At 48.7% G+C, this 255,324-nt stretch overlaps 3 protein-coding genes across 4 annotated transcripts; 1 reads left to right on the forward strand and 2 right to left on the reverse strand.

The window, feature by feature from the left end:
• Window positions 1-24,190: 24,190 nt before the first annotated feature.
• On the reverse strand, window positions 24,191-30,754 carry LOC119962501 (eyes absent homolog 4-like). Its single transcript, XM_038790455.1, has 3 exons — window positions 30,676-30,754; window positions 25,522-26,070; window positions 24,191-24,345 (listed from the first exon to the last, which is right to left on the reverse strand). The coding sequence occupies exons 1-3, from the start codon at window positions 30,752-30,754 to the stop codon at window positions 24,191-24,193; spliced, it is 783 nt and encodes a 260-aa protein (XP_038646383.1).
• A 13,393-nt stretch (window positions 30,755-44,147) lies between these two features.
• On the reverse strand, window positions 44,148-45,925 carry LOC119977671 (potassium voltage-gated channel subfamily S member 3-like). Its single transcript, XM_038818854.1, has one exon. It carries the CDS (start codon window positions 45,812-45,814, stop codon window positions 44,405-44,407), a length of 1,410 nt encoding a protein of 469 aa, XP_038674782.1. The 5' UTR covers window positions 45,815-45,925; the 3' UTR covers window positions 44,148-44,404.
• A 73,776-nt stretch (window positions 45,926-119,701) lies between these two features.
• Window positions 119,702-225,938, forward strand: nipal3 (NIPA like domain containing 3). 2 transcript variants are annotated; one of them, XM_038802225.1, is made up of 11 exons: window positions 119,702-119,839; window positions 134,800-134,868; window positions 157,508-157,679; window positions 158,323-158,382; window positions 172,997-173,142; window positions 174,570-174,666; window positions 190,445-190,580; window positions 202,557-202,645; window positions 206,712-206,775; window positions 214,792-214,883; window positions 225,039-225,938. In XM_038802225.1, exons 1-11 carry the CDS (start codon window positions 119,795-119,797, stop codon window positions 225,176-225,178), a joined length of 1,110 nt encoding a protein of 369 aa, XP_038658153.1. In that variant the 5' UTR covers window positions 119,702-119,794; the 3' UTR covers window positions 225,179-225,938. The 2 variants fall into 2 exon arrangements, with proteins under 2 accessions (XP_038658153.1, XP_038658163.1); XM_038802235.1 differs by lacking the exons at window positions 119,702-119,839; window positions 134,800-134,868 and adding an exon at window positions 154,299-154,435.
• The last annotated feature ends 29,386 nt before the right edge of the window (window positions 225,939-255,324 follow it).

Raw genomic sequence — 255,324 nt, forward strand, 5'->3', positions numbered from 1 at the left:
TGTGGTCCCTTTGTTTAAGAAGGGGAGTAGAGATAACCCCGGTAACTATAGGCCGGTGAGCCTAACGTCTGCGGTGGGTAAGGTCTTGGAGAGGATTATAAAAGATACGATTTCTAATCATCTAGATAGGAATAATATGATTAGGGATAGTCAGCATGGTTTTGTGAAGGGTAGGTCATGCCTCACAAACCTTATCGAGTTCTTTGAGAAGGTGACTGAACAGGTAGACGAGGGTAGAGCAGTTGATGTGGTGTATATGGATTTCAGTAAAGCGTTTGATAAGGTTCCCCACGGTCGGCTATTGCAGAAAATACGGAGGCTGGGGATTGAGGGTGATTTAGAGATGTGGATCAGAAATTGGCTAGTTGAAAGAAGACAGAGAGTGGTAGTTGATGGGAAATGTTCAGAATGGAGTTCAGTTACGAGTGGCGTACCACAAGGATCTGTTCTGGGGCCGTTGCTGTTTGTCATTTTTATAAATGACCTAGAGGAGGGCGCAGAAGGATGGGTGAGTAAATTTGCAGACGACACAAAAGTCGGTGGAGTTGTAGACAGTGCGGAAGGATGTTGCAGGTTACAGAGGGACATAGATAAGCTGCAGAGCTGGGCTGAGAGGTGGCAAATGGAGTTTAATGTGGAGAAGTGTGAGGTGATTCACTTTGGAAAGAATAACAGGAATGCGGAATATTTGGCTAATGGTAAAATTCTTGGTAGTGTGGATGAGCAGAGGGATGTTGGTGTCCATGTACATAGATCCCTGAAAGTTGCCACCCAGGTTGATAGGGTTGTGAAGAAGGCCTATGGTGTGTTGGCCTTTATTGGTAGAGGGATTGAGTTTCGGAGCCATGAGGTCATGTTGCAGTTGTACAAAACTCTAGTACGGCCGCATTTGGAGTATTGCGTACAGTTCTGGTCGCCTCATTATAGGAAGGACGTGGAAGCTTTGGAACGGGTGCAGAGGAGATTTACCAGGATGTTGCCTGGTATGGAGGGAAAATCTTATGAGGAAAGGCTGATGGACTTGAGGTTGTTTTCGTTAGAGAGAAGAAGGTTAAGAGGTGACTTAATAGAGGCATACAAAATGATCAGAGGGTTAGATAGGGTGGACAGCGAGAGCCTTCTCCCGCGGATGGAGGTGGCTAGCACGAGGGGACATAGCCTTAAATTGAGGGGTAATAGATATAGGACAGAGGTCAGAGGTGGGTTTTTTACGCAAAGAGTGGTGAGGCCGTGGAATGCCCTACCTGCAACAGTAGTGAACTCGCCAACATTGAGGGCATTTAAAAGTTTATTGGATAAGCATATGGATGATAAGGGCATAGTGTATGTTAGATGGCCTTTAGTTTTTTTTTCCATGTCGGTGCAACATCGAGGGCCGAAGGGCCTGTACTGCGCTGTATCGTTCTATGTTCTATGTTCTAAGGGACTCTGTGATCAGATTGAACTAAAGTATCTGACTGTAAAGAGAAATGCCGAGGCATAGAGCAATGGATGGATCGTGCAAGACCTTCTTGTTCAAAGAGACTCAATTGAGAGGGATTCTAGTTGGAGGAAGAAGAATACAAATGGACTGTATTCAACTATTCCGTGTTTTGTTTTGTTAAAAAAAAACGTATATTCATTGTCCATATTTCTTAAAGGAAAGTGAAAAATGAAACCATCCTGAAGTTGATGGTTTATTTTTTTTGGGGAGGGGGGGAAGGTGTCATCTGAGAGTACCTTTAAGAAATGGGCGTTTATTACTGCAGTGATGTCAGAGAGTGGGTGGAGCTGGGCTGTCTGTCGGCTTTTTAACTGTTGCTTTAGGCTTTTTGCTGCAGGGTGAGTTTGGTTTTATTTTAGTTTTGGAGAAGCTGCAATCACAGCAGGATGTGTATGAATCTCTGCAAGCTTATGAATGTTCATGTGTTTTCAAACTCTCTCAGTAGTGAATTTCAATCTGATCTCTGTGACAAAAGGGTCTTTTGTCTTACGGATGTTAATAAGGAAAGTTTAAGAATGACTTTGAGAGTACTGTACTCTTTGGAGAATTTATTGGTGTTGATAGTTGTTAAGATGTTTACTGTGGGTTTATAAAGTGTTAACTGGTTTCATAAATAAACAATGTTTTAATTTTAAAGTGCTGCAGATATCTGTTTGCATCACACACACCTGTAGAGTTTGCCGTGTGCTCCCCATAACCACAATCTATTAAAAGTTGTGGGTCAGGTGAACTCCATGATACACTTTGGGGTTCTCTAAACCCTGGCCCGTAACAGTATTAAGGTGGTCTTCTTGAATGAGGCGGGGACCTCCAGAGCTCCACTCTGAGTAAGGTGTTGAAGATGTCTGCGAATACACTCACCAGCTGTTCTGTGCAGGTTCTTGAGTACTCGTCTGGGGACAACATCGAGGTCCGTCGCTTTCTGCGGGTTCATCTTCAAGAAGGCAGCTCTTACTTCTGAGGCTGTAATAGTGGATATGGGTGTGTCCAGAGCTGTGGGGTGGGTGGCACTGATGTATTGGCTGACTTTTCAAAGCGGGTCTAGAACCTGTTCAGTTCATCGGGGAGGGATGCTCCAGCCCTGGAGATCCCACCTGGCCTTGCTTTATAGCCTGTGATCTCGTGTAAGCCCTGCCACAGACATTGAGGGAGAGCCCATAGAATAGCGGTTGTTCGTGGTTAGAGGGAGAGACATCAAACAGGAGGAGCTTGGAGCGAGGGAAAGCCCATAAAGCTGTGTGAGTTCAGAGAGAGATGAGAGCCCATAAAGCAGCGGGAGCTCAGAGAGAGAGCGCATAAAGCAGCGGGAGCTCAGATACAGAGAGAGAGAGAGAGAGCCCATAAAGCAGCAGGAGTTCAGAGAGAGAGAGAGAGAGAGAGCCGATAAAGCAGCGGGAGTTCAGAGAGAGAGAGAGCCCATAAAGCAGCGGGAGTTCAGAGAGAGAGCCCATAAAGCAGAGGGAGTTCAGACAGAGAGAGAGAGAGGGAGCCCATAAAGCAGCGGGAGTTCAGAGAGAGAGAGAGAGCCCATAAAGCAGCAGGAGTTCAGAGAGAGAGAGAGAGAGAGAGAGAGAGAGCCCATAAAGCAGAAGGAGTTCAGAGAGAGCCCATAAAGCAGAGGGAGTTCAGAGAGAGAGAGAGCCCATAAAGCAGCAGGAGTTCAGAGAGAGAGAGGGAGCCCATAAAGCAGAGGGAGTTCAGAGAGAGAGAGAGAGCCCATAAAGCAGCGGGAGTTCAGAGAGAGAGAGCCCATAAAGCAGCGGGAGTTCAGAGAGAGAGAGAGAGCCCATAAAGCAGCAGGAGTTCAGAGAGAGAGAGAGCCCATAAAGCAGCAGGAGTTCAGAGAGAGAGAGAGCCCATAAAGCAGCGGAAGTTCAGAGAGAGAGAGAGAGCCCATAAAGCAGCAGGAGTTCAGAGAGAGAGAGAGCCCATAAAGCAGAGGGAGTTCAGAGAGAGAGCCCATAAAGCAGTAGGAGTTCAGAGAGAGAGAGAGAGAGCCCATAAAGCAGCAGGAGTTCAGAGAGAGAGAGAGCCCATAAAGCAGAGGGAGTTCAGAGAGAGAGCCCATAAAGCAGAGGGAGTTCAGAGAGAGAGCCCATAAAGCAGCGGGAGTTCAGAGAGAGAGAGAGCCCATAAACATTTCCCCCTGCTTCAGCCCATACTTCGCTTCCAGCTCCTTCAATCCTGCAAACCGACCCCTAAGAAACAAATCTTTCAGTGTCTTAATCCCCTTCTCCTCCCATTTCAGAAAATTTCCATCCCACCTCCCTGGCTCAAATCTGTGGTTCCCCGAATCGGCATTTCCCTTGACCCTGTCCCCAACCCGAAGTGTTGGCGAAACTGCTTCCAAATTCTCAATGAAACTATTATTACCGGACTCCCTGAGTATTTCCCCGGAGCTATCGGGAGCGACACTGTTGCTAGTACTTTCAATCCCGACCCCCTGCACAAACTCTCCTCCATTCTGACCCACTGGGAATCAACCCCTCTGACCCAGCTCCGCACCTTCTCCACATTCGCCGCCCAGTAGTAATACATTAGGGTTGGAAGATCCAAGCCTGCCTTCCCCTCTGTAGCAGCACCTTTCTAACTCTGGCCACCTTCCCTCCCCATTTGAACGAAGTAATCCTCAATCTCTGAAAAAAGACTTTGGCAGGAAAGTCGGCAGGTATTGAAAAATAAACAGAAATCTTGGCAACACGTTCATTTTAACCGCCTGTACCCAGTGACAGAGGGAGACCATTCCACCTTGCCAGATCAGCTTTCACTCTCTCCACCAAACTAGAAATAGAACAAAGAACAAAGAACAAAAAAAGTACAGCACAGGAACAGGCCCAATCGGCCCTCCAAGCCCATGCCGACAATGCTGCCCGACTAAACTACAATCTTCTACATTTCCTAGCTCCGTATTCCTCTATTCCCATCCTATTCATGTATTTGTCAAGATACCCCTTAAATGTCACTATCGTCCCTGCTTCCACCACCTCCTCTGGCAGCGAGTTCCAGGCACCCACTACCCTCTGTGTAAAAAAACTTGCCTCGTACATCTCCTCTAAACCTTGCCCCTCGCACCTTAAACCCCTCTACCCCCTAATAATTGACCCCTCTACCCTGGGGAAAAGCCTCTGACGATCCACTCTGTTTATGCTCCTCATAATTTTGGAGACCTCTATGAGGTCGCCCCTCAACCTCCATCGCTCCAGTGAGAACAAACAGAGTTTATTCAACCGCTCCTCATAGCTAATGCCCTACATACCAGGCAACATCCTGGTAAATCTCTTCTGCACCCTCTCCAAAGCCTCCACATCTTTCTGGTAGTGCGGCGACCAGATTTGAACACTATACTCCAAGTGTGGCCTGACTAAGGTTCTTTACAGCTGCAACATGACTTGCCAATTCTTATACTCAATGTCCCGGCCAATGAAGGCAAGCATGCGTATGCCTTCTTGACTACCTGTGTTGCCCCTTTCAGTGACCTGTGGATCTGTACACCTAGATCTCTCTGACTTTCAGGGTGCTACCATTCACTCTATATTCCTTACCTGCGTTAGACCTTCCAAAATGCATTACCTCACATTTGTCCGGATTAAACTCCATCTGCCATCCATCCGCCCAAGTCTCCAAACCATTTAAATCCTGCTGTATCCTCTGACAGTCCTCATCGCTATCCGCAATTTCATCAACCTTTGTGTCGTCTGCAACTTACTAATCAGACCAGTTACATTTTCCCCTAAATCATTTGTGTATACTACGAACAGCAAAGGACCTAGCACTGATCCCTGTGGAACACCACTAGTCACAGCCCTCCAATTAGAAAAGCATCCTTCCATTGCTACTGTCTGCCTTCTATGACCTAGCCAGTTCTGTATCCATCTTGCCAGCTCACCCCTGATCCCGTGTGACTTCACCTTTTGTACCAGTCTACCATGAGGGAACTTCTCAAAGGCCTTACTGAAGTCCATATAGACAATATCCACTGCCCGACCTGCATCAATCATCTTTGTGACATCTTCGAAAAACTCTATCAAGTTAGTGAGACACGACCTCCCCTTCACAAAACCATGCTGCATCTCACTAATACGTCCATTTGCTTCCAAATGGGAGTAGATCCTGTCTCGAAGAATTCTCTCCAGTAATTTCCCTACCACTGATGTAAGGCTCACCGGCCTGTAGTTCCCTGGATTATCCTTGCTACCCTTCTTAAACAAAGGAACAACATTGGCTATTCTCCAGTCCTCTGGGACATCACCTGAAGACGGTGAGGATCAAAAGATTTTTGTCAAGGCCTCAGCGATTTCCTCTCTAACCTCCTTCAGTATTCTGGGGTAGATCCCATCAGGCCCTGGGGACTTATCTACCTTAATATTTTTCAAGACGCCAAACATCTTTTTGGATCTCAATGTGACCCAGGCTATCTACACACCCTTCTCCAGACTCAACATCCACCAATTCCTTCTCTTTGTTGAAAAGTGATGCAAAGTATTCATTTTGTACCTCGCCCATTTCCTCTGGCTCCACACACAGATTCCCTTGCCTCTCCTTCAGTGGGCCAACCCTTTCCCTGGCTACCCTCTTGCTTTTTATGTACGTGTGAAAAGCCTTGGGATTTTCCTTAACCCTATTTGCCAATGACCTTTGTGACCCCTTCTAGCCCACCTGATTCCTTGCTTAAGTTCCTTCCTACTTTCCTTATATTCCACACAGGCTTCGTCTGTTCCCAGCCTTCTAGCCCTGACAAATGCCTCCTTTTTCTTTTTGACGAGGCCTACAATATCTCTCGTTATCCAACGTTCCTGAAATTTGCCGCATTTATCCTTCTTCCTCACAGGAACATGCCTGTCCTGAATTCCTTGTCCTGAATTCCTTTCAACTGACACTTGAAAGCCTCCCACATGTCAGATGTTGATTTCCCCTCTCAAACATCCACCCCCAATCGAGGTTCTTCAGTTCCCACCTAATATTATTATAATTAGTCTTCCCCCAATTTAGCACATTCACCCTAGGACCACTCGTATCCTTGCCCACCAGCACTTTAAAACTTACTGAATTGTGGTCACTGTTTCCGAAATGCTCCCCGACTGAAACTTCTACCACCTGGCTGGGCTCATTCCCCAATACCAGGTCCAGTACAGACCCTTCCCTAGTTGGACTGTCTACATATTGTTTTATGAAGCCCTCCTGGATGCTCCTCACAAACTCTGCCCCGTCTAAGCCCCTAGCACTAAGTGAGTCCCAGTCAATATTGGGGAAGTTGATGTCTCCATTCACAACAACCCTGTTTTTACTCGTTTCCAAAATCTGTCTACCTATCTGCTCCTCTATCTCCCGCTAGCTGTTGGGAGGCCTGTAGTAAACTCCCAACATTGTGACTGCACCCTTCTTATTCCTGATCTCTACCCATGTAGCCTCACTGCCCTCTGAGGTGTCCTCCCGTTGTACAGCTGTGATATTCTCCCGAACCAGTAGCGCAACTCCGTCACCTCTTTTACATCCCCCTCTATCCCGCTTGAAACATCTAAATCCTGGAACGTTTACCTGCCAATCCTGTCCTTCCCTTAACCAGGTCCCTGTAATGGCAACAACATCATAGTTCCAAGTACTAATCCAAGCTCAAGTTCATCTGCCTTACCCATAATACTTTTTGCATTAAAACATATGCACTTCAGGCCGCCAGACCCGCTGTTTTCAGCAACATCTCCCTGTCTGCTCTGCCTCAGAGCCATACTGGCCCTATTCCCTAGTTCTCCCTCAATGCTTTCACCTTCTGACCTATTGCTCCAGTGCCCACCCCCCTGCCATACTAGTTTAAACCCTCCCGTGTGACACTAGCAAACCCTGAGCCAGGATATTTATGCCTCTCCAGTTTAGATGCAGCCCGTCCTTCTTATACAGGTCACACCTGCCCTGGAAGAGCTCCCAGTGATCCAGTTAACGGAAACTCTCCCTCCTACACCAGTTGTTTAGCCACGTGTTTAGCTGCTCTATCTTCCTATTTCTAGCCTCACTGGCACGTGGCACAGGGAGTAATCCCGAGATTACAACCCGAGAGGTCCTGTCTTTTAGCTTTCTGCCTCGCTCCCTGAATTCCTGCTGCAGGACCTCATACCCCTTCCTGCCTATGTCGTTAGTACCTATATGTACAACAACCTCTGCCTATTTGCCCTCCCCCCTCAGGATGCCCGCTACCCGTTCGGAGACATCCTGGACCCTGGCACCAGGGAGGCAACATACCATCCTGGAGTCTCTTTCACGTCCACAGAAGCGCCTATCTGTGCCCCTGACTGTAGAGTCCCCTATGACTATTGTTCTTCTGCACTTTGACCCTCCCTTCTGAACATCAGAGCCAGCCGTGATGCCACTGCTTTGGCTGCTGCTGTTTTCCCCTGATAGGCTACACCCCCCGACAGTATCCAACGGGTTATACCTGTTCGAGAGGGGGACAACCACAGAGGATTCCTGAACTGACTGCCTGCCCTATGTTGTACCTGTGGAGAACCCCCACTCCCGGCAACCTGCACCCTTATCTCCATGTTTGTAAACTGCATCCCTTGAACATAGAACATAGAACATAGAACGATACAGCGCAGTACAGGCCCTTCGGCCCTCGATGTTGCACCGACATGGAAAAAAAAAAACTAAAGGCCATCTAACCTACACTATGCCCTTATCATCCATATGCTTATCCAATAAATTTTTAAATGCCCTCAATGTTGGCGAGTTCACTACTGTTGCAGGTAGGGCATTCCACGGCCTCACCACTCTTTGCGTAAAAAACCCACCTCTGACCTCTGTCCTATATCTATTACCCCTCAATTTAAGGCTATGTCCCCTCGTGCTAGTCACCTCCATCCGCGGGAGAAGGCTCTCGCTGTCCACCCTATCTAACCCTCTGATCATTTTGTATGCCTCTATTAAGTCACCTCTTAACCTTCTTCTCTCTAACGAAAACAACCTCAAGTCCATCAGCCTTTCCTCATAAGATTTTCCCTCCATACCAGGCAACATCCTGGTAAATCTCCTCTGCACCCGTTCCAAAGCTTCCACGTCCTTCCTATAATGAGGCGACCAGAACTGTACGCAATACTCCAAATGCGGCCGTACCAGAGTTTGGTACAGCTGCATCATGACCTCATGGCTCCGGAACTCAATCCCTCTACCAATAAAGGCCAACACACCATAGGCCTTCTTCACAACCCTATCAACCTGGGTGGCAACTTTCAGGGATCTATGTACATGGACACCGAGATCCCTCTGCTCATCCACACTACCAAGAATTTTACCATTAGCCAAATATTCCGCATTCCTGTTATTCTTTCCAAAGTGAATCACCTCACACTTCTCCACATTAAACTCCATTTGCCACCTCTCAGCCCAGCTCTGCAGCTTATCTATGTCCCTCTGTAACCTGCAACATCCTTCCGCACTGTCTACAACTCCACCGACTTTAGTGTCGTCTGCAAATTTACTCACCCATCCTTCTGCGCCCTCCTCTAGGTCATTTATAAAAATGACAAACAGCAACGGCCCCAGAACAGATCCTTGTGGTACGCCACTCGTAACTGAACTCCATTCTGAACATTTGCCATCAACTACCACTCTCTGTCTTCTTTCAGCTAGCCAATTTCTGATCCACATTTCTAAATCACCCTCAATCCCCAGCCTCCGTATTTTCTGCAATAGCCGACCGTGGGGAACCTTATCAAACGCTTTACTGAAATCCATATACACCACATCAACTGCTTTACCCTCGTCTACCTGTTCAGTCACCTTCTCAAAGAACTCGATAAGGTTTGTGAGGCATGACCTACCCTTCACAAACCATGCTGACTATCCCTAATCATATTATTCCTATCTAGATGATTATAAATCGTATCTTTTATAATCCTCTCCAAGACTTTACCCACCACAGACGTTAGGCTCACCGGCCTATAGTTACCGGGGTTATCTCTACTCCCCTTCTTGAACAAAGGGACCACATTTGCTATCCTCCAGTCCTCTGGCACTATTCCTGTAGCCAATGATGACCTAAAAATCAAAGCCAAAGGCTCAGCAATCTCTTCCCTGGCTTCCCAGAGAATCCTAGGATAAATCCCATCCGGCCCCGGGGACTTATCTATTTTCACCTTGTCCAGAATTGCCAACACTTCTTCCCTACGCACCTCAATGCCATCTATTCTAATAGCCTGGGTCTCAGCATTCTCCTCCTCAATATTATCTTTTTCTTGAGTGAATACTGACGAAAAGTATTCATTTAGTATCTCGCTTATCTCCTCAGCCTCCACACACAACTTCCCACCACTGTCCTTGACTGGCCCTACTCTTACCCTAGTCATTCTTTTATTCCTGACATACCTATAGAAAGCTTTTGGGTTTTCCTTGATCCTACCTGCCAAAGACTTCTCATGTCCCCTCCTTGCTCGTCTCAGCTCTCTCTTTAGATCCTTCCTCGCTTCCTTGTAACTATCAAGCGCCCCAACTGAAACTTCACGCCTCATCTTCACATAGGCCTCCTTCTTCCTCTTAACAAGAGATTCCACTTCTTTGGTAAACCACGGTTCCCTCGCTCGACCCCTTCCTCCCTGCCTGACTGGTACGTACTTATCAAGAACATGCAATAGCTGTTCCTTGAACAAGCTCCACATATCCAGTGTGCCCAACCCTTGCAGCCTACTTCTCCAACCAACACATCCTAAGTCATGTCTAATGGCATCATAATTGCCCTTCCCCCAGCTATAACTCTTGCTCTGCGGGGTATACTTATCCCTTTCCATCACTAACGTAAAGGTCACCGAATTGTGGTCACTGTCTCCAAAGTGTTCACCTACCTCCAGATCTAACACCTGGCCTGGTTCATTACCCAAAACCAAATCCAAAGTGGCCTCACCTCTTGTTGGCCTGTCAACATATTGTGTCAGAAAACCCTCCTGCACACATTGTACAAAGAACGACCCATCCAATGTACTCGAACTATATCTTTTCCAGTCAATATTAGGAAAGTTAAAGTCTCCCATAACAACTACCCTGTTACTTTCGCTCTTTTCCAGAATCATCTTCGCCATCCTTTCCTCTACATCTCTAGAACTATTAGGTGGCCTATAGAAAACTCCCAACAGGGTGACCTCTCCTTTCCTGTTTCTAACCTCAGCCCATACTACCTCGGAAGAAGAGTCCCCATCTTGCATCCTTTCTACCACCGTAATACTGTCCTTGACTAGCAGCGCCACACCTCCCCCTCTTTTGCCCCCTTCTCTGACCTTACTAAAGCACCTAAACCCCGGAACCTGCAACAACCATTCCTGTCCCTGCTCTATCCATGTCTCTGAAATGGCCACAACATCGAAGTCCCAGGTACCAACCCATGCTGCCAGTTCCCCTACCTTATTTCGTATACTCCTGGCATTGAAATAGACACACTTCAAACCACAGACCTGAACACTGGCACCCTCCTGCGAAGTCAAAACTGTGCTCCTGACCTCTCTACTCTCAATCTCTCGCACCCCAAAACTACAATCCAGGTTTCCATGCCCCTGCTGAATTAGTTTAAACCCCCCCAAAGAGTACTAACAAATCTCCCCCCCAGGATATTGGTGCCCCTCAGGTTCAGATGTAGACCATCCTGTCTATAGAGGTCCCACCTTCCCCAGAAAGAGCCCCAGTTATCCAGAAATCTGAATCCCTCCCGCCTGCACCATCCCTGTAGCCACGTGTTTAATTGCTCTCTCTCCCTATTCCTCATCTCACTATCACGTGGCACGGGCAACAACCCAGAGATAACAACTCTGTTTGTTCTCGCTCTGAGCTTCCATCCTAGCTCCCTAAAGGCCTGCCTGACATCCTTGTCCCCTTTCCTACCTATGTCGTTAGTGCCAATGTGGACTACGACTTGGGGCTGCTCCCCCTCCCCCTTAAGGACCCGGAAAACACGATCCGAGACATCACGTACCCTTGCACCTGGGAGGCAACATACCAAACGTGAGTCTCTCTCGCTCCCACAAAATCTCCTATCTGTGCCCCTGACTATTGAGTCCCCAATTACTAATGTTCTACTCCTTTCCCCCCTTCCCTTCTGAGCAACAGGGACAGACTCCGTGCCAGAGGCCCGTACCCCATGGCTTACCCCTGGTAAGTTGTCTCAGTTGGCGCACCGCCTTCTTGGTAGACAGTCGGTCAAAGCTCACCTGTAGTTCCTTCCTTTTTTCCAGCTTTGCTGGGTCCCCATCTTCTGCATAACTCCTATCTACCTCCAACATCTCATCTATTACCCTCTGCCGCTCCAACCACTTCTCTTTGTCCACCCTGGCCTTAAACTAAATTACCTCACCCCTCACCATCGCCTTTTGAGCCTCCCAGACAACCGCCTTTGATACCTCACCTGTACAGTTGAAACCTACATATTCCTTAATTACCTTTTCAATTTTCTCACAGAACATTTGGTCTCCCAAAAGTCTCACATGTAATTTCCACCCGGCCTCTGCGCTACCCCCTTCTCCAGCACTATATCCACCCAATGCAGATCATGATCTGACACTGCAATTGCCAATTGTTCCGACCCCTTAACCCCAGCCAGCAAAGCCTTCCCCACTACAAAGAAGTAAATCCACGAATATACCTTATGGACTGCTGAGAAAAATGAGTACTCCCGCTCCATCAGGTGCAGAAACCTCCAAGGGTCCACCCCTCCCATTTCCACCATTAACCCAGCCAGCGCCTTTGCCCCCCCCCCCCCCCCCCCCCCCCCCCCCCCCACACACACACACAATAGGACCAGCGAGCGTGGCCGTGACCTGTCCAACCTTGGCTCCTGCACCAAGTTCCAGTCCCCCCCCACAATCAGTTCGTGTGTGTCCAAGTCGGGGATGGCCCCAAACACCTTCTTCGCGAATCCCACATCATCCCAATTGGGACCGTATACACTTAACAGCGCCACTAATCTCCCCTCCAGCGCCCCTGTCACAATCACATATCTACCCCCCTGATCTGCCACCATCTTCTCTATCTGGAAGCGTACCCTTTTGCTGACCATTACCGCTACCCCTCGAGCCCTTCCGCCTAACCCCCTCATGTTCTACGTGACTATCCTAACTGGGGGTTGTTAGGTATGACCTCCCTCTGACAAATTCATGCTGACTATTCCTGATCAAACCTGGCCTCTCCAAGTGGAGACAGATTCTCTCCTTCAGAATTTTCTCCAAAAGTTTCCCTACCACTGACGTGAGAGTCACTGGCCTGTAGCTCCCTGTCTTATTTCCACAACCCTTCTTAAATAGTGGAACCAGATCAGCTGTTCTCCAGTCCTCTGGCACATCCCATGTGGTCAGAGTGGAATTAACAATTTGGGTCAAAGTTCCTGCAATCTCCTCCCTCGCCTCTCACAGCATCCTGGGCCATAATTCAGATGGATTTTGAGATTTGTCCACTTTTAAGCCTGCCAATACCTCCAATACCTTGTCACTCCCTAAGTAAATTTGCTCAAGAACCTCACAGTCTCTCTCCTGAGTTCCATACCTACATCCTTATTCTCTTGGGTGAAGACAGATGTGAAGTATTCATTCAACTCTACCAATGTCCTCTGGCTCCACCCACAGATTTCTCCCTTGGTCCCTAACGGGCCCTACTCTTTCCCTGGTTATCCTCTTCTCATTCATATATGATAGAATATCTTGGGATTTTCCCACTTTTACCAGCCAGAGCTTTCTCATATCCTCCCTTTTTTCTCCTAATTAATTTCTTAAGCTCCATCCTGCACTTTCTGTACTTCACTGATTCCTCCGCTGATTTGCTTTGCTTGTGGTCATCCATGGTTCTTTGGACTTGTTACCCCTTCCTATCACCCTGGAGGGAACATGTTGGGCCTATAATCTGCCCCTTTCTTTTTCCAACGCCCTCCACTGCTCTTCTGTAGATTTCCCCACAAGTAACTGTTCCCCGTCTACCTTGGCCAAATTTTTACTAAATTAGTTTACTAAAATTCACTCTCCCCCAATCCAAAACTATTTTTGCAATTTGTCTATTTCCGGACAAATGTAAGGTAATGCATTTTGGAAGGTCTAATGCAAGAAGGGAATATACAGTGAATGGTAGAACCCTCCAGAGTATTGACAGTCAGAGAGGCCTAGCTGTACAGGTCCACAGGTCACTGAAAGGGGCAACACAGGTGGAGAAGGTAGTGAAGAAGGCATACGGCATGCTAGCCTTCATTGGCCGGGGCATTGAGTATAAAAATTGTCAAGTCATGTTGCAGCTGCACAGAACCTTAATTAGGCCACACTTGGAGTATAGTGTTCAATTCTGGTCGTCACACTATCAGAAGGATGTGGAGGCTTTAGAGAGGGTGCAGAAGAGATTTACCAGGATGTTGCCTGCAGGGCCGGTGCTAGGAATTGCGGGCCCAATTAGGAAAGTGATGGCGGGGCCCCTACTCTACAAAAGTAAAAATTTATGTATGTTTATATTTCGTGTAGTATGCTCGTCTTTAACCAAAAAAAAACATTAAATGCTTGATATACTAAAATTTTGAAACTTACTTACCCGGGCGGAAGGATTTGGCGGCACAGGGCTGAAGGATTTGTCGACGGTAATGCGGTGCGTTCCCCAAAAGTAAAAACTACCCTATAGTTCCTCTTAGAATACAGAAAAGGCTTCAAACGGTAACTCTGTCGCCGCTGGCGCGGGGCCCCCTTAAGGTACGGGGCCCAATTTGATGAAATTGGTCAAATAGGCTTAAAACCAGCCCTGGTTGCCTGGTATGGAGGGCATTAGCTATGAGGAGCGGTTGAATAAACTCGGTTTGTTCTCACTGGAACGATGGAGGTTGAGGGGCGACCTGATAGAGGTCTACAAAATTATGAGGGGCATACACAGGGTAGATAGTCAGAGGCTTTTCCCCAGGGTAGAGGGGTCAATTACTAGGGGGCATAGGTTTAAGGTCCGGGGGGGGAAGGTTTCGGGGAGATGTACGAAGCAAGATTTTTCCGTATAGGGTAGTGGGTGCCTGGAACTCGCTGCCGGAGGAGGTGGTGGAAGCAGGGACGATAGTGATGTTTAAGGGGCATCTTGACAAACACATGAATAGGATGGGAATAGAGGGATATGGACCCAGGAAGTGTGGAAGATTTTAGTTTAATTGGGCAGCATGATCGGTGCAGGCTTGGAGGGTCGAAGGGCCTGTTCCTGTTCTGTACTTTTCTTTGTTCTTTGTTGCTCTTTACCCATAACAAGCTTAACTTATGTAAAATGCCGTGTCACAGTATTCCTTCACTGTCACTGGATCAGAATCCTGGAACTCCTTCCCTAACAGCACAGTGGATGTACCTACACCACATGGACTGCAGCGGTTCAATGGACAGCTCACCACCACCTTCGAAAGGGCAATTAGGGATGGACATTAAATTCTGCCCTTGCCAGTGACGACCACATTCCAAGAAGGAATATAAAGAAAAGAAAGTGGGCTCTTATAAACTGATTTCTCCCTTCAAATAATTCTTAGTATGTGTGGCCACCACACAGTCCTTGCAGAGGCAACATTCCTTCTCCCTATTGAGGATAACCTTCTTTGTGTTATATGGGGGGCAACTCTCTGAGCACCGCGCCGGGACGGAGAATCGGCGTATGACGCCCCGATGATGTCGCGTGATTCTCCGAGGTGCGGAGAACCGGCGGCATTTGCACCAATGCGTTTGACGCGCCGCGGGCCGCTGGAATCGGCAGGGCCGGCCCAGATGATCCAAGCGGCCACGCGGATAAGACAGAGTCCCGCCGGCGCCGTTCACCCCTGGTCGCTGCCAGCGGGAACTCTGTGCGAAGGGTCGGGGGGCGGCCTGTGGGGGTGGTGGGGTGTTCCGTCCCTGGGGGGCCTCCGATTGGGTTTGGCCCGCGATCGGGGCCCACCAATTGGTGGGCCGGCAGAGGCTGGGGACCCAGCAAAGCTGGAAAAAAGGAAGGAACTACAGGTGAGCTTTGACCGACTGTCTACCAGGAAGGCGGTGCGCCACATGAGACGAGCAAGGGGTGCAGTTTACAAACATGGAGATAAGGGTGCAGGTTGCCGGGATTGGGGGTTCTCCACAGGTACAACATAGGGCAGGCAGTCAGTGCAGGAATCCTCTGTTGTACAGCTATGTTCCACAGAATCCCTATAGTGCAGCAGAAGGCCATTCGGAACATCGAGTCTGCAATGACCCTCCGAAGGAACATTGACCTGAGCCCCTGCCATCTCCCCGCAATCCCATCTATGCTTTTGGATGCTAAGGGATCATGGCTAATCCTGCACATTGGATTACAAGGAGAGGTTGAGTAAACTGGGACTGTACTCGTTGGAATTTATAAGGATGCGGGGGGGATCTTACAGAAACATATAAAATTATGAAGGGAATAGATAGGATAGATGCGGGCAGGTTGTTTCCACTGGCGGGTGAAAGCAGAACTCGGGGGTATAGCCTCACAATAAGGGGAAGTAGATTTAGGACCGAGCGAAGAGGTACTTCTTCACCCAAAGGGCTGTGAATCTATCGAATTCCTTGCCCAGTAAAGCAGTTGAGGCTCCTTCATTAAATGTTTTCAAGATAAAGATAGATAGTTTTTTGAAGAACAAAGGGATTAAGGGTTATGGTGTTTGGACGGAAAATTGGAGCTGAGTCCACAAAAGATTAGCCATGATCTCATTGAATGGCGGAGCAGGCTCGAAGGGCCAGATGGCCTACTCCTGCTCCTAGTTCTGATGTTATTATCTCTTGATTGTTTGTAGACTGTGGGAGGAAACTGGATAACCCAGAGGAAACCCACGTAGACAGGGGGAGAATGTGCAAACTCCACACAGACTGCCCACAAAAAGCAGGACAAATCCAACCCTGCCTTTTACCACCCGCCAGTCTACTCTCCATCACCTGCAAGTTGCACTTACTCACCGATAACATTCTCACTGTTGCTCAGTTTGGATCCAGCCAGGATTTGCCTCCAGGCTGCTGTATTCGTTTGGGTCAAAACATGGACAATGGAGCTGAACTCAAAGAGGCGTGTGCGAGTGACTGCCCTGGCATCAAGGCAACATTTCACCTGGTATAACACCAAGGATCTCGAGCAAAACTGGAGTCGGTGTGCCTGGCACAACGATGATTGTGTTTGATGAAGGCCAATCTTCAGGAATTCCTCAGGGTAGTGTCCTGGGTCCAACCATCTTCAGTTGAATCATTAATCTCATTCCCTCCATCATAAAGTCAGGAGTTTACTGATGATGACAGTGTTCAGTACCATTTGTAACTCCCCTGGTACTGACAGGACTTGTGTCCATATTCAACAAATGCTGGATATTTAACTTTGGGCATATTGGACATATTTGCACATGGTACCAGCCAATGACCATCCCCAATAAGGGAAGAGCTAAGCACTTGCCCTCAAATTTAATCCCCCACCATTAATGATAATCTTTATTGTCCCAAGTAGGCTTACATTAACACTGCAATGAAGTTACTGTGAAAAGCTCCTTGTCACCACATTCCGGCGCCTGTTCAGGTACACAGAGGGAGAATTCAGAATGTCCAAATTACCTAACAGCACGTCTTTCGAACTTGTGGGAGGAAACCGGAGCACCCGGAGGAAACCCACTCAGGCACGGGGAGAACGTGCAGATTCTGCACAGACAGTCACCCCAGCCGGGAATCAAACCTGGGACCCTGGTGCTGTGAAGCAACAGTGCTAACTACTGTGCTACCGTGCCGCCCAAAACATCCTGGGTGGTGACCACTGACCAGAAACTGAATTCAGCAGCAAATAATTCACTTACTGACTCCCAAAACCGATCCACCATCTACAAGGCATGTCAGGAGTCTGATTGAATACACTCCACTTGCCTGGACGAGTGCAGCTCCAACAAACCTCAAGGAGTTCACCAACATTTCAACACCTTAAACATTCACTCCCTCCACCACGTGGATGCACAGTGGCTCCCATGTGTACCATCAACAAGATGCATTGCAGCAACTCACCATGGAATCTTTTGACAGCATCTTCCAAACCCACAACCTTTCTCAGAACAGTAGATGGATGGGAACACCACCATCTTTCCAAGTCAGACACCATCTTAACTTGGGACTATATCACCGTTTCTTCACTGTTGCTGAGTCAAAATCCTCAAACCCCCTTCTTTACTGCACTGTGGGTGCACCTACACCACATGAACATAAGAATTAGGAGGAGTAGATCTCTCGGCCCTTTAAGTCTGTTCCACCAATTCAATAAGGTTGTGGCTGACCTGGTTGTGTTCTCAGCCTCATTATCCTCTCTGCCCTCCATAACCCCTGACTGTGTTGCCTGTCCAACACAGCCTTGAATAAATTCCATGCTCTCTGAGGAAGAATTCCACAAACTAACAACCCTCTGAGGGAAGAAATCCCCTCAGGATCATGTTTCAATGAGAATATCTCTCATTATTCTCGAATGGGCATATGTCCAATTTGCTTAATCTTTCTTCGGAAGACCATCCCAGGAATGAGTTGAGTGGAACTTTCTCTGAATTGCTTCTGATACAATTATGTTCTTTTTTCAAATAAGGGGACCAAAACTGTTCACAAAACGCCAGATGTGGTGTTCCCTGTACAATCCCTGTACATCTGCAGTAAAACTTCTCTACTTTTATATTCCCTTCCCCTTACAATAAATCTCACCCGGTCATTTGCCTTCCTAATCACTTGCTGTACCTGCAGACTAATATTTTGTGATTCATGTGCCAGGACACACAGATCCTTCTGTACCTCTGAGCTCTGCAACTTCTCTCCATTTCAATACTTATTTTCTATTCTTCCTGTCAAAGTGGACAAGCTCACATTATCCCACATTATACTCTTTCTAGAATCATCGAATCTGTACAGTTCAAAAGGCGGCCATTTAGCCCATCGGTACCCCATCCCTAACCCACCCCATCCGATCCTCAACTCAGCATTTGGACACTAAGGGGTAATTTAGCATAATCTCTGGATTGTCGACCGGAGGGCGTGCAATTGGAGCACCTGGAGAAAACCCATGCAGGCATGGGGAGAATGTGCAGACTCCACACAGTCTCCCAAGGCTGGAATTGAACCCGGGCCCTGAGTGCTGGGAGGCAGCAGTGCTAACCACCTTGCCACCCCAAATTTTTTCCTACACATCTAATCTCTATATCCCTTCATAGACTGTTTACCTCGCCCCACCCCTCTTAACAGCTTACTATCCTACCTATCTTGGTGTTGTAGCAAAACTTCACTGCCATACATTCAATTCCCTCATCCAAGTCATTTGACAACCCGAAAATTACCCAGTTAGCCTTATTCTCTACTTCCTGTTGTCTAACCAATCCTCTATCCACGTTAATATGTTAACCCTACACCATAAGCTCTTATTTTGTGTTGTCACCTTTGACATGGCAACTTATCAAATGTCTTTTGGAAATCGGAGCACACCAGATCTACAGGTTCTTCTTTGTCCAAACTTAGTGTGGAGTTTGTATGTTCTCCGCATGTCTGCGTGGGTTTCATCCGGGTGTTCCGGTTTCCTCCCACAGTCCAAAGATGTGCAGGTTAGGTGGATTGGCCAAGATAAATTGCCCCTTAGTGTCCAAAAAAGATTAGGTGGGGAAACTGGATTACAGGAATAGGGTTGGGGCTTGGGCCTAGGTAGGGTACTGTTTCCAAGGGGTGGTGCAGATTCAATGGGCTTAATGGCCATTACTCGATATGGAAGTGTGTATTTCAGTATGTGTACATTACTCGATATGGAACAGTGTGTATTTCAGTATGTGTACATTACTCGATATGGAACAGTGTGTATTTCAGTTTGTGTACATTACTCGATATGGAAGTGTGTATTTCAGTATGTGTACATTACTCGATATGGAACAGTGTGTATTTCAGTATGTGTACATTACTCGATATGGAACAGTGTGTATTTCAGTATGTGTACATTACTCGATATGGAACAGTGTGTATTTCAGTATGTGTACATTACTCGATATGGAACAGTGTGTATTTCAGTATGTGTACATTACTCGATATGGAACAGTGTGTATTTCAGTGTGTGTACATTACTCGATATGGAACAGTGTGTATTTCAGTATGTGTACATTACTCGATATGGAACAGTGTGTATTTCAGTATGTGTACATTACTCGATATGGAACAGTGTGTATTTCAGTATGTGTACATTACTCGATATGGAACAGTGTGTATTTCAGTATGTGTACATTACTCGATATACATAAGAACATAAGAACTAGGAGCAGGAGTAGGCCATCTGGCCCCTCGAGCCTGCTCCGCCATTCAATTAGATCATGGCTGATCTTTTGTGGACTCAGCTCCACTTTCCGGCCCGAACACCATAACCCTTAATCCCTTTATTCTTCAAAAAACTATCTATCTTTACCTTAAAAACATGTAATGAAGGAGCCTCAACTGCTTCACTGGGCAAGGAATTCCATAGATTCACAACCCTTTGGGTGAAGAAGTTCCTCCTAAACTCAGTCCTAAATCTACTTCCCCTTATTTTGAGGCTATGCCCCCTAGTTCTGCTGTCACCCGCCAGTGGAAACAACCTGCCCGCATCTATCCTATCTATTCCCTTCATAATTTTAAATGTTTCTATAAGATCCCCCCTCATCCTTCTAAATTCCAACGAGTACAGTCCCAGTCTACTCAACCTCTCCTCATAATCCAACCCCTTCAGCTCTGGGATTAACCTAGTGAATCTCCTCTGCACACCCTCCAGCGCCAGTACGTCCTTTCTCAAGTAAGGAGACCAAAACTGAACACAATACTCCAGGTGTGGCCGCACTAACACTTTATACAATTGCAACATAACCTCCCTAGTCTTAAACTCCATCCCTCTAGCAATGAAGGACAAAATTCCATTTGCCTTCTTAATCACCTGTTGCACTTGTAAACCAACCTTCTGTGACTCATGCACTAGCACACCCAAGTCTCTCTGAACAGCGGCTTAAATAATAATCCCGTTTGCTGTTATTCCTACCAAAATGGATAACCTCACATATGGAAGTGTGTATTTCAGTATGTGTACATTACTCGATATGGAAGTGTGTATTTCAGTATGCGTACATTACTCGATATGGAAGTGTGTATTTCAGTTTGTGTACATTACTCGATATGGAACAGTGTGTATTTCAGTATGTGTACATGACTCGATATGGAACAGTGTGTATTTCAGTATGTGTACATTACTCGATATGGAACTGTGTGTATTTCAGTATGTGTACATTACTCGATATGGAACAGTGTGTATTTCAGTATATGTACATTACTCGATATGGAACAGTGTGTATTTCAGTATGTGTACATTATTCGATATGGAAGTGTGTATTTCAGAATATGTACATTACTCAATATGGAACAGTGTGTATTTCAGTATGTGTACATTACTCGCTATGGAACAGTGTGTATTTCAGTATGTGTACATTACTCGCTATGGAACAGTGTGTATTTCAGTATGTGTACATTACTCGATATGGAAGTGTGTGTTTCAGTATGTGTACATTACTCGCTATGGAACAGTGTGTATTTCAGTATGTGTACATTACTCGCTATGGAACAGTGTGTATTTCAGTATGTGTACATTACTCGATATGGAAGTGTGTATTTCAGTATGTGTACATTACTCGATATGGAAGTGTGTATTTCAGTATGTGTACATTACTCGATATGGAACAGTGTGTATTTCAGTATGTGTACATTACTCGATATGGAACAGTGTGTATTTCAGTATGTGTACATTACTCGATATGGAACAGTGTGTATTTCAGTATGTGTACATTACTCGATATGGAACAGTGTGTATTTCAGTATGTGTACATTACTCGATATGGAACAGTGTGTATTTCAGTATGTGTACATTACTCGATATGGAAGTGTGTATTTCAGTATGTGTACATTACTCGCTATGGAACAGTGTGTATTTCAGTATGTGTACATTACTCGATATGGAAGTGTGTGTTTCAGTATGTGTACATTACTCGCTATGGAACAGTGTGTATTTCAGTATGTGTACATTACTCGCTATGGAACAGTGTGTATTTCAGTATGTGTACATTACTCGATATGGAACAGTGTGTATTTTTGTATGTGTACATTAATCGATATGGAAGTGTGTATTTCAGTATGTGTACATTACTCGATATGGAAGTGTGTATTTCAGTATGTGTACATTACTCGATATGGAACAGTGTGTATTTCAGTATGTGTACATTACTCGATATGGAACAGTGTGTATTTCAGTATGTGTACATTACTCGATATGGAAGTGTGTATTTCAGTATGTGTACATTACTCGATATGGAACAGTGTGTATTTCAGTATGTGTACATTACTCGATATGGAACAGTGTGTATTTCAGTATGTGTACATTACTCGATATGGAACAGTGTGTATTTCAGTATGTGTACATTACTCGATATGGAACAGTGTGTATTTCAGTATGTGTACATTATTCGATATGGAAGTGTGTATTTCAGTATGTGTACATTACTCGATATGGAACAGTGTGTATTTCAGTATGTGTACATTACTCGATATGGAACAGTGTGTATTTCAGTATGTGTACATTACTCGATATGGAAGTGTGTATTTCAGTATGTGTACATTACTCGCTATGGAACAGTGTGTATTTCAGTATGTGTACATTACTCGATATGGAAGTGTGTGTTTCAGTATGTGTACATTACTCGCTATGGAACAGTGTGTATTTCAGTATGTGTACATTACTCGATATGGAACAGTGTGTATTTTTGTATGTGTACATTAATCGATATGGAAGTGTGTATTTCAGTATGTGTACATTACTCGATATGGAAGTGTGTATTTCAGTATGTGTACATTACTCGATATGAAACATTGTGTATTTCAGTATGTGTACATTACTCGCTATGGAACAATGTGCATTTCAGTATGTGTACATTACTCGATATGGAACAGTGTGTATTTCAGTATGTGTACATGACTCAATATGGAACAGTGTGTATTTTTGTATGTGTACATTACTCGATATGGAACAGTGTGTATTTCAGTATGTGTACATTACTCAATATGGAAATGTGTATTTCAGTATGTGTACATTACTCGATATGGAAGTGTGTGTATTTCAGTATGTGTACATTACTCGATATGGAACAGTGTGTATTTTTGTATGTGTACATTACTCGCTATGGAACAGTGTGTATTTCAGTATGTGTACATTACAGTTCTGAAACCAACGGCAAATTACTCAAAATGCTTAACTCGCCGAGAAAATCCCTTTTTTTCCAAAATGAATGTTTGGCTACAAGTGACTAGCACTGTGGCTTCACAGCGCCAGTGTCCCAGGTTCGATTCCCCGCTGGGTCACTGTCTGTGAGGAGTCTGTACGTTATCCCCATGTCTCTGTGGGTTTCCTCTGGATGCTCCGATTTCCTCCCACAGTCCAAGGACGTGTAGGTTAGGTGGATTGGCCATGATAAATTGCCCTTAGTGTCCAAAAAGGTTAGGAGGGGTTATTGGATTCCGGGATAGGTTGGAAGTGGGGGCTTAAGTGGGTCGGTGCAGGCTCGATGGGCCGAATGGCCTTCTTCTGCACTGTATATTCTGTGTTCTATATAAGATCAGTGTAAAATTTACCATCATGAAACGATTTGAGACCATATTTTAAGACTAGAAGACATGGGAGCAGAATCAGGTCATTCGGCCTATCGAGTCTGCTCTGCCATTCAATCAGTCAATCAATTATGTTTCTTGTCCCCATTCTCCTGCCTTCCCCCCCCCCCCCCACCCCCCATAAAACCTGTTCCCCTTATTAATCAAGGACATTTTAAAATAGCATCACCTTCATTGACTATTGAACTCGCACTACAGCAGCTCATGCTATTTAAATGTAATTAATACGGGGAGTCAAGTGATGTGAGCCCGGGAGCCACTGCATTTTTGCAAGCCCCAGCTCTACTCATCTTTCAGTCCATCGTTTCACCCTGGCACGGTGGTGAGCACTGCTGTCTCAGAGTGCCAGGGACCCAGGTTCAAATCTGACTGTCTGTGTGGAGTTTGCACGTTCTCCCCGCACATGAAGTGCGCTTGAAGATCCTGTTTTATCCTTAGCCTTTTTATATGACTTGGAAGATGTTCTTATCCTGCAGTTTATCCTGCGATTCTTCCGTTATCCTGTTCATTACTCCATGTTGATCATGTTGCTGTTATTGTTGCTGTCTATTTTCCTGTAGGGGAGTGTGAAATATGAGCGTGATGTCCTGTATCATTGGTTATCCTGATTTAACACATTCATGTTAAGTTTCACTCCTTTTTGTTATTATGTCTTATAATCCTTGTGGTTGGGGGAGGCAGGGCATTCTTTGTGAACAACCCCTGTCTCGTTAGAATGAGAAAGAATGAAGCTGGGGCAGAGAGAAGGGTTTGGACACTGAGATTGTGGATAGGCCCTGAGTTTCAGCAAATCTGTTTCGGCTTTCTTTTTTTTTCTATTTTTTTTTTAGAATTGAATTTAACAATCTGTGATTTCATTCTTCAATGGCCCATGAAGGTTCCTGTTATTCTGGGGAGGACTGGGTATTCTCGGGCTCTACCACTAGGTTGGGTTAGTTCTTTCTCTCCATTTGGGTGTCTCTCTTCAGAACTATTTTAACTATTAGATCAACTGTTTATTATTGGTACAGGTCAAAGTGGGATCAGTAACTATGGCTGGCGAGGAGGGTTAACTTGGTATCCTTTGGAAGTTTGGGGTTTGGGCTGACTTCTGATCCTTAGATATCCAAAAGGTTAGTTCTGGTAGCTCTTGTTCTTCCTTTTCTTCTTTATCTCTTTTGGAAGGCCCTGAAGGTTGGAACTTCCATTGGGTCTCTCTCCTAACTAGAACATCAAGTTTAGAGTTGGCATGTGTCGAAGTTGGATTGGTAATGGTGGTGTGGCTGTTGGGGTATGGGGCTGCTCTGGGTATCTTTTCTGCGATGGAAGGTCGCCTTGAGTTGCCTTGGACGCTGCTTTCCTGGTCATTTTAATGTTTTTTCTTCTCGTCTGGATGAACATGGTGTTGGCTCTTACCCTGGTCAGGCCCAGTTATTGAGGTGGGCTCCCTGATGATTCTGGGGAGGAGGGAATCAGCCCTTCTCCCAGGGCACCCTATTGCTGGTGTTGTGCTGCCACACGTCACAGTGGTTAGCACTGCTGCCTCACAGCTACAGGGACCTGTCTTGTTATGTTCTCGGCATAGCATAAGCAGCTTCCTTGTGGTGCACTTGACAAAAGAAGGTTCAGACGTGGAGATAACTTCAACACATTTATTGAACTATTTACAATTCTCCTCAGGTTCGCCACTACTGTTAATCCTTCTATAGCTACTCAGACTGATGAACCAGTCTGCTGCAATCAACGTGGTGGGAGTGATATTGAATCAACCCTGTGTCTCTACTCACTGACTGTCTCCACTGGAAAGAGGAAGTTCATGTGTGTGGTGTCCTTTATATATGGGTTGTTGTAATGCCCTCCTGTGGTCGTGTCACCTCTGTGTGTATTGTGAATGCCCATTGGTCATGTCCTACCTAACTGTTCTATTGGTTGAGTGTCTGTGTGTCATGTCTCTGGTGCTCCCTCTAGTGTCTAACTAGTCTACATGTATTTACATTAACCCCTTGTGTATTTACAGTGATGCACATAACCACATCCCCCTTTTTTACATGTTACATATTTTCTGTACACTTAAAGAAAATTGAACAACAAAAAAAAATAGGTAGATAAGTTATGATATGTACAAGTCATGAGAACAGTGATTAAACAATAAGTCCAAATCATTTGTGTGAGTCCAAAACCCATTATCATGGTTGAATGTCTTTCTTGTTGGGTTGGTGAGTTGGTGATTTTGATGGTGGCTTGTCCTTGTGAACGCCATTGGTGTCCCTGTGCATCAGGAACCAAAAAGTGGTCAAATCACTTCACTGTCTGATTTGGAGTCTTTTTTCCCCCGATGTTTGTGATGGTGATGTTGGATGGCATCTTGTAGCTGATAAGTTGTTGACATTGAAGAGGTACCATCAAAAGTATCATTCAAGGTCATGTATGTGCCATATGTTGAAGTTGGATAATACTGTGCATACTGGTTTTGGCCAAATGCTGTGCAGGAAGGGTAATCCTGATGAGAACTGTTGAAGCTTGCCGAATTGGAAACAGAATCGCTGTTCGCATAAATACAGGGCGATGGTGTGAAACTAGAACCTTGCATCTGATAGGAATATGCTGTCTGGCCAGGCTGGGGTGCAGCAAATCCTGGGCTGTAACTGAGGCATCCAGTCTGCAGTGCAGATTGTGCTTGCGGTAGTCCTCCTTCGGTCTTGATTCCATAAGTGGGCAATCCATAGTGCTGGCCTGTTTGAGAATATGCTGCATAGACTGCTGGCTGCTGCATTCCTGAAGACTGGGTTTGTCCAGCATAAGCTGTCATTGACTGCACTGCTGGTGTGGAAAGAATGTGTTGGTATGGCTTGGAAGGATAGAGCTGTGGTGAATATTGGTGTATTCCTCTTGGACTGTAGCCACTACTTGTTATTACTGACCCAGTGTAATTGTCAAGTGATCCATCTCCTGTTGTCGTCACCCTGAGTGTGCCGTCACTGAGTTTGCGGCACTCCCTGTCTGGAGTAAAGTCCGGCTTACGTGAATCAGAGTTGGCGTTTGGTTGCTCCCCGTCTGGAGTCTGGTCTGTGTCACCGGAGTCAGTTGTGGTTTGTCGATGCTCCCCATCCGGAGTCTTAGCAGGTTCACTGGAATCAGCTGAGATTCCTTGCAGCTCCACGTCTGGAGTCACAACATGCAGGAATGCATTTACTTGTGGAGAGGCTTGAGCGAATGAGGTTGGAAGTAATGTGGTGTCACCGGAGTCACCAGTGGTCTCACAGTGATCGTCGAGTGCCTCTGTACACACTAGCTGAGGCCTGTCACTCTGCACATCTTGTATGGGAAGTGGGATGTTGTCGTCATTCGTCTCAGTAGCTTCTTGTTGTTCACTTGGGCTGGATATACTGTCAGAGTCTTCTCCTTGTGGCTCATACAATGTGGGTGGACCGTCATAGTCGCTTAGTTGTTCATTTGGGCTTGGACTGTCATAGTCGCTTTGTTCTTCACTGGAGCATGGTCGTCCTGCTGTGCACTGGAGCTGGGTAGATTGTCATAGACTTCTTGCTGTTTACTTGAGCATGGCAGACTTGCATCGTCTGCTGCTAGTTGGTCAGAGGAGGTTGCTAGACCCTCATGGTCTTGTTCCTGCAAGGACTGCGCTTTGGAGTCTTGCGTTGCTTCCATTGTGGAGGCTGTACATGAGCTCACTGCGGAGGCTTGTGACACTGGAGTCACTTCTTGTTCATGCAAGGACTGCGGTGTGGAGTCTTGCGTGTCTTCTATCGTGGAGTTGGGAACCCTTAGAGGTGTGTGGACCACTCTCTGTGTGGCAGCAGGCCGCTCCCTGTGGGCTAGTACTGCTCTCTGTCTCTTGGTTTCAGGCCCCAGCACTCACGAGTCGGGATGTCGTGTATGCTGGGCTGAAGATCCTCAAATCCAAAGGATGAATCCGCGTCTGCATCGGATTCAGTACGGGAGTCGCCATTTCTAATGAAAAAACCTTTGTCTGATTCGTAGTCTTCTAGGACCATATCAGCACTGTTTGTGTCGGAGCTGGCATTGGGCTCGCGATGTCCAGAGCAAAAATAAAGGTCAGAGTCGAAGTATTCAAGGTCTGAATCATCGGTTTGGGCGGTGCTAACTGCTTGTTCAAGGGTTCTGTGGAGGTTTCTTTCAGTTCCTGGTTGAATTTGAGGCATTGTGTTGTCATTCCAGGTGAAAGAACGTTGTTTTACGGCTTTAAGAGATTTATTTTCGTGATTTGGGACGTTTCCCCTTTAAATGGGCGTGGTCCGGGGCCTCTGATGTCATGACGCATGTGGCGTCAGACGTAGGAAGCGTTTGCGCATGCGCATATCACTACTCCTGTACTGGGGCGTTACCACAATTACGCAGCCGCACATGCGCAAACGGACATTCCAGTTCTGTGCGCTCCTCGCGCAACTGCTCATGTGCAGTACCTTTATAAAGATGGCCGCCGATCAAAATTGTTCTCTGTTCCGGGATCTCGGCCTCGTGGTGAGTACTGGCGCTTCTCTTGCCGTTTTCTGCTGGTTGGAGTGTGTTTTTCTCACAGTATTTACCGAATTTGTCTAGGACTGCCTGGAAGTTGCTCCTGTTTTGTCTTTTGTAGAACTTGAATGTTTTAAAGATTTCTTCTGCTCTGGCACCGGCGATGGTGAGCAGAACCTCTATATTTTCAGCATCGGCCCGTCTTGTAGGTCGGCTGCTACCAGGAAGATTTCAAACCTTTGCCACAGAGATCGCTGTGGCACTGGAGCTGCTGCGGAACCGGGATCTCGAACGTTTTACCTGGGTATTGTTGCTGGTTGTCACTGTACGCTGAGTTATGGCTATATGGATTACATAGATTACATAGAATTTACGGTGCAGAAGGAGGCCATTTGGCCCATCGAGTCTGCACTGGCTCTTGGAAAGAGCCCCCTACCCCTTATCCAAGGTCAACACCTCCACCCTATCCCCATTACCCAGTAACCCCACCCAACACTAAGGGCAATTTTGGACACTAAGGGCACTTTATCATGGCCAATCCACCTAACCCGCACATCTTTGGACTGTGGGAGGAAACCGGAGCACCCGGAGGAAACACACGCACACACGGAGAGGATGTGCAGACTCCGCACAGACAGTGACCCAAGCCGGAATCGAACCTGGGACCCTGGAGCTGTGAAGCGATTGTGCTATCCACAAGGCTACCGTGCTGCCCAAAAGGTTTTTCCAACAATTATTCTAGATTTTATTGGATTCAAAATTTACTAGCTTTCATGGTGGGATTTGAACTTAGATCCACAGAGCATTAGATCTCTAGATTATTAGCGCATTGACAATACCACTATGCCACTGCCTTCCCACATTGAAACAGTCCACTCTGGTACCATGTCTTGTTATGCTCTAGGCGTAGCATAAGCGGCTTCCTTGTGGTGCACTTGACAAAGGAAGGTTCAGACGTGGAGATAACTTCAACACGTTTATTAAACCATTAGACTTCTACTCGGGTTTGCCACTACTGTTAATCCTTCTATAGCTACTCAGACTGACTAACCAGTTTGCTACAATCCACGTGGTGGGAGTGATATTGAATCAACCCTGTGTCTCTACTCACTGACTGTCTCCACTGGAAAGAGGGAGATCATGTGTGTGGTGTCCTTTATATATGGGTTGGTGTAATGCCCTCCTGTGGTTGTGTCACCTCTGTGTGTATAGTGAATGCCCATTGGTTGTATCTCTGGTGATAGCCCTGACTTCCTCGATGGAGTAGGGCAGATTGCAAGCCTTTATGAAGTGATAAAGGCGGGTGACCCCTGGGTGACAGAGATCGTCGTGCAGGGTGCGGAGGCTGTCCACTTGTGCGCTGGCACATGTGCCTTGGGATAGGGCATCGGGAGGCCCATTGAGCTTCGTGTACCGGTTGATTGTCTGACTGTAGTCAACGACCATCCTGTTTTTCTCCCCAGTTTGCACTACTACCACTTGGGCACTCCAGGGGCTGTTGCTGGCCTCGATATTACCTTCCCGCATCAGCCGCTGGACCTCAGACCTGATGAAGGTCCTGTCCTGGGCACTGTACCGTCTGCTCCTGGTGGCGACGGGTTTGCAATCCGGGGTGAGGTTCGCAAACAGGGAAGTTGGATCGACCTTAAGGGTCATGAGGCCGCAAACAGTAAGGGGTGGTAGGGTTCCGCCAAATTTCAAGGTTCGGCTCTGGAGGTTGCACTGGAAGTCCAGGCCGAGTAGCAAGGCAGCGCAGAGGTTGGGTAGGACATAGAGGCGGAAGCCGCTGAACTCTACGCCCTGGATGGTGAGGGTGGCGATGCAGTACCCCCGGATTGCCACGGAGTGGGATCCGGAGGCCAGGGAGATTCTCTGGTTGGTGGGGTGGACCGTGAGGGAGCAGCCCCTTACCGTATCGGGTTGGATGAAGCTCTCAGTGCTCCCGGAGTCCAGAAGGCAGGAAACCTTTTGCCCGTCGATTTTCACCGTCGTCGACGCGGTCGCGAGGTTGTGCGGTCGTGTCTGGTCGATTATGACGGAGGCCAGACATGGCTGGTCGGGGGTGATTGCAGGCGATGAGCAGCCATCACGCAGCTGCTGCCAAAATGGCTGCAGCTCAGAGAGCCTACACATTTATACTCCGCCTACTGGGCGGAACCAGCAAGCAGGGATCTGCCCCCGTACCTGTAGTACAGGGGTCTCACTGTAATACCCTCGTATGCAGTATATAATACAATAGTGGTGACTACCACAGCCCGCAACTGGCTAAGCTAGCCAAATGACAAGGGATGCTGGACAACCGGACTCTGAAGGGAGTAACCAGAGTATACTCAGCAATCCCCGAGATATTGGGGGTAGAGATGGTCTTGATGATCCCTGTAATCACACCGGACTCAGGGCCAGACCCTCACAACCAACTGGAGGACATTGGAATTGTGTGGGCGAACACCTCCCTCAGGTACTATCTCATTGAGACCTCAACTATACGCAGGGATAATGTATGGGATCTCCCTCACGTTGCCTCCACCTGGTGGGACAGGGAGAGTTGGACGAATGTGGGTTAATCAGAACTCATGGTTGTGTCTTAGAGATTACACCAGCCCTCATGCATTTTAAGTTTACGGGGAAAAGGAAATACTGCGTCTCCGCCACCGTAACCTCCTATCGCTTTGTACCCCTGAGGCCCACCACTATAGGCCGAGCAAGGATCATTTGAGTTAGGATTATAAAGAGCCAGAGATGGTCCCACATCTTGCAGAAACTCTGAGGGAACGAAGACTCGAGATCAGTCAATCAGTTAAGCTTTACCACCTGATAATGAAAAAAATCCACGCTTTGAAAAATAAACACACAGAGGAACTACTTCAGAGTGACAGTTAGTGGCAGCGAGTATGGGACTGTTAGTTGAGCTTACTTGAAAACTGCTATGAAGAACATCATTTTATGACAGACAGCAGAGGTAGTCAGGGAGGCAGGAATGATTGATATCAAGACATTAAATGTGACATATATGGGTTCATTTGAGGGGTGATCATTGAATCACATGCACGGTGTACGTACGGAACATCTGGAAGGTTACATGCCCCAAAGGATGTATTAAACGCACCCTGCTGCCCTCATATCGAATCATTGTCGTCATCTAGGATTCATTAAACTTCTTCCAGGACCAAAAGAAGGGAATGTTGGAGGACATTTTCTGATACTGGACTATAATATAAATTATAGGTGGCCCTGTAACTACATTTGTGCTCCAATATTACTTTTGAATAGTTCTGATAAGACAAAAGGTACTCATTGGCTTAGATGCCAATTATATTAGAATAGATGGCATTGAGGTGCGTAGGGAAGAAGTGTTGGCAATTCTGGACAAGGTGAAAATAGATAAGTCCCCGGGGCCGGATGGGATTTATCCTAGGATTCTCTGGGAAGCCAGGGAAGAGATTGCTGAGCCTTTGCCTTTGATTTTTAGGTCATCATTGGCTACAGGAATAGTGCCAGAGGACTGGAGGATAGCAAATATGGTCCCTTTGTTCAAGAAGGGGAGTAGAGATAACCCCGGTAACTATAGGCCGGTGAGCCTAACGTCTGTGGTGGGTAAAGTCTTGGAGAGGATTATAAAAGATACGATTTATAATCATCTAGATAGGAATAATATGATTAGGGACAGTCAGCATGGTTTTGTGAAGGGTAGGTCATGCCTCACAAACCTTATCGAGTTCTTGAGAAGGTGACTGAACAGGTAGACGAGGGTAGAGCAGTTGATGTGGTGTATATGGATTTCAGTAAAGCGTTTGATAAGGTTCCCCACGGTCGGCTATTGCAGAAAATACGAAGGCTGGGGATTGAGGGTGATTTAGAGATGTGGATCAGAAATTGGCTAGTTGAAAGAAGACAGAGAGTGGTAGTTGATGGGAAATGTTCAGAATGGAGTTCAGTTACGAGTGGCGTACCACAAGGATCTGTTCTGGGGCTGTTGCTGTTTGTCATTTTTATAAATGACCTAGAGGAGGGCGCAGAAGGATGGGTGAGTAAATTTGCAGACGACACTAAAGTCGGTGGAGTTGTAGACAGTGCGGAAGGATGTTGCAGGTTACAGAGGGACATAGATAAGCTGCAGAGCTGGGCTGAGAGGTGGCAAATGGAGTTTAATGTGGAGAAGTGTGAGGTGATTCACTTTGGAAAGAATAACAGAAATGTGGAATATTTGGCTAATGGTAAAATTCTTGGCAGTGTGGATGAGCAGAGGGATCTCGGTGTCCATGTACATAGATCCCTGAAAGTTGCCACCCAGGTTGATAGGGTTGTGAAGAAGGCCTATGGTGTGTTGGCCTTTATTGGTAGAGGGATTGAGTTCCGGAGCCATGAGGTCATGTTGCAGTTGTACAAAACTCTAGTACGGCCGCATTTGGAGTATTGCGTACAGTTCTGGTCGCCTCATTATAGGAAGGACGTGGAAGCTTTGGAACGGGTGCAGAGGAGATTTACCAGGATGTTGCCTGGTATGGAGGGAAAATCTTATGAGGAAAGGCTGATGGACTTGAGGTTGTTTTCGTTAGAGAGAAGAAGGTTAAGAGGTGACTTAATAGAGGCATACAAAATGATCAGAGGGTTAGATAGGGTGGACAGCGAGAGCCTTCTCCCGCGGATGGAGGTGGCTAGCACGAGGGGACATAGCCTTAAATTGAGGGGTAATAGATATAGGACAGAGGTCAGAGGTGGGTTTTTTACGCAAAGAGTGGTGAGGCCGTGGAATGCCCTACCTGCAACAGTAGTGAACTCGCCAACATTGAGGGCATTTAAAAATTTATTGGATAAGCATATGGATGATAAGGGCATAGTGTAGGTTAGATGGCCTTTAGATTTTTTTTCCATGTCGGTGCAACATCGAGGGCCGAAGGGCCTGTACTGCGCTGTATCGTTCTATATGTATACACAATGCTGTTAATATCAAAAAAGACACAAAATGGCTGTTAGCTATTTTGTGATATTAAAGACACAAAATGGCTGAACAAGCCTCATTCCCTGTAAACTGTCTCATGAGAACCAACCGTGGGTATGTATAGGGAGCATCCCAACAGCCGCTGAGAACAGCTTCACAGAACAAGACATGCAATGTATCCTTGATAAAGGTCAACAGCTGTAGACAAGACATATCCTTGTGTTAGTTTTGAATGACTTCTGTATGCAGTTAGGGGCGGGTAAGACAACACCAACTTTAACCATATATGTGATAACTGGGATGCTAAGAAAATTGGTTGACAGCATGTAATAAAGTCTGACGTGAATATAGTTGATTATCTGTATGTAAGTAAGAATCCGCCCCTTGAATCTGTATATTAACCAGTGTGAGCCTCAGCTCAAGTGAGAAAAGGTGCTGTCAATAGGCTGCGGAGTCTCAGGCCTCCTCTCCCAGAATTCTGACATAATAAACTATTTTGTTTACTTATAATGTTTGGATACTAGAACGTAGAACAGTACAGCACAGAACAGGCCCTTCGGCCCTCAATGTTGTGCCGAGCCCATGATCACCCTACTCAAACCCACATATCCACCCTATACCCAAACAACGCCCCCCCCCCCCCTAAACCTTACTTTTATTAGGACACTACGGGCAATTTAGCATGGCCAATCCACCTAACCCGCACATCTTGGACTGTGGGAGGAAACCGGAGCACCCGGAGGAAACCCACGCACACAGGGGGAGGACGTGCAGACTCCACACAGACAGTGACCCAGCCGGGAATCGAACCTGGGACCCTGGAGCTGTGAAGCATTTATGCTAACCACCATGCTACCCTGCTGCTGTTGGGGGGGAGAGGATAGCCTATCAGGGGAATACAACAGCAGCCAAAACAGTGGCATCACAACTGGCTCTGTTGCTCAGCAGGGGAGGGCAAAGTGCAGGACAGCGATAGTTAGAGGATTCTATAGTAAGGGGCACAGATAGGCACTTCAATGGAAGTGAAAGAGACTCCAGGATGGTATGTTGCCTCTCTGGTACCAGGGTCCAGGGAGTCTCTGAACGAACACAGGACATCCTGAAGGGGGAGGGTGAACAGCCAGAGGTCATAGTACATTTAAACTAATTCAGCAGGGGGATGGGAACCTAAATTGTAGTCCCAGTGTACAGGATGTTGAGAGTAGTGAGGTCAGGGATAGGGTTAAAAGTTCGAAAGAGGGCACTGGCAAGCAAGACGCTGGTTTGAAGTGTGTCTACTTCAACGCCAGGAGCATCCGGAATAAGGTGGGTGAGCTTGCAGCATGGGTTGGTACCTGGGATCTCGATGTTGTGGTGATTTCGGAGACATGGGTAGAGCAGGGACAGGAAAGGTTGTTGCAGGTTCCAGGATTTAGATGTTTCTGTAAGAACAGAGAAGATGGTAAAAGAGGGGGGGTGTGGCATTGTATATCAAGGAAAGTATTACGGCGGTAGAAAGGACGTTTGAGGACTCATCTACTGAGGTAGTATGGGCCGAGGTTAGGAACAGGAGAGGAGAGGTCACCCTGTTGGGAGTTGTCTACAGACCTCTGAATAGTTCCAGAGATGTAGAGGAAAGGATTGCAAAGATGATTCTCGACAGGAGTGAGAGTAACAGGGTAGTTGTTATGGGGGACTTTAACTTTAACTTTCCAAATATTGACTGGAAATACTATAGTTCGAGTACTATAGATGGGTCAGTTTTTGTGCAGTGTGTGCAGGAGGGTTTTCTGACACATTATGTAGACAGGCCAACAAGGGGCGAGGCCACATTGGATTTGGGGCCTCACGGTAGCATGGTGGTTAGCATCAATGCTTCACAGCTCCAGGGTCCCAGGTTCGATTCCCGGCTGGGTCACTGTCTGTGTGGAGTCTGCACGTCCTCCCCGTGTGTGCGTGGGTTTCCTCCGGGTGCTCCGGTTTCCTCCCACAGTCCAAAGATGTGCGGGTTGGGTTAGGTGGATTGGCCATGCTAAATTGCCCGTAGTGTAAGGTTAATGGGGGGATTGTTGGGTTACGGGTATACGAGTTACGTGGGTTTAAGTAGGGTGATCATTGCTCGGCACAACATCGAGGGCCGAAGGGCCTGTTCTGTGCTGTACTGTTCTAAGTCTAAGGTACTGGGTAATGAACCCGGCCAGGTGTTAGATTTAGATGTAGGTGAGCACTTTGGTGATAGTGATGACAATTCAGTTATGTTTACTTTGGCAATGGGCAGGGATAGGTATATACCGCAAGGCAAGAATTATAGCTGGGGGAAAGGCAATTATGATGCTATTCGGCAAGATTTAGGATGTATAGGATGGGGAAGGAAATTGTAGGGGATGGGTACAATCGAAATGTGGAGCTTTTTCAAGGAACAGCTACTGCGTGTCCTTGATAAGTATGTACCTGTCAAGCAGGGAGGAAGTTGTCGAGCAAGGGAACCATGGTTTACTAAGGAAGTTGAAGCACTTGTCAAGAGGAAGAAGAAGGCTTATGTTAGGATGAGACATGAAGGCTCAGTTAGGGCACTTGAGAGTTACAAGTTAGCCAGGAAGGACCTAAAGGGAGAGTTAAGAAGAGCGAGGAGAGGACACAAAAAGTCGTTGGTGGATAGGATCAAGGAAAACCCTAAGGCTTTCTATAGGTATATCAGGAACAAAAGAATGACTAGGGTAAGATTAAGGCCAATCAAGGATAGTAGTGGAAAGTTGTGTGTGGAATCAGAGGAGATAGGGGAAGCGTTAAATGGATATTTTTCGTCAGTGTTTACACTGGAGAAAGACAATGTTGTCGAGGAGAATACTCAGGTTCAGTCGACCAGGCTAGATGGAATTGAGGTTGATAAGGAGGAGGTGTTAGCAATTTTGGAAAATGTAAAAATAGATAAGTCCCCTGGGCCAGATGGGATTTATGCTAGGATTCTCTGGGAAGCCAGGGAGGAGATTGCAGAGCCTTTGTCCTTGATCTTTATGTCGTCTTTGTCGACAGGAATAGTGCCGGAAGACTGGAGGGTAGCAAATGTTGTCCCCTTGTAAAGACAACCCTGGTAATTATAGACCTATGAGCCTTACTTTGGTTGTGGGTAAAATGTTGGAAAAGGTTACGAGAGATAGGGTTTATAATCATCTTGAAAAGAACAAGTTGATTAGCGATAGTCAACACGGTTTTGTGAAGGGTAGGTCATGCCTCACAAACCTTATTGAGTTTTTTGAGAAGGTGACCAAACAGGTGGATGAGGGTAAAGCGGTTGATGTGGTGTATATGGATTTCAGTAAAGCGTTTGATAAGGTTCCACACGGTAGGCTATTGCAGAAAATAAGGAAGTATGGGATTGAAGGTGATTTAGCGGTTTGGATCAGTAATTGGCTAGCTGAAAGAAGACAGAGGGTGGTGGTTGATGGCAAATGTTCATCCTGGAGTTCAGTTACTAGTAGTGTACCGCAAGGATCTGTTTTGGGGCCACTGCTGTTTGTCATTTTTATTAATGACCTGGAAGATAGTGTAGAAGGATGGGTTAGTAAATTTTCAGATGACACGAAGGTTGGTGGAGTTGTGGTTAGTGCTGAAGGATGTTATAGGATACAGAGGGACATAGATAAGCTGCAGAGCTGGGCTGAGAGGTGGCAGATGGAGTTTAATGCGGAAAAGTGTGAGGTGGTTCACTTTGGAAGGAGTAACAGGAATGCAGAGTACTGGGCTAATGGCAAGATTCTTGGTAGTGTAGATGAACAGAGAGATCTCGGCATCCAGGTACATAAATCCCTGAAAGTTGCCATCCAGGTTAATAGGGCTGTTAAGAAGGCATATGGTGTGCTAGCCTTTATCAGTAGGGGGATTGAGTTTCGGAGCCACAAGGTCATGCGGCAGCTGTACATAACTCTGGTGCGGCCGCTCCTGGAGTACTGCGTGCAGTTCTGGTCACCACATTATAGGAAGGATGTGGAAGCTTTGGAAAGGGTTCAGAGGAGATTTACTAGGATGTTGCCTGGTATGGAGGGAAGGTCTTATGAGGAAAGGCTCAGGGACTTGAGGTTGTTTTCGTTAGAAAGGAGAAGGCTGAGAGGTGACTTAATAGCGACATATAAGATAGTCAGAGGGTTAGATAGGGTGGACAGTGTGAGTCTCTTTCCTCGGATGGTGATGACCAACACGAGGGGACATAGCTTTAAATTGAGGGGTAGTAGCTATAGGACAGATGTCAGAGGCAGTTTCTTTACTCAGAGAATAGTAGGGGTGTGGAACGCCCTGCCTGCAACAGTAGTAGACTCGCCAACTTTAAGGGCATTTAAGTGGTCACTGGATAGACATATGGATGAAAATGGAATAGTGTAGATAAGACAGGCTTCAGATGGTTTCACAGGTCGGCGCAACATCGAGGGCCGAAGGGCCCGTACTGCGCTGTAATGTTCTATGTTCTATGTACACTTGGTACTAACAACATAAGCAGGAAGAGCGACGAAGTCCTGCAGAAGGAGTTCAGGGAGTTAGGCCGTAAACTAAAAAGCAGGACCTGCAGGGATGTAATCGCACGATTACTCCCTGTGTCACGTGCCACTGAGGCTAGAAATAGGATAGTGCAGCTAAAACCATGACTATACTGGTGGTGTAGGAGGGAGGGTTTCAGATATCTGGACCATTGGGATCTCTTCCGGGGCAGGTGAGAGCTGTACAAAAAGGACGGGTTGCATCTAAACTCGAGGGACACCAATATCTTGGCTGGGAAGTTTGCTACAGTAGTCCCCCTTTATAACGCGGGTGTTGGGGTCCAAGACCCCCACCCGCGTTGTAGCCGATCCGCGGATATCCACGATGGGGGTTTTAAATTTATTTTAAAATCTATGCTAGCGCTTCCCATTGTGAGTCTAGGGGGGGGGGGGGGGGGGGGGGGGAGGCGGGGGGAGAGGTCAGACCCCCGTAGACTCACAATGGGAAGCGCTAGCATAGCTTTTTAAATAAATTTAAAACCCCCATCGTGGATCCAATTAAAATTTCAGCGGCCGGCTCACTTTGATCCGGAGAGAAGCTGCTCTCAGTGAAACAATCAGCCGGCCGCTGAAATTGACACTGCCCGCTGCTCTCTCCCTCCAATCCACTTTTAAGTTTTAATGTTTCTGATTGGAGGGAGAGAGCAGCCGGCAGTGTCAATTTCTTTTTTTTCCCTCCGGCTTGCCCCTCTCCCCCCACATCCACCAACTAGACCCCTCTCCCCCCCCACACCCTCCGGCTCGCCCCCTCTCCCCCAACACCCACTGGGCTCTGTCTCCTCCTCTCCCCCAACACCCACTGGGCTCTGTCTCCTCCTCTCCCCTCCCTCCCCCCCCCCCACCCCACCCCCCCCACCTCACACCCTCCGGCTCGCCCCCTCCCCCCCCCCCCTCTCCTCCCCCGTCCCCCAACACCCGCAGGGCCCTCCTCTCTCCCCCAACACCCGCAGGGGTCTCTCCCCCAACACCCGCAGGGGTCTCTCCCCCAACACCCGCAGGGGTCTCTCCCCCAACACCCGCAGGGGGGTCTCCCCCACACCCGCAGGGGGGTCTCCCCCACACCCGCAGGGGGGTCCCCTCCACACCCGCAGGGGGGGTCCCCTCCACCCCCGCAGGGGGGGGTCCCCTCCACACCCGCAGGGGGGTCCCCCACACCCGCCCCCCCTCCTCTCCCCCCCCAACACCCGCCCCCCCTCCTCCTCCCCCCTAACACCCGCCCCCCCTCCTCTCCCCCCCAACACCCCGCCCCCCCTCCTCTCCCCCCCTCAACACCCCGCCCCCCCTCAACACCCGCCCCCCCTCAACACCCCGCCCCCCCTCCTCTCCCCCCCTCAACACCCGCCCCCCCCTCAACACCCGCCCCCCCCTCAACACCCGCCCCCCCTCCTCTCCCCCCAACACCCGCCCCCCCCTCCTCTCCCCCCCCTCCTCTCCCAACACCCGCTCCCCCTCAACACCCGCTCCCCCTCAACACCCCTCCCCCTCACACCCCGCTCCCCTCAAACACCCGCTCCCCCTCCTCTCCCCCCCAACACTCTCGCCCCCCAACACCCGCCCCCCCCAAACACCCTCCCCCCCCTCCTCTCCCCCCCCAACACCGCCCCCCTCAACACCCGCCCCCCCTCCTCTCCCCCCCAACACCCGCCCCCCCCTCCTCTCCCCCCCAACACCCCGCCCCCCTCACACCCGCCCCCCCTCCTCTCCCCCCCAACAACCCGCCCCCCCCAACACCCGCCCCCCTCCTCTCCCCCCCAACACCCGCCCCCCCTCCTCTCCCCCCTAACACCCGCCCCCCCTCCTCTCCCCCCAACACCCGCCCCCCCTCCTCTCCCCCCCTCAACACCCGCCCCCACCCTCAAACCCGCCCCCCTCCTCTCCCCCCCAAACACCCGCCCCCCCCTCCTCTCCCCCCTCCTCTCCCAACACCCGCTCCCCCTCAACACCCCGCTCCCCCTCAACACCCGCTCCCCCCTCAACACCCGCTCCCCCCCTCAACACCCGCTCCCCTCCTCTCCCCCCCCAACACTCGCCCCCACCAACACTTCGCCCCCCCCAACACCCGCCCCCCCCTCCTCTCCCCCCCCAACACCCGCCCCCCCTCAACACCCGCCCCCCCTCCTCTCCCCCCCAACACCCGCCCCCCCTCCTCTCCCCCCCAACACCCGCCCCCCCTCAACACCCGCCCCCCCTCCTCTCCCCCCCACACCCGCCCCCCAACACCCGCCCCCCCTCCTCTCCCCCCCCAACACCCGCCCCCCCTCCTCTCCCCCCCCAACACCCGCCCCCCTCCTCTCCCCCTCACACCCGCCCCCCCAACACCCGCCCCCCTCTTCTCCCCCTCCAACACCCGCCCCCCCTCTTCTCCCCCCAACACCCGACCCCCCCTTCTCCCCCCCAACACCCGCCCCCCTCTTCTCCCCCCCCAACACCCGCCCCCCCTCTTCTCCCCCCAACAACCCCGCCCCCCCTCTTCTCCCCCCCAACACCCCCCCCCCTCTTCTCCCCCCCCCAACACCCGCCCCCCCTCTTCTCCCCCCCAACACCCGCCCCCCCTCTTCTCCCCCCCAACACCCTCCCCCCTCTTCTCCCCCCCAACACCCGCCCTCCCTCTTCTCCCCCCCAACACCCGCCCCCCCTCTTCTCCCCCCCAACACACCGCCCCCCCCCTCTTCTCCCCCCCCAACACCCGCCCCCCCCTCTTCTCCCCCCCCCTCTTCTCCCCCCCCCCTCTTCTCTCCCCCTCTTCTCCCCCCCCCTCTTCTCCCCCCCCTCTTCTCCCCCCCCCCTCTTCTCCCCCCCCTCTTCTCCCCCCCTCTTCTCCCCCCCCCCTCTTCTCCCCCCCCCAACACCCGCCCCCCCTCTTCCCCCCCCCCAACACCCGCCCCCCCCCCCTCGGCAGTGTCAATTTCAGCGGCCAGCTGATTGTTTCAGTGAGAGAGCAGCTTCCCTCTCCGGATCAAATCAGCCGGCCGCTGAAATTGACACTGCCGGCTGCTCTCTCCCTCCAATCCAACTTTTAAGTTTATGTTTCTGATTGTATGGAGAGAGCAGCCGGCAGTGTCAATTTCAGCGGCCGGCTCACTTTGATCCAGAGAGGGAAGCTGCTCTCACTGAAACAATCAGCTGGCCGCTGAAATTGACACTGCCGGCTGCTCTCTCCCTCCAATCAGAAACATTAAAACTTAAAAGTTGGATTGGAGGGAGAGAGCAGCGGGCAGTGTCAATTTCAGCGGCCGGCTGATTTCAGTGAGAGCAGCTTCCTTCTCCGGAGCCGGCCGCTGAAATTGACACAACTGACAGTTGGGGTCCATCAGCCCCCCCGCGGTATATCGCGAACCGCGGTATTGCGGAGCGCGGTATAACGGGGGACTACTGTAGTATCAATCGGGAGGATTTGAACTAGAATGACGGGGGGACCAGAGCATTAGCTTAGAAGGTGTCATAACTGAAGGGGAAATAGAGAACAAAAATAAGAGAACAATATCACCCTCAGGCAGAGCAAAAAAGGTGACAAGTGTGAGAAGGGAGGTGGTCACCGCAGGACTGAAGCGATTTTACCTTAGTGCACGCAGTATGCGGAACGAGGTAAATGAGCTTATTGCACACATTGAAATTGGCCGGTACGATGTTGTGGGCATCACAGAGACATGGCTGCAAGGGGATCAGGGCTGGGATCTAAATATCCAAGGATATGTGTCCCATCGAAACGACAGGCAGTTGGGCAAAGGGGGTGGGGTTGCATTGTTAGTAAGAAATGAAGTTAAATCGATAGCAAGAAGCAATATAGGATCAGGAGGCATAGAAACTCTGTGGGTAGAGTTGAGGAATCACAAAGGTAAAAAGACCTTGATGGGAGTTACGTACAGGCCCCCTAGCAGTAGTCAGGATGTGGGGCAGAAAATAAATCGGAGATAGAGAAAGCATGTAAAAAAGGCAATATTACAATAAGCATGGGCGACTTCAATATGCACGTGAGCTGGGAAAATCAGGTTGGTAGTAGATCCCAAGAAAAGGAATTTGTGGAATGTTTAAGAGATTTTTTTTGGAGCAGCCTGTGGTGGAGCCTACTAGGGAACAGGCAATTCTGTATTTAGTGATGTGTAATGAGGCAGACTTGATTAGGGAACTTAAGGTGAAGGAACCCTGATGGAGCAGTGACCACAAAATGATAGAATTCACCCTACAGTTTTAGAGGGAGAAGCCGCAATCAGATGTAACGGTATTTGTGGTGAGATAACCACTGTAGTTATGTGTACTGCAGTAGGGGGATGTATGCCTGTACCTGTAATACAGGTTCCTCCGGTCAGCCCCTGCCGGCTAGCTCCGCCCACAGGGAGCTTATGTATAAATGTATGAGAGCTGCTCAGACCCTTAGTCTACTGTTGCAGATGGAGGGACAACATCGTACAGCAATAAAGCCTCTATTGTACTAGTCTCTTGGCTTTGAGTATAATTGTTAGCGCCACAGTATTACAATTAAATACGGTTAACTACAAAGACACGAGGGAGGAGCTGGCCAGAGTTGATTGGAAAAGGAGCCTAGCAGGGATGACAGTGGAACAGCAGTGGCAGGAGCTTTTGGGGGTTATTCGGGAGGCACAGCAGAAATTTATCCCAAGGAGGAGGAAACATGCTGGACAAGGCATCCATGGTTGACAAGGGAAGTCAAGGACAGCATAAAAGCTAAGGAAAAAGCAGACAAAGTGGCCAGAGGATTGGGAAGCCTTTAAAAGCGAGCAGAGGACAACTAAAAAAAGCAATAAGGGGAGAGACGATGAAGTATGAGTGCAAGGTAGCTAGTAATATGTAAGAAGATAGGAAGAGTTTTTTTCAATATATAAAAGGTAAGAGAGAGGCAAAAATAGACATTGGACCACTGGAAAACGTGGCTGGAGAAGTAATAATAGGAAACAAAGAAATGGCAGACGAACTGAATACTTTGCATCAGTCTTCATGGTGGAAGACACCAGTGGGATGCCAGAGCTTCAGGAGAATCAGGGGGCAGAGGTGAGTGCAGTGGCCAGAACTTTCCCAGAAGTAGAAAGTTCTGGGGAAACTGAAAGGTCTGAAAGGGGATAGGTCACCTGGACCGGATGGACTACACCCCAGGGTCCTAAAAGAGATAGCTGAGGAAATTGTGGAAGCATTCATGATGATCTTTCAGGAATCACTGGAGGCACAAAGGGTCCCAGAGGACTGGAAGGTGGCTAATGTAACACCGCTGTTTAAGAAGGGAGGGAGGCAGAAGACGGGAAATTTTAGGCCGGTTAGCCTGACTTCAGTCGTTGGTAAGATTTTAGAGTCTGTTATTAAAGATGAGATCGCGGAGTACGTGGAAGTACATGATCAAATAGGACTGAGTCAGCACGGCTTTGTCAAAGAAAGGTCGTGTCTGACAAATCTATTAGAGTTCTTTGAGGAAGTAACAAGGAAGTTAGACAAAGGAGAACCAGTGGACATGATTTATTTTGATTTCCAGAAGGCCTTTGACAAGGTGCCACATAGGAGATTGTGAAATAAGTTAAGAGCCCATGGTGTTACGGGTAAGATCCTGGCATGGATAGAGGATTGGCTGACTGGAAAAAGGCAGAGAGTGGGGATAAACGCGTCTTTAAGCACAAAGGGTCTTGGGAGTCCTTGTTCACAATTCTCTTCAGGTTAACATGCAGGTTCAGTCGGCAGTTTGGAAGGCAAATGCAATGTTAGCATTCATGTCGAGAGGGCTAGAATATAAGACCAGTGATGTACTTCTGAGGCTGCATAAGGCTCTGGTCAGACCCCATTTGGAGTATTGTGAGCAGTTCTGGGCCCCGTGTCTAAGGAATGATGTGCTGGCCTTGGAAAGGTTCCAGAGGAGGTTCACAAGAATGATCCCTGAAATGAACAGCTTGTCGTATGAGGAACGGTTGAGGACTCTGGGTCTGTACTCGTTGGAGTTTCGAAGGATGAGGGGGGATCTTACTGAAACTTACAGGATACTGTGAGACCTGGATAGAGTGGATGTGGAGAGGATGTTTCCACTTGTAGGAAAAACTCGAAACAGGGGACACAATCTCAGACAAAAGGGACGCTCCTTTAAAACAGATAGAACATAGAACAGTACAGCACAGAACAGGCCCTTCGGCCCTCAATGTTGTGCCGAGCCATGATCACCCTACTCAAACCCATGTATCCACCCTATACCCGTAACCCAACAACCCCCCCCCTTAACCTTACTTTCATTAGGACACTACGGGCAATTTAGCATTGGCAATCCACCTAACCCGCACATCTTTGGACTGTGGGAGGAAACCGGAGTACCCGGAGGAAACCCATGCACACAGGGGGAGGACGTGCAGACTCCACACAGACAGTGACCCAGCCGGGAATCGAACCTGGGACCCTGGAGTTGTGAAGCATTTATGCTAACCACCATGCTACCCTGCTGCCCCCGAGATGAGGAGGAAGTTCTTCAGTCAGAGGGTGGTGAATCTGTGGAACTCTTTGCCACAGAAGACTGTGGAGGACAACTCACTGAGTGTCTTTAAGACAGAGATCGATAGGTTCTTGATTGATAAGGGGATCAGGGGTTATGGGGAGAAGACAGGAGAATGGGGATGAGAAAAATATCAGCCATGATTGAATGGCGGAGCAGACTCGATGGGCTGAGTAGCCTAATTCTGCACCTATGTCTTATGATCTTATTTTCCTGTGACAAGAAGTCACTCCCCCCAGTTTTAAACTGAAAATAGCAAAGGAAACTCTCCCACAAGGCTCAAGTTTTAGAGTCAGCTCTGAGGGTTTTCTATGAAAAGCACTAAATCTGCTCAAACGCACAGACAAGTTGATAATAAGCACATCATATTGTTGTTTCTGTATTTCATGTTTTATTTACACACAACAGGGACATGAAGAGATTTTGAAAAAGTGCTTGTAAATCATCAATTGTGTCTTTTTTCATTGAATGTTTCTTTTGACTGTTTGCCCAGGACTGACTCTTTCGCAAATCCTCCAAATATTAAAGAATAGCATTTAAACTATGTTTCTCATATTTGATTGTTGAGCTTTTTACCCGCACAATCCCAAACTGTTGCTTCCAGCCAATCAATCATAAGTGAAGTGTGACAGTCCCTGATTGGAGGTGTGACCGTATTTGAACAGGAAGTGTGTGCAGACTCCTATGTTGTCTGAATCTATAGATTGATAGTAATAGTTTAACTAGTTTATCAGCAGTTCACCTCATGCACAGCAATACTTCGCTCATTCACAGTAACAATTTTTATGACTAGTTAAATGGAACAGATTTGCAGCTGGTTTATCTGAGACGGATTTCAGATGCAGGGTGGCGGATTCACTCTGATCATTACTGGGAACAGTGTGCATTATCTATGTGCTGGCTGGTATTTTTCTCACAAGGTGCATTGTTCAGAGCCAGTGTACAACGCATCTTCATCACGTAAATGTCCCTGATGTTGACACATGGTAGACCTGAAACCAGCTTTCTCAGCTCTTGGTTGTGAATCACAACATCGTTGGCTTGTTCCCGTCGATAGTATTTTGAAAAACGGTTAAATATGACAGTAACTGGCAAAGCCACCATCAACAGGCCGAATATGATGCAGGTGCTACCGATTAGCTTTCCTTGTATGGTGACTGGGTAAGTGTCGCCATAACCAACAGTGGTCATGCTAATGGTTGCCCACCACCAACCAACTGGAATACTGTGAAGCAAAGATTCTTTCTCATCTTTCTCAGATGAGTAGATGAGGGCTGAGAAGATGGCAATACCTACAGTCAAGAACACAACCAAGAGCCCTACTTCTTCATAGCTGTGTCTGAAGGTTGCCCCGAGTGACCTCAATCCAATGGAGTGACGAGCCAACTTCAGAACCCGAAAGATGCGCATCAACCGAAGAACCTGTACCACACGGCCAATGTTCACCAACTCCAAGCTAACCTCATCCAAACATTCTACTACCAGTGTAATGTAAAATGGTAGAAATGATAAAAAATCTATGATGTTCAGTGGATTTCGGAGGAACTTGCAGAGGCATGGTGAGACCATCAACCTCGCTATGTACTCAATGCTGAACCATACAATACAGGTGAATTCAACAATCTGGAAGCCAGGGTCTTCAGGTTGCCCCTGAAATTCAGGCAGACTGTGAACACACATAGCCACAATGGAGAACAACACAATGGTCAGTGAGAATATGGTGAAAGCCCTGGCTGGAAATGAATATTTGGGATTCTCTAAAATGAGCCACAGCTTTTCCCTCTGTTGACCATACCACATATGCTTAAACTTCTCAATTTGTTGGGGGATTGTGTTGGCATCGTCAGAACTTAAACTTAGATCGTCACTCTGTGTATCAAACTCCCTCTCAACAGCATTCTGTTTGCGTTCATGGTATTTGAACCTGCAACAGTGATGGATACAGATCTCTCCAATGCCCCAGTACTCGATCTCTTGGTGGAAGGAGAATACGCAAATCCCCTCCATCACATGGAGCTTACCCGTCAAATAGAAATTCAACACATAATGGAAGAAACTTGGATTTCTGTCAAAGTAATATTCATCTGCATGCACATCATAATCATCACACAATTCAAGGGTGTCTTCCTTTGAGGAACATGCCAGTATCTTTCCCAACCTGGTCTTGGGAAATTTTAACAATGCCTTTTGCTCAATCTTTTGCTTCAGGCCTCCAACATTGATATTGATCATTTCCAGGTAAAGTCTGTCTCTGTGGTAGAACTGTCCATACACCATAATCACCTCACTGAGAAACTGAGGCTAGGGATCCTCATCAGAAGCTGGTGTGAGTCCACAATTCCGTCTTTAACAACTCATTTCACTGACATTAGCAAAGTGGTTTCTTCCCAGTGTCCCCTGGGAGCAGCTTCCAGTCTCTTCTAAACCAGGCAATTCTGTTAAGGCATGAACAACAATACAATTCAGAAGAAATATATTCCACTGAAAGTGAAGAACAAACACTTCAGTAATGAATCAACATGAAAAAATAAAGAGGTAGGGTAATACTGAGACTTAAAGAAGGCATAAGAGCACAAAATTAGCAGCAGGAGGAGACCATTTGACCCCTCAAGCCTGTTCCGCCATTCGATAAGATCACGGATGATTTGAATGTGACCTCAACTCTACGTTCCTGCCCGTCCCCCATAACCTTTGTCAATCAAAAATTTGTCTTATTGACCGTCGAATATGTTCAATGACCCAGCCTCCACAACTCTCTGCGGGACAGAATTCCATAAACTAAAGAACCTCTGAAAGAAAAAAGTTCTCCTTACCTCAGTTTCAAACCCCTGATTTCACATTCCTAATTCAAGAGGAAAATGACCTCATCAGCCATCCTGTTGAGTCCCCTCGTGAACTTATAGGATCTAATAAGATCACCTCTCAATTTTCTACACTTCAACGGATACAGGCCCAACCTACTCCTTGTATGATAACCCCTTCATTCCAGGAATCAGTTGAGTGAACCTTCTCTGAGTAGCTTAGAATAAATTATATTCTTTTTTTAAGTCAGGAGGCTTAAACTAATAATGGGCAGCACGGTAGCATTGTTGATAGCACAATTGCTTCATAGCTCCAGGGTCCCAGGTTCGATTCCGGCTTGGGTCACTGTCTGTGCGGAGTCTGCACATCCTCCCCGTGTGTGCGTGGGTTTCCTCCGGGTGCTCCGGTTTCCTCCCACAGTCCAAAGATGTGCAGGTTAGGTGGATTGGCCATGCTAAATTGCCCTTAGTGTCCAAAATTGCCCTTAGTGTTGGGTGGGGTTACTGGGTTATGGGGATAGGGTGGAGGTGTGGGCTTGGGTAGGGTGCTCTTTCCAAGAGCCGGTACAGACTCGATCGGCCACATGGCCTCCTTCTGCACTTTAAATTCTATGAATAATAATCGTTTATTGTCACAAGTATGAAGTTACTGTGAAAAGCCCCTAGTCGCCACATTCCAGTGCCTGTTCGGGTAAGCCGGTTGTACACAGTACTCCAGCTGTGGTCTCAGCAACTCTCTGCACAACTGTAGAAAAGCTTCCATTGCACTTGATTCCTCTTGCAAAAGACAGCAATATTCAATAATCAATAATCACTTGCTGAATCTGCAGACTAACTTTTTACAATTCATGCGCTAGGGCATCCAGATCTATGGACTCAGCACATATACAAAAAGGTGATGATTGAGAAAAATAAGGAAGTCAAGAAATAATTAGAAAATGTGGTGGTATGATTTACATAGCTGTCTGCCATTGGTGCAGAACACCGGCTTACCATTGGCCCTGGTCTGTCATGCGCCTCTCGACCGATTGGTTGAGACCAGTCATGTGACGGCTCTCCGATTGGTCGAGAGGCTGAGTTAACCACGCCTCCATACCGAGGTATAAATAGTCAGAACGCCCGGCGGTCGTCCATTTACTGTAGTCGACCGCAGGGCTAAGTTCTAGCTTATTAAAGCCTAACTTTTGTACAGCAACTCGTCTCGCGTTCGATTGATGGTTCATCAATTTAATAATCTAGATTTTTGAAGATGGAGTTCCGGATCAACGCCGAATGCCTCCGCATCAGCCCACAAACTCAGAACGCTTCAGAAATTTTTCAACATTGGCTGGCATGCCTCGAAGGATACCTGGCGTCTGCAAACAGCCCCCCCACCATGGCACAGAAGCTTCACATCCTCCACTCCAGCGTGGGTATAGCAGCCTACGCGATGATCAAGGAAGAGAAAGATTAAAAGGCAAAGGTAATTTGCAAAATTCTTCAACAGTACCTCCCAAACCTTTACCATAGGAAAGACAAGAACAACAGGTGAATGGGAACTAATCTCCATTCACTATTTGGACTGGGAATCGGAAACACAATTTCAAAATATGCAGCTAACACTAAATTGGGGGGTGTAGTTAATTCTGAGGAAGAGTGCACCAAATTATAATAAGTCATTAATAAATATGCAGAATGAGCATATAATTGGCAAATCAATTTCAATATAGAAAAATGTGAGGTATTATGGGCGCGATTCCCCCAATTCACGAGTAAGTACTCCAGCGGGAAGACCACAGTTATTCCTGTTCGTGCTGTAGTGACCCTGACCCATGCAATGGCACTAGAAAAATATTTTATTTCAGGCATTTTCAGGTATGTACAGAAAAGAGAAAGGAAAATCAACAACACCAATCATCGTCAAATCTTAATCACTTCCAAACTACCCCATCCCTCCATCCTAGACCACTCCCCCCGCCCCTTTTAAATTATTATAACAAACCCCAAAGAAAAATATGGAACCCCCCGCCCCGGTGACGTTACACCACTCCTTAAAGAAGTAGATGAAAAGCCTCCAGCTTGAGAAGAAGCCCTCCTCCACACCTCTGATGGTAAACCTTATCCTTTCTCGGTGCAGAAAATCTGCCAAGTCACTCACCCACACCTCCACATGAGGTGGCTCCAAGTCCCGCCATCCCGAGCTATCAGGGAGGCAAAGACCAACACATCAGCCACTCTCCCCACCTGTACTCCCGGATCGTCCGAAACTCCAAATATTGTCACCTTTGATCTCAGAGCCACCTTCACCAACAAATTCTTTGACATTGTCTCTGCAAAAGCTTTCCAAAGCTCCCCATCTTTGGACATGCCCAGAACATGTGGACATGGTGCGCCGGCCCTCCTGCACACTTCTCACACCTATCCACGGGAAAGAATTGACTCATCCTTGACACCATCATCTGTGCCCTATGTACCACTTAGAACTGAATGAAACTTAGTCTCGCACATGACGATCTTAAATTAACCCTTCACAGAGTCTCACTCCAGATTCCGGGTTCAAAGGCCCCCACCCCCAGCTCCTCCTCTCAACTCTGTTTGACTTCCTCCATCAGGGATCTCTCCCTCTCCATCAGCTCCCCATATATGTCCGAGATCGTGCCTTCCCCTATCTCGCCCTTGAATCTTGTCTTGCAGCGCCGGAAGTGGCAATTTCGGGAGCTAAGTCAGTACTTTCTAACAAAATGCCTAATTTGCAGGTTTTGAAACCCATTCCGTTTGGCAGCTGATACTCCGCATCCAACTCCCTTACTCCATGAACCTCCCCCCTATAAACAGGTCCCTGAAACATTCTATGTCCGCCCACTCCTACACCATAAACTTAGAGTCTAAGACGGCCAGGACAAATCAATGATTGCAACAAATCAGCGCCCATGGCGGCATGCCTTCCATCTTGAAATGCTGTCGGCATTGGCTCCATATCCTCAACACCGATACCACTACTGGGCCTGTGAAGTACTTAGCCAGCAAGAATGGAAGAGATGCCAGCAATAATGTCCCCCAACTCGACCCTCTGCAGAAAGCCTCTTACACTCGTTCCCACACCGGTCTTTCCTCCACTGCAGGCCCCACACTCCCGCTATCTCTCTCCAGGGACATCCTCCAAGTTATCTGACCCACCCATGTGAACTCTGAAATCATTTTATTGACCCTACTGAAAAAATGCTTGGATACAAAGATCGGGAGGTTCTGGAATATGAACAGAAACCTCAGCAACACTGTCATCGTTACCATCTGGACCCCTCCATCCCACCTCTTAAGTTCATTCCCTCCACCAGATTTGCCAGATTTATTATTAAAAATCTTTTTACTGGTGTTTTCAACATTATGGACTTGATGTTTGTTTACATTTATTGTACAGTGTAAAAAGGACTTTAGTCTTACGTTTCTTTATTTACAAATTGCTGCCGTTTAGTTTGGTGTTCCCTCTCCCCCCCTCCGGGGCTCCTCCAGCCCCCCTTTACCTAACCCCCCTCGTATTCCTCATCCACCCCCCCTTGCTGTTCTCCCTGGTCGAACCGGGAGGTGGGGGTGCTCCCCCTTCTTCTTGTTTCCCCCCCTTTCGCCCCCCCCCCACTTTCTTTTCTCCCTTCGTCAGTGTCAGCCGTGTTCTTTCTGTGGATGAGGAGGTGCTGCCCCTCCCTTTTCCCCAAGTGTTGTCCCTCTTTGTCCATCTCAGACTCTCTGCCTCTTTCCCCCTACTCCCTCCCTCCTGGGTTGTGTATCCTTGGTGTTCCTCCTTGTCTTTTGTTTTTTCTTTTCCCTTTCTAATCCTTTCAATTCCCTCTTTATTGGCTGTTGTTGGCTCAAACAGGTTTTGGAACAGACCAACAAATTGCCCTCATGCAGTAAGGAAGCCTTCCTCTGACCCTTGGATGGCATATTTGATATTCTCCAGATGGAGAAATTCTGAAAGGTCAGTTAGCCAGTCTGCAGCTGTGGGTGGTGCTGCTGATCGCCAGCCCAGCAGGATTCTCCGGCGTACTATTAGAGAAGCAAAAGCTAGGATGTCGGCCCCCTTCCCCATGTGTAACTCTGGCTGCTCTAATCACCCTAAGATTGTCACATTTGGGCATGGCTTCACCCTTACCCCCACAACCTTGGACATTGCCTCGGAGAAGGCTGTCCAGAACCTAGCAAGCTTGGGGCAAGCCCAGAACATGTGGGTGTGGTTGGCCGGGCCCCTCTGGCACCGCTCACATTTATCCTCCACCTCCGGGAAGAACCTGCTCATTCAGGTTCTGGTCAGGCGAGCTCTGTGCACCACTTTGAACTGCATGAGGCTGAGCCTTACGCAGGAGAAGGTGGAGTTGGCCCTGCTCAGTGCTTCGCTCCAGAGTTCCCACCCCACTTCTGTCCACAGTTTGTCCTCCCATTTCCATCTGGTCCCGTCCAGTGGTGTTCGGGCTCTGACCAGTAGCTGTCTGTATATTTTCCCACATAGTCCCCCTTCCTTATTGTCCATGGTCATCATGCTCTTTAACCGTGTTTTATTTGTAAGTGTCTCATTTCCTGTCCTGTCGGTCGTTCCCATTCCTCCGTCAGTTCGCTCAGTGTCACTAGTCTGTATCCTATGTAGAAATCTCTAACTGTCAGCGTTCCCGTCCAGTTTCCATTTTCTAAACATTGCGTCGAGCATGGCTGGCGGGAATCTGTGGTTACCGCAGATGGGGGACATCTTGGTCAGCCCCGAAGTGCTGTCTTAGTTGGCCCCATGTTTTCAGTGTGGCCGCTACCACTGGCCTCGATGTATATTTCATTGAGGGGGATGGGAGTGCTGCCGTGGCCAGGTTCCAGAAGGTCGTTCCCTTGTCGGGGGCCTCCTCCATCTGTACCCACCCAGAGTTGGGCTTGTGCACCCATCTCCTCACTCCTTCCGCTGTTGCTGCCCTGTGGTAATATTACAGGTTTGGCGCTGCCAGGCCTCCCTTAAATTTTCTTCCTTTGCAGTGTTGATTTGGGGACTTTTGGATTTTTTAAAAAAAAATGTTTTTTATTGAGTTTTCATATTTTATATCCAACAAATTACAAATTATTAGGAAGACTTTTGGATTCTTGCCCCCCCCCCCCCCCCCCCCCCCCCCCTCCCTCCCCCCATCCACGCAAATGCCATAATTAAGCCATCTAGGTCCCGGACGAAGGCCTTGGGGATGGAGATCAGTCTGGACCTAAACAGGACGAGGAAACTTGGCGGTACGTTCATTTTGGTCATCTCCACTCTCCCCGCCACAGACAGTGGGAGTGCGTCCCATCTCTGTAGGTCCTTTTTAACTTCCTCCACCAGTCTGGTCAGGTACCACTTGTGGATCTGTGTCCAGTCTCTGGCAAGCTGGATCCCCAGGTAACGGAATCTGTTTTGGGCTATTTTGAATGGCTCTGCCCCTCCAGCGCTGCCCCTCCCCTGTTTGGGTTCACTGGGAATGCCTCGCTTTTGCCCAGGTCGAGTTTGTAACCTGAGAAAGTTCCGAACTCTCTTAGGATCCACATGATTGCCTTCAGTCCTTCCTGTGGCTTTGAGACATGCAGGAGCAGGTCACCTGCATAAAGTGAGACTGTGCCCGGCCAGCCTCCATGTGGGACGCTGGGCATGGCCCATCTCCAACCTTACATCCACATAGTGTGGAGCGTGTTCGGAGATGTCTATCATGGAATACTCCGTTCTTATCATTCCTGGAAGCACCAATTTCATGACTGTAAAGAAGTCGATATGGGTACATACATAGAAACATAGAACAGTACAGCACAGAACAGGCCCTTCGGCCCTCGATGTTGTGCCGAGCAATGATCACCCTACTCAAGCCCACATATCCACCCTATACCAGTGGCCCAACAACCCCCATTAACCTTATTTTTTAGGACACTAAGGGCAATTTAGCCTGGCCAATCCACCTAACCCGCACATCTTTGGACTGTGGGAGGAAACCGGAGCACCCGGAGGAAACCCACGCACACACGGGGTGGACGTGCAGACTCCACACAGACAGTGACCCAGCCGGGAATCGAACCTGGGATCCTGGAGCTGTGAAGCATTTATGCTAACCACCATGCTACCGTGCTGCCCTTGTGCACTTGTGAAAAGAACGAGAATTATTTTTCTCCTGGGTGCAGGAACCTCCATGGGCCCACCGCCTTCATCTGCTCCAGAAATGCTCCCAGTTCCTTAGACATGCCTGTCTTTTTCCCCACTCTGGGGCTCAATCGGTCAGTAGGTGGGTCCTGTACACAGTTGAAGTTGCCCCCTATAATCAGTCGGTGTGTGTTGTCATGGTATGCAGACATGCACTTAATGAGATACAAACAGGCAGCCAATGAACACAGAGAACAGGACATAACCAATCAGCAGGCAGAACACTTGGGGGTGGTTTCCCACTATAAAAGGCACGAGGCACTCACACTCCGCGTCTTTCCACTAGGGTCATCTACAGAGTGAGTCCGGTGTATATATTACGTAACGCATACAGCACGTGGCTAAGAGCCAGTCTGGTTCAGTCTAGATAGAGAAATCACACTTAGGTTAGCAGAGAGTCAAACTCACAGTTAACTGTGCGAACTGTGTGACAGGTTCAATAAATCAAATTGAGCTAACTTCAAGGTCTGGAGTCTACTTGAGTTATATCTGCATCCAGTTGCAGCCCGTGTTACCTCAGTGTGCTTAACACGACATGGTACCAGTAGTCTGCTATCCTTAGGTGGTTTACCTCAATCAGTTCCGTGACGACCAGCAAAGACATCCCGGCACCATGGAGAAGATCCAGCCTCCTCAACAGCTGCGGACCTCAGGCAATCTCAGTGCCAACTGGCGGACTTTCAAGCAAAGGTTTCTGCTGTACATCGAGGCCTCAGACCTCGAGGGTGCCTCTGATACAAGAAAGATCGTGCTTCTCCTCTCAACTGTGAGGGATCAAGCCATCCAAATCTTTAACTCGTTTAACTTCACCAAAGGCCAGGACAAGACGAAGTGTCAGACCATCCTGTATAAGTTTGACAGTCATTGTGAAGTGAAGGAAGGACGGAAGAAAGAGGGAAAATCGACCGTGGATATCTAAGGAAATAAGGGAGAGTATCAAATTGAAGGAAAAAGCATATAAAGTGGGAAAGATTGCTGGGAGATTAGAGGACTGGGAAATCTTTAGGGGGCAACAGAAAGCTACTAAAAAAGCTAAAAAGAAGAGTAAGATAGAGTATGAGAGTAAACTTGCTCAGAATATAAAAACAGACAGTAAAAGTTTTTACAAATATATAAGACAAAAAAGAGTGGCTAAGGTAAATATTGGTCCTTTAGAGGATGAGAAGGGAGTTTTAATAATGGGAAATGAGGAAATGGCTGAGGAACTGAACAGGTTTTTTGGGTCGGTCTTCACAGTGGAAGACACAAATAACATGCCAGCGACTGATAGAAATGAGGCTATGACAGGTGAGGACCTTGAGAGGATTGTTATCACTAAGGAGGGAGTGATGGGCAAGCTAATGGGGCTAAAGGTAGACAAGTCTCCTGGCCCTGATGGAATGCATCCCAGAGTGCTAAAAGAGATGGCTAGGGAAATTGCAGATGCACTAGTGATAATTTACCAAAATTCACTAGACTCTGGGGTGGTCCCGGTGGATTGGAAATTAGCAAACGTGACACCACTGTTTAAAAAAGGAGGTAGGCAGAAAGCAGGAAATTATAGGCCAGTGAGTTTAACTTCGGTAATAGGGAAGATGCTGGAATCTATCATCAAGGAAGAAATTGCGAGGCATCTGGATAGAAATTGTCCCATTGGGCAGACGCAGCATGGGTTCGTAAAAGGCAGGTCATGCCTAACTAATTTAGTGGAATTTTTTGAGGACATTACCAGTGCAGTAGATAACGGGGAGCCGATGGATGTGGTATATCTGGATTTCCAGAAAGCCTTTGACAAGGTGCCACACAAAAGGTTGCTGCATAAGATAAAGATGCATGGCATTAAGGGTAAAGTAGTAGCATGGATAGAGGATTGGTTAATTAATAGAAAGCAAAGAGTTGGGATAAATGGGTGTTTCTCTGGTTGGCAATCAGTAGCTAGTGGTGTCCCTCAGGGATCCGTGTTGGGCCCACAATTGTTCACAATTTACATTGATGATTTGGAGTTGGGGACCAAGGGCAATGTGTCCAACTTTGCAGATGACACTAAGATGAGTGGTAAAGCGAAAAGTGCAGAGGATACTGGAAGTCTGCAGAGGGATTTGGATAGGTTAAGTGAATGGGCTCGGGTCTGGCAGATGGAATACAATGTTGACAAATGTGAGGTTATCCATTTTGGTAGGAATAACAGCAAACGGGATTATTATTTAAACGATAAAATATTAAAGCATGCCGCTGTTCAGACAGACTTGGGTGTGCTAGTGCATGAGTCACAGAAGGTTGGTTTACAAGTGCAACAGGTGATTAAGAAGGCAAATGGAATTTTGTCCTTCATTGCTAGAGGGATGGAGTTTAAGACTAGGGAGGTTATGTTGCAATTGTATAAGGTGTTAGTGCGGCCACACCTGGAGTATTGTGTTCAGTTTTGGTCTCCTTACTTGAGAAAGGACGTACTGGCGCTGGAGGGTGTGCAGAGGAGATTCACTAGGTTAATCCCAGAGCTGAAGGGGTTGGATTATGAGGAGAGGTTGAGTAGACTAGGACTGTACTCGTTGGAATTTAGAAGGATGAGGGGGGATCTTATAGAAACATTTAAAATTATGAAGGGAATAGATAGGATAGATGCGGGCAGGTTGTTTCCACTGGCGGGTGACAGCAGAACTAGGGGGCATAGCCTCAAAATAAGGGGAAGTAGATTTAGGACTGAGTTTAGGAGGAACTTCTTCACCCAAAGGGTTGTGAATCTATGGAATTCCTTGCCCAGTGAAGCAGTTGAGGCTCCTTCATTACATGTTTTTAAGGTAAAGATAGATAGTTTTTTGAAGAATAAAGGGATTAAGGGTTATGATGTTCGGGCCGGAAAGTGGAGCTGAGTCCACAAAAGATCAGCCATGATCTAATTGAATGGCGGAGCAGGCTCGAGGGGCCAGATGGCCTACTCCTGCTCCTAGTTCTTATGTTCTTATGTTATTATGAACACCAATGAAATCTTCGAGCACTATATCTTTAAGCAACACCTACAAGATAAAGACGAATGTTTCAACTCCTTCCTAACTAATCTCTGTCTACTGGCGCTATCCTGCAACTTTGGTGATATTGCTGACTCCATGATCAGGGACCAAATTGTTTTTAGCATTCACTCTGATCCTCTGAGAGAGCAGCTTTTAAATGTCAAGCATATGACTCTGCCAGTCGCGACTGAAACATGTTCAGTGCATGAGCACGCCAAAAATTGATATTCCCAATACAAATCGGCTGAAACTGAGAAACTTACCTCCCACGAGGCAGGGAGTGTACAGACTATTGCACGGATGCAGCACCTCAGCCATGATGAAAGCGGCCATTTTGCACGCTCTTCCCGGGGACCCACGCATGCACGATGCGAATGGGATAACAAAGCGTCCGATCACCACACTGCCCAGGTGCTAACGTCTGCTGACCGCACTGCGCATGTACGACAACGCACGGAGCATAACAACGTCACGAGGTGCCCGAACTGCAGCATTGCACACTTAAAGAAGCACTGCCCTGCAAGAGGCAGGCGCTGTTTAAATTGCGGGAAACCTGGACACTATGCAGCCTTGTGCAGGTCTGCACTACCAGTCAAGGGCCAGCGCTCCCAACTACAACGCAGGCGCGTTCGGAGTGTCCAGCAAGGTTTACAGGATTCTGATCCTGGCAGCATTACGGATCCAGAGGACGATTGCCTGGAGTCCCCCTACCATGTGGGCATCATCACCACACGTGAACATGCCTCACCGACATCATCACGGAGCCTGACCATCCTCACTGTGGATTCTGCGGATGAATGGCTTGCGGTGATGCAAGTAAATCAATGCTCGATCCAGTTCAAGTTGGACACAGGTGCTTCTGCCAATCTTCTTTCACAGGCAGATTTCAACCGCATCAAGAAGCCAGCCAAGCTCCTTCCAGCAGCCTGCCAGCTCCTGGACTATAACGGCAATGCCATCACCGCACTGGGACCCTGCCATCTGCTTGTCTCCAACAGGAGTATTCACGCAAGGCTAAGGTTTGAAATCGTCAAGACAGACAGGGCTTCCCTGCTCGGCCACATGCCTGGAAGCAGCTGAACCTGGTGCAGCGGGTCTACACAATGACATCCCCCAACGCGGATCTTCAAGCCGGCATTGACGACATCCTCACTCAGTATCCGGATGGCTGCTGTACAGGGAGCACACATATTTATACTCTGCCTGCTGGGCGGAGCCAGCAAGCAGGGACTACCCCCGTACCTGTAGTACAGGGTCTTACCACACATCTCCTAATATACACAACAGTGGTGATTACAGCAGTCCTCAGCCAGTGGTAAGCAGGCAGGTTATAACAGTGATGCTCCTAGAACAAAGAACAAAGAAAATTACAGCACAGTAATAGTTTCTTCGGCCTTCCTAGCCTGCGCCGATCCAGATCCTTTATCTAAACCTGTCGCCTATTTCCAAGTATCTACTTCCCTCTGTTCCCACCCGTTCATATATCTGTCCAGATGCATCTTAAACGATGCTATCGTGCCCGCCTCTACCACCTCCGCTGGCAAAGCATTCCAGGCACCCACCACCCTCTGCGTAAAAAACTTTCCACGCACATCTCCCTTAAACATTCCCCCTCTCACCTTGAAATCGTGACCCCTTGTAACTGACACCCCCATTCTTGGGAAAAGCTTATTGCTATCCACCCTGTCCATACCTCTCATAATTTTGTAGACCTCAATCAGGCCCCCCCTCAACCTCTGTCTTTCCAATGAAATCAATCCTAATCTACTCAACCTTTCTTCATAGCTAGCACCCTCCATACCAGGCAACATCCTGGTGAACCCCCTCTGCACCCTCTCTAAAGCATCCACATCCTTCTAGTAATGTGGCGACCAGAACTGCACGCAGTATTCCAAATGTGGCCTAACCAAAGTCCTATACAACTGTAATATGACCTGCCTACTCTTGTACTCAATACCCCGTCCGATGAAGGCAAGCATGCTGTATGCCTTCTTGACCACTCTATCAACCTGCATTGCCACCTTCAGGGTACAATGGACCTGACCTCCCAGATCTCTCTGTACATCAATTTTCCCCAGGACTCTTCAATTAACCATATAGTCCGCTCTTGAATTAGATCTTCCAAAATGCATCACCTCGCATTTGCCTGGATTGAACTGCCATTTCTCTGCCCAACTCTCCAATCTATCTATATTTTGCTGTATTCTCTGACAGTCCTCCTCGCTATCTGCAACTCCACCAATCTTAGTATCATCTTCAAACTTGCTAATCAGACCACCTATACCTTCGTCCAGATCATTTATGTATATCACAAACAACAGTGGTCCGAGCACAGATCCCTGTGGAACACCACTAGTCACCCTTCTCCATTTTGAAACACTCCCTTCCACCACTACTCTCTGTCTTCTGTTGCCCAACCAGTTCTTTATCCATCTAGCTAGTATACCCTGAACCCCATACAACTTCACTTTTTCCATCAACCTGCCATGGGAAACTTTATCAAACGCCTTACTAAAGTCCATGTATATGACATCTACAGCCCTTCCCTCATCAATTAACTTTGTCACTTCCTCAAAGAATTCTATTAGGTTTGTAAGACATGACCTTCCCTGCACAAAACCATGCTGCCTATCACTGATAAGTCTATTTTCTTCCAAATGTGAATAGATCCTATCCCTCAGTATCTTTTCCAACAATTTGCCTACCATTGACGTCAAGCTCACAGGTCGATAATTCCCTGGATTATCCCTGCTACCCTTCTTAAATAAAGGGACAACATTAGCAATTCTCGAGTCCAACGGGACCTCACCCGTGCTCAAGGATGCTGCAAAGATATCTGTTAAGGCCCCAGCTATTTCGACCCTTGCTTCCCTTAGTAACCTGGGATAGATTCCATCCGGTCCTGGGATAGATTCCATCCGGTCCTGGGGACTTGTCCACCTTAATGCCTTTTAGAATACCCAAAACCTCCCCCTTCCTTATGCCAACATGACCTAGAGTATTTAAACATCCATCCCCAGCCTCAACATCCGTCATGTCCCTCTCCTTTGTGAATACCGATGCTAAGTACTCATTAAGAATCTCACCCATATCCTCTGACTCCACGCATAAATTCCCTCTTTTGTCTTTGAGTGGGCCAATCCTTTCTCTAGTTACCCTCTTGCTCCTTATATACGAATAAAAAGCTTTGGGATTTTCCTTAAAACTGTTAGCCAAAGATATTTCATGACCCCTTTTAGCCCTCTTTATTGCGCGTTTGAGATTTGTCCTACTTTCCCGCTATTCCTCCAAAGCTTCATCAGTTTTGAGTCGCCTCGATCTTATGTATGCTTCCTTTTTCATCTTAGCTAGTCTCACAATTCCACCCATTATCCATGGTTCCCTAATCTTGCCATTTCTATCCCTCATTTTCACAGGGACATGTCTGTCCTGCACTCTAATCAACCTTTCCTTAAAAGACTCCCACATTTCAAATGTGGATTTCCCCTTAAACAGCTGCTCCCAATCCACATTCCCTCACTCCTGCCGAATTTTGTTATACTTGGCCTTTCCCCAATTTAGCACTCTTCCTTTAGGACCACTCTCGTCTTTGTCCATGAGTATTCTAAAACTTACGGAATTGTGATCGTTATTCCCAAAGTAATCACCGACTGAAATTTCAACCACCTGTCTGGGATCATTCCCCAATACCAGGTCCAGTATGGCCCCTTCCTGAGTTGGACCATTTATATACTGCTCTAAAAAACTCTCCTGGATGCTCCTCACAAATTCTGCTCCATCTACGCCTCCAACACTACATGAGTCCCATTCAATGTTGGGGAAGTTAAAATCTCCCATCACAACCACCCTATTGCTCCGACATTTTTCTATAATCTGTCTACATATTTGTACCTCTACTTCATGCTCGCTTTTGGGAGGCCTGTAGTAAAGTCCCAACAATGTTACTGCACCCTTCCTATTTCTTAGCTCTTCCCATATTGCCTCAGTGCTCGAATCCTCCATCGTGCCCTCCTTAATCACAGCTGTGATATCATCTCTGACTAGTAATGCAACTCCTCCACCCCTTTTACCTCCCTCTCTCTCCCTCCTGAAGCATCTATACCCTGGGATATTCAGTTGCCAGTCTTGCCCTTCCCTCAACCAAGTCTCAGTAATACCAATAACATCATATTCCCAGGTACTGATCCAAGCCCTAAGTTCATCTGCCTTACCTGCTACACTTCTCGCATTAAAACAAATGCACCTCAGACCACCTGTCCCTTTGCGTTCATCATTTCTTCCCTGTCTACACTTCCCCTTAGTCAAATTGAGTTTATTATCTAGTACCTTACTGGCTTTAGTTGCTGCCTCTTTACTGACCTCTAACTTCCCAATCTGGCTCCCACCCCCCTCCTGGCTTGATAAATCCAATGCATTCCCTACCAAAGGAGACTCATTAGCTCTCTGTATTCCTGCACTTTCCAGCCGTGTAACCCCTCACAAAAAAGGTAAAAGGGCCAAAACAATTCCACCTCGAGCAGGAGTCAACTAATGTGTGACCCCTTACTCCATGGCCGCCACGGGAAGTTGGAAAAGATTTTAACCTCAATTGGGTTTTCTGTGCCATTCTATGGTACACTGATGTTTGCACCGGCATTAAAAGCGGAACATGACCTTATCTCTCTGACAATTCCCGCAACTCTGAAATCGAAGCACCATTTTTAAAGGGCAACCGGATCTCAAAAAGCTGCTGCAGCAACCCCCCTCCCCCCCCCCCCTCCTCCGCCCCCACCGCCCCAAGACTACTGGCAGCATCCCCCCAATCTAGACGAATTGTACACAGCTATAAATAACAATGGAACAGAACACCCAGAGGCCTTGTTCATCGTGGCTGGGTATTTCAACTAGGCCAAACTCAGGAGTGTACAGCCAAAATTCCACCAACACATCTCCTGTCCCACCAGGGGCGACAACACTCTTGATTACTGCGACATAAAAATCAAGCGCGCCTACTTTTCCATCCACTGAATGCACATCGGAAAATCTGACCATTAGACGTTGCTCCTGCTCCCGGCTTACAAGCAGAAACCTAAGCGGGAAAATCCAGATAAGAAGGTTGTCCAGTGTTGGTCCGAGGCAACTGAAGAGCTCCGACGTGACTGTTTGGAGTCAGTGGACTGGTCCATATTTAAGAATTCAGCGACCAACATAAATGAGTATGCCACCACTGTCACAGACTTTATCAGCAAATCTGTAAATGATTGTGTGCCAAAGAAAGTAGTGCGTGTTTTAAGACAGCAAAAACGGCGCAACAGGTAAACAAATTCAGCAACACTAAATGGGCTAGCACCATCACCACGTGGAACACAACCTGTTCCAAGCGAAACGGTGCCGGATTCAGGGATGTGGGAGGATGGCCACCAGGTGGGTAAACATGGGTCCCATGTCCTGGCGCTTCGTGGTCTCTGCTGTCCACCTACAGAATTGGACCATGAGGATGATGAGATAGATCAAGGTGAACAGGATCAGCATGACAGCCAGGTGGGGGCAGAGTTGAACAATGGGGTGTCTCCAAAAGTACGACCCCCAATCCCAGGGTTCATCCCACCAAGTTCTGGCTGTGCCTTCTGCATCTGTCGGGTGACATCCTGGGATTGCTGTCTCTGGGTGTCCTGGGGGACCAAGCATCGTTTCTGTTATTATCGCACGCCTAATGTCTGCGTTCATTAGAACATAGAACATAGAATGATACAGCGCAGTACAGGCCCTTCGGCCCACGATGTTGCACCGACATGGGAAGTCAAAAACTAAAGGCCATCTAACCTACACTGTGCCATTATCATCCATATGCTTATCCAATAAACTTTTAAATGCCCTCAATGTTGCCGAGTTCACTACTGTTGCAGGTAGGGCATTCCACGGCCTCACCACTCTTTGCGTAAAAAACCTACCTCTGACCTCTGTCCTATATCTATTACCCCTCAATTTAAGGCTATGTCCCCTCGTGCTAGCCAACTCCATCCGCGGGAGAAGGCTCTCACTGTCCACCCTATCTAACCCTCTGATCATTTTGTATGGCTCTATTAAGTCACCTCTTAACCTTCTTCTCTCTAACGAAAACAACCTCAAGTCCATCAGCCTTTCCTCATAAGATTTTCCCTCCATACCAGGCAACATCCTGGTAAATCTCCTCTGCACCCGTTCCAAAGCTTCCACGTCCTTCCTATAATGAGGCGACCAGAACTGTACGCAATACTCCAAATGCGGCCGTACCAGAGTTTTGTACAGCTGCAACATGACCTCATGGCTCCGGAACTCAATCCCTCTACCAATAAAGGCCAACACACCATAGGCCTTCTTCACAACCCTATCAACCTGGGTGGCAACTTTCAGGGATCTATGTACATGGACACCGAGGTCCCTCTGCTCATCCACACTACCAAGAATTTTACCATTAGCCAAATATTCCGCATTCTATCACACTGTCACCATCCGTGACTCCCCCCCCCCTCCTTTATGCATTTCATCTGAACATGTTTAAACCCAACACAGCCTCCTCTTGGCTGAGGTGTGGAGTGGTCAGAACCTGTATTCGACCATCCCTTTCTTAATGCAATCTTATACTGGTTGAGATCTGGCTTAACTAGCCGAACGTCAGGGCGGCCAGCTGTATACAGTTTTGTCCCAGGAGCACAGAGGTCTGACCTGAGAGGGGGGGGGAATTGTCGGACAACCCAATTCCTTCACAGCAGCAATCACCATTGGGTTGCTAAGCGTAAATAGCATGTGGGATCGGTCCAAAGGGACCTCTGTAAAAGAATTAAGAAGAGGATGAGTTGTGACCTGAATCACTGAATACATTTTGCGACCTACAATCAAACGGTTTTGATCTGAGACCTGTCCAAGTCTTTGGTACTGTAAGTTGTCATTCCAGGTAATGGGGGTCGGAGGAAAGGAGGGGTTAAGGGTGACAGAGGTGGGTATGATCCATAGCGGGTGAAGAATCTGTGGGATCCCTGGATAGGGCTGGGAAATGCCGTTACTCCACGACCTGAGCGTTTTGAATGGTTCCTTGGGACCCGGGTAGGGCGGGGGAAATGCCGTTACTCCACTACCCTAGTGTGTTGAAGAACAGGACCAGTGTGTATTCCTAGGAAGGGTCTATTCCCTAGGCTGGATAGACTGGTGGGTTAGAACTGCCAAGAATGCAGTGGCAATATGTTGGGTGGCGAAGGATAGATGAAAGGACAAAGATGTATAGTTGGTGAGGGACCACCCCTATTCTGTGGCAGGTGGAGCAACGGTGAAGATCAGACTCTGATTGGGGTGGGGTGAGGGTGGGGGGCTTGGGAGAGAAGATGTGAAGGAGTGAATATAGCCATTGCTCTGAGTAGTGGGAGTCAATCGTGGAGTTGTGTGGCAGGCACACTGTTGTATGGGTTGGTGGTCTGTTATCCGTGTGGGGGAAGACGGCTCAGCGTGAGTGCTGATGATGAAAGTCCTCTCAGATTCTGATCAGTGAGAGGCAAGGGACAGTTAGAATTGGCTGGTTTAGCACAGTGGGCTAAACAGCTGGCTTGTAATGCAGAACAGGGCCAGCAGCACGGGTTCAATTCACGTACCGGCCTCCCCGAACAGGCGCCGGAATGTGGCGACTAGGGGCTTTTCACAGTAACTTCATTGAAGCCTACTTGTGACAATAAGCGATTATTATTATGTTATGCAGGGAGGAGGAGAAGGGTTCGGGAGATGAGGGTGAAGCAACGCACAAACAGAGAAGAGGAGCAGCCGCGGAGCACACATGATGGGTAAGTTTCCATCAGGAATCGTGTACCATGTTTATTGGGAGGCGTCCGATTGTCATCATCTGGACACCTCAGAATGTTTGCGCTCCACACACCTCAGAACACTGCGTTCTGCAGTTGTTCTTGTAATACCCCCATGGGAGGTTCAGCCATGGAATCATCGACCTCCCCTGGTCGCCAGACCCGCGTCTGCCGGTTGCTTGCATTCATTTGTTTCAGGGTTACCGTGTCCTGGTCCTCGAATTGTTTGGCTAATCTGACCAACCACTTGGTGTGGCCCCATGTCCAACAGGGGGACGGGGAGTTTGAGTGGTTGTGGGGCGGTTGCGTTTCGGGTGGCAACGGCTTTGTGAAGGTGTCAATGATAACCAGTACATCCTTACATCCATTTCTGCATGGTGGGTGTGGGCTGATGTAATCCACATGGAGATTTATCCAGGAACCCTCCACAGGTTGGATGTGTCCGATATGTCCCCTCCTGGCGTCAACGTCGGGAATATTCTGCTCGCCAATGAGGCAGTCTCAATGTAATGAGTGACATCATCCTTTCGGTCCGGGCACCAACATAATGATGGTCCCCAGTGGTCTCCATGCCCTGGTGTCCGTGTCCGTCATGGGATTGGTATATGAGCTGGTTTCAGTCCTGGGTAGGGACCGCATCATTCCCGCCCTTTAAACAAATCCATCCTGTGTGGTCAGCCCGTCCTCCCATGTTTCTTTGAGGGTTGGGAATCGCCGTTCAGGATCTGTCCTGGGGAATCGTCTATGCGTTGGGACTGAGCTTGGTCGGCTACGTTAGTCTGGGAGACATCAATCATCAGCTCGCTGCCAGAGATGTCCGCTACGGGCACTGGCCCTGGCTAGGGAGTCGGCCGTGCAGTTGAAGGGTGGATCCTGTGGGGATGGCTCTTCACCTCAATGATGCCATAGGTGTGGCTAGTGGCTACCTATAGTCCGGAGTATTTCCCATGCGCTTCGCTCATGTCCTCCCACCAAGTGTGCCCTACTGGCCCGGGGCCTGACTCGGTGCCTGATAAAGTCTGACCACATGTGTCAACCTCTCCCTTTGATATATCCCCGTACTACCCTCTCCCATATGGGATGCCTCTCTACTCCTGTCTTCCGCGCCGCTACATCTCTATCTCTGTCAGATTGATGTCAGGGAACAAGGGGGTAGAGGGTTGATTGGACAGCGGGGAAGGCTTGTGGCTGTGTTCCGGCCCTCATCCCTCAGAGGCTGCGCGCAAATCTGCTGGGTTAATCCTATCCTTCCTTGTTAGGTACGCATGCAGTTAGTCCACACTTCCAAAATCCGGTGATTTGTCCAATACGGAGTTCACACTTGTGGTTTATGTTTGATTATGTAAATAACCCTCAAGAATATAGACCTTTATATTCCCTTCAATGAACTTGGGATACCGGTCGCTACGTGGGTCGATTGCCTACCTAAGTCGGGCTCAGGCGGAATCTCCAAGACTGTCCTGTGGGATCTTTCAGAGCAACAATTGTAACTCCCAGCCGAATACCACCAGGGTCGTCAGATCTGTTGTACATTCTGAACCACAGCGTGTCTCCAACCCGTATACGATGGACAAATGACCACACAAGTTGCATGCAATAATACTGGTCAATCACACACACATACAGGTTGGACTCTAAACTAACATATATGAAAGACCAACTTAACTTCCAGGTGACTGGCATGTGCTGAGCAGATATGGCCTCATCTGGAATCCATCGTCTGGCAGTGCTGGATGTCTGTTGCTGGTCGTCGGTGCCCCCGGCTCTGGTCCCTCTGTGGATGGTCCCCTCTTTAGCTGGTGCAGGTATCACCATTGATGTCGTCGGTGGTCGAGGGAGCGGGTGGTGGGCTGCGCAGCACTTTTTATCCCTTGCAGGTTTTGCTCGCCTTTGGGCGGTCCCAGAGCAATAGATCGATCAGGGTGATCACCCTGAGTGATCTCAACCAATTGGTGGTGGACACCTTGATGGCGGGCCGGGTCCCAGTCGGCCATGGCCGTTAGTGTCCGAGGCAGTTAGGCCTTCCTACATAAGGAAACCAACACCACCAAGTCTGCCACATATTGTTACTTTTTATCTGGAGCCCATTGTCCCAGGATGGCCTTTCAAAGGCCTTTTCCCTGTGCTGGTTTGTGCAAGGTCCGGGCTGCAGCCCTTGTATATTTGCAAGCTGCAGCCTGTCTGAGTCTCTGTGTTGACCAATTTCCCATCGATTAGTGCGGACGGCCATTTTGGATACCCTCACCCCTCAACCCCTCACCTTTACCCCCCTCACCCCCGGGCACCATTGGCTGGCACTGCCCTCACTGGGGGCTGCCTTGGATGTGGCCCTGGGTAGTACCCTAGTGGGTGGTTGCCGGTTGGGTGGGGTGTTCGGTGCCGGGGGGGGGGGTGCGCTGTGGAGGAGGGGGGCGGGGGGGTACCCGTATGGCTGGTGCCACTATGTATAACCAGGGGCCGGGGTGGGTGGTCAGTGGGTGTTCAGCAAGATGGCGGTTGGAGCCTGAACACTGCGCCAGTCCCTTGGGGGGGCACCCCAGCTGCTGGGCCAGCCCTCCACCTCCCCTCCCCTTCCCTGCAGGGCTCACCGCTGCAGCCAGCATGGCCGGTATCCAGGCCAGCAGCCCGCAGTCAATCCATGGCATTTGCTTCTGTCGCTCTCTCGCTCAGCAGCCAGAACGCCAGGTTTATGATATGTGAGAGCACAAGTGAACAACGCCGTCGGGAACTTGGCCCATCGGAGGCGCTGATTCGCAGAGGCCCCTGAGCATCGGGTATCAGGCCCGCTAATGATATGCCTACTGTACTTTCACCCCATGCGGGGCAACACGTTGATGTGGTTTTCGGGGTGCCGGGACATCCCAATTTGGCATCAAACCGGCACTATCGCGATTTCAGCGTCAGAAGCTATTCTCCACCCAATCACGTTTCACAATTTTGACATCAGCAAACGGAGAATCCCGCCCAGGGCTTAATCGGGAGATTGACTCCCTGTTGAAGGCCAGGTCTGAGGTGTTCCAGTCAGCAACCCTGACCTTTGCAAGAAATCCAGGTACGACCTCCGCAAAGTCATCCAAGATGCCAAGAGACAATATCAGACCAAGCTAGAGTCACAGACTAGCATTACAGGCTCTTGTCGGTTGTGGTAAGGCTTAAACTACAAAGCGAAGCCGATCAGTATCTCCGGCAGCAGCGCACCCCTCCCCGATGAACTCAATGCATTCTATGCTCGGTTCGAGCAGGAAACCATCAAACCGCTGTCGGGTGCCCCAGCAGCCCCAGACACACCCATACCCACCATCACAGCTTCCGAAGTCAGATTAGCCTTCTTGAAAGTGAATCCTCGGAAAGCAACAAGTCCAGACGGGATCACTGGTCGTGCACTCACAGCCTACACGGACCAGCTGGCAGATGTATTCATCGAATCTTCAACCTCTCCCTACTCCGCTCCGAGGTCCCCACCAGCTTCAAGAAAACCACTATCATACCGGTGCCAAAGAAGAACCAGGCAACGTGCCTCAATGACTACAGCCTGGTGATGCTGACATCGATCATAATGAAGTGCTTCGAGAGATTGGTCATGAAGTACATCAACTCCATACTCCCAGGATGCCTTGATCCACTGCAATTCGCACACCACCGTATCCGGTCCACAGCAGACGCCAATTCCCTGGCCCTACACTCATCCCTGGAGCATCTCGATAACAAGGATTCCTACATGAAATGAAAAAAATGAAAATCGCTTATTGTCACAAGTAGGCTTCAAATGAAGTTACTGTGAAAAGCCCCTAGTCACCACATTACAGCACCTGTTTGGGGAGGCTGGAATTGAACCGTGCTGCTGGACTGCCTTGGTCTCCTTTAAAAGCCAGCGATTTAGCCCTGTGCTGAACAGCCCCTGTATCAGACTCCTATCTATTGACTGCAGCTCCGCCTTCAACACCATAATCCCAGCCAAGCTCATATCAAAGCTCCAAAAGCTATGACTTGGCTCCTCCCTGTGCAACTGGATCCTCGACTTTCTGACCCACAGACCATAATCAGTACGGATCAACGATAATACTTCCTCCACGATAGTCCTCAATACCGGGGCCCCGCAAGGCTGCATACTTTATGCTCCCTGTACACACACGACTGCGTGGAAACAATTGGTTCTAACTCCATCTACAAGTTTGCTGATGACACAACCGTAGTGGGCCGGATCTTAAACATGGATGAGTCAGAATACAAGAGGGAGATAGAGAACCTAGTGGACTGGTGGAACAACAATGATCTCTCCCTCAATGTCAGCAAAACTGAAGAGCTGGTCAGGTAGGAAGCAAAGTATTATATTGTACCCTGTCAGCATCAACGGGGCCGAGGTGGAGATGGTTAACAGCTTCAAATTCCTAGGTGTGCACTTCACCAACAATCTGTCCTGATCCACCCACATCGACGCTGCCATCAAGAAAGCACAACAGCGCCTATACCTCCTCAGGAAACTAAGGAAATTCGGCATGTTCATATTAACTCTTACCAACTTTTACAGATGCACCACAGAAAGCATCCCATCTGGCTGCATCACAGCCTGGTATGGCAACTGCTTGGTCCAAGATCACAAGAAACTACAGAGAATCGTGAACACCGCCCAGTCCATCACATGAACGTGCCTCCCCTCCATTGACTCTATCTGGACCTCCCGCTGCCTGGGGAAAGCGGGCAGCATAATCAAAGACCCCTCCCACCCGGTTCACTCACTCTTGAGAGTTTGGTGACTGAGGGAGTATAAGGATCATTTTTATGTCAAGTCTAGTTTTTCTTTTATTTAGTTAATTAACTTAAAAGTTGCTGTTTGGTTTAGAAGAAGGTGAATTTTGAATCAGCTTTAAACAAGGTTCTACTTGTAGGTACTTGCAGGTGGAGCTTGTTAATTAGTTAATTGGATTAGGCCAGTTTTCAGAGGCTAGAGTCACAGTATAAATCTGAGCTAGTTACAGTGGACACTTTGTTTGCACTGGAGTGCTGAACTTGGTGCATTTGAGTGCTACAGTGAGAGTTTGGTGACTGAGGGAGTGCTCAACTTGGTGCATTTGAGTGCTATAGTCAGAGTTTGGTGACTGAGGGTGTGCTGAACTTGGTACATTTGAGTGCTATAGTGAGAGTTTGGTGACTGAGGGAGTTAGGTGAGGAGGGAGCAAGGTACTCCTTTTATTTCATTTCCACAAATAGCAAGAAGGGAGCCAGGAGTTTACAGAGTGCAGCTGACTGGAAGCAGAGTCGGAGGGCGGAGTTCCAGTTGGTCTACAGGGCAGCTATATTCTGTAAGGTAAGAGGGGATGGAGGCTAGGGCAGTTGCATGCTCCTCCTGTAGGATGTGGGTGGTGAGGGATACCGCCGGTGTCCCCGCTGACTATACCTGCGGGAAGTGCACCCAACTCCAGCTCCCCAGAGGCCGTGTTAGGGAACTGGAGCTGGAGCTGGATGAACTTCGGATCATCCGGGAGGCAGAGGGGGTTATCGAGAAGAGTTACAGGGAGGTAGCCACACCCAAGGTACAGGACAAGAGTAGCTGGGTTACAGTCAGGGGAAAGAAAACTAACAGGCAGACAGTGCAGGGATCCCTCGTGGCCGTTCCCCTTCAAAACAAGTATACCATTTTGGATGCTGTTGGGGGGGGAATGACCTACCGGGGGAAGGCCCTAGCGGCCAGGTCACTGGCACTGAGTCTGGCTCTGGGGCTCAGAATGGAAGGGGGAAGAATAGAAAAGCAATAGTAATAGGAGATTCAATGGTTAGGGGAATAGATAGGAGATTCTGTGGTCGCGAGCGAGACTCCCGGAAGGATTGTTGCTTCCCGGGTGCCAGGACCAGGGATGTCTTGGATCGTGCCTTCAGTATCCTGAAGGGGGAGGGTGAGCAGCCACATGTCGTGCTGCACATTGGTACCAACGATGTAGGTAGGAAAAGGGGTGTGGAGGTAATAAACAAGTTTAGGGAGTTAGGCTGGAAGTTAAAGGCCAGGACAGACAGAGTTGTCATCTCTGGTTTGTTGCCGGTGCCACGTGATAGCGAGGCTAGGAATAGGGAGAGAGTGCAGTTGAACATGTGGCTGCAGGAATGGTGTAGGAGGGAGGGCTTCAGGTATTTGGATAATTGGAGCGCATTCTGGGGAAGGTGGGATCTGTACAAGCAGGACGGGTTGCATCTGAACCAGAGGGGCATCAATATCCTGGGGGGAGGTTTTCTAGTAGTCTTCGGGAGGGTTTAAACTAATTTGGCAGGGGAATGGGAACCGGATTTGTAGTCCAGCAACTAAAGAAGCCGATATTCAGGAAGCCAAAGCGTGTAGTAATGCAGTGGGGAAGGTAACACTGACGAAGGAGAGTACTTGCAGGCAAGGAGATGGGTTGAAGTGTGTATACTTCAACGCAAGAAGCATCAGGAATAAGGTGGGTGAACCTAAGGCATGGATCGGAAACCTAAGCGGGAAAATCCAGATAAGAAGGTTGTCCAGTGTTGGTCCGAGGCAACTGAAGAGCTCCGACGTGACTGTTTGGAGTCAGTGGACTGGTCCATATTTAAGAATTCAGCGACCAACATAAATGAGTATGCCACCACTGTCACAGACTTTATCAGCAAATCTGTAAATGATTGTGTGCCAAAGAAAGTAGTGCGTGTTTTAAGACAGCAAAAACGGCGCAACAGGTAAACAAATTCAGCAACACTAAATGGGCTAGCACCATCACCACGTGGAACACAACCTGTTCCAAGCGAAACGGTGCCGGATTCAGGGATGTGGGAGGATGGCCACCAGGTGGGTAAACATGGGTCCCATGTCCTGGCGCTTCGTGGTCTCTGCTGTCCACCTACAGAATTGGACCATGAGGATGATGAGATAGATCAAGGTGAACAGGATCAGCATGACAGCCAGGTGGGGGCAGAGTTGAACAATGGGGTGTCTCCAAAAGTACGACCCCCAATCCCAGGGTTCATCCCACCAAGTTCTGGCTGTGCCTTCTGCATCTGTCGGGTGACATCCTGGGATTGCTGTCTCTGGGTGTCCTGGGGGACCAAGCATCGTTTCTGTTATTATCGCACGCCTAATGTCTGCGTTCATTAGAACATAGAACATAGAATGATACAGCGCAGTACAGGCCCTTCGGCCCACGATGTTGCACCGACATGGGAAGTCAAAAACTAAAGGCCATCTAACCTACACTGTGCCATTATCATCCATATGCTTATCCAATAAACTTTTAAATGCCCTCAATGTTGCCGAGTTCACTACTGTTGCAGGTAGGGCATTCCATGGCCTCACCACTCTTTGCGTAAAAAACCTACCTCTGACCTCTGTCCTATATCTATTACCCCTCAATTTAAGGCTATGTCCCCTCGTGCTAGCCAACTCCATCCGCGGGAGAAGGCTCTCACTGTCCACCCTATCTAACCCTCTGATCATTTTGTATGGCTCTATTAAGTCACCTCTTAACCTTCTTCTCTCTAACGAAAACAACCTCAAGTCCATCAGCCTTTCCTCATAAGATTTCCCTCCATACCAGGCAACATCCTGGTAAATCTCCTCTGCACCCGTTCCAAAGCTTCCACGTCCTTCCTATAATGAGGCGACCAGAACTGTACGCAATACTCCAAATGCGGCCGTACCAGAGTTTTGTACAGCTGCAACATGACCTCATGGCTCCGGAACTCAATCCCTCTACCAATAAAGGCCAACACACCATAGGCCTTCTTCACAACCCTATCAACCTGGGTGGCAACTTTCAGGGATCTATGTACATGGACACCGAGGTCCCTCTGCTCATCCACACTACCAAGAATTTTACCATTAGCCAAATATTCCGCATTCTATCACACTGTCACCATCCGTGACTCCCCCCCCCCTCCTTTATGCATTTCATCTGAACATGTTTAAACCCAACACAGCCTCCTCTTGGCTGAGGTGTGGAGTGGTCAGAACCTGTATTCGACCATCCCTTTCTTAATGCAATCTTATACTGGTTGAGATCTGGCTTAACTAGCCGAACGTCAGGGCGGCCAGCTGTATACAGTTTTGTCCCAGGAGCACAGAGGTCTGACCTGAGAGGGGGGGGGAATTGTCGGACAACCCAATTCCTTCACAGCAGCAATCACCATTGGGTTGCTAAGCGTAAATAGCATGTGGGATCGGTCCAAAGGGACCTCTGTAAAAGAATTAAGAAGAGGATGAGTTGTGACCTGAATCACTGAATACATTTTGCGACCTACAATCAAACGGTTTTGATCTGAGACCTGTCCAAGTCTTTGGTACTGTAAGTTGTCATTCCAGGTAATGGGGGTCGGAGGAAAGGAGGGGTTAAGGGTGACAGAGGTGGGTATGATCCATAGCGGGTGAAGAATCTGTGGGATCCCTGGATAGGGCTGGGAAATGCCGTTACTCCACGACCTGAGCGTTTTGAATGGTTCCTTGGGACCCGGGTAGGGCGGGGGAAATGCCGTTACTCCACTACCCTAGTGTGTTGAAGAACAGGACCAGTGTGTATTCCTAGGAAGGGTCTATTCCCTAGGCTGGATAGACTGGTGGGTTAGAACTGCCAAGAATGCAGTGGCAATATGTTGGGTGGCGAAGGATAGATGAAAGGACAAAGATGTATAGTTGGTGAGGGACCACCCCTATTCTGTGGCAGGTGGAGCAACGGTGAAGATCAGACTCTGATTGGGGTGGGGTGAGGGTGGGGGGCTTGGGAGAGAAGATGTGAAGGAGTGAATATAGCCATTGCTCTGAGTAGTGGGAGTCAATCGTGGAGTTGTGTGGCAGGCACACTGTTGTATGGGTTGGTGGTCTGTTATCCGTGTGGGGGAAGACGGCTCAGCGTGAGTGCTGATGATGAAAGTCCTCTCAGATTCTGATCAGTGAGAGGCAAGGGACAGTTAGAATTGGCTGGTTTAGCACAGTGGGCTAAACAGCTGGCTTGTAATGCAGAACAGGGCCAGCAGCACGGGTTCAATTCACGTACCGGCCTCCCCGAACAGGCGCCGGAATGTGGCGACTAGGGGCTTTTCACAGTAACTTCATTGAAGCCTACTTGTGACAATAAGCGATTATTATTATGTTATGCAGGGAGGAGGAGAAGGGTTCGGGAGATGAGGGTGAAGCAACGCACAAACAGAGAAGAGGAGCAGCCGCGGAGCACACATGATGGGTAAGTTTCCATCAGGAATCGTGTACCATGTTTATTGGGAGGCGTCCGATTGTCATCATCTGGACACCTCAGAATGTTTGCGCTCCACACACCTCAGAACACTGCGTTCTGCAGTTGTTCTTGTAATACCCCCATGGGAGGTTCAGCCATGGAATCATCGACCTCCCCTGGTCGCCAGACCCGCGTCTGCCGGTTGCTTGCATTCATTTGTTTCAGGGTTACCGTGTCCTGGTCCTCGAATTGTTTGGCTAATCTGACCAACCACTTGGTGTGGCCCCATGTCCAACAGGGGGACGGGGAGTTTGAGTGGTTGTGGGGCGGTTGCGTTTCGGGTGGCAACGGCTTTGTGAAGGTGTCAATGATAACCAGTACATCCTTATATTCATTTCTGCATGGTGGGTGTGGGCTGATGTAATCCACATGGAGATTTATCCAGGAACCCTCCACAGGTTGGATGTGTCCGATATGTCCCCTCCTGGCGTCAACGTCGGGAATATTCTGCTCGCCAATGAGGCAGTCTCAATGTAATGAGTGACATCATCCTTTCGGTTCGGGCACCAACATAATGATGGTCCCCAGTGGTCTCCATGCCCTGGTGTCCGTGTCCGTCATGGGATTGGTATATGAGCTGGTTTCAGTCCTGGGTAGGGACCGCATCATTCCCGCCCTTTAAACAAATCCATCCTGTGTGGTCAGCCCGTCCTCCCATGTTTCTTTGAGGGTTGGGAATCGCCGTTCAGGATCTGTTCTGGGGAATTGTCTATGCGTTGGGACTGAGCTTGGTCGGCTACGTTAGTCTGGGAGACATCAATCATCAGCTCGCTGCCAGAGATGTCCGCTACGGGCACTGGCCCTGGCTAGGGAGTCGGCCGTGCAGTTGAAGGGTGGATCCTGTGGGGATGGCTCTTCACCTCAATGATGCCATAGGTGTGGTTAGTGGCTACCTATAGTCCGGAGTATTTCCCATGCGCTTCGCTCATGTCCTCCCACCAAGTGTGCCCTACTGGCCCGGGGCCTGACTCGGTGCCTGATAAAGTCTGACCACATGTGTCAACCTCTCCCTTTGATATATCCCCGTACTACCCTCTCCCATATGGGATGCCTCTCTACTCCTGTCTTCCGCGCCGTTACATCTCTATCTCTGTTAGATTGATGTCAGGGAACAAGGGGGTAGAGGGTTGATTGGACAGCGGGGAAGGCTTGTGGCTGTGTTCCGGCCCTCATCCCTCAGAGGCTGCGCGCAAATCTGCTGGGTTAATCCTATCCTTCCTTGTTAGGTACGCATGCAGTTAGTCCACACTTCCAAAATCCGGTGATTTGTCCAATACGGAGTTCACACTTGTGGTTTATGTTTGATTATGTAAATAACCCTCAAGAATATAGACCTTTATATTCCCTTCAATGAACTTGGGATACCGGTCGCTACGTGGGTCGATTGCCTACCTAAGTCGGGCTCAGGCGGAATCTCCAAGACTGTCCTGTGGGATCTTTCAGAGCAACAATTGTAACTCCCAGCCGAATACCACCAGGGTCGTCAGATCTGTTGTACATTCTGAACCACAGCGTGTCTCCAACCCGTATACGATGGACAAATGACCACACAAGTTGTATGCAATAATACTGGTCAATCACACACACATACAGGTTGGACTCTAAACTAACATATATGAAAGACCAACTTAACTTCCAGGTGACTGGCATGTGCTGAGCAGATATGGCCTCATCTGGAATCCATCGTCTGGCAGTGCTGGATGTCTGTTGCTGGTCGTCGGTGCCCCCGGCTCTGGTCCCTCTGTGGATGGTCCCCTCTTTAGCTGGTGCAGGTATCACCATTGATGTCGTCGGTGGTCGAGGGAGCGGGTGGTGGGCTGCGCAGCACTTTTTATCCCTTGCAGGTTTTGCTCGCCTTTGGGCGGTCCCAGAGCAATAGATCGATCAGGGTGATCACCCTGAGTGATCTCAACCAATTGGTGGTGGACACCTTGATGGCGGGCCGGGTCCCAGTCGGCCATGGCCGTTAGTGTCCGAGGCAGTTAGGCCTTCCTACATAAGGAAACCAACACCACCAAGTCTGCCACATATTGTTACTTTTTATCTGGAGCCCATTGTCCCAGGATGGCCTTTCAAAGGCCTTTTCCCTGTGCTGGTTTGTGCAAGGTCCGGGCTGCAGCCCTTGTATATTTGCAAGCTGCAGCCTGTCTGAGTCTCTGTGTTGACCAATTTCCCATCGATTAGTGCGGACGGCCATTTTGGATACCCTCACCCCTCAACCCCTCACCTTTACCCCCCTCACCCCCGGGCACCATTGGCTGGCACTGCCCTCACTGGGGGCTGCCTTGGATGTGGCCCTGGGTAGTACCCTAGTGGGTGGTTGCCGGTTGGGTGGGGTGTTCGGTGCCGGGGGGGGGGGTGCGCTGTGGAGGAGGGGGGCGGGGGGGTACCCGTATGGCTGGTGCCACTATGTATAACCAGGGGCCGGGGTGGGTGGTCAGTGGGTGTTCAGCAAGATGGCGGTTGGAGCCTGAACACTGCGCCAGTCCCTTGGGGGGGCACCCCAGCTGCTGGGCCAGCCCTCCACCTCCCCTCCCCTTCCCTGCAGGGCTCACCGCTGCAGCCAGCATGGCCGGTATCCAGGCCAGCAGCCCGCAGTCAATCCATGGCATTTGCTTCTGTCGCTCTCTCGCTCAGCAGCCAGAACGCCAGGTTTATGATATGTGAGAGCACAAGTGAACAACGCCGTCGGGAACTTGGCCCATCGGAGGCGCTGATTCGCAGAGGCCCCTGAGCATCGGGTATCAGGCCCGCTAATGATATGCCTACTGTACTTTCACCCCATGCGGGGCAACACGTTGATGTGGTTTTCGGGGTGCCGGGACATCCCAATTTGGCATCAAACCGGCACTATCGCGATTTCAGCGTCAGAAGCTATTCTCCACCCAATCACGTTTCACAATTTTGACATCAGCAAACGGAGAATCCCGCCCAGGGCTTAATCGGGAGATTGACTCCCTGTTGAAGGCCAGGTCTGAGGTGTTCCAGTCAGCAACCCTGACCTTTGCAAGAAATCCAGGTACGACCTCCGCAAAGTCATCCAAGATGCCAAGAGACAATATCAGACCAAGCTAGAGTCACAGACTAGCATTACAGGCTCTTGTCGGTTGTGGTAAGGCTTAAACTACAAAGCGAAGCCGATCAGTATCTCCGGCAGCAGCGCACCCCTCCCCGATGAACTCAATGCATTCTATGCTCGGTTCGAGCAGGAAACCATCAAACCGCTGTCGGGTGCCCCAGCAGCCCCAGACACACCCATACCCACCATCACAGCTTCCGAAGTCAGATTAGCCTTCTTGAAAGTGAATCCTCGGAAAGCAACAAGTCCAGACGGGATCACTTGTCGTGCACTCACAGCCTACACGGACCAGCTGGCAGATGTATTCATCGAATCTTCAACCTCTCCCTACTCCGCTCCGAGGTCCCCACCAGCTTCAAGAAAACCACTATCATACCGGTGCCAAAGAAGAACCAGGCAACGTGCCTCAATGACTACAGCCTGGTGATGCTGACATCGATCATAATGAAGTGCTTCGAGAGATTGGTCATGAAGTACATCAACTCCATACTCCCAGGATGCCTTGATCCACTGCAATTCGCACACCACCGTATCCGGTCCACAGCAGACGCCAATTCCCTGGCCCTACACTCATCCCTGGAGCATCTCGATAACAAGGATTCCTACATGAAATGAAAAAAATGAAAATCGCTTATTGTCACAAGTAGGCTTCAAATGAAGTTACTGTGAAAAGCCCCTAGTCACCACATTACAGCACCTGTTTGGGGAGGCTGGAATTGAACCGTGCTGCTGGACTGCCTTGGTCTCCTTTAAAAGCCAGCGATTTAGCCCTGTGCTGAACAGCCCCTGTATCAGACTCCTATCTATTGACTGCAGCTCCGCCTTCAACACCATAATCCCAGCCAAGCTCATATCAAAGCTCCAAAAGCTATGACTTGGCTCCTCCCTGTGCAACTGGATCCTCGACTTTCTGACCCACAGACCATAATCAGTACGGATCAACGATAATACTTCCTCCACGATAGTCCTCAATACCGGGGCCCCGCAAGGCTGCATACTTTATGCTCCCTGTACACACACGACTGCGTGGAAACAATTGGTTCTAACTCCATCTACAAGTTTGCTGATGACACAACCGTAGTGGGCCGGATCTTAAACATGGATGAGTCAGAATACAAGAGGGAGATAGAGAACCTAGTGGACTGGTGGAACAACAATGATCTCTCCCTCAATGTCAGCAAAACTGAAGAGCTGGTCAGGTAGGAAGCAAAGTATTATATTGTACCCTGTCAGCATCAACGGGGCCGAGGTGGAGATGGTTAACAGCTTCAAATTCCTAGGTGTGCACATCACCAAAAATCTGTCCTGGTCCACCCACGTCGACGCTACCACCAAGAAAGCACAACAGCGCCTATACCTCCTCAGGAAACTAAGGAAACTCGGAATGTTCATATTAACTCTTACCAACTTTTACAGATGCACCACAGAAAGCATCCCATCTGGCTGCATCACAGCCTGGTATGGCAACTGCTTGGTCCAAGATCACAAGAAACTACAGAGAATCGTGAACACCGCCCAGTCCATCACATGAACGTGCCTCCCCTCCATTGACTCTATCTGGACCTCCCGCTGCCTGGGGAAAGCGGGCAGCATAATCAAAGACCCCTCCCACCCGGTTCACTCACTCTTGAGAGTTTGGTGACTGAGGGAGTATAAGGATCATTTTTATGTCAAGTCTAGTTTTTCTTTTATTTAGTTAATTAACTTAAAAGTTGCTGTTTGGTTTAGAAGAAGGTGAATTTTGAATCAGCTTTAAACAAGGTTCTACTTGTAGGTACTTGCAGGTGGAGCTTGTTAATTAGTTAATTGGATTAGGCCAGTTTTCAGAGGCTAGAGTCACAGTATAAATCTGAGCTAGTTACAGTGGACACTTTGTTTGCACTGGAGTGCTGAACTTGGTGCATTTGAGTGCTACAGTGAGAGTTTGGTGACTGAGGGAGTGCTCAACTTGGTGCATTTGAGTGCTATAGTCAGAGTTTGGTGACTGAGGGTGTGCTGAACTTGGTACATTTGAGTGCTATAGTGAGAGTTTGGTGACTGAGGGAGTTAGGTGAGGAGGGAGCAAGGTACTCCTTTTATTTCATTTCCACAAATAGCAAGAAGGGAGCCAGGAGTTTACAGAGTGCAGCTGACTGGAAGCAGAGTCGGAGGGCGGAGTTCCAGTTGGTCTACAGGGCAGCTATATTCTGTAAGGTAAGAGGGGATGGAGGCTAGGGCAGTTGCATGCTCCTCCTGTAGGATGTGGGTGGTGAGGGATACCGCCGGTGTCCCCGCTGACTATACCTGCGGGAAGTGCACCCAACTCCAGCTCCCCAGAGGCCGTGTTAGGGAACTGGAGCTGGAGCTGGATGAACTTCGGATCATCCGGGAGGCAGAGGGGGTTATCGAGAAGAGTTACAGGGAGGTAGCCACACCCAAGGTACAGGACAAGAGTAGCTGGGTTACAGTCAGGGGAAAGAAAACTAACAGGCAGACAGTGCAGGGATCCCTCGTGGCCGTTCCCCTTCAAAACAAGTATACCATTTTGGATGCTGTTGGGGGGGGGAATGACCTACCGGGGGAAGGCCCTAGCGGCCAGGTTACTGGCACTGAGTCTGGCTCTGGGGCTCAGAATGGAAGGGGGAAGAATAGAAAAGCAATAGTAATAGGAGATTCAATGGTTAGGGGAATAGATAGGAGATTCTGTGGTCGCGAGCGAGACTCCCGGAAGGATTGTTGCTTCCCGGGTGCCAGGACCAGGGATGTCTTGGATCGTGCCTTCAGTATCCTGAAGGGGGAGGGTGAGCAGCCACATGTCGTGCTGCACATTGGTACCAACGATGTAGGTAGGAAAAGGGGTGTGGAGGTAATAAACAAGTTTAGGGAGTTAGGCTGGAAGTTAAAGGCCAGGACAGACAGAGTTGTCATCTCTGGTTTGTTGCCGGTGCCACGTGATAGCGAGGCTAGGAATAGGGAGAGAGTGCAGTTGAACATGTGGCTGCAGGAATGGTGTAGGAGGGAGGGCTTCAGGTATTTGGATAATTGGAGCGCATTCTGGGGAAGGTGGGATCTGTACAAGCAGGACGGGTTGCATCTGAACCAGAGGGGCATCAATATCCTGGGGGGAGGTTTTCTAGTAGTCTTCGGGAGGGTTTAAACTAATTTGGCAGGGGAATGGGAACCGGATTTGTAGTCCAGCAACTAAAGAAGCCGATATTCAGGAAGCCAAAGCGTGTAGTAATGCAGTGGGGAAGGTAACACTGACGAAGGAGAGTACTTGCAGGCAAGGAGATGGGTTGAAGTGTGTATACTTCAACGCAAGAAGCATCAGGAATAAGGTGGGTGAACCTAAGGCATGGATCGGTACTTGGGACTACGATGTGGTGGCCATCACGGAAACCTGGATAGAAGAGGGGCAGAAATGGTTGTTGGAGGTTTCTGGTTATAGATGTTCCAACAAGATTAGGAAGGATGATAAAAGAGGTGGGGGGGGGGGGTGGCATTGTTAATTAGAGATAGTATAACAGCTGCACAAAGGCAGTTCGAGGAGGATCTGCCTACTGAGGTAGTATGAGTTGAAGTCAGAAATAGGAAAGGAGCAGTCACCTTGTTGGGAGTTTTCTATAGGCCCCCCAATAGCAGCAGAGATGTGGAGGAACAGATTGGGAAACAGATTTTGGAAAGGTGCAGAAGTCTCAGGGTCGTAGTCATGGGTGACTTCAACTTCCCAAACATTGAGTGGAAACTCTTTAGATCAAATAGTTTGGATGGGGTGGTGTTTGTGCAGTGTGTCCAGGAAGCTTTTCTAACACAGTATGTAGATTGTCCGACCAGAGGGGAGGCCATATTGGATTTAGTACTTGGTAATGAACCAGGGCAGGTGATGGATTTGTTAGTGGGGGAGCATTTTGGAGGTAGTGACCACAATTCTGTGACTTTCACTTTAGTAATGGAGAGAGATAGGTGCGTGTAACAGGGCAAGGTTTGGGGGAAGGGTAAATACAATGCTGTCAGACAAGAATTGAAGTGCATAAGTTGGGAACATAGGCTGTCAGGGAAGGACACAAGTGAAATGTGGAACTTGTTCAAGGAACAGGCACTGCGTGTCTTTGATATGTATGTCCCTGTCAGGCAGGGAAGAGATGGTCGAGTGAGGGAACCATGGTTGACAAGAGAGGTTGAATGTCTTGTTAAGAGGAAGAAGGAGACTTATGTAAGGCTGAGGAAACAAGGTTCAGACAGGGCACTGGAGGGATACAAGATAGCCAGGAGGGAACTGAAGAAGGAGATTAGGAGAGCTAAGAGAGGGCATGAAAAATCTTTGACGGGTAGGATCAAGGAAAACCCAAGGCCTTTTACACATGTGAGAAATATGAGAATGACTAGAGCGAGGGTAGGTCCGATTAAGGACAGTAGCGGGAGATTGTGTATTGAGTCTGAAAAGATAGGAGAGGTCTTGAACAAGTATTTTTCTTCAGTATTTACAAACGTGCGGGGCCATATTGTTGGAGAGGACAGTGTGAAACAGACTGGTAAGCTCGAGGAGATACTTGTTAGGAAGGAAGATGTGTTGGGCGTTTTGAAAACTTGAAGATAGACAAGTCCCCCGGGCCTGACGGGATATATCCAAGGATTCTATGGGAAGCAAGAAATGAAATTACAAAGCCGTTGGCAATTATCTTTTCGTCCTCACTGTCAACAGGGGTGGTACCAGGGGATTGGAGAGTGGCGAATGTCGTGCCCCTGTTCAAAAAGGGGAATAGGGATAGCCCTGGGAATTACAGGCCAGTTAGTCTTACTTCGGTGGTAGGCAAAGTAATGGAAAGGATACTGAGGGATAGAATTTCTGAGCATCTGGAAAGACACTGCATGATAGTCAGCACAGATTTGTGAGGTGTAGGTCTAGCCTTACAAGTCTTATTGACTTCTTTGAGGAGGTGACCAAGCATGTGGATGAAGGTAAAGCAGTGGATGTTGTGTACATGGATTTTAGTAAGGTATTTGATAAGGTTCCCATGGTAGGCTTATGCAGACAGTAAGGAGGCATGGGATAGTGGGAAATTTGGCCAGTTGGATATCGAACTGGCTAACCGATAGAAGTCAGAGAGTAGTGGTGGATGGCAAATATTCAGCCTGGAGCCCAGTTACCAGTGGCGTACTGCAGGGATCAGTTCTGGGTCCTCTGCTGTTTGTGATTTTCATTAATGACTTGGATGAGGGAGTTGAAGGGTGGGTCAGTAAATTTGCAGATGATACGAAGATTGGTGGAGTTGTGGATAGTGAGGAGCTGCAGTGTTGTCAGCTGCAAAGAGACATAGATAGGATGCAGAGCTGGGCTGAGAAGTGCAGATGGAGTTTAACCCTGACAAGTGTGAGGTTGTCCATTTTGGAAGGACAAATATGAATGCGGAATACAGGTTTAACGATAGGGTTCTTGGCAATGTAGAGGAGCAGAGAGATCTTGGGGTCTATGTTCATAGATCTTTGAAAGTTGCCACGCAAGTGGATAGAGCTGTGAAGCAGGCCTATGGTGTGCTAGAGTTCATTAGCAGAGGGATTGAATTTAAGAGCAGTGAGGTGATGATGCAGCTGTACAAAACCTTGGTAAGGCCGCAATTGAAGTACTGTGTGCAGTTCTGGTCACCTCATTTTAGGAAGGATGTGGAAGCTTTGGAAAAGGTGCAAAGGAGATTTACCAGGATGTTGCCTGGAATGGAGAGTAGGTCTTACGAGGAAAGGTTGGGGGTGCTCGGCCTTTTCTCATTAGAACGGAGAAGGATGAGGGGCGACTTGATAGAGGTTTATAAGATGATCAGGGGAATAGATAGAGTAGACAGTCAGATACTTTTTCCCCGGGTGGGACAAACCATTACAAGGGGACATAAATTTAAGGTAAATGGTGGAAGGTATAGGGGGGATGTCAGAGGTAGGTTCTTTACCCAGAGAGCAGCACGGTAGCATGGTGGTTAGCATAAATGCTTCACAGCTCCAGGGTCCCAGGTTCGATTCCCGGCTGGGTCACTGTCTGTGCGGAGTCTGCACGTCCTCCCCGTGTGTGCATGGGTTTCCTCCGGGTGCTCCGGTTTCCTCCCACAGTCCAAAGATGTGCGGGTTAGGTGGATTGGCCATGCTAAATTGCCCGTAGTGTCCTAAAAAGTAAGGATGGGGGGGGGGTTGTTGGGTTACAGGTGTAGGGTGGATACGTGGGTTTGGGTAGGGTGATCATTGCACGGCACAACATCGAGGGCCGAAGGGCCTGTTCTGTGCTGTACTGTTCTATTCTATATTCTATATGAGTAGTGGGGGCATGGAATGCACTGCCTGTGGAAGTAGTTGAGTCGGAAACGTTAGGGACCTTCAAGTGGCCATTGGATAGGTACGTGGATTATGGTAGAATAATGGAGTGTAGATTAATTTGTTCTTAAGGGCAGCACTGTAGCATTGTGGATAGCACAATTGCTTCACAGCTCCAGGATCCCAGGTTCGATTTCGGCTTGGGTCACTGTCTGTGTGGAATCTGCACATCCTCCCTGTGTGTGCGTGGGTTTCCTCCGGGTACTCCGGTTTCCTCCCATCGTCGGAAGATGTGCAGGTTGGGTGGATTGGCCATGATAAATTGCCCTTAGTGTCCAAAATTCTATGATCTATGATTAACATAGGATAAAAGTTCAGTACAACATCGTGGGCCGAAGGGCCTGTTCTGTGCTGTATTTCTCTACTATGTTCTATGTTCTTCTAACTTCTCCCATCGAGCAGGAGATAAAAGAGTCTGAGAACACGCACGAACAGACTCAAAAACAGCTTCTTCCCCACTGCTACCAGACTCTTAAATTGCTACCACCTCCCAGATTGCCAGCAGCAGCCCCCACCTCCCAGATTGCTGGCAGCCCCCACCTCCCAGATTGCCAGCAGCAGCCTCCACCTCCCAGATTGCCGGCAGCCCCCCACCTCCCAGATTGCCGGTAGCCCCCACCTCCCAGATTGCCAGCAGCCCCCACCTCCCAGATTGCCGGCAGCAGCCCCCACCTCCCAGATTGCCGGCAGCAGCCCCCCACCTCCCAGATTGCTGGCAGCCCCCACCTCCCAGATTGCTGGCAGCAGCCCCCCACCTCCCAGATTGCTGGCAGCCCCCACCTCCCAGATTGCCAGCAGCCCCCACCTCCCAGATTGCCGGCAGCAGCCCTCCCCTCCCAGATTGCCGGCAGCAGCCCCCCACCTCCCAGATTGCTGGCAGCCCCCCTCCCAGATTGCTGGCAGCCCCCACCGCCCCCCACAGAGTTTATTGTTTATTGTCACGTGTTCTGTGTACAGTTCAGCACCCCCCCAGGCTTGCCATGTCACAGTCATCACTGCGTTCAACAACTTTAGATCAACATTGAGTTTGACTGCAGACTGTAACCTTTCTCCTCTGTCTTAAACCCCTTGTTTTTTTAAATATCCCAAACATGTATTGTCTCAATGTAACTCCCCCCAACTCACACCAGGTCATCTGTCTTTTATTCTTAAAGTTGCTGCATCTTGTTGAAATCTCTCCCAGCTACAGTTTAGGGTACGATTTAACTAAATTTAACAAAGTCCCAGAGTTTAGACGTGTGTTTCCCAACGCTCCCAGTGCCAGCAATGCCTGAAAATCCTCAGGTCGGCCATGGTGAGTAGGCCGCACTGTGTCCCTGGCATTAACCCGTATCCCCCAACTGGTGGGTGGCCGAGCGTCCACCCTGCACCACATGCCGGTACCCATGTGGGCCACCATGGCTGGGTGCCCTGGCCACTGAGGCCACCCTTGGGCTGCATGCGTTGGACTGTCTAATACTGTTGGTTTCTGCTTGCCCCACCCTCCAGGAAGACGTCCGCCCACAACCGCCGGGAGCAGGAGAAGACTGGAGAGGAACTGCTGGACTTGCGGCCCCTCACCATGGCAGAGCAGAGGGTTAGCGGTCAGTGGCCTAGAGGAAAGTTAGGTTGCCGAGGTGGAGTACGGCCGCAGGCGAGGAAGTGAGACCCTGCTCAGTTGCGGATCCTTGTGACACATGTGTGTCACCCCGCCCAACACGAGCCTCACCCCTACCCTGCACCACCCTCACTGCACACCACCATCACCCCCACCCTACACCACCCTCACCCCCACACCACCCTCACCCCTACCCTACACCACCCTCACCCCCCACACCACCCTCAACCTCACTCTCACCCTATCCTCACCCCCACACCACCCTCTCCCACACACCACCCTCACCCTCACTCTCACCCCATCCTCACACCCATACCACCCTCACCCCAACACCCCCACACCACCCTCACCCCAACATCTTCACCCTCACCCCCACACTACCCTTACCCTCACTCTCACCCCACCCTCACACCCATACCACCCTCATCTCCAACATCACCCCTACACCACCCTCACCCTACACCAGCCTCACCCCACCCTCACCCCCATACCACCCTGCCCTCCACCACTCCCACTCCCCCGGCCAGCGGTCTAATCATGCATCCTGTCATGTGTCTTGCAGGCCCTGTTGGAGAGGGGGCGGGCCCACCTGGTACCCCCGCCCCCAGCCAGTTCCACAGCTGGAGCACCCCCCCGTGAGCCAAGCACCGACGCTGAGTACAGCTTGGACACCAGTCCTCTACCCGAGATGCAGGGGACCCCAGAGTCCGGGTCTGAGGATGACACAGATTTCCCGTCACAGCTGTCTCCCAACACCTTGCACCAACCCAGAGACTCACCTCGGTTGGTCACTTTAGTGAAGAGGCTCCTGGGACACTATCTGGTGCCCAGCACACAGCTGATCCAGCACAGCAGGTGGAGGTAAGAGCAGCCGAGGGGACAGACGGTCGGAGGACGGGCCGATCCCAGGGACTCGCTGCCGTCCAGATGGATTTTGGGCTTCTTGAACAGACAGTCCCATCGATTATGGAGATTCAATCGCAGAGCCAGGGACTATATGAGGGGATGTCAGCAGCATCCAGCACCTGCAGGCACAGTTGGAGGAGTCCAACCTTGTGCAGGAGCAGGAGGTGGTGCCGACAGTGCATGCCACCCAAGCTAACACTGCATGGATTGTGTCTGTGGAGACGGCATTGAGGGGAGCCACTGGTTTGTCTCTGGATCAGCATGCCCAAGCCCTCAGGCATTCTGTGCAGATGCTGGCCGAGGCCCAAGACAGCGATGCTGCCTCAGAGGCAACCATGTGGCAGAGCCACCTGGAAATCGCGGCAGCGCTTCTAAACTACTTCACAGCATCAGTACAACCAGGAAGTCTGTCGACAATTCCCATCAGCCTTGCATTCTTTTGCATCCTTTTGCTCTTCCATGTTTTAATTGTCTGATATCCCTTATCATCAGAGGGAGAGAGAGAAAGAGATAGGGAGAGATACACATATAAGAAGGTGAGAGAGAGGATGAGGGAGATGGTGAGAGAGAAGGAGATAGAGGACCGAGACAGAGAGAAACAATGACAGAGAGGAAGAGGGATAGAGAGAAACAGAGAGAGCGAGGGAGAGAGAGAATGGGAATGAGAAATAGAATATGAGACAGAGAGAGAGACAGAATGAGAGATCGAGAGTTAGCAAGGGGACACAGAGAGAAAAAGCAAGAGGGAGAGAGGGGGAGTCAAAGGAAGAAGGAAACAGAGATAGAGACAGACAAAAAGAGAATTGGATTGCGAAAGGCAGAGAGAAAGGGTGAGAAAAAGAGAAAGAGCAATGGAGAAAGAAGGAGATAGACAGATATTGACAGAGAGAAAGGAAAAGAGAAAGATAGAGAGAAAGAAGAAGACGAGAGAGATCACCTAGACAGATAGGCAGCAGGAGACTCATCTGTGGACCCAATAGAATGTCCCCGAAACATTTACCTGCAGAGAAAATGTGTGGAGATACATATCCGAGGAAGGTTGCAGATGATCTGCTGATGCCAGCCTGTTGTGAGGAACATCTTCCAGAATTCAATGTGAACGCCATAATCTGCGATGGGAGGGTGACTCCAATGTTACGACAGAGTGCTGCTGTCCTGCAATCAGATCCGTTAATGGACTGACCCACATACTGACAGAAAGGAGCTGGCCAATAACTCTCACCATCTCTAATTACTGTAAAAGCAATTAGCACAGCCATTCATCCATCAGACAATCTGACCCAGTCTGCCCTGTCCTTACGCCTCCTAAACCAACAATCAAATGCAGGAAGATTCAGACAGCACAAGAACTGACAGTTCATCCAGCTAAGTGATGGGTGGAGCCCAGACAGAGCAACAGAGGGCCCAAAGAGGTTGTAACTGTGTCCTGAGGGCTTGGTGTTGTGCTAACGTGGGGTGCATACGAATTAGGGAAATACAGGTGCTTTTTCTATATTTACTCGTTCATGGGGTTTGTGCATCACTGGTCACGGGTTTGGAAGGTGGGGACCGAGGAGCCTTGGTGAGTTCCTGCAGTGCAGCTTCTGTACGATGCACACAGAGCTACTGTGCATCAATGGTGTAGAGAGTGAATGTTGAATGTGGTAAACGATATATCAATCAATCAGGTTGCTTTGTGCTGGATGGTGTTGAGCTTCTTGGGTGTTGTTGGAGCTGCATTCATCCAGGCAAGTGGAGAGTATTCAATGTTGAAGACTCCCAGGACAACTCCCTCCCAACTCTACTACCACTGCTGTTACCTTTTCTGGATCTGTGCTGCCAGTGGAGGACATACACAGCAATAGCGATAGTGGTGTCTGGGACATTATCTGCAATGTATGATTCTGTGGGTATGGTTATGTCAGCTCTCCCAACTTTGGCACTAGTCCCATATGTCAATAAGGAGGACTTGCAGGATCATCAGGGCTGGCTTTGCAGTTGTCGTTTCTGGTTATCCATCCAGTTTCATTCCTATTATTAGACTTCATGGCAGTTTGATACAACTGAGTGGCTTGCTGGGCCACTTCTGAGAATCAACAACATTGCTATGGGTCTGGAGTCACATGTAGGTCAGACCAGGTAAGGGCAGTGGATTTCCTTCCCCAAAGGGTTTTCACAACAATTAACTATGGTTTCATATTCACTATTACCAAGATTAGCTTTCAATTCTATCCTTAATAATTGAGCTTAAATTCCACCTGCTGCCGTGCAGAAATGTGAACTCATGTCCCCAAAGCATTACCCTGGGATTCTGGATCACTCAGACAGTGATGCTACTTCTAGGCCACCACTTCCCCAGTGAAATCAACATAAACATCATCCTTTATTTAGAAAGAGACTTGAACTTGTGAAAAGCCCATTGGGGGCAGCATGTTTTTGTCAGCTTTGAAAAATCAGCTTGGTTCGTTTGCTGTTAGTTGTCACTTGGTTTGAAAAGCAGACAATTAACTCACTGCAGGTCATCAAACAGCCTCGGTAATTAACAGCAATACCTTGAAAGCAGCAGATCCCAACATAGAAAAAGGGACTCCCATCCCCCAAACTTTTCCACTGTGAAGTTCGCGAGAGAAACAACCTCCTCGTTATTCAACTATTAGAAACCTCTCAACCTGCTTGATTTGTTACTTAACATAGAACATACAGTGCAGAAGGAGGCCATTTGGCCCATCAAGTCTGCACCGACCCATTTAAGCCCTCACTTCCACTCTATCCGTGTAACCCAATAACCCACCTAACCTTTTTGGACACTATGGGCAATTTATCATGGCCAACACGGTAGCATTGTGGATAGCACAATCGCTTCACAACTCCAGGGTCCCAGGTTCGATTCCGGCTTGGGTCACTGTCTGTGCGGAGTCTGCACATCCTCCCCGTGTGCGTGTGGGTTTCCTCCGGGTGCTCCGGTTTCCTCCCACAGTCCAAAGATGTGCGGGTTAGGTGGATTGGCCATGATAAATTGCCCTTAGTGTCCAAAATTGCCCTTAGTGTTGGGTGGGGTTACTGAGTTGTGGGGATAGGGTAGAGGTGTTGACCTTGGATAGGGGGTGGGGTGCTCTTTTCAAGAGCCGGTGCAGACTCGATGGGCCGCATGGCCTCCTTCTGCACTGTAAATTCTATGTAATCCACCTAACCTGCACATCTTTGGACTGTAGGAGGAAACCGGAGCACCCGGAGAAAACCCACGCAGACACGGGGAGAACGTGCAGTCACCCAGTGGGGAATCGAACCTGGGACCGTGGCGCTGTGAAACCACAGTGCTATCCACTTGTGCTACTGTGCTGCCCCAGGTTCACTCCTTCAACTTTAAAACATCAAAACCACCCAAGAAACTACCGGCCCAAGGGCAGCACGGTGGCCTAGTGGTTAGCACAACCGCCTCACGGCGCTGAGGTCCCAGGTTCGATCCCGTCTCTGGGTCACTGTCCGTGTGGAGTTTGCACATTCTCCCCGTGTCTGCGTGGGTTTCGCCCCCACAACCCAAAAATGTGCAGAGTAGGTGGATTGGCCACGCTAAATTGCCCCTTAATTGGAAAAAATAATTGGGTAATCTAAATTTAAAAAAAAAAAGAAAGTACCGGCCTGCTATGTGGGAGGCTGAAGATTGTAAACCAAAGACTGAGATATCTGTAATCTTTAAAAGTACATTACCTTGACTTCCGGTGGCGGCTATGAGGGAGTAAGTCGCACATTTGGTGGCTCTCAATCCGGTCGGACTTTTGGACCTTTTTCCCCAACTTTTTTGTACTTTTGAGCTCTGGATCTGAAGGCAAAGGCACTCAGGCACTGACTCCAGATATAGGTGTATGGAATTAAGAAGCAGAAAGAATCGCAAACAGCTGAAGAAGTGGGCAAACAAGGGCAGTGTGGAGGCTGCTGCTGAGGACAATATGGCCGATGTCCGCACCCCGGTGCAGACAGCCCAGCCAACAACGGAGCATCTGCTGAAGGTCATCCAAGAGGGCTTCACCGCGCTGAAACGGGACAGTTTAGACTCGATTCAGAAATCAATCGAGCGCCTGGAGCACAGGCTGGATGCCCAGGATCAGACGATCCAGAAGCTGGAGAAGGTGCTGGAGGAGCAGGAGGATCACCAAACGGTGGTGGAGGTGGAGAGGCTGAAGGACCAGTAAAAAAGGCTCCTGGAAAAGGTGGAGGACCTGGAAAATAGGTCTCGTCGGCAGAATTTGACAATCGTTGGTCTCCCGGAGTGGGCTGAGGGAGAGGATGCCGCCGTGTATGTGACAGACATGTTCCAGAAGCTGTTGGGGATGATGTCTTCCCTTGCCCACTGGAGGTGGACAGGGCGCACAGAGCGCTGGCGAGGCAGCCGCGAGTGGGGCCCCCTCCCCTAAGCGATGGTGGTCCGGTTTCACAGGTTCCTGGACAGGGAACGGGTGCTACAGTGGGCCAAGTGCACATGGAGCTGCCATTGGAATAACAGTGTCTTGCGCATCTACCAGGACCTGAGCGTGGAGGTGGTCAGAAGGAGGGCAGGCTACAGGCAAGTCAAAGAGATTCTGTTTAAGGAGCAGGTGAAGTTTGGGCTGCTATACCCGGTGCGCCTTTGGGTCACACACGAGGGACGGCACCATTAACATAGAACATAGAACAGTACAGCACAGAACAGGCCCTTCGGCCCTCGATGTTGTGCCGAGCAATGATCACCCTACTTAAACCCACGTAACCCGTATACCCGTAACCCAACAATCCCCCCATTAACCTTACACTACGGGCAATTTAGCATGGCCAATCCACCTAACCCGCACATCTTTGGACTGTGGGAGGAAACCGGAGCACCCGGAGGAAACCCACGCACACACGGGGAGGACGTGCAGACTCCACACAGACAGTGACCCAGCCGGGAATCGAACCTGGGACCCTGGAGCTGTGAAGCATTGATGCTAACCACCATGCTACCGTGAGGCCCCGTGAGGCCCCTAAAGCAAACTTAGTTTGTTTTATTCGATTTGCACTAGCGTTGGGGTTTTCTTTGTTCATTGTTTTTTTCCAGATCAATTGCTCGAGGATGGCTGGTTTGGGGAAGTTATGTTGATGGGCGGGGGAGTGGGTCAGAGGGAACAATAGGTGGAAAACTTGTTGGCGCCATAGCCTAGAGTCACCAGGCTAGCTGGGCGAGCTGGTCTACGGAAGCCAGGTGGGGGTGTGTATACAGTTAGTTTATGGCAGGGGTTAGGTTCCAGGGTGTTATTGCTAGGGGGGGGGGAAGAAGGTAGTTGATCTGCTGACGAGGGAGGATTTTGGGTTTGGTAACATGGAGGAGGTCGGAGATGGGGGCTGCCAGGAGGTGGGGCAGGGGAAGCGCAACACAGGGGCTAGGGGCGGCCCCAAGAAAGGAGATGGCTGATCGGCGAGGGGGGGGGGGGGGGGGGCACGGTGCCCCTCAACCAGGCTGATCACCTGGAATGTTAGAGGGTTAAACGGGCCGGTAAAAAGGGCACGTGTGTTCACACAGCTGAGGGCGCTGAAGGCGGACGTAATAATACTTCAGGAAACTCATCTGAAAGTAGCTGACCAGGTCAGATTAAGGAAGGGCTAGATTAGCCAGGTCTTTCATTCGGGGCTGGATACTAAAACCAGGGGGGGTCACGAATTTGGTTAATGAACGGGTGCAATTCGAGGGCAATTAGGGGCAGCAAGGTAGCATGGTGGTTAGCATAAATGCTTCACAGCTCCAGGGTCCCAGGTTCGATTCCCGGCTGGGTCACTGTCTGTGTGGAGTCTGCACGTCCTCCCCCTGTGTGCGTGGGTTTCCTCCGGGTGCTCCGGTTTCCTCCCACAGTCCAAAGATGTGCGGGTTAGGTGGATTGGCCATGCTAAATTGCCCGTAGTGTCCTAATAAAAAGTAAGGTTAAGGGGGGGGGGGGGGTTGTTGGGTTACGGGTATAGTGTGGATACGTGGGTTTGAGTGGGGTGATCATGGCTCGGCACAACATTGAGGGCCGAAGGGCCTGTTCTGTGCTGTACTGTTCTATGTTCTGTGTTCTATGATGTGGGTAGCACAATCTCAGATGGGGGAGGCAGGTTTGTCACGGTGAGTGGCAAGCTTGAGGGGATGAGGGTAGTTTTGGTCAATGTATATGCCCCAAATTGGGACGATGTGAATTTTATGAAGAGACTGCTGGGGAAGATACCTGACCTGGACTCGCACAGGCTGATTATGAGAGGGGATTTTAACACTGTCCTTGACCCCGGCCTAGACTGATCATGTTCAAAAACGGTTAAAGGTGCAGGCAATGGCGAAAGAACTGAGGGGGTTTATCGAGCAAATGGTGGGGGGCTGATCCATGGAGGGCTAGTCGGCTGATGGGGAAGGAGTTTTCATTCTACTCACATGTTCATAAGGTGTATTCCCGAATTGATTTTTTCACCGTGAGCAGGGATTTTCTGGCGGGGGTGACGGACGTAGAATATTCGGCGATCACTATTTCGGACCGTGCCCCGCACTGCGTTGATCTGCAGGTCTGTAAGGAAAGTTTTCAGCGCCCTCAATGAAGGCTGGAGGTCCGTTTGTTGGCGGATGAGGCGGTGTGTGAGAGGGTGAGGAAATGTAGGCAAAACTACCTGCAGGCCAATAACACAGGGGAAGTCTCAGCTGCGGTGCTTTGGGAGGTGCTGAAGGCAGTGGTGTGAGGGGAGCTGATCTCGATTAGAGCACATAGGGACAGGACAGGGCAGAAACGGACCAACTGGTAAAGGACATCTTACAGATAAACAGGAGATATGCGGAGACCCCGAGGGCAGAGCTATTAAGGGAATGACGAAGGCTACAGGCCGAGTTTGGGTGTTGGCCACAGGTAAGGCTGTGGAGCAGCTGAGGAAGGTGAGGGATGCGATTTATGAGCACGGGGAGAAAGCCAGTAGAATGCTGGCACAGCAACTGAGGAAGAGGGAGGCGGCCAAGGAAATAGGGAAGGTAGTCGACTGGGGATGGGAGGGAACTTGGTAGGGGATCCAGCAGGGCTGAACAAGGTGTTCAGGGACGTCTAGAGTAAGCTTTATACCTCAGAACCCCCTGCGGGGCTGGAGGGGATGAGGTGCTTTCCGGATGGACTGTGATACACCATCAATAACACACGACGAGTGATGAACGTGACTGAGGCTTTAATACACTAAACAACAAGCCTCCTGCCTCTGGACCCGAACTGGGTCCGGGTGCAGAGACTTGCCACTTTTATACAGAAGCCCGCGGGATGGAGCCAAAGGCGGAGCCAACCTGGACAAGCCCAGGCATGCACAATAAATATCATGCGTGATTTACCACATTCATCCCCTGTTTAAAAAAAAGAGTCCGGCAGGAGTGAACTGGTCTTAAAGGTCAAGTCTGTCGGTGGCCTCCGCCGTGATCGCCACAGTCCCGGCTGTGGTGTGTGTCATAATATACATCTACATATATAATGGAGTGCAGACAGGCAGTGATGACCAGTAAGCACACAGAACACAGCAGCCAATCACCAGGCAGGACACTACCACTATAAAGCCAGAGGGCACTAGGTTTCCCGCTTTCTCTGGACCCAGCCACTGAGACAGGCAGAGCTCGTGAGCTAGTCAGTGCAAACACCATCCGGTAGCTAGTAAGTCTGGTCAGGCTACTACTAGGTCTCCAGTCAAGTCAGTATAGTGTCAACCCACAGTTGAACATGTATAATGAAATGAATGAAATGAAAATCGCTTATTCTCACGAGTAGGCTTCAATGAAGTTACTATGAAAAAACCCTAGTCGCCACATTCCGGTGCCTGTTCAGGGAGGCTGGTACGGGAATTGAACCGTGCTGCTGGCCTGCCTTAGTCTGCTTTAAAAGCCAGTGATTTAGCCCAGTGTGCTTAACCAGCCCCAAGTAGCCTTGGGGTAGCCTTCGAATAATAGTTAAGACATTAAATAAAAGAAGTAACCTTCGTATAATAGTTAAAACGTTAAATAAAATCATGTTGCATCTTATCAAGTGTTGGAGGTCTGTCTCTCGCCACACTGCATCAAGTGCAGTCCACATCGACCCAGCCTGCCCAACACATCATGGTACCAGTGAGTGATACTGCAATTTGACGGACCTACCTTGAGTGAATCAGCGTTGACCAGCAAACAGCCATCCGGTGACATGGAAAACGTCCGCCCTCCTCCGCCGCTCCGAATCGCCGGCAACCTCGGTGCAAATTGGAAGATCTTCAAACAAAAGTTCCAACTCTATCTCGAACCACCGACCTCGAGGCAGCATCGGACGCCAGGAAGATTGCACTATTCCTCTCCACAGCCGGGGACCACGCCATCCACATCTACAACCCCCTCACATTCGCTGAAGGCGAAGACAAGACGAAATTTAAAACAGTCCTGCTGAAGTTCGACAGCCACTGCGACATTGAGGTGAATGAGAGCTTTGAACGGTACGTTTTCCAGAAGAGGCTTCAGCAGACCCATCTCCGCATCCTCACGCAGACATGTAACTATGACTCGATAACTGATTCCATGATCCGGGATCAGATCGTTTTCGGGGTCCACTCCGATTCCCTTCGCCAGCAGCTCCTGAAAGTTAAGCAGCTCACCCTCACCATCGCCATCGAAACCTGCGTTCTCCACGAACATGCTAACAACCCATACTCCCACATCAGGGCGGCAGAAACGGCAAAGCTAACCTCCCACGAGGTGGAACGGGTGCAGGCCATCGCACAAATGCAAGGCCTAAGTATCGACGAGAGTGGCCATTTCGCGCACTTTTCGCGGGCCCCTGGCATGCGCGCCCAACCGAGGGGACGGCGAGACCGACAACCAGACTGTGCAGGTGCGTACGTCGTTCGACCGCACTGCGCATGCACGATGGCGCCCGGAACGCACTGCCGTTGGCGTCATGACGTATCCGAATTGTGGTTCCGCCCATTTAAAGCAGCAATGTCCGGCAAAATCACGACGGTGTCTACAGTGTGGTAAGCTTGCCCACTACGCAGCCCTATGCAGATCTGCTCCACTGCCAAGCAGGAGCGTCCGTTCGATACAACAAGGCATTCCAGATTCCAACCCCAACAGCCCAACAGATCCTGATGCTGAGTGCCTCAAATCCCCATACCGGGTGTGCATCATTACGAAGCATGGGCTGCCTTTCTCCAAGATAGTGAAGCACCTACGATCCTCAGCATGGATCCTGATGACGAGTGGTGTGCTGTCCTCACAGTTAACAAGGCTCGCATCCGGTTCAAACTGGACACCGGCGCATTGGCGAAGCTCATCTCGAAATCCGATCTTGACACCATCCGCGTCAGACCAAATATTCTTCCACCGGCCTGCCAGATCCTTGACTACAATGGCAATGCTATAGCTGCCAGTGGCTCATGCCAACTCGGAGTGTCCAATAAGTCAATTAATGCGACGCTGCGGTTCGAAATCGTAGGACCTGACAGAGCATCCCTGCTCGGTACTCGGGCCTGCAAACACCTGAATCTGGTTCAGCAAGTCCACACCATGTCATCCTCACAGGCGACGGCCTCACCTGATGAAAACTTCCAGGCTCAAATTGATGACATCATCACGCAGTACCACAGCGTGTTCGATGGAATGGGCACACTTCCATACCGATACAAAATCCTGCTCAAACCAAACAACACCCCTGTAATTAACGCACCACGTCGGGTGATGGCACCCCTCAAAGACCGCCTCAAGCAGCAATTACAGGACCTCCAGGACCAGGGCATCATATCAAAGGTCACAGAACCCACGGACTGGGTCAGCTCCATGGTCTGCGTCAAGAAGCCGTCAGGGGAGCTTCAAATCTGCATCGACCCCAAGGATCTAAACCGCAACATCATGAGGGAACATTACCCGATACCAAAACGAGAAGAGTTGATGATGCGCTAACAATTGCACACAAAGACTCGAATCGGTACAAGAGAGGCTTTATTACCGTGAGATGTTATTCCTTCGGCTGCAGCTGTAGAATGGCAGCTCAGGGGAACTCATGAATATTTATACTGCTCCCTGTGGGCAGAGCTAGCTGGCTGGGGCTTACTGGTAAACCTGTAATACAGGTACTGCTGTACATCTCCTAATACAGGCACACACATATATATACAGTGGTAGATCACCACATTCACCCCCTGATAAAAATGAGTCCGGCGGGGGTGACGTGAAACTATTATACATAATCCGTGATTTATTTACAGAGGGGGAGGGGAAAAAAGTCAAGTGTCCATCTTGCAACCAGGTGCCCGTCACAGGTTGAGTCTGACCGGCGGTCGGACGGTTCGTTGAGAGCGACGCAGTAGTGGTGGCGACGTCTGCACAGGCGGTGTAGGCGTCGACGGCGTTGGTGCTGGCGGTGTTGGTGCTGGCCAATGGCTGGATGACTCCGGGAGCGCGCCAAAATCTTCCATGTCCTCTAGTGTGGGCAGGGGAACGAGGGATGGACCTGGTGGGGCTGATGTTGGGGGCGCCAGGGAAAGGGAGGGTTGCGCGTGGGTGGGGAGGTGTGTGGGCATGGGATCGTCACCCGTGGAAGCCAGGTCCCTGAGCGAGACTGTATCCTGGCAGCTGTCGGGGAACTCCATGTAGGCATACTGGGGGTTCGCGCGGAGTAGGCATACCCTGTCCATCAGAGGGTCTGCCTTGTGGAGCCTGACATGCCTACGAAGTAGCACTGGCCCTGGAGCTGCAAGCCATGTCGGGAGCGACACCCGGATGTAGACTTCCTAGAGAAGGCTAAAACACGTTCATGGGGTGTGTTGTTAGTCGCGGTGCACAGCAGTGACCGAATGGTGTGGATGGCATCAGGGAGGACCTGCTGCCAGCGAGCAGCTGGGAGGTTCCTGGACCATAGGGCCAGCTGGACGGCCCTCCATACCGTCCCGTTCTCCCTCTCTACCTGCCCGTTTCCCCGGGGGTTGTAGCTGGTCGTCCTGCTGGAGGCGATACCCCTGCTGATCAGGAACTGACGCAGCTCATCGCTCATGAATGAGGATCCCCTGTCACTGTGGATGGAGTCGGGGAAACCGTACAGAGCGAATATGGAATCAAGGGCCTTGATGACGGTGGCAGACGTCGTATCCAGGCATGGGATGGCGAAGGGGAACCTAGAGAATTCATCGACCACACTAAGGATGTAAGTGTTGCGGTCGGTGGAGAGGAGGGGCCCTTTGAAATCCACACTGAGGCGTTCAAAGGGGCAGGACGCTTTCACCAGGCACGCGCGGTCTGGCCGGTAGAAGTGCGGCTTGCACTCCGCACAGACCTGGCAGTCTCTGGTGACTGCCTGTACTTCCTCGACGGAGTAGGGCAGATTGTGGGCTTTGACTAGGTGGTACAACCGAGTGACCCCCGGATGGCAAAGACTGTCGTGCAAGGCACGGAGCTGGTTCACTTGTGCACTGGCACATGTACCTCGGGAGAGGGCGTCTGGGGGCTCGTTGAGCTTGCCGGGGCGATACACGATTTCGTAATTATAGGTGGAGAGCTCGATTCTCCACCGCAAGATTTTGTCATTTTTGATCTTGCCCCGCTGCGTGTTGTTAAACATGAAGGCTACCGACCGTTAGTCAGTGAGGAGAGTGAATCTCCTGCCGGCCAGATAATGCCTCCAATGCCGCACTGCTTCAACGATTGCCTGGGCCTCCTTTTCAACAGAGGAATGTCGAATATCGGAGGCGTGGAGGGTGCGGGAAAAAAATGCCACGGGTCTGCCTGCCTGGTTTAGAGTGGCGGCAAGGGCGACATCTGAAGCGTCGCTGTCTACTTGGAAGGGCAGTGTCTCATCTACTGCATGCATCCCGGCCTTGGCTATGTCTGAGCGAATACGGGCCAAGGCCTGTTGAGCCTCGGCCGTGAGGGGATATTGCGTGGACTGGATCAGTGGGCAGGCCTTGTCCGCGTATTGTGGGACCCACTGGGCGTAGTAAGAAAAGAACCCCAGGCATCGTTTGAGAGCCTTGGGGCAGTGGGGGAGGGGAAGCTCCATGAGGGGGCGCATGCGGTCGGGAAAGAGCCCCAGGAGTCCGTTTTGGACTACGTAGCCGAGGATGGCTAAGCGGTCTGTGCTGAATACGCACTTCTCCTTGTTATAAGTGAGGTTGAGGAGAGATGAAGTGTGGAGAAAGCTGGTCGTGGCCGCAGATGGTGACATTGTCTAAGTACGGAAACGTGGCCCGCAGTCCGTACCGGTCAACCATTCGGTCCATTTCTCGGTGAAATACCGAGACCCCGTTAGTGACACCGAAGGGAACCCTAAGAAATTGATACAGTCGACCGTCCGCCTCGAAGGCAGTGTAGGGACGGTCCGATTTACGGATGGGGAGCTGGTGGTAGGTGGATTTCAGGTCAATTGTTGAGAAGACCCGGTACTGCGCAATCTGATTGACCATATCAGATATGCATGGGAGGGGGTACGCGTCGAGCTGCGTGTACCGGTTGATGGTCTGGCTGTAGTCCACGACCATCCTGTGTTTCTCCCCAGTTTTAACCACCACCACTTGGGCTCTCCAGGGACTATTGCTGGCTTCGATAATACCCTCCCGAAGCAGCCGCTGGACTTCGGACCCGGTGAAGGTCTTGTCCTGGGTGCTGTACCGTCTGCTCCTGGTGGCGACGGGTTTGCAATCTGCAGCCAGATTGGCAAAGAGGGAGGGAGGGTCAACCTTGAGGGTCGTGAGGCCGCAAACAATGAGTGGGGGTAGGGGTCCGCCGAATTTGAGGGTGAGACTCTGGAGGTTACATTGGAAGTCCAGGCCCAGTAAAAGTGTCGAACAGAGGTTTGGGAGAACGTACAGGTGGAAACGGCTGAATTCAACGCCTTGTACGGTGAGGTTGACCACACAGAAACCCCGGATCGGGGCAGAGTGGCATCCGGAGGCTAGGGAGATCCGCTGGTTGGCGGGATGGACCACGAGGGAGCAGCGCCTTACCGTGTCCGGACGGATGAAGCTATCGGTGCTTCCGGAGTCAAGTAGGCAGTAGGTCGCGTGGCCGTTGATGAGCACCGTCGTTGAAGCGTTAGCCAGGTTGTGGGGACAGGATTGGTAGAGCGTCACAGGACGATCGCCCGCTACTCGCCTCGAAGAGTCCGATGAGTAGCGGCAGTGACCCGGGTCCCGTGGTCCAGTCCCGAGGGGAGGACAAAATGGCGGCGTCCGGAGTACCTGCGGGGAAGAAAATGGCGGCGCCCATGCAGCGCACGTTGTGGGGGTGGGGCAAGATGGCGCCGACCATGGAGCGCACGCTGCGGGGCGGGGCAAGATGGCAGCACCCACTGATCGCACGTGGAGTCGGAGGAGGAAGATGACGGCGCCCATGGTGCGCACATTGCGGGGGCAGCGAAAGATGGCAGCGCCCACTGATTGCACGTGGACCTGGGGAAGAAGATGGCGGTGCCCACTGGTCGCACGTGGCCCCGGGAGCAGTGGACGGTAGGGCCCATTGTGCGATCGGCTGAGGAGAGGGGGAGAGGCCGGGCGCGATAGTGGCAACTGCGCGGGTCTGACACACCTGCAAAGTGGCCTTTCTAGCCACAGGATTTACAGGTCGCGGTGCGGGCCGGGCAGCATGGCGGGGGTGCTTCTGCTGGCCGCAGAAGTAGCAGCGGGGACCCCCAGGGTGCGTGGTGTGGGGAGCAGCGCAGGCATGGCCCCAGTTGGGGGTTCTGTTGCGGGGACTACGAGGGGTAGGATGGGTGGGCCGCACGGCGGGCGGGGTAGGATTGCATGTTATGGGAAGCGACCGTCATAGAGAGCACTAAAGTCTTTGTCGCCGCAAGATCAAGCGCGGCCCCTTTCAGCAGTCGTTGCTGGATGGGGTCCAATGCAATACCCGTCACAAAGGCATCTCGCATGAGGAGAGTCGAATGTTCCGTGGCCGTGACGGCCTGGCACTCACCTGGCACCTGGGCATAGTAAGAGAAGAATTCCAGGCATCTCTTCAGGGCCTTGGGGCAGGGGGAGTTCCAGGAGGGGGCTCATGCGGCCGGGGTCGGGCTCTAGGATTCGGTGTTCCACAACGTAGCCGAGGATGGCCAGGCATGTTGTGCGCAAGACACATTTGTCTCTATTCTAAGTTAGGTTCAGGAGTTTAGCGGTGTGGAGGAAGCGGCGGAGGTTCTCGTCATGGTCCTGCTGGTCATGGCAACAGATGGTGACGGGAACGTTGCCCGCAGATCGTATTGGTCAACCATTTGGTCCATTTCCCTTTGGAAGACTGAGACACCGTTGGTGACGCCGAAGGGAATCCTGAGGAAGTGATAGAGGCGGCCATCTGCCTCGAAGGCAGTGTATTGGCGGTCTTCTGGGCGGCTAGGGAGCTTGTAGTACGCAGACTTCAAGTTGGCTGTAGAAAAGACGCGATACTGCGCAATCTGATTGACCATGTTAGATATGCGGGGGAGGGGGTATGCATCGAGCTGCGTGTACCGGTTAATGGTCTGGCTGTAATCGATGACCAACCGGTGCTTCTCCCCAGTCTTGACCACCACCACTTGGGCTCTCCAGGGGTTGTTACTAGCCTCAATGATCCCCTCTCGTAGGAATCACTGGAGTTCCGACCTGATGAAGGCCCTGTCCTGGGCACTGTAGGGTCTGTTCCTGGTAGCAACGGGTGAGGTTTGCGAAGAGGGAGGATGGGGTGACCTTAAGGGTCGTGAGGCTACAGACGGTGAGGGGGGGGGGGGGGGCAGGGGTCCATTGAACTTTAAGGTAAGGCTCCGGAGATGGCACTGGAAGTCGAGCTCCAGTAATAGAGCAGCGCAGAGATGGGGGAGGACGCAAAGCCTAAAGTTAGTGTACTCTACGCCTTGCACAGTGAGGGTCGCGACACAGTACCCCCGGATCTCTACTGTGTGGGATCCGGAAGCCAGGGAGATTTTCTGGGTCGCGGATAGGATAAGGAGGGAGCAGCGCCTTACCGTATCCGGGTGTATGAAGTTGTCTGTACTCCCGGAGTCGAAAAGGCAGGCCATCTCGTGCCCGTTGATTCGGACGGTCATCATTGACTTCGCGAGGTAGTGTGGCTACCTTCCGACACCCGCCTCCGTCACACTCGAGTCGAGTGTGACGGAGGCGGGTGTCGGAAGGTGGTCGGTAGGTCGGTCGGAGGTAGCTGCGGCCAGTGTACGGTCGGGTGAGTAGGGCTCCCGGGAGGCTGCGGAGTGGTCCCAAGATGGCGGCTCCCATGAGTTGCACGTGGTGGGTGAGGTGCAAGGTGGCGTCCAAGGTGGTGACCCCCGTGGGTCGCATGTGGCGGGTGAGGTGCAAGATGGCGTCCAAGATGGCAGCCCCTGTGGGTCGCATGTGTCGTCCGAAATTAAAGATGGCAGCGCCCATGGGTCGCACATGGCGGGTGGCGCGGCAGTTGGGGGTGGCCCCAAAAGGCAGCAGGCAGCGCTGCTGGCCCTTAAGATTTTGGGGAAGATCGGGCCTGGCAGGCTTTTGCGAAATGGCCCTTCTTCCCACAACCATTACAAGTTGCGTTCCGTGCCGGGCAGCGTTGTCTGGGGTGAGTACCCTGGTCGCAAAAGTAGCACTTCGGGCCTCCGCCGTTGGTTGGCCGCTGCTCGGCGCAGGCTTGCGTTGCACCCGGGTCGGTTGATGGCTGCGCCCACGAGGCCCATGGGTGTGTTGCACTGTTGGCGGTGGGAGGCCACATCCAGTGAGCTGGAGAGTTGTACTCTCTCTGAGAGGCCGAGTGTCCCCTCTTCTAATAATCGCTAGCGGATATCGTTAGAGTTCATGCCCGTGACATAAGCGTCCCTGATCAGCAGCTCCGCGTGCTGAGGAGCCGACATGAAAAAATGAAATGAAAATCGCTTGTTGTCACGAGTAGGCTTCAATGAAGTTACTGTGAAAAGGCCCTATTCGCCACATTCTGGCGCCTGTCCGGGTAGGCTGGTACATCGCCCGACAGTCGCAGTTCCGGCAGAGGTTGTGCAGGGCATGCAGGAATTCTGTGAGTGATTCCCCAGGGCACTGCCATCTCGTGGCGAGGAGGTGCATAGCATATGCCTGGTTAACAGATTTCACGTATTGTCCTTTTAGCAGCGTAATCGATTCCGCGTTCGAGGGGGTGTTCCTGATGAGGGGAAAGTGTAGCCACCTGGTTTGGCCACTTCCTGACTCCAAAATGGATGACCGCTAAGAATGCAGGGAAATTCAATCAAGCGCAGGGGAAACAAGCAAGTGCTAAGTTTCCTGTATATTAGAACTTGCAGAACCCAGACGGAACCGAAACCAAAAACCATCTGCATAGTAATGAGCGATCCCCGGGAACAATTGGAAACATTAAGAGTAATCAAGACCAAACCAGACTCCTCGGCACCAGCAGGAGCCAAGACAAAGGAAGGTCAACGGACACTTAGGAACCGCCCAGCGATTGGGAACAGCTCCAGTATTGGAGAAATTGATCCAAGTGATCAGAACTTAGTCCAATCACTTGGAACCAGGTACGGGGTCCACCCAAAAGGGCGCAAAGCCCCTGGGGACTATAAAGTAGAGTCCCCAAGTTCAATTCTTGGCAGGGTCTCTCAGCAGCTCGAAACAACTCTTGACCGTGGCCTGCCTAGCAGCTGCACCAACCAAGTAAGTGTCCAGTCAACGCACGCTACGAGATAGGCGCTCCTAGCTACTAGTCCATACCAGCTTTGAAGCCTGCAGCCTCAGAATCGAATGAAAGGCCATTTGTTCCCCTGACCTGGTGGGCCAGTTTCCAAAGATAAGTATTGGCCTGTAGTGGTAGAGGTAGCCTAGTTTCTTAGTGTTTATGCATGAGTAGCGATTGACTGTGTATATAATAAATGTGTTTTGATTTGAACCTTACTAACTGGTGTTTTGAGTTATTGATCTGCACTTGAATTGAACCTCGTGGTGGTATCATAAAGATACCTGGCGACTCTAAAGCAAGGTGATTAAACAGAGCAAATTAAGTAAAGCACAACGAGCAACAAAAGACTCTTGGGCTCACCCATGCGTGGAGGACTTGCTTCTTCTGGAGGTCTGTGAGGTCTTCGTTGAAGGATGCGAGGTAGGCCTCAAAGCAGCTTAGCCAGTGTTCAATAGTCTCTGTAGCTGGAGCTGCTTGTGTCCAGTTCCAAGCGATTAGGCTTGAGCGATGAGTTCATCTTGAGGAGTTTAGTGTATTAAATTGATACACCATCAATAACACACGACGAGTGATGAACGTGACTGAGGCTTTAATACACGAAACAGCAAGCTGTTGCGGATGCGGAGACTTGCCACTTTTATACAGAAGCCCGCGGGATGCAGCCAAGGCAGAGCCAACCTGGACAAGCCCAGGCATACACAATACATATAGAACATAGAACATAGAACAGTACAGCACAGAACAGGCCCTTCGGCCCTCAATGTTGTGCCGAGCCATGCAATAACGTGGTTTACCACAGACTGACCTTCCCAAAAGTGGGTAGGGGGTTGATAGACGGGCTGGGGGCCCTGATTAGGACCGAAGAAATATTGGGGGGCTTGAGGGCCATGCAATCGAGTATGCCCCGGGGCCGAATGGGTATCAGGTGGAGTTTTACAAAAGGGTTCTCTGATATAAGACCATAAGACATAGGAGCGGAAGTAAGGCCATTCGGCCCATCGAGTCCACTCCACCATTCAATCATGGTTGATTTCAACTCCATTTACCCGCTCTCTCCCCATAGCCCTTAATTCCTCGAGAAATCAAGAATTTATCAATTTCTGTCTTAAAGACACTCAACGTCCCGGCCTCCACCGCCCTCTGTGGCAATGAATTCCACAGACCTACCACTCTCTGGCTGAAGAAATTTCTCCTCATCTCTGCTCTAAAGTGACTCCCTTTTATTCTAAGGCTGTGCCCCCGCGTCCTAGTCTCCCCTGCTAATGGAAACAACTTCCCTACGTCCATCCTATCCAAGCCATTCATTATCTTGTAAGTTTCTATTAGATCTCCCCTCAACCTCCTAAACTCCAATGAATATAATCCCACAATCCTCAGACGTTCATCGTATGTTAGGCCTACCATTCCTGGGATCATCCGTGTGAATCTCCGCTGGACCCGCTCCAGTGCCAGTATGTCCTTCCTGAGGTGTGGGGCCCAAAATTGCTCACAGTATTCTAAATGGGGCCTAACTAGTGCTTTATAAAGCCTCAGAAGTACATCCCTGCTTTTATATTCCAAGCCTCTTGAGATAAATGACAACATTACATTTGCTTTCTTAATTACGGACTCAACCTGCAAGTTTACCTTTAGAGAATCCTGGACTAAGACTCCCAAGTCCCTTTGCACTTTAGCATTATGAATTTTGTCACCGTTTAGAAAATAGTCCATGCCTCTATTCTTTTTTCCAAAGTGCAAGACCTCGCACTTGCCCACGTTGAATTTCATCAGCCACTTCTTGGACCATTCTCCTAAACTGTCTAAATCTTTCTGTGGGGCCGGTGCTGGTTAGGATCTTTAATGAGGCAAGAGACAGAGGGGTTTTAACCCCAACGATGTCACAGGCCCCCATCTCCCTGAAACTGAAACGGGACAAGGACGGGTCTTTGGTCAAGGCATGTGGTTCTTATAGGCCAATCTCTCTGCTCAATGTAGATGCTAAAATACTGGCTAAGCTCTTGGCTGCGAGGATTGAGGACTGTGTGCCAGGCGTTATTATGGTTCATCAAGGGCAGGCAGCTGGTGGCCAACCTAAGAAGGCTGCTGAATGTGATCATAATGCCTCCGGAGAGTAGGGAGGCAGAGGTAGTTGTGGCAATGGATGCCGAGAAGGCTTTCGATTGGGTTGAGTGAGACTATTTCTGGGAGGTGCTGGGACGATTTGGGTTCAGAGAGGGCTTTATTGAATAGTTTAAGCTGCTGTACCGGGCTCTGGAGGCTAGAGTAAGGACGAATAGGACGATGTCTGACTATTTTAGACTGTACCGAGGGACAAGGCAGGGCTGCTCCCTCTCCCCACTGCTGTTTGCACTATCAATAGAGCCGCTGGTAATTGCTCTGAGAGCTTCTAGGGGTTGGAAGGGGCTGGTGCCGGGGGGGGGGGGGGGGGGGGGGCGGAACACAGAGTTTCATTGTACGCTGATGACCTGCTCTTATACATCACGGATCCAGTGGCAAGGATGGATGGAATCATGGGAATCCTGACGGAATTCGACTGGTTCTCGGGGTATAAACTCAACATGGCAAAAAGTGAGTTGTTTGTAGTCCAGGCTAGGGGCCAGGAGGGTCGGCTGATGGGGCTGCCGTTCAGGTTAGTAGGGAACAGTTTGAGATACTTAGGGATACAGGTGGCGCGGGACTGGGGCCGGCTGCACATGTTGAACTTATCTCGGTTGGTGGAGTAAATAAGGGTTGAGTTCCGGAGGTGAGACGTGCTCCCACTGACACTAGCGGGGAGAGTGCAGACGGTTAAAATGACGATCCTCCCAAGATTCCTGTTCGTATTCCAGTATCTCCCCATTTTCATTCCGCAGTCTTTTTTCAAGAAGGTCAATAAAATGATTATGGGATTTGTCTGGGCGGGAAAGTCCCCACGGGTGAGGAGATTGATGCTCGAGAGGAACCGAAGGGGAGGGGGGCTGGCACTGCCAAACATTCGTAATTACTACTGGGCGGCCAACATAGCTATGATAAGGAAGTGGATGGGTGGATGCGGGGTCAGTTTAAGGGGCGAATGGAGGCCGCTTCGTGTAGGGGCAACAGTTTGGCAGCCCTGGTTACGGCGCCCCTGCCACTCCCGCTGGCACGGTACACCACCAGCCCTATAGTGGTGGCGACTTTGCGGATCTGGGCCAATGGAGAAGGCATGTGGGGGAAGTGAGAGCATCAGTTTGGTCTCCAATTTGCGACAACCACCGGTTTGCCCCGGGGAATATGGATGGTGGGTTTCGAACATGGTGGTAGGCTGGGATTGGGAGGATGGGGGATCTGTTTTTGGAAGGGAGCTTCGCTAGCATGAGGGCGCTGGAGGAGAAATTTGGGCTGGCGAGAGGGAATGAGTTCAGGTACTTGCGGGTGCGGGACTTTCTACGCAGACAGATCCCATCCTTCCCACGCCTGACACTCTGGGGGATCCAGGACAGGGAAGTGTCCAGTGGATGGGTGGGGGAGGGTCTCAGATATATACAAAGAAGTTATGGGGGCAGAGGAGTCGCAGTCTGAGGAGCTGAAGCTTAAGTGGGAAGAGGAGCTCGGAGGTGAGGTAGAAGAGGACATATGGGCGGAGGCGTTGAGCAGGAGAAATGTGACTGCAACATGCGCTAGGCTCAGCCTGGTTCAATTCAAGGTCATCCACCGGGCCCACATGACAGTGGCCCGGATGAGTAAATTCTTTGGATTGGAGGACAGGTGCGCCAGATGTTCGGGAGGACCAGCAAACCATGTCCACATGTTCTCGGCATGTCCAAAACTCAGGGGGTACTGGCAGGGATTTGCGGACGTTATGTCCCGGATACTGAAAACAAGGGTGGTGATGAGTCCAGAGGTGGCAATTGTTGGAGTTTCGGAGGACCTGGGAGTCCAGGAGTAGAGAGAGGCTGGCATTTTGGCCTTTGCTTCCCTGGTAGCCTGGAGACGAATTTTGCTGGCATGGAGGGACTCAAAGCCCCCGAAGTCGGAGGCCTGGCTATCGGATATGGCAAGCTTTCTCGGTATGGAAAAAATTAAGTTCGCTCTGAGAGGGTCACTGAAAGGTTTCGCCTGGTTGCCACAACCATTTATCGATTTCTTCGCAGAAAATTAATCGTCCGCGGCGGGGGGGGGGGGGGGGGGGGGGGGGGTGAGGGGGGGGGGGGGTGGTATGGGCAATGTAGATCAGGGGGACCTTGTAGGAGGGGAGCTGGGTTTTGCACTATGTTGATTGTTCTTTGCACACTTTTGTATTGTTTACTGTGCCAAAATGCCTCAATAAAATTGTTTATTAAAAAAAATAGATTACCTTTACCAATATTCAGTCTGTGTGTGTATGTCTGCATGTGTATCTGTGTGTATGTGTGTGTATATATGTGTTTGTATGTGTGTGTGTATATGTGTGTGTGTCTGTTCATGTATGAGTGTGTGTGTGTATATGTGTGTGTGACAGAGAGAGACTCAGTGGGTAACATTGCATTAATTTGGGGTAAGTGAAGATAAATAGCCACCGTTATGTTTTAACTCACAAATGCTTGTTGCTGAAATTATTTAATTGTAACACACACTCAAAGAGGTAAGAAAACATACTCCTCTTTCCATATAAAACATATTGACCATGGGGAGTAAGAATACACTGTGGCTGCGTTTCGTTGGCCACTTTATCCACGAGTGCAAATCTGTAATGGTCACTAAATCGTATGAGCGGCCAAAGAGGGGATTTGCACTGGCAAGATCTCAGTCTGAGTACTTCCCCGCCCCTGCTGGTGATATTGTTATGGGCCAGGGTTTATAGAACCCCAAAGTGTATCATGGAGTTCACCTGACCCTCAATTTTTAATAGATTGTGGTTATGGGGAGCACACAGCCCTACTTTATGGCTGTGATGCAACAGAGATCTACAATACTTTTAAATTAAAACAATGTTTATTTATGAAACCAGTTAACACTTTATAAACCCACAGTAAACATCTTAACAACTATCAACACCAATAAATCCCCCAAAGAATGCAGTCCTCTGTAAGTAACTCTTAATCTTTTCTTGCTACATCCATAAGACAAAAGCAAAACCTTTTCACAGAAAGACAACAGGTTTAATTTCTCTACAGAAACAGGTATTATTTTTAAATCACCAAAGGAGACACTCTTTAGATTGCAGAGAATGAGACTAATACACGTTCTTGCTGTGACTGCAGCTATGCAACTCTAAAACGAAACTAAACACACCCTGTAGCAGACAGCTCAAAGCAAAAGTAAAAGCAGACAGGGCAGCTCCACCCACCTCTGACATCACTCCAGTAATAAACTTAAAGATACACCCACTACAGCGTTTTGAAAAACACACATTTCTTAAAGGTACTCTCACATGACACCTCCCCCCAAGAAAAAAAATAAACCATCATCTTCAAGATGGTTTCATTTTTCACCGTTTCACTTTCCTTTAAGAAATATGGACAATGAACATACGTTTTTTTTTAACAAAACAAAACACGCGAACATTTAATAATAATACAGTCCATTTTTGTTTTTCTTCCTCCAACTGGAATCCCTCTCAATTGACAGTCTCTTTGAACAAGAAGGTTTCTGCATGATCCATCCATTTCTCTATGCCTCGGCATTTCTCTTTACAGTCAGATACTTTAGTTCAATCTGATCACAGAGTCCCTTGTAACACAGGAGCATTGGTTATCACAGCTTTCAGGCAGTCAAATGCCTGTTGAAACTCTGCTGTCCACTAAACTTTTCGACGTTTCTTCAGCAAGTCCATCAGATGCTTTAAATGTTCTTTCCATGTGTGGCTGAAAATGACCAGATTGTCGATGTATACCGCACAATTGGGGTAGCAGGGTAGCATGGTGGTTAGCATAAATGCTTCACAGCTCCAGGGTCCCAGGTTCAATTCCCGGCTGGGTCACTGTCTGTGTGGAGTCTGCACGTCCTCCCCCTGTGTGCGTGGGTTTCCTCCGGGTGCTCCGGTTTCCTCCCACAGTTCAAAGATGTGCGGGTTAGGTGGATTGGCCATGCTAAATTGCCCGTAGTGTCCTAATAAAAAAAGTAAGGTTAAGGGGGGGGGGGGGGGGTTGTTGGGTTAAGGGTATAGGGTGGATACGTGGGTTTGAGTAGGGTGATCATGGCTCGGCACAACATTGAGGGCCGAAGGGCCTGTTCTGTGCTGTACTGTTCTATGTTCTATGTTCTATTGGGTAATCATGAAACTGCTTTGTTAGTCAACCGTTGAAACGTGGCTGGGGCGTTTTTCATGCCAAGTGACATATACCATCTGGAGTCACAAAAGCTGAAATATCCTTCACCCTTTCGGATAAAGGTATCTGCCAGTATCCTTTAAGTAAATCCAGTTTGGAAATAAAAGCTGATTGTCCCACTCTCTCAATAAGGTCCTCCAAATGTGGGATAGGACAAGAGTCTATTCGTGTAACTGCAGTAACCTTTCTATAGTCCACACACAACCGTTGGGTACCGTCCGGTTTTGGTACCATGACTATGGGTGAGCTCCATTGGCTGCAACCCACTTCAATTATGCCATTTTTAAGCATGGTTTCAATCTCTTTGTTAACTTGTGCCAATTTTAAAGGGTTAAGTCTATATGCATGTTGTTTGATTGGAACAGTGTATCCCACATCTACATCATGTATCGCCATTTTAGTGCTTCCCAATTTATCTCCACAAACTTGCCAATGTGATATCAATAACTCTTTCAGGTCAGTCCGTTTTTCCTCTGGGAGGTAACCCAACAATTTATCCCAATTTTTAAAAACATCCTCGTTTTCAAAATTAATTTGAGCTATGTCAAAATCAAAGTCATCTGGATTTGGTTCGTCACTTTTTCGCTCCTTCCGTTTCAAAGTACCTTTTAAGCATATTCACATGACACACTCGGCGAGTTTTCCTTCTATCCGGCCCTCTTACCACATAATTCACCTCATTTAATTTCCTTTCAATCTGATAAGGTCCACAAAACCTTGCATTTAAAGGTTCACCCAACACTGGTAACAATACTAAAACTTTATCTCCACTGGCAAAACTACAAACTTTGGATTTCTTGTCCGTGACCCATTCCATCACATGTGCAATTTTCAAATGCTGTCTAGCCAATTCACCTGCTCTATTTAATCGTTCCCTAAAATTTGACATGTAATCCAAGACTGTAAGTTCCGATTTCTCACTCACCAATTTTTCCTTGATCAATTTAAGTGGTCCTCTTACCTCATGACCAAAAATTAGTCCAAAATGACTGAATTTGGTTGGCTCATTAGGTGCATCCCTAATTGCAAACAGTACGAATAGAACATAGAACATAGAACACTACAGCGCAGTACGGGCCCTTCGGCCCTCGATGTTGCGCCGACCTGTGAAACCATCTGAAGGCAATCTGACCTACACTATTCCATTTTCATCCATATGTCTATCCTTTATCCCAATCCTCTGGATAATCTTGACAATAAGCCCTCAACATTGCCTTTAATGTCTGATGCCACCTTTCTAACGCTCTCTGCGATTCTGGATGGTACACAGTTGATTTAAATTGTTTTATTCCTCAGCTATCCATAACTTCTTTGAATAACCTTGAGGTAAAATTTGACCCTTGATCCGATTGTAGTTCTGTGGGTAGTCCATATCTAGTAAAGAATTTAAGTAACTCCTCCACAATATTTTTAGCTGTAATATTGCGTACTGGAATGGCCTCTGAAAACCTTGTAGACACATCCATTATAGTAAAAAAATATTGATTCACACTTATTGTTTTAGGATGCGGTCCTACGCAATCAATTAATACCCTTGTAAAAGGTTCCTCAAATGCTGGAATGGGTATTAAGGGCGCTGGTTTTGTCACTGCTTGAGGTTTCCCTATCACTTGACATGTGTGACATAATCAACAAAATTTAACTACATCTTTATGTAGTCCAGGCCAATAAAAGTGTTTTTGTGTTTTAGCTTGAGTTTTCCTTACTCCCAAATTACCTCCCACTGGTACCTCATGTGCAACTCGCAACACCTTCTTTCTATACCCTACGGCAATACCACTTGATGAACTTCTGCCCACTTTTCATCTGCCTGCATATGTAAAGGTCTCCATTTTCTCATCAAGACATCATTTTTGTGGTAATAACACTCCGATTACACTCCGTATACACTCAGATTACTCTTCCTTGTATGCTTTCTGATATACCCGTTTTATTTCTATATCTATATCTATTTATTTCTATATCTTTCTGTTGTAACGCCGCCAATTTTCCTGATCTAAAAATATCCACCTCGTCCTCCACCTGTTCTTGTTCTTTTCCAACCATCAGATCAAAAATCGTTTCTGGCGATTGCACTTCAACGTCATCTTCACTCTTGAATTTATCCTCTTATCTTAACCTGGGGCAGCACGGTAGCATTGTGGATTGCACAAATGCTTCACAGCTCCAGGGTCCCAGGTTCGATTCCGGCTTGGGTCACTGTCTGTGCGGAGTCTGCACATCCTCCCCGTGTGTGCGTGGGTTTCCTCCGGGAACTCCGGTTTCCTCCCATAGTCCAAAGATGTGCAGGTTAGGTGGATTGGCCATGATAAATTGCCCTTAGTGTCCAGAATTGCCCTTAGTGTCGGGTGGGGTTACTGGGTTATTGGGATGGGGGAGGTGTTGACCTTGGGTAGGGTTCTCTTTCCAAGAGCCGGTGCAGACTCGATGGGCCGAATGGCCTCCTTCTGCACTGTAAATTCTATGAAAATAACCTGTGGCTTTGTGACCGGGTTACTACACAATCCCAGAATATGCATCCCTGAACACTTCTGTTGTCTGATTTTCCACTGGCTTATCAACCACAATAGGCATCACTCCTACCTGCGATCCAGCTATATCATTACCCAAGATAAACTGCATTCCTGGACAGGATAGTTTATCTGTTACTTCTACTACTACTTCACCACTCTTTACTGGACTTTCCTACCTTACCTTATATAATGGAGCACTACTCTTCTCACCCTGAATTAAACATATTACCACCTTTTCTGGCAATATTCTTCCCAAACTACATAACTCCTCATCTCTTACCATTAAAGAATGACTCGCTCCCATATCTCTTAAAATTGTGACTTATTTACCTGCTCCTCCTGATACACACGAATAAACTTTACCCACACAAGTTAATTCTTTAAAGACATCTGGCACCTTCTTATCAATCACCTCTTGATCAGGCTGTGCAACCTTTGCACCTCCTTCACTTCACTTGTGCTTTCCTTTACCACTTTAACAAACCCCACTGTCTTATCCTGTTTTACCACATCAGCCTTCCCGGTGCTTTTCTTCAACCACCAACTCTGCGACTTTACATGGGCTAGTTTATTACAGTGAAAACATTCGAAACTTTTCATTTCTTTTCCACCCTCCTGAATTGCTTTTTTCACCTGAGGTACACTCTCCTTATTATCTCCCATCAGATCACCTTTACTTCTACCACTTGAGTATTTCTCATGTCCCCAGTTTCTATCCCTCACAGGCTGAAACGGATGTCGGAAACCAAGCTTTGATTTATCACTGATTCATAATCATCTGCCATTTCTGCTGCTAACCTCACAGTTTTAACCCTCTGCTCTTCCACATGAGTTCTCACTACATCAGGAATTGAATTTTTAAAGTCCTCCAAAAGTATAATTTCTCTGAGAGCTTCATTCAATTTTCAAAGCCCTTACCCACCTATCAAAATTACTGTGTTTGATCCTTTCAAACTCCATGTATGTTTGACCAGGTTCTTTCCTTAAATTTCTAAACCTTTGTCTGTCGGCTTCAGGCACAAGTTCATATGCACCTAAGATCAATTTTTTCACCTCATATGTCCCAGATATCTCCTCTGATAGTGATGCAAACACGTCACTTGCCCTACCTACCAGCGTTTGAATCAGTAATACCCACATGTCCTGTGGCCATTTCATCTGTTTAGCTACCTTCTCAAATGAAATGAAAAAGGCTTCTACCTCCTTCTCATCAAAACATGGCACTGCGTGGACCTATTTAAATAGATCCCCACCAAGCCTTCGACTATGACGCTCAAGCTCGTTATCCTCATCACTCTCCTCAGACTGTATGTTTTTCTTTCCATCCGCCAATTTTAACTGACTGTTATGTTTCATGGTCATTTTTTGAAGTTCAAACTCTCTCTTTTTTCCCTTTCCTCTCTCTCCTTTTATTTTTCCTCTCTATCTCTTTCTCGCTCTTTTTCTTTTTCCTCTCTATCTCTTTCTCTCTCTTTTTCCTTTTTCTCTCTATTTCTTTCTCTCTCTTTTTCTTTTTCCTCTCTATCTCTCTCGCGCTCTCTTTTTCTTTTTCCCTGATCTGTACCTCCCTTTCTCTTTCTTTTTGTTCTGCTAAGACTATTCTTTCTTTTGTTCTTTCATCTCTCTCCTTTTCTTTTTACCATATCTGTATCTCCCTTTCTCTTTCTTTTTCTCTCATTGCATATTCAAGCTGCTTTAATTCTTTTTCATGTTCAAGTTGCTGAATCTGTATCTGGATCTTTGCCATTTCCAATGTGTCAGACTGTATCTCAGGCAATTTACATGCTCAGCGAGCACTGTAAGTACCTCATCTTTTCGCATTTTGTCAGGTAATGTTAACTGCAATGTTTTTTGCCAAATCTAAAAGCCTGTTTTTAGTCTCCATTTGTAATGTACCGTGTGTGACCTTCTCCACCCCCAATAATTTGAGAGCCTCTGAAAGAGCCATTGTCCACAACACACTCCCCACTTAAACTGAAATACCACACCTGAAAAGCATCCACAATATGCTCACCCCTCACTGCCTTTAAGTTCACACAGCCAATCCAATAGATAGACTTTTATCCTGGACAAGCCCCCAATTTGTTATGGGCCAGGGTTTAGAGAACCCCAAACAATTTTAGGCGATTGTGGTTATGGAGAGTACACGGAGTTATGTTATAGGTGTGATTCAACTGATATATACAATACTATTAAATTAAAACAATGTTTAGTTATGAAACCAGTTCATACTTTATACCCACAGCAAACATCTTAACAACTATCAACACACCAATAAATCCCCCAAAGAATACAGTACCCTATAAGTAACTCTTAGTCTTTCCTTGCAACATCCATAAAAAAAACCTATTCACAGAAAGACAACAGGTTTAACTTCTCTACAGAAACAGGTATTATTTTTAAATCACCAAAGGATCTGGAGACAGTCTTTAAATTGCAGAGTGAGAGACTAATACAACTTCTTGCTGTGACTGCACCGATCCAGCTCTAAAACAATACTAAACACACCCTGTAGCAGACAGCCCAAAGTGAAAGTAAAAGCAGACAGACAGCCCAGCTCCACCACACTGTGACATCACTGCAGTAATAAACGCTCATTTCTTAAAGGTACATCCACTACAGTTATTTGAAAAACACCCATTTTTTATAGGCACTCTCACATGACAATATAATCAGGTTCATGCCCAGAAAGAGTGTAAACCTGATAACAATACTTGAATATAATTCCACATATTATTAAAGGGCTTGATGCTGTAGCGTCTGACCACAGCGCATCTTCCCCCCGCTCTGGCGTTGTGACATCATGCTGGCATGAATCACTGCTGGTTTTTAATAGTGAAACTAACCGCACCCTGTAGCTGCAAACCCAAAGTAAAAGTAAAAGCTGACAGACAGCCCAGACTCCACCCACACTCTAACATCACCGCAGTAATAAACACCCATTTCTGAAAGGTACTCTCACCATCAAAATAAGGGGAAGTAGGTTTAGGACTGAGCTGAGGAGGAACTTCTTCACCCAAAGGGTTGTGAATCTATGGAATTCATTGCCCAGTGAAGCAGCTGAGGCTCCTTCATTAAATGTTTTTAAGATAAAGATAGATAGTTTTTTGAAGAATAAAGGGATTAAAGGTTATGGTGCTCGGGTGGGAAAGTGGAGCTGAGTCCACAAAAGATCAGCCATGATCCCGTTGAATGGTGGAGCAGGCTTGAGGGGCCAGATGGCCTACTCCTGCTCCTAGTTCTTATGTTCTTATTACAGTAGGGTGCTCTTCCAGATGGTCGGTGCAAACTGGATGGACTGAATGGCCTCCTTCTGCACTGTAGAGATTCTATAATTCTATAGTTTTGGTAGTAAGTTTAAGTTTTTTCCTTTTATTTAAGAATTATGTTATTGCTATTACTGAGACTTGGTTGAGGGAAAGGCATGATTGGCAACTAAATATCCCAGGATATCGATGCTTCAGGCGGGATAGAGAGGGCGGTAAAAGGGGTGGAGGAGTTGCATTACTGGTCAGAGAGGATATCACAGCTGTGCTGAAGGAGGGCACTATGGAGGACTCGAGCAGTGAGGCGATATGGGCAGAGTTCAGAAATAGGATGGGTGCGGTAACAATGTTGGGGCTGTACTACAGACCTCCCAACAGCGAGCGTGAGATAGAGGTACAAATATGTAAACAGATTATGGAAAGATGTAGGAGCAACAGGGTGGTGGTGATAGGAGATTTTAATTTTCCCAACATTGACTGGGATACACTTAGTGTCAGAGGCCTAGATGGAGCAGAATTTGTAAGGAGCATCCAGGAGGGTTTTTTAGAGCAGTATGTAAATAGTCCAACTCAGGGAGGGGCCATACTGGACCTGGTGTTGGGGAATGAGCCCGGCCAGGTGGTTGAAGATTCAGTAGGGGATTACTTTATGAATAGTAATCACAATTCCGTAAGTTTTAGAATACTCATGGACAAAGACGAGAGTGGTCCTAAAGGAAGAGTGCTAAATTGGGGGAAGGCCAACTATACCAAAATTCGGCAGGAGTGGGATATGTGGATTGGGAGCAGCTGTTTGAAGGTAAATCCACATTTGATATCTGGGAGGCTTTTAAAGAGAGGTTGATTAGAGTGCAGGACAGACATGTCCCTGTGAAAATGAGGGATAGAAATGGCAAGATTAGGGAACCATGGATTGCAGGTGAAATTGTGAGACGAGCTGAGAGGAAAAAGGAAGCTTACATAAGGTCTCGGCGACTGAAGACAGACTAAGCTTTGGAAGAATATCGAAAATGTAGGACCAATCTGAAACGAGGAATCAAGAGGCCGAAAAGGGGTTATGGAATATCTTTGGCAAACAGGGTTAAGGAAAATCCCAAAGCATTTTATTCATATATAAGGAGCAAAAGGGTAACTAGAGAAAGGGTTGGCCCACTCAAGGCCAAGGAGGAAAGTTATGCATGAAGTCAGAGAAAATGGGTGAGATTCTTAACGACTACTTTGCATCGGTATTCACCAAGGAAAGGGATATGACGGATGTTGATGTTGGGGTAGATATTTGATTACTCTAGGTCAAGTCGGCATAAGGAGGGAGGATGTGTTGGGTATTCGAAAAGGCATTAAGGTGGACAAGTCCCCAGGTCCGGATGGAATCTATCCCAGGTTACTGAGGGAAGTGAGAGAAGAAATAGCTGGGGCCTTAACAGATAGCTTTGCAGCATTCTTGAACACGGGTGAGGTACCGGAGGACTGGAGAATTGCTAATGTTGTCCCCTAGTTTAAGAAGGGTAGCAGGGATAATTCAGGTAATTATAGACCGGTGAGCCTCACGTCAGTGGTAGGGAAGCTGCTGGAGAAGATACTGAGGGATAGGATCTATTCCCATTTGGAAGAAAATGGGCTTATCAGTGATGGGCAACATGGTTTTGTGCAGGGAAGATCATGTCTTACCAACTTAATAGAATTATTTGAGGAAGTGACAAAGTTGATTGATGAGGGAAGAGCTGTAGATGTCATATAGATGGACTACAGTAAGGCATTTGATAAGGTTCCCCATGGTAGGCTGATGGAGAAAGTGAAGTCTCATGGGGTCCAGGGTGTACTAGCTAGATGGATAAAGAACTGTCTGGGCAACAGGAGACAGAGAGTAGTAGTGGAAGGGAGTTTCTCAAAATGGAGAACTGTGACCAGTGGTGTTCCACAGGGATCCGTGCGTGGACCACTGTTGTTTGTGATACACATAAATGATCTGGACGAAGGTATAGATGGTCTGATTACCAAGTTTGCAGATGACACTCAGATTGGTGGAGTAGAGCAGATAGTGAAGGGGACTGTCAGAGAATACAGCAGAATATAAATAGATTGGAGAGTTGGGCGGCGAAATGGCAGATGGAGTTCAATCCGGGCAAATGCAAGGTGATGCATTTTGGAAGATCCAATTCAAGAGCAAACTATACGGTAAATGAAAAAGCCATAGACTGGTGCCTTCCACCCAGGAGACTCGAGTGGTGTTCAGCCCATCTGACTCCCTTCTTCCTGTGACCGACACAGCTCACATTCCCACAGTCAGAGGTTTTTCCCCAGGGTAAAGGGGTCAATTACTGGGGGCATAAGTTTAAGGTGCGAGGGGCAAGGTTTAGAGGAGATGTACGAAGCAAGCTGCAGGAGGAGGGGGTGGAAGCAGGGACGATAGTGATATTTAAGGGGCATCTTGACAAATACATGAATAGGATGGGAACAGAGGGATACGGACCCAGGAAGTGTAGAAGATTTTAATTTAGTCGGGCAGCATAGTCAGCACAGGCTTGGAGGCTGAAGGGCCTGTTCCTGTGCTGTACTTTTCTTTGTTCTTTGTTTGTTCTTTGTATAGGTCTTGAGGTACAGGTGTTGATGTAGAAGTATTGAGTTTTAGGTCCCGAGGTACAGGTGTTGATATCCAGCTGTTGAGGTATAGGTCTTCTGATACAGGTGCTGATGTGCAAAAATTGAGATATAGCTCTTGAGGTATAGATGTTGATGTACAGGTATTAACGTATAGGTTTTGAGATGCAGGTGTTGATACACAGGTATTGAGGTTGAGGTCTTGGGATACCGGTGTTGAGGTACAGGTGTTGATGTACAGCAATAGAGGTATGGGTCTTGGGGTACAGATGTTGAATAATATGTATTGAGGTATAAGTCTTAAGATAAAGGTGTTGATAAAAAGGTATCGAGGTTTAAGCCTTGAGGTATAGTTGTAGATGTCCAGGTATTGAGGTACAGGTCATGAGGCACAGATGTTGATGTACATGTATTGAAGTATAGGTCTTGAAATACAAGTGTTGATATACAGGTATTGAGGTATAGGTCTTGAAGTACAGGTGTTGATATACAGGTATTGAGGTTGAGGTCTTGAGGTACAGGTTTTAATGTACAGGTATTGAGCTTTACATCTTGAGATACAGTTGTTGATGTATAAGTATTGAGGTGTTGGTCTTGGGGTACATGTGTTGATGGGCGGATATTCAGGTATAGGTCTTGAGGTACAGTGTTGATATCCAGGTGTTGTGTTTAGGTCTTAAGGTACAGGTGTTGATGTTCAGGTATTGAGGTGTAGGTCTTCAGATACAGGTGCTGATGTACAGATATTGAGGAATAGATCTTGGGATATAAGTGTTGATGTACAGGCATTGAGGTATAGGATTTGAAATACAGGTGTTGATGTACAGGTATTGAGTTACACGACTTGAGGTACAGGTGTTGATGTACAAGTATTGAGGTATAGGATTTGATGTGCAGGTATTGAGGTTGAGGTCTTGGGGTACAGGCATTGATATTCAAGTCTTGAGGCACAGGTGTTGCTGTACAGGTATTGAGGAACAGGTGTTGATGTACATGTATTGAGGTATAAGTCTTGAGATACAGTTGATGATGTACAGGCGTTGAAGTATAGGTCTTGAGGTGCAGGTGGTGATGTACTCATATTAAGGTATAGGTCTTGAGGTACAGGTGTTGATGTACAGGTATTGAGGAATAGATGTTGATGTACAGGCATTGAGTTACATGTCTTGAGGTACAGATGTTGATGTACAAGTATTGAGGTATAGGATTCGATGTACAGGTATTGAGGTATAGATCTTGAGATACAAGTGTTGATGTACAAGTATTGAGGTATAGGTGTTGAGGTATAGGATTTGATGCACAGGTATTGAGGTATAGGTCTTGAGATACAGGTGTTGATACACAGGTATTGAGATTGAGGTCTTGGGGTACAGGCATTGATATTCAAGTCTTGGGGTACAGGCATTGATGTACAGATATTGGGGTACAGGTGTTGATGTACAGATATTGGGGTACAGGCATTGATGTACAGGTATTGAGGTATAGGTCTTGATATACAGGTATTGGTGTACAGATATTGGGGTTCAGGCATTGATGTACAGGTATTGAGTTATAGGTCTTGTGGTACAGGTATTAATGTACAGATATTGAGTTACAGGCATTGATATACAGATATTACGGTCTAGGTCTTGAGGTACAGGTGTTAATGTACAGATATTGAGGTCTACATCTTGAGATACAGTTGTTGATGTACACGTATTGAGATATTGGTCCTGAGGTACAGGTGTTGATGTACAGATATTGAGGTACAGGCATTGATGTACAGATACTGTGGTACAGGCATTGATGTACAGATATTGGGGTACAGGCATTAATGCACAGATATTGGGGTACAGTTATTGGCATACAGGCATTGATGTACAGGCATTCATGTACAGGCACTGATGTCCAGATATTGGGCTCCAGGCATTGATGTGCAGATATTGGGGTACAGGCTTTGATGTGTAGATATTGGTGTATAGGTATTGAGGTACAGGCATTGTTGTACAGACATTGATGTACAGATATTGGGGTACAGGCATTGATGTACGGGGTTTGAGGTGCAAGCGTTGATGTACAGGCATTGGTGTACAGACATTGTGTACAGGTATTGAGGTACAGGAATTGATGTACAGGTATTGAGGTACAGACATTGATGTACAGATATTGAGGTAAAGGTATTGATGTACAGATATTGGGGTACGGGCATTGATGTACAGATATTGGGGTACAGACATTGATGTGCAGGTATTGAGGTACAGGCATTGTTGTACAGCTATTGGGGTGCAGACATAATTGGGATACGAGCATTGATGTACAGGTAATGGGGTACAGACATTGATGTACAGGTATTGAGATACAGGCATTGATGTACAGGTATTGGTGTACAGATATTGAGGTACAGGCATTGATTTACAGGTATTGAGGTACAGGCATTGATGTACAGATATTGGGGTACTGGCATTGATGTACAGGCATTGATGTACAGATATCGAGGTACAGGCATTGATGTACAGGTAATGGGATACAGGCATTGATGTAAAGATATTGATGGACAGGTATTAAGGTCCATGCACTGATGTCCAGGTATTGAGGTACAGGCAATTATGACCAGATATTGAGGTACAGGCATTGATGTACAGGTATTGCGGTACAGGCATTGATGGACAGAAATTGGGGTACAGGAATTGATGTACAGGTATTGAGCTACAGGCAATCATGTACAGATATTGAGCTACAGGCAATCATGTACAGATATTGGGGTACAGGTATTGAGGTACAGGCATTGATGTACAGATAGTGAGGTACAAGCTTTGATGTACAGGCATTGTTGTACAGCTATAGGGGTACAGACATTGATGTACAGATATTGGGATACAGGCATTGATGTACAGGTAATGGGGTACAGGCATTGATGTACAGATATTGATGGACAGGTATTAAGGTATATGCATTGATGTCCAGGTATTGAGGTACAGACATTGATGTACAGGCAATTATGTCCAGATATTGAGGTACAGGCACTGATGTCCAGGCATTGCGGTACAGACATTGATGTACAGGTATTGAGGTAGAGGTCTTGCCGTACAGGTATTAAGGTACAGATATTGGGGTACAGGCATTAATTTACAGATATTATGGTATAGGTCTTGAGATACAGACATTGATGTACAGATATTGGGGTACAGGCATTGATGTACAGATATTGGGGTACAGGCATTGATGTACAGATATTGGCGCTCAGGTAATGGTGTACAGGCATAGATGTACAGGCACTGATGTGCAGATATTGGGGTACAGGTATTGAGGTACATACATTGTTGTTCAGATATTGGGGTCCAGACATTGATGTTCAGATATTGGGGTCCAGATATTGATGTACAGATATTGAGGTACAGGCATTGATGTACAGATATTGAGGTACAGGCATTGATGTACAGGTAATGGGATACTGGCATTGATGTACAGCTATTGAGGTACAGGCATTGATGCACAGGTAATGGGATACTGGCATTGATGTACAGCTATTGAGGTACAGGCATTGATGTACATGTATTGGCGTACAGCCATTGATGTACATGTTTTGAGTTACATGCACTGATGTCCAGGTATTGAGGTACAGACATTGATGTCCAGGTATTGAGGTACAGGCATTGGTGTCCAGGTATTCAGGTACAGACATCGATGTACAGACATTCATGTCCAGGTATTGAGGTACAGACATTGATGTACAGGCATTCATGTCAAGGTATTGATGTACAGAAATTGATATACAGGCATTGATGTCCAGGTCCTGATGTACAGGCATTGATGTCCAGGTATTGAGGTACAGGCAATAATGTCCAGGTACTGAGCTCCAGACATTGATGAACAGGTATTGAGGTACAGACATTGATGAACAGGTATTGAGGTACAGGCATTAATGTACAGGTCTTGGGTACAGGTGTTGTCGAGGGCGCGGCTTTGTTTATGCTTTTCGTTCTCTGATTGGATAGATACTGGGCTCAAGGCTGTTCCGGAGCGGCCCTCGACGTGTGATTGGTGGATCAGTGGCTGGCCTCGCCTGATTGGTCGCCCAGTTGTCAACCAGCGAGTGTGGGGCGCCGGTCTGCAGCCGCACCGATGGAGCCGGACGGCGGCCGCCTGAGGCCCGACAACTCCTATAAGGTAAGGCCGAGGCTGGGAGGGGAAATAGGCCACCGGGTCTGCACTGCTACACAAATCCCAGGCTTCAGCAACCGGTCGCGAGGGGAGTGAACCGAGGAAGGAGCCGCCCACAGGCTGATCGAGAGAGACAGGCCCTGAAACCGCAGCCGCACAACAACCCCATCAAACAGCCCAGATACAGCACGGGGCTAGATACAGAGCAAAGCTCCCTCTACAGTGTAGAGTCTACACTGTCCCCATGAAAGGCTACCGGGACAGGTAGACTGCAAAGCCCCATGTTGTTTCCAAAGATACTTTTAACTTGCAGCTTCTTCTGCCTTTCGTTCCTCCAGCAGTTGATTCACTCTCATTTCCATCCCTGTCACTCTGTGGGGTCTGACCCCCACCAGCAGACCCATACATTTTGGCTGGGCTTCAGTCATGTTTTGCAGTGACACCTGGTGAAGGTCTGCCTGCTTTTGGGTTACTCCACAACCTTGATCCATCACCCTCGAGCAGCGGTAACTTTTCTTTAATATCAGCTGCTTCCTGAAGCCCTCCCTGTGGTCTCACTTCCTCTGCCAGGAATAGTTCCTCCCCCAGGTAGTCTGCCTGTTCTGCATTCCTGTTCATCAGCATTCCTATCAATCCATCACATCTTTCAGCTTATCCACTACTTGTGTGCTCTTTCACTGCTTGATTAGTATACTACCCTGGGTGAGCTGCAGTTTCCTCCTTTCTGTTATATTTTAATTTGTTCGTGGGATGTGGGTGTTGCTGGCTGTGACAGCATTTATTGCCCATTCTTGAGGGCATTTAAGAGTCAACCACATTGATAGATCGCCTGTTGGAACTGCAAACAAACTACATTTGCTGTGTATTTGTGTGTGAATGCTTTGGGATGAGATGTAAGGAGGGATTGGTGTCTTGCCGGACTTAACAATTGGCCAGTTTTGGTAAGAATCTGCCCTCTAAGTGGCAAGCACTGTGGCTTCACAGCTCCAGGGCCCCAGGTTCAATTCCCTGCTGGGTTACTGCAGAGTCTACACGTTCTCCCTGTGTCTGCGTGGTTTTCCTCCGGGTGCTCCGGTTTCCTCCCACATTCCAAAGACGTGCAGGTTAGGTGGATTGGCTGTGATAAATTGTCCATGGTGACCAAAAAGGTTAGGAGGGGTTATTGGGTTACGGGGATAGGGTGGAAGTGAGGGCTTAAGTGGGTTGGTGCAGACTTGATGGGCCGAATGGCCTCCTTCTGCACTGTATGATCTATATGCGAGAGACATGGTTTGGCTGACTTCAGTGGAATGAAAAATACACTATTTGCAGTAAACGGAGTAAACCTAGTTAATTGGTAAAATGATACCAGATATTCAAAAAGAATTGACTATAATTAAATCAATTTAAGGGGTACAAGCTCTACTTTGTTGGGGGGGGGGGGGGGGGGGGGTGGAGAGATACAGCCTGGATGACAAAAGAGATAAGAAACACCTTCAATCCAATGGCAGGAACATGCAGAAAATAGAACAGATCCCATGAATGGGAAAGGTATAAAGACCAGTGTGATGAATGTAAGAAGTTGGTATATATATTATATTCATAGAAACATACACAGAAAGTAGAAGCAGGAGGAGGCCATTCGGCACTTCGAGTCTGCTCCGCCATTCATTATGATCATGGCTGATCATCAAGTTTAATACCCTGATCCTGCTCCCCCCCCCCCCCCACCAAAGAAAAACCCCAACCCACCCCATATCCCTTGATCCCTTTAGCCCCAAGAGCTATATCTAATTCCTTGAAACTACACAATGTTTTGGCCTCAACTACTTTTTCTGGTACCAAACTCCACAGAGTCATCACTCTGGGTGAAGAAATTTCTCCTCATCTTAGCACTAAATGTCTTACAACACCAGGTTAAAGTTCAACAGGTTTGTTTCAAACATGAGCTTTCGGAGCACTTCTCCTTCACCTGAGGAAGGAACAGTGCTCCGAAAGCTAGTGTTTGAAGCAAACCTGTTGGACTTTAACCTGGTGTTGTAAGACTTTGTAGTGTGCTCACCCCAGTCCAACGCCGGCATTTCCACACCTTAGTCCTAAAAGGTTTACCCCGTATCCTCAAACTCTGATCCCTAATTCTGGACTCTCCCACAATCAGAAACATTCTTTCTGAACCTACCATGTTAGAATTTAAGTTTCTATGACATCTCCTCTCATTCTGATAAACTCCAATGAATATAATCCTAACTGATTTAGTCTCTGTTCGTATGACAGTCCAGCTATACCAGGAATCAGCTGGTAAACCTTCGCTGCACTCCCTCCATAGCAAGAACATCCGTCCTCTGTTAAGGACACCAAAACTGCACCCAATATTCCAGGTGTGGCCTCACCAAGGCCATATACAACTGCATCCCTTTTTCAATACTAAAATCCTCTCCTTGCAAAGGCCAACATGTCATTTGCTGCTTTTACTGCCTGCTGTATCTGTGCACTTACTTTCAGCGACTGATGCACAAGGACATCAAGGACTCGCTGAGTATCCACCTCTCTCAATTTACACCTATTCTGCCTTCCTATTTAAAATAATAATCTGCCTTCCTATTTTTGATACCAAAGCAGATAACCTCATATTTATCCACACCATGCTGAATCTGCCATGCACATGTCCAATCACTCAGCCTGTCTAAATCCCGCTGAAGCATCTCTGCATCCTACTCATAGCTCACCCTCCCATCCAACTTTGTATCCTCTGCAAATTTGGAGATAATACATTTAGTTCCCTCGTCAAAATCATTAATATACTATGTGAACAGTTGGTATTGTAGCACAGATCCCAGCGGAACCCCACTAGTCACTGCCTGCCAATCAGAAAAAGACCCATTTATCCCACCTTTTTGCTTCCTGTCTGTTAACCAGCTTTTTATCCATCTCGACACTACCCGTAATCCCATGCGCTTTAACTTTCTCGAAAGCTTTCTGAAAGTCTAAAGAAATAACAACCACTGGTTCGCCCTGGTCAACTCTACTAGTTACATCTTCAAAGAATTCTAGTAGATTTGTCGAGCATGATTTTCCTTTTGTAAATCTGGCTGACTTTGATTACACCACTGCTTTCCAAATGCTGTGCTATGAAATCCTTGATAATGGACTCCAGCAACTCCCCGAGTAGCAATGTTAGGCTCACTGCTCTATAGTTCCCTGTTTTCTCTCTACGTCCCTATTTGAATAGCCACGTCCCTTTTTGAATAACCAATGTGTAGGAACCATTCCTACACTTGGAAAATGATCTGCTTCCTTAAGTACTCTGGAATGCAGATTATCAGGCCCTGGAGGTTTGTCGGCCTTTAATCCCATTAATTTCCCCCCAAACCATTTCTTTACCAATACTAATTCCCTTCAGCTCCTCACTAAAACTTGTGTTTCTCAGAACTTACAGTACATTATTCATGTCTTCCTTTGTGAAGACAGAAGCAAAGTATGAATTTAGTTCTTCAGTCAGCACTTTCTTTGCCATTATGAATTCCCCTGTTTCTGACTGTCAGGGGCCTACATTATTTTTATTAATCTTTTTCTCTTTACACACCTGTAGAAACTTTTACAGTCAGAAATGTTTATGTTTCCTGCTAGTTTACTTTCAAATTTTATTTCCCCCTCCCTTCTTAATCAATCCCTTGGTCTGCCTTTGCTGAATTTTAAATTGTTCCCAATCCTCAGGTCCAATGCTTTTTATTGCTAATTTGTATGCCTCTTCTTTGAATCTAATACTATCTCTAATTTCCCTTGTAAGCTGTGGTTTGGCCAGGGTTCCCGCTCTACTCTCGAGCCAAATAGGAATAAAGAACTTTTGTAGTTCACCTATTCGTTCCTTGACTGCCTGCCATTGTCTGTCCCCTGTCCTTCCTTTCTATAATGGTTCCAGTCATGGCCGCTCATGATTCATATCATCACAGTTACCTTTTTTATTTCGGCTCAGGACCTTAGTCTCAGAATAAACTACCTCACCTTGATAAAGAATTCTATATTATGGTCACTCACTCAAGGGCTCTCTCACAACTAGATTGCCAACTAATCCTTTCTCATTGCACAATACCCAGTCCAAAATGGCCTGTTCCCTTAGCCCCTCAACATAATGGTTCAGAAAACCATCATAGAATCATAGAATTTACAGTGCAGAAGGAGACTATTGGGCCCATCAAGTTTGCACCGGCCCTCGGAAAGAGCACTCTACTTACGCCCACACAACCACCATTGTAACCCAGTAACCCCATCTAACCCGTATACACACCGGAAGTACCTCCTTGTACTGTGAATAATTTGAGCCAGTCAATCTATATGCAGATTAAAGTCACCCATAATCACATTCCTTTATCACATGCATCTCTGATTCCCTGTCTAATGCTATTCCCAACATTACCACTGCAGTTTGGTCGTCTGTATACCACCCCTACGAATGTTTTTTGCCACTTGATGTTTCTTAACTTGACCCAGACAGATTCCACATCATCTTTACTAATATCTTTCCTCAGTATTGTACCAACATCTTCTTTAATCAACAGTGCAACTCCACCACCTTTTCCTTTCTGTCTGTCCTTCCTAAAAACTGAATAGCCCTCAATGTTGAGCTCCAATCCTTGGTCACCTTGGAGCCATGTCTCCGTAATCCTAACTATATCATATCCCTTTACATTTATCTACGCAACTAATTCATGCATTTTTTTTTGAATGCTCTGCACGTTCAGGTACAAAACCTTGAGGCTAGTCCTTGTCCCCACTATTTTTTTACAGTGTCGTTATCTGGTATAGTCCCTTGATTTCTCTGCCGATCATTTCTTATTCTCCTTTATGTATTTTTCTCTTGTTCTTGATTTCCCCCTGCTCTGAATATGTTTCCATCCCTCTGACATATTAGTTTAAACCCTCCCAACCACTCTAGCAAGTATTCCCCCCCCAATGTCATCAGTCCCGGTCCTGCCCAGGTGAAAAGGTCCCATCCCCCCAGAACCGGTTCCAATGCCCCACGGATCTAAAATCTACCCCCTCACACCATCTCTTCAGCCACGTATTCATCTGATACATTCTCCTATTTCTACTCTGACTAGCACGTGGCACTGGTCACTACCTGAGATCACTACCTTTTTGAGGTCCGACTTCTCAACTTTCTTCCTAATTTCCTGTGTTCTGCTTCCAGGACCTCATCCCTTTTTTTTAACCTATGTCGTTGGTACCGATATGTGCCACAACCAGTGGCTGGTCACCTTCCCTCTCCAGAATGTCCTGGCCACAGTAGATTCCTGCACTGCTTTTCTTTTTAAATAAACAATTTTATTGAGGTAGTTTTTGGCTTTGTAAACAGTTACAGACATCAACAGGAAGAAAGCAAAAAAGGCAAAAATGTGCAAACATCCATGTACTTTCAATACTTCAATCGTAACATACTGCACAAGCCCGCTCCTCTCCCACCGGTACTACCCGCCATATTTTCCCTCCTACTCTACTCTACCCCCCCCCCCAACCCACTGCTGACGCTCACTCTCCCGCAAAGAAGTCAATAAATGGTTGCCACCTCCGGGCGAACCCCTGTACAGATCCCCTCAAGGCGAACTTAATTTTTTCCATACCCAGGAAACTCGACATGTCCGCAAGCCACAACTCAGTCTTCGGGGGCTTTGAGTCCCTCCACGCCAATAGTATTCGTCGCCGGGCTATCAGGGAAGCAAAGGCCAAAACATCAGCCTCTTTCTCCCCCTGGACTTCCGGGTCTTCCGAAACCCCAAAAATTGCCACCCCTGGACTCATCACCATCCTTGTTTTTAGCACCCGGGACATGATCCCCGCAAATCCCTCCCAGTACCCCCTCAGCTTAGGACATGCCCTAAACATGTGAACGTGGTTCGCTGGTCCTCCCGCGCACCTAGCGCATTTGTCCTCTATCCCAAAGAATTTGCTCATCCGAGCCACCGTCATATGGGCCCGGTGAACGACCATAAATTGAATCACCCCAAGCCTAGCACATGTCGCGGTCAAATTTACCCTACTCAGGGCCTCTGCCCACAGCCCGTCCTCCATTTCCCTGCCTAGCTCGTCCTCCCATTTAAGTTTCAGTTTCTCTGTCTGGGACTCTTCCTCCCTCATGAGCACCTTATAAATACCCGAGACTCTACCCTCCCCTTCTTCCCCCCTAGAGACTATTCTGTCTAGGATCCCCATTGATGGGACCTGTCTACGAACAAAGTCCCGCAACTGTAGGTACCTAAAATCATTTCCCCTTACCAACCCAAATTTCTCCTCCAAGCTCCTCAAACTCGCAAAGCTCCCTTCCAGGAACATATCACCCACCCTTCCCACCCCCGTCCGCCGCCATACTCGGAACCCCCCATCCATACTCCCGGGGGCAAACCGATGGTTGTCGCAGATTGGCGCCCAGACAGACGCCCCCATCTCCCCTACCTGCCTCCTCCACTGGCCCCATATCCGCAGGGTCGCCACCACTACCGGGCTGGTGGTGTACTTGGCCGGCGGTAGCGGTAGAGGAACCGTGACCAGGGCTGCCAAGCTGGAGCCCCTGCACGAAGCCGCCTCCACCCGCTCCCAAATAGACCCCGTACCCCCCATCCACTTCCTTATCATAGCGATGTTGGCCGCCCAGTAATAATTTATCAGACTCGGCAAAGCCAGCCCTCACTCGCTCTCTCTCCAGCATCGCCTTCTTCACCCGCGGGGATTTTCCCGCCCAGACAAAGCTCATGATCAGCCCGTTAACTCTTTTGAAGAAGGACTGTGGGATAAAGATCGGGAGGCACTGAAAAATAAACAGAAATCTAGGGAGCATTGTCATCTTTACGGTCTGCACCCTCCCTGCCAGCGACGGCGGGAGTGCGTCCCATCTCCGAAACTCTCCCTTCATTTGTTCCACCACCCTGGCCAAATTTAACTTGTGCAGCCTGCCCCAGTCTCGTGCCACCTGGATTCCCAAATACCGGAAATTTTCCTCAACCAGCCTAAACGGTAGTCCTCTCAATCTGTTCTCCTGGCCTCTTGCCTGGACCACAAACATTTCACTCTTGACCGTATTTAATTTGTATCCTGAGAACTGGCCGAACTGCCTCAGCATTCCCAGTATACTTCCCATCCCGGCCACTGGGTCTGACACGTACAGGAGCAGGTCGCCTGCATAAAGAGAGACCCTATGTTCTACCCCGCCCCTCACCATCCCTTCCATCCCTCTGCGGCTCTCAGAGCAATCGCCAGCGGCTCTATGGCCAGCGCAAACAGCAGCGGGGAGAGCGGGCAGCCCTGTCTGGTCCCTCGGTACAACCTAAAGTACTCCCACACTTCTCTGTTAGTCCTGACGCTGGCCCTCGGGGCCTGATATAATAATTTGATCCAATCTACCAATCCCTCCCCAAACCCAAACCGTCCGAGCACCTCCCATAGATAGTCCCACTCCACCCGGTCAAAGGCCTTCTCGGCGTCCATCGCCACCACTACCTCTACCTCCCTACCCACCGGGGGCATCATTATCACATTAAGTAATCTTCTCAGGTTGGCCGCCAGCTGCCTACCTTTCACGAACCCAGTTTGGTCCTCCCCAATCACCTCCGGTACGCAGTCCTCCATTCTAACCGCCAGTACCTTTGCCAGGAGCTTGGCGTCAACATTAATCAGGGAGATTGGCCTGTAGGACCCGCACGCCTCCGGGTCTTTACCCCGCTTCAATATCAGTGATATAGTGGCTTGCGACATTGTCTCTGTCCTCTGTCCCTTGCCTCATTGAAAACCCTCGCCAAGACCGGGCCCACCAGCTCAGAAAACTTCCTATAGAACTTTACTGGGTATCCATCCGGCCCCGGGGCTTTCCCCGACTGCATGGCCTTTAGGCCCCCCAATACCTCCTCTACTCTAATCGGGGCCCCCAGCTCATCCACTCGCCCTCCACCTACTGTTGGGAGGGTTAACCTGTCCAGAAACCTTTTCATCTCCTCCGGTTCTTCCGGCGGCTCCGAAGTATACAGCTTGCGATAGAAGTCCCGGAATACCTCATTCAATCCTGCCGGGTCCTCCACTTTGCGCGCGCGCCCCCCCATATCCCTCACTCTACCTATTTCCCTGGCCGCCTCCCTCCTCCTGAGTTGCTGCGCTAACAGTCTGCTAGCCTTTCCCCCATGCTCGTACACCACTCCCCTCGCCTTCCTAAGCTGTTCCACAGCCCTACTCGTGGATAGGGCCCCCAGTTCCGCCTGTAGTCTCTGCCTCTCCCTGAGTAAAACCTCCCCCGGAGACTCCGTGTGCTCTTCATCTATCCGACCCATTTCCCTGACCAATCTATCCATCTCCGCCCTGTCTGCCTTGGCTCTGTGGGCCCCAATTGAAATCGGCTCCCCCCGCACTACTGCCTTTAGCGCCTCCCACAGGGTCGCCGCTGAGACCTCCCCCGTGTCATTCACCTGCAAGTAATTTTGCATACACCTCCGAAGCCTCTTGCAGATCCCCTCCTCCGACAGCAGTCCCACGTCTAGCCTCCATTGCGGGTGTTGGTAGCTCGCTCCCCCGATCTGCAGGTCTACCCAATGCGGGGCATGGTCTGAGATAGTAATTGCCGAGTATTCCGTGTTCTTTACATCCCCTATACAATCCCTGCTTAGTATGAAGAAATCTATCCTAGAATATACTTTATGGACATGCGAGTAAAACGAGTAGCCCCTTCCCGTCGGTTGTCTATCTCTCCAGGGGTCCACTGCCCCCATTTGCTCCATAAATCCTTTCAGCTCCCTTGCCATTGCTGAGAGTCTACCCGTTCTGGGACACGACCGATCCAAAGCCGGGTCAAGGACCATGTTAAAGTCCCCCCCCCATTATTAGCCTGTGAGAATCCAGGTCCGGGATCTTCCCCAGCACTCTTTTAATGAAGTCCACGTCATCCCAGTTCGGGGCATATATATTCACCAGCAGCACTCTTCTCCCCTCCAATCTGCCCCGTACCATCAGGTATCTGCCCCCCCATGTCTGCGGATATGCCCTCCGCCTCAAATTGCACGCGCTTGTTGATCATGATTGCCACCCCTCTGGACTTCGAGTCCAAGTCCGAGTGGAAGACCTGGCTAATCCAGCCCTTCCTTAGCCTGGTCTGGTCAGACACTTTCAGATGTGTCTCCTGCAACATAATTACGTCCGCCCTCCGAGCCCGCAAGTGCACGAACACCCGCGCCCTCTTAACCGGCCCATTCAGTCCTTTGACGTTTCAGGTGATGATTCCTGCACTGCTTGCCTAGTTCTCGCTTTGCTGGTGGTCACCCATTCCCTTCCTGCCTGTGGAGTCTGAGCATGCAGTGTGGCCACCTCTCTATAAGTGCTATCCACGAAACACTCCATCTCATGGATGATCTACAGTGTCTCCAGCCGCCGCTCCAGCTCCGAAATGCGGGCTTCCAGGAGCCTTAGCCACTTCCTGCACACGTGCTGGTCCCGGGCACAGAGTTCTCCTGCCATGACTTACCCTTTTAAATTAAAGCTTTTGAAGATGCTTGATTTTAGATTAAATCCAATTCTCTATGGCCCTTCTTTGCTTGTCCTCGTTACTAACCATAGAATTACACCATAGAATTTACAGTGCAGAAGGAGGCTTGACTAATCTATGGGGCAGTTCTACTAATTAGGGCACAACCCCCAGCAGTCCCGAAAGAGCACTTTGCAGGATTGACTGCTTTTGTTAATTCTGGTGTCTCCGCCGTTGCCAGGTAGTCAATGGTTTTATTCTTTTTTGCCTTTTCAATCGTAATTTGGTACCACTGAGTGACTTGCTAAGCCATTTCAGAGGGCGGTAAGTGGTAACCACGTTATTGGTCAGTGGTCGCATGTAGGTCAGATCAGGTTATGGTGGTAGATCTCCTACCTTAAAAGGCATTAGTGAATTAGATAAATGTTTATGACAATCACATGGATTCATACTGTTACAGACTAACTTTAGCTTTGTATTTATTGATAAATTATATTCGTATTCCACCAACTGCTGGGGTTGGATTTAAATCCGAGTATTAGCCTGGACCCCTGGATTCAGATGCTTGTGACTATTAGTATATTTTTGTTGTTTAAACACTAATATGTGTTGGTGCAGATAATGAATTCAGGGAAAATCAAGCTATAGCCCTGTATCCTTGTATGGAAAGGGAGGAAATGGAGAAGAAGGTTGGTTTGGGTGTGTGCAAGGAGGCTGTTTAGAACAAGCCTTGATTCAGAAGAACGAGAAGTGATCTCATCAAATCTGGGAGGGTAGTCAGGTGTTTCACTCTGGATTTGACGGAAGGGCTCGAAGGGTAGCGGTAATGGTCAGCAAAAGAGTATGGTTCCAGATGGAGAATGTGGTTGCAAATCAGGCGGGTTGTCATGTGAGATTACATTTTAAGAAATGGGTGTTTATAAAAATATCTATAGTGGGTGTACCTTTAAGAAATGGGTGTTTATTAGATAGCTGCAGTGATGTCAGAGTGGGTGGAGCTGGGCTGTCTGTCTGCTTTTACTTTCATTTTGGACTTGCAGCTACAGGGTGTGTTGAGTTTCGTTTTAGATTTGGAAAAGTTACAATCACAGCAAGATGTGTATGAATCTCTGCAAGCTAGAGAATGTTCATTTGGTGATTTCAAAGTGGCAACTGTTCTCAGTAGTGAAATTAAACCTGATGTCTTTCTGTAAAGAAGGTTCTTTTGTCTTATGGATGTTGCAAGGAAAGATTAAGAGAAACTTAGAGAGTACTGTATTTTTTGGGGGAATTTATTGGTGTTGATAGTTGTTAAAATGTTTACTGTGGGTTTATAAAGTGTTAACTGGTTTAAACAGTGGTTTAATTTAAAAGTACTGTAACGTTCTGTTGCCTCACACCTGTAAGGTAGGCCCGTGTGCTCCCCATAACCACAATCTATTAAAGGTTGTGGGTCAGGTGAACTCCGTGATAGATTTTGGGGTTCTCTAAACCCTGGCCCATAACGGGGTAGATATGTGATTGTGACAGTGGTGCTAGAGGGGAGGTTAGTGGCGCTGGTAAGTGTGTATAGTCCCTATTGGGACGATGTAGGATTCGTGAAGAACATTTTTGGGGCCATCCCCACCTTGGACACACATGAATTGATAGTGGGCGGGGACTGGAACCTGGTGCAGGGGCCAAGGCAGGACAGGTCACTGGGGGGCGGGGGGGCGGCGAAGGCATTGACTGGGCTAATGGTGGGAATGGGAGGGGTGGACCCTTGGAAGTTTCTGCACCCGAGATAGCGGGAATACTCATTTTTCTCGGCGGTCCATAAGGTGTACTCGGGATCGACTTTTTTGTGGTGGGGAAGGCTTTGCTGGCTGGGGTTAAGGGGTTGGAATGCTCGGCAATTGCAATATCAGATCATGCCCCGCATTGGGTGGATATGGTACTGGAGAAAGGGATAGTACAGAGACCGGGGTGGAAATTAGATATGGGATTGTTGGGGAACCAAGGGTTCTGTGGCAAAATTGAAAAAGTAATTGAGGACTATGTAGGAACTGCACGGGTGAGGTGTTGAAGGCAGTTGTCTGGGATGTTCTAAAGGCGGTGGTGAGGGGTGAGGTGATCTCGTTTAAGGATAGGGTGGATAAAGAGGAGAGGTTGGAGCGGCAGAGGGTAATAGATGAGATCCTGGAGGTAGATAGGAATTATGCAGAAGATGGGGACCCAGCAAAGTTGGAAAAGAGGAAGGAAGTACAGGCGAGCCTTGACCGACTGTCTACCAGGAAGGCGGTGCGCCAACTGAGGGGAGCAGGGGGTGCAGTTTACGAGCATGGAGAGAAGGCAGGGCATATGTTGGCAGGTCAGCTCTGTAGAAAGGCTGCGGAAAGGGAAATTGTCCAGGTGCGGGACAGGGCGGGGAAGTTGGTGGTGGCTTCGGATCTGATTAACAAGGTCTTTGAGGAATTCTATGAGAGGTTGTACAGGTCAGAGCCACCTGGGGGAGGCCTGGAGATGCAGGAATTTCTAGATGGGCTGGAGTACCCGGGGTTAGGGAGGGGGACAGGGCTACATTAGAAGGGGCAATAGTGAAGCAGGAGATAAAAGATGCGATTGGGAGGATGCAGTCGGGGAAGGTGGCAGGGCCAGATGGGTTTACGGTGGAATATTATAAAAATTTCAAGGATATGCTGGCACCGCTGATGATGGGGATGTTTGAGGAGGTGATAGGGAAGGGGGTTTTACCCCAAACATTGGGGGAGGCATCGATTTCCCTATTACTTTAGAAATATAAGGATCTGACAGAGTGTGGGTCATATAGGCCCATATCACTTTTAATCTTGGACGCAAAGATATTAGTGAAGGTACTGGCAGGTAGGCTAGAGGAGTGGCTCCCGAAGGTGATAGGTGAAGATCAGACGGGGTTCATGAGAGTGAGGCAGCTCTTTTCGAACGTTAGGAGGGTATTGAACGTGGCTATAGTACTGGCGGAGGGGAAGGAAACAGAGGTGGTTGTGGCGTTGGACGCCGAGAAAGCGTTTGACCAGGTAGAATGGGGGTACTTGATGGCAGTTCTGGAGCGGTTTGGGATTGGTCCACGATTTGTGGACTAGGTAAAGCTACTGTACAAGGAGCCGAGGGCGAGTGGTCGCACAAACAACATCAGCTCGGAATACCTTTCTCTGCACCGTGGGATTAGGCAGGGATGTCCTATATCCCCCTGCTGTTTGCACTTGCGATTGAGCTGTTGGCCATCGCGTTAAGAAGTTCAGGGTTATGGATGGGAATAGTGCAGGGGGGGCGGGGTGGGGGGAATAGAGCATAGGGTGTCCTTATATGCTGATGACTTGTTATATGTGTTGGAACTGAGTGTGTCGATAGGGGGAATATTTAAGTTGCTTTGGGTGTTTGGGATTTTCTCGGGGTACAAATTAAATCTAGACGAGCAAGTATTTTGTGGTGTCTCGGCAGGGGTGGGGGGGGGGCTTCCATTCCGTAGGGCAGGGACTCACTTTAGGTACCTGGGGGTGCAGGTTGCTCGGGATTGGGGGGAGGATCTGTAAGTACAACATTTCTAGTTTGGTAGGGAGAGTGAAAGCTGGCAAGGTGGGATGGTCTCCCTCTGTCGTGTACAGGCGGTTAAAATGAACGTGTTGCTGCAATTTCTGTTTATTTCCAATGCCTGCCGATTTTCCTGCCAAAGGCATTTTTTTAGAGAAATTGAAGAATTTATTACCTTGTCCATATGGGTATGGAAGTTGGCCAGAGTTAGAAAGGTGCTGCTTCAGAGGGGAAGACAGGCAGGGGGTTTGGGTCTTCCAGTAATAATACATCTGGTTCGGGTGTCGAATGTGGATAAAGTACGGAGCTGGGTCAAAGGGGTTGACTCCCAATGGGTCAGAATGGAGGAGAGTTTGTGTAGGGATTGAAGGCGTGAGCAACAGCGCCGCTCCCTATGACCCCGGGGAAATACTCCGGGAGTCCGGTAATAATAGTTTCATTAAGAATTTGGAGGCAGTTTCACCAACCCTTTGGGTTGAGGGCAGGGTCAAGGGAAATATCGATTCTGGGAAACCACAGATTTGAGCCAGGGAAGTGGAATGAAAATTTTTGTAAATGGCAGGAGAAGAGGATTAAGACACAGAAAGATTTGTTTCTTGGGGGTCGGTTTGCAGGATTGAAGGAGCTGGGAGCAAAGTATGGGCTGGAGCAGGGGGAAATATTTAAATACATGCAGGTTCAAGATTTTGCCAGGAAGGAGATACAGAGCTTCCTGGTGGAGCCGGCATCCACGTTGCTGACGACGAGGACTGGAGAAGGGGGTAGTGTTAACCGTTTACGGGGCTATTTTGGAAGAGAAGGCACCACTTGAATGGATCAAAGCAAAGTGGGAGGAAGAGTTGGGAGAGGATATGGAGGAGGGGTTCTGGTGTCAGGTGCTCCGGAGAGTGAACACCTCTTCTGCAAGGTTGGGGGTGGTATGCAGCTGAAGGTGGTATATAGAGCACACCTCACAAAGGCGAGGATGAGCGGTTCTTTGAGGGGGAGAAGACGTGTCTGAACGTTGTCCTGCAAACCACGTTCATATGTTTTGGTCTTATCCAAAGCGGGAGGATTACTGGAAGGAGGTTTTTAGGGTAATCCTAGGGTAAGTGGTGCACGTGAATCTGGACCTGGGCCCTCGGGAGACCATATTCGGGGTATCGGAACAGCTGGGGTTGGAAATGGGTGCGGAGGCAGATGTTGTAGCCTTCACCTCATTGATTGCCCAAAGGCAGATCTTGTTAGGATGGAGAGCAGCCTCTGCACCCTATGCTCTGGCGTGGCGGGGGACTGCTGGTATTCTAGACTCTTTGAACTGAGGGGAAGGATGGAGGGGTTCTGCAATTCATGGGTGTTATTCTTGGACTTTCAAGAATTTGATAACATCGAACATTTTGGGGGGTGGGGGGTGGGGGGTGGTGTTGTATGTGTAAATGGTGATTATGGGTGATTCCTGATTCTTTTTTGTTTTTTGTTTATGTTAACATGCCGGCTGTTGTTTGGGGGTTTGGTGGGAGGATGGGATTGTTGTTGTTGATACGGGGATTGACATGATATTCGTTACTGATTATTGTTTATTATTGGTGGGTGCAAATTTGGGAGAAAATGTGAAAAAGGTGGAGAATAAAAATATTTATAAAAGAAAATCTGGGAGGGTAGCTGCTTAGACTGTGAGGCAGTGATCACTGCATTAAAAGCAAATTACTGCGGATGCTGGAATCTGAAACCAAAGAGAAAATGCTGTAAAATCTCAGCAGGTCTGGCAGCATCTGTAAGGAGAGAAAAGAGCTAACATTTCGGGTCCAGATGACCCTTTAGACTTGAAACATTAGCTCTTTTCTCTCCCTACAGATGCTGCCAGACCTGCTGAGATTTTCCAGCATTTTCTCTTTTGGTTTCACTGCTTTATTCTCCGAGCACTCAGCTTGGTGTTGGAGCTGGTTCTCTGTGATTCGTTGACTGTGCTTCTTGTTTTCATTGACAGGAAAATCTGATTGGAACTTTGCTCGCCATCTTTGGGAATCTTGTCATCAGTATCTCTCTCAATGTGCAGGTGAGTTTCTAACGAGAAGGAGGGGGATTTCCAGCTGAGAGTGAAATGAGGCTACCATTCTGAGGAGAGGAGTGAGAATGTGACTATGTGAAGGTGGAGTTAGTAGGCAGTGATGCTTGTGGCTGTTGATATACTTTTGTTGTCTCAACATGAATATATGTTGGTACATCTACTCAATTCTGGAATGAGGAAGCTTATACAAAACAGGCAACCGCACAGGTGGATTAACATGTCACAAAAAGGTCCATTTGATGAGTTGGAGGAAGTTTTAAGTGTAAAACTACACAATCCATGAGAAAATCTTAACCAGTACAAAACACATGAAAAATCAGAGCTTTATGAGAACCTATGAACTGTATAATACTTACCAAGAAACACATTAGAGGCTGTAATCTTTTTGAAAGCAGTTTATAAAACAGCAGAGAAGTGTGAGTGAGTGACAGGCTGAAATCTAACCTGGTTGTTTATCCACAATAATCTTCAGCAGACAGCTAATTCCCTGATACACAAAATAAGGGATAGAATCTGGGGTCGATACAACCAGTCAGCTGAATGTTTGTTAGTGAGAGAAAAGATACTGGATTCTGCAATTTCAAAATTAGTCTTGGCACATCGAGAGACAAGAAATGCAATAAATAGCATGTTTCCTGAGAAGCTAAATCATACTTATTTAACTTTGACAGGGGAACAGAGGGGGAACAGAATAGACAAGTGTTGTGCATGTGAATTTTCTAGGCCTGCAGGCTTAGTACCAAAGGTTGGTGCTCGTGAAGTCAGAAGAAATAGTTAAACAGAGTCAAGAGAGAGCAGAGGCTACATTAGAAGATTGGAGGATGGAGATACGATTTGATACTATATAAACGGATTTGTCACTCCATTTTATTGAGAGACTTAATGTGAGATGCAATATTGAATATTCAAAAGATATCAGTCCTTCGCCTCAAGGCCCAGACACACTGTAATCAGCCCCTCCCCCCAACACACACACTGTAATCAGCCTCTCCCCCCCCCCCCCACACACCCTGCACTCAGCCTCTCCCCCCCCCACACACTGCAATCAGCCCCTCCCCCAACACACTGCAATCAGCCCCTCCCCCAACACACACTGTAATCAGCCTCTCCCCCCCCCCCACACACACTGCAATCAGCCTCTCCCCCCCCACACACACTGCAATCAGCCTCTCCCCCCCCACACACACTGCAATCAGCCCCTCCCCCGACACACACTGTAATCAGCCCCTCCCCCAACACACACTGTAATCAGCCCCTCCCCCAACATACTGTAATCAGCCCCTCCCCCAACATACACAGTAATCAGCCCCTCCTCCAACACACACTGTAATCAGCCCCTCCCCCAACACACACTGTAATCAGCCCCTCCCCCAACACACACTGTAATCAGCCCCTCCCCCAACACACACTGTAATCAGCCCATCCCCCAACACACACTGTAATCAGCCCCTCCCCAACACACACTGTAATCAGCCCCTCCCCCAACATACACTGTAATCAGCCCCTCCTCCAACACACACTGTAATCAGCCCCTCCCCCAACACACACTGTAATCAGCTCCTCCCCCAACATACACAGTAATCAGCCCCTCCTCCAACACACACTGTAATCAGCCACTCCCCCCAACACACACTGTAATCAGCCTCTCCCCCCAACACACACTGTAATCAGCCCCTCCCCCAACACACACTGTAATCAGCCCCTCCCCCAACACACACTGTAATCAGCCCATCCCCCAACACACACTGTAATCAGCCCCTCCCCAACACACACTGTAATCAGCCCCTCCCCCAACATACACTGTAATCAGCCCCTCCTCCAACACACACTGTAATCAGCCCCTCCCCCAACGCACACTGTAATCAGCCCCTCCCCAACACACACTGTAATCAGCCCCTCCCCCAACACACACTGTAATCAGCCCCTCCCCCAACACACACTGTAATCAGCCCCTCCCCCAACACACACTGTAATCAGCCCCTCCCCCCCCAACACACACACACTGTAATCAGCCCATCCCCCCAACACACACACTGTAATCAGCCCCTCTCCCCAACACACACACTGTAATCAGCCCCTCCCCAACACACACACTGTAATTAGCCCCTCCCCAACACACACACACTGTAATCAGCCCCTCCCCCAACACACACACTGTAATCAGCCCCTCCCCCAACACACACTGTAATCAGCCCCTCCCCCAACACACACTGTAATCAGCCCCTCCCCCAACACACACTGTAATCAGCCCCTCCCCCAACACACACTGTAATCAGCCCCTCCCCCAACACACACTGTAATCAGCCCCTCCCCCAACACACACTGTAATCAGCCCCTCCCCCAACACACACTGTAATCAGCCCCTCCCCCAACACACACTGTAATCAGCCCATTCCCCCCCAACACACACACTGTAATCAGCCCCACCCCCCAACACACTGTAATCAGCACCTTCCCCCAACACACACTGTAATCAGCCCCTCCCCCAACACACACACTGTAATCAGCCCCTCCCCCAACATACACAGTAATCAGCCCCTCCCCCAACACACACTATATAATCAGCCCCTCCCCAACACACTGTAATCAGCCTCTTCCTCCCCCCAACACACACACTGTAATCAGCCCCTCCCCCAACGCACACTGTAATCAGCCCCTCCCCAACGCACACTGTAATCAGCCCCTCCCCAACACACACTGTAATCAGCCCCTCCCCCAACACACACTGTAATCAGCCCCTCCCCCAACACACACTGTAATCAGCCCCTCCCCCAACACACACTGTAATCAGCCCCTCCCTCAACACACACTGTAATCAGCCCCTCCCCCAACACACACTGTAATCAGCCCCTCCCCCAACACACACTGTAATCAGCCCCTCCCCCAACACACACTGTAATCAGCCCCTCCCCCAACACACACTGTAATCAGCCCATTCCCCCCCAACACACACTGTAATCAGCCCATTCCCCCCCAACACACACACTGTAATCAGCCCATCCCCCCCAACACACACACTGTAATCAGCCCCACCCCCCAACACACTGTAATCAGCACCTTCCCCCAACACACACTGTAATCAGCCCCTCCCCCAACACACACACTGTAATCAGCCCCTCCCCCAACATACACAGTAATCAGCCCCTCCCCCAACACACACTATATAATCAGCCCCTCCCCAACACACTGTAATCAGCCTCTTCCTCCCCCCAACACACACACTGTAATCAGCCCCTCCCCCAACGCACACTGTAATCAGCCCCTCCCCAACACACACTGTAATCAGCCCCTCCCCCAACACACACTGTAATCAGCCCCTCCCCCAACACACACTGTAATCAGCCCCTCCCCCAACACACACTGTAATCAGCCCCTCCCCCCCAACACACACACACTGTAATCAGCCCATCCCCCCAACACACACACTGTAATCAGCCCCTCTCCCCAACACACACACTGTAATCAGCCCCTCCCCAACACACACACTGTAATTAGCCCCTCCCCAACATACACACACTGTAATCAGCCCCTCCCCCAACACACACACTGTAATCAGCCCCTCCCCCAACACACACTGTAATCAGCCCCTCCCCCAACACACACTGTAATCAGCCCCTCCCCCAACACACACTGTAATCAGCCCCTCCCCCAACACACACTGTAATCAGCCCCTCCCCCAACACACACTGTAATCAGCCCCTCCCCCAACACACACTGTAATCAGCCCCTCCCCCAACACACACTGTAATCAGCCCCTCCCCCAACACACACTGTAATCAGCCCATTCCCCCCCAACACACACACTGTAATCAGCCCATCCCCCCCAACACACACACTGTAATCAGCCCCACCCCCCAACACACTGTAATCAGCACCTTCCCCCAACACACACTGTAATCAGCCCCTCCCCCAACACACACACTGTAATCAGCCCCTCCCCCAACATACACAGTAATCAGCCCCTCCCCCAACACACACTATATAATCAGCCCCTCCCCAACACACTGTAATCAGCCTCTTCCTCCCCCCAACACACACACTGTAATCAGCCCCTCCCCCAACACACACTGTAATCAGCCCCTCCCCCAACACACACTGTAATCAGCCCCTCCCCCAACACACACTGTAATCAGCCCCTCTCCCCAACACACACTGTAATCAGCCCCTCCCCCCAACACACACTGTAATCAGCCCCTCCCCCAACACACACTGTAATCAGCCCCTCCCCCAACACACTCTGTAATCAGCCCCTCCCCCCAACACACACTGTAATCAGCCCCTCCCCCAACACACGCACTGTAATCAGCCCCTCCCCAACACACACTGTAATTAGCCCCTCCCCCAACACACACACTGTAATTAGCACCTCCCCAACACACGCACTGTAATCAGCCCCTCCCCCCAACACACACACTGTAATCAGCCCCTCCCCCAACACACACACTGTAATTAGCCCCTCCCCAACACACTGTAATCAGCCCCTCCCCCAACACACACACTGTAATCAGCCCCTCCCCCAACACACACTGTAATCAGCCCCTCCCCCAACACACACACTGTAATTAGCCCCTCCCCAACACACACTGTAATCAGCCCCTCCCCCAACACACACACTGTAATCAGCCCCTCCCCCAACACACACTGTAATCAGCCCCTCCCCCAACACACACTGTAATCAGCCCATCCCCCCCCAACACACACACTGTAATCAGCCCCACCCCCCCAACACACTGTAATCAGCACCTTCCCCCAACACACACTGTAATCAGCCCCTCCCCCAACACACACTATAATCAGCCCCTCCCCAACACACTGTAATCAGCCTCTTCCTCCCCCAACACACACACACTGTAATCAGCCCCTCCCCCAACACACACTGTAATCAGCCCCTCCCCCCAACACACACTGTAATCAGCCCCTCCCCCCAACACACACTGTAATCAGCCCCTCCCCCAACACACACTGTAATTAGCCCCTCCCCCAACACACACACTGTAATTAGCCCCTCCCCAACACACACTGTAATCAGCCCCTCCCCCCAACACACACTGTAATGAGCCCCTCCCCCAACACACACTGTAATGAGCCCCTCCCCCAACACACACACTGTAATCAGCCCCTCCCCCAGCACACACTGTAATCAGCCCCTCCCGCCCAACACACCCACTGTAATCAGCCCCTCCCCCCCAACACACACGCTGTAATCAGCCCCTCCCCCTCAACACACACACTGTAATCAACCCCTCTCCCCCAAAATACACACAGAAATCAGCCCCTCGCCCCCAAAATACACACTGTAATCAGCCCTCTCCCCCAACATAGACTCTGCAATCAGCCCATCCCGCCAACATACTGTTATGGGCCAGGATTTAGAGAACCCCAAAATGTATCATGGAGTTCACCTGACCCACGACTTTTAATAGATTGTGGTATGGGGAGCACATGGCCCACTCTGCAGGTGTGGTGCAGCAGACATCTAACAATGTTTATTCTATGAACTCAGTAACCTTTTTAAAACATACAGTGAACATCTCGCAACCATCAATTCAATACAACGCTCACAGCACTATGCAATCCTTAAATTTTCCTTTCAACATCCATAAGTCATAAAAAATATCTTTTCACAGAAGCACATCAGTTTTAAATTCACTACTGAGAACAGTTATCACTCTGAATTCACCCAAATGATCAAGAGATAGTCTTTACATGGCAGAGAGAACAACATTACACCTTCTTTGGCTGGCTGCAGCTCCAACATTAAAATGAAACCATAAAACACAGACACACCCAAGCTTTTCCTGAAAGCGAAACTAAAAAGCAGAGCCAGAGCTCAACTCCACCCACACTCTGACATTGCTGCAGTAACTTGAGCAGACAAACATTTCTTAGTGACATTCTTATGACACCTCCCCCCAAGAAAAAAAACTAAACCATCAACTTCAAGATGGTTTCATTTTTCACCTTTTCACTATCCTTTAAGAAATGCACGGTAAATATATTTTTTTGTTTCAAAAAACAACACACACAAGCAGATATAATATTATAGTCCATTTTTAAAAATTCTTCTTCCTCCAACTGGAATCCCTCTCGATTGACAGTCTCTTTGGACAAGAAGATCGCTGCACGATTCATCCCTTTCTCTACGCCTCGGCATGTCTCTTTAAAGTCAGATACTTTAGTTCAATCTGATCACATAGTCCCTTGTAATGTTCCAAAGCAGGAGCATTGGTTATCACAGCTTTCAGGCAGTCAAATGCCTGTTGAAACTCCGCTGTCCACTGAAATCTTCGACGTTTCTTCAGCAAGTCAATCAGTGGAGCAACCATGCTACAAAAATTTGGCACAAATGTTCGATCAAATCCACTCGTGCCAAGAAATCGCATTATTTCCCTTTGTGTCGAGGGTATTGGAAACTCCCCAATAACTTTTGGTTTCACATCCTGTGGACCATTCGACCCTGGCCGATTGTATGACCAAGGAAAGTGACTTGGGCTTTTCCAAATTCATTTTTGGCTAGGTTTATCACCAAACCCGCCTCCTGAAGTCGATCGAATAACTCCATCTGATGTTTTAAATGTGCTGTCCCTGTCTGGCTGAAAATTACCAGATCGTCGATGTATACCGCACAATTGGGTAATCCGAAAACGACTTTGTTAGTTAACTGTTGAAATGTGGCTGGGGCATTTTTCATGCCAAATGGCATAACTTTGAATTGGTATATACTATCTGGAGTCACAAAAGCTGAAATCTCCTTTGCCCTTTCAGATAAAGGTACCTGCCAGTAACTTTTAAGTAAATCCAGTTTGGAAATAAACTCTAATTGTCCCACTTTCTCAGTGCAATCCTCCAAACGTGGGATAGGATAAGAGTCCATTCTTGTAATTGCATTAACCTTTCTACAGTCCACACGCAACCGTTGGGTACCATCTGGTTTTGGTATCATCATTGAGTGAGCTCCATTGGCTGCAACCCACTTCAATTAAGCCATTTTTAAGCATACTCTCAATCTCTTTGTTAACCTGTGCCAATTTCAAAGGGTTAAGTCTATATGGATGTTGTTTGATTGGAACAGGATTTCCCACATCTACATCATGTATAGCCATTTTAGCACTTCCCAATTTATCTCTACAAACTTGCCCATGTGATATCAATAACTTACAGGTCAGTCCGTTTTTCCGCTGGAAGGTAACTCAACAATTTATCCCAATTTTTAAGAACATTCTCATTTTCCAATTTAATTTGAGGTATGTCAAATTCACAGTCATCTGAATTTGGTTCGTCACATTGAGTGAGAATCATTAAAACCTCCTCCTTTTGCTCTCCTTCCCTTTCAAAGTACCTTTTAAGCATATTCACATGCCAAACTCGGTGAGTTTTCCTTCTATCTGGCGTTCTTACCACAATTCACCTCACTTAATTTCCTTTCATTTGATAAGGTCCACAAAGCCTTGCTTTTAATGGTTCACCTACCACTGATAACAAAACTAAAACTTTATCTCCACTGGCAAAACTACGAACATTGGATTTCTTGTCTGCTGCCCGTTTCATCATATTTTGTGCAACTTTTAAATGTTGTCTGGCCAATTCATCTGCTCTATTTAATCGTTCCCTAAAATTTGACATATGATCCAATAATGTAAGTTACGATTTATCACTCACCAATTTTTCCTGAATCAATTTAAGTGGCCCTCTTGCCTCATGACCACAAATTAGTTCAAAAGGACTGAATTTGGTTGACTCATGAGGTGTATCCCTAATTGCAAACAGTATGAATGGAATTCATTTATCCCAATCCTCTGGATAATCGTGACAATGAGCCCTCAACACTTTTTAATGACTGATGCCACCTTTCTAATGCTCCCTGTGATTCTGGATGGTATGCAGTTGATTTAAATTGTTTTATTCCTGAGCTATCCATAACTTCTTTGAATAACCTTGAGGTAAAATTTGATTCTTGATCCGATTGTATTTCTGTGGGTAGTCCATATCTAGTAAAGAATTTAACTACTCCACAATCTTTTTAGCTGTAATATTACGTACTGGAATGGCCTCTGGAAATCTAGTAGACATATCCATTATAGTCAAAAGATATTGATTCCCATTTTTCATTTTAGGAAGCGGTCCTACGCAATCAATTAGGACCCTTCCAAGAGGTTCCTCAAATGCTGGAATGGGTATTAAGGGCACTGGTTTTATCACTGCTTGAGGTTTCCCTATCACTGGACATGTGTGACATAATCGACAAAATTTAACTACATCTTTATGTAGTCCAGGCCAATAAAAATGTTTTTGTATTTTATCTTGAGTTTTCCTTACCCGCAAATGACCTCCCACTGGTACTTCATGTGCAACTCGCAACACCTCCTTTCTATAGCCTACCGGCAATATTACTTTGATGAACCTCTGCCCACTTTTCATCTGCCTGCATATGTAAAGGTCTCCATTTCCTCATCAAGACTTCATTTTTACGGTAATGACACTCCGGTATACACTCAGATTCCTCTTCCGTGAATGCTTTCTGATTCATCGGTTTTATTTCTATATCTTTCTGTTGTAATTCCGCAAATTTTCCAGAACTAAAAATATTCGCCTCATCCTCCATCTGTTCTTGTTCTTTTTCAACCATCTGAAAGAAAATCGTTTCTGATAATTGAACTTCGACTTTATTTTCACTCTCTGATTTCTCCTCTTGCTGTGGCTTTGCGACCTTGTTACTACGCATTCCAGAATATTTGTCCTTCAACACTTCAGTTGTCTGAGTTTCCACTGGCTTATCAACCACAGTAGGCATCACTCCCACCTGCGAACCAGTTATATCATTACCCAAGATAAACTGAATTCCACGTATTACTACCTTTTCTGGCAATATTCTTCTCAAACTGCATAACTCCTCATCTCTTACCATTAAAGATTGACTCTCTCCCGTATCTCCTAAAATTGTAACTTCTTTACCTGCTCCTCCTGATACACATGAGTAAACTTTACCCACACAAGTAAATTCTTTAAAGAGATCTGGCACCTTCTTATCAATCACCTCTTGATCAGGCTATACAATCTTTTGTACCTCCTTCGCTTCACTTGGACTTTCCTTTACCACTTTAACAATCCCCACTGTCTTATCCTCCTTTACCACATCAGCCTTCCCAGGGCTTTTCTTCCATCACCATCACTGATTTTACATGGCCTAGATTATTGCAGTGAAAACATTTGAAACTTTTCATGTCTCTTCCACCTGGATTTCCTTTTTAATCTGAGTAACACTGTCCTTATTCTCTCCTATCAGATCTCCTTTACCTCTACCGCTTGAGTATTTCTCTTTTCCCCAGTTTTTATCCCTCACCGGCTGAAACTGATGTCGGAAACCAAGCTTTGATTTATGAACTAATTCATAATCATCTGCCATTTCTACTGCTAACCTCACAATTTTAACCCTCTGCTCTTCCACATGAGTTCTTACTACATCAGGAATTGAGTTTAAAAATTTCTCCAAAAGTATAATTTCTCTGAGAGCTTCATACGTTTGGTCTAATTTCAAAGCCCTGATCCACTTATCAAAATTATTCTGTTTGATCCTTTCAAACTCCATGTATGTTTGACCAAATTCTTTCCTTAAATTTCTAAACCTTTGTCTGTAGGCTTCATGCACTAGTTCATATGCACCTAAGATGGATTTTTTCGCCTCCTCATAAGTCCCAGATACCTCCTCCGGTAGTGATGCAAAAACTTCACTAGCCATACCTCCCAGCTTTGTTTGAATCAGTAATACCCACATGGCCTGTGGCCATTTCATTTGTTTAGCCACCTTCTCAAGTGAAATGAAAAAGGCTTCTACCTCCTTCTCGTCACACCTTGGCAATGTTTGGACTTATTTAAAAAGATCCCCACCAAGCCTTCGACCATGACGCTCTTTCTCACTATCCTCATCACTATCCTCCAAGTGTACGTTTCCTTTACATCCGCCAATTTTAACTGACTGTTACGTTTCATAGCCATTTTCTGAAGTTCAAACTCTCTTTTTCCGTTTCCTCTCTATCTCTCTCTTTTTCCTTTTTCTTTCTCTTTTTCTTTTTCCCTGATCTGTATCTCCCTTTCTTTTTGTTCTGCTCAGGCTATTCTTTCTTTTTCTCTCATTGCGTATTCAAGCTGCTTTAATTCTTTTTCATGTTCAAGTTGCTTAACTGCAACTGGACCTTTGCCATTTCCAATGAGTCAGACTGTATCTCAGGCAATTTTAAATGCTCAGCTACCGCTGTAAGTACCTCACCTTTTCGCATTTTGTCAGGTAATGTTAACTGCAATGTTTTTGCCAAATCTAAAAGCCTGTTTTTAGTCTCTGTCCGTAAGGTACTGCGTGTGATCGTCTCCGCCCCCAAAAACTGAGTCTCTGAAAGATCCATTGTCCACAACACACTCCCTACTTAAACTGAAATACCACACCTGTGAAGCACCCACAATATGCTCACCCCTCACTGTCTTTAAGTTCACTAAGCCACCCAATAGATAGACTTTATCCCCCTCGAGCCCCCAATTTGTTATGGGCCAGGGTTTAGAGAACCTCAAAGTGTATCATTTTTTTTAATAAATGTTTTTTTCAGTTTTCATATTTTATATTGAACAAATTACAAATTGTTAGGAGAGAAAAAAAAAACAAACACGCAAAAATTAACATACATATTTACAGGTAAGCATCTTCGTAGTAGTAACTGCGCCCCCCCCTCAACATGTTTATTTAGTTTGGTTTTGGGCCTTGGCTAGCCATCGAACCCCCGTAACGAACCTGTAGCCCCCCCCCCCCCCCTCCCGCTACCTTCCCCCGACTATTCTTCCTCTTGTACATTGGCCACAAATAGGTCCCGGAACAGTTGCATGAATGGCTCCCACGTTCTGTGGAAGCCGTCGTCCGACCCTCGGATGGCAAATTTGATTTTCTCCATTTGGAGAGATTCCGAGAGGTCGGACAGCCAGTCCGCAGCTCTGGGCGGTGCTGCCCTCAAAGTGTATCATGGAGTTCACCTGACCCACAACTTTTCATAGATTGTGGTTATGGGGAGCACATGGGCCCACTCTGCAGGTGTGATGCAACATAAATCTACAGTACTTTTAAATTAAAACAATGTCTATTTATGAAACCAGTTAACACTTTATAAACCCACAGTAAGCATCTTAACAACTATCAACACCAATCCTCCCCACAGATACAATATTCTATAAGTAACCCTTAATCTTTCCTTATGAACATCCATAAGACAAAAGACCCTTTTTAACACAGAGATCAGGTTTAAATTCACTACTGACAGCAGTCAGCACTTTGAAATCACCCAATTGATCTAGACAGTCTTTAGTTTGCAGAGAGAGATCCTTATACAGCTCCTTGCTTTGCCTGCAGCTATCCAGCTCTCAAAACGAAACTAAAACACACCCTGTAGCTGCAAGTCCAAAACGAAAGTAAAAGCAGACAGGCAGCCCAGCTCTACCCACTCTCTGACATCACTGCAGCTATCTATTAAACACCCATTTCTTAAAGGTACACTCACTACACTTATTCAATAAAAACACCCATTTCTTAAAGGTATACTCACATGATATAATTGGATTGGATTGGATTTGTTTATTGTCACGTGTACCGAGGTACAGTGAAAAGTATTTTTCTGCGAGCAGCTCAACAGATCATGAAGTACATGGGAAGAAAAGAAAATACATAATAGGGCAACACAAGATATACAATATAACTACATAAGCATTGGCATTGGATGAAGCATACAGGGTGTAGTGTTAATGAGGTCAGTCCATAAGAGGGTCATTTAGGAGTCTGGTGACAGTGGGGAAGAAGCTGTTTTTGAGTCTGTTCGTGCGTGTTCTCAGACTTCTGTATCTCCTGCCCGATGGAGGAAGTTGGAAGAGTGAGTAAGCTGGGTGGGAGGGATCTTTGATTATGCTGCCCGCTTTCCCCAGGCAGCGGGAGGTGTAGATGGAGTCAATGAATGGGAGGCGGGTTCGTGTGATGGACTGGGCGGTGTCACGACTCTCTGAAGTTTGTTGCGGTCCTGGGCCGAGCAGTTGCCATACCAGGCTGTGATGCAGCCCGATAGGATGCTTTCTATAGTGCATCTGTAAAGGTTGGTAAGGGTTAATGTGGACATGTCGAATTTCCTTAGTTTCCTGAGGAAGTATAGGCGCTATTGTGCTTTCTTGGTGATAGCGTCGATGTAGGTGGACCAGGACAGATTTTTGGAGATGTGCACCCCTAGGAATTTGAAACTGCTCACCACCTCCACCTCGACCCTGTTGATGCTGACAGGGGTGTGTACAGTACTTTGCTTCCTGAAGTCAATGACCAGCTCTTTAGTTTTGCTGGCATTGAGGGAGAGATTGTTGTCGTTACACCACTCCACTAGGTTCTCTATTTCCCTCCTGTATTCTGACTCGTTGTTATTCGAGATCCGGTCCACTATGGTCGTATTGTCAGCAAACTTGTAGATGGAGTTGGAACCAAGTTTTGCCACGCAGTTGTGTGTGTACAGGGAGTAGAGTAGAGGGCTAAGTACGCAGCCTTGCGGGGCCCCGGTATTGAGGACTGTTGTGGAGGTGTTGTTGTTCATTCTTACTGATTGTGGTCTTTTGGTCAGAAAATCGAGGATCCAGTTGCAGAGTGGAGAGCCAAGTCCTAGTTTTGGGGCTTTGATATGAGCTTGGCTGGGATTATGGTGTTGAAGGCGGCGCCGCAGTCAATAAATAGGAGTCTGATGTAGGAGTCCTTGTTTTCGAGATGCTCTGGGGATGAGTGCAGGGCCAGGGAAATGGCGTCTGATGTGGACTGGTTGCAACGGTATGCGAATTGAAGTGGATCAAGGCATTCTGGGAGTGTGGGGGTGATGCGCTTCATGATCAACTTCTCGAAGCACTTCATTACGACTGAAGTCAGGACCACCGGGCGGTAGTCATTGAGGCACGTTGCCTGGTTCTTCTTCGGTACCGGTATGATGGTGGTCTTCTTGAAACGGGTGGGGACCTCGGTGTGGAGTAGGGACAGGTTAAAGATGTCCGCAAACACATCCGCCAGCTGGTCCGCGCAGGCTCTGAGTGCACGACCAGGCATCCCGTCCGGGCCTGTCGCCTTCCGAGGGTTCACTTTCAGGAAGGCCAATCTGACTTCGGAAGCTGTGATGGTGGGTATTGGTGAATTATGGGCTGCTGGGGCACTCAACAGCGGATTGTTGGTTGCCTGCTCGAACCGATCATAGAATGCATTGAGTTCATCGGGGAGGGGTCGATTTGAAGATTTGTCCGGGGCCCTCTACAGGTCAGGTGTGTCTTAATTGTCCCTTCTTTGCATAACGGTCTGGATTGTTTTGAGCACAAATGAGGCAATTCTCAACATAATGGGTGACGTCGCTTTTCAATTCAGGCCACCAACACAGAGGTTTTAAATGGGCAATGGTAGTGTCTATTCCCTGATGTCCGTGTCTGTGATGGAACTGGTATATTAATTGGTTTCTGTCCTGGGTGGGGACCAAATCAATTCTGTCCTTTAAAACTATGCCGTCCTGTGTAGTGAGTGTATCTTTCCATTTATCATAGGTGCCGTTCAAAGCCTGTTTAAGGGACTCGTCTGCCTTCTGTGCTTGGGACAGATCTTCGATATTGATTTGGGATACCTGGTGTTCGCCTTCGTGTGGCTACCAGAAGTGACCATTGCGGGCTCCAGCTTTAGCTAAGGCGTCTGCTTTGCAGTTACTGGGTGGGGAGGTGCGGTGATGACTCTTCACTTTAATGATGCCATATGTGCGGCTGGCGGCTTCCTTAAGGATGTGTTTCAGTACAGGAGTGGAGGGTAGGGTTTTCCATCGGTGGACACAAAACCACGAGCTTCCCATTGGGGGAGGAATTCAGTTAAACTGTTGCAAACATACATGCTGTCCGCAGGCATTGGGAAAGAGTCGGGGTGGTCAATTACATAGGCTATGGCTGCAAGCTCTGCCTGGGCTCCGAAATGTCCTGGCAATTTTAAAGATGCCTCTTCTGGTGAACGTCCCTGTGAATCCTCCATATAAATCCCGCATCTAGTTATCCTAACACCATCTAGCCACCTGGGGTGGCCACATCCCGATTTCAAAATGGACACTCGCAAAGAGTGCAGGGAAAAATGGACAGCACTAGAGAAAACAAGCAGGTGTAAGGTTTCCTGTGTACCTGCAAAACCCAGACAGAACTGAAACCAATAGCCATTAGCATATTAATGAGCTATCTCCGGGGACAAAAAGGAAACATTGAAACAATCGAGAACAGGACAGACTCCCTGGCGCCAGTGGGAGCTAAAACAAAGGCAGGCCAACGGTTACCTAGGGCCCACCCAGCGATCGGGGAACGACCCCGTTATTGGAGAAACGATCTCCCGGTATTGGAGAAAATCAATACGAACGATTGGGACATGGTCCAATTAATTGGGACCAAGTCCGGGGACCGCCCAGAAGGACGCAAAACCCCTGGGGACTATAAAACAGAGTCCCAAGTTCAGTTCGCTCTCTTGGAAGAACTCTCACCTTGGCTTTTGGCTCTCAGCGACGAGAGGCCTGCCAAGCACCAGCCAAGTAAGTCTAAGGTCAACGCACGCTATGAGATAGGCGCTCCGAGCTACTATTCTATACCAGTTCGAAGCCAGCAGTATCCGAACCGAACAATGGCCATTATTCCTCTGACTGAGTGGGCCACTTGAAGCTAAGTTTAGGCTTTAGTAGTAGTTGTAGTTTAGTGAATAGAGTTTATGCATGAGTAATAATTGACTGTGTGTGTAAATAAATGTGTATTGATTTCAAACTTACTAACTGGTGTATTGAGTCATTGACCAGTGTTCGGCTTTGAACCCTGTGGGGGTATCAGAGGTACCTGGCGACTCTTGAGCAAAGGTAATTAAAACAGAGCAAATTAAGGGAAAGCATAACAAGCAACACATCCTCTACAGTGGAGGAGCCATCCACATAGATTTTAAATGTGTCCGATATTTGGCTGTGTCTTGTGTTGTTGTCGCCTGCTTCTCCCAGACGGGTCTCGCTGCCGTCCCGCGCTCGCCTCCGCTTCTGCTGCTCCTCCAGTCCTCCATCTTTAGTTTCCTCGTTCCCCTCTCCTGGAGATGCCTTCCTTCCGCTCCCCCGTGGTTCACCTTTCTTTCCTCAGGTTTAGCCGTGTCTCCCCCCCCCCCCCCCCCCCCCCCCCCCCCCCCCTTCCTCCCTCCCAGTCTATCTCTCCCTTTCATGCCTTGGCTACCTTCCCCTGATTCTTGACTAATTTCCCCTGATTTTGGTTACCTGGCTATTCTTCCTCTTATTTGTTGGCCACAAACAGGTCCCGGAATATTCGCATGAATGGCTCCCACGTTCTGTGGAAGCCGTCGTCTGCCCCTCGGGTGGCAAATTTGATTTTCTCCATTTGGAGAGATTCTGAGAGGTCGGACAGCCAGTCTGCAGCTCTGGGTGGTGCTTCTGACCTCCAGCCAAACCGGATTCTACGGCGGGCGATCAGGGAGGCAAAGGTAAGGGCGTCCGCCCTCCTCCCCAGGAATACATCTGGCTGGTCCGAAGACCACCACTTTCGGGCATGGCTCCACCCTCACTCCCACCACTTTGGACATTGCCTCCAAAGAAGGCTGTCCAGTACTCCACAAGTCTGGGGCAAGACCAGAACATGTGGGCGTGGTTGGCCGGTCCTCCTTGGCACCGTTCACATCTACCCTCCACCTCCGGGAAGAACCTACTCATACGGTTTCTCGTTAAGTGGGCTCTATGTACCACTTTTAGCTGCGTCAGGCTGAGCCTTACGCACGTGGCGGTGGAGTTGACCCTATGCAGTGCTTCGCTCCAGAGTCCCCACCCTATCTCAATCCCCAGGTCCTCCTCCCATTTCTTTCTTGTTGCATCCAGTATGGTGTCGGCCCTATCTGTCAGTCGGTCGTACATGTTACTACAGTTTCCCTTGTCTAGTATGCTTGCGTCCAGTAGTTCTTTCAGTAGTGTCTGTCGTGGCGGTTGTGGGTACGTCCTTGTCTCCTTTCGTAGGAAGTTTTTAACCTTGGCTCGTTCCCCCTGGCTAGCTGAAATTTCTCTGTCAGTTCGTCCAGTGTTGCGATCCTGCCGTCCGTGTATAGGTCCCTGACTGACAGTGTCCCTCCGTCCTGCCTCCACCTTTTGAAGGTGGCGTCAGTCAGCTGGTGTGAACCTATGGTTGTTGCAGATGGGAGCTTTGTCAGACATTTTGGTCAGGCCAAATTGCTGCCGCAGTTGGGTCCAGGATTGGAGGGTGGCTATCACCACCGGGCTGCTGGAGTGTTTTTTGGGTGGGGATGGGAGTGCTGCCGTGGCGAGGGCCCGGAGGGAGGTCCCCACTTAACATGCGCGCACCCATTCGGCCTCTGGCTCCTTGATCCATCCCCTTATTCGCTCGGCTGTCGCCGCCCAGTGGTAGAATTGTAGGTTTGGGAGGGCTAGCCCCCCCCTGGATTTTGTTTTTTGTAGGACCTTCTTTGGGATCCTAGCATTTTTACCCCCCCATACGAACGCCATGATTAGTTTGTCCAGCGCTTTGAAAACGGCCTTGGGGATGTAGATCTGGATGGATCTAAACAGGAAGAGGAACCTGGGCAGTACGTTCATTTTGATCGTCTGGACTCTCCCCGCGAGGGAGAGTGGGAGTGTGTTCCATCTTTGCAGGTCCTTTTTTTACTTCCTCCGTCAGACTGGTGAGGTTCCATTTGTGGATCCCTTTCCAGTAATGGGCTATTTGGATCCCCAGGTAGCGGAATTTGTGTCGGGCTTGTTTGAACGGCAGCCCCTTTAGTGCTGCCGCCCCCCCCCCCCCCCCCCCCCCCCCCCCCCCCCCCCACTTGCAGGTGTACTGGGAAGATCTCGCTTTTGCTCATGTTGAGTTTGTAGCCTGAGAAGGCTCCAAACTCTTTCAGGAGTGCAATGATTCCGCACATGCTGCTCTGAGCGTCTGAAATGTAGAGGAGCAGGTCATCTGCATAGAGTGAGACTCTGTGCTCTCTGCCTCCCCTTCGGATCCCCCTCCAGCTTTTTGCTGTCCTGAGCGCGATTGCTAGCGGTTCGATCGCTAGGGCGAACAGCAGCGGGGACAGTGGATCCTTGTCTGGTGCCCCTGTGCAGTTGGAAGTATTGGGAGTTGGTATTGTTGGTCCGTACGCTCGCCATGGGAGCATTGTATAGGAGCTTTACCCAGGAGTTGAACCCTGTTCCAAGCCCGAACCGCTCCAGTGCCTCCGAGTTATTTCCATTCGACTCTGTCGAAGGCCTTTTCTGCGTCCAGCGACATGATCACCTCTTGTGTTCTCTCCCCGGAGGGGGTCATTATCACGTTCATCAGGCGCCTGATGTTCGAGGTAAGCTGTCTACCTTTGCCAAAGCCCATCTGGTCCTCTGTGACCACCTCAGGTACACAGTCTTCTAGCCTTTTGGCTAGGATTTTGGCCAGTATTTTGGCGTCTGCGTTCAGCAGTGAGATGGGTCTGTTTGACCCACATTCCGTTGGGTCTTTGTCTTTCTTAGGTATCAGCGAGATTGAGGCCTGTGCTAACGTGGGTGGCAGTGTGCCCCAAGCTAGCGAGTCTGTGAACATCTCCCGCAGGTGTGGGGCCAGCGCTGTCGCAAATTTTTTGTAGAAGTCCGCCGGGAATCCGTCCGGTCCCGGCGCCTTCCCCGCCTGCATGGAGCTAATGCTGTCCATGACCTCTCCCAGTGCTAGTGGTGCTTCCAGGCTCCGTTTTCTGCCCTCCCCCACGACTGGAATGTCCAGTCCATCAAGGAACCGTTTCATCTCAGACTCCCCCTTTGGGGGCTCTGAGGTGTACAGCCCTTGGTAGAAGGCCTTGAAGGCTTTGTTAATCTTTTCTGGTTCTGTTTCCAACGTGCCTCCGGTACCCCTGATTTGTACAATTTCTCTGGTGGCTGCCTGCTTTCTCAGCTGGTGTACCAACAGGCGGCTGGCTTTGTTTCTGTGTTCGTACAGGGTCCCGCGCGCCTGGCGGAGTTGGTGCACTGCTTTCCTGGTGGAGAGCAGGTCAAAGTTCCTTGGTAGCTCTTTCCTCTCCGCCAGGAGCTCCACGGTCGGGGCCTCGGAGTATTTACGGTCTACCTCCAGTATGGAGTCGACCAGCTGCTGCCTAGCCACCCTTTCCTCCCTATCTCTTTGCGCTTTGAAAGCGATGATTTCCCGTTCTGGTTGTTCTCTGTGAGACCACCCCGTTCTGGTTGTTCTCCGTGTACTCTGCTATGGCCCGCGCTATCCTTTCGCTGAAGGCCTTGTCAGCTAGTAAGGCACCGTCCAACCTCCATGTGGGGTGCTGGGCCCTGCCCGTCTCTAGCCGCACGTCCATGTAATGTGGAGCGTGGTCTGATATCACAATTGCGAGTATTCCACCTTGTCTATACCTGGAAGCACCGTTTTCCCCACCACAAAGAAGTCAATTCTGGTGTATACATAGTGTACTGGGGAGAAGAAGGAGAATTCCTTCTCCCCCGGGTGGGCGAACCTCCAGGGGTCCACTGCTCCCATCTGCTCCATAAAGTGACCGAGTTCCCTTGCCATGCTTGAGGTTTTCCCCGTTTTGGGTTTTGATCTGTCCGTCTTTGGATCCTGTACACAGTTGAAGTCCCCCCCCCCCCCCCCCCCCGCCCCATGATTAGTCGATGCATCGCTATGTCTGGGATTTCTGCCATGGTCTTCTTGATGAAGCTCGTGTCGTCCCAGTTGGGCGCGTACACGTTGACTAGTACTACCGGTGCCCCATCCAGGGCCCCGCTGACCATGACGTACCGCCCCCTGGGTCCGTAACCGTCTTTGTCACCCTAAACATCGTCCTCTTGCCGATCAGTATCGCCATCCCCCTGGCCCTTGTCCCATAGCAGGAATGGTAGGTCTGTCCCACCCAGCCCTTTCTTACCCGCAGTCGGTCCTGCTTGCTCAGGTGTGTCCCCTGGAGGAAGACTATGTCGGCCCTCATATTGCTTAGGTGGGTGAGGACTCTGGATCTCTTTACTGGGCCGTTAATTGGATTTGTTTATTGTCACGTGTACTGAGGTACAGTGAAAAGTATTTTTCTGCAAGCAGCTCAACAGATCATTCAGTACATGGAAGAAAAGGGAATTAAACAAAATTCAAGAAAATACATGAGAATACATAATAGGGCAACACAAGATATACAATGTAACTACATAAGCATTGGGATCAGTTGAAGCATACAGGGTGTAGTGTTAATGAAGTCAGTCCATAAGAGGGTCATTTAGGAGTCTGGTGACAGTGGGGAAGAAGCTGTTTTTGAGTCTGTTCCTGCGTGTTCTCAGACTTCTGTGTTTCCTGCCCGATGGAAGAAGTTGGAAAAGTGAGTAAGCCGGGTGGGAGCGATCCTTGATTATGCTGCCTGCTTTCCCCCGACGTAGGAGTCAATGGATGGGAGGCAGGTTCGTGTGATGGACTGGGCAGTGTTCACGACTCTCTGAAGTTTCTTGCGGTCTTAGGCTGAGCAGTTGCCAACCATTTCCACATGGCTCAGGTAATTATTACCGTTGAAATTCTGCTTCTTAATTGGTTGCCTAGCTACTCCGACTTCTTATGCAGAACCTCTTTCCTCATTCTGCCTTTGTCATTGGTACCTACATGGACCAAGACAACTGGATCCACCCCTCGCACTGCAGGCTCCTTTCCAGCTATGAGCAAATGCCCTGAACCCTGGCTCCAGGCAGGCAAAATAGCCAGCTGGACTCTGGCTCTTTGCTATGGAGAACAGTGTCAATCCCCTCACTATACTGTCCCCTACTAAAACTACATTCCTTTCTGTTCCACCAACATGAATGGTTTCCAATACTACCGTGTACTGGTCAGTCAGCCCATCCACCCTGCACTCATCGAAACGAGCTGAAAGAATCTCTCACCACGTGTAGGACAAATACTGAGGTTGACACTCCTGCACTCTTGGTCCCCTCAGCCACACCCTCCTGTTTCTTACCACCTTCCAAATGCAAAGGGGTGTGATCACCTCCTGGTACAAAGCATCCAGGTAACCCTGGCCTTGCCTGATGTGTCACGGAGTCTGCAGTTCAGCCTCCAACTCAGTGGTTCTACTCTGAAGCTTCTGAAGCCGCAGACACTAAAACTGCAAATGTGCTTGCCTTGAATCACGTTGGTGCCCAGGATCTCCCATATGCTGCAGCCTTGACACATCATCTCTCTTGCCACACCCATGTGCTTTAATTAATTAATTATTTGATTTATTCAATTATTTATTTTCTTTTATATATTTATTAATATTGTCATAAATTTTTATACTATTTTGATCCTTAGGAATAGAATAGACTTCGCCACTTACTAGTTGCTCACCAACAGCGCACTTCTACTTGATCAATAGCCAATTACTACAGATCAGAAAGTTAGAAAAAGCAAAGCAGCATCTCCCTCCGCTCCTCACTGAACTCCCTCAGCTCACCAAACTCTCTCGCTGTTAAAGTCGCACTCCGTGATGGTCGCATTGAGAAGGTCTGAGTTTATATGTTCTGAACCAAGGTACAGTAAAGACCAGTTCAAGCCAGCTCCCTTCATTAACTGTTTCAGCCACTGCCAGTGGATTGCTTCGGTCTCCCTGCCTAGACCCTTGGATAAGATTTAAAAATTCAAAAGGATTTGCAGTTAAATGTTGAATACAAACAATAAAAGAGTCCTGGTTGATAGAATTTGTTGGTAGGTAAGTGATTGGAGTGAATTGAGCAGTGGTTCAAGCTAGTGGGGCTGCTCAAGAGATATGGGTCGGGATTCTCCGTTAACAGGCGGGTGGGCCGTACCGGCGCCGAGGAGTGGCGTGAAGGTAGTCTCCTCCTTTCTAACCACTCAGAAAACCTAGATGCTGCTCTCTCCCAGGTCAACCATTCTTCTTACTTTCACAAGACAGATTCAGTTGTAGAATGACTCACAACTGGAGTGTCCCTCCTCTTCAAGTTTGCTTCAAATCATGGGCAACTATACTGAGCTGCATGCTGTTACAATAACCTGGGCTAGTCTGTAGTCAATTCCAGGCCCACGTGATCCAGAATCACAACACAAGTGACTTCTTTGGCGCTTGGCTGGCCAATAATTACAGTCACCAGGTTTGTAAATGTGAACACAATTACTGTCTTATTTCTTAACAAGAACTGTCATGAAAAATGCAGCGCATACAACCGGTTAATTATTATCTAATTCTTAATTCCCCACTTTAACTTGCTCCCCACTCTATACACACACAAGACAAACAAACACAGAAGGGAAGAAAGGGGTAAACAATCATAAGTAAAAGGAAAATTGTTTCAGAGCACCATACTCCTCGTCTAACGTTGCTTTCAGTTATGGTTTTATTGTAGGTTCATTGAGGTCGTTGTCGTTTCCGAGGGAGGGGGGAGATGGGGAGAGAGGGAGAGACGGGGAAGGAGAGGCAGACACACAGACAGACAGAGAGACAGCCTTTCTGGACAAAACAAATGGTTGGATGTTGTCCCTATGCTGCCAGAAGTTGAGCTGAAAAGCCTTGGCCTGTTACCTGGCAGAGTGCAGCCTTTTGGTACATTCATTGATCACCAGTCAATAAATCAAACCGAGTCCTACCCCATCTCTCTCTCATGATGAAAGGTCTGAATCACCTATTCAAACATGCAAGAGACTAGCAGAGTGCTCTGTCTTGTGACTTCTGAATTACTCAGTCACTCTGCTGCTGGACTTAAAGATACATGTCCATTAATCATTCATGGATCAAAAATAATAACGGCAAAATAAGGGAAAGAGGGAATAAATAGGAAGAACCTGGACAATGCAAATACGTTCAGTTATTGCACAGCAGCTCGCACATGCACCATTGGCGGGAGCAGGCAAAGTTGGCGTCTTGGCTGCATTTTACTGCACCTGATCAGGTTAATCACCGACCACATGTCCATTTCTGAGAGTGGGAATGAAAAGCTGTAATGAGGTAATGGAATTGGGAGGATACCCTGGAGTATAAACACCACTGTTTGTGGTGGGCTGAATGGTCTGTTTCATATTCTGTGTAAGGCAGTCTGAAATCTATTCAAGGGCTCCATGTGGTTGAGTCAAAATACAACAGCGAGATTCCTGCGGCAGTATTGAACCCTCAATCAGCATCACTAAAACCATGTTTGAACATAAGAAATAGAGCAGGTCTAGACCAAATGGCTCCTCAAACCTGGCCAAAAGTTCAGTCACCGCAATCGTCTGCATCAATTCCGCTTTCCCATCCGCTCCCCATATCCTGGGATCCATCTCAGTCCTGAATTCATGGACTTAATGATTAATGGACATGTATCTTTAAGTCCAGCAGCAGAGTGACTGAGTAACTCAGAAGTCACAAGGCAGAGCACTCTGCTAGTCTCTGCTTGTTTGAACAGGAGATTCAGACCTTTCATCATGAGCCTTCCTGAATCACACTGCTCCCTACTGCCCTTCACTCTCATTCTTCCTCTCTTCCCTGCTCCCCACTCCACCCGACCCTCACCTGGCACCCCAGCTCATGTCTTCAGCCGTGCCCCCCCCTCTCCTCTTACTTCATAGTACTATCCTTGTGATGTTTTTCCACCTCTTGTTTCAGAAGTACAGCCATGTGAGGCTATCGGGCACCAAAGATCCTCGAACATACTTTCGGACAAAGACGTGGTGGTTGGGACTGGTGCTGATGTTACTGGGGGAGCTGGGAGTCTTCACTTCGTATGCCTATGCACCACTATCGCTTGTCACACCACTCAGTGCTGTTTCCATTGTCGGTATGAAATTGTTTCTGTGTCTGAGTTTGTGATAAACTTCAGTTACATGGACAAATGAAGCAGCTGTTCTTTTCAGACCCCACAGGAATGAAGGAGTATCTCTTGCGGTGAAGGAGGAAAGAATACTTTGTGGTGAAGGGACGGTTCCTCATGGAGACGTCCTGTGGCGGAGTGAGGGAGAGGATGGGAATGAAGGGGTGCCTGATGGCACAGTGGTTAGCACTGCCATTGAATGTCACAGCCTCACAGCGCCAAGGGACCTGAGTTGAGTTCCGGTCTTGGCTGACTGAGGAGTTTGTACGTTCCCCCGTGTCTGTGGGTTTCCTCCAGCAGTCCAAAGATGTGCAGGTTAGGTGGATTGGCCATGCTAAATTGCCCTTAGGGATGTGGGATGTACAGGTTAGGTGGATTGGCCATGCTAAATTGCCCCTTAGTGTCCAGGTGTGTGCAGGTTAGATGGAGTTACGGGGATAGGATAGGGGATTGAAACTAGGCAGGGTGCTCTTTCAGAGGGTCGGTGCAGACTCGATGGGCTGAATTCTGTGGTGTGTGGTGGGAGGAGGATGTTGATAGGCTGATTTGCACATCTGAGTTGACAGAAACTGAGCTCCAGACTTCTTATTTGTATCTTTTGTCTCCTCAGCCAGCTCAATTTTAGGAATCATATTTCTGAGGGACAAGTGGAAACCCAAAGAATTTCTAAGTAAGTGCGAAAATGTATTTATCCTTCTTTCGCTGAATCCTTGTTCAGTAAATATTCATAGGTTTTTGATAGCTATTTATGAATTATATGTGCAGTCACAAGATACAGTTCTGATATTTGTAGACATTAGTAAATAGTGAAGTCCTAGCGAACGAAATAAGGCCCCTAGCTAATGTTATTTTTCTTTTTAGGGAGTAACTAGCTTAATCAAGAAGGACATCTTGGCAGGAGGCCTCAGACCCGCGATATGCTCCTCGAGCACAATGTGGGAAATGAGGGACACTTCCAGTGTCCCTGGTGACCATGTGTGCAGAAGGTGTGTCCAAATGCAGCTTCTAGCTAACCGGATTTCGGAGCTGCAGCTGTGGGTGGACTCAGTGTGGAGCATCCACAAGGCTGAGGAAGTCGTGGATAGCACGTTTAACGAAGTGGTCACACCGCAGGTGAGGATTGCACAGGAAGAAAGGGAAAGAGTGACCATCTGGAACAGTAAAACACTTCGCAAGGTAGTGCAGGAGACCCCTGTGGTCACCTCTTTTCCCCCCCCCCAAACAGGTTTGGATACTGTTGAGGGGGAAGGCCTCTTGTGGGTAAACAGCAGCAGCCAAATCAAGGGTGGCTCTGCTGCTCAGACAGGTGGGTGAAAAAAGAGTGGCAGGGCTAGAGTGACAGGGGATTCAATAATTAGGGGTGCAGACAGGCGCTTCTTTGGCCGCAAACCTGAATCAAAGATAGTATTTTGCCTCCTTGGTGCCGGTGTCCGGGATGTCATGGAGCAGCTGCAGATAATTCTGTGGAGGGGACAGCAGTGGTTGTGGTACACGTTGGTACTAATGACATGGGTAAACTAACGCTTAAGGACCTGCAAGCCAAGTACAGGAAGTTGGGAGATAAACAAAAATGCAGGACCTCAAATGTAGCAATCACAGGATTATTCCCAGTTCCACATGCTGGAGAGAGCAGGAATAGGAGGATCGATCAGATGAATGCGTGACTGGAGAGATGGTGTAGCCAGGAGGGATTCAGATTGTTGAGGCACTGGGACCGATTCTGGGGCAGGTGGCACTTGTACAAACTGGATGGGATGGCCCCAGGCAGAGCTGGGGGAGTATTTTGTTAGTTCTGTGGGGAGTTCTGTGGGGGCTTTTGCTAGTTCTGTGGGGGAGTATTTAAATTAGTGTGGCAGGGAGATGGGACCCCAGGAGTCTGATCAGATAGGTACAAGTCGGATCAGGAAAATAGAGGTACAACTTTAAGCTAGTGATGTAGAAGATGTAGTGATAGACTTGGAATTAATAATAATCATAATCTTTATTAATGTCACAAGCAGGCTTACATTATCTCTCCCCCCCGACGAACAGCTCCTCAAACATAGACATCCCCCACCTTTTCTCAAACCCCCTGCAGAGCCCCTTAACTCATACTTTATCTTTTCCAACAGCAGGAAGTCGTACAAGTCACCCAACTAAGCCGCTACCCCCCCGTGGCGAATCCGCCACACCAGCAAAAGTCGCCGCCGTGCAATCAAAGAGGCGAAGGCCACGGCATCGGGCTTCCTCCTCTCCATGAGCTCAGGCTTTTCTGAAACCCCAAATATTGCCACCTCCTCCACTATCCTAACTATGTCCGTAAATGCTCCCTCCCAGAATCTTCCCAAAACATGTGCGATTGATTTGCTGGTCCCCGCCCACGCCTCCCACACTCATCTGCTACCCCCTAGAAGAACCCACTTATTCTCGCTCAAGTCATGTCCACCTTAAACTGTGTCAGACTCATCCTTGCACAGGAAGAGGTCCCGTTTACCCTATGCAGTGCCCCACTCCAATTGATCTCCCCTTCGCATTTCTCCTTGATCTTCACCACCCTGCTCCCCCTGCCACTTGTTTGTATCCCCAGTTCTACTTTCCCCTTCCACATCTGGAAGCAGCAGCTGCTTCAGCAGGGTGTATCCCGGCAATCTCAGGAACCCCCTCCACACATTGCGCGCAAAATCCCTAACCTGAACTCACTCCCCCAGGGCAGCTCTACCCTCTCCCTCGGCTCCTTCAGGCTGGCGAACCCTTCCTCCAAATACAGATCCCTCATCTTGACCAGCCCCACTTCCCTTCACCTCTTGTAATCACCATTACATTACCGGAGGCTTACACCTCCAATACCCTCTACCGTCCGTCATCTTCCCCACTTAACTCCAGATCCCCTTAATTCCACCCTATACCTAGATGGCCCCCTTCTCCGCCCCTGACCATGTCATCTCTAACCCTCTGCCACGTCGTTACTTCTTAGCGTGGCAGCGTGGATCGAGGAGATGCCATGAGATTATTTTGAAGATCAAGGAAGGTTATTCTCACGTTGCTATCTGTAAATTGTCTGCTGTGTTTCCTACATTATAACAGTGACTATACTTCAAAAGTTCCTTATTGGCTTTGAAGCAAGGTTGTTCTCAGATTGTGAAAGGTGATAGAAAAATGTGAGCCTGTCTTCTGATTGGTGACTTGGATTTGCTGTAAAAAGAGTAAAGAACAATTGCTAGGAAGGTGATTTTAAAAAGAGGAACAGCACCAGACACCAGAGTTGACAGGCAGGTATGTCCAGTATGGCAGGTATCGGTAACAAATTGAGATAACAGTAGCATATTTAACACCTAATTCTGTTGGAAATAGTTAAAAGTTGGAATGGGAATTTGCGCAGTGTCCAGTAGCTAGCAAATACAGTAAGAATGAAAAGTTTACGATTAAGTATTTGTAGCTTTTAAAATGGTCAGTGTGAATTTGTTCCTTCAGGGTTTGAAACCGATAACTGATCAGAGCTGTAGCATGGATATAAAAATAGATCACTGGACAAAGGACATTTTTACGAATGGTGAGGTAGAAATCAAATACAAGTTGAAAACACTGTATCTGTTTCAGGGCATGAGGGAGTGTCATTAATTTTTAATATCAACAGCCTTGTTGATGTGATAAGTTCATGCTGTTCGTTACAGACCAATGTGGAGAGGATCTCACTCCATCTGAAAACCTAGTTGTAAGCATCGAGCTGACATGTAATCATAAATGTCTGGTGAGCAAAATATTGGAAAGGATTGAGAGATAGGATTTATGATTATTTCGATAAACATAGTTTGATTAAAGATAGTCAGCCCCTTTGTGAGGGGCAGGTCATGCCTCACAAGCCTCATTGAATTCTTTGAAGATGTGACGAGACACATTGATGAAGGTCGGGCAGTGGATGTGGTGTATATGGATTTCAGTAAGGCATTTGATAAGGTTCCCCATGGTAGGCTCATTCAGAAAGTTAGGGGGCATGGCATACAATGAAATTTGTCTGTCTGGATACAGAATTGGCTGGCCGAAAGAAGACAGCGAATGGTCGTGGAGGGAAAATATTCCGCCTGGAGGTCGGTGACCAGTGGTGTCCCGCAAGGATTTGTCCTGGGACTTCTGCTCTTTGTGTTTTTTATAAATGACTTAGATGAGGAAGTAGAAAGGTGGGTTAGTAAGTTTACCGATGACACAAAGGTTGGGGGAGTTGCAGATAGTGTTGAGGGTTGTTGCAGGTTACAGCAGGACATTGACCGGATGCAGAGGTGGGCTAAGAAGTGGCAGATGGTGTTCAAACTTGATAAATGTTAAGTGATTCATTTTGAAAAGTCGAATTTGAATGCTGAATACAGTGTTTAAAGGCAGGATTCTTGGAAGTGTGGAGGAACAGAGGGATCTTGGGGTCCACGTACAAAGATCCCTCAAAGTTGCCACCCAGGTTGATCGGGTTGTTAAGAAGGTGTATGGTGTGTTGGCTTTCATTAACAGGGGGATTGAGTTTAAGAGCTGTGAGGTTTTGCTGCAGCTTTATAAAACCCTATGACTTGATAGAGGTGTGCAAGGTGATAATAGGTATCGATAGAGTGGATATCCAGAGACTTTTCCCAGGGTGGAAATGGCGGTCACAAGGGGACATAATTTTAAGGTGATTGGAGGAAGGTATAGGGGAGATGTCAGAGTCGGTTCTTTACACAGAGAGTGGTGGGTGTGTGGAATGCACTGCCAGCAGAGGTGGTAGAGTCAGTCATTAGGAACATTTAAGCGACTCTTACAGGCAAATGGACAGCAGTAAATTGAAGGGGTGTAGGTTAGGATAAATGGTCGGCACAACATCATGGGCTGAAGGGCCTGTACTGTGCTGTACTGTTCTATGTTTTAATGACCTCCCCTCCCCCCACTCCTCAGCTCAAGGAAGAAGGCTCCCTGCTGACCTTGCCCTCCCCCACCCAAACAAAGACTTCTCCTGAACTCTAAGCTGCCTAAAAGCAAACAAATAGATGCTGAACACAAACAGTCCCATAAAACAGGAGGCGGGGATGGGAACATCTATCCCCACATAAACTCTTTACCCCTACAACCCCTTACAATCCCAACAGCAAACCCAGAAAAGGACCCCCTCCAAACTGACAATATTGAGTTCTTTACCCGTCAGTCCGGCCTCAATAAAACTCGAGATGGATTTGTAGGTATAGTATTATTTATTTTTAAACAACTTGCAAGGCTGACTCGCTCCACAGAGGTTCAGAACACACAGGCGGTCTTCTGAAGCTCCAGAACCGAGTGAAATCGGAGACAAAGAAATCTCTGCAAATATCATTCAAATGGCATCAAGTTTCACATACAAGATTCCCATAGGTCATCCTATACACCTCCTGACCTGGCCATATATCCTGATTGGCTCACTTCGCATTCCTCAACCCTGGGCCTCTTTTTACCCAGCATCCCTTTTCCCCATCCTCCACAAGGCACCCCTCCCTCCTTCCTGGCCATGCTTCCTGAGTCCCTTTGTCCTTTGTTTGTGAATTCACTACTATCAGACTGGCTCACATCTACATTATTGTAACTAATATTTTAACTAACTATTTTATATCATTCGTTTGTTCAATTCCTCAAAACCGGAGCAGACGAAAAACCCCCAATCCCTACCCCTACTTCGAACATGTTCCCAACCATTATGAAATGCCAGCACCCCGGTTCCCAAGCACTGTCCACTCAATTCTCCCCCAGTTTATGCTCCTTAATGAAGTCTTTGGCCGCTTCTGAGGTCTTTAAATAATACTCCCGGCCGTTGAACTTCACCCATAATTTTGCCGGTAAAGAACCCCAAACCTGATCCGCAGCCGGTACAGCACCCCCTTGGCCTTGTTTAACCCTGCCTGCCACTTCGCCAACTCTGCTCTGATGTCCTGATTAATTCTGACTTTGTTCCCCTTCCATTCGCAGGTGCTCTTCTCCCTTTTCCAAAGCAAAATCTGCTCTTCCTCCACAAATTTGTTATTGTCTCACGATCAGCACCTGCGGTGGCTCCCCAGCTCTCGGCTTCTGCCTCAGGGACCTATGTGCTTGGTTCACTTCAGGGGCCTTATCTAGCACCCCTTCCACCACCAGCCCCGCCAGCATCTTTTGAGATGTACCTTGTGGCACTCACACCTTCCACTCATTCAGGCAGGCCCACTATTCACAGGTTCTGTCATCTCGAGGTATTCTCCTGCTCCTTCACCTTTGCCCTCAACGTTTTACAAAGGACTCCTAGGAGCCCCACCTCAACCTCCTGGGCAACCACACAACCGCTGTAGTCCGAGATAAGTCATTTTATCTCCCGAATCTGTGACCCTTGCACCTCCAAACATTTTTCCACCCGTTCCATCGAACTTTTCAGGGGTGCCACAGCTCCTTCGATGGCCTTCGAACGATCTTTCTGAATTTCCTTCATCTATGATGGAATTCCTCCTTGATAGAAGCCATCAACTGCTCCGTCTGGGACTTTGCATCTTCCACCAGCCCTTCCCCCTCAACCATCCTTACACTGGCTGCTGCAGCGCAGGTTTCCTCCAACTCTTTGGCCAGATCTCTCACCATCTTTTACTTTGTTTGGTAACCAGTGGACATACCACTCCTGGGGGAAACTACTCCTCCGACCTTCACATACACTTTTTTCATCAAAATTCCACCCAATATAGGGTAAAAAGAGCTCTTTTCACAGGGAGCTGCCCAGTGTGTGACCACTTACACCATGGTCGCCACCGGAGGTCCGCACAGGTAGACACATGGCAGCAGGATGTAATTGCTAGAAAAGGAAACCTGGCTGAAAGAAAATTGGCAGCTCAATATCCCTGAATACAGAGCTTTCAGGCAGGACAGAGAGGTAGATATAAATGGAGGGGAAGTAGCACTAATGATTAAGGAATCAATTCCACTTGTAAGAAGGGTTGATATACTAAACAGGTCAACAAATGAGGCTTTATGGGTTGAATGTAGAAATAGAATAGGGCAGTCACACTACTGGGAATATACTACAAACCCCAAAATTGTGAAAGGGAGATGGAAGAGCAAATATCTAGGCAAATCTTTGCATGTAAGAACAAGATGCCAATAATAGTAGGAGACTTTAACTATCCCAATATCAACTGGGAATCAAACAATACAAGGGGAACTAAGGAGAACAATTCATGGAGTGTGTCCAGGAACATTTTTTCACCCAATTAGTGACAAACCCAACGAGAGGCGATGCAATTCTAGACCTAGTCTTGGGGAACGAAGAAGGGCTAGTGGGTGAAGTGACAGTTGGTGATCATATCGGGAATCATATTCACAATTCAGTTAGATTCAGTATTACCATGGAAAAGGACACAGATGAAGCAGGAGTAAAATATTGAACTGTGGGAAGGCAAATTTTGTAGAAATGAGAAAGGACTTGGAAAAGATGGACAGACCAGCACTGCCAGAGGATAATTCAATGGAAAACTTGTGGGAAGCACTGAAAGGAGAGATTCTAAATGTACAAAGTAGGCATGTCCCCTCCAAAAATAGAGTGGTACTGCCAAATCTAGACCCCCTGGTTGTCGAGAGGAATACAGAGATCAAACAAAAAAAAGCACACAATAGGCATAAAGAACTAAGTACTACAAATAACCTAGACAAGTATAGAAAGTGCAGGGACAAAGTAAAAAATGGAAATCATTCACAAGTAAAGTTAAAGAAAACCCAAAGATGTTTTCCCAATATATTAATGGTAAAAGGTTATTTAAGGAAAAAGTGATACCTATCTGAAATGATGAGGGGAACTTGTGTGTAAATACAGAGGCTGTGGGAAGGGTTTTAAATGAATATTTTATCTCCATGTTTACAAAGGAAATGGATAATGCAGATACAGTAGTCCAGGAGAAACACTGAGATATTGGAGGCGATAATCATAAAGAGAGAGGAAGTACTCGAAGGATTAAAATCCTAGAAAGTTGATATGTCGTCAGGGCCAGGTGGATTTTTTCCAAGGCTACTGAAGGAGTTCAGGGAGGAGATAGCAGATGCTCTGAGGATGATTTTCCAATCCTCACTAGATATGGAGGTACTGGAGAAATGCAACGTGGACCCGTTGTTTAAAAAGGGCTCAAAGGAAATGCCAAACAATTATAGGCCAGTTAGTCTCATGTAAGTGATGAGCAAATTAGTAGAATCAATTCTGAGAGATAGGATTAACTGTTGCATAGAAAGGCATGGACTAGACAGGGATAGCCACCAAGAAAGGTCTTGCCTCACAAATTTGATCAAATTCTTTGAGGAAGTGACAAGAAGGGTTGATGAAGGTAGTGCAGTCGATGTGATGTATGGGGATTTTAGCAAGGCGTTTGGCAAAGTCCCACATGGCAGATTGGTCAAAAAGGTGAAAGCCCAGGGGATACAGGGCAATGTGGTAAACTGGATAAAAAGTTGGCTTAGTAACAGGAAACAAAGGGCAATGGTCAATGGATGTACCACAGGGCTCAGTGTTGGGACCTTTACTGTTTGTGTTATAATAACGATTTGGACGTGGATGTGTGGAGCATGATTGGGAAATTTGCAGATGAAGCAAAGATTGGTTGAGAAGTGGACAGTGTAGAGGATGGCTATAATCTTCACAACAATATAGATGGGTTGGTGGCGTTTGCGATAAAGTGGCAGGTAGAATTTAACGTGGTGAAATGTGAGGTCATGCATTTGGGGAGGTTGAACAGTTATAGGGAGTACACAATAAATGGGGATATACTAAGAGGGATCAATGAAGTGAGCGATCTTGGCATACAGGTACACAGGTCCCTAAAAGCAGTTGTTTAAGCAGACAAAGTTGTTAAGAAAGCATATGGAATGCATTCCTTCATTGGCAGAGGTATAGAATATAAAAGTAAGTATATAATGTTGTAATTGTACAAAACACTTGTGAGGCCACAACTGGAGTATGTGTGCAGTTCTGGTCCCCACATTCCAGGAAGGACATTATTGTTCTGGAGATAGTCCAGAGAATGTTTACAAGAATGTTGCCAGGACTGGAAGTGTAGCCACGAGGAGAGATTGGATAGGTTGGGGCGATTATCCTCAGAACAAAGAAGGCTGAGGGATGGCTTGATTGAGGTGTACAAAATTATGAGAATAAGAGATAGAGTGGACAGGATCAAATTGTTTCCCTTGGTGGAGAATTCGAGAACCATGACATGAGGAAGAACTTTTTTATGCAGAGGATAGTAGGAGTTTGGAATTCGCTGCCCAAGTTGGTCGTGGAGGCAGGAGCCTAAACTCTTTAAAAAAGTAACTGGATCTGGTGCTGTAAGATGGACTGGGGCCAGGAAGGGGGGATTAGAAAGGACATCTGCGAGTCCTCTGGCTGGCAGGTACAAGATGGGCCGAATGGCCTCCTGTGCAGTAACTTTTCCATGATTTGGATAGGTTAAGTGAATGGGTGAGGGTCTGGCAGATGGAATACAATGTTGACAAATGTGAGGTTATCCATTTTGGTAGGAATAACAGCAAAAGGGATTATTATTTAAATGATAAAATATTAAAACATGCTGCTGTGCAAAGAGACCTGGGTGTGCTAGTGCATGAGTCACAAAAGTTGGTTTACAGGTGCAACAGGTGATTAAGAAGGTGAATGGAATTTTGTCCTTAATTGCTAGAGGGATGGAGTTTAAGACTAGGGAAGTTATGCAGCAATTGTATAAGGTGTTGGTGAGGCCACACCTGGAGTATTGTGTTCAGTTTTGGTCTCCTTACCTGAGAAAGGACGTACTGGCACTGGAGGGTGACCAGAGGAGATTCAATAGGTTAATCCCAGAGCTGAAGGGGTTGGATTACAGGAGAGGTTCAGTAGACTGGGACTGTACTCGTTGGAATTTAGAAGGATGAGGGGGGATCTTATAGAAACATATACAATTATGAAGGGAATAGATAGGATAGATGCGGGCAGATTGTTTCCACTGGTGGGTGTAAGCAGAACTCAAAGCATAGCCTCAAAATAAGGGGAAGTTGATTTAGGACTGAGTTTAGAAGGAACTTCTTCACCCAAAGGGTTGTGAATCTATGGAATTCCTTGCCCAGTGAAGCAGTTGAGGCTCCTTCATTAAATGTTTTTAAGATAAAGATAGATAGTTTTTTTGAAGAATAAAGGGATTAAGGGTTATGGTGTTTGGGCCAGAAAGTCGAGCTGAGTCCATAAAAGATCAGCCATGATCTCATTGAATGGTGGAGCAGGCTCGAGGGGCCAGATGGCCTACTCCTGCTCCTAGTTCTTATGTTCTTATGATTCTATGATAGTAATAGACTGAAAGAGACAGCTGAAGGAATGAAGTGACAGGTGGAGTTCAATGCAGGAAAGTAAGTAAAAACCTGTGAAGAATGAGCAGAAACAGTGCAAACCTCGTTGTGCAAGTTTAGAAGGTTCCAGGAGAGTTGTGATATTTTTGTGCATAAACCTTTGAAGATGGTGGAACAGGTTAACAAGGTGGTACGGTGGCGCAGTAGTTAGCACTGCTGCCTCACTGCACCGAGGACCTGAGTTTCAATCCTGGCCTTGGGTCACTGTCCGTGTGGAGGTTGCACATTTCCCTGCGCGAGTCTCACACCCGCAACCCAAAGATATGCAGGGTAGGTAGTTTGGCCACGCTAAATTGTCCAATAATTAGGAAAAAAAAAATTGGGCCTCTCTAAATTTATGTAAAAAATTAACAAGTTAACAAATCAGTTACATTGATAGATTAGTGAAACTGGGGCTGTTTCCCTTCAGAGAAAGCTTTAATAAGGATGCCTAAAACCATGAATGGTTTTGATAGAACATAAGAACTAGGTGCAGGCCATATGGCCCCTCGAGCCTGCTCCGCCATTCAATGAGATCATGGCTTATCTTTTATGGACTCAGCTCCACTTTCTGGCCCAAACACCATAACCCTTAATCCCTTTATTCTTCAAAAAAACTATCTATCTTTATCTTAAAAACATTTAATGAAGGAGCCTCAACTGCTTCACTGGGCAAGGAATTCCATAGATTCACAACCCTCTGGGTGAAGAAGTTCCTCTTAAACTCAGTCCTAAATCTACTTCCCCTTATTTTGAGGCTATGCCCCCTTTCACCCGCCAGTGGAAACAACCAACCCGCATCTATCCTATCTATTCCCTTCATAATTTTATATGTTTCTATAAAATCCCCCCCCTCATCCTTCTAAATTCCAACGAGTACAGTCCCAGTCTACTCGACCTCTCCTCGTAATCCAACCCCTTCAGCTCTGGGATTAACCTAGTGAATCTCCTCTGTACACCCTCCAGTGCCAGTATGTCCTTTCTCAGGTAAGGAGACCAAAACTGAACACAATACTCCAGGTGTGGCCTCACGAAAACTTTACACAACTGCATTATAACCTCCCTAGTCTTAAACTCCATCCCTCTAGCAATGAAGGACAAAATTCCATTCGCTTTCTTAATCATCTGTTGCACCTGTAAACCAACTTTTTGCGACTCGTGCACGAGCACACCCAGGACTCTCTGCACAGCAGCATGTTTTAATATTTCATCATTTAAATAATAATCCCTTTTGCTGTTATTCCTACTAAAATGGATAACCTCACATTTGTCAACATTGTATTCCATCTGCCAGACCCTAGCCCATTCACTTAACCTATCCAAATCCCTCAGTAGACTTCCGGTATCCTCTGCACGTTTTGCTTTATCACTCATCTTAGTGTCATCTGCAAACTTGGACACATTGCCCTTGGTCCCCAACTCCAAATCATCTATGTAAATTGTGAACAATTGTGGGCCCAACACTGATCCCGGAGGGACATCAAGAGCTACTGTTTGCCAACTAGAGAAACACCCATTAATCCCCACTCTTTGCTTTCATATAATTAACCAATCCTCTATCCATGCTACTACTTTACCCTTAATGCCATGCATCTTTATCTTATGCAGCAACCTTTTGTGTGGCACCTTGTCAAAGGCTTTCTGGAAATCCAGATATACCACATCCATTGGCTCCCTGTTATCTACCGCGCTGGTAATGTCCTCAAAAAATTCAACTATATTAGTTAGGCACGACCTGCCCTTTATGAACCCATGCTGTGTCTGCCCAATGGGACAATTTCCATCCAGATGCCTCGCAATTTCTTCTTTGATGATAGATTCCAGCATCTTCCCTACTACCGAAGTTAAGCTCACTGGCCTATAATTACCCGCTTTCTGCCTACCTCCTTTTTTAAACAGTGGTGTCACGTTCGCTAATTTCCAGACCACCGCAGAGTTTAGTGAATTTTGGTAAATTATCACTGGTGCATTTGCAATTTCCCTAGCCATCTCTTTTAGCACTCTGGGATGCATTCCATCTGGGCCAGGAGACTTGTCTACCTTTAGCCCCATTAGTTTGCCCATCACTACCTCCTTAGTGATAACAATCATATCAAGGTCCTGACCTGCCATAGCCTCATTTCTATCAGTCACTGGCATGTTATTTATGTCTTCCACTGTGAAGACCGACCCAAAAAACCTGTTCAGTTCCTCAGCCATTTCCTCATCTCCCATTTTTAAATCTCCCTTCTCATCCTCTAAAGGACCAATATTTACCTTAGCCACTCTTTTTTGTTTTATATATTTGTAGAAACTTTTACTATCTGTTTTTATATTCTGAGCAAGTTTACTCTCATAATCTATCTTACTCTTTATAGTTTTTTTAAGTAGTTTTCTGTTGCCCCCTAAAGATTTCCTAGTCCTCTAGTCTCCCACTAATCTTTGCCACTTTGTATGCTTTTTCCTACAATTTGATACTCTCCCTTATTTCCTTAGATATCTACGGTCGATTTTCCCTCTTTCTACCGTCCTTCCTTTTTGTTGGTATGAACCTTTACTGAGCACTGTGAAAAATCGCTTGGAAGGTTCTCCACTGTTCCTCAACTGTTTCACCATAAAGTCTTTGCTCGCAGCCTACCTTAGCTAGTTCTTCTCTCATCCCATTGTAATCTCCTTTGTTTAAGCACAAAACACGAGTTTCATTTTACCTTCTCACCCTCCACGTGTATTTTAAATTCCACCATATCATTATCGCTCCTTCCTCGAGGATCCCTAACTATGAGATCATTAATCAATCCTATCTCATTACACAGGACCAGATCTTCCCTCGTAGGTTCCATTACATACTGTTCTAGGAAACTATCACGTATACATTCTATTAACCCCTCCTGAAGGTTGCCTTGACCGACCTGGTTAAACCAATCGACATGTAGATTAAAATCCCCCATGATAACTGCTGTACCATCTCTACATGCATCAGTTATTTCTTTGTTTATTGCCTGCCCCATCATAATGTTACTATTTGGTGGCCTATAGACTACTCCTATCAGTGACTTTTTCGCCTTACTATTCCTGATTTCCACCCAAATGGATTCAACCTTATCCTCCATAGCACCGATGTCATCCCTTACTATTGCCCGGATGTCATCCTTAAATAACAGAGCTACCCCACCTCCCTCACCATCCACTCTGTCCTTCTGAATAGTTTGATACCCTTGGATATTTAACTCCCAGTCGTGACCATCCTTTAACCATGTTTCAGTAATGGCCACTAAATTATAGTCATTCACGATGATTTGCACCATCAACTCATTGACCTTATTCCGAAATACCAAGAGCATTTAGGTAAAGTACACTTATGTTGGCTTTTATACCTCTGTTTTGAATCTTAACACCCCGATCAGTAACCTCTCCTAAGTTATATTTCTTCTTAACTTTTCTCCTAATTTTCCTTGTCGTAGAACCCATATCTTCATGTACCAACCTGCCGCGTCGCTTACCATTTATGTTTTTACTTCCTGTTTTATTCCTTTTAGTATTACTGGGCCTATTCACTGAGCTTCCCTCAGTCACTGTACCTTGTACTGTTGCCCTTTTTGATTTTTGACTATGGCTCCTCTGCCTTACACTTTCCCCCTTACTGCCTTTTATTTCTGTCCCTGTTTTACTACTACCTTCCGACTCCCTGCATTGGTTCCCATCCCCCTGCCACATTAGTTTAAACCCTCCCCAACAGCTCTATCAATCACCCCCCCCCCCCCCCCCCCCCAAAGGACATCGGTTCCAGCCCTGCCCAGCTGCAGACCGTCCGGTTTGTACTGGTCCCACCACCCCCAGAACCGGTTCCAATGCCGCAGGAATTTGAATCCCTCCCTCTTGCACTATCCGCCGAGCCACGCATTCATCCTATCTATCCTGACATTCCTACTCTGACTAGCTTGTGGCACAGGTAGCAATCCTGAGATTACTACCTTTTGGGGTCCTACTTTTTAGTTTAACTCCTAACTCACTGAATTCGGCTCGTCCCGTTTTTTACCTGTATCGTTGGTGCCTAAGACAGCTGGCTGTTCCACCCCCCCCATCAAAATGTCCTGCAGCCGCTGTGAGACATCCTTGACCCTTGCACCAGGGAGGCAACATACCATCTTGGAGTCTCGATTGCGTCCGCAGAACCGCCTGTCTCTACCCCTTGCGATTGAGTCCCCTATAACTATAGCCCTGCCATTCTTCCTGCCCTGCTGCGTAGCAGAGCCAGCCACAGTGACATGAACCTGGCTGCTGCTGCCTTCCCCTGGTGAGCCATCTCCCTCAACAGTATCCAAAGCGGTATATCTGTTTTGCAGGGAGATGACCGCAGGGGACACCTGCACTGCCTTCCTACTCTTGCTCTTTCTTTTGGTCACCCATTTTCTATCTCCCTCAGTAACTTTCACCTGCGCTGTGACCAACTCTCCATACGTGCTATCCACGACGTCCTCAGCATCGCGGATGCTCCAAAGTGAGTCCATCCGCAGCTCCAGAGCTGTCAAGCGGTCTAACAGGAGCTGTAACTGAACACACTTCTTGCACGTGGAGGCGCTAGGGACAGTGGACATGTCCCTGAGCTCCCACATCGCACACGAGGAGCATGAAATGGGTCTGGGATCGCGTGCCATGTCTTTAACCAGAGAGCGCAGCTAATTGGCAAAAGAACCAGCTGCAACAGAAGGAAAAACCTATTTTAAAATGAATGGTTAAGTTTGAGAATGCACTGGCTGAGAAGGTGGTGGATATTGCTTCAATAATGGTCTGCAATAGGAAATTGGATAAATACTTTAAGGAGAAGGATGAGAGGCTATGAGGAAAGGTTGACTCAGTGGGCCGAATAGCTGCCTTCTGTGCTCGATTACGTTATGAGTTTGTGTTCATTTACCCAGTGGTGCAGTTTCTGTTGTTTAAGCAGTAATTGAGCAGAGATTTGCAGCCTGTTCACTGTTGTGTTGCCCTATCCAAAGGGCACTATGTGCTGTCGTTTCTGGGCTGTGCTTTGACCGTGATTGGAATCTATCTGCTGGTTACGTTTGGACCAAATACTCATGAGAGCCTTTCTGGGAGGAATCTGGAACTGCATCTTCTGGGCCTGCCATTTCTCCTGTACCTGGTAAGGACTGGGAGACCATGGGGAAAAGAGGACTAGGGGAAAGGAAGAAAGCAGGTGGCCCTGGGAGAGGAGAGCAGGAAAGGGGCGGAGTGGGAGGAGGGTGTGGTAGCAGGAGAGAGAGGGGCAGAAGATGGAGAGGAGGCGGCTTTGGAGGGGATGAGGAGGTGGGGGCAGATAGAGGAGGAAACAGCGGAGAGGGCGGTAGTGGAGGGGGAGTGGAGCAAGGGCGGAGGGAAGGAGGAACGGGAGGGAGCTAAAGAGGGAGAGCTGCAGGAGAGGGGACAGGGGAAGGAAGGAGGAAATGGGATGGTGGAGTGAGTAGGAGGAGGAGAGGTTGGAGGAGGGGGTAGCAGGTGGAGGAGGAAGTGGCGGAGGGAGAGGAGAAGGCGGCAGTCGAGGCAGGTGGGAGAGGAGGTGCTGCTAGAGAGATGAGGAGGATGGCAGTGGGGGACAGAGGAGGCTGAGGGATGGCTATGTGAGAGATTGGGAGGATGGTGGTGGTGGAGAGAGGGAAGTGGCAGAGGGAGAGAGGAGCATTGGTGGTGGTGTGGTGTGGTGGGGGGGGGGGGGGGGAATCTTAAAATGGAATTGAGGAGCAATTTCTTCTTTTGAGGGTACTGAATCTGGAATTCTTTAGGAGGGCTCCACCGCAGCGGCTGCGTTGTTAAGTATGTTCAAAGCTGAGATACAGATTTTTATTCAGCAAGAGGATCAGATGGGAAAGTGGAATTGAGGAATATCATTAAGTGAAAGCCAGAAGGTTTAGATGGGATTTGAGGAAACATTTTCACTGAGTGTGGTGGGAGTCTGGGATGTACTGCCTGGGAGGTTGATAGAGGCAGGAAACCTCACAATCTTTAAAAAGTACTTGGGTGACTGCTTGAAATGCCATAACATTCAAGGCTGTGGGCCAAGTACTGGGATGTGGGATCAGTGCACATTAGAGTAGTTTTTTTTTAGTAGCTGCAGGCTTAATGGGACGAAGAGTCTCTCTTCTGTAGCGTCTGATCCTATATCAGGTCAGTCATCATCGCAATTTTATGACAGAACCGTCTCAGTGGGCCGAATGGCCCTCTCGTGTTCCTACATGTTATGATATGGAGGCGGAGGTGGTGGAAGAGGGGATGAGGGCAGGAGAGGAGGGGTTGGTGCACGAGTGCAGTGGGACAAGGGAGTGGGAAGGATTTTGGTGGAAGGGAGGTCGGAGGGGGGAAAGAGGTGGTGGGGAGGGGGATGGAGCAGAGGTATGGTGTGAGACAGGAGATGGGGGGGGGGGGGGGGGGGGAAGGGTTGGCAGCATTAACTTGGATAAGGAGCTATATCTGTAACATTGGTAACAGTGCTCGGTTTGAACAATGTTTCAGCAATGATTATTTTTTAAATGTTCCAATTTAACACCACTGACTTGTTCCTTTTTTGTTTCCCAGCTTGTGGTGATCATCATCTTCTGTCTTCTCCTCTATTTCTATAAAAGACAGAAAATGACCTACCTTGTCATTATTCTGTTGCTGGTGGCCCTATTGGGTAAGTCTAAAGCTATTTTGCAAACTGGCAGGAAGAGATTTCCTCGAGTAGGACCGTAGACTGTCTGCACAAGAAAATGGGGCTATGTTCCTCTTCGTCCTTGAGGTTCTGTCGGCGACTGTGTAACTCTCTGCCTGGGAGCGACTGTGTAACTCTCTGCCTGGGAGCGACTGTGTAACTCTCTGCCTGGGAGCGACTGTGTAACTCTCTGCCTGGGAGCGACTGTGTAACTCTCTCTGCCTGGGAGCGACTGTGTAACTCTCTGCCTGGGAGCGACTGTGTAACTCTCTGCCTGGGAGCGACTGTGTAACTCTCTGCCTGGGAGCGACTGTGTAACTCTCTGCCTGGGAGCGACTGTGTAACTCTCTGCCTGGGAGCGACTGTGTAACTCTCTCTGCCTGGGAGCGACTGTGTAACTCTCTGCCTGGGAGCGACTGTGTAACTCTCTGCCTGGGAGCGACTGTGTAACTCTCTGCCTGGGAGCGACTGTGTAACTCTCTGCCTGGGAGCGACTGTGTAACGCTCTGCCTGGGAGCGACTGTGTAACTCTCTGCCTGGGAGCGACTGTGTAACTCTCTGCCTGGGAGCGACTGTGTAACTCTCTGCCTGGGAGCGACTGTGTAACTCTCTGCCTGGGAGCGACTGTGTAACTCTCTGCCTGGGAGCGACTGTGTAACTCTCTGCCTGGGAGCGACTGTGTAACTCTCTGCCTGGGAGCGACTGTGTAACTCTCTCTGCCTGGGAGCGACTGTGTAACTCTCTCTGCCTGGGAGCGACTGTGTAACTCTCTCTGCCTGGGAGCGACTGTGTAACTCTCTCTGCCTGGGAGCGACTGTGTAACTCTCTCTGCCTGGGAGCGACTGTGTAACTCTCTCTGCCTGGGAGCGACTGTGTAACTCTCTCTGCCTGGGAGCGACTGTGTAACTCTCTCTGCCTGGGAGCGACTGTGTAACTCTCTCTGCCTGGGAGCGACTGTGTAACTCTCTGCCTGGGAGCGACTGTTTAACCCTCTGTCCAGCAGCGACTATTTAATCTTCTCCTATCTGACTTCCTGTGAGTGACTGTTCAATCCTTTCCCCTATGACTGTCCATGAGCGAGTGTTTAACCATCTTCTCTCGGACTGCCCGTGAGCGACTGTTTAACCCTCTGCCCGTGAGCGACTGTTTAACCCTCTGCCCGTGAGCGACTGTTTAACCCTCTGCCCGTGAGCGACTGTTTAACCCTCTGCCCGTGAGCGACTGTTTAACCCTCTGCTTGGGAGCGACTTTTTAACCCTCTGCCTGTGAGCGACTGTTTAACCCTCTGCTTGGGAACGACTGCTTAACCCTCTGCCCGGGAGCGACTGTTTAACCCTCTGCTTGGGAGCGACTGTTTAACCCTCTGCCTGTGAGCGACTTTTTAACCCTCTGCGTGTGAGCGACTGTTTAACCCTCTGCCTTGAGCGACTTTTTAACCCTCTGCGTGTTAGCGACTGTTTAACCCTCTGCCTGGGAGTGACTGTTTAACCCTCTGCCTGTGAGCGACTTTTTATCCCTCTGCCTGTGAGCGACTTTTAACCCTCTGCCTGTGAGCGACTTTTTAACCCTCTGCCTGTGAGCGACTTTTTAACCCTCTGCCTGTGAGCGACTGTTTAATCCTCTGCCTGTGAGCGACTGTTTAACCCTCTGCCTGGGACAGACTGTTTAATCCTCTGCCTGGGAGCGACTGTTTAACCCTCTGCTTGGGAACGACTGCTTAACCCTCTGCCCGGGAGCGACTGTTTAACCCTCTGCTTGGGAGCGACTGTTTAACCCTCTGCCTGTGAGCGACTGTTTTAACCCTCTGTCCAGCAGCGACTATTAAATCTTCTCCTATCTGACTTCCTGTGAGTGACTGTTTAATCCTTTCCTCTATAACTGTCCATGAGCGAGTGTTTAACCATCTTCTCTCGGACTGCCTGTGAGCGACGGTTTAACCCTCTGCGTGTGAGTGACTGTTTAACCCTCTGCTTGGGAGCGACTGTTTAACCCTCTGCCTGTGAGCGACTTTTTAACCCTCTGCGTGTGAGCGACTGTTTAACCCTCTGCCCGTGAGCGACTGTTTAACCCTCTGCCTTGAGCGACTTTTTAACCCTCTGCGTGTTAGCGACTGTTTAACCCTCTGCCTGGGAGTGACTGTTTAACCCTCTGCCTGTGAGCGACTTTTTATCCCTCTGCCTGTGAGCGACTTTTTAACCCTCTGCCTGTGAGCGACTTTTTAACCCTCTGCCTGTGAGCGACTGTTTAATCCTCTGCCTGTGAGCGACTGTTTAACCCTCTGCCTGGGACAGACTGTTTAATCCTCTGCCTGGGAGCGACTGTTTAACCCTCTGTGTGTTAGCGACTGTTTAACCCTCTGCCTGTGAGCGACTGTTTTAACCCTCTGTCCAGCAGCGACTATTAAATCTTCTCCTATCTGACTTCCTGTGAGTGACTGTTCAATCCTTTCCTCTATAACTGTCCATGAGCGAGTGTTTAACCATCTTCTCTCGGACTGCCTGTGAGCGACGGTTTAACCCTCTGCGTGTGAGCGACTGTTTAACCCTCTGCGTGTGAGCGACTGTTTAACCCTCTGCCTATGAGCGAAATTTTAACCCTCTGCCTGTGAGCGACTGTTTAATCCTCTGCCCGTGAGCGACTGTTTAACCCTCTGCCCGTGAGCGACTGTTTAACCCTCTGCCCGTGAGCGACTTTTTAACCCTCTGCGTGTGAGCGACGGTTTAACCCTCTGCCTTGAGCGACTGTTTAACCCTCTGCCTGTGAGCGAAATTTTAACCCTCTGCGTGTGAGCGACGGTTTAACCCTCTGCGTGTGAGCGACTGTTTAACCCTCTGCCTGTGAGCGAAATTTTAACCCTCTGCCTGTGAGCGACTTTTTAACCCTCTGCCTGTGAGCGACTGTTTAATCCTCTGCCCGTGAGCGACTGTTTAACCCTCTGCCCGTGAGCGACTTTTTAACCCTCTGCCTGTGAGCGACTTTTTAACCCTCTGCCTGTGAGCGACTGTTTAACCCTCTGCTTGGGAACGACTGTTTAACCCTCTGCGTGTGAGCGACTGTTTAACCCTCTGCCTGGCAGCAGCTGTTTAACCCTCTGCCCGTGAGCGACTGTTTAACCCTCTGCTTGGGAACGACTGTTTAACCCTCTGCCCGTGAACGACTGTTTAACCCTCTGCTTGGGAGCGACTGTTTAACCATTTGCCTGTGAGCGACTGTTTAACCCACTGCTTTGGAGCGACTGTTTAACCCTCTTCTTGGGAGCGACTGTTTATAAGAACATAAGAACTAGGAGCAGGAGTAGGCCATCTGGCCCCTCGAGCCTGCTCCGCCATTCAATTAGATCATGGCTGATCTTTTGTGGACTCAGCTCCACTTTCCGGCCCGAACACCATAACCCTTAATCCCTTTATTCTTCAAAAAACTATCTATCTTTACCTTAAAAACATGTAATGAAGGAGCCTCAACTGCTTCACTGGGCAAGGAATTCCATAGATTCACAACCCTTTGGGTGAAGAAGTTCCTCCTAAACTCAGTCCTAAATCTACTTCCCCTTATTTTGAGGCTATGTCCCCTAGTTCTGCTGTCACCCGCCAGTGGAAACAACCTGCCCGCATCTATCCTATCTATTCCCTTCATAATTTTAAATGTTTCTATAAGATCCCCCCTCATCCTTCTAAATTCCAACGAGTACAGTCCCAGTTTACTCAACCTCTCCTCATAATCCAACCCCTTCAACTCTGGGATTAACCTAGTGAATCTCCTCTGCACACCCTCCAGTGCCAGTACGTCCTTTCTCAAGTAAGGAGACCAAAACTGAACACAATACTCCAGGTGTGGCCGCACTAACACCTTATACAATTGCAACATAATCTCCCTAGTCTTGAACTCCATCCCTCTAGCAATGAAGGACAAAATTCCATTTGCCTTCTTAATCAATTGTTGCACTTGTAAACCAACTTTCATAGAACATAGAACAGTACAGCACAGAACAGGCCCTTCGGCCCTCGATGTTGTGCCGAGCAATGATCACCCTACTTAAACCCACGTAACCCGTATACCCGTAACCCGACAATCCCCCATTAACCTTACACTACGGGCAATTTAGCATGGCCAATCCACCTAACCCGCACATCTTTGGACTGTGGGAGGAAACCGGAGCACCCGGAGGAAACCCACGCACACACGGGGAGGACGTGCAGACTCCACACAGACAGTGACCAGCCGGGAATCGAACCTGGGACACTGGAGCTGTGAAGCATTGATGCTAACCACCATGCTACCGTGAGGCCCGTGACTCATGCACTAGCACACCCAAGTCTCTCTGAACAGCGGCATGCTTTAATATTTTATCGTTTAAATAATAATCCCGTTTGCTGTTATTCCTACCAAAATGGATAACCTCACATTTGTCAACATTGTATTCCATCTGCCAGACCCGAGCCCATTCACTTAACCTATCCAAATCCCTCTGCAGACTTCCAGTATCCTCTGCACTTTTCGCTTTACCACTCATCTTAGTGTCATCTGCAAAGTTGGACACATTGCCCTTGGTCCCCAACTCCAAATCATCTATGTAAATTGTGAACAATTGTGGGCCCAACACGGATCCCTGAGGGACACCACTAGCTACTGATTGCCAACCAGAGAAACACCCATTTATCCCAACTCTTTGCTTTCTATTAATTAACCAATCCTCTATCCATGCTACTACTTTACCCTTTATCTTTATGATGCCATGCATCTTTATCTTATGCAGCAACCTTTTGTGTGGCACCTTGTCAAAGGCTTTCTGGAAATCCAGATATACCACATCCATCAGCTCCCCGTTATCTACTGCACTGGTAATATCCTCAAAAAATTCCACTAAATTAGTTAGGCATGACCTGCCTTTTATGAACCCATGCTGCGTCTGCCCAATGGGACAATTTCTATCCAGATGCCTCGCAATTTCTTCCTTGATGATAGATTCCAACATCTTCCCTATTACCGATGTTAAGCTCACTGGCCTATAATTTCCTGCTTTCTGCCTACCTCCTTTTTTAAACAGTGGCTAATTTCCAATCCACCGGGACCACCCCAGAGTCTAGTGAATTTCGGTAAATTATCACTAGTGCGTCTGCAATTTCCCTAGCCATCTCTTTTAGCACTCTGGGATGCATTCCATCAGGGCCAGGAGACTTGTCTACCTTTAGCCCCATTAGCTTGCCCATCACTCCATCCTCTCAAGGTCCTCACCTGTCATAGCCTCATTTCTATCAGTCGCTGGCATGTTATTTGTGTCTTCCACTGTGAAGACCGACCCAAAAAACCTGTTCAGTTCCTCAGCCATTTCCTCATTTCCCATTATTAAAACTCCCTTCTCATCCTCTAAAGGACCTTAGCCACTCTTTTTTGTCTTATATATTTGTAAAAACTTTTACTGTCTGTTTTTATATTCTGAGCAAGTTTACTCTCATACTCTATCTTACTCTTTATAGCTTTTTTAGTAGCTTTCTGTTGCCCCCTAAAGATTTCCCAGTCCTCTAATCTCCCAGCAATCTTTGCCACTTTATATGCTTTTTCCTTCAATTTGATACTCTCCCTTATTTCCTTAGATATCCACGGTCGATTTTCCCTCTTTCTTCCGTCCTTCCTTTTTGTTGGTATAAACCTTTGCTGAGCACTGTGAAAAATCGCTTGAAAGGTTCTCCACTGTTCCTCAACTGCTCCACCATAAAGTCTTAGCTCCCAGTCTACCTTAGCTAGTTAGAATAGAATAGAACAGTACAGCACAGAACAGGCCCTTCGGCCCTCGATGTTGTGCCGAGCAATGATCACCCTATTTAAACCCACGTAACCCAACAAACCCCCATTAACCTTACACTACGGGCAATTTAGCACGGCCAATCCACCTAACCCGCACATCTTTGGACTGTGGGAGGAAACCGGAGCACCCGGAGGAAACCCACGCACACACAGGGAGGACGTGCAGACTCCACACAGACAGTGACCCAGCCGGGAATCGAACCTGGGACCCTGGAGCTGTGAAGCATTGATGCTAACCACCATGCTACCGTGAGGCCCCTTCTTCTCTCATCCCCTTGTAATCTCCTTTGTTTAAACACAAAACACTAGTATTTGATTTTACTTTCTCACCCTCCATCTGTATTTTAAATTCCACCATATCGTGATCGCTCCTTCCGAGAGGATCCCTAACTATGAGATCATGAATCAATCCTGTCTCATTACACAGGACAAGATCTAGGACCGCTTGTTCCCTCGTAGGTTCCATTACATACTGTTCTAGGAAACTATCGCGGATACATTCTATAAACTCCTCCTCAAGGTTGCCTTGACCAACCTGGTTAAACCAATCGACATGTAGATTAAAATCCCCCATGATAACTGCTGTACCATTTCTACATGCATCAGTTATTTCTTTGTTTATTGCCTGCCCCACCATATCGTTACTATTTGGTGGCTGATAGACTACTCCTATCAGTGACTTTTTCGCCTTACTATTCCTGATTTCCACCCAAATGGATTCAACCTTATCCTCCATAGCACCGATGTCATCCCTTACTATTGCCCGGATGTCATCCTTAAATAACAGAGCAACACCACCTCCCTTACCATCCACTCTGTCCTTCCGAATAGTTTGATACCCTCGGATATTTAACTCCCAGTCGTGACCATCCTTTAACCATGTTTCAGTAATGGCAACTAAATCATAGTCATTTACGATGATTTGTACCACCAACTCATTTACTTTATTCCGAATACTACAAGCATTCAGGTAAAGTACACTTATGTTGGTTTTTTTACCTCTGTTTTGAATCTTAACATCTCCAGTTTTATTCCTTTTGTTATTACTGGGCCTATTCACTGTGCTCCCCTCAGTCACTGTACCTTGTACTGTTGCCCTTCTGGATTTCTGACTGTGTCTTCTCTGCCTTGCACTTTTCCCCTTACTTCCTTTTGTTTCTGTCCCTGTTTTACTACCTTCCAACTTCCTGCATCGGTTCCCATCCCCCTGCCACATTAGTTTAAACCCTCCCCAACAGCTCTAGAAAACACCCCCCCAGGACATCGGTTCCAGTCCTGCCCAAGTGCAGACCGTCCGGTTTGTACTGGTCCCACCTCCCCCAGAACCGGTCCCAATGCCCCAGGAATTTGAATCCCTCCCTCTTGCACCATCTCTCGAGCCACGCATTCATCCTATCTATCCTGACATTCCTACTCTGACTAGCTCGTGGCACTGGTAGCAATCCTGAGATTACTGCCTTTGAGGTCCTACTTTTTAGTTTAACTCCTAACTCCCTGAATTCCGCTTGTAGGACCTCATCCCGTTTTTTACCTATATCGTTGGTGCCTATGTGTACCACGACAGCTGGCTGTTCACCCCCCCCCCAAGAATGTCCTGCAGACGCTCCGAGTCATCCTTGACCCTTGCACCAGGGAGGCAACATACCATCCTCTGCTTGGGAGCGACTGTTTAACCCTCTCTCCTCTCTGAGCAACTCTTTAACCCTCTCTCCTCTCTGAGCAACTCTTTAACCCTCTCCTCTCTGACTTTGAGTGACTGTTTAACCTTCTACTCTTCTCTCTCTGCTCGTGAGCGACTGTTTAGCCCTCTCCTTTCTGACTTCCTGTGAATGAAAGTTTAATCCTCTCCCCTCTGACTCTCTACGAGCGAGTGTTTAACCATCTTCTCTCGGACTGCCCGTGAGTGACTGGTTAACCCTCCACCTCTGACTGTGAGCGACTGTTTAACCCTATCCTCTCTGATTGCCCTTGACTGATTGTTTAACCCTCTTCCCTCAAAATGCTCTGAGTCTGTTACCTTTCTGCATCAGGCTGTATCCAGCAGACCAGGCTGTCACTGTGACACTTTGATGGAAGAAATAATGATACACTCCTATGAACATTAATTTACAGCCGTACACCTCACAAGTATGCATCTTCTCACCGAACAAATATAGTTTTATAAGAGCAAAATACATTAGATGCTGGAAATCTGAACTACAAACAAAATGCTGGAAAGATTTAACAGTTTGGCAGCACCTGTGCAGTGCAATGGAAAATGTATTTTTCAACATTTTCCCAATATCTCTTGTATATTGTGAAATAAGCTTGTACCGGTGTGTTTAATTGGATTGGACTGGAGACAGACTGAAAGGGTGAAAGCATCAAAAAGACATTAGGTGTAAAAGCAAGTATTTTGAAGTGAAGATGAGGGCCAGGGAGCAGCATGAAAGGAATTTTTTATTCGGCAGATAAGGAAGTTGACTTGAAATTTAACTATTGTATTTCAAAATAAAGATGTACAATTGGTAAAGATTGTAAATGAATAAAGCAAAGCATTAAGTTTATTGTTATCTAAAAGTACTAACCATAAAAAAATAGCATGAAAGATCTGTATGTTCTAGGAAACGGCATTTCCAAAGGGTTGTAAGAACAACAGAGATAAAGATGAAAGGGAAAAATCATATTCAAAGAGAGATTGAAAGGTGGCCATGAGATTTTGAAGAGCATGTGCGCTGAATAAAAATAACCTGTGAATAAGGCTGCTCACAGCCAGCCTCAGAAACTCTAGCAATAGTGGATGTTTGTGCTTACTGGAAGTTTTATCGATATATCTATGAGGACTGTTGCCTAAAAGTTGTTTATCAAAGAGCAAAGAAAAGTACAGCACAGGACCAGGCCTTCAGTCCTCCAAGCCTGCGCCGACCATGCTGCCCATCTAACCTAAGACCTTATACACTTCTGAAATGAAAAAACTAAAATCGCTTATTGTCACGAGTAGGCTTCAATGAAGTTACTGTGAAAAGTCCCTAGTCGCCAGTTCCGGCACCTGTCCGGGGAGGCTGGTACGGGAATCGAACCGTGCTGCTGGCCTGCTTTAAAAGCCAGCGAATTATCCGAGTGAGCTAAACCAGCCCCCTAAACTGACCCCTTCTGGGGTCAGTACCCATTACCCTCTGCATAAAAAAAACTTCCCCCTCGCGTCTCCTCTAAAGTTTGCCCCTCGCACCTTAAATGTATGTCCCCGAGTAATTGACTCTTCCACCCTGGGAAAAGCTTCTGACTATCCACTCTCCATGTTCCTCATAATTTTGTAAACTTCTATCAGGTTGCTCCTCAAGCTCTGCTGTTCCAGTGAGAACAAACCAAGTTTATCCAGCCTCTCGTCATAGCTAATGCCCTTCATGCAGGCAACGTCCTGGTAAACCTCTTCTGTACCCTCTCCAAAGCCTCCACATTCTTCTGGTAGTGTGGCAACCAGAATTGAACACTATACTCCAAGTGTGGCCCAACTCAGGTTCTTTGCAACTGCAGCATGACTTGCCAATTTTTATACTCAATGCCCCAGTCGATGAAGGCAAGCATGTCGTATACCTTTTTGACTACCTTCTCCACCTCCGTTGCCACGTTCAGTGACCCGTAGACCTGTACAGATCCCTCTGCCTGTCAATACTCTTAAGGGTTCCGCATTTACTGTATATTTCCCACGTGTATGAGAGCTTTACCTCATATGTGTCCGGATTAAACGCCATCTCTGGTATTGTGGAATCTAACCATGCAGAAATCTTTTGGGAAATGTGTGTTTAAGTTTTCTTTCTTAAATAAATATTTAAATTTAATATTTAAAATATCCAGAAGTGTTTTGAAATGATTTGCTTCTGACTTCTCATTATAAAATATAAATCACAAATGGTTGTGACAGCTTGTCCCAAGTTTCCCTTTGGGATTGGGCATCCGAGCAATTACCACCAACTATATCAGAACAGCAGAGTTAATGGGCTGGATTCTCCGCACACCGACGGCCAGCGTGGGGACATGAGAATCCAGCCCAATGTTTTGAGTCCATATAGCTTCTTCGCAGCTCTGAAGAAGAATCATTTGATTTGAAGCATTAACTCTATTTCTGTTTCCACAGTTGCAGCCAGACCTGCTGAATCCAACTGCAGTTTTATTCTGTACACCTCTGGCACAAGTGAATCCCGAGTTAATAGCCATCATTGGCATACAATTAATTGACTAAAATACAATTAACACTCTCTGTCACAGCCTCCTCAGGATGATTTTTACTCCGATCATATAGTCAACATGCTGCCAAAACCTTTTGCCTTACTGCATCAGGAAGAATGCCAAATTTAAAAAGGAGCAACCATTTATACTGCATGAGAAAAGGGTGTTGAGTGGTTGGCAAGCTGATTCTGGTTGAGATGTTGCCATGGAGAATGTACCAGCGAGCTATTGTCTCCATGTTTTTTTTAAATTTAAAGAAGATGCATTAGCTGCAGAGGAAGTAGCTTCTCGCAAATGTACTTATTGAGAAATCCACTGGACAATTGGGATTCCTACAGTTCCAATTGCTTTGAGATTCACATATCAGTGCAAATGGGGCCTGAGCTATTTGCGGGTGGGTGTGTGTGTAAGGGTGTGTGTAAGGGTGTGTGTGTGTGTGTGTGTGTGTGTAAGGGTGTGTGTGTGTGATTGGAAGGTGTTGTTGAAGGAACCTTGGTTACTGCAGTGCATCTTGTAGATGATACACCTGGCTGCCTTTGTTCGTCGATGGTGGATGGTTTGAATGTGGAAGGGGGAGCAAGCAAGCAGCCTGCTTTGTCCTGGATGGTGGATGGTGTTGAGCTCCTTGAGTGTTGTTGGAGCTGCACTCATCCAAGTCAGTGGAGAGTATTCCATTACACTCCAGATTTGTGTTGTGTAGATGGTGGACAGGCTTTGGTGGGTCAGGAGGTGAGTTACTCGCCATAGGATGCCTAACCTTTAACCTGCCCTGGTAACCACAGTATTAATATGGCTAGTCCAGTTCAGTTTCTGATCAATGGTGACCCCCACAATGTTGATTGTGGGAGATTCAGCAATGGCAATGCCATTGAATGTCAAGGGGCGATGGTTAAATCATCTCTTGTCGGAATGGTCTTTCCTTGGCACTTGTGTGGTGCGAATGTAACTTGCCAAATGTCAGCTCAAGCCTGGATATTGTCCACATCTTGGTGCATTTGGACACGGACTGCTTCAGTATCTGAGGAGTCACGAGTGGTGCTGAACATTGTGCAATCATCCGCAAACAACCCCACTTAGAACATAGAACAATACAGCACAGAACAGGCCCTTCGGCCCTCGATGTTGTGATGAGCATTGTCCGAAACCAAGATCAAGCTATCCCACTCCCTGTCATTCTGGTGTGCTCCATGTGCCTATCCAATAACCGCTTGAAATTTCCTAAAGTTCCTAAAACTAAAGTTCCTAAAGTGTCCGACTCCACTATCACAGCAGGCAGTCCAATCCATACCCTAACCACTCTGAGTAAAGAACCTACCTCGGACATCTCTCCCACTCTGAATCTTATCGTTATGCCCCCTTGTAACAGCTACATCCACCCGAGGAAATAGTCTCTGAACGTCCACTCTATCTATCCCCCTCATCATCTTATAAACCTCTATTAAGTCGCCTCTCATCCTCCTCCGCTCCAAAGGGAAAAGCCCTAGCCTCCTCAGCCTTTCCTCATAAGACCTATCCTGCAAACCAGGCAGCATCCTGGTAAATCTCCTTTGCACCTTTTCAATGCTTCCACATCCTTCCTATAATGAGGTGACCAGAACTGCACACAATAGTCCAGATGTGGTCTCACCAAGGTCATGTATAGTTGCAGCATAACCCCACGGCTCTTAAACTCAAGCCCCCTGTTAATTAACGCTAACACACTATAGGCCTTCTTCACGGCACTGTGAGTGGCAACCTTCAGAGATCTGTGGACATGAACCCTAAGACGAAAGGGAAAATGCTGGAAAATCTCAGCAAGTCTGGCAGCATCTGTAAGGAGATAAAAGAGCTAACGTTTCAAGTCCATTGTGCCATTTTTTAAATTACACAAAAGCATTGATGGTGTATTCTCCATGGCAGCACCTTGACCAATCAATGATAACTTGCCAACCATTTGGCACCCTTTTCTCATGTAGTGTGAATTGTTGCTCCCTTTGAAATTTGGTATTCTTGATGAATGCAAGAAGAAAAACGTCTCTTTTTCAGCAATAATTCTGTACCACTGAAAGATCCGAGAAATACTCTGTAAAGTTTCAACACTCAGCTGTTTTATTATCACCCGGAGAGCAAACACTGGACAGTCCATGTGCTTCTCCACCGAGGTTCAAATGAGCACAGTTTCTATATGTTTTCATTATCAGTTATGACTCAATGACGTTAAGTAGACAAAAGGCCACAGCTCAATGGTCTCTGGTGGGCTGACAATGGTATTCTTGTACAGTAGTTGCAATGCAGAGACTTGGTATTGTCCTTCCGGAGACACTAAAAAATGTGTGTATTCTGTATAAAAGGTTTCGGGGGTGACTTGATGTGGTTTGAGACCATCAGACGATATTACATTGGCCTTCCCCATTTCTTAATTAGGTTACCCTGTATTATTGTTTGTGTCGTTGCCATTTCTTAATTGGAACTACTTTCATGTAATGCTGTAATTGTCTGCGTATTTTTCAGTACTCTAGTTGCTGGTCCTAACTGGCATTCTAAAATGAATCCAAATTTTGCAACTTCACTACGAAGCAACTAAATTAGGAAAGGTTACGGATTGGAGTTTTAAAAAATTAATTTGATGTGGGCATCTTTTGCTGGGCCAGCGTTTATTACCCATCCCTAATTTATAGGGCATTTAAGTTGCCGTGGATCTGAAGTTGCATGTAGGCAAGACCAGGCACATTTCCTTCATTAGTGAACCAGATGGGTTTTTAATAACAATTCAATGATTTCAAGGTGTTATGACACCCTGGGCTAGTGCATGGTCAGTTCCACTTGACCCAGAGTCGCAGCACAGCTGAAATTAGATTTTATTTAAATACCTGAGGTCCTTGGTTTAGCCCAGTAAATTACTGTAACCAGGTTTGTAACCAGGTTTAAAACAAAAGTAACATTTTATTATGTACTGTATGGTACATTTTCTTTTTATTTAAGTAACTATCTACCACCCCTTTCTCCCCCACTCTTTTATATTTAAATAAATAAATATATATATATATCTTTGATGCACTGGGATGACTTCCAGTCAATGTCTTTCTTAAGTTCGGTAAGAAGTCTTACAACACCAGGTTAAAGTCCAACATATTTGTTTCAAACACTAGCTTTCGGAGCACTGCTCCTTCCTCAGGTGAATCAGTGCTCCGAAAGCTAGTGTTTGAAACAAACATGTTGGACTTTAACCTGATAATGTAAGACTTCTTACTGTGCTCACCCCAGTCCAACATCGGTATCTCCACATCATTTCTGAAGTTCAGGCTTTCGTTTTGGTACTTATTCCTTCTAGGCCTGGTAAGATTGGCTACCTCCTCTGCAGACTCAGCATCATTTCAGGTTCACAGCAAAGGATGTGCCGCCGGCCACTTGCTGCTTTCAGAACAATAGAGTAGTTCTTTCACTTCAGTTGAGCAGGAGAGCGAAAGAGAGAGTGTTCCTTTCACGTCCAAGGTCTAAACACTTCTGCCAGATTTTCTCAGAAATCATTAAGCAGGAATCAAATATTGACTGTTGTCAGGCAGAATACAGGAGGTTGTAGGGTTGAAATATGTTGTAGACATCAGAATAGAATTGGCAATTAAAGGTTTTAAATGTGTGTGTGAATTGGTGGACTGGCAAATAATGTACGGAGGTGATAATAGCATTAGAACTAGGAGCAGGAGTAGGCAATTCGGCCCCTTGAACCCCCTCCGCCATTCAATACGGTCATGGCTGATCTCCACTCTGCTTCACTCCACTTTTCTGCCAGTTCTCCATAATCCTTCAACATGTGCTTAATTAAAATCTGTCTATCTCCTCCAATTTACTCAATGATCTGGTATCCACCACTCTCTGGGGCAGTGAATTCCACAGATTAACAATCGTTTTAGAGAAGTAGTTTTTCCTCATCTCTGTTTTAAATTTGCTTCCCTTATCCTAAAATATGGACTCTGGTTCTGGATTGCCCCACAAGAGGAAGCACCTGCTCGACATCTACCCTGTTAATCCCCTTTATCATCTTGCATACCTCAATTAGATTGCCTCTCATTCTTCTAAACACTAGCGTTTGGATTAAACTACTCAATCTCACTTCGCAAGACAAACCCATGTTTGATTTGACTTGATGTGAGGTAGGTCTGCAGGTATAAAAACTTACGTTTACAAAGGCAAAATACTGTGTGTGCTGGAAATCTGAAATAATGGAAAACCTAAGAGATGAGCGGTCATTGTTAATCTTCTCTCCCTCTCCAGATGCTGCCTAACATGCTGAGTATTTCCAACATTTTCTGTTTTTACTTCAGATTTATGAAGGTGAAAGATGGGAGGCTGACGAGGAGAGCATTAAAATAGTTGAATGTGAACCCAAGACATAGGTGAGGGCTTCAACAGATGAGCTGAGGCAGTATCGCAATGGATGATTTTATAGAACTAAATTGTCTTTGTGACAGAGAGAATATGGCCTCTGATGCTCAGCTCAATGTCTGATAGGGTACCAAGATTGTCTGAGGGCGAACTAGACTGTTTGCAATCTCAATAGGTTGAAGGAATCGAATCAGAATCGCAGAATAATACAGCGCAGATGAGGCCCTTCGGTCCATCAAGTCTGCACCGATGCATGAAAAACACCTGACCTGCCTATCTGATCCTATTTGCCAGCACTTGGCCCATAGCCTTGAATGTTATGACGTGCCAAGTGCTAATCCAGGTATTTTTCAAAGCATGAGAGGCAACCCTCCCCGAAGGTCACAGGAATAATGTTTTGCCCCATGTTTAGCTGATGGAAATGCTGAGGTTCATTGACGACCAGATGTTCAACCAGCAGCCTGACAACAGAGAGATTGGAGAGCAATGTGGATAGGGGTGAGACAAGGCAAAGGGGACAGTGACACAGGCAGCTTTTTCTTTAATCACCAGGAGGGGGACGTTTTAGCAGTCTAGCAAGTCAGCTGGTTATGTGCCAGACACACTTTGGACTAGTGGGAGCAAAAATGGGAGCTGTACAGATTCAGCAGTAAAATATCATCATTGAAGTAATTAGGATTCATTGTCTATTGAGTAGGATAAGAACTACTCAAACTGTGCAGTGTTTCTCAAACTGGGTCATTCTGTTTTTAGGATGGAATGATGCAGACAATTGCGCTCACCTTTAGTTCTTAAACTGATTCAGTCATGGTCCTGATTGTGTGTCCCCCAGGATGTTGGGTTGAAAATTTCAGTGGTACTGAAGATGTATCGAAGTCAGGATTATATGCAATTTAGGCATAACCATATTCCTGCGCATTTTCCTTAGCGGTGGAGGCCATTGGGCTGGAATGGGCTGTTGAAGTAAGTGGTTACAGTGCATCTTGGGGCCGGCGTGCGGGGCTGGGTCCACTATCCTGTTGCCTTTAGACACTGCTGTCTCAGTGCACAAGTACCTGGGGGTGGATGCTGAGTCCAGTTGCGCAGGGAGCGAGGAAATGGACACGTTAACCCTTGGTGGTGTTGAACTTCTTTAATGTTGCTGGGTGAGTATTCATTGCACTCTGACTATGTGGTGGGAAAGGTTTTGAGGTGATTAGTCGTCATATTTACCCAGCATCTGACCTCCTCAACCCCACACATATTGATGGGTGTGTGAAGTTCATCTTGACCCAGTGAGACAATTGTTCCAGCTGTGTAACTGCATTGTTAACTCAGAAGCGTAAGGATTATTGGCTGTGTAATCGTAGAGTTAGTACTCACACTATTATTGTGTCATTTGCTCCTCCAGGGTCGGTGACTATTGTTGCAGCAAAGGGTGTGTCAGGAATGGTCATTCTCTCAATCCAGGGGAACTTGCAGCTGACGTATCCCATATTTTACGTGATGCTTGTATGTATGATCGCAACAGCAGTTTACCAAGCAGCGTGAGTCAATGTCTTTATTCACTGTTTGTTGTTCCAGATTTGAGACTAGGTTCCTCGGATACTAAGCATTGCTCTGGGATTCGGTTCCTCGGACACTGAGCACTCCCCTGGGGTCAATTCCTTGGACACCTGAGCACTCCTGGGGTCAATTCCTTGGACACTGAGCACTCCCCTGGGGTCACTTCCTCGGACACTGAGCACTCCCCTGGGTTCAATTCCTTGGACACTGAGCACTCCCGTGGGGTCAATTCCTTGGACACTGAGCACTCCCCTGGGGTCACTTCCTCGGACACTGAGCACTCCCCTGGGATTCAGTTCCTCGGACACTGAGCACTCCCCTGGGATTCAGTTCCTCGGACGCTGAGCACTCCCCTGGGATTCAGTTCCTCGGACACTGAGCACTCCCCTGGGATTCCGTTTCTCGGACACTGAGCACTCCCCTGGGATTCAGTTCCTCGGACACTGAGCACTCCCCTGGGATTCAGTTTCTCGGACACTGAGCCCTCCCCTGGGGTCAATTCCTTGGACACTGAGCACACCCCTGGGATTCAGTTTCTCGGACACTGAGCACTCCCCTGGGATTCAGTTCCTCGGACACTGAGCCCTCCCCTGGGATTCAGTTCCTTGGACACTGAGCACTCCCCTGGGATTCAGTTTCTCGGACACTGAGCACTCCCCTGGGATTCAGTTCCTCGGACACTGAGCCCTCCCCTGGGATTCAGTTCCTTGGACAGTCCTCGGTCCTTTACCCCCCTTGAGTCTCAATATTTAATTTGCCAGCTTTGATGGTGAATGGCACTGTGCTGATGAACCAACTATAAAGCAACTTTTGGAAATCAAGTGTTGACTGCTCATTGTACCACCATTCTCCCTCCCCATGTTGTGACTCAGTTTGAGGTTTATTAATTTGCCATAGTTTGAGGATCTGGTGATATTGGAATAAAGTTCAAAGTTCAGTAAAACTCCATGTTATATATTGCTGCTTATGGAGTTCCAGTTAATTCCATATCTCACTGTGTGTGACACAATTTTGCTCCATCAGCACTGCCCTACAGTCTGTTAGAGTAACAGCATAGGCCATCCAGTATGCTAGCAACTAGGTTTATCTGGGACAGAAAGAGACATGTTAAGATTTGTATTTTATACAATTAGAAACCTATTAAAGCCTGTTTGAAACTGCAGAGTTTAAAAAAAAATTATTTTTATTCAGATTTTTATCAAAACATAGCAAAGGCCAATACGTCGGCCTCTTTCGCTTCCTGAACTCCTGGATCTTCTGACACACTAGCTATAGGTATATCAGGAACAAAAGAATGACTAAAGTAAGATTAGGGCCAATCAAGGATAGTAGTGGAAAGTTGTGTGTGGAATCAGAGGCGTTAGGGGAAGCGTTAAATGGATATTTTTCGTCAGTGTTTACACTGGAGAAAGACAATGTTGTCGAGGAGAATACTCCGGTTCAGTCAACCAGGCTAGATGGAATTGAGGTTCACAAGGAGGAGGTGTTAGAAATTTTGGAAAGTGTAAAAATAGATAAGTCCCCTGGGCCAGATGGGATTTATCCTAGGATTCTCTGGGAAGCCAGGGAGGAGATTGCAGAGCCTTTGTCCTTGATCTTTATGTCGTCTTTGTCGACAGGAATAGTGCCGGAAGACTGGAGGATAGCAAATGTTGTCCCCTTGTTCAAGAAGGGGAGTAGAGACAACCCTGGTAATTATAGACCTGTGAGCCTTACTTCGGTTGTGGGTAAAATGTTGGAAAAGGTTATAAGAGATAGGGTTTATAATCATCTTGAAAAGAACAAGTTGATTAGCGATAGTCAACACGGTTTTGTGAAGGGTAGGTCATGCCTCACAAACCTTATTGAGTTTTTGAGAAGGTGACCAAACAGGTGGATGAGGGTAAAGCGGTTGATGTGGTGTATATGGATTTCAGTAAGGCGTTTGATAAGGTTCCACACGATAGGCTATTGCAGAAAATAAGGAAGTATGGGATTGAAGGTGATTTAGCGGTTTGGATCAGTAATTGGCTAGCTGAAAGAAGACAGAGGGTGGTGGTTGATGGTAAATGTCCATCCTGGAGTTCAGTTACTAGTGGTGTCCCGCAAAGATCTGTTTTGGGGCTACTGATGTTTGTCATTTTTATAAATGACCTGGAAGAGGGTGTAGAAGGATGGGTTAGTAAATTTGCAGATGACACGAAGGTTGGTGGAGTTGTGGATAGTGCTGAAGGATGTTACAGGATACAGAGGGACATAGATAAGCTGCAGAGCTGGGCTGAGAGGTGGCAGAAGGAGTTTAATGCGGAAAAGTGTGAGGTGGTTCACTTTGGAAGGAGTAACAGGAATGCAGAGTACTGGGCTAATGGCAAGATTCTTGGTAGTGTAGATGAACAGAGAGATCTCGGCACCCAGGTACATAAATCCCTGAAAGTTGCCACCCAGGTTAATAGGGCTGTTAAGAAGGCATATGGTGTGCTAGCCTTTATCAGTAGGGGGATTGAGTTTCGGAGCCACGAGGTCATGCTGCAGCTGTACATACCTCTTGTGCGGCCGCTCCTGGAGTACTGCGTGCAGTTCTGGTCACCACATTATAGGAAGGATGTGGAAGCTTTGGAAAGGGTTCAGAGGAGATTTACTAGGATGTTGCCTGGTATGGAGGGAAGGTCTTCCGAGGAAAGGCTCAGGGAATTGAGGTTGTTTTCATTAGAGAGAAGGCTGAGAGGTGACTTAGTAGAGACATATAAGATAGTCAGAGGGTTAGATAGGGTGGACAGTGAGAGTCTCTTTCCTCGGATGGTGATGACCAACACGAGGGGACATAGCTTTAAATTGAGGGGTAGTAGATATAGGACAGATGTCAGAGGCAGTTTCTTTACTCAGAGAGTAGTAGGGGTGTGGAACGCCCTGCCTGCAACAGTAATAGACTCGCCAACTTTAAGGGCATTTAAGTGGTCGCTGGATAGACATATGGATGAAAATGGGTGTAGGTCAGATAGGCTTCAGATGGTTTCACAGGTCGGCGCAACATCGAGGGCTGAAGGGCCCGTACTGCGCTGTAATGTTCTATGTTCTACACCAAAGATCGCTATCTCTGGACTCGGCACCACTCGCGTGTCTAAGATCCTGGACATTGCCTTAGCAGATCCCTGCCAGAATCCCTTAAGAGCTGGGCATGCCCAGAACATATGGATATGGTTCGCTGGGCTACCCGCACATCTATCCTCAACCCCAAAGAACTTGCTCATTCTAGTTGCCGTCATGTGTGCCCGGTGGACCACCTTAAACTGGATTAAGCTAAACCTGGCACATGATGATGAGAAATTAACCCTGTTTAGGGCATCCACCCACAGGCCCGCATCCGGCTCCCCGCATATTTCCTCCTCCCACTTGCCCTTAAGTTCGCCGTTCTCGCTGGCACGCTACTCCTCAAGTCCGGTGGCAGCGGTGGCATTAAGGATCTGGGCTCAGTGGAGAAGACACAGGGTGGGTGGAGGGAGCCTCAGTTTGGACTCCGATGTGCAACAATCACAGATTTGTCCCGGGCAAGATAGACGGAGGGTTTCAAAGCTGGCATAGGGCAGGTATTAAAAGGATATGGGACCTGTTCATAGACGGGACGTTTCCCAGCCTGAAAGCGCTGGAGGAGAAATTCAATTTGCCCCCTGGAAATACCTTCAGGTATGTGCCTTTCTTAAAAAACAGGTGGTGACATTTCCGTTGCTACCTCCACGCAGGATACAGGGTAGGGTGGTCTCCGGCACCTGGAAATTGCAGAGTTAAGAAAGATAAAACCAGACTTTTCCTGCACAGGAGGTGATGATTTGACATGTTAATTATGGTTTTGGAGATCTCAGAAAGAGCTCATGCCACAGTCCTGTCCTCCTGATCCCTGCAGTGCCCCATTAGACTCGGGCTTCCAGTCACACAACCGTTGACCATCATCCTCTGCCTCCCCCAAGATAATTTTGCATCCAATTTTCCAAATTGCCCTGGATCCATGGGCTTTTACCTTCTTGATCAGTTTCCCATGTAGGACTTTGTCAAAAGCCTTACTGAAGTCCATGTAGATTGCATCAATTGCAGTACCCTCACCTACGCACCTAGTCACCTCAAAATGTAATCAAATTTGTCAGACATTTGATAAAGCAATGCCGAATATCCTTGGTTAATCCTTGCTTCCCAAAGTCCCTCAAAATGTTTTCTAATAATTTCCCTGAAGTTAGACTCACTGGCCTGTAATTACCTGGTTTTTCAATACTTTCCAGCACGGTAGCATAGTGGTTAGCACAATTGCTTCACAACGCCAGGGTCCCAGGTTCGATTCCCGGCTTGGGTCACTGTCTGTGTGGAGTCTGCACGTTCTCCCCATGTGTGCGTGGGTTTCCTCCGGGTGCTCCGGTTTCCTCCCACAGTCCAAAGATGTGCAGGTTTTGTGGATTGGCCATGCTAAATTGCCCTTAGTGTCCAAAATTGCCCTTAGTGTTGGGTGGGGTTACTGGGTTATGGGGATAGGGTGGAGGTTTGGGTAGGGTGCTCTTTGCAAGAGCTGGTGCAGACTCGATGGGCCGAATGGCCTCCTGCACTGTAAAAATTCTATGATGATCTATTAATTCCCTTCTTGAATAATAGATAGATAGAGATAGAGAAATACAGCACAGAACAGGCCCTTCGGCCCACGATGTTGCGCTGAACTTTTGTCCTAGGTTAATCATAGAATTTTGGACAATTTTTCATGGCCAATCCACCCAACCTGCACATCTTTGGACTGTGGGAGGAAACCGGAGTACCCTGAGGAAACCCACGCAGTCACGGGGAGGATGTGCAGACTCCACACAGACAGTGACCCAAGTCGAAATCGAACTTGGGACCCTGGAGCTGTGAAGCAATTGTGCTATCCACAATGCTACCGTGCTGCCCTTAAGAAGTTAACCTACACTTCATTATTCTACCCTAATCCATGTACCTATCCAATAGCCGCTTGAAGGTCCCTAACTTTTCCGACTCAACTACTTCCACAGGCAGTGCATTCCATGCCCCCACTACTCTCTGGGTAAAGAACCTACCTCTGACATCCCCTCTATATCTTCCACCATTTACCTTAAATTTATGTCCCCTTGTAATAGTGTTTTCCACCCGGGGAAAAAGTCTCTGACTGTCTATCTATTCCCCTGATCATCTTATAAACCTCTATCAAGTCGCCCCTCATCCTTCTCCGTTCTAATGAGAAAAAGCCTAGCACCCTCAACCTTTCCTCGTATGACCTACTCTCCATTCCAGGCAACATCCTGGTAAATCTCTTTTGCACCTTTTCCAAAGCTTCCACATCCTTCCTAAAATGAGGTGACCAGAACTGCACACAGTACTCCAAATGTGGCTTGACCAAGGTTTTGTACAGCTGCATCATCACCTCACTGCTCTTAAATTCAATCCCTCTGCTAATGAATGCTAGCACACCATAGGCCTTCTTCACAGCTCTATCCACTTGAGTGGCAACTTTCAAAGATCTATGAACATAGACCCCAAGATCTCTCTGCTCCTCCACATTGCCAAGAACCCAACCATTAACCCTGTATTCCGCATTCATATTTGTCCTTCCAAAATGGACAACCTCACACTTGTCAGGGTTAAACTCCATCTGCCACTTCTCAGCCCAGCTCTGCATTCTATCTATGTCTCTTTGAAGCCGACAACAGCCCTCCTCACTATCCACAACTCCACCAATCTTCGTATCATCTGCAAATTTACTGACCCACCCTTCAACTCCCTCATCCAAGTCGTTAATGAAAATCACAAACAGCAGAGGACCCAGAACTGATCCCTGCGGTACGCCACTGATAACTGGGCTCCAGGCTGAATATTTGCCATCCACCACCACTCTCTGTCTTCTATCGGTTAACCAGTTTGTTATCCAACTGGCCAAATTTCCCACTACCCCATGCCTCCTTACTTTCTGCATAAGCCTACCATGGGGAACCTTATCAAATGCCTTATTAAAATCCATGTACACTACATCCACTGCTTTACCTTCATCCACATGCTTGGTCTCATCCTCAAAGAAGTCAATAAGACTTGTAAGGCAAGACCTACCCCTCACAAATCCGTGCTGACTATCCCTAATCAAGCAATGCCTTTCCAGATGCTCAGAAATCCTATCCCTCAGTACCCTTTCCATTACTTTGCCTGCCACCAAAGTAAGACTAACTGGCCTGTAATTCCCAGGGTTATCCCTATTCCCTTTTTTGAACAGGGGCACGACATTCGCCACTCTCCAATCCTCTGGTACCACCCCTGTTGACAGCGAGGACGAAAAGATCATTGCCAACGGCTCTGCAATTTAATTTCTTGCTTCCCATAGATTCCTTGGATATATCCCGTCAGGCCCGGGGGACTTGTCTATCCTCAAGTTTTTCAAAACGCGCAACACATCTTCCTTCCTAACAAGTATCTCCTCAAGCTTATCAGTCTGCTTCACGCTGTCCTCTCCAACAATATGGCCCCTCTCGTTTGTAAATACTGAAGAAAAATACTTGTTCAAGACCTCTCCTAGCTCTTCAGACTCAATACACAATCTCCCGCTACTGTCCTTAATCGGACCTACCCTCGCTCTAGTCATTCTCATATTTCTCGCATATGTGTAAAAGGCCTTGGGGTTTTCCTTAATCCTACCCGCCAAAGATTTTTCATGCCCTCTCTTAGCTCTCCTAATCCCTTTCTTCAGTTCCCTCCTGGCTATCTTGTATCCCTCCAGCGTCCTGTTTGAACCTTGTTTCTTCAGCCTTACATAAGTCTCCTTCTTCTTCTTAACAAGACATTCAACCTCTCTTGTCAACCATGGTTCCCTCACTCGACCATCTCTTCCCTGCCTGACAGGGACATACATATCAAAGACACGCAGTACCTGTTCCTTGAACAAGTTCCACATTTCACTTGTGTCCTTCCCTGACAGCCTATGTTCCCAACTTCTGCACTTCAATTCTTGTCTGACAGCATTGTATTTACCCACCCCCCAATTATAAACCTTGCCCTGTTGCATGCACCTATCCCTCTCCAGAACTAAAGTGAAAGTCACAGAATTGTGGTCACTACCTCCAAAATGCTCCCCCACTAACAAATCTATCACCTGCCCTGGTTCATTACCAAGTACTAAATCCAATATGGCCTCCCCTCTGGTCGGACAATCTACATACTGTGTTAGAAAAGCTTCCTGGACACACTGCACAAACACTACCCCATCCAAACTATTTGATCTAAAGAGTTTCCACTCAATGTTTGGGAAGTTGAAGTCACCCATGACTACTACCCTGTGACTTCTGCACCTTTCCAAAATCTGTTTCCCAATCTGTTCCTCCACATGTCTGCTGCTATTGGGGGGCCTATAGAAAACTCCCAACAAGGTGACTGCTCCTTTCCTATTTCTGACTTCAACCCATATTACCTCAGTAGGCAGATCCCCCTCGAGCTGCCTTTCTGCAGCTGTTATACTATCTCTAATTAACAATGCCTCCCCCCCACCTCTTTTACCATCCTCCCTAATCTTGTTGAAACATCTATAACCAGGAACCTCCAACAACCATTTCTGCCCCTCTTCTATCCAAGTTTCCGTGATGGCCACCACATCGTAGTCCCAAGTACCGACCCATGCCTTAAGTTCACCCGTCTTATTCCTGATGCTTCTTGCATTAAAGTATACACACTTCAACCCATCTCCTTGCCTGCAAGTACTCTCCTTTGTCATTGTTACCTTCACCACTGCATCACTACGTGCTTTGGCGTCCTGACTATCGTCTTCCTTAGTTGCTGGACTACAGATCCGGTTCCCATTCCCCTGCCAAATTAGTTTAAACCCTCCCGAAGAGTACTAGAAAACCTCCCCCCCCCCCCCCCCCCCCCCTGGATATTGGTGCCCCTCTGGTTCAGATGCAACCCGTCCTGCTTGTACCGGTCCCACCTTCCCCAGAATGCGCTCCAATTATCCAAATACCTGAAGCCCTCCCTCCTGCACCATTCCTGCAGCCACGTGTTCAACTGCACTCTCTAACCTATTCCTAGCCTCGCTATCACGTGGCACCGGCAACAAACCAGAGATGACAACTCTGTCTGTCCTGGCCTTTAACTTCCAGCCTAACTCCCTAAACTTGTTTATTACCTCCACACCCTTTTTCCTACCTACATCGGTACCAATGTGCACCACGACTTCTGGCTGCTCACTCTCCCCCTTCAGGATCCTGAAGACACGATCCGAGACATCCCTGGCCCTGGCACCCGGGAGGCAACATACCTTTCGGGAGTCTCGCTCGCGACCACAGAATCTCCTATCTATTCCCCGAACCATTGAATCTCCTATTACTATTGCTTTTCTATGCTCCCCCCCTTCCCTTCTGAGTCCCAGAGCCAGACTCAGTGCCAGAGACCTGGCCGCTAGGGCCTTCCCTAGGTCATCCCCCCCAACAACATTCAAAACGGTATACTTGTTTGAAGGGGAACGGCCAGGAGGGATTCCTGCACTGTCTGCCTGTGAGTTTTCTTTCCCCTGACTGTAACCCTGCTACTCGTTTCCATACCTTTGGTGTGGCTACCTCCCTGTCACTCTTCTCTATAACCCCCTCTGCCTCCCGGATGATCCGAAGTTCATCCAGCTCCAGCTCCAGTACCTTAACACAGTCTCTGAGGAGCTGGAGTTGGGTGCACTTCCCGCAGGTATAGTCAGCGGGGACACCAGTGGTTTCCCTCACCACCCACATCCTACAGGAGGAGCATGCAACTGCCCTAGCCTCCATCCCCTCTTTCTTGACAGAATTAGCTGCCCCTTGGACCAACTGGACCTCCGCCCTCCGACTCTGCTTCCAATCAGCTGCACTCTAAACTCCTGGCTCCCTTCACGCTCTTTGATAAATATAGGAAATAAAATGTAAGGAGCTCCTTACTCCCTCCTCACCTAACTCCCTCAGTCACCAAACTCTCACTGTAACACTCAAATGCCACAAGCTCAGCACTCCCTCAGTCACCAAACTCTCACTGTAGCACTCAAATGCCACAAGCTCAGCACTCCCTCAGTCACCAAACTCTCACTGTAGCACTCAAATGCCACAAGCTCAGCACTCCCTCAGTCACCAAACTCTCACAGTAGCACTCAAATGCCACAAGCTCAGCACTCCAGTGCAAACAAAGTCTGCACTGTATCTAGCCCCTATTTATACTGTAACTCTAGCTTCTGAAAACTGGCCTAATGCAATTAACTAATTAACAAGCTCCAGCTGCAAGTAAGTCCAAGTAGAACCTTGTTTAAAGCTGATTCAAAATTCACCTTCTTATAGACCAAACAGCAACTTTTAAGTTAATTAACTAAAAGAAATACTAGACTTTAAATAAAAATGAACCTTATACTCCCTCGTTCACCAAACTCTCACTGTAGCACTCAAATGCCACAAGCTCAGCATTCCAGTGCAAAACATGGTGCCACATTAGCTGTTCTCCTGTCCTCTGGCACCTCACCTGTGTCCAAAGGATTTGAAAAATAACATCAGAGACCCTGCAATCTCCTTCTTGCCTCCCAAAGCAACTTGGGGTACATCTTGTCTGGGCTGGGGGATTGATCCACTTTTAAGCTTGCTAAAACCGTAGCTCCTCTCGGCCAATGCTAATTTGTTCCTCCCTGATTTCTATACCTACATTATCCTTCTCCATAGTGAACACATGCAAAAAAACTCATTTACCTCTACTACCTCTTTCTGCTACACACAAACATTGCCCTGTTGGTCCCTAATGGGCCTTACTCGTTCCCTGGTTACTCTTGCCCTTATATACTTGCAAAACACCTGGCATTTTCCATTATTTTGCCTGTCTGTGTTATTTCATGCCCCCTCTTGCTCTCCTAATTATTTTTTAAGTACTCCTGCACTGTCTATGCTCCCAGGGCATCCTCTGTATTCAGCCCCCTGCATCTGCCGCAAGCCTCCCCTTTTTTCCTTACCAATCTTCTGGACTTATGGACCCACCCTTTACCTTTACAGAGATATGTTGCCATTGGGTCGGTACGTTTTGGCGCCGCCCTTTTGGCACCGATCATTGACACCGCCATTTTGGCGCTAAATTGATTTGGCGCTCATTATTTTGGCGCCCAGCTGTTTTGGCGCCTTTGTTGTGTATTGAATATATTGCCAGGAATGTAATGATAGGTTAATAATAATAATAGATAAAAACATGGCATTTATTTCTAACACCAAATAACAAGTAAAATGAGTATAAAAGTAAATATGAGGAGCAGACTTTATTAGATTACGTTTTCTTCTTACGATTTTTTTCATAGCCTGTGAGTTTGGAAGTGATGCTTGTGCAGCTTGAGACTATTTTCAAGACATCCGTTTATAATTGTTGACGGCACTTCAAGAGTTTCTTCAGCTTTACGCTTCAAACTTGTTTGATGGTAGCAACTTCCACACCCACTGCTGAAGCACCATGAGAATGTCCGTTCACTTCCTTCACTACTTCATTGTTTTTAGTGTGAATGCGACCTTTTACACTCGTTTTTTTAATTCGCATGCTCAAACATTACAATGGGTCGCGTTTTGCTACATTTATCAAAACACTTATAAAGATCCATCGTGTGTTAATTTTTGGTTTGTCTCTCGTGCTTAGAATTTTTTCAGCCATTTCTGGTATGGGGTCTAAGAGAAGTTAAAAGCAAAACTGTATTTCTAGCTTTCAAATGTGAAAAGAGAACAGGCTTATGTAGCACCAAGGCTGTAGATTGTTATCATTAATTGCTGAAGTAGTCTGAATTGGCGCCAAACAGATGAAGCGCCCAAAGGCCAGCGCCAAAAACCGATGAGCGCCAAAATGTCGGCGCCAAAATGATCGGCGCCAAAAGGGCGGTGCCAAATAGTCCCCATTCCTTTGCCAGTTGTACCCTCTCTTTTCTATTTGAAATGACTCCCCTGTTCTGATGTGGACTTACCACCAAGCTCCCTTCGACCAATTTTGTCTGCAATTTTTTAAAATCACCCAATTTTAAAACCAACCCCCCAGTATCTTAAGTTCCAAACCCCGAGGAGGAACATTGCCTCCTCTCAGGCTGGTGCTATGGGTTCATTTACACTCACTCAGGAGGCAGATGGGCATCAGTTTAACATCTCATCTGGAAGAGGACAGTTCTGACATTCCAGCAGTCCCTCAATATTGCACTCGAGCATCGGCCTTCATTTCTGTACCGAGCCATGGAGTGAGACTTTAACCAGAACCTTATGCCTCTGAGGCACAGTGTCACCAGCTGAGCCACATAGGAGTGATCTGAGTGGGACAGCACGTCGCTGCCTGTGCCCCGGGGCCAGTGGGTCGTTCTCGTGTCTGGGGTCAGTGGGTCGCTGCCCGGGGTCAGTGGGTCGCTGCTCGTGCCCCCGGGCCAGTGGGTCGGTGCCTGTGCCCCCGGGGCCAGTGGCTCGGTGCCTGTGCCCCGGGGCCAGTGGGTCGCTGCCTGTGCCCCAGGGCAGTGGGTCGCTCTCGTTGCCCCGGGGTCAGTGGGTCGCTGCCCGTGCCCCGGGGCCAGTGGGTCGCTGCCCGTGCCCCGGGGCCAGTGGGTCGCTGCCCGTGCCCCGGGGCCAGTGGGTCGCTGCCCGTGCCCCGGGGCCAGTGGGTCGCTGCCCGTGCCCCGGGGGCAGTGGGTCACTGCCCTTGCCCCGGGGGCAGTGGGTCGCTGCCCGTGCCCCGGGGGCAGTGGGTCACTGCCCTTGCCCCGGGGGCAGGGGGTCGCTACCCGTGCCCCGGGACCAGTGGGTCGCTGCCCATGCCCCGGGGCCAGTGGGTTGCTGCCCGTGCCCTCGCGTCCTGGAGCAGTAGGTCGCGTTCCGGCCCCTTGCTCCCTGGGGCGGAGAGTCAGTTGAATGGCGTGGTGAACACTGATTGTCAGGGAACTATGTTCTTAATGTGAGAGTTCGGTTTTGGGAAACCTGGGGGTGAAACTGTTCTTTGTTTTATTGAAGGTTTCTACATGAGGTGTCTATGTTGTATGATGCATCCCAGATTGCGAGCCTCAGCTACATTCTCTCCACAGTAATTGCTGTCATTGCTGGTGAGTATCTGTGCAGACCAATGAGCATCTGATGTAATAGAACCAGGGGGTTAGTGAGTAATCTTGGAGTATGTTATCAGCATCCAATGATTTGTGCGGAATGTAGAAGTGGGTTAACAGCCCCTGAGGTTAGTGAGGAGTGTGTTCCTTCGCTTCTGGGTCCGTCCCTCTCACTCGGACTGAAACTGAATGGGCGTGCCTGCAATCTAAGTGTCACTTTTGATCCTGCAATGAGATCTTAACCATATATTTGCTCTGTCATTAATAGTGCTTATTTCTACCTTTTATAACATTTTTTGAATTTGTCCCAGTCTCAACTCATCTGTTGCTGAAACCCTTATCCATCACCTCTGCTTTTGATTATTCCAATATCCTCCTGGTTGGTCTCCCATATTCTACCCTTCATAAACTGCTCCCCATCTCCAAACTTGTATCAAGTCTTGTTCATTGATCAGGGGAGGTGGTGGTGTAGTGATATTGTCCCTTGACCAATGATCCAGGATACTGCTCTGGGACCTGGCTTTGAATCCCACCAGAGGGAGAAATTTGAATTCAGTAATCATCTGGAATTAAAAGTCGAATGACTTTTAATTAAATGATCATCATCCAGGATTTTTGTCATCCTTTCTTACAAGTCCAAATGATTTCTGCCTGTATGTTCTGTGTCTATTCTCCTTTGTTATTTCTCATCTCTAACAAAATTGACTCTACATCTTGAGCTTTGGAACTAAGATCACTATTGTACTTAAGTCATCCTTCATTAAAAGAGCAACGCCACCAGCTTTCTGACCTTCTGTAATTTCAAGTACCCTTGAATATTTAGGTCCCAGTCTTGGTCACCTTTCAACCATGCCTGTGTAGCGAACAAAGAAAAGTACAGCACAGGAACAGCCCCTTCAACCCTCCATTAGTGTACAATTAAAAAAAAACCTTCTGCCCTTACTCGGTCCATATCCTTCTATTTCCTCCCTATTCATGTACCCATCCAGATGCTCCTTAAATGTTGCTAATGTGCCTGATTCCACCGCATCCACTGGCAGCACGTTCCATGCACCCACCACTCTCCGTGTGAAAATCGTACCCTGCGAATCTCCCTTAAACTTTCCCCCTTCTTGCCCCCTCTCACCTTGAACCTGTGCCCCCTCTGACTATCCATCCTGTCTATGCCACTCATAATTTTGTAGATCTTTATCAGGTCTCCGCTCAGCCACAGTCTTTCCAGTGAAAAGAATCCTAGTTTATCCAACCTTTTCTCATAGCCATCACCTTCGAGACTATTGTCCAACAGGTTTTAGATTCTTGCTGTTCCCACCTGTCATTTGTAGAAGCTCCATATGCTGATGGGTCCAGGTGTCTCCAGGTGTGCAGCTGGGTAAAAATGTACTTTTCAGCTTTTCCAATAAAGCAGTTTTCTACTTTGCTGGAGAGGATCTTATCCAGCTTTGGTTTGGAGGCGGCCAGCACATTGGGTATATATCAACGAATGATGGGGGAAGAGACAGGCTCTGATGAGGGCAAAGTGGATGGAAGAGCTGAAACGGATCTTGGAGGAGTGAGGTACTGAGGAAGGTGAACTCGACTTTGTCCTTTGTGAGGCTGAACCTCAGCCAGCGGAACATGGTGTTCTGAGCACACCTCACAAAGGCTATAATGAATTGCTTTTTTAGAAGGGGTGGATGATCTTTGTGATTGGTATCTGGGGGGCCCGGCACATCATTTGTATATGTTCTGGTTGTGCTCAAAGCTGGCCGATTTCTGGAGGCCCTTTGGTCAACCCTGTACATTGGGTTGGAGCCTTGCCCATTGGTGGCGATGTTTGGGGTTTTGGTTGTGCCGGAACTCTGGCCGGGGGTAGGGGCTGACGCCCTGGGCTTTGCCTCACTGGTGGCAAGGAAACGGATCTTATGGATTGAAGGTCGACTGCACCGCCAAGCGCCTCGGCGCGGCTGGGTGACTTGATGAAGTTTTTACATCTCAAGAAGGTTACATTTACCATGAGAGGGTCAGTGGAACGGTTTTACTGCAGATGGTGGCCGTTTATATTGTACTTTTAGGAACTGGTCAATGTTGGCTGTTGGGGGTGGGGAGGGGTGGATAGGGTGTGGGGGGGGGGTTGGGTTAATAACTAAGTTTTACTGCTGTAAAGGAAGGCAGGAGATTGGGAGGGGCCTCGTGCTTTTTAATTGTTATTCTGTGTTTTTGTCGGTTTTGTATTTAAAATTATTAAAATATTTCCAAATAAACACCCATTAAGTTCCTCGTCCTACTTTTGTCATTGGTACCAACATGGACCAGCACCTCGATATTTCCCCTTCCACTGCACGGTCCTCTCCATCCAAGCAGATGTCCCGAACCTTGGCACTGGACAGGTAACACAGCATACGGACACACACCCAGTCCCCCAACCCACATGCCCAACACTTGAAGGGCTTCTTGTACCAGCGTGCCATGGTCAGTTTGCTGATCCACCTTGGAGCTTCTATAAATGACAGGTGGGAACAGAAAGAATCTAAAACCTGTTGGACAATTTCGAAGGATGATGCTCCTCCACTCAATTCCCGTTAAGTAGGAATAAATGGGTCTTTTTCCGAGTGGTAGGCGGTGACTAGTGTAGTCCTGCAGTGATTAGTGCTTGGACCCCGGCTATTCACAATATATGAGGGGCAGCACTGTGGCATTGTGGGTAGCACTGCTGCCTCACGGTGCCAGAGACCCGGATTGGATTCCGACCTCGAGTGACTATCTGTGTGTAGTTTGAATACTTTGTTGCGGTTTCCTCCCACAGTGCAAAGATGTGCAAGTTACGGGCAGCACGGTAGCACAAGTGGATAGCACTGTGGCTTCACAGCGCCAGCGTCCTTGGTTCAATTCCCCGCTGGGTCACTGTCTGTGCGGATATTGTACGTTGTCCCCGTGTCTGCGTGGGTTTCCTCCAGGTGCTCCGGTTTCCTCCCACAGTCCAAAGACGTGCAGGTTAGGTGGATTGGCCATGATAAATTGCCCTTGGTGACCAAAAAGTTTAGATGGGGTTATTGGGTTACGGGGATAGGGTGGAAGTGAGGGCTTAAGTGGGTCGGTGCAGACTCGATGGGCCGAATGGCCTCCTTCTGCACTGTATGTTCTATGTTCTTGAGTGGATTGGCCATGATAAATTGCCCCGAGAAGGGGTGACAAGGATAGAGTGTGTGATTGGGCCTGGGTGGGGTGCTCTTTCAGAGGATCCGTGCAGACTCGATGAGCCAAATGGTCTCCTTCTGCACTGTAGGGATTCTATGATACTTGCCTCACTCACTGTCGCACCTGCCTGTCCTTGATCATGGACCAACTGAGAAGACTTGAGCATAAGGGTAACTGCTTCCTGGGACAAAGTGTCCAGTTAACTTGCCCCCTCTATGGTGAGCACCCACAGACTGGCTCCAGCCTGCTGCTATATTCCCCACTCCATTCTCCAAGTGAACTCGCTCTCTGCTGTGCTTTATTATGCCCTGATCTGCTCTTAATGTTTCTCTGCTCTTGCGCTTTTGCTCCTTCAAGATGCTATAACTGGCGGTACAATTTAGTGGGAGGGGTTGGGCGTGGACAGGCGACGGGGAGGGGATTGTGTGCCAACGGGCCAGGGGAAGGGGGTTTGGCACAGACAGACCGGGGGAAGGATGTTCTTTCAGAGGGTTGCAGCAGATTTGATGGGTCGAATAGCCTCCTTCTGCACTGTAGAGATTCTATGATAGTTGCCTCACTTGCTGGAGTTCCTGCCTGTTGCTGATCATGGACCAACTGAGAAGACTTGAGCATAAGAGTAACTGCTTCCTGGGACAAAGTGTCCAGTTAACTTTCCCCCTCTAGGGTGTGCACCCGCAAACTGCCTGCAACCTGTTGCTTTATTCCCCACTCCACTCCAAGTGAGCTCTCATCGGAAGGGTCGGGGAGAAGGAGTTGGGTACGACGGGAGGTGGTTAGGCGTGGATGGGCCGGCGAGGAGGGTTGGGCCCGGGGTGGTTGGATGGAAAGAGTCTTGGGGAGTGAATTGTATTGGCTGCTCCGTTCTGATTGGTTTGTTTTACTCTAGGGGCCACATTCTATTTGGAGTTTAGAGGCACTGATGCTCTTCATATCTGCATGTTCGTCTTTGGGTAAGTTGATGCTGATTCACTGATGTAGGATCCCGGATGAGAACTCAATTATTTGTAATTTCTAAGACTGAGGCAAGATAACACATTTGGAGTATAGTATCACACTTGGAGTATAGTGTTCAATTCTGGTTGCCACACCACCAGAAGGATGTGGCGGCTTTAGAGAGGGTGCAGAAGAGATTTACCAGGATGTTGCCTGGTATGGAGGGCATTAGCTATGAGGAGCGGTTGAATAAACTTGGTTTGTTCTCACTGGAACGGCGGAGGTTGAGGGGCTACAAAATTATGAGGGGCATAGACGGAGTGGATTGTCAGAGGCTTTTTCCCAGGGTAGAGGGGTCAATTACTAGGGGTCATAGGTTTAAGGTGCGAGGGGCAAGGTTTAGAGGAGATGTATGAGGTACGTTTTTTTACACAGAGGGTAGTAGGTGCCTGGAACTCGCTGCCGGAGGAGGTGGTAGAAGCAGGGACGATAGTGACATTTAAGGGGCATCTTGACAAATACATGAATAGGATGGGAACATGTCTGTCCTGCACTCTAATCAACCTTTCCTTAAAAGACTCCTACATTTCAAATGTGGATTTACCCTTAAACAGCTGCTCCCAATCCACATTCCCTAGCTCCTGCCGAATTTTGTTATACTCTGCCTTTCCCCAATTTACCACTCTTCCTTTCGGACCACTCTTGTCCTTGTCCATGAGTATTCTAAAACTTACGGAATTGTGATCGCTATTCCCAAAGTAATCACCGACTGAAACATCAAACACCTGGCCGGGATCATTCCCCAATACCAGGTCCAGTATGGCCCCTTCCCGAGTTGGACTATTTACATACTGCTCTAAAAAACTCTCCTGGATGCTCCTTACAAACTCTGCTCCATCTACACCTCCAGCACTACACGAATCCCATTCATAAGAACATAAGAACTAGGAGCAGGAGTAGGCCATCTGGCCCCTCGAGCCTGCTCCGCCATTCAATTAGATCATGGCTGATCTTTTGTGGACTCAGCTCCACTTTCCGGCCCGAACACCATAACCCTTAATCCCTTTATTCTTCAAAAAACTATCTATCTTTACCTTAAAAACATGTAATGAAGGAGCCTCAACTGCTTCACTGGGCAAGGAATTCCATAGATTCACAACCCTTTGGGTGAAGAAGTTCCTCCTAAACTCAGTCCTAAATCTACTTCCCCTTATTTTGAGGCTATGCCCCCTAGTTCTGCTGTCACCCGCCAGTGGAAACAACCTGCCCGCATCTATCCTATCTATTCCCTTCATAATTTTAAATGTTTCTATAAGATCCCCCCTCATCCTTCTAAATTCCAACGAGTACAGTCCCAGTCTACTCAACCTCTCCTCATAATCCAACCCCTTCAGCTCTGGGATTAACCTAGTGAATCTCCTCTGCACACCCTCCAGTGCCAGTACGTCCTTTCTCAAGTAAGGAGACCAAAACTGAACACAATACTCCAGGTGTGGCCGCACTAACACCTTATACAATTGCAACATAACCTCCCTAGCCTTAAACTCCATCCCTCTAGCAATGAAGGACAAAATTCCATTCGCCTTCTTAATCACCTGTTGCACTTGTAAACCAACCTTCTGTGACTCATGCACTAGCACACCCAAGTCTCTCTGAACAGCGGCATGCTTTAATATTTTATCGTTTAAATAATAATCCCGTTTGCTGTTATTCCTACCAAAATGGATAACCTCACATTTGTTAACATTGTATTCCATCTGCCAGACCCTAGCCCATTCACTTAACCTATCCAAATCCCTCTGCAGACTTCCAGTATCCTCTGCACTTTTCGCTTTACCACTCATCTTAGTGTCATCTGCAAACTTGGACACATTGCCCTTGGTCCCCAACTCCAAATCATCAATGTAAATTGTGAACAATTGTGGGCCCAACACGGATCCCTGAGGGACACCACTAGCTACTGATTGCCAACCAGAGAAACACCCATTTATCCCAACTCTTTGCTTTCTATTAGTTAACCAATCCTCTATCCATGCTACTACTTTACCCTTAATGCCATGCATCTTTATCTTATGCAGCAACCTTTTGTGTGGCACCTTGTCAAAGGCTTTCTGGAAATCCAGATATACCACATCCATCGGCTCCCCGTTATCTACTGCACTGGTAATGTCCTCAAAAAATTCCACTAAATTAGTTAGGCATGACCTGCCTTTAACGAACCCATGCTGCGTCTGCCCAATGGGACAATTTCTATCCAGATGCCTCGCAATTTCTTCCTTGATGATAGATTCCAGCATCTTCCCTATTACCGAAGTTAAACTCACTGGCCTATAATTTCCTGCTTTCTGCATACCTCCTTTTTTAAACAGTGGCGTCACGTTTGCTAATTTCCAATCCACCGGGACCACCCCAGAGTCTAGTGAATTTCGGTAAATTATCACTAGTGCATCTGCAATTTCCCTAGCCATCTCTTTTAGCACTCTGGGATGCATTCCATCAGGGCCAGGAGACTTGTCTACCTTTAGCCCCATTAGCTTGCCCATCACTCCCTCCTTAGTAATAACAATCCTCTCAAGGTCCTCACCTGTCATAGCCTCATTTCTATCAGTCGCTGGCATGTTATTTGTGTCTTCCACTGTGAAGACCGACCCAAAAAACCTGTTCAGTTCCTCAGCCATTTCCTCATTTCCCATTATTAAAACTCCCTTCTCATCCTCTAAAGGACCAATATTTACCTTAGCCACTCTTTTTTGTCTTATATATTTGTAAAAACTTTTACTGTCTGTTTTTATATTCTGAGCAAGTTTACTCTCATACTCTATCTTACTCTTCTTTATAGCTTTTTTAGTAGCTTTCTGTTGTCCCCTAAAGATTTCCCAGTCCTCTAATCTCCCAGCAATCTTTGCCACTTTATATGCTTTTTCCTTCAATTTGATACTCTCCCTTATTTCCTTAGATATCCACGGTCGATTTTCCCTCTTTCTTCCGTCCTTCCTTTTTGTTGGTATAAACCTTTGCTGAGCACTGTGAAAAATCGCTTGGACGGTTCTCCACTGTTCCTCAACTGTTCCACCATAAAGTCTTAGCTCCCAGTCTACCTTAGCTAGTTCTTCTCTCATCCCCTTGTAATCTCCTTTGTTTAAACACATTCAATGTTGGGGAAGTTAAAATCTCCCATCACAACCACCCTATTCCGACATCTTTCTATAATCTGTCTGCATATTTGTACCTCTACTTCATGCTCGCTTTTGGGAGGCCTGTAGTAAAGTCCCAACAATGTTACTGCACCCTTCCTATTTCTTAGCTCCACCCATATTGCCTCAGTGCTCGAATCCTCCATCATGCCCTCCTTAATCACAGCTGTGATATCATCTCTGATGTGTAATGCAACTCCTCCCCCCTTCTACCTCCCTCTCTATTCCTCTTGAAGCATCTATACCCTGGGATATTCAGTTGCCAGTCCTGCCCTTCCCTCAACCAAGTCTCAGTAATACCAATAACATCATATTCCCAGGTACTGATCCAAGCCCAAGTTCATCTGCCTTACCTGCTACACTTCTCGCATTAAAACAAACGCACCTCAGACCACCTTTGCGTTCATCATCTCTTCCCTGTCTACTCTTCCCCTTAGTCACATTGAGTTTATTGTCTCGTACCTTACAGGCTTTAGTTGCTGCTTCTTTACTGACCTCTAACTTCCTAATCTGGTTCCCATCCCCCTGCCACATTAGTTTAAAACCTCCCCAACAGTGTTAGCAAAAGCACCCCCAAGGACATTGGTTCCAGTCCAGCCCAGGTGTAGACCATCCGGTTTGTAATGGTCCCACCGTCCCCAGAACCGGTTCCAATGTCCCAAAAATCTGAACCCCTCCCTCCTGCACCATCTCTCAAGCCACATATTCATTCTGACTATTCTTGAATTTCTACTCTGACTGTCCCGTGGCACTGGTAGCAATCCTGAGATTACTACCTTTTGTGGTCCTACTTTTTAACTTATCTCCTAACTCCCTAAAATCGTGTTTGTGTTGTGCGAACGAAGCTTTGTGATTTATGAGGACCTCTCTAATCATCTGGTCTGCACTCATTGTTTGCAGATTAAACCAATAGTCCTCAAGCAAATCCTTGTTTTAATAATCCCCTACTGTGAGCGTAGTGGGAGCCCTGGCTGTTTTGGCCATTCGCCAGACACATTTGTTTACTGGGTCAAACGAAAGGTTATGGGAGTTCATAAAGTCACTGCCTAAGATGTGATCTGCAGTTTGGGGTAAGTCAACTAAAACAACGGGGTGTTTGGTGCTACTGTTCCCTGTCTGGATGGGTATGGGAGCTGTGATTATATCCTTGTTGCATGTGGCCTGTGAATCCACTCGGGGTGATGGTGTCTGTGGTGGGCCATTTGTCCTGTTGAAACATGAGGGAGGAGATCAAAGTGGTGCGGGATCCTTCTGTGTCCCAAAGAAAATCGACTCTATGTCCTCGGACTGTGCCTGTAACTACTGGGCTGCCTGATTTGTCCAAGCGTTTGTCACAGACCCAAGTTGGGGAGTCCAAACATCGCTAATCTTGGGAGCTAAACACTAAGTAGTCTGAACGGGCGCTAACATTATGCATGGACCTAACATTGTTCCTAGGTGGGGGTTTTGGTTGTTGGTATCGTTGATGGTTCGGGGGGTTTTGTCGGCAATCACGAGCGTAATGTCCTCTGTGGCCACAATTGCAATAACCTCGTGGTGCCTGTGTTCTGGAGTGCTGTCCCTTGTGTCTACCCTCATGTATCCATGCTGGGTCCGTCCTGGATAATTCTAACTGGGTGCATGTTTGCTTCTGTATCGTCCTGATCTGTCTGTCAGTGTAGGATTTGTTCCCATGCTCTAGAAAGTTGTTTAAGTACCCAAACCTCATTGTGTGTGTGGTCTGCGGTGTTGTCGTTTACACAAGCCTTTTGAGCTGCGTCTGTGGCATGCGAGACTAAGGTGCGGGACCATTTAGTGGTGTCCTCATTTACGTGTGCGCGGTTCAATTGTCCATAGACTGCCATGAAATGAATCCGTAAACGGGTGCTCTCCCTTCTTTTGCCTGCAGCGATTTAAACCTTCGACTGGATCTCCTTTGTTATACCCAACGGCATCTAATATGGCTGTTTTCATTTCCCGTAGGGTTCCTCCTGCTCCATTTTGGGGTTCTGGCAAATCTGACCTTAGGGACTGGCTAATAACTATTAGCTTTACTTCCTCCCTCTCATTTAGGACGTACTTAATTTTTTGTTGGCGCACCTCCTCAAAGAAGCTGTGCAGGTCTGCAGTGTGCTGGAATGGACTAGTTTTAGTGCAAGCTTCTCTTAATTGGGTTATGGATCGTGGGGTGGTGTAAACGATATCAGTCTCCTGCTGATCCGGTGACCTGACTTCTGTGGTAACTGGATTCATGGAGGTCGAATTGTGACTGCCTGTGCAGTCGGTGGTGCGGGTGCTTTTCGTTTTGGGGCGTGGGTGCTTCGATTTTGATTTCCCGTGTCCTCTACGTATTTTGGGCACTTTCGTTTAACTCATGCCAATCTGGAGCATCTTCCTCATCTAAATCCTGCCCGAAAGTGGACCTGAAGCCATTCTGTACTGAGAGTAGCAACTGTAACTTTTCTATCTTCTGTCGGCATTTAGCATGGTCAACGGTACTCTGCCTCTCTTCCTTAGTAGAGTTGTGGAGCTCTCTCAAAGCTGCTTTTAAATCTGCACATTTACTAGTTAGCTGGGCGACCTGTTGTTCTGTTTCCTCTCTTACCAGGACTGCACACTGTGTATCTTGTTGGGCTTTATGATACTGGGTCTCGAAGCTACTAAGGTGAACTAGACAAGATTGATGTGCGGCCATGTTTACATCGGCCATTTCCTTGTCCTTAACTGCGAACTGTTCTCGGAGTTGCTCAATTATCTTCTCGCTTCTGCTACTGTTTCCCTCATTCTTTTCTTCCTTCTCAATTAACTGCGTCTTCACAACCTCCTCTGTGCCTCGCAACTGTGCCAAACAGGACACTATTGCCTGACTTTCCCTACATTTTTCTTGTGAACCTCGCTTGGGTTCTCCCACCAAGTCTGTCCTATCTTTCCTGAACCTGATTCATCATTAGTGCAAAAATGCGACCAAAGGGGCCATTCTTTCCCCTTTAAGTATTTCCTTAACTCTTCCTCCCATATGGGGCATTGCTCTGCTCTGTTTGTCGTTGCGACCTCAGGTTCCTGTGGATTCCTCAATCTTTCCATTGCTTTAATAGCCATTACTTCTCTTATCTCTTTCTCTACTTTTAATTTGGGACAGGGGAATAAGGCAACGATTTGAACAGCGGGTATGGCTTAAGCTATTTTCTAGCTCAATCTCTCGATAGTTGTACACAATTCTAACGAGTTTACCTTGCTCTTCCTGTTAGGTACGCATGCAGGTTAGTACACACTTCCGAAATTCGGTTATTTGGTCGATATGGGACTTGCACTTGTGGTTCTTTCTCTTTCTAGCAATTGGATTCAAAGTTTGTGGGTTCTCTCGGAGTGACTTCTAATCGGGTCCCAGCGGAGTCGTCAGTAATGTTGCTCTGTTTTTGATCCCAACAGTTTCGCCAATACTGTTGGTATCTTTATTTATCTTTGTGAACCACAGGTCCTTCCCTTTTATCGATAAAATGACCACACAACCAGTCAGTTAGTTCAAAAGTTGGTTTATTTACATACACAAGAGTTATCTCAACATGCAAACCCAATATCTACTCCGAGTTAAACTACACCTATCAGCTATAATAACCTGTACTTAACTTCAGGGCGACCGGCACTCTGCAAATGGATAAGGCCTTTATCTGGATTTCACTTGGCTGGTTCGAAGAAAGTGGCTCTGTCTCTGCTGGGCTCATCCATCAGGGAGCGATCGTTGGTCTTGAACTTAGCTAGTTGTTCCTGCTGCAATTGGGTTGGCACAGGCCAGATCCAACAGAGATAGAACACATGGCTGTGCTCTCTTTTATCCCTCTGGGATTTCGCGCTCTTTGGGGCGGTCCTTAACCTTGGACCCAATAGTTCGACAGGGCTCTGATCACTCTCTTCGATTTCGGCCAATAAAGGGGTGGGTGCCTTGGTAGCTGGGCGGGTCCTTAGCGGTCATTCACCTTGGCAGTTGTGCTTTCTGAGCAAGGGAGTGGTGCCGATCAGTCTGTGGCTATACTAGTTGCTTGATTGGAGTTCTATTGTCCTGGGAAAATGGGGCATTAAAATGCAAACGAGCGGGGTTTCAGTCAGGTCTGGTTACCTGTGTTTTAGATACAAATAGACTGTGTATCTGTCTGAGTCCTGGGTTGGCCATAATTCCCATGGTCCTTTGCAGGTGGCCTCTTAGATGGCTACAATGGTCCCTGCTTTTAGTTATTGGTGATGAGCAATCAGTACAGGCAATCATCGACTTCACAACGCTCAAGTTCTGATGAATGGTACTCTCAACGTTTAAAAATTGACGTCCCATTTTGACTTTCCAATGCTGGTTTCGACCTTAAGAGGCACACTAGCTCATTCACGTGTTCTTTGCCGTTTTGTGCCACCCATCTATATGACTAGACAGGTCAAATTGTATCTCTTAGGTTGGAAACGGTGTTTTATTCTGTCAATTTTTTTTGCTTAACTGTCATGATTTTAATGCATTTATTCGCTTATGTTGCATTTAATATGCACTCAGACTCGCAAACATTCAAGGTTAAACAGGAAATTGTGAGTGATCTATGGCTTTATTATATCCACCACACTTATCGAGGAACTTGTGCTAAGTCATGCAGACAATAAATTGACAGTATGAGAGTTGAGAGCGTTTAACTCCGTCGGGCGACCCCTGACCGATCTCTGACCTTTATTCAGGAACCAATCCCCTGTTCATATCATTGCTCCGTCAGGCAAATCGGTTCCAACTTACGACTTTTCAATTTGTAATGTGGTTTTCAGGAACCAATTAGATATAAGTCCTGTATTAATCATTCAACCTCTAATCCTTTAATTTTCATTTCATAGCTCCTGCCTGGCTTTCCTAGGCGTATTTTTGATTGCAAAGAGTAAGAAGAAGATGACATTTGAACCTTGCGTCATGATGGATGTAATTCCAGGTTCGTGATGGTGAAAATGGAGCAAGAGAGTGTGTGAGAATGAGGTGGAGGAGGATCGGAGAGAGCTGTGTATATGCAAGGCCAGATCATTAATAGCAATCATAAAAAAGTGCGGTTGTGGGAGAGTGGAGGAGAAACATCTCGATATACTTTCCTCCAGCCTGAAAAACATGTGCTCATTACAATTCCCTGCTTTCTGTCTCTTTACCAATTTAATTTCTGTGCTGCACTGTCCCTTTAATTCAGAGAATCCTGATAACGCAGAAGGAAACCATTTATCCCATTGACTCTACACCGATCTTCCGATAGAACACTCCATTCAGCGCCAGGGTGTTTTAGAGAGCATCAGTTTTCACAAGTATGCTAACAGTGTTTTTGTTGGCGCACCTCCTCAAAGAAGCTGTGCAGGTCTGCAGTGTGCTGGAATGGACTAGTTTTAGTGCAAGCTTCTCTTAATTGGGTTATGGATCGTGGGGTGGTGTAAACGATATCAGTCTCCTGCTGATCCGGTGACCTGACTTCTGTGGTAACTGGATTCATGGAGGTCGAATTGTGACTGCCTGTGCAGTCGGTGGTGCGGGTGTTTTAGAGAGCATCCAACTCTCTCAGCCCCTCCACTGTCAAAATTGGTATGGAATACATTAGCTATGAGGAGAGGTTGGATAAACTTGGTTTGTTATCACTGGAAAGATGGAGGTTGAGGGTCGACTTGATAGAGGTCTACAAAATAGTGACAGAGCACGGACAGAGTGGATAGTCAGAAGCCTTTTCCCAGGGTGGAGGAGTCAATTACTAAGGGACATAGGTTCAAGATGCGAGGGGAAAAGTTTAGAGGAGATGTACGAGGTAAATCTTTTATACAGAGGGTTTAAGTACCCAAACCTCATTGTGTGTGTGGTCTGCGGTGTTGTCGTTTACACAAGCCTTTTGAGCTGCGTCTGTGGCATGCGAGACTAAGGTGCGGGACCATTTAGTGGTGTCCTCATTTACGTGTGTGCGGGTAGTGGGTGCTTGGAACTCGTTGCCGGGGGAGGTGGTGGAAGCAGGTACGACAGTGACGTTTAAGGGGCATCTTGACAAATACATGAATAGGATGGGAATAGAGGGATACGGACCCCGGAAGTGTTAGACGATTTTAGGTTAAGTCTAATGAAGCAACGTTTAATTGGGGCAACATGGTGGCACAGTGGTTAGCACTGTTTCTTGACAGCGCCAGGGTCTCGTGTTCGATTCCCGGCTTGAGTCACTGTCTGTGCGGAGTCTGCACGTTCTCCCCGTGTCTACTTGGATTTTCTCTGGGCGCTCCGGTTTCCTCCCAGAACTCCCAAAAGACGTGCTGTTGGGTAATTTGGACTTTCTGAATTCTCTGTGTACCCAAACAGGCGCAGGAACGTGGCGACTAGGGGATTTTCACAGTAACTTCATTACAGTGTTATTTTAAACCTACTTGTGACAAGAAAGAGTATTATTATAACGATGACCATGAAACTATTGCTGATTGTCGTAAATATCCATCTGGTTCAATAGAATCATAGAATTTACAGAACAGAAAGAGGCCATTCGGCCCATCAAGTCTGCACCAGCCCTTGGAAAGAGCACCCTACCTAAGCCCCCATCTCCACCCTATCGCCACAACCCAGTAACCAGGCCATCCTTTTTGGACACTAAGGGCAATTTATCCAGGCCAATCCACCTAACTTGCACATTTTTGGACTGTAAGAGGAAACCCACGCAGACACGGGGAGAACATGCAGACTCCACACCAACAGTGACCCAAGCTGGGAATTGAACCTTGGACCCTGGATCTTCGAAGCAACTGTGCTAACCACTGTGCTTCTGTGTCGCCCTTAACTTCCCCCACTGAAGGGCCTAGCAAGTCACTCAGTTCAAGGGCATTTAGGGATGCACAACAAATGCTGATCCAGCAATATCCCAAGAATTAAGTTTTAAAAACTGTTCCCAATCCTCCGATCAATTGCCTTTTATTGCTAATTTGTATGCCTCTTCTTTAAATCTAATACTATCTCTAATTTCCCTTGTAAGCCATGGTTTGGCAATACTTCCCTTTCTACTCTTGCTCCAAATCGAAATAAACAACTTTTGGAGTTCACCTATTCGTTCCTTGAATGCCTGCCATTGCCTGTCACTGTCCTTCCTTTCAGTAATGATTCCCAGTCTGTCATAGCCAGCTCATGCCTCATACCATCACAGTTAGCTATCCGGACGCTCGCCTCAGAATCAACTATCCAATCCTATCACATTAAAAAATAAAATAAATAAATAACTTTTATTGTCCCAAGTAGGCTTACATTAACACTGCAATTAAGTTACTGTGAAAATCCCCCAGGCGCCACATTCCGGCCCCTGTCCGGGTACACAGAGAGAATTCAGAATTCTCAGCTGGTACGGGAATTGAACCCGCGCTGCTGACCTTGTACTGTATCACAAACCAGCTGTCTAGCCCACTTCTCTCACAACTAGATTGCCAACTAATCCTTTCTCATTGCACAACACCCCGTCCAAGATGATGGCCTGTTCCCGTGTTGGTTCCTCAACGTATTTGTTCAGAAAACCATCCCGTATACATGCCAGAAATACCTCCTCTATTGTACTGTGAATAATTTGATTCGCCCAATCTGCAGATTAAAGTCACCCATAGTCACGGATGTTCCTTTATCACATGCATCTCTGATCTCGTCTAATGCTATTCCCAACATTCCCACTGCAGTTTGGTGGTCTGTATACCACCCCTATGAATGTTTTTTGCCCCTTGGTATTCCTCAACTCAACCCAGACAAATTCCACATTGTGCGAATATCTTTCCTCAATATTGTACCAACTTCTCCTTTAATCAACAATGCACTCCACCACCTTTTCCTTTCTGTCTGTCCTTCCTAAAATCTGAATAGCCCTCAATGAAACCTTGATATATATCATATATCATATCTCATATATATCATATCCCTTTACATCTACCTGCTCAACTAATTCATCGATTTTATTTTAAATGCACCGAGCGTTGAGGTGCAAAGCCTTAAGGCTGGTCATTTTAATGTTCCTTGTCCCGTCCCTACCATTTTTTGCTGTGTCCTTATCTGACTCTGGCCTTTGATTTCTGTGTCTTTCACTTTTCTTATTTTCTTTGCTGTCTTTTCCTCTTGTTCTTGATTCTGCTTGGAAGCCTGAATTGAACCACCAACACACACATTCCGAACCACTCTTGCATGAAAAGGGTTTTCTTTAGGCGTGATCCTGCCATGCGAGATCCCCACCGCTATTCAATGACACTTAATCACCTATTTGGGCCCTGGGGTGTTTTTCACCGGTTTAGCTGAAACTTAGAATTTTTTTCTGAGCACTAGGGAGCTGAACTCCGGGATCGGGCCGCCATTTGGAAAGGGTGGCCCGAAGTGAGCTTGTGGGTCCCCCACACCCCCACCCATGGGTAATGTCACCTTTCACGCACATAGGCACTAACCTCCCCCAGGTGAGGACACCCCACTTTGGGGTCCAGGGGGTCCCCCTTCCTTCTAGGATCTCCACCCATCACCCCTCCAACCTTCCAGATTTTAGAATTTAGAACAGTACAGCACAGAACAGGCCCTTCGGCCCTCGATGTTGTGCCGAGCAATGATCACCCTACTTAAACCCACGTAACCCGTATACCCGTAACCCAACAATCCCCCCATTAACCTTACACTACGGGCAATTTAGCATGGCCAATCCACCTAACCCGCACATCTTTGGACTGTGGGAGGAAACCGGAGCACCCGGAGGAAACCCACGCACACACAGGGAGGACGTGCAGACTCCACACAGACATTGACCCTTCCTACCTGCCCCTTCCTACCTGCACTCCCCCACCCTTCAAACCTTTTCCACCCTCATTGCATGGGCATGGCCCCCCTCTCCCCCTGACCCTTGGCAGTGCCACCCTGGCACTTGGTCACCCTTACACTGGATAGTACACCTGCCAATTTGGTTGTGTCATCCGGGCACCTTGGCAGTGCCAGAGTGGCAGTGCCAAGGTTCCAGCTGGGCAGTGCCAAGGTGCCCATGTTCCATAGGGCCACCCTGCACTTATCCTGACCACCCAGGGGTCTTTGATGACCTGGAAGACTCCCGCCCGCCCCAAGACCGTTCCGCCTGGTCCACGTTTGTGTGGACCAGCACTGATTGGCACCCATGCAATCTCTCTCGCCCGGGGAATCGACGGGGGCCGGTGGATCCTGGGCAGGTAGGTCATAAGTAGTTTACGACCTACTTCCGGGATCAGCATTTGGTCATGCCCATTTGGGACGAAGTTGTGACTTTGCCGTCTCGTGAAACGCAGAAAAAAATTGCGTCCTTTGTGTCACAATTGCTTCTTTTGCCAATCATCTTAAATCTGTGTCCTCTCGTTCTCGATCCTTCCAACAATGCGAACAATTTCTCCCTGTCTACTCTGTCTACACTCCTCGTGATTTTAAACCAACTTCTCCAAACTAGCCACATAATTGAAGTTCCTAGTGAATCTTTCCGCACTCTCTTGAATTCCTTCATATCCTTCCTAAAGTGTGGAAGCTGGATGCAATACTGCAGCTGAGGCTAAAACAGTGTTTTATACAAGTTTGGCATAACTTGATTGTTTTTGTACTCTGTACCTTCTGATAAGGCCCACAATGCTTTAGGCTTTATTAACCACTCTTTCAACCTGTTGTGCCACTTCAATCGTTTGAAGTGTTGAGTCTGGAAGGCTCTAAAGTGCTTGATTGAAAAATGCGCTGCTATTCCTCAAGTTTACTTTGAGCTTCATTGGAGCAATTTAGAATCCAGAGATAGAAAGATTAGAGATTTAAAATAACCAGGAAGCCCAAGGATATGGGCAGTGATGTTCAGCAGAATGACACCCAATCTGCATTTACTGCCCACAGTACAGAGGCAACTGCACAGAAAGCAACAAATCAAATTGCAAAAAGTACAGGTGAACACTGTTTAACCCCTTGCGGAGTATTTCAGATTCTAGACGATTAGAAAGGGAAAAAAAAGCTCCGAAGTGGAGTCACGTGGACTTGAAAGGTTAACTAATGTTTTTCATTTCCAACATTTTCCAGCATTTTCTGTTTTATTTAATAAAAAGACCAGATGTTGGGGATGATTGAATGTGGGGACACATTGAGGGATCACTCCCTTCAGAACTGGCAAAGAATAATCCTTTGCATGTGGAAAATGAGGACAAGGGAAACTCTCATGGTTCTGGGAGGGAAGAGAAAGAATGAAGACCAACCTTTATAGAGCAGGATGGCCATGATTGAGGGGCCTGTCAGACAACGGGGAGAGGAATCATTAGTTGAGGAATAAGAAAGATATATTGAAAGCAATGATGTCAAACGTAGGATCATTGGAACTTCCGGAGCACCCGGAGGAATCCCACACAGACACGATGAGAACAGGTAATCCACACAGACAGTAACCCGAGGTCAGAATTAACGCTGTTCCGCCTTGCCACACCCTTTTTAACGGTACTTTATCTGTTCCGCCATCTCCTTTCCATTTGACAGTTTATGGTATAACATCTCTTTTGCCCCTGAATGCGAATTATAAATAGATTCTTGTGTTTAAACCCTCAAGGGATAATCTTTTTCTAGTGCTGTAACATTATCTTTGATCAATACTAGGGCAGCACAGTGGTGCAGTGGATTAGCCCTGCTGCCTCACGGCGCCGAGATACCAGGTTCGATCCCGGCTCTGGGTCACTGTCCGTGTGGAGTTTGCCCATTCTCCCCGTGTTTGCGTGGGTTTCGCCCCCACAACCCAAAAGATGTGCAGGCTAGGTGAATTGGCCACGCTAAATTCCCCTTAATTGGAAAAAAAGAATTGGATACTCTAAATTTATATTTAAAAATCTTTGATCAATACTGAGATCCACACCATTGCTTGCTCCACTCTTTTCTTTTACTGTGCCAGAATACATTGTGGTGTATTAAGTTCCTATTACTGCCGCTGTTTGAGCGAGGTTTCCACTATTGCCACTGTATCATAATGAAATGTGGCAACTTGTATGCACCAACCTATTTACCATGTACTCTAAAGCAACAATACTTAACACTTCTTACCCTCTCTGATCTCTCCTATTAGTCCGGATGCTCTTACCACTATCGTGTGACCGTGGACCCATCAGGTCTTTTCCTGAATGTCAATTTTGAATGTCTGTATTTCTGCTCTTCTACAATTTAGTGCAAGTTGTTTCTCTTCCAACATTTCATTCTGGTTCTCTGTCCCTTGCGGAATTAGTTTAACCCCCTTCAGCCCCAGAGTACTAATTGATCATCCTGTGAGGACATTGGTTCCAGTTCTGTTGATCCTGTGAGGACATTGGTTCCAGTTCTGTTGATCCTGTGAGGATATTGGTTCCAGTTCTGTTGGTCCTGTGAGGACATTGGTTCCAGTTCTGTTGAAGTGCAACCCAGGATGGTTTAGCTCACTCGGCTAAATCGCTGGCTTTTTAAAACAGGCCAGCAGCACGGTTCGATTCCCGTACCAGCCTCCCCGGACAGGCGCTGGAATATGGCGACTAGGGGCTTTTCACAGTAACTTCATTGAAGCCTACTCGTGACAATAAGTGATTTTCATTTCATGAGTCCCAACTGCTATAATTCAGAGATGATGAACTTTTGAGTTCCTGCTCTTTAACTAGAGCTTTTGCTTCTCACGTGGACCAGGAACTCTAGCTGTTCCCCTGTCCTCCTTGAAATGTCCTGCAGCCTCTGTGATGTCCTTGGCCTTGGCATGAGGGAGGCAACATATCCTCTGGGATTCTCAAACATTATTCCTCCCTCTAACTGTTGAATTTTCTTATGACTCCTGCATTTCTCCTTTTCATCCATTGACCCTTCAGTATTGCATGTGTGCTGTAGACTACACTCCCCAAGACCTTGTCACCCTCTCTGGTATTCAGTGCTGAAACTGCTTTGAGATTGCTACATGCCCTGGGGATTTCTGTACTATTTGTCTCTCTTCTACCCTGCCAAATGGCCACTTACCCGCTATTCTCCTGGACTCTGTAGCTGTCGAGTGACCACCTCCTGACACCTGTGCTTCAAGAAATTCTCACCTCCCATAAGGTTGCAGAGATTCCAGAAACCCTGAGCTTGAGTGGGAGCTGCTGGGAGAGCTTCCTGCAGGCAAGGTTACCCAGCCCTTATCAAATGTCTGGAGTGCTCACTTCTCCCAAACAGGTTTCACTCCCATAATTTTAATCAAGCTTACAATTCATTTACTTAAAGTTACTTACATTAGCTTTGTTGTTTTATCAGTTGTTCCGTAATATTACACTGCAGAACTGATCCATGTCAGGGTTTACACTCAGGATCACAGATTAATACAGTGCAGAAGAGGCACTTTGGCCGATTTGAGTCTGCGCCGATGCATGAAAAACACTTGACCTGCCTAATCCCGTTTGCCAGCACTTGGTCCATAGCCTTGAATGTTTTGACGTGCCAAGTGCTCATCCATGTACTTTTTAAACGATATGAACTAACCCACCTCTACCACCCTCCCAGGCAGTGCATTCCAGACTATCACCATCCTCTGGGTAAAAAAAAAAAATGTTTTCCTCAGATTCCCTCCTAAACCTCCTGCCCCTCACCTTGAACATGTGTCCCCTTGTATCTGACCCTTCAACTAAGGGGAACAGCGGCTCTCTATCCATCTTGTCCATGCCCCTCATAATCCTGTACACCTCAATCAGGTTGCCCCTCGGTCTTCTCTACTCCAGCGAAAACATCCCAAGCCGATCCAATCTCCCTTTTTAAATGTTTCATCCCAGGCAACATCCTGGTGAATCACCTCTGCACCCCCTCCAGTGGAGTAACATCCTTCCAAAATGTAGCGACCAGAATTGCACACAGTACTCCACATGAACACCCTCCTCCACATGAACACCCTCCCACCCTTCTTAGCTCACCCCATCAACATATCTTCATTCTTTCTTCCTTGTTTTAATCCAGTTTATTTTCAAATACACATTTGTTCTTCACCTCACCCACTCCTGTGGGAGTGAGTTCCACATTCCCACCATTCTCGGGTGCAGAGCTTTCTCCTGAATTCTCAGTTGGATTTATTAATTATCATTTTATCCTCTCATTCTGGGCTCCCCAGAAGTGAAAACATCTCTTGAAGACCCCTTTATATAATTTTGATTTTAATTGTCAAGTTGCCTCTTGGCCTTTTCCTTTCTCTGTCCAGCATTCCACCCAGTTCTGTCTTTCCCTCTATCCTTTTATACTCCTTAGTGACACCAATGTTTAAAAAAGGAGGTAGGCAGAGAGCGGGTAATTATAGGCCAGTGAACTTAATTTCAGTAGAAGGGAAGATGCTGGAATCTATCGTCAAGGAAGAAATAGCGAGGCATCTGGATGGAAATTGTCCCATTGGGCAGACACAGCATGGGTTCATAAAGGGCAGGTCGTGCCTAACTAATTTAGTTGAATTTTTTGAGGACATTACCAGAGCGGTGGATAACGGGGAGCCAATGGATGTGGTATATCTGGATTTCCAGAAAGCCTTTGACAAGGTGCCACACAAAAGGTTGCTGCATAAGATAAAGATGCATGGCATTAAGGGTAAAGTAGTAGCATGGATAGAGGATTGGTTAATTAATAGAAAGCAAAGAGTGGGGATTAATGGGTGTTTCTCTAATTGGCAATCAGTAGCTAGTGGTGTCCCTCCGGGATCAGTGTTGGGCCCACAATTGTTCACAATTTACATAGATGATTTGGAGTTGGGGACCAAGGGCAATGTGTCCAAGTTTGCAGACGACACTAAGATGAGTGATAAAGCAAAAAGTGCAGAGGATACCGGAAGTCTACAGAGGGATTTGGATAGGTTAAGTGAATGGGCTAGGGTCTGGCAGATGGAATACAATGTTGACAAATGTGAGGTTATCCATTTTGGTAGGAATAACAGCAAACTAAATTATTATTTAAACGATTAAGAAGGCAAACGGGATTATTATTTAAATGATAAAATATTAAAACATGCTGCTGTGCAGAGAGACCTGGGTGTGCTCGTGCACGAGTCGCAAAAAGTTGGTTTACAGGTGCAACAGGTGATTAAGAAGGCAAATGGAATTTTGTCCTTCATTGCTAGAGGGATGGAGTTTAAGACTAGGGAGGTTGTCCTGCAATTGTATAAGGTTTTAGTGAGGCCACACCTGGAGTATTGTGTTCAGTTTTGGTCTCCTTACCTGAGAAAGGACGTACTGGCACTGGAGGGTGTGCAGAGAAGATTCAATAGGTTAATCCCAGAGTTGAAGGGGTTGGATTACGAGGAGAGGTTCAGTAGACTGGGACTGTACTCGTTGGAATTTAGAAGGATGAGGGGGGATCTTATAGAAACATATAAAATTATGAAGGGAATAGATAGGATAGATGCGGGCAGGTTGTTTACACTGGCGGGTGAAAGCAGAACTAGGGGGCATAGCCTCGAAATAAGGGGAAGTAGATTTAGGACTGAGATTAGGAGGAACTTCTTCACCCAAAGGTTTGTGAATCTATGGAATTCCTTGCCCAGTGAAGCAGTTGAGGCTCCTTCATTACATGTTTTTGAGATAAAGATAGTTTTTTGAAGAATAAAGGGATTAAGGGTTATGGTGTTCGGGCCGGAAAGTGGAGCTGAGTCCACAAAAGATCAGTCATGATCTCATTGAATGGCGGGGCAGGCTCGAGGGGCCATATGACCTACTCCTGCTCCTAGTTCTTATGTTTTTATGTTCTTAGGTCTCTCAGTCTTGTCCGCCTTCCCCTCAGCCCAATCTCTGAATACGATGCAAAGAAGAAAATGCTGGAAAACTCAGGTAGACCTGCAGAATCTGTGGCGAGAGAAATAGAGTTAACGTTTCACATCTGTATTACTTCAGAGCCAAAGAGAGGGAGAAATATGATTAATTATTACTGTACAAGAGGGGGTGGAGGAGCAGAGTACAAGATCAGTGACCGGTGGGACCCAGTTGAGATTGCAATGAAGATGTGTAGGGCACAAGAAGTGTTTACGACAGTGTGAAGCGCTAAAGAATAGGTGTCCTGCCTGGGATTGTCTGCTGTCTGTTTACTCTTACCCTGGGTTTCTACACCTCATTGAGCCCTGGTGGTGATCTAAGGCCTGTCTTTTTTTCAGGACTCAGGAGTATATTTGATAAGAACCTGATGCAGCCAGAGCTGAGCAGCTCCTTGTCCTACGGCACCCTGGAGAATACCACTGATGTTCAGCAGGAATCTAACACACCTCAACCAGACATCGTGTCCAAGCTGCACTGAACTCTGATCTAGACCAGAGAATGTGAAGCTCCCCGCCTGGGACAGCCCTGGTTTCTAGGCTCCGCTGGAGCTGCTCTTGGACATTTAAGCTGCTGCACCACCACAGGATATGAGTGAATTCGCACCATACCTCAAACTTCTGTTCTGCTGCAGCTGGACCTGTTGGGGTAACAGAATAAAATGAATGTGAAATACATGTACAATAATGTAGACAGATCACATGAAGGAGATGATATCTCATTCTCAAGGTGTCGGGTTACCCAATGTCCTCTTGGTCCTCATTCACTCACAAGCATTATTGTCACGCTCTTGATTTTGACCAGACCCCTGCATGCAGTGCAATTATTTATTGAAAATGCAAAGCTTCAGTTCATTTAATGATTATATGTGAAAGAATGGAGTACCAACTTGGTGGGGGTTACTGGAGGAATGGGTGTGGGGTTCCTGTTTTTAATTTTATGCATTGCTGAATGAAGAAGACTGGTGTGAAATGTTTGCAGTTTGGGGATGCAAATCAATCAAAGGACATAGCAAGTAATTCCATTTGAGGCTAGAAACAGATTCAGGATGGAAAGGTGAGATGGCGGGGCAGAGAAAAGATTGGGGGACATATACAAAAATAGAAACCAGGAGTAAGCCATTATGCCCTTCGAGCCTGCTTCGTCATTTAATATGGTCATGGCTGATCCTCAATCTCAATGCTAAATTCCTGCTTTCTCCCCATACCGCTTGATGCCAATAAAATCTTTTTAAAAATCCATCTCTTTCTTGAATGCATCTAGTGACTTGTCCTCTACAGACTTAAGAATTCCACAGGTTCAGCACCCTCTGAGTGAAGAAATCTTTCCTCATCTCAGTCCTAAATGGCCTACCCCACATCCCAAAACTGTGTCCCTTGTTTAGAATCCCTACAGTGAATAAGGAGGCCATTCAGCCCATGGAGTTAACACCGACTGTCCGAAAGAGCACCCCTACCTAGGCCCACTTCCCCGCCCTATCCTTGTAACCCCACCTAACCTGCATATATTTGACACTAAGGGGCAATTTAGCACTGCCAATCCAGCGAAACTTTTTTAAAAATGTGTTCTTGGGATGTGGGCTTCGCTCGCTGAGCTACCATTTGTTGCCCATCCCGAATTGCCCTTGACCTGTGTGGCTTGCTAGGCCATTTCAGTGGGGGGGGGCAGTTAAGAGTCTATTGCGTCACTGTGTGGGTCTGGAGTCACATGTAGGCAGAATGAGGTAGGTCGGCAGTGAACCAATGGGTTTCTACGACAATAGGCAATGGTTTCATGGTTATCATTAGACTTTTAATTCCAGATGTTTATTGAATTCAAATTGCACCATCTGCCTTGGTGGGATTCGAACCTGGGACCCCAGAGCATTATCTTGGGTCTCTGGATTACTAGTCCAGTGATAGTACCATTACACCATCATCTTCCCAACTGCACATCCTTTGACTGTGGGAGGAAACTGGAGCACTCGACACTAGGAGAACATGCAAACTCCACAGTCACCTAAGGTTCAGGATGTGGGGTCGGCCATTTAGGACTGAGAAGAGGAAAGATTTCTTCACTCAGAGGGTGCTGAACCTGTGGAATTCTTGAGGCTGCGGTGGACAAGTCACTGGATGTATTCACTAGATGTATAGAATCTAACCTGAATCCTTGGTGCAGTGAGGCAGTAGTGCTAACCACGGTTCTAGATTTCCCTAACCATGGAAAACATCCTCCCTGCATCTAATCTATCCAGCCCTTAGAATTTTATATGTTTCAATCAGATATTCTCTCATCCTTCTAAATTCCAGTGAATACATAGAACATAGAATTTACAGTGCAGGCCATTGGGCCCATCGAGCCTGCAGCAGCGCTTGGGAAGAGCACCCCACTTAAGCCCCACACCTTCACCCTATCTCTGTAACCCAGTAACCCCACCTAACCTTTTTGGGCAATATATCATGGCCAATCCACCTAACCTGCACATCTTTGGGCTGTGGGAGGAAACAGGAGCACTCTGAGGAAACCCACGCAGACACGGAGAGAACGTGCAGACTCCACACAGACAGTAATCAAGCCGAAAAACGAACCTGGGACACTGGTGCTGTGAAGCAACTGTGCTACCGTGCTGCCCATGCTGGGGAGCCAATCTCTCCGCATAGGACAGTCCCACCAACCCCAGTATCAGCACAGTGAACCTCTGCTGCACTTCCTCCATGGCAAGTATATTCTTTCTTATGTAGGGAGACCAAAACTGAACGCAGCCCTCTAGGTGTGGTCTCACCAAGGGCCTGTATAACTGTACTAATGTACTTCTAAACTCACATCCTCTTATAATGAATGCCAACATACAATTTACCTTCCTAATTACGTGCTGCACCTGCCTGTCCATTTTAATTCACTTGTGCACAAGGACATCCAGATCCCTTTGTACATCCACACTTCCCAATATATTACATTTACTGTATTGCATCTGCCATGTGTTTGCCGATTCATTCAACTTGTCTAAATACCTTGAAGCCTCCTCGAATCCTCCTCACGATTCCACCCAGTTTTATGTTGTCAGCAAACTTGGAAATGTTACATTAGGTTCCCTCATCAGATCATTTATTTATTTATCAACAGATGGGATCCAAGCACTGATTCCTGTGGTATCCCATTAGTCAGTGCCTGCCACTCGCTAAAAGATCCATTTCTTCCCAACCTCTGTTTCCTGTCTGTCAACCAATTTTTGATCCATTTCAGTCATTATCCCCTATCCCATGTGCTTTAATTTTGCCCACTAATCTCTTATGATGGACCTTCTGAAAGTCCAACTACACCATATCCATTGGTTTCTCCCTGATCTATTCTACTATTTTTCTTCCCCCACCGCTACACCAATGGGAATGGCCAGGCCGCGACTTCATGTCGATTTTGCAGGCCCGTTTACGGGTTCAATGTTTTGTGTAATAGTAGACGACCATTCCAAATGGCTGGATGGCCACAAAATGAACTCTGCAAATTCAACAACTGCCATTGAAAAACTTCACACCTCGTTTGCAAAACATGGTATCTCGGAGGTGTTAGTTTCAGATAATGTATCGGTTTTCACCAGTCAGGACTTCACAAAATTCAGGAAGTCAAACGGCATTCGGCACATAAGGACAGCACCATACTCCCCGGCATCAAATGGGTTGATGGAGAGAGCTGTCGAGACCCTAAAAGTCGGGTTGAAAAAACAGTCCGCAGCATCAGGTAGACACCAAACTGTCGCGCTGGCTATTTGACTACAGGACAGCCCCACACGCCACAATGGGAATAGCACCGGCAGTGCTGTTCTTAGGCAGACGACTCTGAACCAGGTTGAGTCTACTATTCCCAAATTTAGGCAAAAGAGTAGAGCAACACCAAGAGGCCCAATGCAGGGGCCACACCGAGAAAGGCAGTTCCACAGGGGAGAAAAGGTATGGGTCAGAAATTATACCAATGGTCCCACATGGATCGCAGGAACAGTAAAGGCCAGGACAGGACCCGTGTTGTATGAGATACATGTGGGAAAACAGGCGGCGGAATGTGGCGACTTGGGGCTTTTCACCGTAACTTCATTGAAGCCTACTTGTGACAATAGGTGATTATTATATTATGTAATAAAAAAAACCTGGACCAGGTGTGGGCCTCACATTAGTTTTCTCCCCCAGAGCTGACTCAGACCAGTATACCGAGGACCGTGGAGAGTCCTCCCCCACAAAGTATCCACGCCCCTCCGACACCACTGGTGAGGACCTCGGACATGGACGCAATGGATGATGCTGCGGCTGTCCCCCTGCCGCCGGAGGAAATGGGCAAACTGCCCCTCAGACACTCACATCGGAAAAGACGGGCGCCTAGCCATTACCCCCCCCCCCCCCTTATACTGGAGGCCGAAGTGGAGGATCTGGACCTGACGCAGAAACGACACCGGACACCCGTGAGTCACGAGGACCACGGGGGCTCCTCGGACCTTTAGGGGGCGGCTGTAATGACTTAGGCCAGGCCTTTGAGATGTGGCTCAATGTTCCCCTTTCTCTGTACATAACAGGGAGTGTCAGATCCTCTGCACTCCTGGTGTAGACAGCAAGCTGAATGCACCTGGTTGTGCAGTTGCTGGTTTTGTAAGTAAAAGGAATGCTGGTGAAGGGGCTTCTCCCTGCGTGGACTTATTAGAACATAGAACGGTACAGCGCAGTACAGGCCCTTCGGCCCACGATGTTGCACCGACATGGGAAGTCAAAAACTAAAGGCCATCTAACCTACACTATGCCATTATCATCCATATGCTTATCCAATAAACTTTTAAATGCCCTCAATGTTGGCGAGTTCACTACTGTTGCAGGTAGGGCATTCCACGGCCTCACCACTCTGCGTAAAAAACCTACCTCTGATGTCTGTCCTATATCTATTACCCCTCAATTTAAGGCTATGTCCCCTCGTGCTAGCCACCTCCATCCGTGGGAGAAGGCTCTCACTGACCACCCTATCTAACCCTCTGATCATTTTGTATGCCTCTATTAAGTCACCCCTTAACCTTCTCTCTAACAAAAACAACCTCAAGTCCATCAGCCTTTCCTCATAAGATTTTCCCTCCATACCAGGCAACATCCTGGTAAATCTCCTCTGCACCCATTCCAAAGCTTCCACGTCCTTCCTATAATAAGGCGACCAGAACTGTACGCAATACTCCAAATGCGGCCGTACTAGAGTTTTGTACAGCTGCAACATGACCTCTTGGCTCCGGAACTCAATCCCTCTACCAATAAAGGCCAACACACCATAGGCCTTCTTCACAACCCTATCAACCTGGGTGGCAACTTTCAGGGATCTATGTACATGGACACCGAGATCCCTCTGCTCATCCACACTGCTAAGAATTTTACCATTAGCCAAATATTCCGCATTCCTGTTATTCTTTCCAAAGTGAATCACCTCACACTTCTCTACATTAAACTCCATTTGCCAGCTCTGCAGCTTATCTATGTCCCTCTGTAACCTGCAACATCCTTCCACACTGTCTACAACTCCACCGACTTTAGTGTCGTCTGCAAATTTACTCGCCCAACCTTCTGTGCCCTCCTCTAGGTCATTTATAAAAATGACAAACAGCAACGGCCCCAGAACAGATCCTTGTGGTACGCCACTCATAACTGAACTCCATTCTGAACATTTGCCATCAACCACCACCCTCTGTCTTCTTTCAACTAGCCAATTTCTGATCCACATCTCTAAATCACCCTCAATCCCCAGCCTCCGTATTTTCTGCAATAGCCGACCGTGGGGAACCTTATCAAACGCTTTACTGAAATCCATATACACCACATCAACTGCTCTACCCTCGTCTACCTGTTCAGTCACCTTCTCAAAGAACTCGATAAGGTTTGTGAGGCATGACCTACCCTTCACAAAACCATGCTGACTATCCCTAATCATATTATTCCTATCTAGATGATTATAAATCGTATCTCTTATAATCCTCTCCAAGACTTTACCCACAACAGAAGTGAGGCTCACCGGCCTATAGTTACCGGGGTTATCTCTACTCCCCTTCTTGAACAAAGGGACCACATTTGCTATCCTCTGGCACTATTCCTGTAGCCAATGATGACATAAAAATCAAAGCCAAAGGCTCAGCAATCTCTTCCCTGGCTTCCCAGAAAATTCTAGGATAAATCCCATCAGGCCCCGGGGACTTATCTATTTTCACCTTGTCCAGAATTGCCAACACTTCTTCCCTACGCACCTCAATGCCATCTATTCTAATAGCCTGGGTCTCAGCATTCTCCTCCGCAACATTATCTTTTTCCTGAGTGAATACGGACGAAAAGTATTCATTTAGTATCTCGCTTATCTCCTCAGCCTCCACACACAACTTCCCACCACTGACCTTGACTGGCCCTACTCTTACCCTAGTCATTCTTTTATTCCTGACATACCTATAGAAAGGGTGGATTTAACCTTAAACAGCTGCTCCCAATCCACATTCTCTAGCTCCTGCCGAATTTTGTCATACTCTGCCTTTCCCCAATTTAGTACTCTTCCTTTCGGACCCCTCTTTGTCCTTGTCCATGAGTATTCTAAAACTTACGGAATTGTGATCGCTATTCCCAAAGTAATCACCGACTGAAACATCAACCACCTGGCTGGGATCATTCCCCAATACCAGGTCCAGTATGGCCCCTTCCCGAGACTATTTACACACTGCTCTAAAAAAACTCTCCTGGATGCTCCTTACAAACTCTGCTCCATCTACGCCTCCAACACTACACGAATCCCATTCAATGTTGGGGAAGTTAAAATCTCCCATCACAACCACCCTATTGCTCCTACATTTTTCTATAATCTGTCTGCATATTTGTACCTCTACTTCATGCTCGCTTTTGGGAGGCCTGTAGTAAAGTCCCGACAATGTTACTGCACCCTTCCTATTTCTCAGCTCCACCCATATTGCCTTAGTGCTCGAATCCTCCATCATGCCCTCCTTAATCACAGCTGTGACATCATCTCTGACGAGTAATGCAACTCCTCCACCCCATCTACCTCCCTCTCTATCCCTCCTGAAGCATCTATACCCTGGGATATTCAGTTGCCAGTCCTGCCCTTCCCTCAACCAAGCCTCACTAATACCAATAACATCATATTCCCAGGTACTGATCCAAGCCCTAAGTTCATCTGCCTTACTTGCTACACTTCTCGCATTAAAACAAATGCACCTCAGACCACCTCCACCACCTTTGCGTTCATCATCTCTTCCCTGTCTACTCTTCCCCTTAGTCACATTGAGTTTATTGTCTCGTACCTTACAGGCTTTAGTTGCTGCTTCTTTACTGACCTCTAACTTCCTAATCTGGTTCCCAGCCCCCTGCCACATTAGTTTACAACCTCCCCAACAGTGTTAGCAAACGCACCCCCAAGGACATTGGTTCCAATCCTGCCCAGGTGTAGACCATCCGGCTTGTAATGGTCCCACCGTCCCCAGAACCGGTTCCAATGTTCCAAAAATCTGAACCCCTCCCTCCTGCACCATCTCTCAAGCCACATATTCATTCTGACTATTGTTGAATTTCTACTCTGACTGTCCCGTGGCACTGGTAGCAATCCTGAGATTACTACCTTTTGTGGTCCTACTTTTTAACTTATCTCCTAACTCCCTAAATTCTGATTGTAGGACCTCATCCCTTTTTTTACCTATATCGTTGGTGCCTATATGCACCATGACAACTGGCTGTTCACCCTCCCCCTTCAGTATGTCCTGCAGCCGATCGGAGACATCCCTGACCCGAGCACCCGGGAGGCAACATACCATTCGGGAGTCTCGTTTTCGACCACAGAAACACCTGTCTACTCCCCTTACAATTGAATCCCCTGTGAATATAACCCTGCTAGTCTTTTTCCCGCCCTTCTGTGCAGCAGAGCTAGCCATGGTGCCATAAGCCTGGTTACTACTGCCTTCCCCTGGTGAGTCAAGAAAAATTACAGCACAGGACCAGGCCCTTCGGCCCTCCAAGCCTGCGCCAATCCAGATCTTATATCTAAAACTGTTGCCTATTCTCTAAGGATCTGTATCCTTCTGCTCCCTGCCCATTCATGTATCTGTCTAGATACATCTTAAATGAAGCTATCGTGCCCGCCTCTACCACCTCCACCGGGAATGCGTTCCAGTCATCCACCACCCTCTGCGTAAAGAACTTTCCACGCATATCTCCCTTCAACTTTTCCCCTCTCACCTTGATACTTTGAATCTGCTAGCACCTTCGCCACGTGGAACGTAAAGAATTTAACCAACCTTTGTGTCATCCGCAAACTTACTAATCAGGCCGGTTACAGTTTCCTCCAATTCATTGATATATGCTATAAACAGCAAAGGTCACAGCACTGATCCCTGCGGAACACTACTAGTCACAGCCCTCCAAACAAAAAAACACCCCTCCATTGCTATCCTCTGTCTTCTATGACCGAGCCTGTTCTGTATTCAACTTGCCAGCTCACCTCTGACCCCGTGTGACTGCACTTCTGTACCGGTCTGCCATGAGGGACCTTGTCAAAGGCAGGGTCTGGGAAAATGGAGACAGGAATTTGGAACGTTGGCAGGGCCTGGAGAGTGGACACAGGAATTCGGACAAGGTCTGGGATGGATTACAGGGTCTGGGGTAGTGGACAGGGTCTAGGGCAGTGGGCAGGATCTGGGGCAGTGGACTGTCTCTGGGTCTGTGGACAAGACCTGGGACAGTGAACAGGGACTGAGAGAGTGGACAAGGTCTGGAACAGTTGACAGGGTCTGAGAAAGTTGACACTGAAATGTGGACATGGTCTGGGACAGTGGACAGGATCTGGGAGAGCGGACAAGGTCTGGAACAGTTGACAGGGTCTGAGAAAGTTGACGCTGAAATGTGGACATGGTCTGGGACAGTGAACAGTGTCTGGGAGAGCGGACAAGGCCTGGGACAGTTGACAGGGTCTGAGAAAGGTTACGCTGAAATATGGACAGGGTCTCGAACAGTGGACAAGGTCTGGGAAAGTAGGCACTGGAATTCGGACAGTGGCAGGCTCTGTGTCAGTGGAAAGGGTTTGTGAGGGTGGACAGGGTCTGGAAGAGTGGACATTGGAATTCAGACAGTGGACAGGGTCTGGGAAAGTGGGCAGTGTCTGAGGAGTGGCCACAGGAATTTGGACAATAGACAGGGTCTGGCAGAATGAACACAACAGGCTGAATTCTCCACTGGCGGGATGCTCCGTTTTGCCAGCAGCCCGGGAGTTTCCCGACGGCATGGGGCTGCCCCACAATGGGAAACCCCATTGACCGGCCAGCATAATAGAGCATCCCACCAGCGGGGTGAAACAGAAATGTGGGGCGGCGGGACGGAGAATCCAACCCCAATTCAGACTGCGGACAGGATCTGGGAGAGTGCGAAGTGTCCGAGGAGTGGACACAGGAGTTTGACAGCGGGTAAAGTCTGAGCAATGGATGAGGCTGAGTCTGTTTGAGATGAAATATGAAAGATTGTCAGCGGAATCCTCTGTTCCTGAGACTAAGGTCTGGATTCTCCAATTTTGAGACTAAGTGCTGACGGCAGCGTGGGAACTGTGGCGTTTTACGACAGAAATAAATGGGGCAATAGTTGCACTGATTCGCTCCTTTCAATGAGCTAGCACCTTCGCCATGTGGAACGCAATCAATTCCATGGAAAACGGCGCCGGGTTCATCGGGTCCGTGATTGGCACATATGGGGCTCACAAGCCGCAGCCACATTTAAACAGTCCTCCCCCCCCCCCCCCCCCCCCCCCCCCATACACACCACCCCAGCCAATAAGATGGCTGGAAGGAGAGCAGCGCCACGGTTCAGGGACGCTGCGCTGGACACCCTCTTGGGCGCCGTGGAGGAGCAAGGGATGACCCTGTATCCCGGCCCGGGAGGAAGGCCATTAGGTGCCGCCATTCACCGTGCCTGAGCCCAGGTGGCAGAGGCGGTCAGCGCTGTGAGCAATGTCGCCCGGACTGGCCAGCAATGCCGGAAGAAACTCCAAGGCCTCCTCTGGGCCGCCAAGGTGAGTAGGCTGCTCTGTGCCCCTGGCACTAACCCTGCCCCCTCACATACCTGTAACATGGTCTCTCCCACCCAGGGCGTGGCCGAACCTCCACCTCCCCCCACGCCAGCACCCTTGCCAGCCGCCATGGCTGGGTGCCCTAACCACTGAGGCCACCATCTACCCAACCCCTGGGTTGCATGCTTCGGACCGTCTAATGGTGTCACTGTTTGTGTTTGTACGTCCCCCTACCCCCCACCCCAAGGAGAAGGCCGCACATAACCGCTGGGAGTGAGAGAGGAGGGTAGGGGGACCAGCAGACCTGCGGCTCCTCGCCATACCCAAGCAGAGGCCACTGGATGCGGTCAGGGGCCCGGAGGAAAGGGAGGTCACCGAGGTGGAGATCGACGGCGGGCGAGGAAGTGAGACCCCCTGCTTAGTTGCGGATCCTCATGACGCATGTGTGGACACGCCCCCCCCCCCCACACACACACACACACACACACACCCTCACCCTCCGCAACCCACACCTCCCTCACCCCTCACCCCTTCAACCTGCACCCCCATCAACCTCCACAATAACCCCCCCCCCGGGCCTGCTTTCTCGTCATATATGTTGTCTTGTGTCTTACAGGAACTGCCGGAGATGGGGCCGGTCCATCCGGAGCCTGCCTGCCCCCAGCCAGTGCCACAAGCCAGTGCCTCCCGGACAGCAGAGCACTGATGGGCAGAGCAGCCCGAACACCAGCCCCCGCCCGAGACTCAGGACACCCAGGAGTTCGGTGCGGAGGAGCACACCAACTCTCCGTCACTGCTGTCTCCTACACCCTGCACCATCTCAGAGACTATCACCTCGGTTGGGCACGTTAGTGAAGAGGCTTTAGAGACACTATCTGGTGCAAACCACACAGTCAATCCGGTACAGCAGGTGGAGGAAGGAGCAGCCGAGGGGCCGGATGGTCGGAGGGCAGGCCGGCCCCAGGAAGTAGCTGTCATCCAGACAGGTCCCGGGCTTCTGGAGCATCCAGCCCCAGCCACCGTGGGGCAGTCAGAGAGCCAGGGACTACAAGAGGGGACGATGGCCGGCGTTCAGTACCTGCAGGTGGATGTGGAGACGTCCATCCGTGGGCAGGAGCAGGGGGTAGTGCTGGTCATGAGTGACCCAGGCTGACACCGCACGGGTGGTGACCTCAGTGGAGGCATTGGGGGCAACGGTTTTGGCTGTGGATCTGTGTGTGCAAAGCCTGGGACATTCTGTGCAGGAGGTGGCCGAGGCCCAGGCCAGGGCTGCCCTCTCACAGACAGTCATGTGCCAGAGCCACCTGGACATTGCAGCGGCGCGCTCCTCTGTATGGCCCAGTCACACCAGGCCATAGCTGGGAACATTGGCAGCATTGCCCAGGCGCTGGCCGGTGTTGCGCAGGCTCTAGGCACGGGTTGCCTTGTCCCAGAGGGAGGTGTCTCAGTCCCAGAGGGACGTGGCCCAGTCAATGGCTGATGTGGCAGTTGCAGCGTCATGTGCTGCAGTCCTAGATGGAGATGGTCCACTCCCTGTGCTCCATGGCCGCGAGCATGCAGACCCTAGTCAAGACCAGAGCGGGCCTCCAGGACTGGCAGCACGCAGTGGGTAGGGGACCACTGCAGCTCCTGTGGGAGGACCATGCCCTCTGCCTCCGTGCTCCGACCGTCCCCAGCACCCCCACCCTGGACTGGCCAACTCGCATAAGTCCATAAGACATAGGAGCAGAATTAGGCCACTTGGCCCATCGAATCTGCTCCGCCATTCAATCATGGCTGATATTTTCTCATCCCATTCTCCTGCCTTCTCCCCATAATCCCCGATCCCCTTAATCAAGAATGCAGGGATCACCCAGTTGGAAGGTGCTACTGTGGGCATGAGTCAGATGTTGTCATACGATGTGGAGCACAGAGCTCATCGCAGAGCGGGTTGTTATCATCCTCCATTGCATGGACCAGACCCACTGTCGCTGCCAACCCAGGCCCCCCGGCTCATAGCGCCGCAGGTATGTGTCGTAGAGGGGTTTTCAAGCGGGCAGTACGGCGGTGTGGGAGGTGAGGGTGTGTGGGTCTGGGATGTGGTGTCCTTGCCCCTGGGAAGCAACCCCCCCCTCTCAACCCCCACCCCACGCCCTCTCCACCCCCTCCCTCCTAGTCGGTGAACCTGGAGACGATCAGAGCGTCCCGTGCGCGTTGGCCCTGGTGATAATATAGTGCAACCTCCCCTGCGTGCCCGGACCCATGTCCTACTCATCGACCCCTCCCATATCTTCCTCGTTAGATGAGGCCTGCCTTCCTCCTCATCCATGTTGTGTTATGCTTCTTCATGTAGGTTGATAGGGTTGTGAAGAAGGCCTATGGTGTGTTGGCCTTTATTGGTAGAGGGATTGAGTTCCGGAGCCATGAGGTCATGTTGCAGTTGTACAAAACTCTAGTACGGCCGCATTTGGAGTATTGCGTACAGTTCTGGTCGCCTCATTATAGGAAGGACGTGGAAGCTTTGGAACGGGTGCAGAGGAGATTTACCAGGATGTTGCCTGGTATGGAGGGAAAATCTTATGAGGAAAGGCTGATGGACTTGAGGTTGTTTTCGTTAGAGAGAAGAAGGTTAAGAGGTGACTTAATAGAGGCATACAAAATTATCAGAGGGTTAGATAGGGTGGACAGCAAGAGCCTTCTCCCGCGGATGGAGGTGGCTAGCACGAGGGGACATAGCCTTAAATTGAGGGGTAATAGATATAGGACAGAGGTCAGAGCTGGGTTTTTTACGCAAAGAGTGGTGAGGCCGTGGAATGCCCTACCTGCAACAGTAGTGAACACGCCAACATTGAGGGCATTTAAAAATTTATTGGATAAGCATATGGATGATAAGGGCATAGTGTAGGTTAGATGGCCTTTAGATTTTTTCCATGTCGAGGGCCGAAGGGCCTGTACTGCGCTGTATCATTCTATGTTCTATGTTCTATAAGCTGCTTCCTTGATGTATGCTCTGACAAAGGAAGGTTCAGATTTGGAGATAAGTTTAACACATTTATTGAACAGTCAACAATTCTCCCACTTGAGTTCGACTCTCCTGCTAATCTTGCTATAGTAACTCAATCTAACTAACCAGTCTGCTCCAAGCCACATGGTGGGTGTGATGCTTCTGATCTGCCCCTGTCCTTCTCTCTAACTGTCGCCTATGGAAAGAGAAAGAGCATGTGTGCCCTGTCCTTTTATATGTGAGTTTTGTAATGCCCCTTTGTGGTAGTGTCACCCCTGGGTGTCTTGAATGCCCATTGGTCGTGTCCTATTCTATGTGTTCATTAGCTGTATGCCTGCATGTCATGATGTCTCTGGTGCTCCCTCTGGTGTTTACTTAGTATTATGTATTTACATTAACCCCTTGTGTATTTACAGTGATGCATATCACCACATCCCCCTTTTTTGTGTTACATATTTTTTGTACCTTGTTAAAGAAAATTGAACAAAATAGGTAGATAAGTGATGACATGTACAAATCATGATTGCAGTGATGATTCTACAATACCAAATAATATGTATGAGTCCAAAGTTCATTAATTTATATAGTTGAGTGGCTTTCTTGTTTTGTTATTGAAGTGTTGACGTTGTTGTTGTAATTTCCTTGTGAACATCGTCAGTGTCCCTGTGCTTAAGGAACCAAGAAGTCATCAGGAGGTGTGCAAATGGTCAAATCACTTAGTTGTCTGATTTGGACTTTTTTTTCTGTACTTGTGGTAGCGATGCAGTATGTCAACTGTGTTGTCCGACCTGGACTGTTTCTTATGATTGCAATATTGATGCAGTATGTCATCTGCCTTGAAAGCTGGTTTGCTTGTTGGTAGTGGAGCAAACTTGAATCGGTGAGATTTGCTGTCATGTCATGGTATGTCTGTACCCTTGCCTGTGTCAGGAGCTGTGCTGTTACATTGTCCTGCATTTGCACCGTGTCGTACCAGTTGTTGTTCCAGTGATGTTGTTTTTGTCGTGCTTGTTATTGACATTGGTGCCTTTGGTACGCTTCTTGTTGTTGTCTTTGTTGTTGTTTTCGTAGGTTTTATTGTTGTGCTTGTTGTGCTCAATGACCACACTGAGTGGAGAATTCGAGTCCTTCACAAAGTTACTTGTGTCAGTGTCCTTTGTGGCATCTGCTGTTTCATTGAGCATGCCATCTCTGATTCCTCGGCGCTCCCCGTCTGGAGTCATGTCCGGTGCACTTAGATCATCTTCGGCTTGTCGATGTTCCCCGTCTGGAGTCCTTTCTGGTTCACCTGAATCAGCTTTGGTTTCTTGACACTCCCCGTCCGGAGTCATTTCAGGTTCACTTGAATCATCTGAGGTGTCACTTGAATCATCTAAGGTGTCTTGATGCTCCCCGTCCGCAGTCAAAACGTTCAGGAATGCATTTTCTTGTGGAGAGGCTCGAGTGGATGAGGTTTGAATTAATGCGGTGTCACTGGAGTCACTAGTAGCTTCACTTAGATTGTTGAGTGCCTCTGTACATAGTACTGAGGTCTGTCAGTCTCGCTGAGATGTCGCACATCTTGTATGGGAATTGTGAAGCCTGTGTCACTTGTCGCACATACAGTGGGTAGACCTTCAGTGTCTTCTTCGATTGGATGAGCTGTCAGAGTCTTCTTCTGATGGCTCAAATAATCAGGGTAGACTGTCATAGTCTTTTTGTTGTTCACGTGAGCGTGGCCCGCTGCCTGGGGCATCCCGGCGATGGCAGCGAACCCCGCTGCCTGGGGCATCCCGGTGATGGCAGCGAACCCCGCTGCCTGGGGCATCCTGGCGATGCCAGCGAACCCCGCTGCCTGGGGCATCCCGGCGATGCCAGCGAACCCCACTGCCTGGGGCATCCCGGCGATGGCAGCGAACCCCGCTGCCTGGGGCATCCCGGCGATGCCAGCGAACCCCGCTGCCTGGGGCATCCCGGCGATGGCAGCGAACCCCGTTGCCTGGGGCATCCCGGCGATGCCAGCGAACCCCGCTGCCTGGGGCATCCCGGCAATGGCAGCGAGCCCCGCTGCCTGGGCATCCTGGCGGTGGCAGCGAACCCCGCTGCCTGGGCATCCTGGCGATGGCAGCGAACCCCGCTGCCTGGGGCATCCCGGGATGCCAGCGAACCCCGCTGCCTGGGGCATCCCGGCGATGCCAGCGAACTCTGCTGCCTGGGGCATCCTGGCGATGGCAGCGAACCCCGCTGCCTGGGGCATCCTGGCGATGGCAGCGAACCCCGCTGCCTGGGGCATCCCGGCGATGGCAGCGAACCCCACTGCCTGGGGCATCCCGGCGATGCCAGCGAACCCCGCTGCCTGGGGCATCCCGGCGATGGCAGCGAACCCCGCTGCCTGGGGCATCCCGGCGATGGCAGCGAACCCCGCTGCCTGGGGCATCCCGGCGATGGCAGCGAACCCCGCTGCCTGGGCATCCTGGCGATAGCAGCGAACCCCGCTGCCTGGGGCATCCCGGCGATGCCAGCGAACCCCGCTGCCTGGGGCATCCCGGCGATGGTAGTGAACCCCGCTGCCTGGGGAATCCCGGCGATGCCAGCGAACCCCGCTGCCTGGGGCATCCCGGCAATGGCAGCGAACCCCGCTGCCTGGGCATCCCGGCGATGGCAGCGAACCCCGCTGCCTGGGCATCCCGGCGATGGCAGCGAACCCCGCTGCCTGGGGCATCCCGGCGATGGCAGCGAACCCCGCTGCCTGGGCATCCTGGCGATGGCAGCGAACCCCGCTGCCTGGGCATCCCGGCAATGGCAGCGAACCCCGCTGCCTGGGGCATCCCGGCGATGCCAGCGAACCCCGCTGCCTGGGCATCCTGGCGATGGCAGCGAACCCCGCTGCCTGGGCATCCCGGCGATGGCAGCGAACCCCGCTGCCTGGGCATCCTGGCGATGGCAGCGAACCCTGCTGCCTGGGCATCCTGGCGATGGCAGCGAACCCCGCTGCCTGGGGCATCCCGGCGATGGCAGCGAACCCCGCTGCCTGGGGCATCCCGGCGATGCCAGCGAACCCCGCTGCCTGGGGCATCCCGGCGATGCCAGCGAACCCCGCTGCCTGGGGCATCCCGGCGATGGCAGCGAACCCCGCTGCCTGGGGCATCCCCGGCGATGGCAGCGAACCCCGCTGCCTGGGGCATCCCGGCGATGCCAGCGAACCCCGCTGCCTGGGGCATCCCGGCGATGGCAGCGAACCCGCTGCCTGGGGCATCCTGGCGATGGCAGCGAACCCCGCTGCCTGGGGCATCCTGGCGATGGCAGCGAACCCCACTGCCTGGGGCATCCCAGCGATGCCAGCGAACCCCGCTGCCTGGGGCATCCCGGGATGCCAGCGAACCCCGCTGCCTGGGGCATCCCGGTGATGCCAGCGAACCCCCGCTGCCTGGGGCATCCCGGCGATGGCAGCGAACCCCGCTGCCTGGGGCATCCTGGCGATGCCAGCGAACCCCGCTGCCTGGGGCATCCCGGCGATGCCAGCGAACCCCGCTGCCTGGGGCATCCCGGCGATGGCAGCGAACCCCGCTGCCTGGGGCATCCCGGCGATGGCAGCGAACCCCGCTGCCTGGGGCATCCTGGCGATGGCAGCGAACCCCGCTGCTGGGGCATCCTGGCGATGGCAGCGAACCCTGCTGCCTGGGCATCCTGGCGATGGCAGCGAACCCCGCTGCCTGGGCATCCCGGCGATGGCAGCGAACCCCGCTGCCTGGGGCATCCCGGCGATGCCAGCGAACCCCGCTGCCTGGGGCATCCCGGCGATGCCAGCGAACCCCGCTGCCTGGGGCATCCCGGCGATGGCAGCGAACCCCGCTGCCTGGGGCATCCCGGCGATGGCAGCGAACCCCGCTGCCTGGGGCATCCCGGCGATGCCAGCGAACCCCGCTGCCTGGGGCATCCCGGCGATGGCAGCGAACCCCGCTGCCTGGGGCATCCTGGCGATGGCAGCGAACCCCGCTGCCTGGGGCATCCTGGCGATGGCAGCGAACCCCACTGCCTGGGGCATCCCAGCGATGCCAGCGAACCCCGCTGCCTGGGGCATCCCGGGATGCCAGCGAACCCCGCTGCCTGGGGCATCCCGGTGATGCCAGCGAACCCCGCTGCCTGGGGCATCCCGGCGATGGCAGCGAACCCCGCTGCCTGGGGCATCCTGGCGATGCCAGCGAACCCCGCTGCCTGGGGCATCCCGGCGATGCCAGCGAACCCCGCTGCCTGGGGCATCCCGGCGATGGCAGCGAACCCCGCTGCCTGGGGCATCCCGGCGATGGCAGCGAACCCCGCTGCCTGGGGCATCCTGGCGATGGCAGCGAACCCCGCTGCCTGGGGCATCCTGGCGATGCCAGCGAACCCCGCTGCCTGGGCATCCCGGCGATGGCAGCGAACCCCGCTGCCTGGGGCATCCTGGCGATGGCAGCGAACCCCGCTGCCTGGGGCATCCCGGTGATGCCAGCGAACCCCGCTGCCTGGGGCATCCCGGCAATGGCAGCGAACCCCGCTGCCTGGGCATCCTGGCGATGGCAGCGAACCCCGCTGCCTGGGCATCCCAGCGATAGCAGCGAACCCCGCTGCCTGGGGCATCCCGGCGATGGCAGCGAACCCCGCTGCCTGGGGCATCCCGGCGATGGCAGCGAACCCCGCTGCCTGGGGCATCCCGGCGATGGCAGCGAACCCCGCTGCCTGGGGCATCCCGGCGATGGCAGCGAACCCCGCTGCCTGGGGCATCCCGGTGATGGCAGCGAACCCTGCTGCCTGGGGCATCCCGGTGATGGCAGCGAACCCCGCTGCCTGGGTATCCCGGCGATGGCAGCGAACCCCGCTGCCTGGGGCATCCCGGTGATGGCAGCGAACCCTGCTGCCTGGGGCATCCCGGTGATGGCAGCGAACCCCGCTGCCTGGGGCATCCTGGCGATGGCAGCGTACCCCGCTGCCTGGGGTATCCCGGCGATGGCAGCGAACCCCGCTGCCTGGGGCATCCCGGCGATGCCAGCGAACCCCGCTGCCTGGGGCATCCCGGCGATGGCAGCGAACCCCGCTGCCTGGGGCATCCTGGCGATGGCAGCGAACCCCGCTGCCTGGGGCATCCTGGCGATGGCAGCGTACCCCGCTGCCTGGGGCATCCCGGCGATGGCAGCGAACCCCGCTGCCTGGGGCATCCCAGCGATGCCAGCGAACCCCGCTGCCTGGGGCATCCCGGTGATGCCAGCGAACCCTGCTGCCTGGGGCATCCCAGCGATGGTAGTGAACCCCGCTGCCTGGGGCATCCCAGCGATGGCAGCGAATCCCGCTGCCTGGGGCATCCCGGTGATGCCAGCGAACCCCGCTGCCTGGGGCATCCCGGCGATGCCAGCGAACCCCGCTGCCTGGGGCATCCTGGCGATGCCAGCGAACCCCGCTGCCTGGGGCATCCCGGCGATGGCAGCGAACCCCGCTGCCTGGGGCATCCTGGCGATGGCAGCGAACCCCGCTGCCTGGGGCATCCTGGCGATGGCAGCGAACCCCGCTGCCTGGGGCATCCCAGCGATGCCAGCGAACCCCGCTGCCTGGGGCATCCCGGTGATGCCAGCGAACCCCGCTGCCTGGGGCATCCCGGCGATGCCAGCGAACCCCGCTGCCTGGGGCATCCTGGCGATGCCAGCGAACCCCGCTGCCTGGGGCAATCCCGGCGATGCCAGCGAACCCCGCTGCCTGGGGCATCCCGGTGATGCCAGCGAACCCCGCTGCCCTGGGGCATCCCGGTGATGCCAGCGAACCCCGCTGCCTGGGGCATCCCGGCGATGCCAGCGAACCCCGCTGCCTGGGGCATCCTGGCGATGCCAGCGAACCCCGCTGCCTGGGGCATCCCGGCGATGGCAGCGAACCCCGCTGCCTGGGGCATCCTGGCGATGGCAGCGAACCCCGCTGCCTGGGGCATCCTGGCGATGGCAGCGAACCCCGCTGCCTGGGGCATCCCAGCGATGCCAGCGAACCCCGCTGCCTGGGGCATCCCGGCGATGCCAGCGAACCCCGCTGCCTGGGGCATCCTGGCGATGCCAGCGAACCCCGCTGCCTGGGGCATCCCGGCGATGCCAGCGAACCCCGCTGCCTGGGGCATCCCGGTGATGCCAGCGAACCCCGCTGCCTGGGGCATCCCGGTGATGCCAGCGAACCCCGCTGCCTGGGGCATCCCGGCGCTGCCAGCGAATCCCGCTGCCTGGGGCATCCTGGCGATGCCAGCGAACTCCGCTGCCTGGGGCATCCCGTCGATGCCAGCGAACCCCGCTGCCTGGGGCATCCCGGCGATGGCAGCGAACCCCGCTGCCTGGGGCATCCCGGTGATGCCAGCGAACCCCGCTGCCTGGGGCATCCTGGTGGGCTCCATCCACACGGTAATGGATGTCAGAATTAGAATTAATAATCTTTATTGTCACAAGTAGGCTTACATTAACACTGCAATCAAGGTACTGTGAAAAGCTCCTAGTCACCACATTCCGGCACCTGTTCGGGTACAGAGAGGGAGAATTCAGAATGTCCAATTCATCAAAAAGCACGTCTTTCGGGACTTGTGGGAGGAAACCCACGCAGACTCCGCACAGTGACCCAAGCCGGGAATTCAACCTGGGACCCTGGCACTGTAAAGCAACAGGGCTAACCACTGTGCTTCCATGCTGCCCTATGCAATGTAATGATCCGCCGGGGCATATAGGGCCTCTGTAATGGCGCCTTGACGATCACCGGGAGCGGGTGTTCTCCCCCATACACCCCGCGGTGCCAGGTGTGCAAACATTTGGCAGATGTGTCGCACTGTCTCCCTGCTCAGCCGGAGTCTCCAATTGCATGCTTGGTCCGGCAAGCTCTCGAATGACAGGCAGTGCCAGTACACATGAGGCCTCAAGTGTCACCTCCCTGGCATCTCCTCCTCCTCGGCCTGTTGGGCAGCCGGTCATCCAGCCTGTGCAGCCGCCACCTGCCTATCTGCAGCCCGTTCCTCTGCAGCCCGTTCACTGCATCCTGGCCCTCTGCAGCCTGACCCTCTGCAGCCCGGCCCTCCGCAGCCCGGCCCTCCGCAGCCCGGTCCTCTGCAGCCCGGCCCTCGGCAGCCCGGTCCTCTGCAGCCTGGCCCTCTGCAGCCCGACCCTCTGCAGCCCGGCCCTCCGCAGCCCGGCCCTCCGCAGCCCGGCCCTCCGCAGCACGGCCCTCCGCAGCCCGGCCCTCCGCAGCCCGGTCCTCTGCAGCCCGGCCCTCGGCAGCCCGGTCCTCTGCAGCCTGGCCCTCTGCAGCCCGACCCTCTGCAGCCCGGCCCTCCGCAGCCCGGCCCTCCGCAGCACGGCCCTCCGCAGCCCGGCCCACTGCAGCCCGGCCCTCGGCAGCCCGGTCCTCTGCAGCCTGGTCCTCTGCAGCCTGGTCCTCTGCAGCCCGGCCCTCTGCAGCCCGTTCCTCTGCAGCCTGGCCCTCCGCAGCCCGGCCCTCTGCAGCCCGGCCCTCTGCAGCCCGGCCCTCTGCAGCCCGGCCCTCCGCAGCTCGTTCCTCCGCAGCCCGGCCCTCCGCAGCCCGGCCCTCTGCAGCCCGGCCCTCCGCAGCCCGTTCCTCCGCAGCCCGGCCCTCCGCAGCCCGTTCCTCCGCAGCCCGTTCCTCCGCAGCCCGGCCCACTGCAGCCCGGCCCTCTGCAGCCCGTCCCTCCGCAGCCCGGCCCTCTGCAGCCCGTCCCTCCGCAGCCCGGCCCTCCGCAGCCCGTTCTTCTGCAACCCGGCCCTCTGCAGCCCGGCCCACTGCAGCCTGGCCCTCTGCAGCCCGTCCCTCCGCAGCCCGGCCCTCCGCAGCCCGGCCCACTGCAGCCCGGTCCTCCGCAGCCCGGCCCTCCGCAGCCCGGCCCTCTGCAGCCCGGCCCTCCGCAGCCCGGCCCTCCGCAGCCCGTTCTTCTGCAGCCCGGCCCTCTGCAGCCCGGCCCACTGCAGCCCGTCCCTCCGCAGCCCGGCCCTCTGCAGCCCGGCCCTCCGCAGCCCGGCCCTCCGCAGCCCGGCCCACTGCAGCCTGGCCCTCCGCAGCCCGGTCCTCTGCAGCCCGGCCCTCCACAGCCCGGCCCTCCGCAGCCAGGCCCTCCGCAGCCCGGCCCTCCACAGCCCGGCCCTCCGCAGCCAGGCCCTCCGCAGCCAGGCCCTCCGCAGCCCGGGCCTCCGCAGCCCGGTCTTCTGCAGCCCGGCCCTCTGCAGCCCGGCCCTCTGCAGCCAGGCCCTCCGCAGCCCGGCCCACTGCAGCCTGGCCCTCTGCAGCCCGGCCCTCTGCAGCCCGGCCCTCTGCAGCCAGGCCCTCCGCAGCCCGGCCCACTGCAGCCTGGCCCTCTGCAGCCCGGCCCTCTGCAGCACGGCCCTCCGCAGCCCGGCCCACTGCAGCCTGGCCCTCTGCAGCCCGTTCCTCTGTAGCCCGTTCCTCTGTAGCCCGGTCCTCTGCAGCCCGGCCCACTGCTGCAGCTTCCCCCTCCCCTCCAAGCGGCCCCCACTAACGTGGCTGCGACCATCACCACGGCTGCCAGGATTGCTGGTTGAAAGCCAAACGCCATTGTCTGCGGGGGGGGGGGGGGGGGGGGGGGGGGGGGGTGGAAGGCCAACATATTAGCATGGTGCATATTCCCGTGCCCAACCAGTTTCCATGGGCTACATGGTGGCCCCAGCTTGCACTGCGGGCTCCACCCATGCATGTCCCTAACCACCCCTGCCCCATCGGTATCTGGCACCATCGGTGCCCGCGGTCCTGGCACCTGGCCTTGCTGTCAGGGGTTGGCTGGCACCGCCCTTACGGAGCTGCCTTGGGTGTGGCCGTGGGTGGTCCCCCGGTAGGTGGGTTGTGCTGTAGCGAGGAGTGAGGTGCGGGGGTGGCACACCCATATGTCCGTTGTCACTGTGTAGAACCAGTGGCCGAGGTGGGTGGTCAATGGGTGTGCAGCAAGATGGCCGCCGCGGTCCGCAGTCACTCCATGCCATTTCCTACCTTCTCTCTCTCTTGCTCAGCAGCCACGACACCAGATTCACGATTTTTGAGACCGCAAGTGAATCACGCCATTGAGAATTCGGCCCCTCAGAGTCGGTGAATCTTGGAGGCGCCGGAGGATAGGGTGTCAGGCCCGCAAATGATATGCCTACTATACATTAGCCCCGCGCGGCGAGCGACACATTTATGCCAAATTCGGTGTGCTGGAGCATCCCGATATGGCGTCAAACAGGCGCCTACCCCGATTTTGCGTCGGAAGCTATTATCCACACATTCGGGTTTCACGATTTCAGCGTCGGCAAGTGGAGAGTTTTGACGCTGCGTCGGATTCGTGGAATCCACAGCAGAAAAGCTGGCGCCGCATCTGGACCAATTCAGCAACTGTTCAGGGGCTAGCACAGTCACCATGTGAAACACAATGGATACCATTGGGCAGCATAGTAGCACAAGTGGATAGCACTGTGGCTTCACAGCTCCAGGGTCCCAGGTTCGATTCCCCGCTGGGTCACTGTCTGTGCGGAGTCTGCACATCCTCCCCGTGTCTGCGTGGGTTTCCTCCGGGTGCTCCGGTTTCCTTCCACAGTCCAAAGGTGTGCAGGTTTGGTGGATTGGCCATGATAAATTGCCCTTAGTGACCAAAAAGGTTCGAAGGGGTTATTGGGTTACGGGGATAGGGTGGAAGTGAGGGCTTAAGTGGGTCGGTGCAGACTCGATGTTCTATGAGAAACAGTGCGCGATTTGCTGGGTTCGCGATTGACAGTCAGGAGGCTGACAACCTGCAGCTGCATATATACACTTTAGTCCTCACATGCACCATCCCAGCCAAGATAGCAGCGAGGAGAGCGGCTCCAAGATTCACGGATTCCGTGTTTGTGATGCTGCTGGACGGTGTGAAGAAGAAGTGGGCAACCCTCTCCCTTGGCCCAGGAAGGAGGCTGCCAGCTGACGCCTTGCCTGGGCGCAGGTGGCAGAGGCCATCAGCGCCATGAGAACACCTTCCGAACCGGCCTGCAGTGCCATCAGAAACCTCTTCAGGGCAGCCAGGGTGAGTAGGCGGCACTGTGTCCCTGGCACCAAACCCCGTCCCACATACCTGTAATTCTACCACCCTCATCCGAAAGGGTGGCCAAACACCCACCAGGCACCACATGCCGGCACACATATTGGCTGCCATGGCCCAGTGCCCTGGCCACTGAAGCCGCCAGCTACCCACCCCCTGGGCTGCATGCATTGGACTGTATGTAACACGTTCTGTTTACTGTTCCCCACCCTAGCCGCAAGAGAAGTGGGAGGGTTTGGCCCAGGTACCGCAGTTCAGCCAACGCTCACTGCTCCGCTGTCCGTGCCCCTGGCCAGTCCCCCCTTAGTCGGTGAACCTGGAGGCGATCAGAGCGTCGTTGGCCCTGGCGCACACGTCACATGGCCTCCCATGCCTGTCTGGACCTCTTCTCCTGCCATCCTCGCCCTGTCCCTCATCTTCCTCGTCGGATGAGGCTTGGCATTCATCCTCCTCCTCCAGCACATCAATGTTGTGGAGGACACAGCAGGCTGCCATGATACAGGTGACCCTCCCAGCTTCATACTGGAGGACCATTCCAGAGCAGTTCAGGCACCTGAACTGCATCTTTAGGAGGCTGAATCACTGCTCGATCATGCTCCTTGTCACTGTATGGGCGTCCTTGTCGTGGGTCTCTGCATCAGTCTGAGGCCACCGGATAGGCATCATCAGCCACGGCCGCAGTAATAGAACACTGAACATACAGTGCAGAAGGAGGCCATTCGGCCCATCGCAGACACTGGGAGAACGTGCAGACTCCGCACAGACAGTGACCCAGTGGGGAATCGAACCTGGGACCCTGGCACTGTGAAGCCACAGTGCTATCCTCTTGTGCTACCGTGCTGCCACCCCTGTCACCCAGGAGCACACCACGCAGCTGGGGGGAATCTCAAACATGTCAGGAATCGTGTCCTACCTCCTCGCCCCCACCCCCCCTCATCAGCCAAGCAACCTGTTTCACGATTTTTGAAAGCACAAGTGAACCGCGCCGTCAGTAATTTGCTCCGATGGAGGCGGAGAATTGCGGAGGTCCCGGATCGGGCCCGCTAATGATATGCAAACAGTGTTTACTGTACTTGTGGAGTGGAATGCATTGACGCTGCTGTCGAGGCACCGGCAAATTGTGATTTGGCGTGAAACCGCCGTCCACCACAATTTAGATATCAAAATCGATTCTCCGCCCAATCGCGTTTCCCGATTCCGACGTCAGCATCGCAGAATCCCGCCCTGTAACTTTTCTCCATGCAGTTAGCCCCCAGAGCTGGGATTGCATGTCCTGCTCCTCTCCCACCCTGCCCCCCCCCCCCCCCCCCCCCCCCCCCCCCCCCCCCCCCCCCCCCCCGAATCAGCAAGTCACAAGGATAGAACGGCAGGAGGTGTAGCAGGAGGGTCCAAAGTCAAAAATGATTTTTGCCAAAGTAAGCAGAATTTTTGAATGAAGAACCGAAGACATCAATTGTAATAGTATGTCAGGGTGAGAGTCTTATAAATAAACTGATGCAGTGAGAAACTATCCAGTAATACTGTGATTTGATATGCTGTACGGTGACTTGATGTGATTCTATTACAGCAATAGAAACTCTGCTGCCTATATCTCCACTTGCACCAAATGCATTCACTCTGTGCTCGCTGACCTACAATTGCTCAGTTTTAAAATTCCCATCCTTGTTTTCAAATCCCTTCATGACCTTGCCCCTCCCTATCTCTGTAATATTCTCCAGCCCTCCATCCCTTCTCCAATTCTGACCCTTTGAGCATCCCGGTTTTAACAGTTCTACCTTCTAAAACTTTTTGACCAAATATTTGGTAATTTTCCCTAACTTTGCTACGTGATCTATCATCAGACTTTGTAGCCTATTTGAATCATCTTGTTAGTGAATCTGTGATTGTAACACACACTATATCATAGCCGAATTACACTTTAATGCAGTCACAATAACAGATGGACAATTCTACAGTTACTGTTGTAAGAGTATAATAGAATAGCAAGTCCAATATCATTAATACAGTGAGGGTAATACTCACGTTTACAATAATAGACACAAAGACAGCTACATAGTAAGAGAGCCAGAGTAACAGAGAAGATTATGAGGGGCAGAGATAGAGTAGACAGGAACAAACTTTTCCCCTTGGTGGAGGGATCAATGACCAGGGAACATAGATTTAAGCTAAGGGGCAAGAGGTTTAGAGGGAATATGAGGCAAAGCTTTTTCACCCAGAGGGTGGTGGGAGTTTAGAACTCACTGCTGAAAGGGTAATGGAGGCAGAGACCCTCATAACAATTAATAGGTATTTAGATGTACACTTCCGATGCTCAGGCTATGGGCCAAGTGGTTGGAATATGGGATTCGTATAGTTAGGTGGTTGTTTTTGACTGGCACAGACATGATGGGCTCAAGGGTCTTTTCTGCGCAGCAGACCTCTATCACTCTGACTCTAAGTGTAATGATGGTAAAGGAGGGATATTGTTTTCAGTCAACACAGTGACATTGTCGTTCCCTACCCCATGCTTCCCAATTAGCTTCACTCCCCCAACCCCCCTGTGTATCTGCCTTCGCTACTAAGAACTATCCAGTCACTATCATTACACCAGTATCACATCAAAAAGGTAAAGGTTTTTGTTTGGTATATTAGTGACATTAGAATTTTCTCCTTCAATTTTCATGGAGCAGCGAGTGCGCTCAACAAACTTTTAATAAACTCTGTAGCATAATCGAACAAAGCACTTAAAATTTTCACTCAAACAACCAATCAAAGGAGCTAAATTGCTCTCAGTATTGAGTGTTCTCCACTCAAACGCACACCATGAAATGCACCCAGGTTCCATGCACAGCTCAATAGTACACATTCCAGACATGTACACTGACTCTCTTGCTGCCCGAACGTTTTGTACGCAGAACAAATATTAAAGGGCAATGAGGATCAAGTGAGTGGGTTTGAGGGATATGGAGACGAGGTGGGTTTGAGGGAACTGCTGCAGAGATGGTTGGGTGGGTTTGAAACATATATGGGGGTACTGTTACAGGATTGTAGGCAGCAGTGAAGCAACTTGTGTGTCTGTTGAAGCCATCTTCAGTATCCAAACACAAAACTAACATTCATCTCATTCCCTGATCTTAAATTGGGAGAATCCTCAACTCGACACCTCTTTCAATCAGTTCTAATTGATTTTAGTATTAAGCTGTGGTCATTTGACCAAAATCAGGCTCCAATCTCCTCGTGGTCACATTTTACCAACATTTTTCCATGGATTCCAGATATGGTACCAGAGCCATGGGTGGAGACGCAATGTTAATCCAAATCCTGCTGCATCAAATACACGACATACAAAACAGGCAAAGCAATTTACAGTGCAGAAGAAGGTCATTCAGCCCACAGAGTCTGCACCGGCCCTTAAAAAGACCACACCTCCACCCCATCCCCATAACCTAGCAACCCCATCCAACCTCTTGGACACAAAACGGCAATTTAGCATGGCCAATCCACCTAATCTGCACATTTTTAGACTGTGGGAGGAAACCAGAACACCCGGAGGAAACCCACGCAGACACGGGGAGAAAGTGCAAACTCCACACAGTCACCTGAGGCGGGAATTGAACTTGGGTCACTGGAGCTGTGAGACAGCAGTACTAACCACTGTGCCACCGTGCCACTCCATATAGACTGAGCCTCTAAGTTGCTGTTGGATGCTGTGGGCTGAGGGGAGTGTGTGAAGATGTGGGAGGGAGACAGGGGGAAGGTGGGGAGGGAAGAGGGGTTTTGGGTGGGGTGGGAGGTGAGGGAGGAGTTAGTGAATGGAGGGAATGGGGAGGGAAAAGGGAGAGAGCTGGGAATAGAGGATGGGTGTGTTTTATTCATTTACAGGAAGTAGGCGTTGCTGGTTCGGCCAGCATTTGTTGCCCATCCCTAATTTTCCTTAAGAAGGTGGTGGTGAGCTACCTTCTTGAACCATGGTGTAGGTACACCTACAGTGCGTAAGGGAGGGAGTTGCAGGATTTTGACCCAGTGACAGTGAAGGAGCGGCCAACATATTTCCAAGTCAGGGTGGTACGTGGCTTTCCGAGGAATCTCCAGTTGCTGGGGTTCCCAGGTATCTGCTGCTCTTATCCATCTAGATTGTAGTGGTTGTGGGTTTGGTAGGGGCTGCTTTGGAGCCTTGGTGAGTTCCTGCAGTGCATCTTGTAGATGATACTCACTGCTGCTATTGTGCATTGGTGGTGGAGGGAGTGAATGTTTGTCAAGAGGACTGCTTTGTCCTGAATGGCATTGAGCTTCTTGACTGTTGTTGAGCTGCACTCATTCAGGCAAGTGGAGAGTACTCCATCACACTCCTGACTTGTGCCTTGTAGATGGTGGACAGGCTTTGGTGGGGAGAGGGGGGGGGGGGGGTTACTCTTCACAGGATTCCTAGCCTTTGACCTGCCCTGGTAGCCACAGTATTTATATGGCTAGTTCAGTTCAGTTTTTGGTCAATGGTAACTCCCAGAATGTTGATAGTGGGCGATTCAGTGAAAGGGAGTTGGTTTAATTCTCTCTAGTTGGAGATGGTCATTCCCACCACACATGTGCCAAGCAATGTTACTTGCCACTTTACCCAAGCCTAGATATTGTCCAGGTCTTGTTGCAATTGAAAGTAGATACTGAAGTAGTCCGGGGAATCGCAAATGGCGCTGAACATTGTGTAATCATCAGTGAACATCCCCACTTCTGCCCTTATGATAGAGGAAAGGTCACTGATGAAACACTGAAGATGGTTGAGCCGAGGATACTACCCTGAGGAACTCCTGGAGCTGACCTCCAACAACCACAATGAACTTCTTTTGCTTATGGCTCCAACCAGTGGAGAGTTTTTTCCCTGATTCCCATTGACTCCAGTTTTGCTAGGGCTCCTTGATGCCATCCTCGGTCAAAGCTGCTTGATGTCATTCTAGAGATCAGCTCCTTTATCCATGTTTCAACCAAGGCTGTAATTAGATCAGGAGCTGAGTGACCCTGGTGGGTCCCAAATTGAGCATCAGTGAGCTCACCGAGTACACTGATTCATTGTTGATCACCCCTTTATTGCTTTGTTTTTTTTAAATAAATTTAGAATATCAATTAATTTTTTCCAATTAAGGGGCAATTTAGAGTGGCCAATCCACCTAGCCGGCACATCTTTTGGGTTGTGGGGGTGAAACCCACGCAAACATGGGGAGAATGTGCAAACTCCACACGGACAGTGACCCAGAGCCGGGATTGAACCTGGGCCGTAAGGCAGCAGCACTAACCACTGTGCCACCGTGCTGCCCCCTTCCATCACTTTGTTGATGATCGAGAGTAAACTGATGCGGCAGTAATTGGCCAGGTTGGATGTGTCCTGTTTCTTTGGAATGGAACACCTGGGCAATTTTCCACATTGTTGAATAGATGCCAGTGTTGTAGCTGTACAGGAACAGCTTGGCGAGGGGCAGGGAAAGTTTTGGCACACAAGTCTTTGGTACTATTACCAGAATAGTATCAGAGCCCATAGTCTTTGCAATATCCAGTGCCTTCAGCCAATTCTATTCACTCCACTTGATATCCAGAAACAGGTGAAGACTGACATCTGTGATTTTTTTTGATATTGATGGGATGTGGGCATCACTAGACCAGCATTTATTGCCCATTCCTGTGGACATTGAAGAGTCAATCACATTGCTGTAGGTCTGGAGTTATATACAGGTCAGACCTGGTAAGGATGGCAGATTCCCTTCCCTAAAGGATGGATCGTTATTACAATGGTTTCATGGTCATCATTGGACTTTTAGGGCAGCACGGTGGCCTAGTGGTTAGCACAACCGCCTCACGGCGCTGAGGTCCCAGGTTCGATCCCGGCTCTGGGTCACTGTCCGTGTGGAGTTTGCACGTTCTCCCCGTGTCTGCGTGGGTTTCGCCCCCACAACCCAAAAATGTGCAGAGTAGGTGGATTGGCCGCGCTAAATTGCCCCTTAATTGGAAAAAATAATTGGCTAATCTAAATTTTAAAAAATAAAAAAATAAAAATCATTGGACTTTTAATTCCAGATTTTTATTGAATTCAAATTCACCATCTGCAGTCGGGGGATTTGAACCCGCGCCCCCAGAGCATTGATTAATAGTCCAGTGACAAAACCACTACGCTACCACCTCTCCGCGTCTCTGGTGCTGGGGATCTCTGGTGGAAGCCAAGATGGATCAGCCACTCGGCACTTCTGGCTGAAGATTATTGTGAATACTTCAGCCTTGTCTTTTGCACAGATTGTGTTGGGCTCCCCAATGATTAAGTTTAGGGATATTTGTGGAAACACCTCCTACGATGAGTGGTTTAATTGTGCAGCACCATTCATGACTGGTTGTAGCAGGACTGCAGAGCTTAGGCGGAGCTAAGTGATTCCAAAGCCAACATATCAAATAGAACATAGAACATAGAACGATACAGCGCAGTACAGGCCCTTCGGCCCTCGATGTTGCACCGACATGGAAGTCAAAATCTAAAGGCCATCTAACCTACACTATGCCATTATCATCCATATGCTTATCCAATAAACTTTTAAATGCCCTCAATGTTGGCGAGTTCACTACTGTTGCAGGTAGGGCATTCCACGGCCTCACCACTCTTTGCGTAAAAAACCCACCTCTGACCTCTGTCCTATATCTATTACCCATCAATTTAAGGCTATGTCCCCTCGTGCTAGCCACCTCCATCCGCGGGAGAAGGCTCTCGCTGTCCACCCTATCTAACTCTCTGATCATTTTGTATGCCTCTATTAAGTCACCTCTTAACTTTCTTCTCTCTAACGAAAACAACCTCAAGTCCATCTATCACTTGCAGCTATGCCGAGGGCTACTTGCGCTGTAGCTTCACTAGGTTGACACCTCAATTTTCAGTATGCATGATATTGTTCCTGGCATACCCTCCTATGCTCTTCCTTGAACCAGGTTTGATCCCTAGCTTGGGTTGATCTTTTGGCTTGGTGGTAGTGGTAGAGTGGGGGATATGCTGGGCCATGAGGTTACAGATTGTGGTTGAATACAATTCCGCTGCTGCTGATGGCCCACAGTGCCTCATGGATTCCCAGTCCTGAATTGCTAGATATGTTCAAAGTCTATCCCATTTCGCACAGTGATAGTACCACACAACATGATGGAGGGTATTCTCAATGCAAAGATGGGACTTTGTCCCCACAAGGGCTAAACTGTCATGGACAGATGCATCTGTAGCAGGCAGATTGGTTAGGGTGAGGTCAACTATGTTTCCCCATCACCACCTGCTGCAGTCCCAGTCTAGCAGCTGTATCCTTTAGGACTCGGCCAGTTCGGTCTCTGGTACTGAGCCACTCTTTCTGCTGGACATTGAAGTCCCCACCCAGAGTATGTTCTATGTTTTTGCCACCCTCAATGCTTCCTCCAAATGGTGTTCAACATGGAGGAGTACTGATTCATCAGCTGAGGGTGGACGGTACGTGGTAATCAGCAGGAGGTTTCCTTGACCACTTTCGGCCAATTTTATGAGACGCTGTGAGCCATTATTGAGGACTCCAGGACAACTCCCTCCTTACTGTACACTACTGCGCCGCCA

The sequence above is a fragment of the Scyliorhinus canicula genome, chromosome 1 (genome assembly GCF_902713615.1).
Source record: "Scyliorhinus canicula chromosome 1, sScyCan1.1, whole genome shotgun sequence".
Lineage (NCBI taxonomy): Eukaryota > Metazoa > Chordata > Chondrichthyes > Carcharhiniformes > Scyliorhinidae > Scyliorhinus > Scyliorhinus canicula.

Coding starts and splice junctions, on each gene's coding strand:
- LOC119962501 (XM_038790455.1), bottom strand. CDS start 30,754: ATGACGACAATGATTCGATATGAGGGCAGCAGGGTGCGTTTAATACAT. Junction 26,071..30,675: donor TGTAACCTTCCAGATGTTCC/GTACGTACACCG, acceptor TGACGACAACAG/GAGATGGATCACTTGACAAT. Junction 24,346..25,521: donor CTTGAATGATACTTTTGATG/GTACCTCTTCAA, acceptor TTGATGTTCTAG/TTAGGAGAGAGACCCAATGG.
- LOC119977671 (XM_038818854.1), bottom strand. CDS start 45,814: ATGGTGTATGGACAGTTCTACCACAGAGACAGACTTTACCTGGAAATG.
- nipal3 (XM_038802225.1), top strand. CDS start 119,795: ATGGAGCCGGACGGCGGCCGCCTGAGGCCCGACAACTCCTATAAG. Junction 202,646..206,711: donor AGTAATTGCTGTCATTGCTG/GTGAGTATCTGT, acceptor GTTTTACTCTAG/GGGCCACATTCTATTTGGAG. Junction 214,884..225,038: donor CATGATGGATGTAATTCCAG/GTTCGTGATGGT, acceptor TCTTTTTTTCAG/GACTCAGGAGTATATTTGAT.